Raw genomic sequence first — 287,489 nt, 5'->3', positions numbered from 1 at the left:
AGTCCAGTTTGATCTCTGACTACTTCATTCAACTGTACAAAATGTGTTGATCAAGGTTTGCTCTGCAGATTTCCTTTTAGTCTGCTGCAATTATACACGTCTCTTATCTTATTACTATTTGCTTCCATGGTAGTCCTGACACACACAGTAGCTATTGGTCAAGGATAATATTACCTTGATGACAAAGAATATATAATTGCTCAATACTACAGCATGGCTGTGTCAAATTATGTTTAAATCTAGATTTTAATCAATCATTGCAGTTGATTATGACTGTGCTGCTTGTAGTTACACGAACAAGCATAATTTTCTAATCTTATGGGGACCATATTTCCCTATGCTGAATATGGGACACTTGGTAAAATTACTTGTATTCAAGTGAGTTCAACGGCAATCAGTCAGAACTATGCAATACAAATGTTCAAACTAACTTCCAGTTGACTGAATCCCTGCTAAAAAGAAACACTGCATAGCTGGAGTCTATTTATTTGTCTCCTTATCTTTAAGGTTTGCACAGGGCGAAGTGACACACACACACGCATTCCCATACATCTCTCTCATACAGAGATGGGGGTGACTGACCAAAATGACGCAACCCTCCATACCCAGTACGCTCTATTTTCCATGCCTGGCCTGGTCCCCAGGGGCAGACCCATCTCTCCTGGTACCTGGTGTCACATTTTCTCAAGGCTACATGTGGGGGTATGCAGGGTCACAGGCCCCCACCCCCACATTTCCACCAGAGTTCACGCCAGAATATGGCTGGCAGCAGCCTTTCAGCACTGTGTGGTAGGGAAGGGATGGAAGTTGCTTCCAGCAGAATGGGAGCAGAGGTGGAGATAGAGATGACCTGGCCAATGTTTTTCTAGATGTCATCTCTTTTTTCCCATCCCCTGCTCCTCTATGGCTAGAAGCAGCTTATCCATTCCTGCCCACACAGCGTGGAAAGACACCAACATCTCCAAGCTGCTGGTGGTCACTGATATAATTCAGCAACCTCCTGTTCCTTGGCTAATGTATGAGCAGGAAGGGGTCAAGCCCCAAGGGTACACTGTGCACCTGACTGCAGGGCATTCAGCCAATCTGTCCAGAGAGGCGGCTCAGCAAGAGAGGGTGCCTAGGGCAGTGGTTCCCAATTCTCGGGCTATAGCACACTGCCAGGCCACGCCCACGCCTTGATGGACTCAGCAGGACTCTGGAGTAAGGCCTGGTCTGCCCAGAAACCCCACCTTCTCTTCTCCCAGGATTGTCTCTTCTCCCTGCACCCAGTGCTGTGTTGGTTTCTCTGCATGATGGTGCCTTGATGCAGGGGACGCTGCCTGAGTCCAGGTGCAGGAGGGCCCCCATGGGCAGAGGTGGCAGCACGGCGGGTTGCTCACTAGGACCCAGCAGCACCAGGCAGGGTCTCTGGGACCCAAGGCTGGGCTCGGCCCCCACAGCAGGAAATGACTCGCAGCCGTTGCTTGACTCTGGGGCCAGGTTCCAAGCCAGATCCCTGAGTCCCGGCAGGGGCTGCTGCTGGGCTCCCAGAGCCTGGCTGCAGCCAGAAAAGGGAATCTCCAGCAGGGCCAGTCCCGCAGCTCCCCAGGAGTCTCTCCCAAGGCTCTCCCCCCAGCCTGGCTAGCGCCTGCCCCACCCAACCACTGCCCCACGGCAGCCAGCGCTTGGGGGGCAGCTAAGAGAGAACCCCCCTCAGGGTCAGGTTGCAGACAGGCTGGAAATAGCTTTTTCCCTGCCACTTCAAAGCTTAGCTGAGGGCAGAGGGACTCCGCCCTTGCCTCCACTCTATGTAGGGGTCTCTGGGTGGGAGGTGCTGGAGATAGGAGTCTGCGAGAATTGGAGGGGTGCTGTGGTTCTCATCCTGCAGTCCAGGTAATGTTAAATAAGTTCAAAACCACTGGGCTTGAAAGATAAGGAAACAAAAAATGCCATACTCTGTCAGACCCAAGGTTCATGTAGCCCAGTATCCTGTGTTGTGACAGCAGCCAATGCCAGGTACCCCAGAGGGAATGAACAGAACAGGTAATCATCAAGTGATCCATCCCCTGTCACCCATTCCCAGCTTCTGGCAAATGGCTCAGTGTCCTTTTTAAACAACCTTAAGAACTGAGAGCCATTTCTGAAAGTCAATTTAAATTCCTGTAAGCATCTGAGCAACCAAGGGAAACACACATTGATGGATGGATAATAAAAATGAGTACAGGCTTAAAACAAAGGACAATGGCAAAAGGGGAAGAAAGGAGGAAAAATGGATGCTACAGTAGTTGTTGTAGCCCTGGTAATATTTTGTCATTTTCATCTGGTTCAATTAGCTCTTTTTTCCCAAGTAATGAAAATACTACTTAAGGGGATATTTACATCTTTTCCAACAATGAGACAGCAGTGATGAGTGGTAGATAAATAGTTAGAATCAGCATTAAACTGCTTTATATACTTACATGCTCGGGGGTGATTAGGGTGACCAGATGTCCTGATATCACGGGCTTTGTTTTATATAGGGCGGGCCCTCACCACCACCACCAAAATAAGTGTCCTGATTTTTCACACGTGCCACCTGGTCACCCTAATGCTGATAAACAATATCTAATAGACATCTGAACAAGGGACCTGGCTATGCATAACCACTGTGTTGGGACGTGCAGGAAAGTAGTTGTGCTCTCCTATAAAGTTGTGAAGTGGCAAGCATATTAACATTTGAGAAACTGACTGTGGCCCATAGCAGATTACTCACTGCCAATAATAATAAATTGTATATCTAGCACATATGTTGCACCTTTTCATCCATGGATCTAAAAATACTTTACAAAGGAGGTTCAGTATCATTGCAATAATTATCCAAGCAAATTCCACACAATCATCGTCTAAATTAAATATTATTGTCATGCAGGAATGGGCTCCCCCCTAAATGTCAGTAGCCAATAACTGCATTCAAAGGCATGACTGCAAAAAGGATTAGAGTGGGAACTAGGGATGAATAAAATAGGCCTGGTCAAAAGAAGGGGAAGGCCTGTGTGTTTATTAGCTCAATTCTATGGAGAATATGAAGCACAAAAAGCGGTGGTTAACAGAGAATGCTAAAAGTTAGAGATGGCATAGACTTATGAGACTATCTAGAGTAGACCATTCAGTCTGATTTTGGAATAGTCAAGTGTTTTGTTACTAGGTAACTATTCTACAAGGTCAGATCTTTGTTAGCAGCACATTTTCCCTGTTATTCAATCTACATCTTCCTTAGTATAACTTCACCCCATTGCTTCTAGCTGTATCTTCTTGGCCCATTTTAGGCAGCAGCTATCCTGCCTTTTCGTGCCTAAACCTTCAGAAATGTAAGGGCACAGTCTAGCAAAGTGCTGAGTGCCTTTTATTTCACTTTGCACAATGGAATCTAAAGTGATCTGGGGAATAAAGAACATTTCACTTTCTTCTTACTAAAGAGGGCAGATATTCCAAGGGCAAAATCCTACTTGTTTGCAGTCCAGTGGGCTTCAGGCCAATTCCTGTCCTATTGATTTCCCCTCCCCTATTCCCCTGTTGCAATATTGCATGTGCCTGACCCGCGTGGGTGCAAACCCTGAGGATTTGTTTATGTGACATTCCCTAGGGCGAAACCTGAACTGCTGTGTGCCCTTAGCTCTCCAGTCTGGGATCACTTTTACACTGCTTTGCTAATGAATAGCAAATCCCACCAGGCCCTGTTCATTCCCAGCCACCAGGGTGCAAAGTCAATCCAGGCTGAGTACATGAATGCTATGCCCAGCCATTCATGAATAGATAAACAATGACACCTATATATCCCAGTCTCTCAGCCTTGCCCCCCTCCCTAGAAATGTACATCTTGTTCCATTTCGCAGCCCTCAGACCATACGAGCTCATAAATGAGCCCATCATTCCAACAAAGGGTAATGAATATGCACCAACCTTGTGCATATTCATTACCCTTATAATTTTTGGTGCCCTATGCAGCACAAGTACCTGCACCCTCCATTCCTTGCAAGCTGCTCTGCCAGGGAAACTGCATTCAGAGATGGTGGGGCAGAAGTTGTGGGGACATGGAGGCTGGTGCGTGAGCAGGCAGATTGAGCAGTACAGCTGGCCGGAACTGCGGGGCTGGGACATGGAGCAGGCAGAATGGGAAGTGGTACAGCTGGCCAGAGCTGCGGGCTATGAGGCAGAGCAGTGGGTAGGGCCTGAGGGATTGGGCTGGTACTAGGCCAGCAGTAGCCCTGGGCATATGCAACATAGGGCACTAATAAATTTGGGGAACTGGTGCCCCAATTTTAGTGGTGCCCTACACAGCTGCATAGGCCTAAGGATAGCCTGGGCTTTGGCCTCTGATGCCTTCTGAAACTGTTTATTAGAGTGTCATATGTATTTGTAGATATAATGGGCTAGATCCTTGGGTTCAGCCAAACTGCACTTGGTGCAATACCCAAGGAAGGGACAAAGTTTGTGTAATGCCATTTTGACACTCCCGCAACCCTGGATACATCTGGGGCCTGGTTTAACCTCAGAGGGTATGTCTACACTGCCACCCTAGTTCAAACTAGGGTGGCTAATGTAGGCATTCGAGTTGCAAATGAAGCCCGGGATTTAAATATCCCAGGCTTCATTTGCATCTTGCCGGGTGCCACCATTTTTAAATCCCCCTTAGTGCAGATTCCGTGCCTGCAGCTACACGCAGCATGGAGTAGGTAGTTCAAATTAGGCTCTCTAATTCGAACTACCGTTACTCCTCGTGGAACTGTCTCCTTCTGGGTTGTCTCTTCTCAGATTGTGCTATTCATTCCCTTCATCTACGTCATTTAATCTCTGTGACAATACTTTGGACTCTTTCTACTCCATCAATACCCATTTAAGATCAGCACTCTAGCATTGTCCTTGCTAGTCCTTACCATGACTAACTGCCTGCCTTGTTTCACATATAACACCTGGGCTTTTTGTGCTGACATCTGTGAGCAGGAAAGTGTACAGATGGTAGAAAAACCACAGATGCAGAGACAAAATAGTAAGGAAGAGCAAATATAGGCAAGTTACACAGAAAATAAACATCAATAATATCACTCTAATACAAATGAGTAATATTATAGTTTCTCACCAGATCCCTTAGCTACAGGGGGAGTCCAGCATCCAAAGATAGCTCCTGCCTAGAGACAGTCCCTTGGTTTCTGGACAGATTTCCCTCCAAATCCCTTCCATTTTAAAGGGTATTGGATTTTTTTTTGGGGGGGGGGAGGGGTTTCTCCCCTTCAATCACTACAGATATTCAAAGTGGGTAAATTCCAAATTGTCGCTGTGTCTTTCCATTAATTCTAGTGGTTCATCATTGTCTTTTCCTGGGTCGGAAAAGGAAGCATTATTTTAGTCTGGTTTTGTGGAAACACCTGGCTTAAGAGGTGCCTCTTGCTCACCATCCTGCCATGAGGTAGAGCTGAAGTTTATGAGCACAGTTTTATATGCACATAAGTTCATAACCATAGTCTGTATGCATACCCCATACTGATTAATAAGTTTAAACATTACAGGCTTTAATAAAAAAATCCATTACAGGCTTTAATAAAAAAATCTCACTTGGTTCAATTGCCCCCCCCAGAAGGGACGGAGTCTTGGGCAGAAGGGGTAGGGCTGTGGCAAGAAGGAAAGGAAAGGAAAGGAAAGGAAAGGAAAGGAAAGGAAAGGAAAGGAAAGAAAGAAAGAAAGAAAGAAAGAAAGAAAGAAAGAAAGAAAGAAAGAAAGAAAGAAAGAAAGAAAGAAAGAAAGAAAGAAAGAAAGAAAGAAAGAAAGAAAGAAAGAACAGTGTGTGGTTATGGGACTATGAGACCGGGAAAGTTTGTGTGGCAGTGTGTGTGTGACAGTGACTATGTGTGGCACAGACTGGGTGTGTGTGACAGTGACACAGAGCATGTGTGTGTTGGCTGCTGCTGGGTAAGTTTCTGAGAAAAGCCATGCACTGTCTCTTTAAGACAGGGAAAGCAGCCCTGCTCTGTCTCCTTGTTTCCCACTTTGCAGAGATGGGGTATTGGGGTGGGAGAGAGGAAGTGTATGTGTGTGTCAGAGAGAAAGAGAGAGAGCACTGACATTTTAGACAAAGTGCTCCTCTTAGTCACCATTCATGCTTCAGATTTGGAGCAGCTCTGCTGTGTGTCTCCCTCTCCCCAACCCCTGCTCTGTAGAGGTGCGGTACGGGGGCAGAGGGACATCTGAACTTTAGCACTTCCCTTCTCTATGCACAGCTATCAGGAGAATCCTGGGAGCAGATCAGCTGCAGGATGGAGCAAGGTTGATGGAGCAAGGTTGATGGGAGGGGCAGCAGAACACATGCTGCCTGCTGTAAGTGCAGGTTGCACCTCTATAAACCAGAACTCTCTGGTCTGGCAACATTCATGGTTTGGCATGACCAAGGGTGTTCCAGGATCAGATAGTTCCAGTGTGCTTCAAAGGATGGGGGAGCCGGGAGCCCTGTGTGATGAGGGACTAAGGGGGCTCAATATAGACTTGTACTTGCCTTCCATATGAGTGGAGTATGTGCATCTTCCTAGTATTTTGACTTTTCTGGAGCTCAATGTCCTAGGAATAGCTAGGGAATGGGATCAAACAAGCCAAAGAAAGTCAAATCAGGGAATTCAGTGTTGAGAAACTCAAGCAGAGAGGACATGAGCAGGCACCAATTTGTTTGTTTTTTTTCAGATTCATTCCAAATTTGCTTAATTTTGTACTCATGAAGTTGACAATGTATTGACTAATTTGACTTTAAGATCAAGACATAATCAACAAGTGTTTTCATTCTTGTTTCCAGTAGACATTTCCTCTGACTTATGAATGTTTTGCCTGAGCCATAATAAATAGCTGATGGAGACCTGGGGACATCATAATGACTCAAGATGCCCCTCCCCCCCTTAGTGGAACTCACTAGATTAGGCTCAGAGACAAGCCCCATTTTCTACTTTTTTGTAAAAAAAATTCCCACGAAGAGAATTCAATTAAAGATCTGGCCCAACTAATGAAGGAAAAAAAGATGTTCTGTAATATCTACCCTATGACTGTCAATTGATAAGGACAGGTAAAACTCAGTAATCGGTCTGTGTTCATTCTGGTCTAGCTGGTTGAAGGAGAAGGGGGATGATTTACTGGCAGGCTATATTTTTAGAGTCGTATGACTCAAGACAAAGGCAGTCTTATTATTTTCCTTTGATGGTTTGCATTCCAAAGGTAGCAAATATGAAAACATTATTCATTGTGACTGAAAGATCAGTCAGAGTGACTTTAATAAGAGTGATAATATTCATGTGGTTTCCTGTTCCAAGAGTCTATGACTAACTTTTTTAGAGTCAAAGAGAAAGCTGTCTTGGAGAAATGACAGGTACACATGGATGTGCATGGCTGCAGATCAATGCATATATTTAAACAGAAAAAATGGAAGGATTGTCGGCATTTGTTTCATCACAAGTAATTTAAGTATGCCAAATAGCTGAGGGAGGGCAGCAAAGTTACAAATTAACATTGTTTCTGGCATCTTCTTTCTGAAGCAGCTTGTACCTGTCCGTGAGGGAGGATACTGGTCCAGATAGAGGACTGGTGTGGGCCATTCTGCTAATTTCTGTGTTCCTGTAAGGAAACTTGCAGCTTTGACATTTTAGCTTCACTAAAGTCAGAAATCCCCAGGAGAATTATTGAATTCCTAAAATATTGATAAAGTCAAGGTGGTAAATCTGATAAACTATGGCCGTTTGCTGACCTAGCACCATATCATTCAACTAGTGCTGCAGCCACAGTTCGCTTTACTAACCTAGGGGAAAATCCTGAAATCCTTATTCATTTCCTACTTGGTACTACACTCAGCCAATGTGCTAACCCTGTAATCCCAATTTTCCCTCCTACGCTAGAAGGGTAACTATTTCCAACTCAGCTTCCAAAACTTTCCATTTCCATACCTGTTAGCCCCCTCATTCCACTGACACCACCCACACATACACAAACTGATGAGGTTGTGTGTCGGTACAAAATTCTGCAGAACTTCAAATGTTAACAAAATTAAAACTGAATTAGTAGAAATATTTAATTACTTAAAACCCACCATTTGAAAATGTATTTGATACTCCCTACTGCAGAATCACAGGATTTGGCAACAGAATTTAGGTCAAGCTTGACACAAAATACATATGAGATCCTTCATTTTAAAATGTGAAATTAGCACAAGGCAGGCTCTTCATGAAAACCCAGTATGGGCTAACACCAGCATCATTCAAGTAATTGGTATCTAAGTACCTTCTTGGCTTGCTGTGCATGTGTAGATAGCCAGCTTCCTCTTTTTAGACTACTTTTGTCTGCTGCTTCAAATCCTGACTGCAACTGTTTAAAATGTTGCCTCCAATTCTTGAAATATCTTCTTTCTTTACTTCAAAAGGCCCACTTTTAAAAATCTGACATGCATAGCTCTGACTTACAAATATTCCTTTTTGCATAGCCAAGTTCTCCATACCCATCATCTGATGTCAAAAGTGAGATACAGGAACTACTTACGTGTAAATAAAAACCAGAGCAAGCTAGCTACTGGTGGGAGATAATCTGTGAAATATTCACCCTTAACATTGTTACATCATACACTTCTTGTCTTCTCGGGTCTAAAATATTTCTACAAACCTCTCCGGTGACTATAATCCTCCTCCTCCTCCAATCACACTGTGCTGTCCACCAGCAAAGCTGCCTGTGCATCTTCAGGACAGGAATTCTAGCCGATGGGTTAACCAAGCCTGTGACATAACTCTGTATTGCACTATTTCCTGAGGGACACCTGGGAGTCTGCGTTGCCTGTTCAACATTCAAGACAAGAAGGAGAAAAAAGCTGCTTCCACCTTAGTCAATTCATCAATGTCAGCCCTGGAAACCCATTTTCCTTTTCTTCTTTCCTAAATGTTAAAATATCACCCAGTCTCACACCCTGAAATACATTAAATTGACGACTTGCCCAGTCCTGCAAGATGCTGAGGACTCTCAACATCTGTTCAAGCAATTGGAACTGTGGGTGTACAGCACCTCTCAGTGTATATTTGAGGGCCTGGATTTGAATAGATTACACTGACTAGATTACACTGTTTTTCCTCTTTGGGTCACTGATTTGAATACTACCCAGGTAGAACATCTGATGTCGGTGCTGATTCCTAACATTCGCACATCAGAAAATGCAATGCCAGTGGTGGCATTCCGAGCAAACAAACAGAAAGAGGAACAGTGATAGGGAGTAAATTACCTCCTGTTTCTGAGAGTGGGGGGACAAAGTGAGTAATTGCCCCAGGGCCTGGTGATTCAAATGAGTGGCAGCAGCAGCAGCAGCAGCAGCAGCCAGAGCCCCAGACTCCTTAAATCTATGCTGGAGTCCCATGTGGCATGCTCTGGGCTAGGGATGTTAAATTACATTTAATCAACTAATCAACTAGTCGATGGAATTTCCATTGACTAGTCAATTCGTTGATAAGGGGGAAAACTACAGAGCTGCAGTGGGACTGCCAGGCCCTTAATACATTTAAAAGGCTGAAGCGCAGTGGGCAGAGGGGGACCAGGAGCAAGCCGGGACAGCTGATTCCCAACTTGTGCCTGGTCCCCCCTGCTGCGCTTCTGCTTTTTGATTGTATTAAGAGCCACCAGGCAGGGGAGGCAGAAGCACACTGGCGGGGGGTCGGGTGCGAGCCAGGAATCAGCTGTTCCTCCTGCAGCGCGTCAGCCTTTTAAATGTATTAAGAGTCTGACTGCTCTTAATACATTTAAAAAGCAGAAGTATGGCGACAGGAACTGGGTGCAAGCCGGCCCATCAGCTGATTCACGGCCCATGCCCAGCCCCCAACTGATTGATTGATTGATTTGAATATGGCTCAGCAGATCCAAAAAATGGTCCCCACCCCTGATTTACATGGTGCCTGTCAATTAGTACTTTATATGTATCAGTGTGATAATTCCCTACTATGTATAATTATGTCTTAGTGACTGAGGGATGGATGGCAAGAAAAAGCAGTAATTTCAGTAAATGGGTGTCTCTATTCTGGTGGAATGACCTTTGGAGGGAAAACAATTCTTAAACAGCTGAGTTGTGTTTTGCTAGTGGGCATTTAAGAGCAGTGGATACATGATTTTTTTTCTGCTAGGTGTTTCAAAGTAGTCAGATGATTTACTGTCTAAGAGCCATCTGAATTGTCCCCTTCTGTGCACTATACCGTTATGGGCACTCCTCATATAGCATTAATGTATAGACTTTTTTGACATTGACACAATCCATTTTGTGAAGAGCATAGTCTGCAGGCTGACACCTTTTTGGTGGGCAAGGAGGGGACAGGAACAACTTGTCTGTGCATGTCCACTAGCTTGTGCGTTATTGTGATGTCCTGTCATGTGTTGGCCTTGAAACAGAATGCCTGCAGTCAGAGTACTCTCATATTAAATAGATACCTCAAGGATTCTTCATGATCTTTCTGGACCCCAGCTGCAATTCATCCTCTCTACTGGCAGCCAGCCATTCCTATAAACTGCATGTCTTCCTTTCCTCTGCTGTGTGTTTTGTCCTATACTCTGTATCCACAGATGTCAAGTGTAAATGGCACGCGGTGTTAATGCTTTAATGCTGGCACAGACTTTACTTCCGGAAGGAGATATGCCCCTAGCTGTGTCTTGCAGGCTATGCATCTAAATTTATCATTACATGATTATTCAAATAGGACTAAAGCCTGTGATCTGGCATGATGCCATCGAAACAGATCAGTCAACAGACCATCTAGGAGTATCAAGTGTGACAGTTAAAGGACTGGAATCCCAGCCCGGAATGTTTGCACTCTTGTGACTGTGAACGTTATGTGCTCTTGGCTAGAGGATTATTCATAACTCTCCTTATAGTGTCACTATGTACGTGCTATTTTTTATAAATATAGAAATGAATTCTAGTATCATCAGATCACTAGTAAGGCTGTTACTATACCTTTCCCCATGAAATGTTATTTGTCATATATATGGGGTTAATTTGATACCCTAATGACCACTAAAAGAACAAAAATGATCTGTAAAATGCTAGAATTATTTTGGTCCATATCTGAAAGAAAAAAGGGAAAATAATTTCCATTTACTTTGTTGGTGCTGTACCTTGGTAATGGCAGAACTGATTCTTTTATATTTTGGGCCAAAAATGTAATTTTTGGGAATGTTTTAATTGAAAATGTTATCTGTTTTTATTTTGAAATTTTTCATTTATAATGCTCTTCAAAATAGGATATTTTCCTATGACTTTCTTAAAAAAGTGTATTTAAAAAAATCTTACCCTGTGGTCATCTTAATTATAGGAGTGATTTTTTAAAAATGCAGACATAATGTTTGCAGGTGAAAATGCAATATTTGACCTATAAGCTACAATATTTTAAAATAAGAATCTATTATCAGCTCTAATACTGGGATCTCAAACTGTATTTTTATGAATAAAACTGTTTCAGTGTAAATCTGTGCTAATTATAATTTGTAATGATTGATTGCACATTATCTGAATTAGTAAATAGCTCTGATCAAACATGTTTGTTTGCTAAAGTATTAAATCATACAAAAATAAGTACTTGATCACTGTAGCTAATCATATGTCATATAGTGTAGGCACATCCTTTGGAACTTTGCAGACATTTTAATAGTGTTTAAGTCTCAATTGGCTAATTAATTGTCTTCTAATACATACTTTTTTTGGCTGTATGATTAGTGTATTATTCCCTCCAGAGGAATTTTTGCTACAAGAAAATCCAATAAGATAAATATATTTTGCTCCATTCACATCGGGCAACTTTCCATTCTCTTTTTACAGGTGTCTGGATCTCTACTGTCAGTCGCTTATGTCTGAAGAGTTCAAGAATATAATGCTATTGTTTTATCAGATGTTCACAGGTAGGGGAACCATATTTCCCTATAGAATCATAGAATTAAAGAATACTAGAACTGGAAGGGACCTTGAGAAGTCCTCAAATCCAGTCCCCTGCCCTCACGGCTAGCCCAAGCACCGTCTGTAGACCATCCCTGATAGACGTCTATCTAACCTGCTCTTAAATATCTCCAGAGATGGGGATTCCACAACCTCCCTAGGCAATTTATTCCAGTGTTTAACTGCAGCAGCAGTCAAAAAAGTAAACGATGTTAGGAATCATTAAAAAAGGGATAGAGGATAAGAAAGAGAAGATCTTATTGCCTCTATATAAAACCATGGTACGCCCACATCTTGAATACTGCGTATGGATGTGATCGCCTCATCTCAAAAAAGATATATTGGCATTGGAAAAGGTTCAGAAAAAGGCAACAAAAATGATTAGGAGTTTGGAACAGATCCCATAAGAAGCGATTAAAATGACTGGGACTTTTCATCTTAGAAAAGAGGAGGCACATCTACACTGCAGGGCAGAAGTCAAATTAAGATATGTAACTTCAGCTATGTCAATTGTGTAATTGAAATAGCTTAATTCGGCTTTTGGCACTGTCTATACAGCTGGAAGTCAAAGGAAGAACATTCTTCCTTCGACTTCCCTTACTCTTCATGAAATGAAGGTTACAGGAGTAGGAGTAAGAAGTCCTCCATCTCGACATTATTCTGAAATAACGCTACTATGTAGACATAGCCTAAGGGGGGATATGATAGAGGTCTATAAAATCATGATTAGTGTGGAAAAAGTGAACAAGGAAAAGTTATTTCCTTGCTCCCATAACATAAGAATAGGGGTCACCAAATGAAATTAATAGGTAGCAGGTTTAAAAAAACAAAAGCAAGTTTTTCTTCACACAGCACATGGTTGCCCTGTGGAACTCCTTGCCAGAGGAGGTTGTGAAGACCAGGACTTTAACAGAGTTCAAGAAAGAACTAGATAAATTCATGGAGGTTAGGTCCATCAATGGTTATTAGCTAGGTTGGATAGGAATGGTATCCCTAGCCTCAGTCAGAGGCTGGGAATGGGTGATAGGAGAGGGATTGCCTGATGATACCCTGTTCTGTTCACTCCCTCTGGGACATCTGGCATTGGCAACTGTTGGGAGACAGCATACTGGGCTAGATGGACCTTTGGTCTGACCCCGTATTGCCGTTCTTATGTTCTTATGCTGGTAGTGGTGCAGACCAAATGTCGACTCTTAAATGCCTCTCTTTTTAAAAACAGCCGATAAACAGACAACAATAAAAACAGTGCTCCTGACAAAAGGTCAGACGTGCTCATTCCCTTTTATAGCACGGAGGCCTCCAAAGCAGGAGAAAATACCCTTATATAAAAGGAGGAAGGGGAATGAAGCCTAAATACTCAGGTTCTCCATCTTCCCACAAACACAATATGATGAGTGTTCCATGAGTATTCAATGGAGAGAGGGTGTCCCAGAAAGGAAGTGCAAATGGGAAGCAGCTCTTCTTGGAACATGCTTCCCTGACATAGAGGCTTAAAATCTATGGCAATTTGCCATAGAGGAGACGGTTTATTTATATAGTAGCCAAAAATATATGGGGTGTTTCCTAATCTGACCAGCATTGCTGCCCACAGAGGCAGTTGGAATGTGCAGCTGCGGTGAAAGAGCTGGTCCCTTAGGAACTGCCCTGACAAAGGGGAGGGAAATCTGAAAGAGTGTCCCTCCGTATCGATGTCTACAGGACTAGAATTAGACTTCTGTGTAGATTCTTGGGCTCTGTGGAGCTAGGGAGCTATATGCCTTCAATTGCTGCCAGGGTGAGGAGAGGCTGCAAACTTCTTGCCATTGGGGGGAGTGTGAATCAACAGTTCTGAAAGAGTCAACCCCTATGTCCTGAGTACCTATTTGCTTCCTGAGGATTTTTTCTGTACCAGGGAAGCATTTAGATAATTGTCCTTTACGGGTTGTTTATAGCGGCACTTATTTTATAAAATAGTATCCTGTCATTTATAGCATGAACTCTGTGGCCTGAGTGCTATGTAATCACTGTCACTGGGTTTTCATTGCTTCCTTTTCAGTCCCAAGATGTTTGCTTTGTCAGGAGATACTCACTGGGGGGTCATAAATGTTTCTGAGGTTGTAAAAGCTAGTGTGTGGCATGGGGTCAGAGATAGGTGAACAAAACCATTTTCCTTTCAGGTCTAGCTCGTTCACAAATGTATCTGTGAACAATGTTGCAGTCTAAGGCAGGCGTGAGGAAACTTTTTTGGGTTGGGAGTCACTGACCCACAGAAAAAGCAGTCAGAGAAGTACAAAGTAAAAAAAGCTACCCTCACTGACGTGGCTCCCCAACTGAGAAGCAGAAAGAGAGACACCCACTCACTCATATGACTCATGGTGCCCATGTTCCTCTCATGCTCCAGGCCTCTGGGGGGAAGAGGCAGGGCTGAGGCTCAGGACTTCCCCCTTAAGGTCGGATTAACTCTTCTGGGGACCCAGGGCTAGTATATTTTGTAGGGATCACCTAGGCTCTGGAGTGGGGCAAAAATGAGGGTTTAAGTGTGTGGGAGGGAGCTGCTGGGGAGTAAGGTAGTGGTGTGAGGTCTGGGCCAGAAGTAGGGTGCAGAAGCAGGCTGAGAGTGAGGCTGTAGAGTCCTGGCGGGAGGTAGGGTGTAGGAGCAGGCTGGATGGGGTGAGAGGTACGGGAACAACTGAGGATTCAGGAGAGGGCAGGGAATTGGAGCACTTCTCTGGGAGGCACAGGTGTCTTCACACAGCCCTGCACTGGCAGACACTGCCCCCACCACTCCCATTGACTGATATTTCTGGTGAATGGGAGAGATAAGGGTGGATCCTGAAGGCCCCTTCAGTGGCTTCTCTGCCCTGCCATTCCCACAGCCAGGGGAGCAGGAACTTCATGTTGAGACACTTCCTCCCCACTGCTAGGCAGAGTCGGCCACACAGGGGCTTTAGCTCCAGCTCCCCACTGCTTCCCCCTGCTGTGTGTGGGTGGGGAAGGGCAAGCCTTGTAGGCCTGACCAGCCTTGTGGGAGCTAGAGCTGGCTTGCGGTTCATAGGTTCCCAGTCCCTAGTCTATAGAGTGGAAGTGCCATGGATATCAACTATGCTTCTTTGCCAGCAAAATGGCCATAGTGTCATGCTATTTGGTTTGCAATGGTTCACAGCTATGAGTGCCTGCCTCAGGGCAAGCTTTCAGAACACAAGGGTAGACACCTCTGTAAATTTGCCTCATTGAGTTACATCTGAGGATACCAGATTCAGGACAAACTGCTGAGAAATAGGGTAGCCTCTCACCAACTGATCATTATTTTACCATTAGATTATACCAAGCGAGTAATAAAAGTGAATTGCTGTATCACAAGAAATCAGAGAATGCAATCTCCTTATGCATTCCAGTCCTTGTTTCACCACCCAGACACTGGAATCTATGATGAGTAGTTACTGAAAACCAGTTCTGTGTCTCATAGGATCCTCTAATATCAACAGATCAGCCACATAACCAAGTCACTGTATAACTCGCACCTTACTCAATTAATTCTGCGAGTCCTCATTTTTCCCCACTCATGCTTATTTAAAGAAATAGGTTTTGCCCACGATTGTTAGTCTCTAAGGATGTTTCTAGACTACAGGGTTTTTTTTTTAAGTGGCCTTTTTTCGAAAAAAACTGTACCTGCGTCTAGACGACTGCCACGTTCTGTCGACAGTAAATCGAAATAACACAGTGGTTTTGTCGATGGCGGTAAACCTCATTCTACGAGGAATAAGAAAGTCATCTTTCGAAAAAAGGTGCTATTGCATGAAAACAGGGCTTCTTTGAAAGAGAACGTCTAGACTCTCTTTCGAAAAAGCGAGCAGCTTTTTTGAAAAATCTTCTTGTTGTCTAGATGCTATTTTTCAAAAGAGGCTTCTTCGAAAGATACTTTTGAAAAAGCCTCTTTCAAAAGAGGCTTGCAGTCTAGACATAGCCTAAGGTGCCACAGGACTGGATGTTGTTTTTAATCTTACTCAATAATCATGCTGCTGCTGAACCTTTAGTAACTAAAATCTAAAAGTTTATTAATAAAAGAAAAGAGTTAATAATGATTAATAGATCATGTACAAACAATTGCAAAATCCTTACCCCGTGGTCATAGCAATGATGGAATCAACTGCAGGCTTTTAAAATGTATCTGATAACTTCCAAAAGAAAGGAAGATCCTCAGTCCATAGACCAATATGCTCCTTTTTGTTGTAAGTCCACAGTCCAGAGAATCATGGCAGGAAGGAGGTAAAATGGAGATTTCTCAGGGTTTTTTATATCCTTTGCCAAGTGCCTGGAAATTTCCTGGCTCAAACAAAGCTCACAGCCCAGGGTCTGGAAAGCTACTGGCTCAAAAGGGAATGCAGGATCACATGAGCATGACACATGTTCTTAGATGTTTTGAAGATTCACAGAGCAGCCATTACCCATATTCTTGTTGAGGCATCTACAGAAAGTGTTACTTGGAGAGTTGATTCTTCTTAGTGTCGCATCAAGCTTTAACAGTCCATTAACAATGGGCTGGCAAGATAGGCATGTGGGTGTTACCCAAGGAACAACCACATTTTTGATACAGATACATAGCCAATATTAATAACTTCAGATACAGTGACGGTATATGGATTTAATCAGGACAATCATATTTAACAGGCTGTAACTTTCTCATAGACACCTTACATGACACACTCCATATAAGATTTATTGCAAATGTAGAAAAGTGGTATACAGGCAGTCCCCGGGTTACGTACAAGATAGGGACTGTAGGTTTGTTCTTACGTTGAATCTGTATGTAAGTCGGAACTGGCGTCCAGATTCAGCCGCTGCTGAAACTGATCAGTTTCAACAGCGGCTGAATCTGGACGCCAGTTCTGACTTACATACAGATTCAACTTAAGAACCCCAGGCATCCCCAAGTCAGCTGCTGCTGAAACTGATCAGCGGCTGATACCAGGAAGCCCGGGGCAGGGGCTTCCTGTAGTCAGCCGCTGGTCAGTTTCAGCAGCGGCTGACTTGGGAACGCCTAGGGCAGAGCAGCTGGGGTGCTGCTGGGTTGGTCCAGTAGCACCGCCGCTCCTCGGCGCTACTGGACCAACCCAGCAGCACCCAAGTTGCTCTGCCCCAGGCGTCCTGATTCAGCCGCTGCTGAAACTGACCAGCAGTGACTGAATCAGGACGCCTGGGGCAGAGCAGCTGGGGTGCTGCCGGGTTGGTCCAGTAGTGCCCAGAGCGGCGCTACGGGACCAACCGGCAGTGCCCCAGCTGCTGTACCACAGGCGTCCGGAGCAAAGCGGCGGAGCACGGGGGCAGCGGGACAGCCCAGATGCGCCGTGGCTGTCCTGCTGCCCTCGGGCTCCGCGGCTTTGCTCCCCGTCCCCCTGGTCTGCAGACCAGGGAGATGGGGAGCAAAGCAGAGCAAAGCCAAGGAGCACGCGGGCAGCGGACAGCCCAGACGCGTCTGGGCTGTCCGCTGCCCGTGTGCTCCGCCGCTTTGCTTCCTCTCCCTGGTCTGCTGGAGACCAGGGAGATGGCCCCATTCGTAACTGCGGATCCGACATAAGTCGGATCCACGTAACTTGGGGACTGCCTGTATTCTATAATTAGTTTTCACCAAGCCACTAACAAATGTGAACTCCTGGATCACTATACTAATGTTATCTAGGGATGTTAACGGCTAGCTGACTAACGTTTAACCGATAAGCGATTGCGTATCAGTTAACAGTTCCGGTTAACTGCAACACCTCTCTCCCCCAACGTGCTTGGCATTTAAAACTCAGACAAGCAGGCTGACTCAATACCAACCTGCAGATCTGAGATTTCAATGAAGAGCACGCAGGGGAATCACCTGTTGCTCTGCACTGCTACCTCTATTACAGAGACAGCAGCGTGGGGCATCTGGTGGAAGCCAGTCCATATGGGAAGCCTGCCTGCTGCCCTGCAGTGCTGACCCTGTCTGCAGGGGGCCCGAGCTGTAACCTGTAGCATTTCCAGCACTTCCAAGCCTTGCAGAGTGATAATGACTGGCTGAAATTCAAGCAATCTGTATATCAAGTGGACAAAACACTCTGTTACAGAGAGACATATTTGTCCAGATCCAAGCAATGCTTTCTTTTTCCATCAAAACTCTTACTGGTGATAGAGACGCAACCCTTTAATTGAGTGAACACAGCCGGCATTAGCTTGTTTGACTGACACATGGAATAGAACTGCTTGCAGATTCCAAAGTTGCAGAAAAGGAACATTTCCTTCCCCCTGCACTTCAACAGTATAACGACTTCAAAACATTCTTGTGTCACTGTTAGTCTGTGACTTCTGCCACCTGTGCTTTTGCCAGCTCCCCACCTGCTCTATCTTTTAACTATGGTGATTGATAAGAGCAAAGCCAGGAACAGGCTATTTAGGGACCACTATAGTGAGGCCATGGGGAATTAATTACCAGGCCATGGGGAATTAATTTTCCCTCTAATTTCTGGAAATTGTGAAGGCTCCATTTGTCCTATATTTGGGGTTAATCCTTTGGGGATGAATTGCCCTGATAGGAAAGCTGCCCCTCCTACCCAAACTGAAGTAGGTAATGACCAGCCCATGAAAAAGGAGTGATTTTCTTCCTTAGTTCCATCTCAAGCACTAGATCCAGAATGTGACCTATTTGCTATGAAGTGAGCCAAAACTGAAATGACTGAGATATAAATGTTCTTTGCATGGTCCTGAAAAAGAGATTGAATGAGCAAAGCTATATGCTTTTAATCTAAATTGTGTCCTTCATTTCAGGAATTTGCTGTGCAGAAAAATATTGGTGCTCTACTTCACTGAGAAGAAGTGAGGGGAAATCTGAAGAGAAAAAATTGCTGGTTCCTCTCCCCATGCTATATGAATAAATGATACTTGATTCTGCTCAAAGGACCCTCATTCCAAGCAGAGATGGCATGGAGAAACAGGGCACAGCAGGACAACAAAGGGCAATGCAAAGGGACAGAGTGAGCTGCTGAGCTGCTCTAGCTCCTGCCATTCACATGGTGAGGGGTGTGTGACCCCTCTTGCCGTTGAGCTAACCCCCTGTAATACGCTGGGCTACATTGCTCATGGGAGGGGACAAGGGGATGGAGTGGGGGCAGAGCAGGGGCAGGGCTTGGAGAAGGGTGGAGTAGGGGCGGGACCTGCAATGAGGGGGGTGCCTGGGCCCCATGCCTGGGTCCCTGAGGTGTGTTGCCCTAGGCCCTGCACTCCCCTTGGGATTTCCCTGCTGACACTAAAGTAGCCTGGGGACTAAGAGCAGACGTATAAGAAGAGGGCCATTTAGGACAAGAGTTACCTTTGTGGCTGATAGTGTTGTGCTGTCAGCTTATACGCAGCTAAATTTGTTCTGATGACTAATGTGCCCAGACTATTCCTAACTCTTAACATTGCTCATTCCTCTCTCTTTCATTAAATATACTCATGAATGCAGAATAAGAGGTGCTAAAACACAGTGATTAAGGCATATATTTTCAATCCTACTTGGTGTTCTCATAGCACTATTTTCACTTATGTAAAAACCTGTGTGGAGAAAGGTCTATAAATAATATTGATATCCTTCTACTTTAAGACCAGAAAGAACCATTAGATCATCTAGTTCTGCATCACTGTGCACCCCGGTTTTGAGCCCAATAACTTGTGTTTGGCTAAAGCTTATCTCCCAGAATGGCATTCACACATGAGCTGATGAAATCAAGAGAGACTCCACCATTTTCCTTGCTATATTGTTCACTGGTTTATCACCCTTACTATTAATAATGTGTGCCTTATTTCTAATTTGAATTCATCTGGCTTCACCTTCCAGCCATTGGTTCTTATGCCTTTCTCTGCTACATTAAAGATCCCTTAAATGCCTGGGATTTTCTCCCCATTAAGGTCCTTAGACACTGTAACAAGTGATGTCTCAAACTTCTTTTTGATAAATTGAACAGTTTTAAGTCTCCCACTGTGAGGCATTTACTCTCATCTTCGGATTATTTTTGTGGGTTTTATGCATCCTCTCTAAAATGTAAATGTCATTCACACAGTATACCAGCTTAAGTTGCACCATTGCCATTCACAAAGGTATAATTACTTCCTATTTCCATTCACTTGCTCACCCATGCCCCTGGATAACTGCCCCCTTGCAGCCATGCCCCATCAGCAGGCCTGCTCATTACCCATTCCTGTATTTAAAAATTAATATCAGTGATAAAATGCCTTAATTACTATCTGATGGAGACAAACAGTTTTGCACCACTGGGCTTTCCTGCTCAAAGGCATATGATTGTGAAAACTCCTCATTGTCCTTTTAGGCTCTTACTGAAAGCAGTCGGAGGAGGGGGATAGGGAGGAAGAGGCTTTTACTGTCAATGGGATTCCAGCTGGTTTGTGTACAAAGACTTTCCAGGACACCAGAAAAGCCTCATTCACAGGTTGAATATAATATTCTAACTTAAACCAATTGTTTGGTTGTCATTCCACCCTGCTGAGGTATAAGATAATGGTGTGCTTGTCTGTGAGGAAAGATGCCTACATCCTGTCAGCAATAAGCAGGCCAACGATACCCCAACCCAAGCTCAGCAATGTACTTTACCTTTTTCTTGAGTAGTCTTGCTCTTTATTGAGCCAACCAATGGGAATACTTTGGCATAATTTCCTGGCAATAATCATAGTGATGTTGTTTTGCAAAAACTTGAATGAATTTAGGTTCACCTCTGGTTTGGCTATTTTCTCCAACTGTTCTAATTTGTTAGGCACTGTGTATTTTGAATAAGCATGCGGAATTCTCAGACAGCAGATTTATTTTTTCCTTATTCAAAATTATATAAAACTTTTTTTAAAATAGTTTTTTCACTAGCTCCTTTGTCACCCATCAGGTCAATTGTATTGCATTCTGCTTTACATGAGGTGATTTTTTTTTAATGAAAAACCAGCATTTCATAATTATTATTTATTTGTAATACTGTAGCACCTACAGAATCCAACCAAGATCAGAGCACTATTGGGCTAAGTGATGTAACAACATATAGTAAGAGAGAGTCCCTGGTCCAAAGAATTTACAATATAAGTAGACAGAAAAGTGGGGTGAGAAACAAAATAAAGTGACTTTCCCAAGGCCATGAGGCTAGTAGCTGGGAATACAACTTAAATCACCTAGCTCCCAGATCACTGCCCTATCCATTAGACCAGTTATATTTAGTTAGATCTGCCCATGGGCCAGTTGAGAAATGTATGACAAGCAGCAGATCATTTGTGCAGAAGACAAATTTTTTAAAAATCTTCAGCTGCCAACAAATAAAGATCTTGATTGCAACATAAAGATTAGTTTTTCCATCTTTTAACAAAGTTTATACATCATCATTAATATCCATGATGCTTAATTTGTAAGGAAAGAGGTGCTGGGACTCAGCTTCAGCAAGCTCAAGTGCAAATTAAGCACTGTCTGTGTGGCCAGAGAATGGTAGCTACTGGCCAGGTGTCTGGCTCTGAAGGTTGCACTGCTGCTCACAACAGTACTGGTGTAAACGTGCCAATACCTCATACCATGCCACTCTTATTTCTGTTCTGCTGCTCACAGTGGTGCTGCCTTGAGAGCTGGACATCCAGTCAGTAGCAGCCATGCTTTGGCCACCCCGCCAGTGCTTAATTTGTGCTTGAGTTTCCTAGAGCTTTCCAGGGCTGACCACCAGTACCTCTTTCATTACAAATGAAACATGGGCTAGAAAGCCACACAAGTCTTCGTGGGCCACCATTGGCCCATGGAATGCCCATTGAGTATCTCTGCAGGAGACCCTCTGCCTTTAATGCTTCATTTCACTTGCAAAGTGAGCAAATGATATCACTGGAGTCAAACCCTCAGTTCTTATTCAGATGCATCATGGAAGGTAGCTAACCATTTGTTTTCCCCATTTTCTATTTCATAGGCAACTCTGCTTTTATTTAAGGCCAAGAAAAGGAGAGTAAATGCAGTGTTCTTTGCTGTTGTAATTGACTGAGGCCAAGCACAATGGTTTTCCAGTTGGTAGATTCCTGTAAAACTGGGTTTGATTACAAATTAGTTGCAAACAAACAACTAAGTAAAAATTACAGAACTACGCAGAATACCAAGAATAAAAGCTAAAACCAAAGTGGGTTGTATGCATTACAATCGTACCGAAATGCAGATCCTGGGCTGCATGGGGGCCATATTGACACATCCTTAATGTTGTGTGAGTGAAGGAAGCTCTTCTGGTTCAGAGACTCCTCTATCAATGCTCCTCCCTGTAGATGGTGGAAGGGAAGAATAACTTGGGCATTCCTTTGTCTTCCTGGCCCACAATAGCACCTTGGCCCTTGGAGGCTGTTGACCTTTGGCACAATTTATGCTGGGGCAACTGAATCAGCTCACAGCTGTTCCAGGGTCATGTAAGTGCAAAGATGTGTTTTAAGTCACCTTTGCACCATTCACATCTTGAATTGCCATCTTGCCATCTTGAAGATCTGGACTAGGATGTACCAAAATAGTGAAATAAAGCTGTACAAAATACGCAGATGATTATAAGAAAAACAGTTAAGCCAAAAAGCAAAGCAAATCAGACTCTATATAATCTGTGAAGTAAAGAGTGTTAATTTTTACATTTTACAATTTTACATTTTACATTTTACAATTACATTTTTAAGCAAAAAATGAATGACCATATGGAAGGTAAATTATCAACCAAATTATGAGTAGTTGCCTTGTGTTTGTGAGGAACCAGCTGTTATTTTGCCAAGTCAGCAAGGAATTTTTCACTGATTAGACACCCTGTTATTTTTCTTCAAGACAAAAGTGGAGAACAGGCAGCATCATATGATATTATATGGCCCAGATTCACCAGTCTGCCAAGTTCACTTTGTGCCACATAAATTTAAACTGACCACTCCCTGTGTTAGGTGAATCTCTATATGCATAAAGCTGGTGGAGATAACACAACTGCCTCTTACTCCAGCTGTACCTCCCTTGACATAAGGCAGGGGTGGGCAATAATTTGTTGGGGGGAGACCACACCAAGAATTTGGTAAGTGGTCAAGGGCCATACTCTTCTATGACATTAATGAAGAAGGTGCAGGGGTCTGAAATGGAGGTTGGGTGCAGAAGGGTGTAGATCTGGGAGGGAGTTTGAGTGAAGGAGGCAATTGAGACCTGGAGTAGGGACTGGGGTATAGGAGGGAGTGCAGGGGTTAGGGTTGTGACCTAGAACAGGAGAGGATTGTGACCTGGGGCAGGGGATTGAGATGCAGTGTCTCGGAAGGGGCATGGGTACAGGAGGGGGGCAGAGGGTTTGGGCTATGTAGGATAGGTGGGCAGAAGGGAGGGAGCAGAGGGTTGGGGATGGAGTGGATGGGGGGTCTGGGGCAGCCAGGGCTTCCATGCCCTGGCAGGCTGCTCATAGCAGCCTTCTGTGGAGCAATGTGCATTGGTGAACTGTTGTGAGTCCAAGGGGAATGAAGGGAAGGGTACTTCACATGCTGCCTGCTCTTCAGACAAGCAACTCCCATTGGCTGGACACTGGAACTGGCTTATCACTTCATCTTATTAACTACATGCACTCCCCCCTTGCTGCCTCTGTATTTGCTTCCCTTCCCCATCCCCATGCTGCTGCCTCTGATAAAGAGGCAGCAATGTGGAGGGTGAGGAGGGCAGGCTGAAGCCGATATGCATGGGGAGCCAGCTGTGCCCTGCACTGATGAAACACTTGATACGAGTGCTACTATTGAGAACTTGCACTGCTGAATCAAAGTCAAAGGCATGTGCAATGTAATAACGACAGTGGCTGTATGCCGATGTAAGTTAGGATGACATAATTTTGTAGTGCAGACATAGCCAAAGTTAGGTACGGCTCAGTGTGAGTAGGAATGGCAGGATTTGGTCTTACGTATTTCAAAATAAATTTGTGAGTGATTCCATTGGCACTCTCTGGCTGCATTGCTGTCCTGGTAAAATAAAGGGCATGTTAAAAACCATTTTTCCTCTCTCTCTCTCCCACAGATAACAGACAAAAGACCTATTGCTAATGATCATGTCTTATCTGCTGAAAAGCTTGAGCAATCCAGTGGAGCAACTGAATTATATTTGATGATGCAGCCAACTCAAATTATGGAGAAATGACTTTTTCATTATAAAATTCTGGAATAATGTTTCAAATCAAACTTGGTTCCCTAAAATCTTTCAAAGAAAAGACTCCTTAGTTCATCACAGAACATAATACGGTTACTCCTGAAATATCTTCTGTTAAATGAGCAGCTGTTTTTGGCTAGCCTCATTTAAATGAGAGAATTCCTGTCAGCTGCAAAACTCATTCACTGGATAGTGAAACTTGCAGTTCATATTATGCCAGCTATAAATATTTTTAATTAAAAACTGTTTTCTGTCTCTTGAATTGGTATAATAGCAATGATGCTTCATGAGAGTTATCAAAGTTCTATTGGGATTGTCCCTCAAACAGAGCTGGAATTATTTATTCTGTCATAATTTTGCTATCGTAGAAATCTACACAATATGCTTGCATCGTTGTGAAAAAGATATGGATTATAAGCACATATTGTAGATGTGTTTTGGGCAAATGTTCACAGGCAATATCCTGAATGTTTAAAAATTATAGGGCAAAGTCAGATTATTTTGGTCTGATTTTGAAATCCAGAAAAACAGATTATAATATTTAAATGTCTCTGGTGCATTACATTCCACCACTGTCAATATTATTTTTTTTAAGAAACAAGGTTGTTTGGGATCTACAATATATTGTGCTTTGCTACTGTAGGAAGAAGAGAAAGAATATGGGAAATAACATACTCTGCTTGTTAAACTGTACCACATTGTGCTATTCTTCCCCATGCTGAGTAGTAACTTATTCCATTTTAAGATACTCCCTAATAGGGGCTGCTCATTAAGTTAATGTATCACTTGACATGAATAAGGGTGACTGAATCTGGCCTAGAAGAGTGCTGACCTGCAAGAAATTAAATGAAACAGGACCGTGCAGACCTGACACCAAAGGAAAGATATTGGAGGTCAGTGAAAAAAAGACTGTGGTATAAAAGAGTAGCCAAAATGAAGTACAACTGAGCAACTGAGAACAGCACTTCAGCTACTTATCATAGTAACTAAGTAAATGCATTGATTTTTCCAAATCAGCAGGCCCAATTTTCCAATGGAGTTATGCAGTACAAAATTGGAGAAACATAATGGTGAATTAAGTCCAATGTTTAAAAACAACATAATGATATCCAGAGCATTTTTTATTTTTAAATTCCTCTGTGGCTTGTCCACTATCCACCAGTATAAAAGTGTGAAGTTGCTAATATGAAAAGCCCCTATAAAACCTACCATAAAACATATTATATTACCTTCCAAAATACGATGCAGTAGCAGACAGCTGGAGCAAATATTGTATAGCTGTCTCTGTTGGGCCTTTGAGACTGGATTATTATTCACTGTTTATGTGGGATTTCTAAAAGACAGGTGTGATCATGTGTTCTAATCCCAGCTTTGACATTCATTCTGTAAAGGGCCTTAAATCATAATATCAATCTGGGAAACTTCACAAACTCAGGGTATGTCTAGACGGCAGAGTTTTTATGGGATACTGGAGGTATCGCTGAAAAGCTCTGCCGCATCCAAAGAATGCTTCTGCTTTTCCGAAAAAAAAGATTGGAAAAGCAGAGCATTTTTCGGCATCCCTGTAAACCTTGTTCTACAAGGAAGAAGGGATGTTCTGAAAGAGGCTTTTTTTCCTGACATTTGGTCCAGTGTAGATGGGCCAATTGTCGGAAAAGCCTCTTTCAGAAGAAAAGCGGGAAAAGATATGCAAATTGCAGTTTGCAATTTGAGTATCTTTTTCTATAGAACTTTGTAGTCTAGATACAGCCTTTGTGCAAGCATCCTGAACCCTCCATTCTCTGCTTTCCCATCTGCTCAGCATTCTGCTTCCTTCTTAGTCTCTGACTCATTTCTTCTACACTCAGCTCCTAATTTCACCATTCTATATCTCTCCTCTCTAACTTTAGGGTATGTCTACACTTGGACCTGGACATGTGATTGTGTGACATACCAACACATAGGGGGGAAAAATGGTGGGTGGTCAGCACCCACTGACAGACCCACAAATCTGCTCCTCTCCCACATTCCCAGCCCTCCTGCCCGCTGGCAGGCCCCACGAGTTCGTTCCTCCCCTTCCTACCCAGTGCTTCTCAGGTGTCACAATCAGATGTTCAGCAGAGTAAAGGAGGCACCGGAGGGCACAAGGGCGGGGAAAGGGAGGGGGGTCAGAAAGAGGTGGGGGAAGTGGCCAGAACAGGGTGGAAAGGGATGGGGTGGAGGCAGGGCTTCAGGCAAAGTGGGAATTGAACACCAACATGCTGCCGGTCCTGGATCTTCCCACCGAAATGTCCTGTACTGTCCAACCCCCTCTGGATAGTACAATTATAGGATGTTCATTATATCTTTAAGGGAATAATATGACATCGTATTACCTTACATGGTTACTTGGATACTTCATACAAAATACACTGGTTTAGATAAAACAGTAAAACAAGTTTATTAGCTACACAGAGATTTTAAGTGAGTATAAGTAACGAGGCATATAAGTCAGAAATGGCTGCTGATATCTCCTTAAGAAATTAACTTAGTTGCAAAGCAAACTCTCTCAGCACGTGTCCCGCCTGGTTACTGATCAAACTCTTCAGGTCAGGAGCTCTTCCCAAGTCCAACAGCTATTTCCAGAGCCTGCACTGGGCATGCGTGAGCTTGCCTGGGGTATTTGCCCCTCCTTTCTCTAGTTTCACTCACCCCTTTAAGAAGCATTTAAAGCTGGCAGCAAAGCAATAAGCAGTTTAGCAAAGAAAGGAAACTCCATGCTGTCTCTTTGCTAAGATTTAGACTTTTGTCCCAGCTCCCTTCCTTGCCAAAGAAAGGCCACACATCAAACAATGGTTCATCAGCCTTGTTAATACCTGGCCGAGGTGACGGTTTGCGCTGTGTCTGAGGCACTGATTTAGATACTCCCCAAACTTACCTGGAAAACACATTTCAGTCATGATTTCAGTTTATGTTCACAACTTTACACTTAATGCTGCTGTGCCTTTTGCCATGATATTACTGGTCAACAATCTATGAGTTTTTAAATGATATTTCACAAGGCATATCTTGTACAAACATTATTGCAGTGTGTAGGGCATGAGTGTATTCTGCCACAGATGCCCAGCCCAAGGAGACATTGCTAGCTCTCATCAAGCTAGCACACTAAAAATAAGAGTACAACTGTGGCAGCATAAGCAGCGGGATGGAATAGCCACCTTGAATACATACCCATCCTAGAACTTTTAGGTCTGAGCCCTAAAGAGATTGTGATCTAAACCGGCTCTTTTGAAATCTTCCTTGTCTGTTAACAATGACACAATAGCAAATATAATAGGGAATAATGTGTGATTCTATAATAGAACAAATCTTCCCATGTGAAAGCCTAACAGTATTCCCCTCTCATGTATCTATCCTGTGCAGTACTGTGTGTTCTTAGCATTGCCGTATTCCATAAGAAGTGCCATTGAAATGCAGAGCTGTTGAAATGCCTGACAGCATCTTGCTGGAGCAATATGGTGTGCTCCTTGCTTGACTGAGTTTGCAGTGAGTATTATTATCTTCACCTACTGACATCTTGACAGATCACTGGATTCTAGCAACAAAAGTAGAAATTTGGAGAAGTCAGTCGTCCGTATTGCAGCAAAATAAGAGAGAAAAGGGAAAGGAAATAGATTACTTTAACATCTGCGTATGACCATTGAGGATATGTTTCTAGAATGGTAGAGAGATAGAAAGGAGGTTTCTTTGTAAGTGGATGACTGCTGGCAGGCAGAGTTCCTGTCTAATTGTTTTAATATATTTTGGGGTACTCAGGCTCAGGTTCTCAAAGGTATTTGTCGAGTGGCAACCCACTCTTGGCGGTCCCTCAACCCTACTTTGTTTTGATTGAGTGACTCACCCATCACAGGTCACTATATAGGATGGCTCCACAGCCGCAGTTCATACCTGCAACCCCTTACTCAGGGTATTATGGCCCAGTGGCCCAAGTCTATCTGTAAGTCCCTGCTCTTCAGGGTAATATGGCACAGCAACCTAGTCCTTATGCAAGTCCCCGCTCTTCAGAGTATTACAGCCCAGTGGCCCAAGTCTATATGCTAGTCCCTGTTTTCAGGGTAATACAGCCCTATGGCCCAAGTTTATATACATGTGGAAAAACTCCTCCACACAGGATATGTATGGAGTGGGTAGGGGGACCCAGGCCCTCCTACTCCACCAGGTCCCAGCCCAGGGCCCTGCTGGCAGTGGCATGGTCCACTGTCTTCTCAGTGGGGAATCCTGCAGCAACACGCTGAGCGCTCCAGGGAGCGATTCCCTGCCCTGGCTACTTCCTACTGTCACCCGGCAGATGTTTTCCCCGTAGTCTCAATCTAGGTCTGTGGCTCCTCAGGTAGCACCTCTCGGCCTGGCTACTGCTTTGTAATCTGGCTGCGCTGTTTCCTCCTCTGTCTTTAGAGCATTCTCAGCACCTCCTTCCCCTTCAGCAGTCAGCCCAGACTGAGCGGCTCAAGAGGCTTTTATGGTCAATTTCCAATTGGAGCACACCTAGCAGGGTTGTGGGGGTGAGGATCTCTTAGCCAGCTGGGCCAAGGCAACTCCATTAGCTTCAGTGTGGGGTTGATATACCCCATCACAGTATTTAAGATCCAAATCCCATTGAAATTAATGGGAGTTAAGCACCTAAATATATTTGAGAACCTGGGCCTTAGAAACCTTGTATAGGTGTTTTACTGGTTGAATTAAAACAAATAAACTGTCAAGTATTATATGAATTTTCAGACTGAGAGATTATTTCCAGTTTGCATGTATTCCATGTGCCACTTCTTTATAATCAGAAGAATATTAATGGTTCTAAATGGAATGTGGACAACCTTTACTTTTATAAGTGATCATTTAGGAGCCAACATATTTAATGTGGCTATTATTTGCTAATGCTGTTGATTTCTCCTCCATTATAAATTAGATGAACTAAGCAAGCTGTAGCCAAGATAAAATTGCAGTTTTTTTCTTCAGGTATATGAATCAAAAGGTATTATTTTTTACTTAATTATGTTGTAATGATCCAGGTGCAGAACTCTTACTGGGGATTAATGACCATAAAGGTGCAGTCAATGGCTTATCCTTGAGCCTTCAATACAAGTAATGTATTAATCCCCAGATAGTGTCTTGTACCACAATTATAATCTGCTGTTAAAAGCTAAAAATTGATTAAAACACAGGCATATGGATTCTTTTTACAGTGATAAGATTGAATGGGAATTACGTGGCATTGCTAAAGGATGAATGCCAGGAACATTAGTTCATCTGATTGCTTGAATTATCTCAAAAATCCCAAATTGTTCTTTTAGATCTGAAAATGTTATATGGGGAAGTTTCAAGTAGTTGTAGAGTTCTCTCTTCAGATTAGGAAATAATTACTGAACCGCAGAGTAAATGAGAAGAATAGCAATGGTCTTCTCTCTCTCATCATATACCCTGAATTATACCTAAAGAAGGCTGCACTATATAAAAAAAGAAAATATATATACAGGGCAGGTTAGGTCCTAGTCCATCATGTAGTTTTGAGAAAATATATGCATTCATATATGTGGATCCTTTTGCAGATTTCAGCTCTATATTACAAGTTGAACCTCTCTAGTCCAGCACCCTCAAGACCTGACTGGTGCCGAACCAGAGAATTTGCCAAAGCACAAGAAGTAAATATTGTCTAGCAGCATTTCCAACACTTCCACTGTTTACTGGCTTTTAGAAGCCATTTAGGGGTAAATTAGAGCTAAATAACAGGTCAGAATACTGATAGCCATGACTGGTGCCTGTAAACAAACTTTATGGGACCATAGGAAACTTGATCACACCCATGGCTAACTAAAATCATGCTGGACCACAGATGTTGCTGGACTAGAGAGGTTCAACCCGTACTAAAATAAATAACATACAAAGGGACTATTATATTAAGGATATAATATACTGGATGGGTGCGTCTAGACTGGCAAGATTTTGCACAAAAGCAGCCACTTTTGCGCAAAAATTTGCCAGCAGTCTACACTGGCCGCTTGAATTTGTGCAAGAGCACTGACTTTGTAATGTACAAAATCAGTGCTTCTTGTGCAAATACTTTCACGCTCCTGCTCAGGGATAAGCCCTCTTGCGCAAGAATACTTGCACAAGAGGGCCAGTGTAGACTGGTACCTTAATTTTTTGCGCAAGAAAGCCCGATGGCTAAATGGCCATTGGAGCTTTATTGCTCAAAAGCACGTCTATACTGGGCACGGATGCTTTTGCGCAAAAGCACTTTTTGCGCAAAGCATCCGTGCCAATCTAGATGCTCTTTTGCGGAAATACTTTTAACGGAAAAACTTTTCCGTTAAAAGTATTTCTGCAAAATCATGCCAGTCTAGATGCAGCTGATAATTCTGACAATAACAATAGTATAAATATTCAAAAATGTATTGCATGATATTACCGTAAATGTAGCTACATCTGTAAGAAAAAATATGCATAATAGAATATCTCTCCTTGCTTTCAAATGCTTAGGTTGTAATAAATTGTAACAGACAAATATATTGTTGTCACTTAAGCTTCCCTGGCTTTTGAAATGAAAGTATTTTTTCTATTGTTTTTGGAATTTCCAAGGATTGTTTCATGCTTGTGTCTTCCTTTGCATAGTTTAATTATGATATAATTTAAAAAAATAATGGAATGGAGGATTACCAGATGATCCCATTAACATGGCCAGCTTCATAGCTTTGTTTGACAGAATTTGTAGCCTGGTTTTTATTTTGTTTGTTTATAATTTCAGTTGATGATAAACATTTTTCTGATTTTATGGATTTTAAATTTTCACAGTAGTAAGAAATTTTAGGGGAGCAGAGAATGTCCAGACGATAATTTCTCATTGCCAGCAGAAGTTGAGATTCAAAAAATTAAAGATTTATAACCATTACAACACAAATTGTCAGAGAAGCGTCACAATAGCAGGTCAAAATATACAAAGTAAAGACTCTAATACATTCTCAAGTAGCATTTTTTTTTAATTTTCTGTTCTGTAAATTTTAATTATTATTGATATAAATGTATTTCCACTGGTTTATGTGTGTATGGTAAAATCCATACATTTACCCATTACAAGCTAATCCATTTAAGCCTATTCATAACTAGAACAAGAATACGAAAAGCCCTGTAACATCCAACAAGCTTGAAACACTCACCACATAGCCAAGTTAACCAGGCATGCATACATAACACAGCTTATTTTCACTGCCAATTCTGGCAGTGTTTAAAAAACCATAGGACAGTGTCAACACACAATGAGACCTCAGATGCTAAATCCTCAACTGTGCTGAGCTCATCCTCAGTGCAGCTGGTGATAAAGATGACTCGAAGAACCCTTTCCTGCTCCCCTGATGCTGAAGGGCACTCCTTAGCATGTTAAATTGTGCCAGTTGAGGCTTGACCACAGTGCTTTGTACTCAACTCCTTGGGGCATTTTGAGCAGGTGGTGCGGAGTTGCTTCCCTCATATTACTCCATCCAAGGAATCCCCATAATTGGATAATTTTTGTCTGCCCCTGTAGGGCAACATTCCAGTTGCTATACAAAGCAGCCAGAACAAGAGCCAGGCATGCATATCCCGGTTCCCTGGTTTCACAGGCAATGCCCAACCCATTTAATAATAGTTCCTTCCCCACCCCACACTGGGCCAAGTCATTCAATCTCTCTGGGCCTTAGTCACATTTCAGATGAAGTAACTAACTGTAACTTTTTCATTTGTAGATCCTGGAATGTTACAAAGGTGAATTAATTAATTAATAGCAGGGTGAGCGTCCCTGCAGATATCCTCTGGTATATGACAAAAAAGGGAAGTGGTTTCCTGCTAACTGGAAGATCTTCAGATACTGTGTTGGGAGGCTGGTGTAGGGAAATCCCTGCTTCCCTCAAGCAATCTAGCTGGAGATGAAGTAAGAGCAGGGGCGCTGGAACAATTTGTACAGTGGGGATGCTCACAGCCATTGAACCAAACTGTAAACCCTGTATATAATAGAAACCACTTCAAGCCAGGGAATGCTGTAGCACCTCCCACACTCTTAGTTCCAGGACTTATGGGTAAGAGCAGAGGTAGGCAAGAGGTGGCTAGTGGGCCAGTTCCGGTCCATCAAGCTGCTGGATCTGGTCTGCAGAGCAGGGGCAGCCGCTTTAAAAAGCAGGCTGCTAATTGCTCTGCAAGCTGGACACAGAGGAGAAAGCTTTGTGCACTGTCCCCACCCCCTAGCAAAATCCCCAAGCTCCCATTGGCCAGTTTCTGGCCTATGGAGGCTAGAAAATTTTGCTGAAGGCAGGAGCAGCAAATGAAGCCCCCCCCCCCCCCACCTATGCCAGAGCAGAGCCACATGGAGCAGCCCACAGGCAGGGAGTCTGCAGAGCAGTTGGCTGGGAGTCACCTAGGTAAGCACCTCCCAGCCAGATCCTGCCTCTGGCACCCCACGCCGTTTCTCTCCCCAACTACCTACCCCAGACCACCACCCAAACCCTCTGTATCCCCTCTCCCCACCTCAGCCAGGTCACAGCGCCCTCTCAGACCTTGCACTCCCTCCATACCCCTCCCTCAGGCCAGAATCCTTTCCCGCACACATACCCCTCCCTGACACTGTACCCCATTCCCCTGTCCCACATCACCACCCAAACCCTCTGCACCTCCTTTCTCCCTGGTCACAACTCCCACCCAGATCCTTCACTCCCCTCCTGAATCCCTCCCCCAGGCCAGAATCCTCTCCTGTATCCATAACCCCTCCTGGACCCTGCACCCCAAGTCCCAGTTTGTAACTTGCTCCTTCACCCAAACTCCCTCTCAGACCCCATATTCCCTCCACCCTGGTCCTCTATCCCAAGTTCCCTTCTACACCCCACCCACTGTCCCAGACCCCATGCCCTCCTTCACAGAAGTGTGGTCCTTGACCACTTATCAAAATCTTAGAGTGGACCCCCATTAAAAATTATTGCCCACCCCTGTGTAAGAGGCCTCCCTAAATCCCACCTTCCCAATCTATTAAGAACATAATTATGCTAAATTTCCAATCACTTGTAGCAGACCTGTCAGAACTGGATAAAACTATGTCAAGTAACAGTAATGAAATATTACAATCTAAGCTGTGTTAACATGCAACACGAGGGTATGGCTACACTACAAAGTTAATTCGAACTAACGGACGTTAGTTTGAATGAACTTTGATAGGCGCTACACTAGCGCTCCGCTAGTTTGAACTTAATTCGAACTAGCGGAGCACTCAGTTGGAACTAGGCAAACCTCATTCCACGAGAACTAAGCCAAGTTCGAACTTACTAGTTCGAATTAAGGGGTGTGTAGCCCCTTAATTCGAACTAGTGGGAGGCTAGTCCTCCCCAGATTTCCCTGGTGGCCACTCTGGCCAACACCAGGGAAACTCTATTGCCACCCTCCCGGCCCCGGATCCCTTAAAGGGGCACGGGCTAGCTACGGTGCCTGTGCCAGGTGCAAGCCAGCCCTCCCCCTCTTCCCAGGACCAGGCTGGCGGCTCCCAGGAGCTTGCCCGGGACCGCAAGAGGCGGGCACCCGCCTGGTCTAGTGCGGACATCGTGGACCTCGTCCACGACCTCCGCACTAGGCACAGGAAAGTGGCCGTCTAGGGCAGGACAGCTGCCAGCCTGGCCACCCAGGAGCAGGTGTGCATGAAAATCAAGGTGGTCAACAGAGACCCCCGAACCTGAGCCCTGAGCTTACAATGGCCGTACTGGGTTAGACCAAAGGTCCATCTAGCCCAGTAGCCTGTCTGCCGACAGCAGCCAACCCTAGGGACCCTGGAGGGGATGGACCGAAGACAGTGACCAAGCCCTTTGTCTCGTGCCATCCCTCTCCAGCCTTCCACAAACTTTGGGCAGGGACACCACTCCTACCCCCTGGCTAATACCACACCATGGACACAACCTCCATGACTTTATCTCATTTCTCTTTAAACTCTGTTCTAGTTCTAGCCTTCACAGCCTCCTACAGCAAGGAGTTCCACAGGTTGACTATTTGCTTTGTGAAGAACAACTTTCTGTTACTAGTTTGAAGCCTGCTACCCATTCCTTTCCTTTGGTGTCCTCTAGTCCTTCTATTATGGGAACTAATAAAGAACTTTCCTTTATGCACCCTCTCCACTCCACTCCTGCTTTTATAGACCTCTATCCTATCCCCCCTCAGTCTCCTCTTTTCTAAACTGAAAAGTCCCATTCTCTTTATCCTCTCTTCATATGGGACCTGTTCCAAACCTCTGATCATTTTAGTTGCCCTCCCCTCTCCCACCCTCTCTCTTCCCCTCTCCCACCTCCTTTTCCCAGTCTCCCCAAGTTTTGTTGAATAAAGAGAGATTCTATTTTTGACCACACGTTTTCTTTATTTTGTACATCAGGAAGGGGGGCTAAGGAAGGGTAAGTGGAAGGAGGTGAGGGAGGAATGGGGTACAAGCCCCCTATGGGGAGGAAGCTCTCCTGCAGCCCCCCAATGACCCCCTCTCCCCAGATGGCAGCCTGCGGCAAGTGCAGCCGGTCTGATGGCCGAGTGCTGTGATGTGCCCAGTGTGGGCACTCAGGGCACTCCAAGCCAGGACTGCTTTGCAAGAGGGGCACCCCTGAGAACTGTCTGTCCGGGGTGGGGGTCGATTCCCTTTAAGCACAGCCCTTGGCTAGCCTGAGGCAGCAGCTCCACGCTCTAAGTCCTCATCTGATGCCCTGCTGGCACTGCTTCCGGCCATCCTTAACCCCGGTTCAGGGTCCACTTAATGTGGACATGCTAGTTCGAATTAGCAAAACGCTAATTCGAACTAGTTTTTTAGTCTGGATGCGTTAGTTCAAATTAGCACTGTAGTGTAGACATACCCCAAGTTACTACTGAAGTCTGATCGGGCAATGTCTGATCCTCACATGGGAGAGCTAAAAAGCTTTTCCACCTCACTCGAGGCAGTCAAGGAAGAACAGGGAGTGCTCCCCAGAGGTACAAGTACCCCAAAAAGATTGCGGAGGAGGTGAGAACTTGATTGCCATATGCTCAACCTCACCTTATACACACTGCAAAAGATCTGGGCAGGCCTGCTGACAGAGAGAGGGGGAGAGGAAAGGGCAAAACTGCTCCGGGGCTCAGCAATTCAAAGAGGCCTGGGGCTCCTGGCTGTCTCTGCTGGAGCCCCATGCTACATGCTGCTGAGCCCCAAGAGATGCACTCTACATGACACCGAGCGAGAGAAGCGTGCTATGAGCAGCACCACTTACACCCGAGGCCCCACTCCTTCCGGGAGTGTACAGCCGCCCTCTCCCCTCCCCACACACACTTTGTCCCAGGGCCTGGCAAATCTCTTGGGCTGCGTCTAGATTGGAAGGATTTTCTGGAAATGCTTTTAACAGAAAAGTTTTCCGTTAAAAGCATTTTCGGAACAGAGCATCTAGATTGGCATGGACGCTTTTTCACAAAAGCACTTTTTGTGGAAAAGTGTCCGTGCCAATCTAGACACGCTTTTCCGCAAAAAAGCCCCGATTGCCATTTTCACGATCGGGGCTTTTTTGCGCAAAACAAATCTGAGCTGTCTACACTGGCCCTTTTGCGCAAAAGCTTTGCGCAAAAGGGACTTTTGCCTGAACGGGAGCAGCATAGTATTTTCACAAGAAGCACTGATTTCTTACAGTAGGAAGTCAGTGCTTTTGTGGAAATTCAAGTGGCCAGTGTAGACAGCTGGCAAGTTTTTCCGGAAAAGCGGCTGATTTTCCGGAAAAACGGGCCACTCTAGACACAGCCTTGGTGTGCCTGGATCTGGCCATGGATGCAGTGTTGAGGAAAGTAAGCTGTACCCTATGCAACTCTAGTAGGGGAGCAGACTGTTATATCCAGGAGCTCAGTGAGGAAAAATACATCCTTGTATTCATTCTGGAGCCCTTCAGCTTCCTAGATAGGGTTGCCATGTGTCTGGTATTTTCGGCTTCTGTACCGTAAAAAAAAAGAAAATACCAGACATGTATTTTTCTCAGACGGAAAGCCACTTGGGACATTCTTCTGCTACTATGTCTGGTTGGGGCGGGAGAAGCTAGGGTATTTGAAGGTGTGGTGACATATTTTTGTGAGCATCGTTTTGTTTCATTTTGCTCATCAACTTTGGTTCCCCCCCTTTTTTTTTTTGCTCAACCAATTTTTTTCCTGCTCTATTCGCTATCTGGCAATCCCTATTCCTAGATGCTTTGCAGTTTTCACAATCTAGCCCCAAATGAGTGGGGTACAGTGCGTACAACATCTCTATATAAATGCACGTGCCCTGTCACCCAAAAACTCTCAGCCTTATGAAACTGTTCAATATTGGTTGTGTGCAGGAGCAACTGCTGTTTATGTGGGGCATCAACAAAGGGAACTGAGTGATTACTGCCACCTAATGGTAACAAGGAAATATAAATAACCTTTGATAAACCCCATGTATTCAACTACAAGATAAACCCTTTCTGGTGCCCCCTAACTTTCCACTTTCTCCCTCATCAAGCATCAGCCTAACATGATCTGACAGTTGACAGACATATTTAGGTCCCCTTCAATCAGCTCCATGCCACACTTGGGTTCAACAGTAGAGAAAATGTTGCACAGCAAGGTATGATAACGTTCTGTGGGCCCAGGGCACAGCTATGCTGCCTATGCAGCACTTCCATTCTGTAACAATGCAAGTGCTAGGCTGAATTTACAGCTGTATAGTGTCTTGGGTTAGATTTACAAAAGGGACTTAGAGTGACCATACTTCCCTATGTTGAATACAGGACAACTGGTAAAATTCCCCGTATTCAAGTGAGTTCAATGACAATCAATCAGATCTATGCAGTACAAATGTTCAAATTAATATCAAGTTGACTGAACCCATTAAAAAGAAGTACTGGGGTCTTTTTATTTACCTTATTTTTAAGGTTTGCATGGGGAATGGGGACTCACACACATTTCAATGCACCTCTTTCATAGGGAGATGGGTGGTGTCTGGTGAACTTGACCCAACCCTCTCTGCCCAGTGCTCTCCACCCTCCCTTCCTTGCTGGGACCTACCCAGGATGGACCTGCCTCTTCTGGTACCTGGTGCCACATCTTCTCAAAGCAATATGTGAGGGCACACAGGGTCACAGGTCCCCCTCCCCAGATTTCTTTGGGGCAAGCAGCAGCCTTTTGACACCGTGAAGGAGGGAAGGGATGGGAGATGCTTCTGGATGAAGAGAGGTGTGGGTTGGGTAGGAATGATTGGGCCTGTGTTTTTCCAGAGGTCTTTTCTTAGTTTCTGCACACACACCCCACAACACACACACTCTCTCTTGTAGCTGGAAGTAGCTTGTCCCTTCCTGCCCACAAGCTGCTGCAAGCTACCAACATAACCCAGCTGCCTCCTGTCTTCTGTTTACAATGCAGGCAGGAAGGGGTTAAGCCCTAAGGATGCATTGTGCACCAGGGCCCAGGAAACCTGACTGCAGGGCCTTCAGCAAAATGAACCAGAGAGGTATCTCAGCAGGAGAGGGTGCATAGGGCACAGATCTGTGTGCACTCCTGGGGCGGGGAGGGGAGACAGGATCTAGGGTGCGGGCAGTGTATGAAGAGCATGCTAAGCATCCCTGTCTGGAGACCCGGAGGGTTTGGTGCAAACAGGCTGGAAATAGCTTCCTCCCTGACACTGCAGAGCTTAGATGAGGGAGGAGAAGTTTCCCTATGCCATCACTGTGTGGGGCCTTGGCACATGCAGGACTTAGATCCTCCTGGCCAGTGCCCTGGGCTAGAAGGTCTTGAGCTTTCCCTGGATGCCAGCTCAGCCAGAGGCAGTGGGGGGGACAAAGGAACCTGCCAGCCAGGCTGTTAGTGAGCTGAATGATCTGACCAGGGACTCTTTCTCTGCATAGTGCCCAGAGTTGGAATCACCCGGGGAGAGGATAGAGCAGAGAAGCTGGTGGGAGGGTGAATGGGCACAGCAGGGAGAGGACAGCGAGAGGGGAAGCACGTAAAGAACTGATGGGTGGGCAGCAGAGGTGACAGGTAACCGACCACCACCTGTCCACACTCATGGGCCACTGCAGCAAGCATCCATTGCTGGCTAGAAACTGGGTGCAGGATGAGGCTAGCCAAGAGCTGGCATACAGCAGGGACTGCACTGATGGACCAGCAGGGGAAGCAGCTGCCCCCCTCCCACAGCCCACTGCAGCTTTGCCCAACCACCAGCCTTGCACACTCACCCCTATCGTCAGTCACTGGACCGCTTTCCACGTACTGCTGATGGATGTGTGGCTGGTGAGCAAGGATCCAGCCAAAAGTAGGACACACCAATTCTGATGGGGGGACAGAAAATATGAGACAATTTGTTTAAAAAAAGTAGGGACACCTGCAGGAGGGCTTAAACACAGGATTGTCCCTTTATAAATGGGTCATCTGGTCATCCTAGTCTTAGTCATCATACACATTAACTGGAGGTGGGCAAAACAAACAAGGCTAGGTCTGAAGTGGGGTGAGGAACAGCTAGCTACACTCAAGTCAGTCGATGGCTTCTGAGTCAGAAAAGTATAGTTTGAGAAGAACTCGAGACATCATCAAGAAAAGAACCACCATCCAGCATGTGTGCGGCATCCTTCACAGACACACAGTGGGCAGTCCTAGATGCCCTAGGTAAAGCCATCTTCAGGCCAGAAGTCTCAGAAGGGTAGCTGTGTTAGTCTGGGTGGACTCTGACTTCATTAGCTACAGTAACACAAGCAACTTATTCCTTATATATACTCCTGCTTCTGTGACTTCCACTCCAATTCATCTGATGAAGTAGATTTTACCTACGAATGTTTATGACCTAATAAATATATTAATCTCTAGGGGTATGTCTACACTACCCCGCTAGTTCGAACTAGCGGGGTAATGTAGGCATACCGCACTTGCAAATGAAGCCCGGGATTTGAATTTCCCGGGCTTCATTTGCATAAGCCGGGCGCCGCCATTTTTAAATCCCGGCTAGTTCGAACCCCGTGCCGCGCGGCTACACGCGGCACGGAGTAGCTAGTTCGGATTAGGCTTCCTAATCCGAACTAGCTGTATTCCTCATTCCACGAGGAGTACAGCTAGTTCGAATTAGAAGCCTAATCCGAACTAGCTACTCCGTGCCGCGTGTAGCCACGCGGCACGGGGTTCAAACTAGCCGGGATTTAAAAATGGCGGCGCCCGGCTTATGCAAATGAAGCCTGGGAAATTCAAATCCCGGGCTTCATTTGCAAGTGCGGTATGCCTACATTACCCCGCTAGTTTGAACTAGCGGGGTAGTGTAGACATACCCTAAGGTGCCACAGAACTCCTCATTGTTCAGGCCAAAAGGCACTCTTGAGAACGGCACACTAGTACACATGCTGGATCCATGCTGCTTTATCTTCTTGTGCCAACTATTCCTTTTCTACCCTGTGTGGGCCCATATTACACTGGACCACTGGGTACTCCATATGGTAGAAAGGGGATACGCCCTCCAATTCTTGGCCCTCTCACCTTTCCAACCTCCTTCTCCCTCCCTCTTCATGGACTTCTCTCATGAGCAACTTCTTATACAGGAAGTGCACTCCTATCACAGTGGGGCAGTGAAAGAGATTCCTCAGTATGTGGAGGACAAGGGCTTCTATTCCCAGTATTTCCTAATACCGAAAGTCAATGGCAGTCTCAGGCCAACCTTAAACATGTGAGAATTCAAGAAGTTCATGAAGAAACTGAAGTTTCACATGGTCTCTTTGACTTCATCATCCCTTCATTTCAAGAGAAATGCAAAGTGCTCCACTTAGGAAGGAACAATCAGTTTCACACATACAGAATGGGAAGCGACTGTCTGGGAAGGAGTACGGCAGAAAGGGATCTAGGGGTCATAGTGGACCACAAGCTGAATATGAGTCAGCAGTTTGATGCTGTTGCAATGAAAGCAAACATGATTCTGGGATGCATTAACAGGTGTATTGTGAGCAAGACACGAGAAGTCATTCTTCTGCTCTACTCTGTGCTGGTTAGGCCTCAGTTGGAGTATTGTGTCCAGTTCTGGGAACCGCATAAGATGTTGGAGAAATTGGAGAGGGTCCAGAGAAGAGCAACAAGAATGATTAAAGGTCTAGAGAACATGACCTATGAAGGAAGACTGAAGGAATTGGGTTTGTTTAGTTTAGAAAAGAGAAGATTGAGGGGGGACATGATAGCAGTTTTCAGGTATCTAAAAGGGTGTCATAAGGAGGAGGGAGAAAACTTGTTCATCGTGGCCTCTGAGGATAGAACAAGAAGCAATGGGCTTAAACTGCAGCAAGGGAGGTTTAGGTTGGTGTGACGGGGCGCTCCCACCCCGCACTCAGGGCGCTCGGGGGGATGCCGGGCGGACACACCGGGGGGCGGGGAGCCTGGACAGGCCCAGCACGTCGGGTTGCGCGGACGCACCAGGACCCGGCGCGGGGTGCGCCGGGAGGCAAAGGGCGCCGACAGACAAGGCCCAGGAGGGAGGGGCCAGAGAGGCGCGGGCTGATGAGGTCATGGGGGAAGGGAGGCTGAGGGGCGTCGCGGAGGAAGTGACGGACAGGGGGAGCGGAGCCGGCGGGGGATTTAAACCTGGGGCCGGCATTGTGAAGGGGGAGGAGGTGAACGGAGCAGCAGGAAGGAAGGAGAAGGGAGAGGTGAGACGGGATAACGCGGGAGAAGCGGGCCAGGAGGCCTGGTGGAGTAGGAAGTGGCCCAGGGCAGGGTCGTGGAGCCCGTGAGCGGGTGTGTTTTGGGGCATTTCCCCCATCCGCTAGGGAGGGACCTTGGGTCCCTGCCTTTAGGGCCCTGGGCCGGGGTTCGGAGAGGGGGCGGGCCCGAACCCCCCTACTCCGCTGACCGACGGATCCAGCTCGGGTGAATGCACAAGCGAGCGCAATAGAGGGCCATCGGCCGTGTTGTTGCCTCACTGTTGTTGACTCTCTGTGACAGACTAGTTTACAGTTGGATATTAGGAAAAAGTTCCTAACTGTCAGGGTAGTCAAACTTTGGAATAAATTGCCCAGGAAGGTTGTGGAATCTCCATCTGTGGAGATATTTAAGAGTAGGTTAGATAAATGTCTATCAGGGATGGTCTAGACAGTATTTGGTCCTGCCATGAGGGCAGGGGATTGGACTCGATGACCTCTCGAGGTCCCTTCCAGTCCTAGTATTCTATGATTCATTGGATCCAGGGGACTGGTATGCAGTCCTCAACTTGAAGGATGCTTACTTTCACATTGCAATCACACCATCCCACAGATGGTATCTCAGATTTGTAGTGAACCACAATCACTGTCAGTTCACAGTCCTCCTGTTCAGCCTCTCAGCAGTGCCTCGAGTATTTAACAAGTCACATCAGCCATGACTGCGTTCCTGCGCAGGCAGGAACAGATGTTCTTGAACCTCGATGACTTGCTCAAGAAGGGCTGCTCCAGAGATGGAGTGGAGGTTCATAACAACAACTTTCAATGAACTGGGCTTTCTCCCATTCAGAGGATAGAGTTTGTAAGTATATCATTGGACTCCATGCAGGTCAGGGCATACCTCCTTGTGGACATTATTTAAAGTCTCAGGCAGTTCTCTACCATCATATCAAGGAATTGCCTGATGCTTGTGGGACACGTGGCCACTTGTACATATGTGGTACAACATGCTGCCAGACTCAGACTCCAGGCACTTCAGTCATGGCTGGCCTCGCTATATCCACCGGTTTGGGACAATTTGGACTGGGTTGTCATTCTTCTGTGTCCAGTCCTCAACTCCCTCCTGTGTTCACTCAACCCACAGGTGGTGTATGTAGGAGATTCCTTCAATAGACCGCAGCCGTCCCTCTCATTGGTGACAGATGCTTCAGTGTGGGATGGGGTGCACATGTGGAAGACTTGAGGATGCAAGGTCTCTGGTCTCAGGCAGAGCTCACACTCCAAATCAACATCAGCGAGCTGAGAGCAGTCCACCTGGAATGTCAGAATTTCCAAGCTCATCAATTATGACAGACAAAACCACAGCAACATTTTATTTGAACAAATCTGTATGTTTCATCAGTCTATAAGTGTTTCCTGGCTCTTTGTTGTTTGTTAATTAATGGTTCTTATCTGCCCCCTTTGACTATCTAATCTTGACTATCTATTTGTTTTCCCTATTGCTTTCCAGCTCAGCTTTCCCTTGATATATTTTTTATCCACTGCGGGTATGTCTACACTACCCCGCTAGTTCGAACTAGCGGGGTAATGTATGCATACCGAACTTGCTAATGAAGCCCGGGATTTGAATTTCCCGGGCTTCATTAGCATAAAGCCGGCGCCGCCATTTTTAAAAACCGGCTAGTGCGAACCCCGTGCCGCGCGGCTACACGCGGCACGGGCTAGATAGTTCGAACTACGTAGCCATTCCGAACTATCTGTACTCCGAGGAAAGTACAGATAGTTCGGAATGGCTACGTAGTTCGAACTATCTAGCCCGTGCCGCGTGTAGCCGCGCGGCACGGGGTTCGCACTAGCCGGCTTTTAAAAATGGCGGCGCCGGCTTTATGCTAATGAAGCCCGGGAAATTCAAATCCCGGGCTTCATTAGCAAGTTCGGTATGCATACATTACCCCGCTAGTTCGAACTAGCGGGGTAGTGTAGACATACCCTGCCTTTTCTTGTCCCCCCGCTCCCTCCCAATTTTCCCTTCTTCCACCTCCCCTATTTATTTTGGTTCTAGACAACCAACACTCTGGTCATCTGAAGAAATGGGCTGTACTCACGAAAGCTCAGGATACCATCTACAGTTATAAAGTGCTACCAGACTATTTGTTGTTTTTTCAGTATTCCAGAATAGTTTATTTCGAAATAAGTGTGCAATGTAGACATACCCTGAGAGTGGGAAGGGTCTCAGGACACATCAGAATCTCCAATTGCCTAGCTCAGGCTGCTTTCTGCTTAGCATGTTGGCTTTTGTGGATCACATTTTAAGGTACCTTTCTTTCCCCATTCATTATATGGGAAGCCTAAATGCCTAACTCTGGCTTTGTGGATCATAATATCAATCCTGTGATTTTCTAAACACCTAAACGTTAGACACTATAACACTCAGCATTGCAACATCTAAGTGTAAGGAGACTGTTAGCCCCTTACTAAAACTCCGTGGGAGTTTTTGGTTCGCTAGCTCCCAGTATCAAAAGGGGAAGGGTCCATGAGAAATCAGGGCCTTGAGACTGACAGACCCCAGAGACAATGGAAAGCAGCCAACACTCCAGCTCCGCCTGACTGACAGTTTGGACAGGCCAGTGAGGAAAGTAAGAGGCCAGGCCCCATCCTCCCTGTGAGCTGGGATTTTTCTGGGTCTCTCTGAGCAAGGAGAGAGCTGAGAGACAGCTAAGAGGAGCAAGCTGTGTCCTCAAGGCAGTCCTGCAGCAACAGAACCAGGCACACACAGCCCTTGGGCTGCAAGATGTGCTGAGGGGCAGTTTTGCAGCAACAGAGCCAGGCACACACAGTCCAAGGAGCACAGACCCTGTGTTGAGCAGCAGACTGGCAGTGCTCAGAGAGCCAAAAGGAACAGAGAAGCAATGCAAGGAGCTGGAGACTCGCAAAGCAGTGCAGCCTGCAGCTGGGTGTGGTGAGCAGCTGGGACCAGCAACATGGGGAGAGAGGCTCTGGGCAGGGAGATATCACCAGCCAAGAGGCCCAGCAGGCCAGACTGGGAGAGGGGTCTGGCCACCTAGAGCTTGAGACTGTGTGGCTACTGCCAGAGCAAGCGTGTCCAACCTGCAGCCCCCCTGCAGCTCATCCAGGGCCTTTAAGGGCCTATAAGGAAGAGACTGTGAACTGTCCTTACATTCTGCAGACAGCTGTTTTGATGTCCCCATGCTACAGAGAAGGACTGTGTGTTCTCATTTAACCTTTCTCATTTTTTTCTTATTCTTTTCTCTCTAATCAGTTAGGCTGTGTCTAGACTGCATCTCTTTTCCTTAAAAGGGATGCAAATTAGCCGCATCGCAATTGCAAATGAAGCGGGATTTAGCCATCAGGCTTCCTTGTGCAAGAAATTCATGTTGCCTGTCTACTCATAGTTCTTGCACAAGAAGCACTGATTTCTTACATTAGAACGTCAGCGTTCTTGCGCAAGAACTCACCGCCAGTGTAGACAGGCAACAAGTTTTTGTGCAAAAGTCGATCCTGCGTTGAGGGCGGGGGGCTGGACTCGATGACCTCTCGAGGTCCCTTCCAGTCCTATTATTCTATGATTCTACACTGGCCGCCTGTCTACACGGCCTGGAGCATGATTGAAGGGGGCTCCGCTAATGCAGGAGCGGGATGTAGCCGCCACTGACGCTACACCGGGCCCCCCTTTCACTTCCCTTCCCCGGGCGGGCCTCGGGAGGGAGCACGCGGCACCCCAGTTAGCGATTAAAGGTCTGGCGGGGGGCGGGGCGGAGCGGAGCGGGGGAGGCGGCGGTTTCTGTCAGGGCCGCGGGCGGAGCAGAGGGGACTACAGGGCCCGGCAGGCAACGCGCGGGGCCCGGCGCCGTCCCGACGCTTCCGGGGGCCGGGCCCGGCCTGTGCGCCGGGTGAGAGGGCAGCGCGGCGGCGGCGACATGGCGGCGCCCAGGCAGGCCGCGAGCGCGCAGGCGGTGCCGGCGGCCAAGGAGCGGAGCAAAAAGAAAGCGGGTAAAGGGGGCGGGGGAGAGGCCTGGGCTCCGCGGCGGCCGCTGGGCCGGGGACGGGGACACGCGGCATCGCAGGGCCCCGGCTGTGACGGGTCGGTGCGGTTGGGGAGAGCTGCACGTGGCGATCTAACCCCCCCCCCCCCCATGTGCAGGCAGGAGCCGTGACCGGGCGTCTGGGTTTCGCACCCCTCCTGCACACCGGCCCTCTGCTGCAACCTGCAGCCCCTCCTGTATTTTGACTCCCCCCCCCCCCCTTGTGCACTCGTCAGTCCTCGCCAAAGCCTCCAGATGGAGCCTTCCCGCCCCGACTGCCTGCCCGACCCCAGAGCCCTTTGACCTGCACAGGGATGTAACTTTCTGTGTTTCGTCAGTTAACCAGTTCAATGTTATGTTTAACTGATTAAACAGAAGTGGGTGGAGACTGTTTGGGCCAGGCCCACCGCAGATGGGGGTTACTCCAGCTGGGGTATCCCCTGCCTGCGGCAGTACCACCAGGCCGGAGCAGCCCTCTGCCTGCAGTGGGTCAGGGGGCTGCTCTAGCTCTTGCTGGTTAACTGTAACCAGTAAACGTTACCCAATAAGAGGGATGTTTATCTGCTAGCCATTCATATCCCTCACCTGGAGCCCTTACCTTAGCCCAGTGAAAATGAGCGTTAAGGAGAGTGGTGGAGGTGGAATGTAATTAGTTCTGGGTGGAACCTCAAGGAAGGGCTAAAGTGTTTGGTTTTGTGCTAGTAGAAATTTGGCAATCCCATGTCTGAGCTGGCCCTGTTCCCCATCCCCTGCTGGGGCTCCCTGCAGCAGCATGTAGAGTACAAAAGGCACACCTGGGCTGTGCTGCTCTGGAACTTCTCCTGAGCCACAGTGGTAAGAAGCCTCTTGTTGTCCCCCGCTTACCTGATGTAGGTAAGTACCGAATAGATAGAAGCTGTATAGCAGTTACTTATTAGCAACATTTTGGTACACATTGCTATGTTGCTCCTAAGCAGTATCTGTTGTTGCCAGGCAGTTTGTTCAACTGAAGCTGATTCAGATGGGGGTGGGACAGCCACGTTGGGATATATGGGGTGGGGGAATCTCAAGTTTGGGGGGAATGGATGAAGAGAACCCTGGGTTTGGCAGGGATGCCTCCAGTCAGCAAAACAGCTGAGTGAGCCTTGCTGTTGGGTACAATCTGAGAATGCTCCTGGCAGCTGAATGCTCTAGTTCCATGGTCACCAACCCGTTGATTGCGATCGACTGGTCGATCGCGAGGCGTTCGGGCAACCCCGCCCCCTACTTCCCCCCCCACCCCCGAGAAGCTCCACTACCTACCTCTAGTGTAGTGCCGGCTTCCCGCGGGGTGGACGGAAGTCTTCTCTGAAGCCCGCGTCACTTCCGGGGGTTCCGGAAATGCGCGGGCTGCTCCCCCTCCCACAGCTCTGTTGCGTGCTGGGGGACGGGGCGTTGGCCCTAGAGGAGGAGTGCAGAGGCTTCCCTGCGCCACCGGCGCCGGAGGGGAGAGTTGGGTGCAGGGCTTTCCCTGCGCTGTGGAAGTCGGCCCCGGGGTTTGGCCGCGCTGCGGGAGGGGAGGGAGTTGGCCGGGCCGTGGGAGGGGGTGTTGACTCCGGGGCAGGTGCCCATGGGGGTTGGCCGCGCTGCACCACGGGAAGGGGGGTTTGGCCCCGGAGTAAGTGCCCGCAGGGTTTGGCCGCGCTGCGGGAGGGGTGGGGGTTGCCCCTGGTGCAGGCTCCCGCGGGGGTTTGGCCACGCCACGGAATGGGGAGGAGTTGCCCCCGAGGCAGGCTCCTGTGGGGGTTTGGCTTTCCCTGCATCGCAGGGGGCCCGGAGAAGGCATGTGCTGGCTTCCTGTGGGGAGGAGGGGGAAAGGAAGGGAGAGAGAATCCTGGGAGGAGGCAGATGCAGGTGACTGCTGCCACTGGCACCCTGTCCCCGCTCCCCAGACTCCACTCCCCTGTCCCCAGCTACAGAACTCTGTCCCCATTCCCGTCCCCACTCCCCAAACTCTGTCCCCACTGGCACCCTGTCCCCTGCTGCAAAAGAACCCTGTCCTCTGCCCCCCCAGCACCCAGTTCCCTCCCCTCTGCCCCCAGCCGCAGAACTCTGTCCCCACAAAATGTATAATTATAAATGCTTCATTTTAGATTTAAATAGATTTAAATAGCATGAATAAAAAAAAGACCATTTATTTTATAACTATAAACACGTGATTTTAATTTTATATATCGCATAATTTAAAAATAAAGTGTTTGTCAGAGTGTGTAAATAAGGGATGGGGATAGCAAGTGATGGACAGAAGGAGAATAGAAAGGGACGGGGCTTCAAGGAAGGGGCGGTAGATCTTCACTTGTTCTGAGATTTAAAAAGTGATCTTCGGTGTAAAAAGGTTGGAGACCACTGCTCTAGTTTGAGAATGGAGAGAGCACTGTGCATAGCCTGCAATGGAGTGGCAGAGAGTAGTCAGCTCCTAGTACCAACAGTGGAGGTGGGAGGGGAAAGGGGATGGGGGTCTCCTTTTCCACTATTATGAAAAGTATGCTCACATGCTTGTAACTGGGATGGTGGGTATAGCTTAATGTATTGGGGTCTGGGGAGGAGATCCGTGATACTTCCAACTGCAGTATAGAAACTACTGCCACCTGCAAGCTAGATATTGATAAAGGGAGGAAGAAACATTCTTTGTTATTCCTGGACTCCAGTTTCACACACACTCACCCCTGTAAAATTACTCTTTTCCACACCCTCCCCCCAACACATGCTGTCCATGCAGGCTCTCTAAGGAAGAGCAGGTGAACAGGGCTGTGTACCCTAGAGTTGTGCTAAGGGGCCATGGTGAGGAGGGAAGCCAAAAGATTAAGTGGGAGGGGGAGGAGAGCAGCACCCCCACATGCCTCCCAATCTCTGTCCTCGATGTGACATCACAAATGTGTTGGTCATCTGCTGTGGCTACATTGCTGTTGCTGAGTGGACAACTCTCAGTAGGAAAGTGTTCCTAAGGGAAATGTTGCTTGGGTTGTGACCCTATGCCAGCTTCTACTTAGGCAGGGCTGCCTCTGATGTGCAGGCAGGCAGGCAACAGGCTCCACATCAAGATGCAGCTCCCACCCAGTGAGCAGAGGGAGCCCAGCTGGGAAGGGGAGACAAGAGAGGAGTGAGTGGGAGAGGCAGGGCCAAGGGTGGGCATTTGGGGATCTGGCATTAAAAAAGGTTCAGAAAAGGGCAACTAAAATGAGTAGGGATTTGGAACAGGTCCCATATGAGGAGAGGCTAAAGAGACTGGAATTTTTCAGTTTAGAAGGGAAGAGACTGAGGGTATGTGTGATAGAAGTATATAAAAAGTATATTGGAGAAATTGGAGAGGGTCCAGAGAAGAGCAACAAGAATGATTAAAGGTCTAGAGAACATGACCTATGAAGGAAGGCTGAAAAAATTGGGTTTGTTTACTTTAGAAAAGAGAAGACTGAGGGGGAGATATGATAGCTGTTTTCAGGTATCTAAAAGAGTGTCATAAGGAGGAGGGAGAAAACTTTGTTAAACTTGGCCTCTGAGGATAGAACAAGAAGCAATGGGCTTAAACTGTAGCAAGGGAGGTTTAGGTTGGACATTAGGAAAAAGTTCCTAACTGTGAGGGTGATTAAACATAGGAATAAATTGCCTAGGGAGGTTGTGGAATCTCCATCTGTGGAGATATTTAAGAGTAGGTTGGATAAATGTCTATCAGGGATGGTCTAGACAGTATTTGGTCCTGCCATGGAGACAGGGGACTGGACTCGACCTCTCGAAGTCCCTTCCAGTCCTAGTATTATATGATTCTATGAAAATCATGTGTGATGTGAAAAGGGTGCATAAAGAAAAGTTATTTACTTGTTCACATAATATAAGAACTAGAGGACACCAAATTAAATTAATGGGTAGCAGGTTTAAAACGAATAAAAGAAAATTCTTCACACAGACACAGTCAACCTGTAGAATTCCTTGTCAGAGGAGGCTGTGAAGGGTAGGACTATAATAGAGTTTAAAAAAGAGCTAGATAAATTCATGTAAGCTAGGTTCATAAAAGGCTATTAGCCAGGGGGTAAGAAATGGTGTCCCTGGCCTCTTTTTGTCAAAGGCAGGAGATGGATGGCAGGAGACAAATCGATTGATCATTGTCTTCGGTCCACCCCCTCTGGGGCACCTGACACTGACCACTGTCGGCAGACAGGATACTGGGCTAGACAGACCTTTGGTCTGACCCAGTATGGCCATTCTTATGTTCTTATGTTACAGAAAGCACGATTGAGGGGGATTTTCTGTCTTTCAAATACTACTTTGTCATTTGGAAGCACATAATACCAAGAATTTTAGACGTAACTAGGCCAAGAATAATCCAGTCCCCTGTAAACTGAATGTTGGGGGACTGTCTTCTTTCTGTTAGTTTTAAAACAAATCTTTTTCCCCTCATTTATAACAGTTAGTTCCCACTCCCTCTAGTGGTGGTGATAGATTTCATCTTTGCCAAGCATTTGAGAATGTAGTTTGTTTTAAAACTACACAAAATAAGGGTCTAGTTTTTCAAACTTAGTTATGTACCTGATCTTTAAATATGCAGGCACTCTCATTGCCATCAAGGATAAGAGGTTTGACTGCTGGAGTTCTATCACACCAATTGCTCTAATTATGAAGAAATTCTGACAATGTTGGTTTGAATTATTTTGTAACAAAGTGAGGTACTTGAAGACATGTTGTGCTTCTCACCTGCCTGACTAAACCACTCCTCATAATAAAGAAGTGTTGTTACTCAATTTGAATAATGCACAAAATAATTTTGTAATTTTATTTAATTTAGGGTGAGCACTCTTCAGAGATCACCCTAATCACTAAATAAAAATTATTCCGCAAATGTCAGTCACAAAATCTTTTCTTGTTTCCTGCTCAGAAACATGTCTAACTACATAATGTTACATTTTCTGCCAGGTAATTGTTTTTTATAATGTCTGCTAAGCAGAAAAAAATATCTGAGCAAACAAATGAAACAATTTAAATCTTTCCAACTTCATATTTTTATTAGAATTCATCATTATGAGGTTGGATGGCTAAAGTAATTAGTAATGGTATATGACATTTCTCAGTTCGAGCTCCAGTTCATCAAGCAGTATCATTGGAAAGCTGAAAACTGGTTTTTTTATATTAAATGATTTATTAGGCTCAATCTATTTTCAAAAGAGCAAATGTTCAGTCAATAGAATCACTGTCAGAGTTAATTAATGCCTATGTCAACCTCTCCCCAGCAGACAAGGGAGACGCGGAGCTAGTGCTCTCCCCCCCCCCCCCCAGCAGACCAGGGAGACACGGAGCGGCTTTTCTCGCCGTGGAGGACGTGGGCGGCGGGACCGTGGCGCGTCTTGGCGGGACCGCTGCCCGCATTCTCCGCGGCGAGTCCCCAGCAGCTTGTCAGGTGGACTGCTTAAAGGTTCGGGGGCAGCCCACCATGCCGAATGTCCCAGAGGCATGGTTCAATGCTTTTTATGGAGAGTTTTGAAACTGTGGAGTTTTGTTCTGAATAGGAACAAAATGTTTGAGAGCCCCTGTTGTTTAACCTTACTAAATAAATAAACACAATTAAAATCAAATAATCAAAAGGTTGGCTAACAAATCTGAAACCTCCTCCAGTAAACTTGCTTTTTAGCAGAAAGCTGGTTCATCCATTTTTTCAAGTAATTCTTGTACGAGAGAGCACATACTTAGAAAAAATATAAATGAATAAAATAACCGCGTTTTCCTTGTGCTTTTACCTCAGTACCTAATATGCTGTCAAAATCACAGAATCCATCCATAAGTATCTCTGTATGAAAACACGCAAGAGAAATGGGCTTTCATTTTTGCATTAAAGTCATGTACATAGTTAATATGATCCTATATAAATTACTTTGCATCATGTCTTTACATTTGATGAATCCCTTTAAAAAAAACAGGAAAGAAAGGAAAAAGAAAACTACTGGCAATTTGACACCTCTTTATACTTGGAGTTTGAAGGCGACAGTGGGGGAGGCACCCCGCACTAGCTGCTTCCCCCCAGCAGAGCAGGGAGATGCAAAGCTAGCACCGCCCCGCCTCTCTCCCCCCGCCCAGCAGACCAGGGAGACGCAGAGCGGCTTTTCTCAGCAGACACCTCAGCTTGAGAATAAAGGACTGAGGGAAGTGAGGTGTGGGAGAATAAAACTGAGCTCTGGAGAAATGTTTGGCTAGAGTTTCTCTACAATATGTACCAGTTCCGACTTACATACAAATTCAACTTAAGAACAAACCTACAGTCCCTATCTTGTACGTAACCCGGGGACTGCCTGTACTCCATACTCCTCTAAAATTAGACCTTCCCTCCCCCAAGGTTTAGAATTGTTAAGCTAGTGCCTGTTGTGATCATTAAACGAAAAAGAATTATTTGTTGCAGAGAAAAGCGCTCTAATGCAAGTGAATTTTTATTTGTAACAGTAGATGAGTCAGAACTTCTCACTGTTCCGGATGGATGGAAAGAACCAGCCTTTACAAGAGAAGATAATCCTAGAGGGCTTTTGGAAGAAAGCAGCTTTGCAACTCTGTTCCCAAAATACAGAGAAGCTTACCTGAAAGAGTGTTGGCCATTGGTGCAGAAAGCCTTGAATGAATATGTATGAATAATTCCTAGATATACATTAAATAAATGTATATTATACAATTTCAAAGATTTATTACACAAAATGTTTATGATTTAAAGCAAAATCATGCAGGAAAGTGTTTTACAATATTTTAAATATATATTTCTTAATATGATAACTCATATTAGAATGGAGTTCTGCACTCTGATTTCTAAACTAAATTCCAGCTTAATAATTTAAAATAAAACTGCACACTAAAGATGTTAAGAGGCAGGTTACCCCCCTCTTCACTGCAACGGCTCCTGTCCTCAGGGGGTCCCAACTGTCTACTTGGTCCCCTTGTGGACAGGAGCTGCTGCTGGGGTAACTTCCCCTGCCACCTGCCCTTCTCCCTCTGCACTGCTGCCTCTAACAGAGGCACCAGTGCGGGAGTACCGCAAAGACGGTGCTAGGGGGAGCCAGCTTTTAAGACAGCTCCCCCCAGCACCGGGTCCTGCTTCTTCTCCTTCCTTTTCCCCCCGGCTGCCTCTAATTAAAGAGGCAGGTAGGGCAGCTATGTGGGGGGAATGCAAGCAGTTGACTCAACTATCCTGTAAGCTTAGGCTTATTGAGTAGTCAACTAATTTTATATCCCTACTGCACACACCATAAAAATGGAAATATTTTATTTTGATGGTAGACTACATGTGATTAAACGTTACTTTTAATTTTTTTTAATAAATATTGCAGCATGTGAATGCAACGTTGGACTTAATTGAAGGTAGTATGACTGTCACCACAACTAAGAAGACTTTTGATCCATATATGATCATCAGGGCAAGAGACTTAATAAAGCTTTTATCAAGAAGTGTTCCATTTGAACAGGTTTGTAGCTAAAACCACATGTATGTCAAGTATTCATTAGGCAGTTTTAAAATTGAAATTTATTTACGGTATATTAAAGTATGTTCATTTTATATTCACGTGGGGTTTTTTTAAGTTTGATTTTTTTCAAGTAAAGTCAGTAGGCGAGAATAAAGTATAATTATTCAAAAGAAAAAAAATATCTAGGAATAATGAAACTGTTTTTAAATCAGTGTGACAGACTACATTGTTCCATTGACTTTTATTTAGTAATAAGTGATGATTTGTGCTTTGATAGTTCTGACACAGTGCTGATTGCCTGTATGTTTGCCCTTCTCTTTTATTTGTAACATAGCTTTGATTTTCCTTTTTAGGCAGTACGCATCCTTCAGGATGAAACTGCATGTGACATCATTAAAATAGGGTCTCTAGTGAGAAACAGAGAGAGATTTATAAAAAGAAGACAAAGGCTCATTGGGCCGAAAGGGTCCACTCTGAAGGTACATCTTACAAGTGTATTAATTAGGATCTTAACTCTGTGAAGTTAATTATCTAAGTGTCACTTATTCCTTCTGGTTTTTTTTGGTTTTTGTGTGTAGGCACTGGAACTGTTAACAAACTGTTATATCATGGTTCAGGGGAACACTGTTTCAGCTCTGGGACCTTTTAATGGGCTAAAAGAGGTAAGAGAGGGCATTACCTACCTTTTAAATAGACCTCTGTCCCACTCCATCCTTAACATGCCTCCACTACTGTTCCAGGTAGGACCAGCCTACTCCCATTCCCTAACAACAGATCATATAGCTAGCACCTAGCTACTTCTGAGACAGTTCCCCATCCCAGCAAGCTCAGAATTCTTCAAACCCTCCAAACACCCCCATCAACCAACACAAGTATCCCTTGAAATCCTTCATCTCTGGACTCACTCACTTTCCATGTGTTATCCCAGCCATTGCTTGGGGCACCCTGTATGTAACCATAAGGAGAAGCTGATAGTTACGTTCAAATTATTGTTGGGATGCAAATTAACTCGTTGGATAATTTGTATGAATGTCACACATGGATCTGCACTAAACTTGACATCTCTCCTGATTGCAAGAAAAGTAAGTGGGTCAACCTACATCGTGAGCAGCAGGAGAAAACCAATGCAGACATTGGAGTTACTTGAGGATGCAAATATTGCTAAGACCTTTGCTTATTAAGCTGACCAATATTGTCTCATTGTTTCCTAGTATTCCCCTGCCTGCCTATACCCTTCTGTTGTCTCTTACTTGGATTGTGAGCTCCTTGGAGCCATCCTTTTGTTCTGTGTTTGTTCCACACCTAAATTAATGGGCAGGTGCTATAGTAATACAAATGTTAGTGAAGGTATATGGAAAACACTATTTTTCAGTGTCAGTGAAATTAGTTTGTCAGATTGAATGCTATTTTCAGTTGCGAACTCTGCAGGAGAATTTTAAAAGTACTGGAATTATAACACATATATGTAAACGTTTCTGTGGGTTGTGAGTATTGTAAACTTCATTTTAAAAAAATCTAAATTTGATGGTAAATTTGACTTGATTGTGTCTTTTTACATAGAAGATGCCATTAATACAAAAATCATATTTCTGCCTGAACACTTTTTGCTTTTGTTGTTGGGAACTAAAAATAGTTAGTTTTAAGATAACGAATATAAAAAGATTTAGAAAAAAAGTATTTCTCTGAAGGTCCATTTGTGCAAAGGATGTCAAAGAAATCATTGTGTATTTAGGACTTTCATTTATGATGATTTAGAATGTTGATCATGTTTTCTGTTTCTTTTGCATTCTTTTAAACCTAGGTTAGAAAAGTGGTTCTGGACACTATGAAGAATATTCATCCTATATATAACATTAAGGTGGGTGTAGTCTGGTGTATTATAGTAACTCTGCATTGTGTCAGGGGTTGCATCTTTGCTGATCTTTCTGTATTAAGACCTTGTCACAAGGTCTCTTAATTTATAAAAAGCTGTATCAATTAAGTATTTCTGTGATACTTTATTTTGTGGTTTTCTCTTATAATGCAGTTTTGAAAATAATCTTTTACAGTATATTGATTTGAATATATTTCTGGTTGTTATGGTACAGTGTAATCAATAATAATATCTGACAAAGGACCAAAGGAAAAAATGTGTGTTGATCTGTGTGTATCCATGTTAGCAGCTTGATATTCATTAATATAATAACATCAGGGAAGCTTCCCTGGTACCAGTAATGTGTCTGAGTCTCTTTAAAAAGAACTTTTTGCTCCTGCTTGAATCACCCAATTTCCCTGTGAATATAGATGATTGGCTGTATTTTTAAATAACTGGGCTTAGCAGCTGTCAGTTATATGTTTTAAGTTATATTTCTTTTCTATGTTTTGAAATTATTGAAGACTCTCATGATTAAAAGAGAGCTGTCAAAGGACCCTGAACTAAGAACACAAAGCTGGGAACGATTTTTGCCTCAGTTCAAACGCAAGAACTTGAACAAACGCAAGGAGCCAAAGAAGAAAAATGTTAAGAAGGAGTACACGCCTTTCCCACCTCCACAACCAGAAAGCCAGGTCAGTCCAAGCCTTGGATAGTTCCATAGAAAAGATAAGGAGACCTAAAATCTTGCTCATGTGTAACTAGGAGCATTAGTCAGTTGATACCAGATGCTTTCCTCAGTATCTTTACTTTTACATAGGTAAAGTATCTCAGGAATCATACATGGTTTTTTTTGTTTTGTTTTTGTTTTTTACAGGTTGATAAAGAATTAGCAAGTGGTGAATACTTCTTGAAAGAAAGCCAGAAGAAACGAAAGAGGGTGGAAGAGATAAAGGTAAAGTTGTTCTAATTTGTTTCAGCCTTCAGCAAAAAGAAAATGGGTTTGTTTTTTTGGTCTGTTGGATTCTGCTCTGGCAATGTGTTTGACTTTTTTTATTTTTAATTTTAGGCAAAACAGGCAGCAGCCATAAGTAGGAGACAAGAGGAAAGAAAAAAAGCTTTTATCCCCCCCAAGGAAAAGCCAGCTATAAAACCTAAGAAAGGTAATAGTTGTTTCCTGTTTTTAGAATCCTTGGTACTGCTTTTTTAGCTGCTATTCCTTTGGTAGGTGGCTATTTACCAACCAAAGTATATGGAGCATGAAGTGTGAAATTCATCTTGCGAGTAAGGAGGTTCAGCACAAAGCCGCCTTGCTATTTAAGCCCAATGGAGATACGTGCGGAAATGGAAGAGATGAAGCAGTCCACAGCAGTACCTTTGCATTTTTTGTGTAATATAGTGATATTGGGGCAAACCAGAGGGGGCCTATTAGATTATCAGTTATGCAGGAGGCAAGTTTGCTACATCATTCTGTGAGCTGGAATAGAAGCTATGAAGGTCTGCTGATTTTTACACTTTTTAGCAGCTTATTTAATTAAAAGAACTTACTGATGAACATGGTTGATACTTCAAACATAAAGACATTACTTAGAGGGGAAAAATTGAGATTCTGAAGATGTGTCCCATCATGAATTGGAACAAAATTGAACACTCTAATGTTTGTGAACTGAGAGTCTGGGGAAAAAGGTATCATTGGATCAACCAGAATGTTTGTTTCAGCATTTTTGAAGCTTAATACATTTCAACGGGTTTTTTTGGATATCTGAAAAATACTTTTTATTTTTAATATTTTGCTGTGATGACTTAAATTAGTAAACAAAAAGTTGTTGTGACTCAAAAGGAGAATTTTCCACTCCAAAATGTTCAAGTGGGACATTTTGGCAACTTTAATCTTTCTTTTTTTCTTAAAAAAAAAAAAAGAAAGAAAAAAGAAATAAATTAATCAAAACCAACCCTTTTGTGCAGTTTGGTTTTGATAAAGAGCATTTTTCTCATGGAACAATGGTTTTGGCAAAAAATTCTCAACCGGTTATACTTTTTCTACTGTAAATCTCTCAGCCTTCCAACCACAGAGTTAGAGAACTGAAATCCACGCATGTCAGCTCAATTCTGTACTCCAATAAGAATTAGCGTAAGTGAGATAAGAATACTTTATTCTGTCTCATGATTTCTGCCCAAGAGGGAAGTGGTGGCAAGACATCTCAATGTCCTGGTTTATATGTGGTATTAAAACTGTTTTATTAAAATCACTGTTTTCAAAGACTGCTGGCTGGGGAAGGGGGAAAAAACCCCATGCCAACCTGCTTCCCCCCCCCCCCCCCCCCCAAGTGTATCTTCCTTTCTTATTTCCCTCCTCCTTGTTAGACACAGTTCATTGTGTATATTCATGGGATCCTTGTCTAGATCATTTCCAGTAGATATTAGGGGGGGGAAATGAGGAGGGATGTTTCTCATATGTGTGGTGTTTTTTTTATATATAATCCTGTAGCTTCTACTGAAACAAAAATTGATATTGAAGCCATCAAGGAAAAGGTGAAAAAAGCAAAGAAGAAGAAACTGGGAGCACTTCCAGTGGAAGAAGTTAAATTAAAAATTGCAGCAGATGAAAAGAAAAAGAAGAAAAAGAAATGATTTGTGAACTGGTACACCAACATTTCTCTGACACTTGCAAAGGAACTGTTTTTGTGCTTTGAAGATTTAAGACTCGGGGTTATACTGCAGCTAATACTGCTGAAAAGATTTTAAAAACATGTTTATGATAAAGAATATTTTGGGGATTTATGGACCTAATTAAGCAGTGTAAAATCTTTGGAGTTTGAAAAGAAAATAGTTTGGTATCTTCTTTGTCACATCCTAAATAATTGTGAGAAGGTACAGTAATATCTTTTCACTATTCACATCATACTTCTGGGAGCAATTAGGGATTTTTAAACCCTACATGAAGGTTTTTGGTATTGCATAATACAAAAAGCAAGTTTTGGAAGCTGGTACAGAATACCAAACCTCAGGCATTTGACAGAGAAAGCAGGTTTGTTTGTTTTTAAAGAAACGTTTCTATAACAGGCTGGTGCTGTATAACAAGCTTCAGATATGGAGGTGTTAAATCTGATGACTTGTAAAAGCAACTGGTTGTATTTTTATATATTATGTCTTTCTGTTTATCAGAGCTGATATTTATTTTTTCATATGTGTGTGGTGTATTTTTTAACTGTTTTTCCTCTCTACGTTATAACATGACTGAAACACATGTGGTATTACTTCCAGGTATAGTATGCACGTACCTATTGTAAGACAATTGTTTAATTTCAGTTGGTTTGTCAGGCTAGCTGTCCTGGCAAATTATTTCTAAATTGGCCTGTAATAAAGGTCCTATAATGAGCTTTATGCACGTGGGTTGCTTACCTTTGATTTCAACTGGCAAGGTCCCATGGAACTCACTGAAGAATAAAAGCACTTATTTCTCCATAAAAATGCAGAATTTTGGAGCTATTATTGAGGCCATCTAAGGATATGGCAATATCAAACCAGTGCACAACTAAAATTTAGTTCTTACCCTTACTAATTAACTTGTGAAAATTATTGGTTACCATTTAATTTAAGTGTAGCATAACTATATCATCAGAATGGCATTGCTGGGTCAGACTAAACCAATATCCTGTCTTCTAATGGTGGCTAATGCCAGGTGCTTCAGAGGGAATGAATAGAATAAATAATCAAGTGATCCATCCTCTGTGTCTCATTCTCAGCTTCTGTCAAACAGGTTAGGTTAACCCTCCCTGCCTGTTCTGCAACATATAGTACCACCATCAGAACTGCTGTTTATTAAGTCTGAATCCTTAATTTGGATTCACAATTGAGTAGCTGTGATTTGTTTTTAAAAGGTGCTTATGACCCACAGGGAGTGTCTAAAAACCTTACAAAATCTTAATGTGGGGATTAAACTGATCCGATGACTTGGTTAGAACGAACGTGAAGGTTGTAAAAGGGAATGAGGTAATAATGGGTAAAGAATTTTACTCCAGTTTTTGCAAAGGACATCATAATATTTTATACATTTTCTTTGAGTCTTGTATGTAAAGTCTGATTTACAATCATCACAATGAAGCTTATCATATGGGAATTTCTGTAGGAATGTTTCAGTGTGTTTGAAAAGTCATGTGAATGATCTGAACGTTTAAATACTCTTCCCTAGACAAGAAGTGAAGTAAACAGCACATAGTAAGCTACAGAGGGAAGGAAAAATCTTACTGTATTTAACTTCCCTCTGCACACAGCACCAGCGGAACCTGTGTGTTCCTCTTTTATAGTAGGAAGTGGGCTACATATCCTTTATGAACAGATGTAATCATATATTTGCATGAGACATCTTGAACAGACAACTGCCTGAATCTGGATAGTTGAGTTCTGGATTCTAAGTCCAAAGATGCATTGACTGGTATTAACAATCCCTACTGAAAGCTCCTTGGTTATGTCTACACTGGCAGCTCGGAGAGAGTCCCAAGATTTGCCACTGGAGATGTTGCAAATCCTTATTTAATCGAAATGTTTTGGAAGAGGTGAGAGGAGCAGTGGGGGCTTTGGCTTTTTGTATTTTGGATCTGGGGAGTGGCTGGAGTCCACGCCTACAAACATCATTCTCATACGTAGTCTGGTAAACTAATGGGATAGGTAAAGCTACTCATGTGCCTAAGTGCTTGCAGGATCAGAGGCCCCTTTGTATGTAAACTTTGTTTAGGCTATTTAATTTTTGAGTTATGCACATTGTATAAAATGAAATGGGTAGTGTTTAATGCAAGGTAGAAGTATTTTCTTTTATTTTGACTTTTTAGATTTCATTAAGATCCAAAAAGCACACGCCTACTGTTCTTTATATTCTGGTAGCACCCACAGCCTGCTGCAGGCTTCCCATCCAACCCTAAAAGCACAAACCCTGTCAAGAGCTCACAATCTACTCAAAAGCGTTAAGTGAAGAAAATCAAATCAGTAGCTTTACAGTTACGGATATTTAAACTTCGCATGCTCTGGGGGTGGGGAACACACATTTCAATGAATGCACACGCATGCCCATGTGCTCAGTCCGCAGTACTAGCAAAACAACCACGACTCTTCCTGTCACTAACTGGTACCTGCCCACAAATGCACATACAATGGAGAATTTGGGGGGATGAGGCTGGGCAATGGCTGGCCTGTGTTGAGGATGCCTGCTAGCTAAAGAACTTGGGACTCTTCTTCTTCCCCTCAATCCCTCATGTAAACAAAGAACAAACATGGGGGCTACATCTACATGGCCCCCATTTTACACAAAAAATATGCAAATGAGGTGAAGCATGGAATATCACCACACTTCATTTGTATAATGAGGCTCCATTTTTGCACAAGAGGCTTTTGCGCAAGAGCTGTTCCGCATTTTTTCAGGAAAAACGGCTCTTGCGCAAGAGGGGGTTTTTGTGTGTAGATGTCTCCTTTTTAAGCAAAAGCCTCTTGCGCAAAAACAAAGCCTAATTAATTATGCAAATGAGGTGCAGCGATATTCCATGCTTTGCCTCATTTGCATCTGTTTTTGCACAAGACACTATAGTGTCACAGTATCACATGCAAAAGTGTACAGGCCAAGTCGTGCTTCATTTACTCACATAAGTTGGGCAGTTGACTTCTATTGGACTATTTCTGTGGGTAAGGACAGCAGCAATTAGCTGTATGTCAATATGTCACCAAGCTCATGTGTTAGGTTTTTTGAAATATCGGGCATGTAAAAGAAAAGGTGAATGCATGCCCTTAACCAAATGAATTATAGCAGGGTGGAATACAGTTCATGAGGGTTAGTGTCTGGGCCGTCCTTAGGATTTATGGTGCCCTTCACGCGATTATTAAACTGATGCCCCTATGCCTGACTTGCGCTTCCACCCCTACTCCCTCCCCTTCCCAGAAACCCCAGCAGCCAATCCCTTCCCTCAGACTGTGCTACAGGCAGTGCATTCAGCTCTCTAGGACCCAGCCTTGCTGTTACACGCTCTACTGCTTCCTGTCATAGGCATGCTCAGCATATTTCATTAGGGTGTGCACCCAAATAATTGTTTTTAAATGTACTCTTTGATACACACACACACCCCCATTAGCCATACCCTGACCCCAGTTAGCCATGCCTCTGGAGGCAACACTCTCAGGGCAAGATGGACACATGACCAAAAGTAAAAGGTGTCATGTGACAACCTCCGCCCCCCCCCCCCCCGGGACTTTTCCCACCATCCGCCTACCAATAGGGATTAGTTTGGCCCCCACCAAACCCCCCTCATGCAACTATCCTGCAATTGCATTAACCCAATGTGTGTGACATTAACTCGAGGGCAGAGAGGCTGGGGGAAGTGTGTCTACATTGGCGCGATCTTGTGCAAGAACACTGACGTTCTAATGTATGAAATCAGTGCTTCTTGCGCAAGAACTATAATGCTCCCGCTCAGGAACAAGCCCTCTTGCGCAACTGTTCTGGCGCAAGAGGCCAGTGTAGACAGGCAACATGAATTTCTTGCGCAAGAAAGCCCGATGGTTAAAATGGCCATCGGAGCTTTCTTGCGCAAGAGAGCGTCTACACTGGCATGGATGCTCTTGCACTAAAGCACATCTCTTGCGCAAAGGCACATGCTAGTGTAGATGCTCTCTTCTGGAAGAGTTTTTGCACAAGAACTCTTCCGCAAAAGAGTTCTTGTGCAAAATCATGCCCGTGTAGACGTAGCCTAAGAGTTTCCTCCCATGAGCTGAATGAATTTTATGTTGTGCACCAGTACTGAGTTCATGTGACTTAACTTGGGTGCCACAGTGGCACATCCAAACATTAATAAATACCTTATAAACCTACCTTTTCCCTCTGCTGCCATGTCTCCTCCCCTTGCTCCATCAGCTCCCCAGGTGCCCCCAACCCGCCACCCTCCTCTGCAGTCCTGACTCCTGCCCTTCTCACTGCCCTCAGCCTTTCTTAGACCTGCCACCCTCCACCAGCCCTTCTCTCCCCCCGGTGCCCACTCCTCCAGTAGCCCCACTCTGATCATGTGAGCTACCTCTCCTCATCCCCTCTTCTAATACCTCCCTCTACACACCTGTCCTGCCTCTCTGGTGCTGGTCTCTCCCCTGCAGGTGTCTGCCCTTCTGCTTCACCTCCAGAATCCCATGGCATCTGCATCTTCCCTTACCCCTGGACCTTCCTGGCGCCTCCTCCTTCCCTTACTGCCCCTACCCCCTTTGCCCTCTTTTTCCCTGAAGCCCACCCCCTCACCACTCTCTGCCCCATTCCCCTCCTGCCCTCACACATTACTTGCTCCATCCCCACCTTTTTCATGCCCACCCCTCCTTTCAAGCCTTCTCCCAGCACCTCCCCCTCCAGCCCCCAATGCCCTTCCCCTCTCCTCTCCTCTCCCAGCATCACCCTGTTCCCCTCCCACTGACACCTCCCCTCCTGCCCTTTCCCTCATTGTCTCCACTTGCCCCCCCCCCCCATATTAGTCTCTCCTGCACTCCTGCCTCTTGGTGCCTTGCCCTTTCTTCTCCTGACCTGCCCCCTCCTCTCAGCATAAGCCCCTTCCTCTCCCACACCTCCCCCTCACCTACCTTCTGCCTTCCTGTTTGCAGGGCTGGAGTCTGCTGCAATCGGGCCCCAAAAGTCCCCACAGCCCAGGATCCAGAACATGTGCCGGAGCCAGAGCTGGGCCACTCGGCGCTCACAGCCCCGGCCCATCACAACATGGCCAGTCCCACCTCTAGCGAGGCTCTACTCCCCCGTGTCCCGCTCAGCACCACGCCGCGCGTGACCCCGCCCCCTCCGGCTCGCTGCGCATGACCCCGCTCCCGGTGCAGCCCCGGTTCCCCTGATGCTGCCGCCTGGTTTGACAGCTTCCCTTCCCCAGCTGGGGTCACCTTGCCAGAGTCCCTCAGCCCAGTAGGGTCTTCTGGTGGGGACGTAAGTGCTGGCAGCGCCCCTACTGGCTCCAGTGCAGAGCGCACGCGTATGCTTCCCACCGTCCCGGGCCGGCAGAGTGGTGCCCCAGAAAGCGTGGTGCCTTATGCGATTGCCTACTCCGCGTATGCCTAAGGACGGCCCTGGTTAGTGAGATAGGGCATCTGCCCCAGACTGGCCCTTTAAGAGTAAAACCCAGCCCTGGGAGAGGGCTGAGAGCAAAGCCCTACAGCTGTGGCAGGAATTAGCCAGTAAGGCCCCTGCTGGGGCTATATAAATAAGGGCTCCAGGAGGAGGAGAAGTTTTGTTCTAATTAGGGAGCAGGATTGATCTAGCTGCTAAGGAAGCTGGGTGATGTGCTGAGACAGGCCAGCATGGGGGAGCCCTGGCCTGACCCTACTCCCTGGCTGCAGAGCCTCAGACAAGGCCTGAGAATTCTAGGGCTGAAGTTAGAGCAGGGCTGCGAGGAGGCAGGCAGAGCTGGGGAAGCTCTGGCTAGGCAAGTTCCCAGGCTGCAGGACCTGAAGCAAGGCCTGAGAGTACCAAGGCTACAGAGGCAGCCAGGGGAGGCAAAGGCAGCAGGTCCACATCCCCTTGCCAGTGATGAGTGGCCACTTCAGACTGCAGTTTTGCCCTGAGACAGGGGCTAGATGAAGACAGGCAGTGGGTCACTGAGGCAAGATGGGTATAGGGAAGTTGGGAGTTCCCAGATGGGGAGGACTCCAAAGTAAGGGCACTGTGGTAGAGCAGTACCTAGAGGTGGAGAATGTAGGTAACCATGGGTGACACACCAGCTGAAATAGGGTGCTCCAGGGCTGAAGGAGTTAATTTCTGGGTGGCCAGCTGGTGGTGCCCAGCTGACGAGTGTGCATTTGGTGACAGTTAGCCACCATGGGGCCACCTCATGCTTTACCTGAGCATCTACGGGCATGGTGACTCAATGCTGTTAGTGCTACGGTTCACTGTTCCTGGCCAATAGAAGCAGCAGGAAGCAGTGTGGGATGGGTCATCACTTACTATACTTCCCATTGGACAGGAACAGTGAACTGTGGCCACTGGGAGCTGCAGGGCTCGGGGCCAGCAGAAGTAAAGGCAAATAAACCATGTGGTGACCTGCTAGTGGCTAATCCTGATAAACCACATAGGACCCATGGGCCAGAGGTTCCCCAACCCTGAATTTTTGACCATCATCTATATTCAGATTCTTACCTTGGATTAAGTGTTGTGGATGGCCTTTTTGTTTGGGTTGTTCTGTTTTGTTTTTGCATTTATCTATTTTCAAGTCACATACTACTTATTAACACAACAGGGCTTATTCTACAAATCCTTGGATAAGATTTTCCTCCACTAATAATAGGAATTGAACAGTCCAAAGCATTCCTGGAATCTTTCAAATGATTATTAGTTACTTATAGATAATTGGAGATAATGCTTCTGTAGAAACCAGATTGCTCCAAAAGTCAATACAATTAATAATGGCCTTAAAACTAGAACAGCAATACAGTACTGGTCACACATGGCTTCATCCCAGGCTGAAGATGTATCCCAGTCTGGGTACCATCCAGAATTATCTATAAATAAAATGAAGAATTATTTTCACGTATAACTGTATTTAAGGTAACAAATTCAAGAAACAGTATCTGACTGTGATACGTACATATGACTTTCTCACGGTCTGGATTTTCTGGCAAGAGGAGAAAAGAACATAACTATAGTTATCAGAAATCATTTTTAATGAAAAATAATTGAAAACTTGCTACAAAATGAGAAGCTCAGGATGGGTGTAATAAAAATATGCCTGCTTCACTTAAAAAAACAAAAAAACCCAACAAGGAGTCCTGTGGCACCTTACAGACTAAGGCCTGGTCTATACTAGATTAGGCAGGGCAGCTTAAGGTACACCATCCAACTATGCAAAATGCATAGCCAGATTTGGCTTACTTTGAGCTGAACCACTGCAGCATCCCCACTATGGGAGGCTGACGGGAACACATGCTTACTCCTCACAGGAGTACCACCAGGCGCTGGCAGGGGCTGCCCTCTGTGTTTGATTTAGGGGTCTACATTAGATTGGAGAAGAGGGACTGGACCCTGAGTCTTCAACCGCCCAGTTGGGTGCCCTAACCCGTGGATTGTAGAGTTGTGTGTTCTCTCTCTGGCCCAAGGCCTATTAAGTATTTATCCACAGCACTACAGTCATAGGGCTAAACATTCTGGCTGTGTCTAGACTGGCAAGTTTTTCCGGAAAATCAGCAGCTTTTCCAGAAAAACTTGCCAGCTGTCTACACTGGCCGCTTTAAGATCGTCAGTGCTTTTCCGGAAATACTATGCTACTCCCATTCGGGCAAAAGTCTTTTTCCGAAAGACTTTTGTGCAAAAGGGCCAGTGTAGACAGCACAGTACTGATTTCCACAAAAAAGCCCCGATCGCGAAAATGGCGATCGAGGCTTTTTTGCGGAAAAGCGCGTCTAGATTGGCCACGGACGCTTTTCCGCAAAAAGTGCTTTTGCGGAAAAGCATCCTGCCAATCTAGACGCGCTTTTCCGAAAATGCTTTTAACGGAAAAGTTTTCCGTTAAAAGCATTTCCGGAAATTCATGCCAGTGTAGACGTAGCCTTTCTGAAAACTGTTAGCTGGGCTGCTTCATGTTCCTTCTGAAATATCAGCATGTTGTTTGGGGTGGGGAGACAGAGAAGCATGTGCTATTGAGTGAATTATAGATTTACAGAAGGTTGAGCCTATCTGTGAGCACAGGCTAGCCAATCACTTCTTTACAGCTTTATTGCACTGGTGGGGCTATTAACCTGGCTCCCTCCTAATGCTCAGAGGCTTGCTAAGTGTCTCTTAGTACATGGGGTGGGAAAAGCTTACTTCTGACTGCCTTTCCTCCTCCACGTGAATCTCTACCATATTTCAATTTTGGGTATAGATTCTCAAAATTAATTGAACAACCATTGTCTTGTGGCAATGGGCCATTGGTATTGTGTCATTTTGATAGGTCTTTCCATAGGACATCATTCAGGTAGGGAGTTTCCTTTTTACTTACCACATAGCTTGTTTTCACACTTCTCACCATTGCATTTGCTGCATGCTACTCCTGTTGTATAAGGTTGTGTTGGAAAATTCCCACTGAAAAGAGGAACAACTTTTGTTCTGATATTGACCTCCATGGGAAGAATTTGAGTATCCTGTGTTCACATTTTGTTGGAATTATTTTATAAGGAGGGAATACTACTGCACACAGATCATGGAAATGGAAGAGAGCAGGAATGACTGAACCCCATGTTTAGGAACTCAATTTAATACTGCCAAATTTCAACTTTCAGGGGCTGAGAACTTTGAATGTATGGTGTACTTAGTTACGCTACAGGGTGGTTGCTCTCTCTTGTGCACACTACACCTTTCAGTATATAACGCTGCCAGCCAGGCAGGCTGGGAATCTGTAAGGGAGCTATTTTATTTCAGTGCATACGCAAATTGTTATAGGTATCTGTTCTCTCTCCCTTTTCCTCTTTATCTATCTTGCTTCTTTTCTAGAGACTGTCTAGGTGAAATTCTAGCCTCTCTGAACTCTGAGGCCAGGATTTCACCCATATTTGTGTGTTATATGTAATCTCAAGTAAACCCTCTTGAGAATATAACACTCAAATTAAGGATTAAGTGAAAATTAAGTAGTCTGTAGCTTTTGTGCTCTCGTGATCACCACTAAATCAAATGGTACATTCATGAAACTAATGCCCAAATGCAGTATAGTTGGGTTCAGTTAGCTCACATGCTAAAGGATAGACTTTTGGTATACCAGAAACACAGCATATTGGAGTTTCAATCTACTATTCAGCAGTGGTAACAGATGCCAATAGGTTTCTGGCTCACATCTGTCTTGATACTGTATTAGAAGGCCAAGCTCCCTGCATTACACTTTATATAAAGTACTAGTTTGACATATTTGCAAGTACAATTGTGTATTGCAGTCAATCTTGGCTACCCGAGTATGTCTGCACTGCAGCTGGGGGCAGAGGAGGGATGATTGCCATCTGTAAACTAACAAGCCTGAAAATTGAGAACAGTGAGGCTACAGCACAGGTTTCAATGTGGGGCTGGACAAGCCTGCCCAAGACCCTGGGTAATTACTCGGGCTGTGAACCTGGAACACTTAGTGCTTACTTGGGTGGCAAGCCCAGGGTGGACTCCTCGTCGCTGCAGCTTTACAGAGGTTAGCACTTGCTCTGGTTAGCTTCAAGCTAACTCAGATATGCCCCATAAGCTGCCACCACACCTCCAACTGCAGTGAATACTTACTCTATGGCTGTGTCTAGACTGGCCAGTTTTTCCAGAAAATCAGCCGCTTTTCTGGAAAAACTTGCCAGCTGTCTACACTGGCCGCTTGAATTTCTGCAAAAGCACTGACTTCCTACTGTAAGAAATCAGTGCTTTTTGCGGAAATACTATGCTGCTCCCATTCAGGCAAAAGTCCCTTTTGCGCAAAAGGGCCAGTGTAGCCAGATGAGATTTGTTTTCCGCAAAAAAGCCCCGATTGCGAAAATGGTGATCGGGTTTTTTTTGCGGAAAAGCGCGTCTAGATTGGCCACGGACACTTTTCCGCAAAAAGTGCTTTTGTGGAAAAGCGTCCGTGCCAATCTAGATGCTCTTTTCCGAAAATGCTTTTAACGGAAAACTTTTCCGTTAAAAGCATTTGCGGAAAATCATGCCAGTCTAGACATAGCCCTTGTGTAGAATGACAGACTTACTTTGGAGAACTCTCCCCTCTCACAAAGAGCCACTGAATAGCTAAAAGGAGTAGAGAAATTTATGCAGATAAGGGCTCAGTTGAGGGCTAAATCCCGGGGTTTAAATTTAAAAATTAGGGTTGAACTCCTCTCCCCTCAAAAAAACAAACAAACAAAAAAAAAACCCCTCACATTTCAGTGCATGCTCAGCAGTAACATTGGCTGTGTGGTTTGTCAGTGATATACCAGTCAGCAGGTCAGTTGCTCAAATATTCAGTGCAGTTCTCCTTCCAGCACCTTCCATATTTTGCCTCTTTCTTTGGCCCCATTATTGATTTCACGGTGTAGCCATGTTCCTGGTCAAAAAGAATTGGGCCTAGCTTCCTCTGGAGTATACCAGACAGTAACATAAATCACTCCTCCCCCCACACTACTGCCTTTTAAGATAATTGTAAGGAGGACTTACGCGGGCCCATAGTTGCAAATGAAATGTGCTGCATTAGATCCCTCAAATCCTGTTACTCTGGGGCAGAAGTGAACAGCGCAGCCAACTTTGTAACTTGCCGCCCAAACAATCTGAAAAGAAGTAGACATAAGCTACAGTAAAATACCTGATTTCTCATTCACCAAACCACAGAGAGACAACTGCTACTGTAGTTGTGACACAGAATTGTTGAATTAAGAAGAATGTATCCTAGGGACTCTTTACGTGTACAGAGTGTAGGTCCAGCTAGACATGAGTAATTGGACATAAGTAATGAGGCTGAGGCCTCATTTCTTGGGAGACAGAACTAGGGAGGTAAGTGGATCAGCAGGTTGGAAATAGAATGTCTATACCAGCTAAGAAAATGTGGAACATCCAGAATACCATTTACAGTAGAACCCACAGATGAGGTAAAGGGTATATCCATGTCTACACTATAGACCTCAATTCCCAATGTACTGAAGTCAGTAGTTTTAGGTACATTCATCTAAGAGCACAGTTTGGCTTATAGCGCCTAAAGTTACCCTTATGCAGTGAGAATGAAAGGCTCTCAGCTGGATTCCTGCATCCAAATATCCCAGGATGTGTCTTTCTGTTCACTAACACTTTCCCACCCTATTTTTAACTTGTTATAACAAGTTTTAGTGAATTTACTGCTCACAAAAAATGCTGGCACAGTACTCCCAGAATCTGAAGTCCTCTTTCTATCTAAAGGCAAAGCTCAACAGCTCAGCCTTCGTGCTCACATGATCTTTGGCCTTTTTTTGATGAGACTGCCAATGGGCAACACCAGCCGTTATCTGCTATGAACTAGACTGATGCCACGAATTCATCTCTCTCTGTATTGTAGAGGGTTGTGTGTCTGAGTCAATTTGTTCAAGATCTTCTCCTAAGTGGTAAGAGCTAAGACCATCCAATTTGATATGCAGCTTCCTCTTATCAAAACTTAAAGCACGGTCAGGGTTTGGTTGTGCCAAGAAAACAGGAAGTGCTGAGAATGGGACTGTTTTCCATAGCATAAAAAGGGAGAGGCACAGAGAGGATGGACACGCTATTGAAAGTGACTACTGAGGCGAGCTATACTGCAGAGTAGCCGTTGGGGGCAACTGTATCACCAAGAGAGTGGCCAGTAGGGCTGGGACTCTGCCATCTTGCCTGCCACCAGACCAGGTAAGTAGCCTCCCTGCCCCATACCCTTTCCTTTCCCCCCACCCCCCACCGCCACCCCCGGCCTTTGGCTACAGCGCTGGAGGTGGGAGGAAACTGAAGGCTCCTGGTGGCCAGAGGGATTTGAAGGGTGACGGAGGGGAGGGGGGAACAGAAGGCCCCTGGCAGTCAAAAGGGCTGGGGGTGGGGAAGACCTTGCCAGCTGGGGGAGAGGGAAAGAAAGCCCCATTCGATGAGACTCCCCCACCCTGAGTGCCTCTTCACCCCACAACCATCACTCTCACACCCCTCCATGGCCCCAACCTCCTTCCCTCCCCCTCACATCCCCAAAGCTGTGTCCCGATTCTTTTGCACTCCCCACACCACCAGCCCCCTGCCCTGAAGGATCTGGGCAATGCCGGATAAGTCTTCTAGCTTAACATATAGGACACTGATCAGAAGGCAGTTGTTTTTTTATAAAAGCAAGAGCTGTACATATGTGAGCATATGTACATAGAATAAAGAAACCCTGCAACTGGCACATAATAATGATGCATATTTGCCATTAATATCAGACCAATAAAGTTGCATTGAAAATAAGTTCTGCCTTATACAGCTAATAGCAGTAATAATGATTTTTAGTCATTACCAATCTAAGCTTGATGTTTTTGAATTGCTGACCTAAAACTGAAAGCCCCTGTAGCCAATTTCCAGTCTCATCCTATTTTTAATTTTGAGCAAACTCTTACATAACCCATACTGGAATGACTAGCACTGAAGGTCTGTATCTCATTCCCTGCTAGAAGAGCATCTTTTCGAGGAAACAAAAATTAACTTTAAATTGAAAGGATTAAAACAATCCTATTTATTTCCAGGGTCCTTTCAAAATCAGTGACATCAAAAAAGCATTTATTGGCATAGGAATCTCCCATTATTTCACATGTGCAGAAATAATTCTGTAACAAATGACTCACCTGAGTATAATGGCCACATATTTTGGTGCAAGCACGTGTGCTATAGGTGTAGTCTTTGAACTCATTGAACCAAAGAGCGAGGGCTGCAGTCACAGAAAAAAGTTGAAGAGAGCCAGTCCAGATGTTTTCTCCAACAGAAGTAAAGCGAGGGTGGGTCTTCCCTGGTATCTTGAGATAGATATTATGTTTAAACTGACATGTCTTTGCCCATGCTCTGGCTGTCTTTGCCAAATCTGGGTCCCAGCTCTGCCAAGCATAAAGACAGACACAAACCATTTTCAGTTACATTGTCATAACAGTAACGAAAAGGAATTTCCAGAAGAGGCCCCTCATAGATGTGAAAATTTCATATGTTCTTTGCGTCTATTCATTCCTACCCTCCCAGAGAGTTCCAAGAAGGGGCTCTAGGATTTTCATAGAACTAACTGATAAACCACCCAGAATATCAGTATTTTACAAGTTTAACCAATCATTCAGATAGGTGCATCAACATTCTGTTTTTGCTGGACTCATGGGTTTATAAGTCAAACATTAAATTTGTTTGGAAAACAAATATAAGCATTTAAACTCTTTTCAGTCATCAATGGGATTCATTATAAATTAATTTTCAGGTGCACCATAAGTATTCAGTTTTATGGGCTTAGGATACTCCAATATGTTATGATTTTTTTTACCTTAGAGGTGGCAACTCTAGAGCAAATCCTAACTCTGAATTCTTTACCATGAAAGCAGGGCTGGGCAAAATACGGCTTGAGGACTAGATCCAGCCCACCAATCCACTAGATCGGACCCATGTCTCATAGACTCATAGACTTTAAGGTCAGAAGGGACCATTATGATCATCTAGTCTGACCCCCTGCACAGTGCAGGCCACAAAATCTCACCCAGCCCTCCTAGAATAATCCTCTCACCTATATCTCAGATATTGAAGCCTTCAAAGACTTTGAAGACCCCAAGATGCAGAGAATCCTCTACTCAGAGCAGCTGGCTGCAGGGGGCCTGTGCATATCTGAGTGCTGCTGCAAGCAGGGGGAAGACTTTGTGTGCCATCTCACACGGACACAATCTCACAGCTTCCATTGGCCAGAAACAGGCCAATGGGAGCTAGGGTTGCCAGGTGTCCGGTATCTTCCTGGACAGTCCAGTATTTTCACCTCCTGTCCCGTAAAAAACTTCAGAGAATACCGGACACCTGAAATGTCTGGTATTTTCCCCCGTCCAGGAGGTGAAAATGCTGGGCACCTGGCAAGCCTACAAACACTCAGCGCCCAGCCTTCCCCCTGCCCCCTCCCCGCAGCTTCCTGACCCCATGCTTACCTGGTTCTGCAAGACTACTGGCACAAAATGGCTGCGGACCAAGGGGAAGCAATGCTTCCCCTGGGTCTTCCTGATCAACCTCTCCCCTGTTCCTATCCCTGTACTCACTCTTAAAGGGGACATGCTGTTTTAATGCTGTTTTATTTTAATTTTTTTTTTTTTGCTCAACAACTTTGGTCTCCCCCCCTCCCTTTTCGCCCCCTTCAACAGAATTTTTTTTTGGAGGGGGGGGAAGGTTTGGTATTTTTGTTTCAACATCTGGCAACCCTAAAGGGAGCTGCTTTTTTGCAGGGCAGGCAGTGTGTGAGGTACCTCTGCCCCAGGCTTGCTGTGCTCAGAGCAGCACATGGACCTCTCAGACACCTACTCTGAGGGTCTTGTGGGGAATGTGGAAGGCAGAAAGCCTACCTGAGGCTGCTGGGCTGTTGTCTGGGAGCTGCCTAGGTAAGCCCATCCCAGACCCTACATCCCAAACCACTGCTCTGTGTCATAACCCCCTCCTACCCTAGGTCACATCCCAGAGCCCTGCATCCCCTCCTAAACCCCTGTCCCAGGTCACAACCCCCTCCCAGATCTTTCACCCTCTCCTGCACTCCTCCTCCAGACCAGAATCCTTTCCTGTACCCATACCCCCTCCTGCACCCCAACCCATAACCTCCTTCTTCACCAAATTCTCTCCCAGACCCCACACCCATAAAATGTATAAGATATAATTCTCTCCCAGACCCCCTCAAAATGATTGCCCACCCCTGCATTAAAGTCACCAAGTGCTTAATGCACATGCCCACTGGCAGTGCCCCTTGACTTTCAGGTCAAGTCACATGCATACTAAGAGCCAGATGCTGAGTGGCTTAAACTCTGCTTATAAATTTGTATTCTCACATTTTGTGAGTGAAAATATTTGCTCCAGATCCATATTTCAATAAGCAAACAAGAATTTGTTTATGCAAATCAAACAGTCAAATTGCTATTTATGTAACTTGTACACTCAAATGCCTGTTTACACAAGTGTTGGTTTGATTTTGCTTTTTCTTTGTGCACACAAAGGCTCCTGGGACAAACGTAAAGTTGTATCTCTGAAAATTCAGCTTGGGGACCTTGCACTTGTACCTTATAAAAAAGGGGCCTTCTTATAGTGAAAATTCAGTGATCCAATCAATTTCATCTTTGAACAAGGTGTTTTGTTTTTAGAATATTTTAACCTTATGGAATTTCTCTGTTGCATCACCTCAGTTTCTGTAAATATTACTTCTTTCAGATTAATCATCCAGTACTGACTGATCTGTCAAGGGCTAAATAACCCCTAGAAATGTAAACAAACACAAGGATACTTTATATCTTATAACATTTATTTATCTAAGTACAATACTGGAAATGTGTCAAATGCATTATGTTACAGCAGTATTAAACTGTGATGTCATTTCTAAACATTTGTATAGACAACTGTTTTGTAACCTACTACAAATATATAGTTTTCTTTTTGTAGCTAAGACTGTAAGTGAATTGGGCATAAAATCTACAAAAGCAAGATAGTTTTTCTGCCATTTAGTCACTAACTCAAGCTGAGGTACTTTCCTTTCAGAACGGTGAGCTATAAGGTCCGCTTTTATGAATAAAATCTTTGACTTTAGCTTGGATTTGTCTCACAAAATTTACACAAAAACAATTTGCCTGACAAAATGTTACAGTAAAGTTTGTTTTTTCCTATTCATTAGTTCATCAAGGCCTTTGGTCAATACTTTAGACAAACTGTTTCTTGATATTTCCATAACTTTTAAGGAGTAAATATAACAGATCTTCTCAGGCAAATACTTACAAAAAACTGCTTTCCAGTTGTAGGCTTAATATTATTACAAGTTCAGAATAATGTTCCTGTTTATATTTGTGCAACTCCTATGTGTTATAAAAAAGAGACCCAGTCAGTTGTTGAGAGTAATGAATTTGTTTGAGAGAGTTCTGGGGACCTGTTTCGCAGATTTTTATTCTTTTCTATTCTATTTTTCACTCATACTCCCAACACAATCTGTGTAGTTTTCCTCTGTGTGTGGTTACTCCTAGCTAGAGATGGTTGAGTACTGCAAAAAGAATGTTTGCGAACACTTACTCAAATTTCCAAATGACGGATCTGCTTGACTATATTAAGAACTGGTAGTTGCTATCTGTGTGAATGTATCTTTGTTCACTTAAACAGAGATTCATTCACATGAAAAGATAGCGAGAATGCATAAGGAATGTCTCTTTGTACACATACCACATAGAAAACATTCATTATTTTTCATCAGTTCCACCTCATCACATTTAAAAATTATTCACAAAAAAGCTAGGGGGTAGAAACAAAGTCATTTGAGTCGAATGGTCCACCACAGTAACAGTCAAAGAATAGTCTTACACTGCATCTGGAAGCAAGCTTCCCAGTATTGTTAGATGGATGTGCTGGCTTTGCTCACACTAGCATGACAAAAAATAGCCATGTAGCCAGGGCAGCATGGCCAGTGACTCAGGCTAGCTGCCAGACTCTGTAACTTGGGGTTATGGACAAATGTTCCCTCTAATCTTTTCCATCCATGTGCAGAATAAACTTATGTGCAACATCAATAGAAACAAAAAAAACCTAGCTGGGGGCACTCGGCTAATCAGCTGGGCAGCATTTGAATCTCTCCTGGGTGGGTGCATAGGAGCTCAGGTTACAGGAAACACTGGTTATGGGTAACTAGCCCATGGTGCCACCTAAATTACACCACTATATTTAGCGAACCAGCTGGAGCAGAGCTAGTGCATTTCCACTTACCTGTTCTGGGAAGCATGCTCCCTGGAGACATACCCAAGTGAACAATGAGTAGTCCTGTGGCACCTTAGAAATTAATTTATATATATAGTATATAAAGGAGAATGTTTGTAAGTTTGTTCGCTAATAACTTGGACACTATAAGAGCTACCGCAACCAAACTTTGCATGGGGGTAGCCTTTCATCCAGGAGACGGTTTTAAGGTACTTTTGGACCCAATTGGGCCTAATCTCACATTGTAAAAATAACCCACCATGCTGATGGGGCCGCCCTGCCCACCCTAGGTCCCATGCCCGCCGCCTGTGGCCCCCAGCACTGTCCGGGACTCACCCCCTCCCACCCATGAGGTTACATAAGCAACCCTCTTCCCACCCCACCCCACCCCACCCCCACGCGCACAACTGTTCAGGCACCCACCCTGCCCGTCATGGCACCTGTAGCCCTGGGCGTAAGCTGGGGTTGCATGTGTAACCTTCCCTCCTGTGTGTAACCTCCCCTCCACTCGGGGTTGCTCCCCACCTGCAACCCCCTTCCCCCCCCGGAGAGGACGCGGACCTATATTTTAATCCCTATAGAAATCAGTGTAACTTTTCTACCATTCAAAAGAGATAATGCACTACTGTTTTTCTAAATTTTGTTCCTCCGGTTTCCCAGGGAACACCAGGTAACTCCCGCTATATATATATACACACACACACACACACACACACACACACACACACACACACACACAGGGCTAGATGATTTCAGCAAAAGCTGCTCGCCAGCCCCACACTGCGTATGTGCATGGCCCGCATTGCGCATGAGCGCGCGGCTGGCGAACGGGGCGCCAGGCTGAAATCTACTCGCCACGGGCAAGTAGATACAATACTTTGTTGACCCTGTATATATATATTAATATCATGAGCTTTCATAGGCAAACCCCACTTCTTCAGCTGTAGAGTTAATGAACAGTTGAAAACTGCTAAGTACTTGCAATAAAGGGCCTGATCCAAACCCCACTGCAGTAATTGGCAGTACAGCCTCTTCCCGACTTACGAACTGGTTACAGACCAAGCAATTGGTTGTAACTCAGTTCGTTCATAAGTCGGCCCCCATAGAGTTACACGTGACCACGCTGTTCATAAGCACAGATCACGTTCGTAACTCAGGGTCCACCATTTATGACATCTTCAGTCGTAACTGCAAAACATCGTAAGTTGACTGTTCGCAACTCAGGGACTGGCTGTATTTCCCCTGACTAGAATGACCTTTGGATCAGGCCCAAAGAGTGCCTTTCATAAAAAGTGATAGAGATGCAGCTCTGTTAGTCTGGTCTAGCTAAAACAAAAGACAGAACTATGTAGCACTTTAAAGACTAACAAGATGGTTTAGTAGGTGATGAGCTTTCATGGGCCAGACCCACGAAAGCTCATCACCTACTAAGCCATCTTGTTAGTCTTTAAAGTGCTACATAGTTCTGTCTTTTGTTTTATACAAAGTGATTTTTGAACAGGAGCAAAGGGTTACATTTGTCAGTTAACTTATTTGCAATGAAGAATTTGACACTTCCGCTTCCTGGATAATGCCACTGTAATCTCCCAGTAAGATGAGTCTAGTTAGTTTGAAATTGCCATTTTCTTTAGATGTTGAAGACACCATAAGCACAACCATTAGCCTCTTATATTTTGTTGCTTGCACACAAAGAAAGAGGAAAGCTTCTCATATACTGTACATATATTTGCATTTTTAAAGGCTCTTCTCAAAAAGGAGGAATGTCCCATGTTCATTCTTTTATGTCTCTTGATAGAGGCTTGAGAGTGATCTGAGGCCTGGTCTATACTATGGAGTTAGAACCACATAAAGCATTGTGATGGACAGGAGGAGTACTATTCAGCACCCAGTGACTAACAGCCTCCAATCAGGGCAAGATGTCCACCTCTGGGGAAAACTCATACCACGAGGCAGAAGAACAAGAGGATGTCACTGTGAGGCCAGGGGGAAGTAACCTTGTGGGGGCAGGAGCAAACGGTGATGGCCAGGCCCCTCCCCCACCACTGTCTTAAGGGTGGGAGAGTACCCTTCAGACAAGCAGACCTCTAACTCTGGGCGAGATGTAGTTCTTCCTAAAGACAGAGGGCAGAGAAGTGGAATTGAAAATGAAGCAGTTAGAAGCACAGGAAAAGCAAAAGCAAGCAGAAATGGAGACTAAGTGGTTAGAAATTAAGCCAGAGAAAGCTAAGAAGCTGGGCACTACAGTTACACCAAGTAACTACCCTGCCCCAATTAATACTCCCCAGTCCAGGAAATACTCAATGTACCGGGTAGGAGATGATGTAAAGGCCTTCTAAGAAAGTTTTGAAAGAGCCTTTGAAAGATGCTATATTGGGTACAGCATCCCCAAAGACCAGTACACGGTGGAGCTGAAATCACAACTGAGTGGACCCCTAACAGAAGTGACAGTTGAAATGCCCAGGGAAAACATCAATGACTATAAACTTTTTAAACAAAAGGTCAGACTTAAGATGGGGCTCACCACTGAATATGCCCATTGCCGCTTCAGAGTCATAAGGTGGAAACTGGGTATCACAGTGCTCCAAATTACCTACAAGATTAAAAGGAACTGGGATGCATGGGTATCAGGAGAAAATGTTAAGCCTATGGAAGAGCTAGCTCTCCTGATGCAAACGGAACAGTTCCTAAGAGGCCCTTCCTATAGTGCTCCAGAGTTACATCTGAGATGGGAAGCCTAGAGACATAACAGATGGGAGAAATAGGAGCCAGGTGGATGGGGGTGACAACAGAAAAACAAAACTGACAGTCAGTTGAGGTAGTATCTTAAGGGGCACCCAGAGATGGCATCCCACTGTTGCCACCCTGTCAGGGTTGTTCCTCACTCTGGCACTTTGAGTGCAGAAGGTGGGGGCCTGCGAGAGACTTTAAAAATACCTTGCCTCTATTAGACTGTTCGGCAGAGATGTTGCTGAGCATGGACACAGTGCATCTTATGTGGTGGCAGATTTTTTCCTGGGTGACTGGAATACATTTGGCCACAGCTCAGATATATCTTGATCTCCCTGACTTGAAGTACAGTAATGAAGATTTCTCCAACAAGAAGATGCAGAAAGCATCATAGTCCAAATAGTACACATCCTAACAAGAACGATAACTAGTCAGGTAGGATGTTTCTCAGCATTTTGAAATAAACGGAAAAAAAACCCCTCAAAGATTTGGCCCTCTGAACAGAACAGCAGGGTCTCTGTTATGTATTTACAACACATTTATCATTGTAGTTTGAGAGTCCCTTGAACTAGGTAAAAGGGAATTATTGCTGCAGTTGACAAATGGCAGTTATCCCCTTAAGGGGATTTTTACTGGAAGGCTGGATCTGTCTGTACCCCAGCATGGGATGGGTAGATACTGTACTTACAACAGTAATAATTAGGTGAATACAAAGCCTGAATTATCCTGTAACTGACAGCCAGGGACTTCATTCCTGATTAAATTTGTCTTTAGTTTCTTTTGGGACTTTTCTGCCAACCCAGCACCTCCAGCTTTTAGGACCACCGGCAGCTGTGAATAATTTCTTGTTGGATGAAGTCCTGAGAGACAGCATTACAGGCAATTAGTCTTGGCTGTAAGTGCTACAAAATGACTTGACATTGTCCTCTTCCTGTTCAGATTTATAGCACATAACACTGAAGAGAGAGCCAGGTGGGAGGGGAGAAAACCAACTCAAGGGCATATTTAGGGGGTCCATATAAATCACAGACAACTGCTGAGCTATGACCATTTAAAACAATGATTTTTTTCATTGCATATACCTCAAATGTAAGAATGAGGGTTAAAAAAAGCAATCAGAATCCAGGGGAGATATTGAGCAAGTATGTGTCCAGCTGTGATCACTGTAGTCTTACTGAAGTGGTTCTAAGCTTTGATTTGTTGGGCTTTTGTTGTTGTTTGTTGGTTTAAAACTATGATTCAAGGAGGGCTGGCATAGCTGAGAAGCTTTTGTAACAAGTTACACAAGTAAATCATTATGAGAACAGTTAACACTGTTGCAATATTCACCTCACTGTATGCAATAATGAGGAGTAATATTGCTGAAGGTCCCCTTACCATGTGAAGCATGTTGCTGGCTGCTGGATTCACCTGGGACCGAAAATGGTTATGAGTCGTCACACACTCCTCAATAAACTGCTTGTCTTTTATATCCGGTAAAGAGCTTGGTTCAAAAGAGTAACAGCAAATGAAGAGATCCAGTATTAGCAGCACGGGAAGGGACAGTGTGATTTTCATGATCCTCAAGTCTCTCAGATCATCCAACATTGAAAACAGAATATTTTAGCCATAAAAGGTGCTGCTCTTCGCTCCCCGGATGGTGTTTTGGCCGGAAGGCTTTCAGGCTGAGTTTTATCTTTAAATTACAATTGCTTAATAGGGTTCTGGTAACAGGAAATGAATCAGCCTCAGAAGCCTTCGAACAAAAATAAGGAAATTGTGGTAAATAAATTTTGCACTGAAGCTGTGAAGTTTCTGTTTAGGAGCTAGAGTGTGTGTTTTTAAAATGTGCCTCAAGAAGAATGCTCTGCCTCCTACTCTCTATTCACTTCCTATTTTTGCTCTATTTTACTTCCCTTCACTTAAGACCCTGGTTGGGTCTTGCCTGGAACAGAATTTGGCCATTACTATAGTTTGCAAATCACTTAAAAATTACAACCTCTGAATGAAATGTAATTATTAATGGAAGACTGACTCTGTGAAAGAGGCACAGTGAGAAATTAATTTATCTAAAACATGACACAAGCCAGATGGCTGTCCACATTATTAAAGCATGTTGAGTTACACCATGGACAACTCTGGCAAAAAGCAAACACTAATTATTCTGGCAGTTTGAAGAATATTTTTATTGATCATCTGTTCTCTGCAAAGTACTTGTTTTTGACACTAATGTTAGTTTCTTTCTGTTCTATTGCTAATGGGGTGACCAGAGCACAACAGTAAATATCAGGAGACATTAGAGTGCCATCAGCACTGCCCACAGTCCATCCTCTGCTCTGCCCCAGGTCCTGCCCCCTCCATGCATGTCTCCCCTGCCACTGCATCCCTCCTGACCCACTCCCCACCCTCAGATTCGCTGCTGGCTTGCTGCATCCCTCCTCCAGCTGCAGCTCCACCTCTGCTCTCCCCCGCCAGAGCCCTCTGCCACTTCCCACAGCCCCCTTTGGCTACAGCTGTTTTTCCTGCAAAAAAAAAAAAAATGCAGAACCCAATTCCCTGCCCCAGCCCTCACTTCCCTGCTCCCTTCTTGTGGCAAGGGTCAGACTTATGAACCCGCAGTTTGCAGCAGGAGCTAGAGCTGGGACTATGAGCTCTCCTAACAGATCCCTAGGTCTGTGTCTCCCTTCCTATGACTTCAGTGAAGGCTGTGAGCCTGTAACTGCTTCTCCTGACCCCCACGAGTCCCCATATTTTACTCTTGTGATCTGGTAACACTAAGTGAGAGTAACTAAGCACTGAAATAATTTACTGAAGGCTGTAGTAGATTCTCCATCACTGCCAATTTTTAAATCAAGATTGGATGTTTTTCTAAAAAAAAAAAAAAATCTTCCCTTGGAATTGTTGTGGAGGAGTTCTATGGCCTGTTTTTAAAAGAAGATCAGTGTAGATGGTCACAGTGGATCCTTCTGGTTTTGGAATCTATTTATCTATACACTGTGGCTGCATCTAGACTGGCATGATTTTGCAGAAATACTTTTAACTGAAAAGTTTTTCCATTAAAAGTATTTCCACAAAAGAGCATCTAGATTGGCATGGATGCTTTTGTGCAAAAAGTGCTTTTGCGCAATAGCATCCATGGCCAGTCTAGACAGGATTTTTCTCAAGAAAGCCACGATCACCATTTTAGCCATCGGGCTTTTTTGCGCAAAACTGTTCTTCCCTGTCTACACTTGCCCTCTTGTGCAAGAATACTTGCACAAGAGGGCTTTTTCCCGAGCGGGAGCATGAAAGTATTTGCACAAGAAGCACTGATTTTGTACATTACAAAGTCAGTGTTCTTGCACAAATTCAAGTGGCCAGTATAGACAGCTGACAAGTTTTTGCGCAAAAGCAATTGCTTTTGCAGAAAAACTTGCCAGTCTAGACGCAACCTGTGTGTGTCAGAGAAATGAACCTTATAAGCTGCAGTATTCCTTGGGCCAGATCTGGGCTCTTCATCCCTTCAAAATTAAAAGGAGGTGAAATGACCCTCAGTTCCTTTGTCAGTACCAGGTCAGTATGTTAATAGACACAATAGCGGAGGAGAAAAAAGGATGGATTGTGGAAGACTCAGGCTACGGCTACACTACTATTCTTTTGCGGAAGAAGATATGCAAATTGCGCTCGCATTTGCATATCTTCTGATTCCTTTTGCAGAAGAGGTTTTTCCCATTAAAAGGACCTATGTAGACGGGGCCAAATGTCAGGAAAAAACACTTTTTCTCAAGACCCTTTACTCCTCGTAAATCAAGGTTTACAGGGTCTTGTGAAAAAGGTTTTTTTCCTGACATTTGGCCCTGTCTACATGGGGCCTCTTCTGCAAAAAGAATCAGAAGATATGCAAATTGTGCTCATATTTGCATATCTTCTTCTGGAAAAAAAAAAGGCATGGAGCCATAGCCTCACAGACAACATGCCCACAACTGCCATTACTGTACAGCTGTGCCCCTCCCACTGGCATGGTAGGAGCACCAATGCCAGCTTTCCACTGAGAGGGGGTTGGAGCCTGGAGAGCCAGATGCGACTCTTGGGGCAGGGAGCAGCTCTGCACACTGCCACTCCCTCTCCCCTCCCCGGCTTGGGGAATGGCAGTGCAGGAAACTGCTCCCATTGGTTGGAATCATGGCTAATGGAAGCAGCAAGGGGCAGTGTCTGGCTGGAGGCACAGAGCCAGATAAGGGCCTCCCATTCCCCTCATGCCCAGAACCAGTTCCCCTATTTCCTCCTTCCCTCCACCCGCCTACTCTCAGCTCTCTCCTGCATCCTCCCTCCCACCCAGAACTCACACTCCCACCTCAACCTCTTTTGTCAACTTTCTCTTTCCCGAAAAAAATTCAATGCAGACACAGAAATCACTTCAGCTTTGAGGAGAATGCAGTTTCAGGCACAAAATTCAGGAAACCAATCCCTAGGTGGGATCAAAACCCCAAATGAATCCAAGTTTCACACATTGAAAGCCAATCTAGGCAAGCCCCCTTTAACAATGAAAAGAAGATATACACATTGATTGCTCTCCCAGGTAACAATTACTTACTCTAGGCTTGATTGTACTTAATAAAATTACTCATATTTACTAACAGTAGGATTTAAGTGCTTGCAAGTGAAAACAGACAAAACAAAGAAAATTACAAGTTTACATAGCTATTTCTAACACACTAAAGCTTATTGCAAACTTACCCTAAAATTGTTCTTATTTCAACTAAAGCTCCAAGCCAGGGAAGATCTTTTTCTCCCTGGGGGTCTCTGGATATTCCTTGTGTGTGTCATGCCAGGCAAAGACCAAGAGATTGCTAGCTTTCGAGTTTAGATAGACTTCCTTTTTGGGTGGGAATCCTTTGTTTCTCCATTCAGATTCCCCGCCTTCCATGGTTGATTGGTTACCTGTCTTTCTAGGACCAATTACACCTCAAACTTGAGAGAGAAAACCAGGCTGTTTACAGGTCATTAAGTTGATCACCCAGACATTGAGGTGTGGGAGGATTGCAAATACCCTTGATGGCTTACATTTGCACGTTTAAAACCATACACCATTCCCTACACCATATTTCTAACTTTACATATAATAGTGATACATATACCAAAATAAGAGGCACAGATTCAGCAGACTGAGACATAAAATTGTCCAAAAAGTCTTCAAGTTATGCATATTTGTATCCATAAGATACATAAGAATGGCTACACTGGGTCAGACCAAAGGTCTATACAGCCCAGTATCCTGTCTGCTGACAGTGATCAATGCCAGGTGTCCCGGAGGGAGTGAACCAAACAGGTAATGATCAAGAGATCTCTTTTCTGCCATCTATCTCCATCCTCTGACAAACAGAAGCTAGGGACACCATTCCTTACCCATATTGGCTAATAGCTATTAATGGATTTAACCTTCATGAATTTATCTAGTTCTCTTTTAAACCCTGTTATAGTCCTAGCCTTCACAACCTCCTTAGGCAAGGAGTTCCACAGATTGACTACATGCTGTGTGAAGAAGAACTTCCTTTTATTTCTTTTAAACCTACTGCCCATTAATCTTATTTGCTTGCCCCTAGTTCTCATATTATGGGAACAAGTAAATAACTTTTCCCTATTCACTTTCTCCACATCACTCATGATTTTATATACTTCTATCATATCCCCTCTTAGGGTACGTCTAGACTACAGGCTTTTGTCGACAGAAGTTTTGTCGACTATCTGTCGACAAAACTTCTGTCGACAAAGCGTCTAGACACATTCAGTTCTGTCGACAAAGCAAGCTGCTTTGTCGACAAAACCCTGTAGTCTAGACACAACCCTACATGCAATAACACCTTCTGTCGACAGAACTCTGTCGACAAAAGGTGTTATGCCTCGTAAAATGAGGTTTACCAGCGTCGACAAAACTGCTGAGTTCTGTCGACGTTATGTCGACAGAACTCAGCGGTAGTGTAGACTCAGGTATAGTTTTGTCAACAAAACTCTGTAGTCTAGACACACCCTCTGTCTCCTCTTTTCATAATTTCATAAAGCAGAGGCAGGAACCTTTTTGGGTCAGGGGCCACTGACTCACAGAAAAATCAGTCAGGAAGCCACACACAAGTAAGAAGCAAAAAAAAGAAAAAATACCCACTCTGACTGAGAAGAAAGACACTCCCCACATTCCCCTCCCACACCAGAGCCTAAGGAGGCCCAGCCTGATAGATTGTATGTGCTCCAGCACCACAGTGAGGCAGCAGGAGATTGTGGGGCTGGAGCACCAGTGCAGGCTACCCAGTGCTTGGGGGCTGGATCCAGGCAAGCAAAGGGCATCTGGCCCCTGGGACTAAAGTCCCCCATCCCTGTCATAAAGCATGACAGGGAGGGGGGTTGTCTATCACACTTCTGTATTCAGACATTCCGAGCAAAATTAACAGGTGACTTGACTGGGCCTCCAGCTATACATTTTGTTAGTTCTTAGCTAATGACCAGTGTTCTGTCTCAGCTGCAGGGCCGCAGAGCTTCACAGGTGATTAATCAGCCCTGCTCAGTCAGTCAACTCCATGCTCTGAGCCTCTGACTAGGCGGGGCTGATTAATCAGTTGTGAAGATGTGCTGCCCAGCAGCTGAGAGGGAACACTGCTGGCTGTAGACTAGACAAGAGCTGTTATTTGGCCTCTCTGTATCAGACCCATGTTATAAGATAATTTTCATGGGGTGGCTGCTGCAGCTCTGTTGGTTCCAAGCATGTGCTCTATGTCCAGTACCGGTTAAGGAGGGTTCTGTTATAAAAAAAGGTTAAACAAACAAACAAACCTCAGTCTTAAACCAAGACTTTATCCCCAGGCTTTAACGTTACCCTGCCCATGGGTCTCTGGCACTTAACTCCTGGGTGCTTCCTAACTTCACCTAACTGCTCCCTTTGCTCTAGAGACCCACCATAGGAGCTAGCTCCAATCCAGGGTGGTCTTTCCTGCCCAAGGCTCAGCCTGCCTCACTCTTTCTCTGCCAGCTGCCTACTAGCAGCCATCCATAGGTCCAAGTGTAATCCAGTCCTCTTTAAGTAGGTGAGTTGGGCTTAAATCTCCAGTCCAGGGGAAGCAGAGTGCAGACTATCCATGGAGACCGGCCACCCTGTCATATTTTATGTGTTTTGCTTTGTAACTATAAAAGGGTTTGCTATGAAACTGGAAACTCCACCAATTAGGAGAGGGGCATTAACAGGTGTGAAATGCTGGTTTACCACAACAGATGTCATTTCCTGCCCCAAAAAAGAAGCCCTGTGGGTACCAGATCAAGAGCCATTTTTTGTTGTTAGCACATTGATTATCTAGTAGCCCCACTGATTCTTGGGTGGGCTTCCTGCTTCTGATCCACTTTCCTGTTAGTTGTCATCTATTGCTAACTGCTTTTCAAATTATTTCTAGCAGAGGCTGAGGAGGAAAATCATTCTGCCTCCTGCTGTGGTGGAGCAGTCGTTATTGGAGTTTGGAGGAAGTGACTAGAGAAGGCTTCCAGATCAGTGCTGAGGCTGCCTTTGGTACAAACATTTGTGACTGATGAAACCATCAGAAAAGATTCAGGAAAAGTAGAGATGGTCAAATCCTCTCGTGCCATTAAGCTTGTCAGCAGTTATGGTGTTAAGACAAACCCATTGGCATTGGAGTTGGTGGCATATAGGTGAGATGTGCCAAAAGCATTGGTAATGGGATAGATGCACTACCTAACAATTCTGGGAATCCTCGGAGCAATCCCAAAGTGGCTGGATGTCACCAAGACCAACATTCTAGCTGCGAAGTCCTCACAAGCACCAAACGGGTGCAATATTGGCTTTGCGTTACCTTTTTAACAGAAGTTGAGATTTATCCCTTTTTCTTTTAGGAGCATCACGAAGGCTGTGTCTACACTGGTGCAATCTCACGCAAAAGCGGCCGCTCTTGCGCAAAAACTTGCTGCCTGTTTACACTGGCAAGTAAACTGATGTTCTAATGTATGAAATCAGGGCTTCTTGCACCAGAACTCTGACGCTCCCACTCAGGAATAAACCCTTTTGCGCAACTGTTCTTGCGCAAGAGGCCAGTGTAGACAGGCAACATGAATTTCTTGCACAAGAAAGCCCGATGGTTAAAATGGCCATCAGAGCTTTCTTGCGCAAGAGAGCGTCTACACTGGCATGAGTGGCGAGGAGTCCTGTGGCACCTTAGGGTATGTCTACACTACCCCCCTAGTTCGAACTAGGGGGGTAATGTATGCATACCGAACTTGCTAATGAAGCCCGGGATTTGAATTTCCCAGGCTTCATTAGCATAAAGCCGGCGCCGCCATTTTTAAAAGCCGGCTAGTGCGAACCCCGTGCCGCGTGTAGCCGCGCGGCACGGGGTTCGCACTAGCCGGCTTTTAAAAATGGCGGTGCCGGCTTTATGCTAATGAAGCCCGGGAAATTCAAATCCCGGGCTTCATTAGCAAGTTCGGTATGCATACATTACCCCGCTAGTTCGAACTAGCAGGGTAGTGTAGACATACCCTTATAGACTAACTGAAGTATAGGAGCATAAGCTTTCGTGGACAAAGACCCACTTCGTCAGATGCATGCCGCTTTTGCAGATTCAGACTAACACGGCTACCCCTCTGATACTTGACACCCTACACTGGCATGGATGCTCTTGCCCAAAATCACATCTCTTGCGCAAAAGTACATGCCAGTGTAGACGCTCTCTTGCACAACTACTTTAACGCAAGAACTCTTGTACTAAAGTGTTTTGCGCAAGATCACGCCAGTGTAGACATAGCCATAGAGTTCCAGCCTGAAACACCAATGCAGGGATTCCCCTCCCCCCCCCACACACACACCCCACCCCTCCAGAACAAGATGAAGGAACACCCATCAAGGTAGCAGGAGCATCATTTTTAGACACAGCAACAACCCTGGAGACTGTATAAGCAGCTGCTGGGGAGCACTTATTTGAAAAGTGCTGAGAACTAGCTGGATCCTGCCTCCTTCCAGGTTCTGAGGCAGGCCTCATTTATTTGTTCAGGAGATAATATTTTAATTTGTTATATCCATGGATGCTAGTTCTTTCAGTAAATTCTCTACAAGAATTTCATTTGTCCTTATCATGCCCCTATCCCAGGAATATAGACAAGTTGAACGTTCCTTGTTGAGGAGTAACCACCTCAGACAATGAACAATACTTATGCCTGGGAGACTTCCGGCCCCATGTGGAGCTAACTCCTGGTACTGGGTGAAGGAATGAAGGAAAAACGTTCACCTTAATTCAAACTGAATTTACACAAGACTATCAACTAATTTTAAAAAACCCTACATGGTAAGAACTGCAAGTGCTAGAACATGGGTATTGCTAACTGGCTCCATTTCACAGCCAGGTGTAAGATGGAACTGAGGGTTGGCTAGTTGCTTTGCCCCCTTTATGCCCTTGGATGGGAGATGCAAGAGTAGGAAGGGCATAGTCATGGTCTGGTGGACATGGTTGGCTAAAATGTTCCAATCTCCAGCCTACTGGGAGCATGTGCACTAGAAGTAGAACACACGAGAACACTTGAAGAATTTCAGCTGCTAAAACAAAGTATTGTAAAAATGAATGGGTTTATTTTTCGGTTTCTAAGGTAAAGAGTCCCTTTTTGTATATACTTTTCTTAAACTGGCAAATTAACCATTGAAAAGGGGCTTATGTATACAAACATAATTTTCAAATCTCTTCGCTGTTTTGTATCCAGGTGTGTGAACAGGCTAATTAGTGGACAGGGTACATTAAGTGTAAATGGTGGGAGAAGAGGTGTGAATTCATTCCAACTTTAAGTCTTCCCCAAAAATGTTAAGGTCTGCTCTCCAGGATAGACTCTTCCTCTTAGCTCACTTTCTCCACCTCACTCTATTCCTCTTTCCTCAAGGTTGAAAGTAGGCTATGTCTACACTATGGAGTTTTTCCGGGATACCAGAGGTATCCCAGAAAAACTCTGCCACGTCCAGGGAACACGTCTGCTCTTCAGCTTTTTTTTGTGGAAGAGCAGATGCACTCTTTTGGAAGCCCTGTCTTCCTCCTCTCACAAAGAAGACGGGCTCTTCCAAAAGAGGAGGTTTTTCCAAAATTTGGCACCGTGTAGATGGGCCAAATTTCGGAAAAGCCTCTTCTGAAAAATCTATTGGAAAAAGGTACGCAATTTGCGTACCTTTTCCAATAGATCGTTGTAATGTAGACATAGTCATCTTTCTATTTTGAATTGCCAGGCTTTCAGTGATCTATCTCACACCCTAAAGTTAAACTTCCTGTTTTGCTATTTACTAACAGCAGTGCAACAGTTTTCAAATCTGTACATATCAGGGGTGAAAGTAACTTAAAATTTCTTACAGGTACTGTCCTACTGGAAGTTGGGTCATTGCCAGCTCTTTAAATAGCTCCCTGCAGACTTTTGCCAGAGCTCAGCCAGCTCTTGCCAGAGCTGTGCACCAGGATGCACCTTCTTACTTTCACCTCTATTATATATATCCAACATTCAGGCCAATGAAGGTTGCTTCCCCATTGTTATATACTCTCACATACTCCTCAGTAAAATAATTATCTCTTTCTCTGAAGCTCTTCTGAGGATAATGATACTACCTGTCAAGGAAGACGGTGCGATAAGAGGCAAAATATCTGGCAGGGAAAAGAAGAAAATACTATATATTAGGGCTGTCAATTGACCTGTGTTAACACCTGTGATTAGCACAGGACAGGATTAACGCATTAATTTTTTTAATGCGTTAATCACAGGCAATAATGCTGCGCTGCCCCTTTGAAGTGCCACGCCGACGCTTTAAAGGGGCTTTACAACATGGAGCTAGGGATCAGCTAGGCACTCCAGCTGATCCCCAGCTCCACTTACACTGCCCCTGTGAAGTGCCATTTTGGTGCTGTGAAAGTAGAAAGAATCATATTGTAAGAGAAAGATTAATTATACTGTAATAATAGAATAAATTCAAGGAATACTGTTTGTCCCTGAACAGGAAAGAGAAATTATGTTAATGTTGTTTGTAGGTATGCAGGATGGATCAGAGTGGAGCCAGGTGTGTCTGGGATAACAGGAAAAGGAACATTAGGTGTTAAACAGAAAGTAATTGAGATAACCAGTGAGATATGGACAGGAATTTGCTGAGGCTTGATATGGAAATGAAGATATGTGACTAATCTCATGGGAATCGTGAGTTTTGCCCCCTTTTGTAATCTTGTTAATTTTGCTTTCTTTTGTCTGTATAAATCAAGGGGTCTGAGTCTTGTATGGTGCTCACATTTTCTGGGTGTATTAGCAGAGCGGCTTTGCTAATAAACAGAGTGGTCTGACAAATTTGTGAGTCCTGAGTCTGACTTTGACAGCGCTTTAAAGGGGCAGTGCATGAGGAGCTGGGGATCAGCTAGAGACTCCAGCTGATCCCTGGCTCCACTGTTGCAAAGCCCCTTTGAAGCACCGGAGTGGCACTTAGAAGAGGATTTGCAACATGGACCCTGGGATCAGCTGGGCACCTCTCCATAACAGCTACCATTTCACCGGGCACAGCTGGGGGAGGGGTGCATGACCCCTGGCTGGGGCAGGTCCAGGTTAATCTGTCACCTGTGCTCCTCAGCCAGAGTGAGGAGTGCAGTAAGCTGTTCACTTTTTCCTCGCTCCCTGATGAAGCGGAACAGCCAGCAATTCTCCCGTAAAAATCAAGGGGAGGAAGGAAGAGAGGGAGCTTCAGTCTCCCACCTTACCTAAAGGTTCACTATGGGGATGGGAGCCTTGGAGTTGGGGCAGTCCTGGATGGGAAGACACCTCTAGCCAGCCCCCTTCACCTCTCTGGTCATTCTGAGATTTATGAGAAGCAATACCATTTCTGACACAACCAACCTATACCTTGCTTTCAGTTATGATAAGAGGTATCTGCACACCAAATTTGGTGGTCCTAGCTCTTACCATTTAGGAGGGGTTCTTGAACAAACAAATGGATACACAGACAAACTTTCTCAAATATATAGTATATATACTAATGTAACTAAACTGTGTTATAGCTGTCTGATTCCTGAGTAGTTTAAATGCATTCATAGAGTCCAATGTCTGAAGAGATCATCGTGACTATCCACCCGGACCTTTCATATATCACAGGCAATAGAACGCCCCAAAATAATTCCCAGAACATATCCTTTACTAAAACAACCATTCTTGATTTAAAAAATATCACCATGACCTTGGTTTACTCTCTGACTGTGGAAATATCAATTTACAGACACAAAAAAGAAATATTCTTTTATTCAGGGTAATATCCAACTCTGCATTTTCCTGCTGCAGACAGTTAACTGAACAATGCTTTAAGTGTATCTGTATTTTCAAAGGAGGGCAATATTGACTATCATTAATTTTATGATCCCCGAGAATACTTTCTCTACAACTCAGCATGAGAAGTATAGCCAAACCTCTGATTGTCTGTGGGGGAGGGCAGGGGGAAGAATTTTTCTCCTGGGATAAAGCATTGCATGATGAGCCAGGTGCATTATGGGCTATTTTTCTATAAAAATTTTGGGTATGGGCTGCTGCCAGAGTGATAAGACAATTAAGTTTAGTCTGGTATCACATCAGAGTACTGGGCTTACAGTGTGGTGGTTTTAGGTAAGTCAAATCACATATAGCACATTCGGTATGTAAGTGTCTATGTCTACACTGGCAGCTTCTTGCGCAAGAACTGTTTTGCGGAAGAGTTCTTGTGCAAAATGTCTTCCACAAGAGCGCGTCTACACTAGCATGTGCTTTTGCGCAAGAGCATCTATGGCAGGGTGAACGCTCTCTTGCTCAAGAAAGCGCTGATGGCCATTTTAGCCATAGGGGTTTCTTGCGCAAAAAAATCATGTTGCCTGTCTACACTGCCTTCTTTTGCAAGAGCTCTTGTGCAAGAGGGCTTATTCCTCGTGGGGAGAGGAATAACTCTTCTAGAAGAAGCCCTGTTTTCCGACATTGTACTGTAAATTTATTTGTGCAAGAACGCGCTTGCAGTGTAGATACCTGGCAAGTTTTTGCGCAAGAAGAGCTGTTCTTGTACAAGAAGCTGCCAGTGCAGACATAGCCATAGTGTTTATGTGTTAAATAGATACTTTTGCTTTTTCCGTGCCACCCTCCCCCCTCAACTAGAAGCACGAAGGGCAGGGGGGTATTTTAATTCAAGCTAGTTGCCACTTTAATGTCAAATCCAACCCATTGGTATTAAGGCCCATCTTTTAAGGCCTCTCTCTGATCTACCTCTGCTGCAATGTCACTTATGCCCTTGTGCTGAAGCAGCATTAGGTCCAGAGTGACCGAGTAGACTAGAGGCTGCCAAGTGAGCAAGACAAGAGCCTTATGGCAGTGCTGACATAGAGGTAGGACAGACACTTATTAAAATCTTATGTAGAGAAAAACAGGTTGATGACAGAGGAAAAGGAAATAGAAAGTAAGAAAGGAGTTCTCATGATTCTATAACCCATCTCAGGATGAAGCCAAGAAAACTTTGAACTGCATCTTTGGAGTTATAGTTAAGGGAGTATGGCACACACTTAGTATGTTATAATTATACATGTAGATCCTCAATCTACTTTTCCTCCTGGAATTGGACTGAGACCTAACAAATTCATTCTACCTTGGCCACCAAACAGTCATTTAATTGATACAAACTTTCAGTTCTCACTCACTTGCTCTGGATGTGAAGCAGAAAGGCTCAGTATTCTATTTCCCCAGAGTCACTCGGTCATCAAAAAATGTGTGTGTGTGTGTTTATAATGTCTAGATATAAGACAAAATAGGAGACTAGATGATTATATAAGCTATAGGACATTACACACAGTCTGCTGTTGCTGGAATGGGGCTCCTTGCTGACTTCTTTAGGGAAGCTGTTTAGTGCGAGTCTCATGAAGTGTATGGAAGATCATTACTTGACAATAGTCTTAGAAATGTAGCCATGTTAGTCTTGTGTAGCTGAAGCAAAATACAGGACTATGCAGCACTTTAAAGACTAACAAGATGGTTTATTAGATGATGAGCTTTTGTGGGCCAGACCCACTTCCTCAGATCAAATAGGGGAAGAAAATAGTCACAACCATATATACCAAAGGATACAATTAAAAAAAAAGAACACGTATGAAAAGGACAAATCAAATTTCAGAACAGAAGGGAAATGCGGGGTGCGGGGGGAAGTAAATGTCTGTGAGCTAATTGTATTAGAGGTGATAATTGGGGAAGCTATCTTTGTAATGGGTAAGATAGCTAGAATCTTTGTTGAGCCCCCTGCGTAGAGTGTCGAATTTTAGCATGAATGACAGTTCAGAGGATTCCCTTTCAAGTGCAGATTTAAAAGGCTTCTGAAGCAGGATGCAGGTAATTAAGTCGTTGAGACAGTGTCCTTTCTGGTTGAAATGGCAAGAAACTGTTTTTTCTTTGTGATCCTGTCTAATATCTGTTTTGTGGGTCTGGGAGACAGACCCATAGTCTCCTATAGATAACCACCTAACCTCAAGATGATTCTTACCAACAACCACAGGACATACCACACTAATACCAACCCTTGTACCTTCCCTGGCAACAAACCCCGTTGCCATCTTTGTCCACATATTCACTCTGCTGATACCATTATTGGACCTAACCAAGTGACTTATAAGATCAAGAACACATATTCCTGCGCATCCAGAAATATAATTATGCTATCATGTGCCAAAAGTGTCCGTCTGCTTTGTACATTGGACAAACGTCTCAGACACTTCGCCAAAGGATCAATGCCCACAAAACAGATATTAGACAGGATCACAAAGAAAAAACAGCTTCTTGCCATTTTAACCAGAAAGGACACTGTCTCAACGACTTAATTACCTACATCCTGCTTCAGAAGCCTTTTAAATCTGCACTTGAAAGGGAATACTCTGAACTGTCATTCATGCTAAAATTCGACACTCTACGCGGGGGACTCAACAAAGACCCTAGCTATCTCACCCATTACAAAGATAGCTTCTCCAATTATCACTTCTAATACCATTAGCTCACAGACATTTACCTTCCCCATCCCCACATCCCCCTTCTGTTCTGAAATTTGATTTGTCCTTTTCATATGTGTTCATTTTTTTAAATTGTATCCTTTGGTATATATGGTTGTGACAATTTTCTTCCCCTATTTGATCTGAGGAAGTGGGTCTGGCCCACAAAAGCTCATCATCTAATAAACCATCTTGTCAGTCTTTAAAGTGCTACATAGTCCTGTATTTTGTTTCTACTTGACAATAGTGAGTCTTAGGCAAAGGCAGCTACAGTGAAATGTCACCTTCAGACCTTCTCTTCTAAGGTGCTTCTTAGGGAAAAGAATGGAATACTATAAGTTATGCCAGTGGTGCACAGTGCAGGTACGCCAGTGGTGCAATGTATGGTTTCGATTAAATAGTTAACACTCTCTCCTGCTCCTTGTCCCAAACAACCATGAGCATCCTGGGAAAATTGGCTGGTACTAATGCCTATGTACACTGACAATAGGAGGCAAATAGATTACTCATATATAAATATTTGGGGATACTGCCATTGAACTAGTAGGACAGCACCAAAAATCAGTAACACAAACAGTAACCTTACTATTAAAACAATAATACAGTATTGGTCACACGAGGAGCGTGGAGAGCTAAGTTGTGGGGCACCGGGGCGGCCTGGCTGTGGGGCACTGGGGCGGCCTGGCTGTGGGGCACTGGGGCGGCCTGGCTGTGGGGCACTGGGGCGGCCTGGCTGTGGGGCACCGGGGCGGCCTGGCTGTGGGGGTGTGTCCCAGTCTGGATGCCAACTGGAGTAACCTAGAAAACAAAAATGTATTTATCAAGTCATGTGACATAGAAAACTACATAATTCAGTTAACAATGTGTGACTGGGATACATACTTGTTAATTTCTCACGTTCTGGATTTTCTGGTGGGAGATGAGAAAAATGTTAATATGGCTGTCATTGAATCATAGAATCATAGAATACTAGAACTGGAAGGGACCTTGAGAGGTCATTGAGTCCAGTCCCCTGCCCTCATGGCAGGACCAAGTACAGTCTACCATCCCTGATAGATATCTATCTAACCTGCTCTTAAATATCTCCAGAGATGGAGATTCCACAACCTCCCTGAGCAATTTATTCCAGTGTACAGCTTTATTTTATTAATGAAAAATGGATAGCCCATTGGTGCTGCTGCTATTATGAATGACAGTCTAGGGTTTGTGTTTTCTTCCTTCCTGGGCAGGATTTGCTTCTATTTTATAAGGGTGTTTAAAGTATTAAGATAAAAAATTGCAGATTTCTACAGAGACTAGTTGAGTTAGAATTTAGTCATAATTACTTGAAGCCAAAGTACTTGAGCCAGTTCATTCAGCAAATCATATAAAGTGACCCATAATGTGAAAGGCACAAGAGAAAAGCAAGAAGTGGCAAATACCATTTAGATGTATAACTTGTTGACTGAACTCACACTTCAGGTAGATTTCCAAATGACCAAAAAAATGACCTGTGTCAACAAAACCTGCATCCCCAGCTGACAGTGCAAAAATTTGGCACTGATTTTTTTTTTTTGTCAATTGATTTTTTAAAAAAGGTAGATACAGTAAATAAAGTTGGTATAACAGAGATGAGGGAAACTGTAAATATAAAAAGTGGGATTTATTGTTTTCAAAGAGTTTTTAAAAGTGCAATTAGCACAAACATTTGTGTGAACTTCCTCACTGGGCTGGATGGGGAAAGCATATAATACAGAAAGAAAATTCATTAATGGCTAAGTCCCATGGAAATCAGTCACATGCCAGATCAGAACAGCACAGATGGATATATTTGCAGGAGCTAGCCTTAAACATTTGAAAATTCTTTTTACCCCCCTGTAGCCAGACACAAACCCCATCTTGTTTTTCCATGAACCCCATCTTGTTCCCCCCCCCAGAGAGCAAGAGAAAGGCAGTCAGCCTTTGATGCCCTGGGAACGCAGGTGTGCTGCCTGTCCCTGACTCTACCATAAACAGAAACCAGACAGTAAATGGGCTAGCTGACGACCCGGGGCCTCCCGTCGCCCTGATGGCTAGTACCAGTAATTGACACGCCTGCACTGTCCCAGGAGAGGAATCTTCGCCCATCACATACCAGAGGTGCCCATTGTCTGCATTTTCCCAGGTGTAAATTATGCTTTGCACCCTTCGTGGGAAACTTGGCATTCAAAGCCATTTTTCCTAATTGGCCATTTGAGCCCAGGAAGAAGCCTACATGACCCAGGGAGTATAAAAGAGGTTCAGCAGCCCACCCCATTTGAGCTCCAATCATCTATACCTGCTGGCAGGTATTGATTGTCTCCCGAGGTCTGTGGGACGCCCAACTTCTTCCCGAGGGATTGAGAGAAAGACGCTGGCCACGCCAAGTCTGGAACGCAGGGGTGAGAATATACCTGCTATGTGTCTATTTTGCATGCATTTAATAAGAGCTCAGAGAACCAAAAGGGTTTCATGGTACCTGTAAGTAACTTATTAGTGTAATTTCTGTCCTGTCCTTTGTAGTGGCTGTGTTATCTGTAACACAGCAGTAGCATTTAACAACTAAGTTTACTCTGTAACAATAAAATAGTAACTGTTTAAGCTTTAACCTGACTCCTTCAGTTGCTGTAACAGAACCAAGCACAATTTAAAAGAACTTCAGCCGGTCATAAGGGACTCACTGCCCTGACCCCCCCTCTCAGTGACACCCCCTCTCAGTGACAATGTTTCTGGTAATCCTTTGGTGCATGAGTCTGTGACATCAGATGCCATGGGCTGCAAAACTTGCCAGCAGAACTTCACAGTCAGGAAACAAAAAATGTAAAGTTTTAGGTATTTGTTTGGTTGGAGCACCTGTGAGCCTAGTTAGTTGGGATATTCATTCTGAAGATATCTATTTTTATTTTCTGTATTGGAGTTTGTCCTTTAAGTGTCTCTGCACTTAGTGAAAATACTACAGATGTTAACGATGGTTCCTGACTTCAGTGGGATGCTACATAGCAGTAAGGGTCTCTCTAGCAGACCACTTTTTTCTATTTTTTGGAAATTATAGATGTTCTTCATTGTTGGCTTTTCTGCTCCATGTCAGTTCTGAATTCAGATGTAAAAATTCTAGGAAAAGTACTCCAGCTGACTTAATAATGTTAATAGCTTATTTAGCCTTGTGCAGCCTGAATATCTGCCACATTTCCCCTGCCAATTACTCATCTTTGCTTTCCTTAGAACACCCTTAGCAGATTCCCTTGCACTTACCACAGAGCGTGGTCACACACTTTTCGCCATTGCAGTCACTACACGCTGCTCCTGTTTTATAAGGCTGCATTGGATAATTCCCACTGCAAAGCAGAAAAAATCATTTAATCCTTTGAGAGGAAAATTTAAATATGCACATCCTGGGTGAATTCTGCATCATTGCTGCATGTGCACAGAATTCATGGCCCCCACAAGATTTCTTTGCTTCCCTGCAGAAAAGTGACTTCTGATGGGGAAGCAAAGTGAAACTGCAAAAGCAGTCATTCATCCCTTCCCAGCAGTGGAAGCAGGTCAGTTTGGGCACCCAGAACAGCTGGTAGAGATGAAAATCACCACAGAGGTGGGGAGGCTAGGAAGTCATCCATATGTGAGTGTGTGAAAGAGAGAGAGACACACACACACACACACACACACACACACACATTGTCCTTCTCACTCAATATTGGAGCATGCTTAATGTGGTAGGGCTGGGCTATAGGATATTTCTGAGGAGGTAGATGTGTTGCAGGCTCTGTCCCCTCATGCAGAACAGAATGTAATAGCCTCCTTAGTGAATTTTTCCCATTGTTTTTGTCCTTGTTTTCTCAAGAGTATAAAACAGGTGTAAAAATTTTAAGGCTTCTTTATATTTCCAGTGTGGTGCAAAGGAGTCTTTTTGTATAGGACAATATGACCTTATGAACCAGGGCTACTTGACATGCAGCCCACGGGCCACACATGGCCCGTGGCCTGTTTGTTTGAAGTATGTAGTGTGATTTGGGTTTACGCAGGGCTCAATACGTGGCCCGCGGGTGGGATCCTTTGAAAATGGCCTCCACTAGGAACATGTTCCACAACAGCGAGGTGTCTCCCAGGTGGAATGAGCACTGAAAGATGTAAGTGGATGGGCTGGCTGGAACAGATGGGCATAGGGTGTCAGCGTTTCTAACCCCCCGAGGAGGTGCCGGGAGCACCAGGGCATTTTGTGAAAGAAGTTATTTGCATATATATTTGCAAATATATGCAACCACACTTAAGTCGTGGCCCTTGCCATGTGCCGTGAGTATCATTGTGGCCCCCGGGGCTTCCAAAGTTGAGTAGCCCCGTTATAAATGCTTATGTTGCTCTAGTGATTAGACCTGGTCTAAATTTTTGCACTGAAAATATTTCCTATCATAATGTGCTTCAGCAACAGTTTGCTACTGACCTTTCTGGAGATGGTCAGTAGCCAGCATAAATTGTGAGTTTGAGTCCCCAGCCCTCACTTATTCTTCAATTACTTGTGATGTAACACTGAGAATATGATTGCATATATTTGCGGACTAATAGCTAGAAGTAACCGATCAATAGTAGCTACATTAGACATGGGGGTTAGAGATTTCCTTCAATGCTCTCCCTTCCGATTATGCATCCATTGTATATTGTAGTTTAAATAAATTACCAAAATAATTGAAACCAGCATGATTATACTTTGTTATTTTAACAAATAAAATATGCAGAATTTTGAAGAATTTTTAATTTTTGTTACAGAATTCTCCCAGAAGAAGAAGTGTTATAGTCACATAAGAGTACTTTGGGGTAAAAAAGCCCTTAACCCAGAAATATGTTTTTTTTTAATAAAATCAGTTGTTTTAGATGTTTCTCTGGTGCAGACTATGAACCTCTCACATTAGGGAGTGGCTACTCATGTGACTCATCCTATTTAAATGAATGGGATTTCTGATAGCGCAATGTGTTCTTCAGGGTATGGGAATCTGGTTCTGCATTACTATAACCTGTTTTATTTAAAGAATTTATACCACAGTTCTGTAAGACTAACTTGAGGATCTTTCTTTAATGGAAAGGATCTTATTTCTGGAGTTGGACTTTTCAATAGCTGCCAAGTCTGAGTGGGGGCAGTACAGGCAAGTTGACAGACTTGCCAGGCTCCTGAACTGTGGTGGTGGCATGGGGTGCTGTTTCCAGGGTCTTGGAAGGAGTAGGCCTCAGGCAGAAGGGGCGGGGCTGGGCAGGGGCCCCTCAGCACTGCCCAGACTGCACATCACCCCAGCACTGTCCAGAGCACACTGTGTTGGTCTCTGGAGCACCACACAACTCTTCAGCAGAGATTTAAAAGTCCCAGAGCTCCACTTGGGAGCCCTAGGCCCCTTTGAATCGCTGGGCCCTGGTGCAGTCCCCTGCTTCCCCGCCACCTATCTCTGTCAATGGGTTTGAAACTGTAGCAGAATTGCAGTGTTACCATGAGGGAAAGCTGCTCTCTTTCCCCCAGTTTTGACTGATTTTGAGTTACAATTCAAACTGGAAATGCAGAATAGGAACAGGAAGTTATGTGGCTACTTTTTGGCTGGAGGATCTGATTATATAAAAGATATCCCTTCTGAGCAGATTCATTTCATGCCTTGCATATGTGTGATCAGGTGGTATGTTTTTATTAGAAAATAGTCAAGCTTACCCATGTCAGAAAAACAGCAACACTGGCTAGTTTGCAATTTGTCAACTTGTACTAAAATGAGTACACTGTTTGCCTCTCAACTTCTTCATGGAGAGTGACAAAATGAAACTCTAATTGGCAATTTGCATTTCAAACTGCTTTATTCCTCCTCCTCTGAAGGGCAGTTTTTAATTGTTTATCTGCATAACTTCGTCAGATTTTTTGAAAGGGCGATTGTGCAGACTGTGGGGGGAGGGGAGACAATGGGCAAGGTATCCTTTCCCCATGCCTTCTTAGCAAAGGTTCATTGCAACTGTTTCGCTTGGGCACAGCTCTCTGGGTGGATCAGTCAGAGTGGAACTGCTTTGGGATCTTTAAAATGATATCAACTAACTTACGCTGGTCCGTAGTTGCAAACAAAATGTGCTCCATTGGTGAGTCCTTTGAAACCTGTAACACTAGGACAGAGGTGAACTGCACAGCCAACTTTGTAACTGGTAGCCCAAACAACCTGAAAAGAAAACCAAAGTACATCACACATTTCCAGGACTACACAAAGCCTGCTGCACTTACGATGTTCAACAAGAAAAATCCAATTGAGGGGTGTGTATCTTGAGTGTGTTTTGCAACAGTCCAGGGAGCCATTTAGATGAACAATTGTTGTATTTATTATTTGACTTGTGATTGTGTAATGTTGGAATCAGACATTCTCTTTCTTAGGCTCAGATCCTCCCCCTTCTGCAGAAAAATTCTCAGGGCTTGCGAGGACAGGGGAGAAAAATCTAAATATCCTCTCACTAAGTTCTCCCCAGATCAGACTGTCAGGGCATGCCTCCTTCTCCCTTTGTGGCAGGTTCAATGCCAGAAGCAGACATCTCATGGTTCTCTCCCAAAGGCCCAGGAATAGCTGCATGTGGGTGCTATGTCTCCAAACCAAGGCCAATAAGTCTCTTGCTGCACAGCACCCTCCTTTGTCCCTTTTTCTTTTAGCACAAAGTTCTCCTAACCCACACTTGTAAATTTTGTAAGTGACTTAGATTACAACTTAGAACATGTGGAAGGGCAAAATGCATGTCTGCCTTGTTCTTTACAAAGACCACTAATGGTTTGAAATCAAGATAGAAAAACAAGAATCACCTGAGTGTAATGGCCACATTTTCCAATACAATTGCGAGTCTCAAAATTGTAGTTTGTGACTTCATCATACCAACTCCTGAGAGCTGCATTCACAGAAAAGAGAGAGAGAGAGCCAGTCCAAATGTTTTCTCCAACTGGAGTAAAATCAGGGTGTACTTTTCCAGGTATTTTAAGATAGACATTATGATCAAAGATGCACCGCTTTGCCCAGGCTTTGGCAGTCTTAGCTAAAGCAGAGTCCCAGGTCTGTAGGATGAAAAAGACATGAAAATTACTTAAAATGCAATGACTTATACAAACTCAAACTTGTTTAACAGAAACTTTTCTCTTAATCCTTCCTGCCTCCAAGACATGTAATCTTGGACTCTTCTCTGCTTGTCTCCCTGCCCTACATCCAGTCTTTCCTAAAATCCTATCATTTGTTCACTTTATCTACAAAATCCACTCTTTTCTTCCTTCCCTTTATGTATTGTAAGCTATTTAATATTTGTGCACTCATCTCTGAGATGCAGTCCATTAAATATGTAAGACTGGATCATGGCATTGAGCCACTAAGACCTAGGATGATGCCAGTTAGTCCAATATGAGCTCTGCAAACATTCTACTTTCTCTGCACAGGCATGCATGTTTTTCATCAGTCATTCGACTGACATAGACTCTGCTCTGCTGATCAGTGCTGGTAGTAGTGGTGCTGTAGCCATACCTACCTGTCTCTGCCCTCCTTAATTCCCCAGAGTGCAGGGATTGCTATTATTAATGGGCCATGCACAATCACACAGGTGGGTGAAACCTTTCTTGCTCAACCTTGCATGGCTGCAGAGACAGCACTTGCATTCTGGGCCATAAACATTATTTAAACAAAGAAAAGGGCAAGAAATGCACATTTTACATTGGTGTGCACTCAGTCCGTAGGCAGCATGTCTGAAGGCCACCGTCACACTCATGTTTTGCCTGCAGTTTGTGCATGGAAATTCCTTTGATGTTAGGTCATGGCTTGTGTGGCTTCCAAGTAAGAATGTGCCCGCTAATATTGTCCCTTTTGGCTGGCCTGAGTTTGTACCCTAAACTAATATATTAAAGTTTCTCTGGGGTGAAAAACTACACACAAATGTTTTTTTTTTCCTGATAGACAAAGGTCTATTAACAATGGTCAAACTAATCTTGGCCATTTCTCTGATTTGATTAGTAACCTACTGAGCAATCTAGTATTGAACCAGTAGCTAGTTTAATAGTAGCTGTATTTATAGATCTCAGCTTTTCAGCTCAAATGTTGCTACTAACAGCCTTCTCCCCACCACACCATCTATAGTGGCAATATATCCACTCTATCTCAGGAACATCTGCACAGAAGAAGCGATTATCCGAGGTGGGCTCAGCTCCTTTGGTTTTAGGTCGTCTTTGTACCACAAAGCAGAGAAGCTGGACTAATGAATGAAATACTGCAGTCACATCATCTTAGATGTGCATGGGATATATGGTAAATCCAGAGCTGAGCAACACATGCTTCTGGTTACTTGGTTCACACCAGACTTGGCATAGGTTCTATTACTTACTCCACAGTAGACAGTTTAGGCTGTGAACATACAATGCATTACCTAATCTCTGATGGGGCTCCAGTAGTTGTTAACTAGTACCAGTTCTAGTGCTGTGCAGACGAGACTTAATATTCTAATGTTCACCACACCTTGGCAAGATAAGGCTGATGTGAGCCTGGTGAAGCTGAGAAACTATACCATAGTGCTGTCTGACTGCATCCTTGACACACCTGGATCCATTTCCTGACAGAAGGTGCTAGACTATTACAGAGCCCCTGTGCCAGCTTTTCAATGGTTAAAAAGGCCCTCTGTGGAGGGGCTGGTTGTAAGAGGCCATTTCTGCCTGCTTTAAGGTGCTGGCAATCTCTGCTGTTTTTGAGTAGTTACAAACTTCATGCAGAGCTGTCAAACTATGACCTTTTGAATGAGAGGAATTGAAAATGCAACACATTGCAAACTCTGCCCTCCATAACTGAACTTGTTTAAGGAACCTTTAAACATTGAGGGCTCAGTCCTGAGTTCAGCTGTCCACCTGCACAGAGAGTAGAGGTCATACCCTTTACTTTCCTGCACAAGCTGTCCTCTCTTCAGACTGTGGGCATTGCTATGATGGGACAATTGCTTCTGTCATGAGGAAGAGGACTGGTTGGGCAGAAGCAAAAAATGGGAAAAATCTTCATTTTGATCCTTTACTATGCTGTCCAGCATACCAGAGGAAGGACAGGAGGGAAAGTAAATTGTGCCTGTATTATAATGGCACTCAGAATCTATTTGGTGCCTACCTTTCTCCTGAAGCAGCACAGCAGTGCGTTGCTCCGACTCAGGCAGCACTACAAATTGTCAATCCACCCTTCCAAATGGAAAGATGGAATAAGTCTTTACCCAGTTGTAATCATTAATTGCTTTGTTCTTTTGTATTTACTATGATGTACTAACAACTGGAGTAGTTAAAATATTCACAGAACTAGAGAGAAAAGTACAAGGCTAATGTGTTAATTCAAAAGTACAATCCAATCAGGCCTGGATTAGCTCTGGATCAGGTCTAGGGCAATTCACTTTAGTGGGGCCCCAATATACAAGTTTTTTTTCCCAATTTTAAAACAAAATGGTTATGTGTGTGTGGGGAGAAGGCTCAGGGCTTCACATAGGATATGGGATGTGGGGAGGGGCTCAGAGTGTGGAAGAAGTCTCCAGGCTGGGCCAGAGGGTTGGTGTGTAGTGGGGGTGGGAGGGGCACAGCTGTTGGATTGGGCTGGGGATGAAGGGTTTGGGGTGAAAGGGGGGGGGATCCAGGCTGGGGCCAAGGGGCTTGGAGTGTAAACAGGCTCAGGACAGCAGGGGGGGGAGTGTCTGGGAGGAAGTTAGGGTGCAGAATGGGGCTCAAGGCAGGAGTTTGGGTAGGATTACCAGATGGTTTCAACAAAAATATGGGACACCCTTGACATTACATCACAATCTATATTACACCTTATTTAGAAAATACCTGACATTTATATTTTCCCAATTTGTTTCCTGAACAGAAAGTTCAAATACTGGACTGTCTGTTTCAAAACCAGACACCTGGCAACCCTAAGTTTGGGTGATGGAGGGGGCTGAGTTGGAATGTGGGGTGCTTACCTCTGGCATCTCCAATTTGGTGGCTCCGGGAGCTGCCCTAACCTGCAGGAACCACTCCTGCAGCTCTAGTTTCCATGATTCACAGCCAGTGGGAGCTGTGGGAGTGGCATCTGCAGGTGAGGGCAGAGCAGTGCATGGACTGAGCTTTCCCTTCAACCCCCCCTCCCTATTGCTGCATGCTGCTGCCTCCCATGCCCTTGTCAGCCCAGTGGATTAATGCAGCATCATATGGACGTTAGGAGAAGCAGCCCAGGCCCCCGAGCTAAGGGGAACCCTCAAAAGCATCTGGACTTTTGGTGGCCTAGAGATCTTTTTGCAGTCTCCATTAGCCTGGAGCACTGGCCTGCAGTCCCTACAGCCCCTGCATTAATCAGGCCCTGAATCCAATTAAAATAGTGAAGATTTCCTTACCATGTGAAGCATGTTGCTGGCTGGTGGATTCACCTGGGACCGAAAGTTGTTATGAGCATTCACACAGTCCTGGATAAACTGTGTATCTTCTATACCAGGCAAAGTGTAAGAATAACAGGAACTGAAAAGATCTAGAAATAACTGAACAGCAAGGCACAGTCTGACTTTCATGATTCTCAACTGTTTTTGATCTCTCTCAAAATTTTGGAAGAATCTCTTAGTCGCGTATGGTGCTGTTTATCTGGGGATGCAGTTTCACTCTGAGGTCTCTCTTGTCAGTTTCATAAGATGAAATCCTGTTGCTATTTGAAGGTATGATAGGGACAGGAAGTGAATTGCTTCAGCAGTTTCAGCATATAGGTGTTGCTTAACTTTTTAAAAAATGAAGTAACGTACTTTAGAGGATGCCTTACATTTATGAGACCATAGTTAAATTCCCTCCTACAAGAGCTCACATCACATCTTTAACACATGAGGAAACATGGATAGGATTCCTACATCTGCTAACCTCTGAAAATCAATGAGGTCTACCTCTCCTCCAGGGCTATGTCTACACTCATGGCTTCTTCCGCGAGAAATAGGCACATGAGGCTAAGTGTGGAATATTGCCACGCCTCATTTGCATACCTAATGAGCTGCCACTTTTGCAGAAGAGGCTCTTGAGCCAGAAGGAACTGTCTACACTGCCCTTTCTTACGCAATGCCATTATTCCTGAAAATAATCAGCGTAGCAGCATTGCGCAAGAGGGTTTTTCTTGTGCAAGAAGGGGCAGTGTAGACAGCTCCTTCTGGCACAAGAGCCTCTTCTGCAAAAATGGCAGCTCACTAGGTATGCAAATGAGGCTCGGCGATATTCCACACATGTAGAAAAGATGGCCTATCCAATGAGAAAGGCATCTGTGAGTGACTCCGGCTGTGATTCAGAAAGAAGCAGAACTGGAAACAGTTTTTGTTGCTCTTTGTCCTGAATAGATGTCTCTGGTGAGTCCTCCCCAACTTCTGGAAAATGCCTTTCACATCATCTGGATGGATGGACAACATGTGATGGTTGGAAGGATCTGTTAGTTCATTCTGCAGCCCCAGGAAAGAGGAGCCTTACAAACTATGGAGAATTCCTATAAGTGAAGTGTTTTCTGGCACAGGTGAGAGAAACTTGCTCAACTCTGCCTGTTGATATAGAACATCTGTGTTCTGTTGTCTGTGAGAACTGACATGCACTTGCCCACCACATGGAGCTGGAACACCTGGCAGGCCAAGCAAACCACCTTGAGTTCCTTGAGGCTGATGTGTAGCAAGAGCTTTTCTGGAGACCAGAGACCCTGAGTTCTGAGAAACCCCAAGTGAACTACCCAGACTACTGCAGAATTGTCTGATGAGACACACTGATGGTTGCAACCTTGAAAATGGGTCTCCTGCACACACTGCCAGAGGTCCTAAACTCCAAAGAAAGGAGGTGGTCACTGAGGGCACATCTACGCAGCAGGGCTAAATCCAAAATAAGCTACACAACTTGAGCTACATCACTTGCATAGCTTAAGTCGAAATAGCTTATTTCAGCTGTTGGTGCTGTCTACGCAGCAGGAAGTCCAAGAAAGAGCACTCTTCTTCTGGCTTCCCTTAATTCTGGCAACATGAGAGTTACAGGAATTGGAGTAAGAAGTCCGCTAGCTGGAAATTATTTTGACATTATGTTGAAATAACTGCTTGTGTGTAGACACAGACTATGCTATTTTGGAATAACGTTAGTTACGCTGCTGTGTAGACATAGCCTGATGGGGGAAGTGTGATGACTGTGTACAGAGGTAGCAGAATCGAGAGGCAGTTGGCTCAGTGGGCGGCATCATGTCTCTGTGGAAGGCAGCATGGGGGTGCAAGTGCAATGAGCCCAGGTTTATCAGTTAATCACTCAAATGGTTACATGCTAGCATCCCTAATTTGAACTGACCATGAATGATTGTCACAATCTTATGTCTCCATTTGTTAGCTGATACTCCTCCATTATGTAAAGCATATCATATCCCAATCCTCATTATGATAAGCCTATGGGCATCTTCTAATCTCATTCTTTATCTACACTAACAAAGAAACAATTTAGTTGAAAATAACTAAACACTTACAGGCTCAGCATCTGAGGTGTGAAAAATGAGCTTCTTATATACAGAAAATTTACCCATTGTGTAGGAATTGATGATAAAGTAGTTTCCTAATCATTATTGGTTAAGCAATTCTGATTCACATGTTTTCATTTAAGACTTAGTAACTAGAGCTCTACAAGCAATGTGTAGCAAATCTCAAACTCTCTTAAGCTGTGCTTTGAGTCCTTAAGGTTTATGGATCTCAAACCACACTGGTAGAAGTATAGCCAATATATGCTGAGGATGTCTGTACACATTAGAAGACCACAGATATTCTCCCTCACTCCTTTGCTCTCAGACTAGTTTATTTTGTTTTAAAAAAACCATATGAGATAAGTAGATTCTCAGATTTTGTTCCAGGGAGCAAGTAAGTGAAGATGGAGTTCCCCCTGGAGGTTTGAGAAGGTATAATTGTATTAACTTCCACAACCAGGAAATCCTATGTTGAGTAATGTTTGAATATTAATGGTTATTTGTTGATTTGCTTTTTTGCTTGTAAAAAAGGGCGATGCCTTAGAATTATGCAATAACATTAAACAGGAAGTTTAAAACTTTAAAACAGTTTTATTACAAATATAAACTGTTGCATGCTAGGGATTAAGGATTTACAAAATTAGCCTTTTAAGGTTATATTTAAAGCACCTAAATAAGTAACCTCATTTTCAAATGTGTGAGTATGTGAAGCTTACTGAAGTCACTGGGAACAACAGATGTTGAGCAACTTTGAATATTGAGTAATTTTTATTTAGGTACACAATTATGGTTTTACATGCACAACTTTAGGCACCCATTTGTGAACATTTTGGCCCAAGATTAAAATTAACAACCCTTTTGGTAGTTTTAATTTTGAAATATGTAAATTGTAATTATTTATAATTTATGTCCAATAAATGTTTTAAAATAAGGTTTTATAATAGATTCATTTTTACTATGGAATATTCTATACAACGAATTAATACAATTCTGAATATAGTTTTATAGGCCAAGTATAATGTTTCTGAACTACAAGGGAATATATAAAGGTATTGTGGGCCAACTGTTCCATAAAATGAACATCTGTGAAGGTCCCACTAACTTCATCTTGAGCTCTAGGTATGAAAACATGACAGGATTTGACCTTGTGCTTAAACCTCCTCACCCCATCAAACAATATCAATAACCCTTTTGCATTAATGAAGATTCGTGAGATAATACATATTTTGTAAAAAGTTACGTATTTTACCATACAGACTAGAATGGCTTTAAATAAGTAGAATCTTTGTTTACACAAAGACTTTAATTTACCATGAACAGCTGGTGTGTAAATTTTCCCCATGCTAACCTGCTGCACATTATTTGTGTGGACTTTGCTGCTGTGCACAAAAAAATGTGTAGTGACTTTAATCTACTGCTATTTAAAAGCAGAGCAGATTAAATTGCACTGCAGAACTGCTAATGCGTACCAGCATGGTCCTCATGAACATTTAGGGTACATTTTTCAGAATCCTGAAAAAAAATTCAAAGGAAAGGATGTGATCTTTGGCCATCCACGTAAACCTCGTTCTATGAGGAATAAGGGATGGCTTGAAAGAGCACTTTTTTTCTGGAAATTTTGCATATCTTTTTCTGATTTAACAGTGCAGTCTAGACATAGCCTGAGTGTGCAGTAGTCTTGCTACAAACTAAGTGTTTATTTATTGTTTAAACAAGCTTGTTGTTTAAACAAGCTTTCAGTAAATATTAAACATATTGGGCCAATCTTGACTATAAAATTTACATAGCAAAAGAAAAAAATATTTAAAATGCTTGCATCAATACATATGCTCATTTGTAGCAATTCAAGTTAATATATAGGAATCTTTAATGCCTTGTCTCTTGGATAAAATACAGTGACAGAGTCAATCCAACTCCTAGATCCCTGAGACGCCTGTTCAGCCCACAACCTGGTCCTGACCCTGGGTTTTCTAGCTCAGATCCAGCAGCTGATGTTGTGGTTCTTTTGGCCAGGACTCCATTGGGTCTCCACAGGGGTCCTCCATCTTCCCCTGGAGGAGGGAGGGCAGGGCCTGACATGTTTGCACACATGGGTCCATTTTCTCTTGCCTCCAGGCCCTGCAGAGGCTCCTATATGATGCAGGTAGTCCGGCGTGCAGCACACTGGCACACGCTTTGCTTTGCAGCCTCTGAGGGCTCTGATATGACCAGCAGCTCCTTAATTTGAGAGATCTTCCATGTGATCTCTCCAAGCTGCCAGCCTTCTATCAGGACCTCCTCTGGACCTGGAAGCTGTTTTCAGCGACCAGGTCCTTGGGAGCCACCGAGGGGGCAGACCTTCTCATGGAGCCCCTGCTACATTACTCCCATCTTTGTGTGCAGGCAGTGGAATCCTCCTCAGTGTGCCAGAGGTTGATCCTGGCAGAAGTCACCAGGATCAGAGACCTCCTGGGCTATGCCCAGGGAGACTGAGTGGATCCTCTGGCTCTCACCTAGTGCATGGGGCTCTCCACCCTACGTACCTATTCCTCAGCGCATGCTTCAGGAGGTGAAGTACGCTTTGCCGCTCACTCCTTGGGTTCATCTTGACAAGGTCCTGTGAGAGGGTGTATCCCATCCACTCCTCACCCCTGGCCCTCCTGATCTCTCCATTGGCCCTCAGGCCCATGTACCTTCCCAACCGACTCCCCCTTGTCACCCGAGCTGACTGTACATGTTGCAGCCAGTTCCCTTCTGAACCATGCCAAAGAGCCATCTGTACCCACTCATGCTTCACATACTCCACTTCCCCAAACTCGTATCCTGCCCAGATACCAAGTGGCAGGACCTCCTACCACCAATAGAGGATGGAGAGACCCAGTGGGCCAGTCCCTATTCCACCTTAGTTCCACTGCCTGCCGGGGACATGAGCTGGAGAACCCTCCATGGCGCTGTGAGTACGGGTGTATACTTGGCATGGTTCACCCCCATTCCCAACACCTGCCCCTTCTGTGGTAAGAGGGAGACCTTGGCACACCTCTACCTCAAGTGCACCAGGTTACAGCCCCTCTTTTGGCTCCTACAGAATCTCTTGGGCTGTGTCTAGACTACATGCCTCTGTCGTCAGAGGCATGTAGATTAGACACATAGGCAAAGGCAAATGAAGCCGCGATTTAAATGATCGCAGCTTCATTTAAATTTACATGGCTGCCGCGCTGAGCCGACAAACAGCTGATCAGCTGTTTGTCCGCTCAGCGCGCTAGTCTGGACACTCCCCTGCCGACATCAAAGCCCTTTGTCGGCAGCCCCGGTAAACCTCATCCCACAAGGAATAACGGGGCTGCCGACAAAGGGCTTTGATGTTGGCAGGGGAGCGTCCAGACTAGCGCGCTGAGCGGACAAACAGCTGATCAGCTGTTTGTCGGCTCAGCGCGGCAGCCATGTAAATTTAAATGAAGCCATGATCATTTAAATCGCGGCTTCATTTACCTTTGTCTATGTGTCTAATCTACATGCCTCTGACAACAGAGGCATGTAGTCTAGACACAGCCTTGTTGAGGTTCTGGCTGCACTTCTCCTCTCGCCTACTAATCTATGCACACCCCATCTGCGACCCCACAAAGTCGCGGGACCTCCTCGTCAACCTCCTCCTGACATTACCAAGACAGTAATTTATAAAATCAGGGAGCAGAGGTTGATCGAGGGAGAGGCCTGCAATTGTGGGGCCTATTTCCGTTCTTGCATCCGCTCATGCATCCGGGCAGAATTCCACTGGGCAGCGTCCGCTGGCTCTCTTGAGACCTTCGAGGGGCATTGGATGCTGTCCGGGATTCTCTGCTTGGTTTCCCCATCTGGTTCCCTTGTTTCAGCCCTTTGACCCTCACACCCATCACTATTTTGTCTTTATTTGTCCCAAGTAATCAGTTGGCTTTCTGGGCTTTGTGGACCCTCCTCGTAGGCTGGGGGGAGGTCCTTTAGATGTGGGTGGGCTAATGCCAGGAGTCTACCTCCTGGACTCCAATAGGCACAACTGGTAACCATATATTTATCAGAGGTATTGTAATAGCTTTCAAATAAAATTGTTTATTTGTTTTATAATAAAAAACAGACACAAGATCCATATTTAAATAAAAATGGTTTGTTGTGATGCAAACTAGGAACCACAAGAAAAATCTGAACTGGAGCATTGTATATTTTTCTCAAGTTCAAAATAAGTTGTGAACAAATTGATTGAAGGATAATTATTTTTAATAGTTGAAACCTTAATGAATAGCTGGCATTCACAAATTTATAGGTCTAGGAAAAAAAGTATATATTAATACTTTTGAATATCATATATATATAGTAGCCCAATGTCTGTGACTCTGTAATGCGCTAGCGTTACATCTTGCCTCTAGGGGGTGCTGTTGCTTCCCAATGCAGCACTCCCATGATGCATGGGGAGTTCGAGGCCCAAACGGCCACTTGTGCTGCTTGCTCCCCTGCGGCGGCCTGGCTGAGCGGCGCAGAAGTCAGCCAAGCGCCATGGCGGAAGGGGAAGCGGGGGTGGGGCGGTAATGTACACAGCTGGGCCCTGCCCCTCTTCACGCCCCTCTTCGTACCCCCCATTTGCCTCCCGCTGTGGCACTCAGATCAGTTCTGCGCCACTCAGCCGGGCCGTCATGGGGAAGCCCAAATGGTCACTCGCTCCTCTTGCTCCCCCACAGTGGCCCGACTGAGCAGCGCAGAACTCAGCTGAGAGCCATGGCGGGAGGTGAAGAGAGGTAGGGCAGTGATGTACACATCGAGGGGGCAGGGCCTGGACAAGCATGCATCTCTGATGGAGACAGAGGAGAGTGGAGAGAGAGTGAGAGGCAGGAGGGGAAGAAGAGAAAGAAAGAGACGGAGAGAGAGGCAGAAGGTGGAGGAGAGCTGAGAGAGAGGGGGGGAGGCAGTAGGAGGAGGAAAGAGAGAGAGAGAGACGGAGCAAGAGACTGGAGGATCAGGAGAGAAGACCGATGTGTAGGAGAGACCTGAAAATCCCGTCTTATGACGGGCTAATTGGCTAGTTCATAGAATGTTTTTCTTTTTATAGAAGTGATATTTACCCGTTTCCATTTAACTTGGAGTTTTGACCTGCTTCCAGAAAAATAGGATTGGGTCTTGTAAGATTTTTAGAGAAACATCTAAATTAGGTAGTTAACACTTTAAATATTTAATATTTGCCTCACTATAAAGTGGACACACTGTTTTCATTTATTTATTGAACTCTAGAAGCCAGGTGTTCCTCTTTATTTGATGATATAAATGGTTTTTCAATGATGAAATAAGTTTTCTCTCAGACTTTTGCCAGACCTTTAACTTAAATGTTTGCCTTTTTATTATTTTTCATATCTTTAATGCAATATAATTATCTTCATTTATAAATACAATATGTAAGGGCTTAGAGCAAAAATAATTTATTTTTATAACCCATTAAACATATGATAACACTTTATAATATATTAAATAATCAAATTCATTGTAAAAACATCAATCAAAATAATTCGCTCAATCAAGAGGTAGTGGTGATATGTTAATCATTATGGGACTTGTCATAACTTTTCCTGAAATATATATTTCAAATAGATTATTTAGATATACTCATACTTGAATAATGCTTCTGCATAAGAAAAACAGTAATAAAAGCCAGTAACATCAGCAGTGGTCTTAAAACCACAACTGCAATACAGGACTCATCACATACAATCCTGTTCTCCCAGGGTGGATACCATCTTGTGTAACCTATAAACAAGCATACAAACATAAATTCTTATTGGGCACAACATGCTTTTAAAAAATTAAACTTCAAGTAATAAGTGCAGAATTGTAATACATACGAATTATTTTATCACGTTCTGGATTTCCTGGAGGGGAAAAAAAGAAATAGTTTAATCAGCTAGGAACGAATGGTTTACTCACCTTATAGTAACTGTGATTCTTTGGGATGTTATATACACATGGATCATTCTTTCTGCACATGCCCTGCATGAATAAGAGTTCAGAATTTTTTGACCAGCAGTGTCCATTGGGGTTGTCTATTCTTCTGCGCTCCTCCACCCAAGAGCCGAAAGAATGGAGGGACCCCAATCACTATTCAGGTGTTTCATCGCCAAGCATCCAAATGAGACTCCAGACTGCAGGGAAGGGGAACAAGTCATGGGATCCACAGGTACAGAACATCTCAAAGAATCAGTTACTGTAAAATAAACCTTCTTTCTTCTTTGAGTGTCTGTATGTGCATATCCCAATCATGGTCATGAGCTAGCAGTTTAATTCCTAACTTGTCTAGGAGGCAGGATATAAATAATGATTGCAGTATAATCCAAACAAATTTGGCATCGGCTCTGACACCAGACATCAATTTATAGTGGCTGGTGAACATATCAACTGAATTCGAAGTAGTTGCTCCACATGTCATCTCTCGGAGCACTAAATTAAGCTGTTAAGGTCGTCTGTATTTTGGAAGAATGAAATCTAACACGAGACGGTGAAGTCATCTTGCTAATGTAAAAAATCTCAGAGGGGTTGCTGTGTTAGTCTGTAACTTTACAAATAGGCTGTGTCCAGACTCAGGGGTTTTTTCGAAAAAAGTAGCCTTTATTCGAAAAAACTTCACCTGCGTCTAGACTGCAGCCGTGTTCTTTCGAAATTAAATCGAAAGAATGCGGCTTTTCTTTCGACGGTGGTAAACCTAATTCCACGAGGAAGAATGCCTTCTTTCGAAAGTGCTCTTTTGAAAGAAGGCGTTCTTGAAAGCAAACAGGCTTTTTAGAAAGAGAGCATCCAGACTCACTGGGTGCTTTCTTTCGAAAAAGCGGCTTGCTTTTTCGAAATTCCGCGTGCAGTCTAGACGCTCTCTTTCGAAAGAGGCTCTTTCGAAAGAGGCTTGCAGTCTAGACATAGCCATAATGAGTGGTTCTAAGGTACTTTGGAGATTAACCAAAATATATAAGAATCATGAGCTTTTGTGGGCAAAACCCACTTCATCAGAGGAATTGGAGTGGTAATAACAGAAACCAAGATATATATATATAACAGCATTAGAAGTACCTATCAGTTGTCAGACCTATGTTAATGAGACTAAGTGTGAGGTCCAGTGTGAGGTGTTTGAGATGAAGTCTTTGAGTTCTTCGCTGAGTTCTTGTCTGATTCCTGGAAACCCTGAAGTAACATTTATCAAGGATAGAGAACTGAGTGAGAATTTAAAGAAATATAAGGAACTTCTTCCCTCAGGGAAACTTCAGAACCAACAGCTCATGTTTTCCAGCTTGCAGCCTTTGATCCAGCCATGAGGCTCAGAGTCCCAGCACTAGTATGAAACAAGCTTGTTTGTGTTGTTTGCCAACAGGCTAAGGCCTGGTATGCACTATAAAGTTAGGTCAACTTAAGTTGTCTTGTATTGACCTAACTATGCATGTGTCTACACTCATATTTATCTTCCACTAACTTAAGTGCCTGCTTATGATGATATAGCAACACTATACTATGTGATACATATGCAAATATTTTAAAAGCATGAATATTATGGGATATGGATGGCATTATGGGATAGAAAAATTGTATAATGGGAAACTGACCCCTTGCTTCCAGTTACTCCTGCATGGATTGTTTCTGTCCCATCGTTCCTTGTCAACATTTCCCAAAAGACAGTGTGCCAGACAATGGTGAGTTGTACACTCAGGGTATGTCTACACTACCCCGCTAGTTCGAACTAGCGGGGTAATGTATGCATACCGCACTTGCTAATGAAGCCCGGGATTTGAATTTCCCGGGCTTCATTAGCATAAGCGGGGAGCCGCCATTTTTAAATCCCCGCTGCTTCGAACCCCGTGTAGCGCGGCTACACGGGGCTCGAACTAGGTAGTTCGGACTAGGGTCCTATTCCGAACTACCGTTACTCCTCGTGAAACGAGGTGTACCGGTAGTTCGGAATAGGCACCCTAGTCCGAACTACCTAGTTCGAGCCCCGTGTAGCCGCGCTACACGGGGTTCGAAGCAGCGGGGATTTAAAAATGGCGGCTCCCCGCTTATGCTAATGAAGCCCGGGAAATTCAAATCCCGGGCTTCATTAGCAAGTGCGGTATGCATACATTACCCTCCTAGTTCGAACTAGGAGGGTAGTGTAGACATACCCTCAGATAAACTACTCATAGTGCACTACTCATCAACACAAGCTCTCCGAGGCTATGTTTACACTACAGTGTTTTTTTGGAAAAACAGCCATTTTTCCGAAAAAAACTTCATTTACATCCACACTGCAATCGCATTCTTTCGAAAAAAAATCAAAAGAACACAGGTAAACCGCCTTCTACAAGGAAGAACCCTTCCAAAAGAACTCTTTTGGAAAAAGGCATATGTGGACAGGGAAGAGGGAGTTCTTTCGAAAGGAGAGGAAAAAGGAAAAAGCACAGGTGCCCTGGTGGCCACTCCGCCCATAGTAATCACAGCTTAAATGCGAGATAACGTCCATTTAGTGTGGATGTTATCTTTTGAAAAAGCAGATCGCTTTTTTGATGCGTTTTCACAGTGTGGACACGCTCTTTTGGAAGAAGTTTTTTCGGAAGATCTCTTCCAGAAAAGCTTCTTTCGAAAGAAGCCTGTGGTGTAAACGTAGCCCTAGTGAGGATAAACAGTGCTAGTGCAAGGAGCCAAGTATGCACACAAATGATACATTAACTGTGGCAGCTTTATGTAAGTGTAATGAGGTATAGATATGACCCAAGATCACTAAAAATAGCAAGGGAAATTAAAATACAATTGCTACTGTAATTACTGTGTAAAAAGTGTAACTACAAGGACACTGATGGTAATCTGACTTGCTTTAATAGGCAATAAGAAAGAACTGAGTGGCTATCAGGGTCACTGAGTCCTTTTTACCCTTGGGAGGGGGAACACAAAGACATGTGGGTGCACACAAAACCCCAACAGACACCAAGCTGACCATAAGATGCCAAATACATGTTCATGCACACCAAGTATGTACAGATACTAAAAGAAGGTTTTTTTTCCTTTTTAAATCTTCATTAGATAATAAATGGAAATAGTACATGGCAATCAGTTTACAAGGTAACAATTTTTAATGTCAAAATTTAAAAATAATTGAAATCTAAAGTGCTGAATGTTATTAATTTTTTAAAGAGCATTTTACGTGGTGCACTCCAGAATCCAAATGAAGCAAGTGTATGCATCTTCACTAGCACATAGCTATTGATAGTTTGAAAAATGTTGTTGATATGTGAGGGAATACAGTACCTTTTTATTTTCCAGTTAGTGCTCTGGCCTTGTTCATTTTAAAAACAAACAGTAAACACTACATAATCTTTAATGTACTCAACAGATTTGGTAAAACATCACCTCTATTATACAGATGAATAAAGAAAGACAATGATTTAGGCCAAAATTTTCAGAAGTATGTTACTGTTTTGTGTCCCTCAATATTTGAGTGCCTAGTTGCTGCCTTACGTCTGATTTTCAGAGGCCTCAGGAACTGTAGCTTATCTGTCTCAAGCAGGCCACTTAAAAATTCAGGTACAAAGAATTAGTGACTGATTCTAAAAATGAAGCTAATCTGAGATCTTTCTGTCTCATGAGCAAAGACAGAAGGCATAAAATTACTGCCTACATAAGTAATTTCAGGGGGTAGATAAGTTAGTCTGTTACAGAAAAAAAACAACAAATGGTCTGGTAGCACTTTATAGACTAACAAAACATGTAGATGGTATCGTGAGCTTTTGTGGGCATAGCCCACTTCTTCAGATGACCCGAGTTATGAGTTTGGGATATGTATACCCGAAATAAATAGGAGAGGGGAAGCGGAGGGGGGAGGGAAAAAAAGAAGGGAAGTGGGAGAAAGAGCATCAGTAAGTATATGAAGTTTGGATAGTTAAACCGAAGCAGATAAAAATCAAAGTCAATTGATAGACTCCCATGTCAGGAAGGATACAACACAGAGAGCTGTTTGCATCTTCAATGGTTGTTCAATTGGTAGTGTCCCAACCAACTTTATCACAACTGAGTCCATTAGCATATGAATTGAATTTGCGGATGAACTCTAATTTCAATGCTTCCCTGTGGATCTGGCTTGCAGAACTGGTTTGTGACAAGACAGCTACTTGGAGATCTTTTGAAGTGTCATCAATGTAGCATAAGTAAAGTAGCGGTGTTAGGGGGTGGGAGCTGAGAAAATGTTGTTAAAGGTCAGCCATAAAGATGTTGGCATATTGTGGTACCATGCAAGTGCCCATGGCTGTGCCGTTGACTTGGAGATAGAAATTGTCTCTGAATTGGAAGTAGTTGTGGATGAGGACAAAGACACAGAGCTCTATAATCAGGTGTGCAGTTTTGTTATCAAGGATGGTGTTCTTGATGGCCCATAATCCGTCTTCATGTGGAATATTGGTGTAAAGGGCTTCTACATCCATGGTGGCCAGGATGGTATTTTCAGGAAGATTACTGATGTTTTGAAGCTTCCTCAGCAAGTCAGTGGTCTCGCAGAGGTAGCTAGGAGTGCTGGTAGCATAGGGTCTGAGGAGGGAGTTGACAGAGACCGATAATCCTGTGGTGAGTGTGCCAATGCTTGAGATGATGGGCTATCCGGGATTACCAGGTTTATGTATTTTGGGTAGCAGATAGAAAGTTCCTGGTCAGGGATTGGGGGCAGGGGGATGGGGTGTTAATGTAAATTTGTTCCTGAGCTGCATCAGGGAGTTTCATGAGCAGTTTTTTCGGTATTCCTTAGTGAGGTCAAGGAGAGAGGCCTGTAGAATCTGGTATTGGTGAGATGTCTTATGAACAGGAGGCGGGAAAAAAAATTAGAAAAAGGTACACAAATTGTGGAGTACATTTTGCATATCTTTTTCCAAAAAAAAGTAGCCTAGACATAGCCTAGAAGAGAGACCAATCTCCTGGGGGATATAGGCTAACTAGAGTAGTAAGGAAGAGGCTAAACTAATAGCAATGAGAAGAGTAAAGAGAAAAGAAAAAAATAATATCTTAGCGCAAAACTGAGATGTTGAGAACAAAATTAATCAAGGAACAAAAGGACAAGAAGAAATTCTTTAAATGATACACTAATGCTAGGAGCTTTGGTAACAAACAAGAGGAATTGAAATTGCTCATTTTTAGAATACATTTGCTCTAGCTGGTATTACTGAAACCTGGTAGGATGAGTCACATAATTAGAATATTAAAATTATTTTTAATATATTCATGAAGGATGAAATGGGCAAAAGTGGAAGGAGAATGAGTTTGTCAAAATGATATTGCCTGTTTGAGTTACTGATAGCATGGAAAAAATGATTGAGTGTCATGGATCAATATTTTAACAGACAAGGCACAAGATGAGATACTAGTTGGTGTGTGCTACAGATCATCAAATTATACTAGGGAACAAGATGACTGCATCCTTATGCACCATCTATAATGTGCAGGGGGGCAAAAAACAACAATGTATGATCACGGGGGAATTTCAATTTGAGTGACATATGCTGGAGGTTTCATGCTGCCAGCATTAAAATATCCTTATAATTTCTAAACATTATAGATGACATTTTTCTAACTCAGAAATGTTGCAACAAACATGAGGGAATTCTATATGAGATCTTGTAAAGATAAAGAGGAACTGATTATGCAGGTTGAACCTCTCTAGTCCAGAGCTCGCTGTTCCGGAAACATCTGTTGTTCAGAATGATTTTAGTTAGCCTGATGTCCACTTATCATGGGTGTGGCCTATTTCCCATGGTCCTATAAAGTTTGTTTACAGCCACCAATCCTAGCTCTCAGTGTTCTGTGTTGTTACTTAGGTCTAATTTACCCCTAACTGTCCTCGAACAGCCCACTAAGCAGTGGAAGTGTTGGTAATGCTGCTAGACAATATTGACTTTATGTGGTCTGGAAAATTCTCTGGTTTGGAATCAGTCAGGTCCCCAAGGGTGGCTAGAAAGGTTCAACCTGTAGAACTAAAAGTTAGTGCCAGGTTAGGTACAAGTGACCATCACTTGTTCACATTTACAATGTGCATTCAAAATAAAGTTCAGGCGAGACATATCTATACACACGTGGTGCTTTAATAGATCTACCTTCTCAAAACTGAAAATTATGAGCCACGTCAACAGAGAGAGAATTTAATCAGAAAAATCATTGATATTTAGGAACCAATTAAGAACACCTTAATACAGTGGTCTCCAATCCTTTTAAGCATGAGATCAATTTTTAAATTTAAGTGCAATTCAGGATCTACCTCAAAATCAAACACTCTTGCCCGCCCCTTCTCCGAGGCCTTGCCCCTGCTCACTCCAACCTCCCTCTCTCATCCTCACTAAATTTTATCAGGGTTGGCGCTGAGGTGTGGGGGAGGGGATGCGGACTCTGATCTTGGGCTAAAGGATCTGGAGTGTGGGAGGGGTTCTGAGCTGAGGTAGTTGAGCAGCAGGGGACGTTTAAGGAGTAGGCTCCGGATGAATGTTTGGGTACAGGGGGTCTCAGAGCTAGGGCAGGGGGTTAGGGTACAGGAGGGGTTCAGGACTAGGGCTGGGGTTTGGAATGCAGGCTCCATCTGGGCACTGATTGCCATAGGAGGCTTCTGGGTGGTGGTGCAGGGGACTAAGGCAGGCTTACCCCTACTCCCAAAAGCAGTCAGCAAACTCTCTCCATTGCAGCCCGCCTCCCCCGTTCTATGGAGATGGGGTACAGGGCGGATGGAGGGGCACCCTGACATCAGCACACCCTCCTCTTTTTCCTGTGCCCTGCGCAGCAAGCAAGAGGCTTCTAGGGGTGGGGGACAGTGCCAAGGCAGAGGCTCCCCCATGGGTGTTCCATTTAGGTGACTACATAGCAGTATTCCTGCTTGGCGGTGGGTGCTCTGTGTTGCAGGGCTAGATGTTGGACAGTATGGCTATGTCTAGACTGCAAGCCTCTTTCAAAAGAGGCTTTTTCAAAAGATACTTTCGAAAAAGCCTCTTTCAAAAAAGAGCATCTAGACTACAACCAGTACTTTCGAAAAAGCGAGCTGCTTTTTCTAAAGAGATCATCCAGGTAGCCTCTTTCAAAAAAGCACAGTTTGCATTACATAATGCCTTTTTTAAAAAAGAGCAATTCCTCATAAAACAAGGTTTTCCGCAGTCGAAAAAAAATGCCACAGGAATGCGGCAACAGTCTGGACGCAGGGGGAAGTTTTCTTGAAAAAAGGCCACTTAAAAAAAAAAACACTGTAGTCTAGATACGCCCTATGGTACTTCCAAATCTGGTGTCTGAGTCCTCAAAGGTCTGAATAGTGTAATGTTGTACAAAGGTATTGGCCGAAGCCCATGTTGCAGTTCTGCACATGATATTTATTGGAAGGCCCTTGAGAAAGGCAGTTGTGGTAGAAACAGCTGTCGTGGAGTGTGCCTGTATAACTGTTGGTGGCTGTCTGTGTTTCTGGGAGTAAGCCAGTTGTATGCATGTAGAAATCCATTTAGATATTCGTTGCTTAGAAACAGGTTGACCCCAGACCTGACTGCGCAAGAGTGCATCAGAAGTTTCTTGTGTGTTCAAAGTAAAAGGCTAATGCCCTGCGTACATCCAGCGTGTACAGCACTGCCTGATTGCTGTTCTTGTGTGGTTTTGGGAAGAACACAGGTAAGTATATTGGTTTGTTACAGTGGAATGAGGTAGATATCTTGGGAAGGAATTTCAGGTGGGTTCTAAGAGCAACCTTGTCTGTGTGGAACACCATGTATGGCGGGTCTGCCATGAGTATCTCTCCCACTTTCCTAACTGATGTTATCACTACGAGAAAAGCTACTTTCATCGAAAGGTGGAGTAGTGAGCAAGTTGTGAGTGGCTCGAAAGGCCGTCTCATGAGTGAGTCCAGCACGAGATTCATGTCCCATGATGGTACTGGATCTCTATGTGGTGGACAGAAGTTCTGTATACCTTTCCGGAATCTCTTCACACATGAGTGGGAAAAAATGGAATACCCCTGTATGGGTGGGTGTATCGTAGATACAGCTGCCAAGTGTACATTGACAGAACTAATTGATAATCCTGTGTCCTGTAGGTGGAGGATATTCTCTAATATGTCTGGTATCCTCACCTTGTGTGGATCCCGCTTGTGAGCAGAATTCCAGGCAGCAAATTGGGCCCATTTCTGCAGGTAAGTCCATCTCATAGTGGGTCTCCTAGAGGTGATCAGAATATCTCTGACCTTTCAAGACAGCGTTATCTCATTATTCAAGAGCCAACAAGCATCCATGCTTGCAGGTTTAGTGTGTGGAATCCAGATGTGGTATGTGCTCTTTGTCTTGGGTCAGCAGAGCTCGTACTGGTGGAAACTTGTACGAGTGACCTGTGCTGAATTGCAGTATGGTAGGGTAGCAAATTTGTCTCGGCCAGTTCGGGGCTATCAGTATGACCCTTGTTGCATCCTGTCTGATCTTTAGTACCATTTGTTATATGAAAGCTAAAGGTAGAAACGTGTACACCAATGGGATGGCCCAGTGGACCACAAACATGTCTCCAAGAGATTGTGGTCCAATGACCACACTGGAACAGAACAGGGGGCACTTAGAGTTGATGTGCATTGCAAACAGGTCCACTGCCGGATAACCCCCTTTCTGGAAAAGGTTGTTTATGATGGACTTATTGATTTGCCATTTGTGGTTCTGTGGGAATTATCTGCTGAGGGCATCCACTAGTACATTGTCCTTGCCCAGTAAATGCATTGCAGTAGGTGTGACTTTGTGTAATACACCATTGCCACAGTTTCGTTACTTCTGCACATAGGCTGTGAGATCTTGTGACCCCCCTTGTCTGTTTATATAATATGTTTTTGTGGAATTGTCCAACACTGTTCTTACTGTCTTGTTCCGTATGTACTTGAGCAGTTGGGAGCATGCCCTCCTGACTGCCTTGAGCTCCAACACATTGATATGGAGTTGGGACTCTTCTCATGTCCACTGTCCCTGTAATATCACACTCCTCATGTAGTCTCCCCATCCCAGCAGGGATGCGTCTGTTGTGATAGTGACGGATGACATTGGCGCCTTGGTGGAACTGCTGTGAATGGTATACTGTATCCGGTTCACATTATTTCTAGGACCCATTGGTCAGAGATGATGATCTTCCATGCTGCATAGAATTTGGCAAGTTTGTTTCCGAATGTCTGTTTCCCTATATCTGCCTGCCCTGGAGGATGAAGGCTATTGTACCCTCGACCAGCACCTCAAATTTGCTGATGGGAACTGGACCCCCGGGTTGAGGATGTTAGCTCATTTGATTGTCTTCATCTAGATTGTTTTACACGTCTCTTGTTCTCATAGGCAGGGGCGGCCCATGAGTATAGGCAGACTCAGCAGTCGCCTAGGGTGCCACCTTCAACGGGGCGCCCGATGATTACGTCACGCCATTGATGGCCGTGCAGGTGGGGGCGCCAATTGTGCATTCCATCTGGGGCACCAGCTGCCGCAGCCGGCCTCAGGCCACTCCTGCTCATAGGGCTGTTGTTGTTGGTTATACCCTATTGTTCTAAACCTTTGATTATATTATTTGTATTGTTTCTTCCTGGATCCAGAAAGCTGTATCCTTAACATGCAAAATGTCGCCCTAGAGTCTTTAAGGGTGTGGAGAGACGAATTTGTTGCCTCGGCAAAGAGTTTCTCTCCCTCAAATGGAAGGTCTTCGATGTTTGATTGTACTTCTTTGGGAAACCGGACAGTTGCAACCAGGACATTCTCCTCAGCACTACTGTGTTTGATGAGTATACATTCTTCCCAATAGCATCCATCCTCTTTATTTCCTTGTCATGATTCTGTGCTCTAGGGTATTGCTGTTATTCCCCCTCTGATTGGCTGCCTTGACAACCAATGAATTCGGTGAATGGTGTGAGAATAGGAATTCTACCCCCATAGGTGTTACATAATATTTCTTATCTATTTTCTTTGAAGTTGTCAGTACCGATGCCAAGTCTTCTATATGGCCTTAGCCGGGTCCAGTAAATCCTCATTCATCGGCAGAGCCAATTTGGTGTGCTGAGGTAAGTGAAGTATGCTGGTAAGCTTTTGTTTGTTCTGCATTATGTGTGGGAGTTGTATATCTAGAGTGTCCACTACCCTGTGGAATAGATCTTGAAACTTTCTATAGTCGTCACCTCTGGTTCCATATGGTCATCCATCGTGGAGCATAATGTATTAGGAGGGATAAGCAAATCTTGTGTTGCTTTCTCCATCAATGACTCGCTGTCATGGTTGCCTGGGCTGTAGTCAACTCGAGCCATTGGTATCTGGACGGTTTGTTGTGATTGCAGTTGTCGATTTCTGTAGGGTGCCCATGTGTCCCAGTAGGAACACTGTGGTGAGGGTCATGGGGGTACCATTGTGCCATCTGCCAATTCTGGGGTTGCTGGTGCTGTGTTGCAGCATATTGAGGGACTCTGCGCTGGCCCCTTATTTCATCCTTGTCATCGTTGTAAATCTCACTGATATAAGCGATGTTGGTGTGGATGATAATACAGAACCTCTAGACCAGGGGTTCCCAGCCTGGGGTACGCGTACCCCCAGGGGGTACGAGAAGCTTGTCAAGGGGGCATGGGGAATATTTGGTAAATAACTAAATGATCCTAACTGAAATATTCCAAAAGTAGTAGTGTTAGTGAAAAAAGTTGTGGATTCTAGAATCTAGAATTTATTTCCTTTCATATTGAATAGGGGGTAAGGGAAGGTTTACTAAAAGCCAAGGGGATACGGGGACCAAAAAAGGTTGGGAACCCCTGCTCTTGACCATGGTGTGATGTCGGTACCAAATAATGGTGAGCATGGTATTGATGGTACCGCGAGATCAGCCTCTGTCATGTATCTCGGTACCGGGGGTGGTGGTGGCATCACTGTATAGCCTGCCATTGCTGGATGCATTTGTGCATTCGGCACACTGGGGTACACTGGTACTGATGGTACTGTGAGTTTTTGTCTGTACGTGGTATTCTGCTGCTTTGCAGCCTGCCTGCTTTTTTATCTGCTCCTGGTTCCGGCTTCTGCGGTACTGCAGGCTTGTTCTGAGGAGAGCTTGAAGCTTGGCCAGTTGCTCTGTGCTTCACTTTGGGATCACTAGCTTTTTTTTGAGCAGGATCCCTTAACCCACTTTATGATGCCCTATTCGCTGTCTACCACCTTGCCTGGAAGTTTTTTATCACTTGGTTGCACCGTGTCAGTGGGGGACTGGGTGCATTTTGTGCTGTGCTCCTGGTCCAGCTCTCTAGCCCATCCCTCCGAGAGTGCTGCTTTTGTCATCCACGCCAGGTATAGGCTCTCGGGGGCGGGGAGGACATTGAATCAGGCTGCTGGTCATCCAAAGTCCTTTCCATAAAAAAAATTCTCCACTGTAAGACTCTCACTCTTTTAGATCTAGGAGTGAGCTTTTGACAGTGAGGGCAGTGGCTTATCGGGTGGTCCTGCCCTAGGGAGCAGAGACACTGGGCTGCTGGTTAATCATAACCAATAGCATCACTCAGTTAACCATTCACATCCCTAGTATGAAGAATATAAGGAACAGTAGGTAGGGAAGATATTGTTTCCCTCTTTTAGTGCATAATACATTCACTTACTACACAAATTGTCCACACAGGTGTCCTCTTTTGAGCACTCACTGCATGATGCTCCTGCTTTATAAGGTTTTCTTGGGTAATTGCCACTACAAAGGCATAAGAAAATTCTGTCAGACAAATTTCACTGTGTACAATTTTAATAAGACAATATGTTTAAAGCATTAAACACTTTAAGAGATAAACTCAGCATATTTTTACAGAACTGGTAAAACCTCATGAAAAGTAAACATTTTTAAACCATTTGTTCACTGTTCTCTTTCCTGTATTAAAGATAACCACATTAAAATGCTACCTTTTTTCCAACTAGAAAAATCAAATGATTTAAATCAAACACAACATAAGTATACACATTTATTTAAAATGAATATCTCGAGGTAGAGCTTGCGTACGATTAAGATAGATATGAAATAAAAATTTTCCTACAGATAGGAAACTCAATACAGTTTCAAAATAACTTTCAGCAAATACTCTTTACAATTGATATACATTCCTGAGAGAAAGCTTTGATTCACCAAAAAATTTAAGAACTTACTTAACTTGAAGTATGTGAGTAATTCCACGAGGCGTACAGATAGTTCGGAATAGCTAGCTAGTTCGAACTATCTAGCCCGTGCCACGTGTAGCTGCGCGGCACGGGGTTCGCACTAGCCGGCTTTTAAAAATGGCGGCGCCAGCTTTATGCTAATGAAGCCTGGGAAATTCAAATCCCGGGTTTCATTAGCAAGTTCAGTATGCATACATTACCCCGCTAGTTCGAACTAGCAGGGTAGTGTAGACATACCCTAAAATCCTTAGTGGGAATCATACTGAAACACACTAACTGGTTTCAACAACACAATGAGAATAATGTCTGATTTCTTCTTACCATGTTTGTAGGGTTCTCTTGTTCATGCATTCTCAGTCTCCTAAGGATGCTCAGTGGCCAGCAGTTCCAGCAGCTCCTTAGGATACTTGACAGCTGGCAGTTCCCCTTCTTTTGGGCTCTTCTCCGGGGGCAAAAGTTGGCACAGCTTGGGCTCTGGTGCAGGGGTCATCAGCAAGGCAGATGTATCCAAATTCTGCTTTGGCTCAACTGAGCTAGAGGCTCTGCCTCTTATACTTCCTGTTCCTCCCCTCTACTTTTGGCATGAGAGGCAGGCCATGCCTGGTTTTGCTCACCAGAGGATGGGAGTGGTTCTTCCCTATCATTTTCAAAGAGAGCCCACTCTGCCTTGCAACAGGCACTGAAACACCCCTCTACCTTTGAGTCAATTTTCTGATTCATGCATTTAGAAATTACTCCACAAATACTGCCTACAATGCAAGGCCTCGCCTAGTGCAGAAGTTCCTTCCTTTGTTAAAGGGCATAAGATTTACCAATGAAGCTCACAAAAAACTACTCTGACAGGGATCACTATGTGGAGCCTTTATCCATTAGCACCTCTTTGTGACGAGATAGGAAGCTACACCAGCTGTTACCATCTCCCTTATACTATCACACTCATTTTTGTGTTTGTTGTCCAGCCCTGTGGACAAGTTCTTAATAGTCTCTGTCACCTTCAAGATAGTGGGGAGTTGGAAGTTCCCATGGCCTTACTGGCAGCTAAACTGCCGTCGGTCTGCAGGATTTAGAGCAGGGGTGGAATAAAGGGCCTCTGCAGACCGGATGCGGTCCGCCAAGTGGGTGGGTCCAGCTCACGGTGGCCCTGCTGCTTCCCTGTCCCCAGGCCAATTAAGGCATGGTGGCAGGGGCAGGGTAGAGAAGGCTTTGCGTGCTCCCCCACCCCTAGGCCAATCAGGGCCTGGTGGCAGGGGAGCTGCGTGAAGCTTCCTTTGCCCTGCCCCGGCCCTGTGAGGAGCCCGCAGCATTTCAAAGTGCCATGTGCTCTTCGCAGGGCAGGAAGAAGCTTCCCATGCTCCCCTGCCCCCAGGCCCTGATTGGCTTGGGGATTGGGGTGGGGGAGCGTGCCAAGCCTCTTCCAGGGCATTGGTGCCTCATGGAAAGGGGGGGGGGGGGAATTATTGCCCAACCCTGATTTAAAGTGGTGTTCTTCAAAATCCTATATAAGGGAAGCCAAAGCCTTCTACTCCATTGGGTTTCAGCTCAGGCTGTCTGTTTGGAACAGCCATAACCAATCCTTCACAGCCCCTGACAATGCCTTGAGCCACATCTTTTCCTCTGTAGGCTTCCCCAGTGTCTTGCCCTGCTTCTTCCTATTTGGAGTGTTGCTTCTCAGGCAGTTTCTCACCTGTCTTCTGAAAGGATCCTCTCTCTGGAAACTGCAGTTCTCCTCAAGAGTTCCTTTCTTGAGGTCCTTTACCTTTTATCATGCCTAGGTGCCACCCTGTCTAATTAACTGCCTCTTGTTACCCGGTGAGTTAACTAATCCCAGGTGAAAGTGAGCTACTTATTTCTTCTTTGCTGAGCCGGTCGAAGGTAGGCTGGTCCTTTCACTTGTTTAGAGGGCCAGCTACCTCTGACAGGCTCAATTAATTAGAGTTCATAGATCTTTAGATGCCTGAATTAATTGGCTGATAAACCATTTCCCTGATTACACATACTAAACTCCTGATGTGTGTGGGTTCCAATTTATTTTTGGAGGAATAAATATTAATAATACCATCTTCATCTTAAAATATTTTAAAAATAACTTACCTTGGCACATAGTTGCATATGAAATGTGCTGCATTTTCGATTCCTGCAGCCATACGACAAAAAACAACAGCACAGCCCACCTTGTGAGAAGTATCCCAAACAATCTAGAAGAAATATTTTTTAAACAAAATAAAGATTAAACTGTGGGCTTGTCTATACTACTACATAAGCCTGAATCTACTAAGGTTATATTCTGAGCCACCAATATGGGGGGCCACATCCCCACTACAGGCTCAATTTGAATGTTCTCTGATGTAGTGCATCCACATTAACAGAGCCTATCTTGAACTCAGAGAGCAAGGAAGCACCCTGGGAATCTTGGCAGGCTGGCCTATACTTCTGGTGTCCGGTGGGTCCAAAAAGCAGCAGTGGATGCTTTCAGGGGTTCCTTTTGGCCACATCCCACAAGGCATTCCTCTATTCCCTCTATTCCCTCTCCCTCACATGACATAAATGGGTCACAGAGGGCACGTGACTTTTTGTGTGCTAGTTGCCTGTACGGATGCCACAGCACAATGAACATGGAGCCAGAGGTGTTCCAAAGCATGACTTTCAGCTGTGCCACTCAATCCTCTGGACATAATAGAATACTGTGTCTAGTGACAGGAGATGAGCTTGGACTGGTGGGACCACATTGTCATGCAAGAATGGGACAATTAGCAGTGGCTGCAAAACTTCCATATATGCAACACTATCGTTCTGGAGCTCTGTGAATGATTTGTGAGGTTGCAGGATACCTACATGAGATCCACTCTCCCTGTGCAAAAACACATGGCCATTGCCCCCTGGAAACTTGCCACACCAGACAGTTACTGCTCAGCTGGGAATCAGTTTGGGGTGAAGAAATCCACAGTTGGGGCTGTGCTCATACAAGTAGCCAAGGCCATCAACAACATCCTGCTACAGAGGATTGTGACTTTTGGGATCATCGACAATATCATGGACCGCTTTGCTGCCATGGTGCTGCAGGTGCTAATAGTTCACAAAGGATGCTTCACTAACATCAATGTTGGATAGTCAGGAAAGGTGCATGACAAGACATCTTGTGGACCTCATGTCTCTTCCAAAAGATGTACATTGGAACTTTTTCGACAGAGGCTTTTTCAAAAGATACTGTCGAAAAAGGCGTGCAGTCTAGATGTAGCCATGGTGTCTAGTGAGACCATACTGAATTTCTGTATCTACAAAATTGTTGAGTCCTCTGAGATCAAATATAGGTTTCCATTCTCCTGACTTTTTCTTCATGGGAAAATAGTGGGAATAAAACACCTTCCTCTGAGGTTTGTTGGAAGGAGTTCTATTGTTCCTAGGTGTACAAGGTGGATTACCTCCTGGTGCAGTAGATGTTCATGAGAAGGGTCCCTGAAGAGGGGTAGAGGAAGGGTGAGTATTTATTTGAAAAATAAATGAGATGGAGTAATCAGTTTGTATAATTTTTAATACCCATCAGTTGGATGTAATGGTTTTCCAGACTTGGTAATTTGTAACTAGATAATCTCCGAATGGTCAGAAGAGGGTAGATGTCTCCAGCATAGAAAAAGATGGGGTTTTCAGGCCCTTGACCGAGGCTTTGAATTTGTTGCCTGGATGAGGAGGCTTGTGCTTTAGCTGTTGGAGAAGCACGTTGTCATCTCCTTGATGGCTTCTGTTTGTATCTCTGTGATTCATAATTATGTTGTTGTGCATAAAAGAGTGTAGCAATAACGTTGATAGGTAAATAAATCCCAAGAGACCAAAGTATTGCTTGTGTTTCCTTGAGCATATGGAGAGAATTATCTGTCTTTGCAGAAAAGAGTTTAAGCCCCACAAATGGTAGGTTATCAGCCAGAGAGTGAGCGTCTTCTCTCTTCTTTGAAGTCCGAGAGATCGAGCTATGAGATTCTTCTCATTACTACTGAGTTGCTACTGATCTTGCAGCTGTGTTCACAGAGTTCAGTGAAACCTGCAGGGCTGTTCCAGATTTGAGTTGTTCCTCTGACACAAGTGCTGTAATATTTTGTCACCAGAAATAAAGTTGGTAAATTCTGAGAACACTGTGTAGTTATTATGATCATATTTAGCTAGTAAGGCTTCGTAGCTGGCTATGCACTATTGTAATGTAGCCACAGAATAAGCTATGCAGTCAAGAAGGTTGAGACTTTTCCAGTCTTTATCATAAGGCGTATTCTTGGGCAGTTTTTGTCTACCCCACTCATGAACTGCATTGACCACCAGAGAACTGGGCGCTGAATGAGAGAAAAAGAATTCCATGCCTTTTGATGACGCATACTTTTTGTCACACCTGTTGCATATTGAAGGAACAGATGCAGTCTGCCAAATGGTCTTGACAGGTCCTATTACTGCTTTGTTCATGGGTAGGGTCTGAGTCCATACTGTGTACCAATGAATGAAGCACTATAGGAGCTGGGGCTGAGCTGCTATGTACTGATTGTGGCTTTGATTGCATCAGTGCCAATGCATAGGGTTTTGATTTCCCCTTGGAGTCTGTGTGTGAGCTGGATCTTTTAGAGCCCTTAGCTCCTATGGCACAGCTGGTACTGGATGGTACCAGTACCTCTAATCTGGTCATTGCTGGTGTGGCTGGTGCCAATGCTGTTTTCCCATTCACAGAACAGCTCTTTTTGGAAGAGTCCTGTGGTGGGGAAACAATTACCCACTTCTTGGATATTTTCTTAGCAGGTTGAACCAGAGCCTTCCTGTTAGATGATGAACCCTTGTCAGAAGCTGTGGTTGGGAAGGTATATCTAGATGAGGTCCAGGCTTCTGGCTCAGACACCTGTCTGAGAGACCTCGGCATGAGGAGGAGCTTTAACTATAAGTTTTTTGCTTTTCTTGTCCAGCCTGTTAGCTTGTGGCAGTGAGGACACTTTAGCATAACGTTGCTTCTTCTAGGCAGTGCACACACTGTGTCCATTTGAAAGAAGTACAGAAAGCCTGCAGGTAGCCTACAGAAAGCCTACGATGTGACCTGACCAAGCACTGCTACCAAAAGTTCTGATTGTACATGCAGAGGGACCAAAATACCAGAAATGGTGTACCCAAACGGATACCACTCAAAGAAGAATGTACAATTTCCTAAGAACCCCATGGACCAGGGTTTGAGAGTGTGGTCTCTGATGATATCACAGGGGTGGGCAATAATTTTTGATGGGGGGGGGGCATTGCAAGATTTTGGTAAGTGGTCAATGGCTGAACTTTTCTATGGAGGGGGTGCAGGGTCTGGGACGGAGGTTGGATGCAGAAGGGAGCTTGGGATATGGGACTGGGATGCAGGAGAGAGTAAGGGATCTGAGAGGGAGTTTGGGTGAAGGAGGAGGTTGTGATTGGGGCAGAGGATTGGAGTGCAGGGTCTGGGAAGGGGAATGGATGCAGGAGAGGATTCTTGCCTGGGGGAGAGGTGTAGAAGGAGGTGTAGGTTCTGGGAGAGAGTTGGGGTTTGTATAGGGGGGTACCAGAAGCAGGTTGTAGCTAGGAGGTGCTTATCTAAGCAGTGCCTAAGCAGCAGCGCACTCAGGCAGGTTTCCAGGCTTGCTAGCAGCTGTAGACCATTCCATGAGTCTCTCTGTGCTGTGGAGACTTTGAGAGCTGCTCTGTCACCTGCACAATTTCTCAGTTCCTATTGGCCAGAAACTGGCCAATGGGAGCTGAGAAATTGTGCTGCACTTTCCTCACTCCCAGCAAAATCTCTCAGCTCCTGTTGGCTGGAAACTGTCCAATGAGAATTGAGAGATTTTGCTGGGAGCAGAGGCAGCACATGAAAACTCTCCCTTTCTTCTTTACAGCGCAGGGAGCCACAGGGAGCCGCTAGCTACTATGTGCAGTGCTGCTCCGTGCACAGGGGTGGGCCAGTTTAAAAGGCTTGGTCGGCCAGATCTGGCCCACGAGCCGTATCTTGTCTGCCCCTGTGATATCACCACCTCCGCAAGCAGCACTCTCAGATTGATGTAAAACCAGGATTTTCAGGGTGATTCCCGTGGAACATCTGCACAAGTGTGATTGAATAATGTTTACTTTTAGAGTCCAGGATCTCATTAAATAAATAATCCTTGGGGCCCTGTACATGTACTTATGGAGAAGGTGGTTGGGCCCTGTGAGGGAAAAGATTTCAAAAGTTATGTAGGAGTCAGCAGATGCATGTTCAGAGACTAGAGTAGTTGGAGTTAAAAAGTGACTGGATCAACCTGTAGCAGAATCTTAAAAGGACCATGGAGCCAAAGTAAACACTGAGGAAATAGATTGTGATAATCAATTAGATTATTTGGCATCTTTGGCAATTAAAATAAATGAATTGTTGGGACTAATTCCCCCTTACATTGTCTCAGAACTCTACATGAGGGAAAGGGTAGGAGTTTGTAGCTCCCATCGTCATTGTTCTGTAAAAGACTCTGGAAGTTCACAATGCAGCTGCCTCGGTCAGCTAACAATTTGTGTCTGACAAAATTAACTACTGTGTCAGAGCTGTAATATGTGGCTATATCTGCAGCACTGGAAAATAGTTCGTGTGGATTCACAATCTTTTAAGAATTTAATAAAAAACTGATTCACCATATTGAGAATCAGCCCCCAACCAGCTGCAAGGGAGCCTGGCAGAAAGGTGTGCTGCATGAATGCCCACCAAAAGCTGCTGCTGTGCTGACGCTAGCGATGCAGCCCCCGCCAGCCATCTGCAAGTTGGAAGAAGCACCCACCAGAAGAATGCCCTTCTCCACCCCACTCTGGGAATTGTAGACTCCCTGGACCTATCCCATGGCATAGAGGTCACCCCAGGACCCATGGGAAGGGACTCCTCAGCTCCACTTCAAAGATCAGTGTATTTTTTATTTATATTTAAATGCATTATGGATTTTACAGATAGGTCCAATTTTAGTTCATTTTTATGGAATGTCCATGAATGTATTGATGGTTGGCAACACTGCCAGGAGCAGAAATGATGGTGGACAAAGCACCACTGAGAGTGGACATAACAATCTGCAGAGCTAACCCCCAAGATGGCCAGCAGAAGTCATCAGTGTGGGGAGTGGAGCCCTGTCACACTCCCTGTCTTCTGAAGAATTTTCTCTGTTTCTTGTAAGATTAAAAAACGAAGAAGACAAGAGCAGGGTGTTTTGGCTATACTGAATACCAAGTTAGAGAACATTTCTATTTACAAAATTAACATAATCACAGTATTAGGATGTCTTGTGTAACCCAAGTTGTTGTGTAACCCAAGATGACACTTTTCAAACTATCTTAAGAATCAGCTAACAGTTTGAGGGTGGGAGCTATTTAAGCACCTGAAAGCAACACTGAAAGAATGGAAGTATGAGTCATTAATTATAATCGCTATTTTCCAGTAACGGGTAATTATTTATTGTCTCCCCAATTCTAATTCTTGGAATTGTTGTGAGCTGTGAAAAATGTTTTGGTAATAAAAATTAATTTACCTGAGTATAATGACCACATGTTTTAGTACATTTCCGAGTCTCAAGAGTGTAGTGCTGGACTTCATCTTTCCAGAGTTTGATGGCTGTAACAACAGTAAACATGCTGCGACTTCCCGTCCATATATTTTCTCCAACGTGCACATAATGAGGATGTGACATAAATTTTTCTGTTAAATATGGACTATGTTTAAAAAGGCATTTTTTTGCCCATGCTCTGGCAGTCCGTGCTAAAGCTGCATCCCAAGTCTGCAAAATAGGAAAGTAGAAGAAAGCTGTGCAGAGAGTTAAATTACAATGCATTTTTATCCATCAGACAAATTAAGACAGAAAATGAATATCTATAAACTGTATTAAATTAAAAATGTTTGTAAATTCTGTACAACTATACAATAGAAATATTTTGTTCCTCTTCTGTCATTCAGTCAAGCACTCCAAAATCCTGGTTTTAACTTATTAGTGAACTGATTTGGTCACAGAAGAAAAGGTGACCAATTATTAAATCAACTTCTGTTAGTGAAAGAGACAAGCTTTGGAATCTACACAGAGCTATTTGTCAGATCTTGGAAAGATACTCTGAGGCTGTGTCTACATTGGCCCCTATTCCGTAATAGGGATGCAAATGTAGCACTTTGGAATAGGCAAATCCGCGGGGGATTTAAATATCCCCCACGACATTTGCATTAACATGGCTGCCGCTTTTTTCCGGCTGGTAGATAAGCTGGAGAAAAGCGCCAGTCTGGACGCGATCCTCCGGAAAATAAGCTCTTTTTCCGGAGGATCTCTTATTCCTACTTTGAAGTAGGAATAAGAGATCTTCCGGAAAAGGGCTTTTTTCCGGAGGATCGGGGCCAGTGTAGACGCTCTTTTCCGGCTTTTCTAAAAGCCGGAAAAAAGCGGCGGACATTTTTATTTAAATGCCGCAGGGGATATTTAAATCCCCCGTGGATTTCCCTATTACGACCTGTCAAATTAGCATGCCCCTTTCGGAAAAGGGGCTAGTGTAGAAGACGTAGCCTCACAGTGTAGGCTATAGAGCTATTTCATAGCTGTGTAGACTTCCGGATTCAGCACAAGTCCCGGATTCCTTCACAGGGTCGTAGTGCCCTGGTGCCTGCGGTTACCTACCAGCTCTGTGTTCTTGGAGAACCAGAGCATGGCCACCTGTCAGCCCTGTGTTCTTGGGGAGCCGGGGAGTAACACTCATGGAAAACCATCCCCCTCCCCCAGGCCTCTGCTAGAATCAAAGACAAAGCAATGAAAAGGCCAGGGAAGACACACCTAAACTCCTCCAGACAGAAGTGATAGAATTAAGGAAACACTCCAGCCTCATCTGTATGGAAGATAGAACAGAGAGACCTCTCCATTAGCATACAAAATGGAGAACAGCTCTTCCAAAACAGGAACCGCACTGAACTATGGGATACTGAACGCAAAGAAACACTGCCTAATGGGAAAACTCTGCTCCAGATGCTAATGAACCCAGTCCTGCTCACACCCAAATTAGTCATTATCAGACCAATTCTAGTAATGGATCCTATTGACATCCAAAATACTGACACTGCCTAGTTGCATTGTGAGCTTCTTCATGGAACATCATCAAAACTAGGCGTGATCAGTCTCTATTGTCTTACCTGTTTAACCATAAACAAATCCAGGGTCTCTTCAAACTATTGTCCTATCCCTATAAAAACTCCTATCCGTGCCCAAGAAAAACTGTTCTGATACCTGGATTTAAACTGCATCAGTTCCATTGAGACTTCTTCATCTCTTGTCTGATCGTGCTAGGGGCTCTGCTCTGCTTGTCTCCTGCCCTCTGAACTCCCAGCTCCCATCACCATCTGGGAATCCTGATCAATGCAAGCTTCAGGAGCAGTGAGGTCTCTCTCTCTCTCTTCCCCTCCTCCTCAACTACCTCTCTCTAAACACAGCTTCCTAATCCTGCCCTATGTAAACTGTTACAGGAGGCCCTCACTTTGCGATGGCCCAATTTACGACACCCTCCCAAACTTATGACCTTTAAGTGCGGAAGGGGCCGAAATCCTCCAACTTATGTCCTCAGCCCCAAATTTATGATGGTGTACGACACCTGTCGTAAATGCGAACTCAAGTTACAATGCCCCCGACTTGCGACGGTCTCCCAGGAACCGATCGCGTTGCAAGTCGGGGGCAGTCTGTATATGGTTTGCTAGCCCTAACATCTGTCATTAGTTTCAGTTTAGATTTAATACTGTAACTGTTAAATTTGATATTTTAACTGTTTTGTGTGTTTAGCTCCCCATATATATATTCACCAACCAGAAATAAATGACTTTCATTGTTAAGCTGGTTGCTTCTCTCTTTTCCTTTCCCTCTTGTTCATTCTTCCTCATGGGGTGTTGTTTTGGCTTCCCCATTCACTCTGCAACAATGCTTCTTGTACCCAAGAAGATCACTGTGGTGCCCAAAATCCTGTGGGGTTTGATCATCGTGTGATTTACCAGTGAATGATTGTGGTGTGAAAGTGGGGATAGAGAGGTGCTGAACCTGCAGGCATATGAGGATGGCAGTTTAAAGTACTGTTAAATCCAGCCCACTGAGTCCAAAGACACATGAGGGTGCAGTGTGGCATTGCTGTTAAAGCCAGCCTGCTGAGTCCAGGGACATATGAGGGGTCAGCTTGTGAGTGCTGATTACCCCTTCTCTCAAACGTGCTCTGTTAGTGGGTGAGTGTCCATGTGTTCCTAAGGTGAGAAGAACCCTGTCCTGAGGAACATATTTCCTGCAGGAGAATTCCAGTGGGAAGGGGAATTGGCAGCAGGGAGAACTCAGCTCCAAATGAGAGCACAAGTAAGCACAAGCAGTACACTGATAGAATTGTTAACCTCCCCCAGCCCCATAAGAGTAATCCTAGGGCAAAACTGGTAACACTTCCAGAGCCCAGAACTTTATGTAGCAATGAAGCATCCCCACAGCCTGAGCCCTGTGAGTCTGAGTTCACTGGCATAGCCCAACCACAGGTGTAGCTGGTAAACAGACATATACAAAGTGTAACAGCTAAATACAAAGAGGAACAGATTGTTGTAAGGATGTGTCTAATCTACCGGGTTTTGTCGACAAAAGTGGACTTTTGTCGACAAAAGTATACTTGCGTCTATACTACCGCCACGTTCTGTCGACAGTAAGTCAACAGAACGCGTCAGTTTTGTTGACAGCGGTGAACCTCATTTTATGAGGAAAAACTTTTTTTCAACAGTGTTCTGTTGGAAAAAAAAAAAAGACCTCCAAGGAAACCCCCTGCTGGACAGTCCATCTTCAGGGAAAACCTCTATTGTTCCTGTCTGTAGCCATATTTTACAGGCACAGACACCCTGGGCAGGCATTCGGACAGGAAGCTGGCCAAAGACCAAGACTGTCAGCTCGCAGCTCTCCCTGCCTTCCTGCCACGTGGCCATGTGTGAAGCCCAAGATCCCAGAGGCCCCCAAGGACCTTTGAAGGAGCCATCATAGGTGCCCTCTAAGGGAAAGAAGAGAGCTCCAGCCTGGTCAAGGACAGAGGTCCTGACCCTGCTCGAACTTTGGGGTGAGGAGGAAGCACTCCAGGCCCTGCACACCCGGCACAGAAATGCGAACATATATGGACACATGGCTCAGAGGCTGGCACAAAAAGGGCACCACCCGAGGACATTGGACCAAGTCCGGGCCAAAGTAAAGGAGGTCAGGCAGGGATATGTCAAGGCCCATGAGCACAGCTCCACCTCAGGTGCAGCACCAGTGCACTGCGCCTACTACCAGGAGCTGGATCACATCCTGCGTGGTCGGGACCCACTGTCTGCCCCAGTGCTAGTGCAGATGGGCTTGCATACACCGGTGCAGCACTGTCAGGAGGGGACACTTCCAGGAGAAGTTGAGAGGAGGAGGACACCAATGAAACCACTGTGACCCTGACCCTGTAGCCTGTCCCTGAGACCCAGGAAGCCTCGCAGGCATCCTCCGAAGCTGGCGAGGGAGCCTCAGGTAAGTGCAGTCAGGGTCACAGACACAGAAGGGGGAGGTGGGAGCAGAGAGGATGCAGAGCAATCTGCACATGTCTTGATCTTCCTGGACAGCTTGCATCTATCTCTCTGTGCATGTGCAAGCAGGCGGGCAGGTGGTGGGTATGTGGGTGGGGGCCCTGGGAGACCCAAGGTGCTCCAGGTCCTGTCCTAGGTCTTGTGACCCACTGTCGCTGCACGCTTCCCTGGCCTGTACGGCCATGATGGGGAGAGGGGATGTGGGGGGTGGGGGCGGACGTTGCCTTAGCCACAATGGGGCCCCTGTGAGGCTGGGGTGGCCGGCAGGGCCAGACGTGGCCTTGCAGTGACAACATTCCCATCCCTTGTTGTAAGGACCTATTCACTGAGCCCAAGCAGGGACAGTGTGTGAATTCCTGACACTGATCAGTTCTCCCTCTTCTCCTCCACAGCTGGGCCTGCTGCTGCTGACCACAGGGAAACACCCGTGCCATACCCACCCGGTCCCATGGCACCCGCAGGCATTGGCGGGTCTACAACAACCTCCTAAGGAGGCATGTTGAGGCAATGGAGAGAATGGAGGACACCATCGCAGAAAGGGCAAGGGAGGAGGCTCGCTGGCACAATCGTCTCCTGGAGGATTTCCTCCCCCAGTGGAGCACTATGTGTGCCAGTGTCCAAGAGGCCCTGGCTGTGCCAGGTCCTCTCCCCATGGGGATTCCTCCCACTCATCTGGCTCCAGCCCCCTTTGTCCCCCCTTCCTCTCCCTCAGCCCCTGTCACCCCTTCAGCCCTGCCCCCTCTACCCTCCTTGCTTGGGCAGAGCCATCTGCATCCCCCTTCTCCTTCCCACACCTGCACGGCCCCAACTCAACTCCGAGGATGGCAAGGTCCACGGACCCAAGGTGGCAAAGGTTTGCAGACCAGGCAATACGGTCATCATCCGTAAGCTGCTTGCCAACCCTCCCTCTCTCCCCACTCCAGGTTGACATCCCCCTTCTTCCCCCAGTTTTAAAAACAGTAGTAGAGTTTACGAAAAAGTTTATTTTTGATTACATTTTGCACAGTTCTATTTTTTATAAACAGTTATTTATTTGAATGTTAATTGTTAATAAACATTATATTTTTGAGATTTAACATGGTGTGTGTCTCTTAACTGTCCGGAGGCTGGTGCAGGGATGACTTGTGGGAGGAAAGATTTTGGGACGGGGGGCCCAGGCCCACAGTCCCCATTGGGGAGTCCTTGGGGAAACTCATTGGGTTCCAGCTAAGAAGTGCTCACACAGAGCCTCCCGGATGCGGACCCCCACCTGATGAACTTGGCGAACGGCAGCAGTCCAAAGCTGCGCAGACTACCTCCCCTCCACCTCAGCCATTGCCCCCCAGCCTGGGAGGAAGGCCTCCCCTTTGCTCTCCACTGGTTGTGGAGGATGCAACATGCAGCCACCATCTCTGGGATATTGCAATCCCCCATGTAGAGGCAAGTTAGCAGGCACCTAAACCTTCCCTTCAGCTGGCCAAAGGCGCATTCCACCTGTAATCGCACCTGTGTCAGGTTCGCATTAAAGAGTTCCCTGCTCGGGTTCAGATGCCCAGTGTATGGCTTCATGAGCCAAGGCATGAGGGGGGTACGCCTCATCGGCCACAATGTAGACAAGCATCTCCACGTCTCCAACAGCAAAGTTTCGCTGAGGGAAGAAGGTTCCAGCCTGCAGCCTTTGGTAAAGGTGCGAATTGTGGAAGATCCGAGCATCATGTGCCCGGCCCAACCACCCCACACAAATGTCTGTGAATAGTCCACGGTGCTCAGTCAGGGCCTGCAGCACAACGGAGAAGTACCCTTTTCTGTTAATATAACAGGCTGCTTGATGGGGTGGTGCATGGATGAGAATGTGAGTTCCATCGAGCGCTCCTCTGCAGTTTGGGAATCCCAGCCCAGCAAAACTGGCCATGATGGCGTCTAGATTTCTGAGGCAGACAATCCTGTTCAGCAGCTCTGAGTTGATGTCCCTCACCACCTGCAGAAATAGACACATACAAACACACAGAATAGGAAGTTAGAAGGGTTGCCCAAGTCCTTGGGAGCTTCCACTCCCTCCTCCACCTCCCCCCCCAAGACCCCAGGACTTCCTCCCTCCCTCCCCCCGCAGTGATTGCTCCAAGCAGTAGGCTGGACTGTGGCCAGGAATCCTCACCACCTCCCCTCCGTGGCCCCCCCGCCTTTTCCTGTTACAGTCCCCCTACTCATCATGGACTCCCCCCCCGAGGGACTTACCTCCATCAACACAGCACCAACTGTAGATCTCTCCACACCAAACTGGTGTCCCACTGACCGGTAGCTGTCAGGGGTGGCCAGCTTCCAGAGGGCAATAGCTACTCTTTTCTCCAGTGGGATGGCAGGGCGCAGGTGGGTGTCCTGTCATTGCAGAGCTCCTGGAAGGTGGACTTCTGCATCCTGAAGTTTCGGAGCCAAGCCTGGTCATCCCACTGCTCCATTACGAGCCAATCCCACCAGTCTGTACTTGTCTCCTGCCTCCAAAATTGCCTCTCATGGAAAAAGTTCGGTGGCAAGAACAGTGCTGCTGCATCCCGAACGAGGGGCTCCAGGCTGGGTTCAGAATCTGGACCGGGCATTAACAGCATGAAGGTCTCATGGAGTTGCAGCAGCACTTGAAGCACTATGGTGTGGGGCCATTGCCTGCCCAGGAGCAGCTTTGGCTCCATTGCAAAAGGATAAAAATCAGAAAAACCTCCAAAAAAACCAAACTGCTGTGGTGTCCCAGAAAGCAGGGCACTCACAGCAAGCACTGCAAAACCTTTGTTGTCCCTCTAGGCCAGTGTTTCCCAATTTTATTTGGCTGAGGAACCCTTTTCAGCTTTTCAAAATTTCAAGGAACCCCTAGGTTTGTCAAGCAAAAAAAAAAGAAGGGGGCTGGGGGAGGAGAAAGGGACCCACCAGTTCATGAAATTCACATTCCTTCCCCAAGGCCCCCCCCCCCCATCTCCCTTCTATGAGGCCTCATCCGCTCTGTTCCCCTCCTCTCCATCACTTGCTATCCCCAGCCCTTATACCTGTCTCAACCTAGTGAGAGTGAGGTGTGGGGTGGGAATGAGGGATTTGGGTGTGGGAAGGGGTGAGAAGTACAAGCTCTGGGAGGGAATTTAGATGCAGGAGAAGGGGCTGTTGACTCGGGGAGGGGGCTCTAGGCTGGGGAGTGTTGGGTTCAAGTGGAAGGTTGGGGTGCTGAGCAAGCCAGGGCTTGTGGATGTGAGGGTGCAGGAGTTTGGGCTGGATATGTGAGGGACTCAGGGCAAGACGTTTGTGAGTATGGTGGGCTCAGGACACAGATTTGTGATGTGTGGATGGTGTAGGAACGTTGTGGCAGAAGACTGAGGATGTGGGGATGCAGGAGTGTGGGGATGTAAGAGGCTCAGGACAGGGGGTTCCAGTGTATGATAGACTCATATTTGGGGTCAGGTGGTGCAGGAGTGTTATGATGCTGCAGTGAAATGGGGGTTTGGTCCCAATTGGGGGCTTGTTGGCCTGGCTTCATTTTTAAATAAAATATTATGTCAAATTCAAAAGGTTTTAGCATTGTCTTTATATACGAGAGGGGTGAGAAACCTGTTTTGAGTCAAAGGTCACTGACCCACAGAAAAGTCAGTTGCCACACAAGTGAGATGCAAAAAAACCAAAAAAAAAGCTCCTCAAAAAACCCCAAGCCTCACTAATGTAGTCCCAAATGTGCGGGTGGGGGTAGGGGACAGAGTGCTAGTGGGTGCTGGGGCTGGGGAGAGGGTGCTGCTGGGTGGAAGGATGCTGGCTCAGGTGGCAGAGTGCTGGGGCAAGATGCTGGGACAGGCAGGTGACAGGGTGCTGGGGTCAGGGACATGGTCCTGCTGGGCACTAGGGTGACTGGCAGGGTGCTGGGACAAGGAACAGGGTGCTGCTGGGTGCTAGCGTGGATGGCAGGGTGCTGGGGCTGGGGCCAGAGCCAGGGCCAGGGTGGTGCTGAGTCCTGGGGTGTGAGGCAAGGTGCTGGGGCCAGGGCAGTGCTAGGGTGGATGGCAGGGCTGCCAAGGAGCGGGATAGGGATGGGGTGCAGCATATGGGAGGGAGCTGGGGGGCGGAAGGGGACAAGGTCTGGGTAGTGTGCAGACCAGATAGGTAGGGTGCAGAAGCAGGCTGGATGTAGGGTGTCTGGCTAGGAGGGAGGGTGCGAGGAGGGGACTTGGGTAGGAGTTGGACCTCCCTGATCTGGCACCCTCTAGACCTGATTGGTCCCAGATGAGGAATTTTTGGACCAGGGGAGGTCATTTCAGGGCTCCTGGTCCCCCCTTCCCCACTAGGCTTCTTTGCACCTCTATCCCCTGCAACCAAACTAAGCTGCCCACCCCTGCTGGTTCCCTGCACTTCCCCCAAAACCATCCCTCACAATCCAAGGGAGTGCAGCACCAGTTCCCTGCTGCCCCTCACAGCCCAACGGAGCTGCCCGTCTGTTCTGTATGCCCTCCCCCATCCACCTCAGCCCAGCTGAGCCCTGCATTGGTTCCCTGCATGCCTCCCCCTCAGCACAGCTGATCCCCATTTCCCTCCAACCCCCACAAAACTGCTGAGCCAAGAGCCGATTCCCTGTCCCTCCCTCCCCTTGAGTCTAGCCCCGGTTCCCGGCACCTCCCTCCTCCTGCAGTCAAACTGAGCTCTGAGCTCCACACACACACACACACACACACCCCACCCCACCCCACAGCCCAGCTCCCCAGACCTCCCCATTCTGCAACGCAGCTGAGCTCAATTTCCCTACACCTTCCCCCAAACCATGTAGACATGTGGAGCCAGTGCTGATTCCCTGCCCCTGTCTTCCTCCCTCCCCTTGGCTGTGTCTACACTGGCACGATCTTGCGCCAAAGCAGCCGCTCTTGCGCAAAAATGTGCTGCCTGTCTACACTGGCCATGTGTTCTTGCGCAAGTACACTAACGTTCTCATGTATGAAATCAGGGCTTCTTGCGCAAGAACTACGATGCTCCCATCCTGCAATAAGCCCTTTTGAGCAACTATTCTTGCGCAAGAGGCCAATGTAGATAGGCAACATGAATTTCTTGAGCAAGAAAGCTCTATGGCTAAAATGGCCATCCGCACTTTCTTGGGCAAGAGAGTGTCCACACTGCCATAGATGCTCTTGTGCAAAAGCACAGCTCGCACATGGAAGAGTGGATGTGTTCTTGCGCAAGAAACCAGTTCTTGCGCAACCAGTGTAGACATAGCCTAAGAGTTTCCTCACATGAGCAAAATGAATTTTGTGTTGTGCACCAGTATTGAGTTCATGTGGATTGTTTGGATGTGCCACCCAAGTTATTAATAAATATTTTTAAACCTCTACCTTTTCCCTCTGCTGCCATGTCAGCTCCCCTGGTGCCTGCTGCCCCCCGACTCCTCACCCTCCTCTGCTGTCCTGACTCCTGCTCTTCTCACTGTCCTCAGCCCTCCTGCAACCTGCCCCCCTCCACCAGCCCTTCTGTCGTCCCTGTGCCCACTTCTCCAGTAGCCCCACTCTGATCATGTGAGCTACCCCTCCTCATCCCCTCTTCTAACACCTCCCTCTACAAAACTGCCCTGCCTCTCTCCTCTGATGGTGGTCCCTCCACTGGGCAGGTGTCTGCCCAGAATCCCCTGGCACCTACACCTTCTCTTACCCCTGCACCCTCCTGGTGCCTCCGCCTTCCTTCACTTCCCCTGCCCTCTTTGCTCCATGTTTCCCTGATGCCCACCCCTCACCACCTTCTGCCCCCATTCCCCTCATGCCCCAGTGCCCTCCCACATGACTTGCTCCATCCCAGCCTTCCTCATGCCCACCCTTTCTTTCAAGCCTTCTCCCAGCACCTCCCCTCGCCCCTCTAGCCCCCAATGCCCTTACCCTCTCCCCTGCCAGCATCACCCTGTCCCCCTCCCACTGACACCTCCCCTCCTGCCCTTTTCCTCATTGCCTCCAATTGGCCCCCTGCCATTTGTCTCTTCTCTACCCTGTCCCTTCGGTGCCTTCCCCTTCCTCTCCACCTCCACACAAGCACCTTCCTCTCCCAGCCCTTCCCCTTTCCCACTGCACAAGCCCCAGCCCCTCCCCTTCCCGTACCTTCTGCCTTCAACTTCGTGGGGCCGGAGTCTGTGCTCTGTCCCCGGACTCCGAAGCCGCAACTCAGCCATGCGGCGCAACACAGCGCCCAGCAAGTTTAAAATCCCGGGCTGTGACGTTATGTCACGTCCGGGTGTCTCCCCATCCACTGGTTTGAGCGTGCTGCGCAGGGCAGCAGCAGCCAGCCAGGGGAAGCTCAGGGACGGTTGCCCACGGCGGGGACGGGTCCGGGGGAGAGACGCTCTGGGGCCGGAATGGGAGGACACGTGCGCGCGCGGGGGGGGGTCGGGACCCTCTCCAGATCCAAATATTGTGGGAGCATGGGCACCACAAGCCCACACAACTCGCCGCCCACGCCTCTGCTGGCTAGCCGGCTCTCTCTCTCTCTTTTTCAGAGGGGGAGGGGGAGCGCCGGCTCTTCGCGGAACCCCTCGTTTTGCTCCACAGAACCCCAGGGTTCCGCGGAGCACCAATTGGGAAACACTGCTCTAGGCGGTAAGGGAGGCAGCGGCAGAAGCAGAGTAACGGCTATTCAGGGGGGTCCCTTTAAGCACACATCTCATGCTGCCCCCATGCCCTGGCAGAATCGGTTCCGGGTGCCTTCTTTTGTCAACAGAGCATCCGGCAGTCTGGATGCTCTTTTTCGAAAAAGCAGATCGATTTTTTGATCCATATAATGCAGTCTTGATGCTCTTTTTCGACAGGCATTTTTGAAAGATACTTTCGAAAAAGCCTCTGTTGAAAAAAGCCTGTAGTCTAGACGTACCCTAAGAGACCATTCAGATAGAAGTGGGCAACTAACACTTCTGCAGCTGTAGAACAAAAGACAGTAAGTGTGTTATAAATGGAATCATCTTCTATAACTCATTGCAACATTTTATTTTTTCTTATGCTGCTGTTGAAAACTTAAATCTGGTCTACACTACAAGTTAGGTGTAGCTTATCTAGGTGTGCATATCTTACACTTCTGCCAATATAAGAACCCTCTTCTGCTGATCTAATAATAACATGTTCCTGAGTGATATAGAGCCAAGGTTGACATACTTAAGATGATGCAGCGTGAGTGCAGATACTGCATTTCTTAAGTAAACTATTATTGATCTCCAGCACTGATCACTCTGGTCACTACTGTGAACTCTCCTGCCAAAGATCACAGAGACTGGAAGCCCCGTCCCCCTTTAAATCCCTGTTAATTTTTAAAATTCCTTTCCTGGCTTGGCAAGCACACATAACGGCTCTCCACTGTTATAGTGGCAACTGCTGACTAGAGACATGGGAGGAGGCACCAGTCACATTATTGATCGCTTCCACACAAGACTCCTTCCCATGACACATCAAAGCCTCTCTGACCCAGCTCCAATCAGGGAGGCCCAATCTTGTGTGGATAACAATGGAGCAGCCCTTCAAATTGACTAAAGACATGTTCAACTGTCTTTCTGCATCTGCCGAGCCAATAGCTGAAGTATTCCTTGCTGTTGTCAAGGTGGCCAGTGTATAGTTTGTGCAGTAGGAGGGTACGGGATAGGCTGGGTCATCCAGGATCACTATTGGCATTTCAAAGTTGACAATGGCACTCCATCGGTTGGGAAAGCAAGTTTTTGCATGCAGCTTTCAGAAGAGTCTTATACTCTTAAGGATACATGCATAACACACTTTCACTGAGGTTGATAGTGGTAGAGATGTAGCCGTGTTAGTCTGGGGTAGCTGAAGCAAAATGCAGGACAATGTAGCACTTTAAAGACTAACAAGATGGTTTATTAGATGATGAGCTTTCGTGGGCCAGACTGAGGAAGTGGGTCTGGCCCACAAAAGCTCATCATCTAATAAACCATCTTGTTAGTCTTTAAAGTGCTACATTGTCCTGCATTTTACTGAGGTTGATGTAAGTGAAGCATTATCAGTGTGGTGAACGACTAGCCAGAACCCCATAGACCTTCTTTTCACCATAGGCCTTGCTCCTGGGAAGGGGGATCAGCCCCAGCCTTCTCCTGGCTGGCTGGAGCATGTTAACTTGGGGGACCATGTAGGTACTGAGTACATACACTTCACACATTCCCTGATTACAGGCCTGAGATATGTATTTCATGGTAGTGTAAATGGCTCCCCACCTGTTGGATTTACAATGCAGGCAATGCCTAATCTGTAAAATAGGAACAATGATACAGGTTGAGCCTCTCTAGCCCAGTACCCTGGGGACCTGAGTGATGCCAAACCAGAGAAATGGCCAGATCACAGGAGGTCAATGTTGTCTAGCAGCATTACCAACACTTAGAAAATGCTTTGGCAGCACCAGCCAGTCAAGATTCAAGTATTTATTAATATTTGTATTGTTCATTTCTGGCTCTTAGGTCGGTTATAGCCTTGAACTTGCACAGGCGCTATGGGCCAGCGCCCCTGCCACCAGCCTCTCCTATATCCCCAATGGGATAGTGTCCCCTGCAACCAACCCTCCCAGTGTCCCCAGTGGCACAGCCCCCTCCAGACAGCGCCCCTTCTGTTCTCCACAGGGCGGCAGCCGCCCAGCTGCTCCCTCCCCTCACGGCCCCTCAAGCGGCGGCTCCCTACCATGTAGCGCATGTTGGTGGCCGTGGGCTGGACAGCGGAGCGATACTTGTTGTGCTCCCGCACGCAAGCCTCTATGAAAGTCTTGTTGGTGATGGTCGGCAGGGCCGGCCGGACCTTTTTGCGCTGTGGGCGGCACATGCCGGTCAGCACGCCCAGCCCCAGCAGGGCCAGCAGCCAGAGCCGCATGGCGCCGCCCCAGGTCGCAGGGTGCTTTTGTCCCGTGCGCGGAGCGGCGCCTGGCGCGAGCTCAAACGGCTTCCAACGGTCACAGGGAGAATCTCCTGAGGCGAGCCCGATCCCCGTCGGCCTGTGCCTGTTCCCCGTAGCTGTGCACACGCACACACACCGCTGACTGTGCCCGCTCCCCGTACCTGTGCCCACACACACACAGCGCTGACTGTGCCCGCTCCCCGTACCTGTGCCCACACACACACAGCGCTGACTGTGCCCCTCCCCGTACCTGTGCCCACACACACACAGTGCTGACTGTGCCCGCTCCCCGTACCTGTGCCCACACACACACACCGCTGACTGTGCCCGCTCCCCGTACCTGTGCCCACACACACACAGCGCTGACTGTGCCCCTCCCCGTACCTGTGCCCACACACACAGTGCTGACTGTGCCCGCTCCCCGTACCTGTGCCCACACACACAGTGCTGACTGTGCCCGCTCCCCGACCTGTGCCCACACACACAGCGCTGACTGTGCCCGCTCCCCGTACCTGTGCCCACACACACAGCGCTGACTGTGCCCGCTCCCCGACCTGTGCCCACACACACAGTGCTGACTGTGCCCGCTCCCCGTACCTGTGCCCACACACACAGTGCTGACTGTGCCCCTCCCCGTACCTGTGCCCACACACACAGCGCTGACTGTGCCCCTCCCCGTACCTGTGCAAGCACACACAGCGCTGACTGCGCCCGTTCCTCGCACCTGTGCAAGCACACACACACCGCTGACTGTGCCCGCTCCCCGACCTGTGTCCACACACACAGCGCTGACTGCGCCCGCTGCCGGTACCTGTGCGCGCACACACGCACACACACACACACACCGCTCGCTCCCCGCACCTGTGCACACCCACACAGCGCTGACTGCGGCCCTTCACAATATTCATTTCCAGAAAGTAGATCCCCCGCTGCACTGGCAGTCTCCCAAACCGTTTCCGCTTCTTCTCCACTGTAGAGGCTCTACTCCTCCCCAGCAACATTTTCTATATCCTCTTCAACAAAAGTCATCTAGGAGCATTAATGTAACCCCCCTTCTGTCCCATCGGCATCTAGCTATAGCTCTCCGGCACCTAATTTCCTAGGACTCCTCTACTCCTCTCCCTGAGCAACCTTCTTCCCCCCAAAAAACTTCTGTAAATGCGGGTTTTCATCTTCCCCTATCTCAATCTAAAAGTCTCATGGGGAAAAGGCATTTGACACTACTAAATCGTGGGAATATTGTGAATGTGGCATATTTATAATGCTTTACTTTATATTTGTCGTTACATAGCGTGTTTATTATCATTGTACTAAAAGGATTGCGGTATTTCTGTGTGACCTGCATTGTAACCTGTCTGTGGCATTAAGCGGTCCCGTAAGGGTGTAGCAGCGATGGATTGGACTGTGCTTGCACTACGTCATGTTCCTGTGTTGTAGTTGTGTCGTGACTGTAGGGCACTAACTGGCTCTCACGGATGGTTTGGGGCTGTCTGGTTTGCAGTGGGAGCTGGGACCCCACGTCTCCATTATCCCATGACAGGGCGTGCGGAGTGTGAGGGTTAGTCTACGACTGCGCCGCTGTCTGCAGCTGGACGGATCCCGCCGCTAGCCGAGGAGAGGCTGGAGCCCGCACGGGGGCGATACCGAGAAGGGAGGAGGAGCCGCAGCACGACTGGGGCCGCCTCTCATCCCGGGCTGCTCCTCGGCAGGTCAGACCTTCCTCTCGCTGGGGCAGGACAGGGCGCGAGCTGCTGGGAGCGGGGCGCGAGGAAAGCCGGGCCGGGCCCCAGCCATGGCGGTCTCTGCGTTCCAGCAGGGCATGGTCTCAGTCGTGCTGCTGCTCTGCCTCCTCGTGGCGGTGCCCAGGCTGTTCGGGGGAGGAGGAGCAGGGAGGACCTTGCAGGGGGGCAAGGCTGCCCCCGGTCACTACGATCCCTCTCCGCATCCCACAGGTACAGACCGTCCCTGCACCCCTTCCCGCCGAGCGCTGCGACTTGCCCCCGGAGGAGCCGCCGTGCTATCCTCTCTTCTGTCCCGGCAGCAGGAGAGACGGGCGATGCAACCTGTTACGCGTCTGCTCCTCGCACTTGTCCACGCACCAGCACCCTGTTTCCCCACCACCAGCCCTCTGCACTGACCCCCTAGTTGCAGGAGGGGTGATGTGAGGAAGAGTAATAGGCTGTGAGTTCGCTTTTATGTTGCTACTCCTCCCTTGCGTGGGGATAAGCATGTGGGCAGGGATGTGAAAGGTTAATTAACTCCTAACGGGTGATGTTTACTGGTTCTGGTTAACCCGTGGGTGCTGGCGCAGCTCCCAGCCTGTTGTGGGTAGGTGTCTGCGCCAGCCCTGCCCTGGAGAGGGGCTGGGGAGTCTAGAGCAGTGTTTCTCAACGGTTTTTTTTGTTTTTTTGTTTTTTTATAAAGTGACCTTTAAAAAATTATAAGTACCCCCTAGTACCTACAGTTTTCAGACACAATTTTTTTTTCTATCATTGTAACACATTTGTTTAAACAACTTAATCGTAGCTGGGCGGGTGATGGAATTTTGGGTGTAAAAAGTACAAAAATAATAAAGCGCTGTAAAACTTAAAACAAAAATTGTTTTCTCCAATTTTCTGTTGTGTTGACGTACCCCTCAGACTTCTCTCGAGTACCCCTAAGGGTGACTCATACCTCTGGTTGAGAAACACTGATCTAGAGTAAGCCCTGTCTGAGGCAACCCAGGCGTGTTGCAGGCAGGGGTGTGGTGGCCCGGGTGCTTTGCAAGCGGGGGCTGGGCTGGGTTTCTGGAGTTGCCCCTGTCTGTGACAGGGTGCTCCAGTTGGGCTGTGGCAGGGGAGGGCACTCCAGCCTAACTGGGCTGGAGTGCCCCCCCCTTAATTGGTTAATCAGTTAAATTTCACATTTAATGGTTAACCAATTTAAACAGGATTTTACATCCCTATTTGTAGATGCAGTCTGTGACTCTGGTCCGTCACACACGCATGCATGCAAGTACATATGTACGTACATGTCAGGAGAGTATGTGGAAGGGAGGTGAAGCCTGTTGGGCCATGTCTACAAATAAAATTCTGTCTACCTAACTCATGGTGGCCTGCAGCCACCACAGTTATTAGATCATTCCAGAGTGTGTAGGTTTGGCTGATTGTGTTGGTGTTGTGTGTTCTTTTGTATCAATTTTATTGGCATTTTGTGGTACCTCCTGAAAGCACCCAGTACTTGATGTAAACAACTGATGCTGTGTTGACTTAATTACATTTACCTTGGTTGTTTGGGGAGGGGTGTTATTAAATTGATGTAAAGAGGCACTTACATCAGCCTCAGTCAAATTTAAGTGAAGACACTTCCACAGCTAGGTGGACTGAAGGCAGCATTTATCAACCCAGCTGTATAATATAGACTAGGTCTTAGCTCTTCCCTCCTACCTTACCTGTGAACACTTACCTGTGGCCAATACTGTACTTAAAATTGCTTTGTGAGCTTATGATATTTACTGTGCTACACATCAGAGGGTAGATTGAAGAGTCTTGTGACAATCAGCTGGGAGTGCATCAAACTCTCTAACTTTCTACACTCACCCAGTGTTCTGGTGCACAAAGTAAACATAACTGTTATTGCCCTGCATGAATACAAATTTTTACTCACATATGCGGATTAGGGATGTGAATGACTAATTGACTAGTTGCTTTCTCCCTCTTGCTGCCTCTATCAAAAAGAGGCTGCAGGGGCACTTCAAAGGGGCAACACTGCGTGGAGCCCGGGACCAGATCCTGGGCTCCACGTGGTGCTGCCTCTTTGAAACTCGCATGCAGCCTGGGGCCAGCTATGGAGTCCCAAACTGTCCCGGGCTGCAGGCAGCATTTCAAAGTGGCAGTGCCACATGGAGCCTGGGGTCTGTGGCTTTGAAATGTAGTGTACAGCCCAGGGCCAACTGGGGAGTCCCAACCTGGGTGGGGCTGCATGCGGTATTTCAAAGCAGCATCACCACATGGAGCGAGGGGTCAGCTGGGCTCCCTGCAGTGTTTCAAAGCGGCAGTGCTGCATAAAGCCCGGGGTCAGCTGGGGACTCCCCTGCTGACCCCAGGCTCCATGTGGTGCTGCCGTTTTGAAATGCTATAGGAAGCACAGGGCCAGTGCAGGACTGTCCAGGGGCTGTTTCTACACTTCAAAGAGATAAGGAGACACCTCTAGGTGGATGGCATTTGAATCTCTCCTGAGTGGCCACACAAGTGTACAGCTTAAGCAGCTCTCTCTATTTGGCTGTACTGTTTCCTCTCCCTCCTCCCCACACACACACTTTGTCTTATAGCGTGGGTTTTACAGGCCTCAGTCAGGACAGACAGTTTTGTGGAAGGTCTGGGGATGGGTTTGGAGGCAGCACAGTTGCACAGGAGGAGCTGCTGGAAAAGGGTGCTTATGTTTGTTTAAAACTAATAATCTTCATCAGTGCTGAGTTTCTGGCTGTTCACTAAAGGCAAATCCTTATCTGATCTAAATTTTATGGAACTGTGCTAATTTATACCGTCCAAGAATTTAGCACTCCGTTTCTAAAGGCAAGTGGTCCATTTTAATATTTGCAATTAATTAGATGAATTCAACTTGAGACAACCTTGTGATTTGAAAAGTTGAAGGCAGTTGTAAACCAGAGAGTGTTACGATTTCTGATGATTCACTGATGAATGCTTGGGCATAAAATGGGCAATTTACGAGGCTCTGTGCAATGTGTACATCTTTATGTGCAATTCAGAATGCCTTTACATTTAGGTTTAACCTATAGAATGATGCATGGAGGATAACCTTTTTAATCCTGGAGACTTGGTGTCTGCCTACTCTGTGCAGAGGTAGGGAATGGTGTTTAGCCTAAAGGAAACTTATGTGGGAACAATGTTCCCGCTAATCTTTTCCATCCACGTGTGTGTGTTTTTCATCCACATATGGAATAAATTTGTGTATGTGCACTGAGGCATGTGCAAATCTGCAGCACCAGTAGAAAAAAACGTCTTAACCGTGGGCACTCGGCTAATCAGCAGAGTGGCATTTGAATCTCTCCTGAGTGGCCACACAAATGTACAGCTTACAAGAAACACTGCTGGGAGAGGCTTTTTTTTAAAGCTGGAGCAATTAAATAAATCTAACAACTAATTATTTAATAAAAATACAAAAGAATACTACTTCATCTCTCATGGGTTCTCAGAGCCCAGTCTCTTAGCCTGAGTCTGAACATCTGCACTGCAGTTTTGTAGCCGCATGATGTGAAATCTGTGAGCTGGAGTCAGCTGACAGAGGCCAGCCAGTGATATTTTATTTCAGTGTAAACATACCCTGTATGCCCTTTCTGGGATGTGAGGAACTCTGGGATGGCAAATGATGGTGGTGACCATAAGAATCTGATCTTGCATATATGAGGCATATGCATACCAGGAGTGGATTCCATGTGGGCAATCACTTGAAGAACTTTCTCTTTTACTAGGTACCTATGAAAGCTTGAGAATCACACCTTTATTTTGGTTATCATCCATCAGGCCATTAAGAACTAAGGAAGAGAACTTTAGCTCATCAGCCCTAATAAGTAATATTGGGGTTTCTACTGAGTTACAAGAGATCCCTCCTGCATCTGAATATGTTGCATGCCCATTACTGGAGGAGACTTGGATGCAGGATAGATAAAAATTAATACTTTTTTGATGGATTTTTAACATTTACATTTCATTTTAAGAAACCTATTTAAAATCAAATTTGAGATTGACAATCTGTGTTAAGACCTAAACTACTTATAATCTATTAAAATCATTTAAATTAAAATAATATTCAGATAGTATTTGCTAACAAAGTTTAAAGAAGCTTCAGGGGGTAGCTGAGTTAGTCTGTACAGGATAAACTTAAAAAACAACAGATGGTCTGGTAGCACTTTATAGACTAACAAAACATGTAGATGGTATCATGAGCTTTAGTGGGCACAGCCCACTTCTTCAGATGACCGGAGTTTTGAGTTTAGGGTGCGCAGACCCAAAATAAATAGGGGAGATGCGGGGAGGGGGGAAGGAAAAAAAAAAGGAAGGGGGTGGGAAACAAGGAGCAGAGCGTATGGGAAAACCAAATAGGCAGAACTGGTAGTCTGTAAGCACCTAAAGAGTCAAACTGCCCAACTGTTGGAACTAGAGTTTGCTGAAATGCTAAAATACCTAGACTTCGGTACTCTCTTTTTCAGGTTTAGAGAGCAGAGCCTCCCAGCGGAGGGCTGGAATTTGGGAGCCATGCTGGGCAGCAGGGTCAGGAGCCCAGTGCATGGCAGCAGGGCTGGGAAGGCCCATAGGGCCATCAGCAGAGGGGGGAGGTCGGCCAGGAGGCCTGTGACCAGGCAGCAGAGGGGGAAAGTCGGCCAGGAGGGGCCTGTGGCAGGGGGGTCAGAAATTACCTACCCTAGTTTGGCAAAATCCCTGATCTGGGACCAGTCAGATCCTGAGGGTGCTGGCCCAGGGAGGTCCAACATGTAGGTGAATTATGTTCTTCATTATTCTCACTAGAGATCCTTGGCAATGTTGGCTTTCTGAAGGATATTAGAAGTTAGGAGGTGGCACTTTAGCTAAGAATGCATTTGTTACTTATTTCCGGGGCAGGAAATAGAATTGTAGTCAGAAATTTCATGTTGCTTTCATTTTAAGGGTATATATTTGTTAGCAACATCAAGGTTGCTAACGTTTCATTTGCCATTTTCTAGACCATATTAATATATGAGAGGCAGATTTTCATGCTTCAGTACTTTTCTTGCTTTCCTCCAGACTTCTTGTTGATTCGGTTGTCAATAGGACATCTTAATGAGACATATGGTAAGCCTTTTTAGAATTCAAGTTAAGTGTTTGGAAAATGTTTTCTGCATATGTATTATAATGTACTTTATTTTTTTCAGTAAATATTTAACTTTACTGAGGTATGGCACATACTCCTGCGCATATGTAAGAGCGGTTATAGTAACACTGAATTTACAGCTAAAACCCATATTTTACATATGCTAATCTGCTTATTATAGTCCAATGTTTTTTATTCAGAAAGCGAAATATTAAATTTTTGTTTTTGAAGTTAGATAATACTGAAAGTAAAGCTTTTTGTATGGGAAAATAAGTGAAAGTTTGATGCTAATACTAAAAGGCAGTTCCAGACTTCAGTAGGTTTGAGTTCAATGCCAGATTGCTCTTTGCATTTTGATTTTAATGTCAGTGTATTATTGATTATACTTAACTGCAGTTTGCAATTACTTTGCCAAGTTATTTCTGTTAGTAAAAATGAGATTGCCTGGTAATTTTTACGGTGTTTTTAGTAGCTTTGTAGACAAAGAGAAACTTACTTTGAGAATTTTTTAAAATATTATTTGCAATGCATATGGTAGATCTATTGTGATCTTGTATGTGGCTGTTCTGTAACTGGTTTAATTGACCCAATATTAAAGACATGATGAATCTAGGAGGACGAAAATCTCAGAACAGTCTTACTTGGAAATTAACTACAAGGCTAAACTTTTTTCTTTTGAAATCTTTCATTTTGCAGATGGCTCTGAGGGAGTTCAGCAGTCACATCAGAACTTCCTGAATTCAGAAAGTAAAGCATACCAAAGTTTTCAGCAGATGAGGAATGCAATTGAAAAGGACAGGAGGAGTGAGAGAACTAGAGGAAATGGCAAAGAATTAGCTTTTACTCTCATGCCTTTGTATGCTATTGGCGTGGGGGTGTTTGCAGCATACAAATTCCTAAAGGTAAATATTAAATATAACAACATTAACCATAGTAGTGTCAGAGGGTAAAGCCCAAATAGGTCATTTGTTCCTCCCCTGAGTCCATGCAGATTATTCTTTAAAATCCACTTAGTTTGGCTTTTGCTCAGTATGGTTTCAAAGATGAGCTGCAAAATAAAAGCTGTGCTGTTTACTGCTCTCTCTCTCTTCCCTCCTCTTCAGACTGATTTGGAGTGGAGTAGAAGGTGATTCTCACAGTCTGAGAGAATGGTTAAGTGGCACTGCAAAACATGCCAGAGGGGTGTGATTTTTAAAGTGCACTAACACGCTAGGTTTTCTACTGGAGGAATTCTGCACTACTGTTTGCACACAGAAACATGATTCCTGGCAGATTCTGGTTGCTTCCCCACAGAAAAAATGGTTTATTTGGAGAAGCAAAGAGAAATTGTACCAGTTTCACTCACATCTCCCCCTATTACTCCAGGTGCCAAAACAGATGTGCCCATGCTGCTAGGGAGGGGGAAGTGATTGTAGGGGAGAAAGGGGAGACCTGGGATGCCCTGGCTATTCAGGGATGTTAGTCCTGACTGGGCAAGGGAGGAGGAGGATGGAGATGGAGTTCTCCGCCCCTGCCTGGAGAAGCTAGGCCTAACTCAGATCAAACTCCAGAAATTTCCCTGACTTCAAGAGACTCTGCATGGGGGTTGGGTGATTGGGTGTTTGAGTGCAGTGGGTGATGTAAAGGGTTTTGCATGGTATTGGGAGGGAGTAAGATTTGATGGTGGCATTGGATGTGTGTTGGGAAAGAAAGATTCAGATGTATGGAGGTTGGTCAGTCAGTGGGAACAGCAGCACATATAGTGACCATTGCGTCCCCACTTCCTGTCTGCATCATTCTCCTCCATGAAGGGAAGGGTTAGTGTAGGGGGAGCTGTTCTCCCTCACTGAGCCCTCCGAACCCTCACCCTGCTAAGACTCACCCCCTATATCAGGAGCCCCCCTTCACCGCATCCAAGTTTCTCTGCTCCCAGAAACCCCCCATCCCATCAGGCCTCACCCATTGTATTGGAAACCCCCTACTCCTGGACCCCACATTGAGTCCCACTCACCTCACTGAGCCCCAGTATCTAGACACCTTCCCCTCTGCCCAGTTGACCTCTAACCATCTTCATCTGGACTCTTCTGCACCCAGATATCCCCAATAAGTCCCTATGCATCCAGATCTCCCTCTCTTCTGCCACCCCCTGTACCTCCCACAGAGTTGCCTGCACCTAAAAAATTCTGCGTTTCATTTGTCAAAATAACACAATATAATCATTTAAACGTTAAGTATGTCTGAAATAATTCAAATAAGAAAAGAGCAAAAGAGATACAGATTTTTTATGACAAATAATAAAATAATGTAAGAACAGCAATACTGGGTCAGACCAAAGGTCCATCTAGCCCAGCATCCTGTCTTCTGACAGTGGCCAATGCCGGCTGCCCAAGAGGGAGTGATCAGAACAGGGAATCTTCAGTAATCCCTCTCCTGTCTCCCATTCCCAGCCTCTGACAGGGAATTGTATGCCAAAAAATTTAAAATTTCACATATTTTATTTGTCGAATTAACGCAGTAGCAACAACATAATCATATAATTTTTAATTATTTGCTGACAAGTATTTTGATATAAATTACCAAAATAATTAAAAATAGAGTGTTTATATTGCTTTTGTGTTACTGTGTTTTTTGACAAATAGGCAAAATTTTGCAGAATTCAAAAATTTTTAAGCACAGAATTTTTAATTTTCAGTGCAGAATTCCTTCATCGGTACTAGGATTCTTAGGAGTGTTATTTTGACAGATGAAACCTGCAGAATTTTTTTGTTGCAGAATTTTGCCAGGGGTACTGTGGAGAGCCTTAAAAGCAAAGAAGAGTAGCTTGTTTGTTATGGGGAGAGGGATGCATGCAAAGGAGGATGATGTAGTCGAAGTAGTGAGCCATGAAAATTATTTTTGCAGCAAGATAAGTGGAGCAGACTGCATTTGTCAAAGCTGGAGAGGAGGAGATAGTGATCATTGAGACTCATGATGAGGGTCTGTGTTACAAAAGACTAACTGGGTGGCTGGAGAGAAAAGGTCTTACTGACGGTTGCTTATCCAATATTAAAAGCAATTTGCCTTTTAGCTGTCCTAAGTAATAGAACTTCCACTATTTTTTCTTGCAAGGGCAATCCCAGGGCCTTATCAAGAAAATTTTGCTAACATTCAGCATACATTTAAAAAAAAAAAAGTCTTAATGTATGTTATAATTCCCAGTGATGATGTTCCCTACCACCCCTTATGCTGGCATTCTTCAGCATCCTCAGTGTTTATATTCTTGACATACTTGGAAATTGTTATCACTTAGCTAAATATAAGGCTTTATTAACATACTGTAGTTGAGGCAGCTCACATACATTGATATGTTCACGAATGGAGCCTTAATTGTCTTGTATACTTAAGTGGTTTATAGCAGAGGAACCCAAATGCAGGTGACGCTCCAGCTGTGATTTAAAGGGCTCAGGGTTCCAGGCGCTGCTGCAGCACCAGCAATGGCGGCCAGACCCCCGGGCCCTTTTGAATCATTGGGCCCCAGGGCAACTGCTTCCCCCATCCTTCTGTCGGTGGGCCTGACCCATACCTCCCGCCAGTGGTCGGGGTCAGGACAGCTTTGCCACAAGTTGAATATGAGTCAACAGTGTGATGCTGTTGCAAAAAAAGCAAATATGATTCTAGGTTGTATCAACAGGTGTGTTGTAAGCAAAACTCGTGAAGTCATTCTGCCGCTCTACTCTGCACTAGTTAGGCCTCAGCTGGAGTACTGTGTCCAGTTCTGGGCGCCACATTTCAAGAAAGATGTGGAGAAATTGGAAAGGGTACAGAGAAGAGCGACAAGAATGATTAAAGGTCAAGAGAACATGACCTATGAAGCCAGGCTTCATGAACTGGGCTTGTTTAGTTTGGAAAAAAGAAGATTAAGGGGGGACATGATAGTGGTTTTCAAATATCTAAAAGGGTGTCACAAGGAGGAAGGAGAAAATTTGTTCCTCTTGGTTTCTGAGGACAGGACAAGGAGTAATGGGCTTAAAGTGCAGCAGGGGAGGTTTAGATTGGACATTAGGAAAAAATTCCTAATTGTCAGGGTGGTCAAATATTGGAATAAATTGCCAAGGGAGGTGGTGGAATCTCCCTCTCTGGAGATATTTAAGAACAGGTTGGATAGACATCTGTCAGGGATGGTGTAGACGGAGCTTGGTCCTGCCTTGAGGGCGGGGGGCTGGACTCGATGACATCTTGAGGTCCCTTCCAGTCCTATTATTCTATGATTCTATGAAGGAGCCAGCCCAACTCCCAGACAGTGGTGAGCAGGGGTAGTGCGGTCCTTCTTTTTCTGCTTCCCTTCCCTCCCTCTCCCTCCTCCCTCCTCCCCCCCCAGCATTAACTCTTGCACCATCTGGGCAGTGCGGTCACCTCACTGCCAGCCTTGGTGCTCTGGACAGTGCGGTCATGGGGCGTGGAGCAGGGTGGTTGGATATGGAGCAGGATATTGTGGGGGAGAGGGTGCAGGGGCAAGGCTACAACTGGCTATTTGTGGAGTTACAGCCTCTCCTAGCCTTCACTACTTAGCCATCCATGTAATTTCCCTACCTGATGTGGCCCTCAGACTGAAAAATTTGCCCACCCCAGTCTAGAGGTTACATTTCTAAAGGATTTTGCAGTGAAATGTAAATTGAAGGTGTTTATGTGTCTACTAAAACAAATTTCTCATAATAAATTTGAGAGACCAATTTGTGCACTTGCTTTATACCAGAATTTTCATGCATTGTTCATATGGTGACTTGAAAAATTCTGTAAACTGTTTTGACTAAAATGTGGCACCTAGTTTAAGATGGCACTGTAAATCAGTATTTTTTCTGTGTGCTTACATGAGGCAGAAGTCAAAATATTGTGCAGTGACGAACATATGTAGGATCTTGAATGTAGTTTTTATACAGTCTTTGTTATGCTTAGCTCGTTGTCTGGCAGCCTATACAAGACATTGTCTGATTCTGAAGTGGGTATTTCAAGTGCAATTATATGAAATAAAATTTTGTTTTATATAATGCGTCTGCTGAATGCAATAGGACGCTTGGTGTACTAAAAGAATCGGTGATTTGGATAAACGTTTCATGGACATTACACAAATTTTGTCACTTTTGGCACAGACCTCTGGACAGTTTCAGTGAGAGCTTTGCTGCATTTGACTTCACTTTGTTTAAGGAGTGGACGGGATCGAGTGTGAGTGAATGAATATCACAAATAACTGAAACTTAATACATTTAAAATTCTTATTTAAACACATATCTAAAACACATACTAAGCTATTTTGTAGGCTTATGTGTAACTTGACTTTTTTTTTTTTTTTTAGATGAAATCCCAAGAAGGAAGTCCTTCTAAGAAAGAGAAAAATACTGATGACAAGGCAAAAGAAACAGGCAAGGCATCAGTTCAGAATATGCAAAGTCATAAAGTATATAGTTTTCCTTCTGAAATTAAACTATGCATTTATTGATATGTTGCAGAACAAAACCCAGTCCTTTGGTTTGTTAAAATGCTTTGAAGAACATTAGCAAGACTGTTAAACTTAACGCATGCCCAAGCACCTAATTTTAGGAATAGAACAATGCTCAGTAGTGGCATACTTAGAAATGTGGGCGTAGAAGGGACTCAGCAGTTGTCTAGATCATCCACTGTGCTGAGGGAGAACCGACTATACTTACATCATTCCTGACAGGAGTTTGTCCGACCTGATCCTAAAAGCCTCCAGTGGGATTCCATGGCCTCCATTGGAAGCCTATTCCAGAGCTTACCTGTCTTTTCACTGAGAATGTTTTGCTTAATATTCAACCTAAAAAGTATGTTGCTTCAGATTAAACCAGGTTCTTGTACTGCTTTGAGTAGACATGGAGAACAATTCAGCACTATCTTCTTTATAAAAGCCCTTAGTATATTTGAAGACTAATGTCCCCCTCAGCTTTCTTTTCTCAAGACACATTGTGTTGATTACAGACTAATTCCTCAATGTCATTTTGAATTCTAATCCCAACCTTCAAAGTGTTTAGCTTTATATCATCTTCAGACTTTACAAGCATATTCTCCTTTTCATTCCAAGCCATTAGTGGAAACATTGAATAGTAATAGACCCCAGACTGACCCTTTTGCGACCCAAACTAGATTTGCCCTCCCAATTTGACAGTTAATTATTGATAATTGCTATTTGAGAACTGTCTTTCAACCCACTGTGCATCCACTCTACAATAATTTCCTCTAGACTACATTTCCCTAGTTTGCTTATGAGACTGTTATGTGGCTCCGTGTCAAAAGCTTTATTAACATCAAGATCTGTCACATGTAATGCTTTTTCCAAGAACTGGGCCAGTAAGCGTTTCAAAAAAGGGGCCTGTCATGATTTATTTTTGATGAATCCATCTGTGCTATTACATGAAACCCTGTTATCCTGTAGGTACCTACAACTTGATTTTTTTGTTTCCTGGAAAAATACTGGAATGAGTTATCACAGGCTGACTGGTCTCTAATCTTCTGAATCCTCTTTGTTCCCCTTTTTAAAGATATGTACTATATTTGCTGTTTCTGGCAGCTTACCCATCCTCCATGAATTTTTGAAGATAATTCCTAATGGTTCTGAGATTGCTATGTTTAGTTCCTTAAGTTTCCAGGGTAAACTTTGTCACCCCGCTATCTTGAGTGCATCTCATGTATCTAAATATTCCCTAACCCAGTGGTGGGCAACTTGTGACCTAAGGGCCACATGCAGCCCTTCAGGTTTCTATGTGCGGTCAATGAGATATTTTGTTTACCACCCATGCTCAGGGTTGCCAGATTCCACTATTTTTTTCCTACCAGTATTACTAAATTGACATGCGTAAATCAAGGGCGCATGAAGTGAGTGCATGCTGTTTGCACACAATATTGTCTGTGAGAGCTGCACGCTTCCTCTGCATCAAAAGCACTGCTATGGTTCAGTTAGCACAGCTTGCAAATTTTAGGTGTGCAAGCACAGTGAGCAAAACTAACCTCTCAGGAGAACATCTTGTTTACAACAATCTTGTGGTTCACTGAGATGGAAGGCCAGTCACTCACTAGCCTTGGTTGCCCATTGCTGCTCTAATCTGTTCTTCCCTTACTCTGTCTTTTGTGTTCCTTCCCTCTTTTTCTTAATGTTGTGTTAAGTATTTGGTCACAGTTAACCTTTTTATGGAAGACTGAAGCAAAACAGGCTTTCAGTGCCATAGCTTTCTTGATGTCAATTGTTGCTAGGGCTCTTCCTGCTAAACAGCGGTCCAATACTTTCCTTTCTCTTTCTCTTAATGTAATTCTAGAACCTCTGCATATTGCCTTTCATGTTTCTTACTAGGAGAAATACATTTTGTGCCTTAGGTGTTCTGATGTTTGTCTCTACATGCTTGTGCCATTGTTTTGTGTTCATCTTCAGCAGTTTGTCCATGTTTCCACATTTTTAGCATTCCTTCTGGATTTTTAGGTCATCAAGGAGCTATTTGTGATTCTTTGCTTTCAGTATGCTAAGGGCATGACTTTTGTTGATTGGTTAGCTTATTCTGTTTGGCAATAAGGATACAATATACATTTAGAATAACCTACAGTAACAGGACTTTTCTGGTAGATAAATGCAAAGTAATGCACACTGGAATACATAATTCCAGTTGTACATTAAAAAGTGGGATCTAAATTAGCTTTTACCACTTAAAAAGAGATCTTCGCATCTTTGTAGATAGTTATCTGAAAACTTCTGCTCAATGTGCAGCAGCAGTCAAAAAAAAGCTAACAATGTTAGGAACCCTTAGGAAAAGGATAGAAGAAAAGATAGTAAATGTCATAATGCCAATATATAAAGTAGTGGTATGTACATACCTTGCTGGGGTATGTAAGTTCTGGTCACTCCCTCTCCATGTCCAACTTCAGTGTATTTAAAAATCTTAACTGCTTTATAGAAAGGATATATTAGAATTGGAAAAAGTACAGAGAATGTCAGCAAAGATCAGGGGCATGATACAGAAGTAATGAGACTGGGACATCTCAATTTGGAAAAGAGACAATGAAGGAGGAATATAATAGAGGCCTTTAAAATCATGACTGGTGTGACAGTGAATAAGGAAGTGGTATTTATTCCTTCACATAACACTACAATCAGTAGTCATACAATGAAATTAATAGGCAGTAGGTTTAGAAGAAAAGGAAGCTCTTCTTCTAACGATGCACAGCCAACCTGTTCAACTCATTGCTAGGGAATGATGTGAAGGATAAAAGTATAGCTGGGTTCAAAACTAAAGTAGATAAGTTCAAGGAGGATAGGTACCTCAATGGTATAAACCAAGATGGTGAGGGGTGCAATCCTGTGATCTGGATGTCCCTGACTGTGAGAAGCTGGGAGTGGATAACAGGCTTAAATTACTCAATAATTGCTTTCTTCTATTTATTAACTCTGGCACTGACCACTGTCGAAAGACAAGATGCCAATGTAGATGGACCATGGGTCTGACCCCATATGGCCATTCTTATGGTCAGTTGAATACTCTCCAATAAAGTACTTTGGGGAGATGAGTGGAGTTGGTATTTCAGGTAGATTGCCACCTGCTTTTTTGAGTCACACTCTTGAGCAGAAGATCAGTATGAATTCTTGTCATTTTTAAAGTAGGTCAGACTGGGCATGTCCAACTTCAATGAATTTAAAAATCATAACAGCTTTACAGAAGAGATGTAGTAAAGTGTAATGGAGTAATTCACTGCCATTGCATATGAATAAAGGATCATTTTCCACGACACACTTTCTTGTGTCTTATTGAGCCTAGACTAAAAACTGAGTCATGTGGTTTCAGCAACAAGGGAGCCTGTAGTAGAGCTTATTAGTTACTATCAGGATGTCTTGTCTTTTTAGTCATGATTTTCCCTTTATAGCTTCTAGTTATATTGATTTTTATTTACTACCCTAAACAACTCTTGTGCCTTTGATAGTGTTTACATCCTTCAAATACTGGTAGCCTATTAGTGTGTCTTCCCCATCGTGCCTAGGACAATATTTGTGTGCATAGAGCTTTTTTCAATTACTTCTGAACTCCAGTTGTTCCTTTTTTTCATAAGGTAGTGTCAAGCGCTGAGCAATTTCTTATACAGTCACTCTAAAGTTTTACAGAGAAAGGGTTATTTTATATAATGATGTGTACCGAACAAAAACAATAATTGGCTTTTATTTGCTGCCATTTTGCAGTGTAGTATGTCTAATACACTGTTTCTCTTTTAGAGCATCAGCTTTTGGAACTGGAGCAGCATCTAGCACAAACAGAGAAAATTTTAAATTCTTTATTGACTCAGTTAGATCCACTGTCAAACTGGTGAGTAAGTCCAGGATAAGGAACACCGTTTATGCATTAAATAAAGTTACAGTAATGACTTCTAACTTGTAGGGAATTACAAACATCTCAGTAGATCATATTATTTTTGGAGGTAAGAGGTACAGAGAAACCTTTTTTGTAACGTAGCATTTGTATAATGCTGTACAGAGAGTAGGCGGCTCTGTAGATTTAAACTAGCATTCCTACAGACAGCTCCCTTATTGACATACACATGTAAGCAGCATAGTAACATGGGATGATAATACAGGCAGTCCCCGGGTTATGTGGATCCGACTTACGTCGGATTCCTACTTACAAACGGGGTGAGGGAACCCCGCAGTAGCTGCACCCCCCTCCCCCCAGCAGACCGCCGAGACGCGCCGCGGCGATTCCGCCACCCGCGTCCTCCGCGGCGAGAAAAGCCGCTCCGCGTCTCCCTGGTCTGCTGGGGGGGGGCCCCCAGCAGACCAGGGAAACGCGGAGCCAAGCCGCGGAGGACACGGGCGGTGGGACTGCGGCGTGTCTGGGCGGTCCCACCGCCCGCGTCCTCTGTGGCGAAAAAAGCTGCTCTGCGTCTCCCTGGTCTGCTGGGGGGGCTCCCCCAGCAGACCATGGAGACGCGGAGCAAAGCCGCGGAGGACGCAGGCGGCGGGACTGTGGCGCGTCTCGGCAGTCCCGCCGCCCGCGTCTCCCTGGTCTGCTGGGGGGGGCGCAGGTAGTGCCCCCCCCCCCCCCCCCCCCAGCAAACCAGGCTTTTCTCGCCGCGGAGGACGCGGGCGGCGGGACCGCCGAGACGCACCGCGGTCCCGCCGCCCGCGTCTTCCGCGGCGAGAAAAGCCACTCTGCGTCTCCCTGGTCTGCTGGACCAGGGAGACGCGGAGCAAAGGGCGCTGCCAGACCAACCCAGCAGCACTCCAGCTGCTCTGTGCCAGGCATGTCCGATTCAGCCGCTGCTGGTCAGTTTCAACAGCGGCTGAATCTGGACACCTGGGACAGAGTAGCTGGGGCGCTGCCGGGTTGGTCTCCGCAGCGCCGCACCTCGGCGCTGCGGGGACCAACCTGGCAGCACCCCAGCTGCTCTACCCCAGGTGTCCCCAAGTCAGCTGCTGCTGAAACTGATCAGCGGCTGATTCCAGGAAGCCCGGGGCAAAGCAGCTCTGCCTCGGGCTTCCTGTAGTCAGCCGCTGGTCAGTTTCAGCAGCGGCTGAATCGGGGACACCTGGGGTACAATATGCCCCAGTTCCGACTTACATACAAATTCAACTTAAGAACAAACCTACAGTCCCTATCTTGTACGTAACCCGGGGACTGCCTGTACTACAAAGTGGTATATTTCTGTCTTGTCACATTCAAAATAACTGTTTATAACAAGTTCACCAATTTGCTTTAATTCTTTAGAAACAGTACTATTATCTTAAATGTTCTAAGTAAAATCCCTAGTTTCTCAAATGATTTTTAATAAAGTTTGTCTTCAAAACTATAGGAAGCCCAATTGTAGAGAAACTGATCTTCATTGAAACTTAATACAGATTCTGAGGAAGGAGAAAGAAGTAGTTTTTAGCAAAATCTCTTCTAAATATAAAGTAAACTTAAATTACATTTGAAATTATTTGCAAGGGATTGGATAGTTTATGACTGATACATAATATGGAGTTTCTTACTTGCCCTCCTCCAGATCATGGGTAGTAACCAATAGTAATTACCATTTGATAGCTATCATATATGACCTTTTATGAAATTATCTTATTTGATTTAGATGGCTATGAATGTATATAAGGGATCATCATAATTTCTGATAGGTTGGTAGCCTCGGTAGAAAACTTCTTAGGGAATAACTAACATGAGCTACTTATACTTCTGTAAAAGTGCCTTCCCTGAAGTAGGGTTGAGGCACACTAATTGGGGGTCTTGTATAGTGGCAATGAAGAATATCTATCTTTATGTGAACTGAGTACTGTATGTTTGATACCTTTCTTGAGACCAGTTAAAACAAATGTATTATCTCAGTGCTGTTCTTGAACTTAATCACTTTCAACATATTACTAAATTTATCAGGTTCTGCATGTGTTTAAACTCCTTAGTAAATCAGAAAATTAAATGACAAACTTACAACTGGTTAATACTATAAAGGCAATCTCTTCAAAACAAAACCTCTTGATAAGACACTCTTTTATCCAAGCTGTAATGTTCCCCCTCTGAGATCTTATTTAGACAAGGTTGTCTAGAATAGCTTTCATTTCAATTTCTTCTTTCAGTGGGTACCACTTCAACTGTAACACTCATGATAAAAAATCAGTAATCAGCCAGTAGCTATTTTTCAGTTTTACTTTCTTCTCAATATTCAGAGAAATACAATGACTTGTTGTCAGACAGATTTTGTCACTCATCCAACCATAATAGTAGTAATTTACCTGAGAAAAGCAGTTCAGTGTGTTTTGGAGTCAAAATAATATTTTGGTGCAGTTTTGACAAGTATTCACTTCTAGCTATAGCTCAGATGAACCTTCAGCTGCTTATGTCTGCTTTTCTTCATTTCAGTGTTAATGCTTTGGCTTGTGAACAGAAAGATGAAATATTGACACAGCTCCAGTCCATTAGACAGCTGATGAAGGAAAGTGGATTGGATAAATCAGAAACAAAACTAAAAGGTACTTTTCTCAATGTTGTAGACCCTTATTACAGTAAAATCAGTGTTCTGCTTACTTAAGTTGTAAAATAATTTAATGATCAGTTCATACATGTTGGATGCAATACAGTTCTTATTTCAGACTACTGGATATTATCAGACAGTATTTTAAAATCTTATTTTTGTCATTAGTTGTATTCGATGTAAAAGTAGCAGCTCACATCTTATTTGAGATGTAGCTAGTTACAAACTGAGACATTGGATCTTTAGAGAGAACACATCTTAATTTTACCAGAATACAATTAGAACCAGAAGTCATCTGCTGCTTTGTTAGTGAGACTGAAATTATCTGAATGCATCATGAGCTTTCAGTCGGTCCTAATGCATTAGTCAGACTTTTTTGAGGAATTAGAACTGAAACATCTAAGAATACCTTTCGAAACTGAAAACCCTATCACTAATCTTAAATCTCCATTTTCTTTTTTTGTAAACTAAGATGTTAATCACACATGTAATGACAAACTTGAAGATCTCATTCAGTCACTTGACAAACACACTCAGGAAAAAACAGATGACAATGAAGATCACAGTATTAAAGATCTGCTGGAAGATACTGATGATGGTTGTTACAGAAAGGAAGAGCATGAACTGTGTGATGATGAATTCACTTGTAGTCAGCTGGTTGAGCCAAAGGTGATGAAAGTGCAAGAAATAACAAATAAAGAGACACTGGAATCAGAAGAGACTGAATTAAGGAGACGCAATAAATATGAATTGAATATTCATATATAAAATGTTCAAAATTAAATAATTGTTGCACATAGAATTGTATGCATTTTTTTAAAATGTTCTATCACTTGTATATTCTTTAAAAGTAGAGGTGAAATCCTGCCCCGTTCAAGTCAGTGGCAGTTCTGCAGTTGACTTCAGTGGGTGGCAGGCTTCATCTAGAATGTTTACACATATTTTCTATTTATTTTTCCTATAGAAAATATTTCTGTACTGCTTGTATATCATACACTGAAATTACACACGGTGCTTCATTAAAGCATCAAGATTTCTTAATGCAATATTTGATTTCATACCTAATTAAAACTAAGAGGAATTGATATAATTTGTAGTGATTATTTTAAATATAGAAATCCTAGAGTAATTGTCTTTCTGGAATTGCACATGCAAACTGAGGAAAGTAACTTCTGCATGTCGTTTTTTTAGATACTTAGAGGAACTCAAAATAATTCTGATTATATTTCTGTACCTTTACAAACCCTGTAGGCATACTGTCATACTCTCTTGAAAGAAAATCAAAATGAGCATTGTAGGGCTGTCCTTTAAATAATATCATTTTAATAACTCTTTATCTGTAGAACGTTATATTAAATGTAATTCTCTTGCATAATCAATTTAAAAATGTAAGTTCATTTATTTAGTCTTTATAAGGTACTACATTTGCAATAGTGTGGAAATTGTGGATTGCACAATATTAAGCTTCCTCCGCAGTTTTGTTTTAAATTATCTTTCTTTGCACAGTCCAGTTTTGCCTACATTTTGAGGTTTTCAGCATGCTTCCCCTCTCCCTCCACTGGTGCATTCAATAATCTTGGAGAGTTTTGGACAGGGCTGTAACCAGAATGGGACGAGTAGGGCAGCCTCCCTGGACACAAATCCAGGAGTGTGGGGAAGATCAGAGTGGAAAAATGGGAGGAAAATGGGGAGATTGCTCCTTGAATGGGCATGGTATTGTCACCCTTACTTCTGTACTGTTGTTGGTGGCAGTGTTTGCCTTCAGAACTGGGTGTTTGGAGAGTGGCAGCTGCGGGCCAGGGACCCAGTTCTGATGGCAGCGCCACCACCATCAGCATTGCAGAAGTTAAAGGTGGCAATATAATCTACCCCCTACTGCTTTTACTTTTTTCCCTTTTTTACTTCTGCCTCATCCTTCATGCTTTTGTGCCCTTCAGAGGCTACTCTGCTTGCCCCGCCTTGGTTACAGCACTATAGCTGCATCAAACTGTCCTATTTTTTTTAAAAGGCATAACATAATAATTGAATTTTATTCTGGCCGTTTTTTCTTAAGTCAACTACGGCTTTTTCCAAATTACAGATACTACTTTTCTATGACTTTTTCCATGTCTTGTCCATAGTTCAGCTGAAGGAAGATCATACTGCAATTCAGGTAGAGTTTTAATTATTTAATATGAATTGCCAGAACAAGTTCAGTTATTAATAGAAGCTCTAGAACTTAAATCTACACAATATAACCTTCAATATGTATACAAAGTAGATATAGGATAACTCTTTATCTACTAGTGAAGTGTAGCCATCTTAACAGTGCTAAGAAGAACAGACAGGACTGTCATCCAAGCTTATCCAGAGAACAGAAGGATGGGCTATCTGTCAAGAGCTAATTTATGGGATGTGGATCTGAACTTGAAGAAGATTTTAAGGAGTCTTTCATGAGGGAACAAATGATATTGCTAGATTCTCAGTGGAATGCATAAAGAGAGACTATACCAGGCTGGGCAAAACACTTAAAGAAGTGGAGGCTCAGGTGAACTTCAGTGGGATTCAGCTTTCTCCTAGAGGAGGAAAGCCAAGGTGAGACAAAATTATGATGTTCAACGTGTGATTCAGGCAGTGGTGCATAAAGAGGGTTTTGGGATGTTTGACCACTATGAGATATTCATGGATAGAGAACTGTTCTCATGGGATGGTCTCCATCTGAGTTGAGATGGAAATAGACTTCTGGGTTGGAAGTTGGCAAAACTGATTAAAAGTTTTAAAATAGGAACTCGGGGAAATTGTAGGAAGTTGTTCATGTAATGTTCATGCCTGATTCAAATGCTGACTGGGATAAAATCAAGAAAGAGAATACAGCAATGGGTAGGAGAATGAACATTAAGAGGAAAGATAATGTTGATATAACCTACCTGTTAGCTTCATCGGTATTGTCAGTAGAATGGCTGTACCCAATCCGGTGAGGAAGCCAAGCGAAGCCAAGCAAAAACAACTGAGGTGTTTATATACCAGTATAAGGAACCTGGGTAATAAAATGAAGGAACTAGAATTACTGGTTCAGGGAGTGAATGGGTATAACAGAAATATGATGTAATAGTAGTTGTGATTGGAGTACGAGTATTGAAGGGTAGGTGCTGTTCAAGAAAGACAGAAATAAACACAAAGGTGGTAGAGCAAAATATTTACAATGAGGTAGATAAAAATTAGACATGATTAAATGGACCAGATAGCCTGTTACGGGCCAAAATCACTTTTGGGAAGAAAGCTAACAGGTTTCCAAGGGCTAGTGGTTGGGGCATAATTCATAAAGCCAGGATCCAATTTGAATATGGATAGAAACCTCTTTAATGTTGGTAATAAATGCTACGGGGATTTATGTGATTATGGGAGACTAATTTCCCTGATATAGATTGGACGACAACTACAACTAGTAATAGGAGGACCCAGATTTTCCTGAGCATAATAGCTGGCAGATTTCTTCACCAAACAGTCACTGCACCAACAAAAGTTGATGCCATATTAAATTTGGTGTTGGTGAGCAGCGTGGACCTCCATAGCTGATTGTAGGGGACAACCTTAGGTCGAGGAATCATGAGCTAGTTCAGTTGAAACAAAAGGAAGAATAAACAGAGACATGCGTCTAGTTCCTTGATTTCAAAATGGCAAACTTAAAAAAATTAAGAGAACTGACTAGGGAAGATGACTAGACTGGAGAGCTTAAGGCTGTGAATATGTGATGAAGGTTTGGAATTACTTGTCACAATTGCAGAACCTAACTGAAGCCAACATCAAGCAAGGGGATAACATTCGTAGGGAAGGGTTACAGACCAAGCTGAATGAGTAAGCATTTCAAAGAGGTTATTAAGAAAAAGGAGAACGCCTACAAGGAATAGAAGATTTGGTTAGATCAGTAAGGAAAGATGCTGCTTGGAGGTCAGATGGTGTAGGGGAAAAGTGAGAGTTGCCAAAAGCCAAGTAGAGTTGGACCTTGTGAAAAGGATTAAAAGTAAAAGGTTCTATAGCCTTATAAGTAAAAAGAAACCAAGGAAAGAAGTTGGACTGCTGAGCACTGAGGTTAAGGTGGAAATTAAAGATAACCTAGGTATGGCACAACACTTAAACTGAGGCAAAGTGTTTTTAGTAAGGGATAATGAGATGCTTAGTGATGGATCTTGTCTTCACTCTGCGGCAGATCGACACTGCTGCAGTCTTCTGGAGTTTGATTTAGTGAGTCTGGTTAAGGCTCAAACTCAGAGAGCACCCTTCCCCCCGCCCCCCAAAGATCTGATACTCCTGCTCTTGCGAGGAGTAAGGGAAGCTGATGGGAGTATTTGCTTCTGTTGGCCTCCCACTGTGGGGATGCCACCAAGCTTGGCTTAAGGTAAGTCAAGTTTAGCTATGTATTATATGCAGCTGGAGTTACATACCTTAAGCCAAGCTGCTGGGTGTACTGTAGACTTGGCCAGGGTGCCTAGTGGTAATGAGGTTATGGAAGTAGAAATTACCATATCTGAGGTGGAAGTGAAGCTCAAACATCTTAATGGGATTTAATCAGGGAGCCTGGATAATCTCCATCCAAGAATATATTTAAAGGATCTGACAAATGAAATTACAAGCCCAATAGGAAGGATTTGTAATGAATATGTGAATTCTGGAGTTGTGCCCTGTCATAAATAATTGCTGCTAAGGAAAGTCTGACTTAACTGAAAAGAGTGAGGAAAGGGTTAAGCAACTGGAGAGTCACCTGAGGGAGCGGGCTTGGACATTCAGCCAACGAAATGCAGATAGAAAATACAGGACTATGTAGCACTTTAAAGACTAACAAAATGCAGATAGGAATTTCAAACCAAGAGAAGGTTTTTTCTTTGAGATCAGAGCAGTTTTTTCCAGGTATGGAGAGAGATGGGCTTTTCCAGCAATGGACTTCTTGAAATGTGTAAGTAGGGAAAAGTTTAAATAGTTTGTTTTCCTTGTTTGGAGGTTTGGAAATCATGTCTGAACTGGTTAATTGTTTTTCTCTTTGGCTATGTCTACACTACATGCGTCTTGTGCAAGAAGCCTTTTGCGCAAGAGTTTTTGCTCAAAAACTTCTTGCGCAAGAGCACGTCCACACCTCAAAGCACATCGCAAAGCAACATGCTTTTGCGCAAGAGAGCGTCCGCACTGCATGGATGCTCTTGCGCAAGAAAGCTCTGATGGCCATTTTTTGGATTGGGGTTTCTTGCACAAGAACTCTTTTGGAGAGTCCACACTTGCCTTCTTGCGCAATAGCTATAGCGCTAAAAGCAGTTATGCCTCAGAAAAGGAGGTTTACCTACGACGGGAAAAGCCCTCTGTTTTGCCGCTTAACTGCCCATTTAATTGCGCAAGAGCTCATTTGAGGTGTGGACGCTGTATAGGTTTTTGCGCAAAACCAGCTGTTTTTGTGCAAAAACCTTGTAGTGTAGATGGAGCCTTTTTAACTAAGGATTATAACTCTGGGATTTCCCTTGAGTCTATTTCATTCCATGGCTTTTTAACACCCAGTCATACACTATGCTTGCAACAGTAGTTTTGTTTTAATAATAAAAGTGTTTTCCTTTTTGTTTTGATTAACCGGTATTGGTTGATTGTTATCTTTAAGCCTGCATGCCTAAATCGTCCAGGAGGAGCAGAACCCATTGAGTGATCTGGAAAACTACAGGCACACTAGTTTGACCTCAATTATATGCAAGGTCTTAGAACAAATTTTGAAAGAGAAAGTAATTAAGGACCCAGAGGTAAAGGATAATTGGGATTGAATACAAGATGGCTATTAAAAGGTAGATTGTGCCAGACCAACATGATGTCATTCTTTACGATAATGTTGTTGTGTTTTTTGTTTTTTGTTTGTTTTTTTTTATGACAAAGAAAATGCAGTAAGTCACATCTACTTGGATTTTGGTAAGGCATTTCATACAGTTCGACGTGGGAAAATATTAAATTACAAAAGATGGAGATTACTATGAGAATTGAAAGTTGGGTGAGGAAGAGACTAAAGGGGTGAGGGCTACAAAAACAATCCAAAATAAAAGAAAAATGCAAAATCATCCTCCTGATGGCAATTGCTAGTTGTTGGTTTTCTAATTTACATAAATCCTCAGGACATAAAAAGTAGAATAAAGAACTTAATTTGATGTCATACAGTTTGAGGAAAGTAAACAAGGCAAGAAGCAAATGAACTTGACTAAATAATTATGAATTCCATATGGCAAACTCATTTGATAAGAATAAAGGAAATATATACAGATAAAATATTCAGCCTAGTAAATAACAGCTTTTAAAGCAACAAATATTCAGTTAACAAATGCAGCTTCAAAAGTTAATGTCTGACCATTAATGTGAAGGCTAAAGTGCTCTAATTCTGTTCTAATTTACCTTTCTGAAAATGTTATGAGTAGGTTTGGTGACAGTGCCAGGAAAAAATAGGATTAACAATTATTTCAGTGATATTTTGGGGATGATGTAATCCATATGTTAAGATTATTAGAAGTAACCTTTCTGAAAGTGTTTAACTCAGATATCACTTGCTTTGGACTGAGTTTTGGAATATGAAATTTTTGTTCAGGTCTGACTTTTTATCACATTTTTTTTTAAATTGCAAGATACTCTCTGAAAGCCAGTGTGGCTTCCGTTCTGGGTATGGTTCCTCAGACATGATTTGCATTCATGAATTCAGGAGAACACTGACAAAGACTATGTATAGTTTTTGTCTATCTTACTAATGCCTCTGATTTTGAAATCAATATGGCCCATGGAGAGTCCTCTGTAAATTTGGTTGCTCTGATAAGTTTGGGAATATTCTTTAATCTTTTCAAGCAGAATAGAGGTTCATTTCCTTGATCATGTCTGCTTCTGAAGTCCCTTTATTGTCACTAGTGGAGTAAAACAAGGCTGAATAGTTTTCATTATTTCGCATCAAATTTGCAATAGTTCTAAAAGATGCATTCAGAGATATGCTTTGGCATTTATATTCAGTATTATATGTCGGATGGTGGTGTAGTAAATCTACGCTGTAGGAGAAGACAAAAGTTATAAAAACAATGATTCATTAATTATTTTCAATTCATGATTGTATTTTATTGACTTACACAGTCAGGGATATTCACCTTGACATTGCTCACAGACTGCTTTTCACATGCACCAAAATGTTTTGGCTCAATGATCAATCTAAAGAAGACAGAGGACCTGGTACATCCTCAGTCAGGTAGTACTGCTACTCTAGTTTTGTCCATCAACAGTGCACCACTCAGAGTCATGACAGATTGTGCTAGGCATTGTCATTTCATGAAATGCGTGGTTTAGTGACAACATTACACAGCACATTGGTGTAGCCAGTCATGCCTTAGGACAACTTCACTGTCAGCTCTGGGACAAATGTGCTGTCACACTACAAATAAACATGTTTACTGCAGTGTCATCAGCATCATGCTTCTGGACAGCTGCTCTACAGGGGCTACTTATCAATGCTTAGACTGGTTCCAGTACAATTTCTGTGATAAATAATGAGAATTAAATGATACTTGATTCCAAACACCAAGGTCCTCAAGTGCTGCAACATTCCAGACACTGAAGCTTCCATAATGAAAGTACAGCTCAGATGGTGTGATCATTCAGTCTGTATATCTGACAATAGAATACCCAAGACTGTCTTCTATGAGAATTGCAGAGTGGAACTAGTTGTAGGTGTAGACCAAGGAAACATTGCAGAGTCTCACAACTGACCTCCAGTCTTGCAAAGCTGATGTCAACGCTTAGGTGTCCGAGACCATGACAAGATCCAATAGTGGCAGCAATGCCATCTCTCAGTGAAAGACTGACAGTTTGTGGATTTCTGCAATCAATGAGATCTGTGCACGTCATAAAATTAAAAGCAGTGCATACTTATCTGCAATTAAATTTGTTTTTATGTGTGGTCACTTGTGGAGGGGCTAAAGGTCTGAAAAACAAACAAGAAAACCATGCATTTTATAGACACTGTTCTCGGATGCATTAATACCTTGCAGCACAATTTTTCCTTGTGTTCTCATAGTCCGTGGTGGGAGTTGTCAAAAGCAGCCACGAGTATCTACAATTATGCAATATAATTTTACAAAGTGGATAGATTGACCTTTTATCCTTCCAGTATAATATGAAAAGAGGCACATTGGTTTGAATATTTCTGTGTATCAGAACTAAAAGTAAGCAGTAATTGAACATAAACCATTCCAAATCAGTAGTACTGTTTTTACTTTTCCCTGAAGTAATTGACTTAAAAGATTCCCATAATCCATAATAAGATAAAGTTATACAGGTTGGACCTCCCTAGTCTGGTACCCCGAGGAACTGACTGGTTCTGGATAAGGGATTTTGCTGGACCAGGGAAGGTAATGTCTGGTCCTCCTCTGCCAACCTCACCACCTGCCTTGCTGCCCCACTGGGCTTCCCGGCTTCCCTTCACACATGCCCTGCCCCAGAGTACAGCTGAGCTGCACTCTAGGCTTCATGGCTTCCTCCCCCCCTCCCCCCCCCCCAGCAGCATGGCAGATATAAATTAGAAAAGCTCTGAAACAGCCTTCCATTTTCAGGTAAGAGTTGAACCTCCTAGTCTGGCACCCTCAGGACCTGATCGATGCCGAACCAGAGAATTTGCCTAGCAACATTACCAACACTTCCACTTCTTACTGGGCTCTTAGACATTTAGAGGTAAATTAGAACTTAATAACAGCACAGAACACTGAGACGCAGGACTGATGGCTGTAAACAAACTATATGGAACTGTGTAAAACTTGGCCACAGCCATAAGTGGACATCCAGCTAACTAAAATTGTGCCTGACCACGGGATGTTGCCAGACTAGAAAGGAATAACATGTAACGGGTATGTCTACATTGCACAGCTATTTCAGGATACCTCTGCTATCCCGAAATAGCAACCCTGCAGCTACACAAGCCGCCTGTTATTTCAAAATATTTTTCAAAATAACAGGCGCACTATTTCAGCATCCCGGTAACCCTCGTTCCATGTAAAACCAAAGTAATTTTAAAGCAGCAATTTGTGTACCAATGTTTTATTAAACTGGGGTCTCTGTTTTCCACTTGTAATGTCTTTGATCTGTTTAGTACTAATTTTCTATAACACCCTTCTGGCCTGTCATGTGTTTTTAATAAATCCATATACCAATTCTTTTTCTGATGGAATAAGTATCCAGTAGATAAGTGGCCTAAACAGATGTTTCATCAGTCATTGAAAAATGAAAGAGGGTAAATAGGGTGATCAATCACAAAATAACTTTTGTGATTTAAGCAGAAATACATTGTATCTTTAGCACAATTTTGGTATCAACAGATCACAAAGATTTCAAAGTTAATGTTTTAAAATATATTAATCTTAAACAAAATGTGGTTGCATCTAACTTGGTATCACCATATTAGCAGCTTCACAACATTTCACATTCGCATTTGACTGTCACTAAGGAAGTAAGACTTTGAAATTTGGTCAAAAATTACCTATTTACACTAAATGAATACCATTTAATTTAATATTTCTAAATGTATATCCTTAGTTCCTTTAAATAATTGGCAAATCTCCCATTGATTTTAAGCAGCAGGATTTGGCTCTAAATAAATTTAGTGTATGCGACAGATGCCAAGTTGACTGCAGCAGAGACTGAAGTGGCAAGTTTTTTGTTTACACACAGCAATAGTAATGATATAAACTTCCCACAATATTCTGCATATAACTATAACAAAACGTAATTAGCAGGGAGAGCATGGCTAAACCAGCAAACAGGATGGCTTTATTCAGTTCTTTGCAATAATGAGAATAAATTTAAGCAATTTAAAAAGAAAAGAACACTTTTCTGTAGATTTGAATAACACTCATGGATCCAGTTTTGAAAAGAAAAAAAGAAGGCTGAAGAGAGCAGGCAGATCCTAGACCTCAACAGCAACTACAGGGAGGAAATCCAGCAACAGAATCCAGTACCATAAGCCTGCAGAGCATATTAAAAATGACTTCAGGTTTAGAGATGAACCAGCGCCACATTGAGGTGTGTGGGGTGAGAACAGATGTGCACTATGGAAAATGGGGCAGAAAAATGACAGAAAAAATAGTTGGAGGTGCAAATATACTTGCTCAGATTGGAAGCCAAAATGCCTATTAATGGCTCTGTATAGAACTGTACCTAGTTATCTGATAGACAGTGGGTGAATGTAATGCTATTTAAATAAAATAATCATAACTAATAATAAATTGTACTACTGTGGCTGGGTAGAAAGTATGGCCCAGGTTCCCAGGTGTCTGTTATTGACCCCGACAGTCCGGTATTTTCGCCGCCTGTCTAGGATTGTCAGATGGTTGAAACAAAAATATCGAACCCCCCCCAAAAAACGAGAAAAAATTCCATTGGGGGTGGGAAGGGGGAAGAGACCAAAGTTGTTGAGGAGGAAAAAAAGGACTCCAAGTAAGCCAAAAAAAAACCAAAACAGCATGTCCACTATAAGAGTTAGTGCAGGGAAAGGAACAGGGGAGTGGTTGAGCACTAAGACCCAGGGGAGTCATTGCTTCCCCTAGGTCTTTTGGCTGGCAGCCATTTTGTGCCATCAGCCTTGGGAAACCAGGTAAGCAGAGGGGCTGGGGGTGTTGGGAGCCAGGGGGTGCTTGGGGAGGCCGGGCGCTGAGTGTTTGCAGGGTTGCCAGGTGCCTGGCCTTTTTGCCTCCTGGCTGGGGAAAAATTCAGAAAATACCAGACATTTTAGGTGTCCAGTATTCTCTGAATTATTTTACCAGACAGGAGGAGAAAATACTGGGCTGTCCGGGTGAATACTGGACACCTGGCAACCTGTCCTGTCTGGTAAAAAAAATTTTTTTCAGAAAATACCGGACACCTAAAATGTTTGGTATTTTCTGATTTTTTTCCCCCTGCCAGAAGGTGAAAATACTGGACACCCTGGCACCCCTAAACACACTCAGCAACTGGGCACAGGCCCCGGCCTCTCCTTCCCTCTGGGCCTCCTGCTGACCTGGTACCACTGGGAAGCGCTCTTCTGGCTCAGTCAGGAAAACAAGATGGCTGCTGGCAAAAAGCTTCAAAGGCTTTTCTTAAAGGGGCCATGCTGTTTTATTTATTTATTTATTTATTTTTTGCTCAACAACTTTGGTCTCCCCTTTTTTTTCCCCCCTCAACAGAATTTTTTCCCTGGTGTGTGTGTGATGGTTTTTTTTTTTTTTTTTTTTTTTTTTTTTGAGCGAGGGAGGGGTGTTCGGTATTTTCAGTTAAACCATCTTGCAATCCTAGTGGCCGTAGCTATTTTGGAAGGTCAGGCAAACAAAGGGGAAGTATGAGAGCAGCCATCTTGGGAGAAGTGCCAAAAGCAAGTTTGAGGGAAAGCAAAAAGATTTAGATGCCTAGGAAAGTAAGAAATTCTCCAATACAAAGATCTATCCCTTCAAAACAAAAGTACTACCACAAAACAGAGTAATGCTTCCTCCTGCAAACAAACTATGGAAGCAGGAAGAGAAGCACCAGTTTCTACAGCTGACATGAAGGTCTTGTTAATAGAAATATAGAAAGATGTATAACGATGTGAGGGAAGAATTTTACACTTACATTAAAGACAAAAAATAAAAATAATTAGATTAAAGGAAAGATATCAGATATGGATAAAGGAAAAAGCAAGTAATCAGACAGGATTACTAATCCATATGAAAAAATCCAAATAACTGGAAAAGAAATAAAAAGAAACAGAATAAAAGCAAAAGGATGATAAGATAACACAGGGAAAACATAAGAATTAAAAACGATGAGTCCTTTAATAAGAATTAAAGGTATTCCAGGGACGAAACTTCTGGACACAGCCATTATTTTCCTTGTCATATTAGCACTGGGTAATTAAAATCATGTTCATATTGAAAGAGCTCCACATACTTTTCCTCCAGGTCCCCAGTGTGCTCTAGACCAAGAAATGTGATTGTCTATCTAGATTGCTGTCCAGACACAGGTAAAATATGGAGGGCAATGAGAGAGAGCTGAACCACTCATTATTCTTAAACACTCCTTACATATTTTCCCTGATCTGGCAATCTCAATGCTCAGAAAGTGAAGAGAACTATATGAGGAGACCTCAGTTCTTAGCAATAAAAATATACAAATGTGAGTTCTCATTTAGACTGTCCTTTAAAGCAGTGATTTTCAACCTGTGGTCCACGGTTACCTTGTTACCAGACTACATTTAAGGAGTCCACAAAAGAATGTCATTACCACTGGTAATGACTGGTTTTCAAGCTGTTATCCATGGAGTCCAGGGGGTCCCAGAGACTATGCCTAAGATTTCCAAAGGGAATCACACCTCCATTTCAAATATTTTAGGGGCCCACATATGAAAAAAGGCTGAAAACCACTTCTTTAAATGGAAGGACAGATAGATATCTGTCTTAGATCCAAAAGAAGGGAAACAGGTGTTTTTGAACATGGAAACAGGAAAGAGAGTGAAGGAATGGGATCAAAAGCATTGGCTCTATAGATCATCAACAAATCAGTGGGAATCAGTAAGATCAAAGAGAACTAGAACAGCACAAAAAAGATGCAACATCAAGATAAAAGGACAGATATGAGAGCAGAAGAAACAGTCTTGGTCTAGAAGAATAAGATATTACAATAAATAAGGAATAATAAATCCATATGATTATAATGATAAAAGGCTATAATTAAATGAAAGTTGGGCTGTATACCATTCTGGATATTTTACTTTATATGGATACATTATATTTATGTTTGGAAGAATTGTCTGCAAAATGCTGACATACGGTGGCTACGCTGTCTGACTTTTAGCAAAATGGCTGTGTCAACATGGCCATGTTGCTAAAAGCTGTGTAGTGTAGACAAAGCCTAATAGACAGGGATGGCAGTATATTTCCCTTTTCTTGTTTCAGCGTAAATTACGGTTTCAGAAGGCTGATATATTTTAATTAAGGGATCCTTGAAATGTCAATTTCACATTGTAGCTAATGTATATACTCCCAATCAAGGGCAAACTTCCTTTTTTAAAAATCAGTTTCTAATTTAGGCAATTTTAGGGAAGGTGATATTGCTCCAGGGGAGAGATTAATGCGGTGCTTAATCCCCTTTAGAATTGATTGAATACACCCAGAAGGCATTCAGCGGTAGCAAGTGCAAATTTGTTGTACCACTTAGAAAATGATCTTCAGGGATTATACCTGTTATTCTGCTTCTAATGACTCTCATTCCAGGCTTGGTATGATACTTTTCTAGGACAGTAGGCCAACTCGGTCACAACAGCTGATCTAAGAATTATAACTTGGTTTTATCATGCCTTGCATATATTATACTAAAAAAAATTGGGATTGAGTGGAAAAACAATGTCTGGTGGTTGAGTAGAGATTTGCTGTTTTATACCTAATTAGAATTCAAGAGCTGGAAGAAAATTTTCAAAAACAGAAAAAATGTTAAGGAAGGAATTGATAACAGTGTTCCCCGGGACATTGGAAAGGCAGTAATGAGGGAGCGCTTTATAAACAAAGCATCATAACTCAAAAAGATGAGAGCTCCTGAAGAAGAGTGTCTGGTTAAAGAACCTTCTGATCTGGAAGTATAACGGGGACTCTCCGGCGCCCCACTACCAAGCCGCGCCGTCCCCGGCCCTCTGGGGAGAGGCAGCCCTCCGGCCGCATCCCCGGCTCTGCTGCGCCTGCGTCCAGGCCGTGCTGAGCAGAAAGCCGGAGACGCCGACCCCTCTGCACTGGACGCGGTGTCAGCTGGCTGCACCAAGAGGGGGGAAGAGCGGCCGCGTCTGCCCGTCTGGGACACACCCACCCTGCAGGGGCCGACGATTGGGCATCTAATTCCGCGGCCCATCAGGGACATCAGTTGGCGGCTCCTTCACGGAGCTGTGAGCACGGGCGTGTACTTGGAGCGGTTTACCCCCATCCCAGACACCTGCCCCTTCTGCGGTGTGAGGGAGAACCTGGCGCACGCCTACCTTAAATGCGCCAGGTTGCAGCCCCTATTCCGGCTCCTCCAGAACCTCTTATTGAGGTTCTGGCTGCACTTTTCCCCTCACCTCTTCATTTATGCACACCCTATCCATGGCCCCACAAAGTCGCGAGACCTCCTCGTCAACCTCCTCCTGGCCCTAGCAAAAGTGACCATCTATAATACCAGGAGAAGGATGTTAGACGAGGGGGTTCTCTGCGACTGTGGGGCCTATTTCCGCTCCTCCCTTGTTTCACGAATCCGGGCAGAGTTCCTCTGGGCGGCGTCCACCGGCTCCCTCGATAGCTTTGAGGAGCAGTGGGCGCTGTCCAGGGTTCTCTGCTCGGTGTCCCCATCCGGTTCCCTAGTTATAAACCATTAGCCTGCACTCCCTGATCCTTTTTTCATTATTTGTCCACCAAAATTAATTGGACATGGGTCCAGTGTCCCTCCCGTAAGGCTGGGGAGGGGCTTTTAGAAGGTGGGTGGGCTTTGCCCGCCCACCCTCCCATGGTTTTCCAAATAGACCCGGCGTCAGCTCCAGAGCCGGTGGGACTGCTCAAAAGGCCAGCGATGGCTGGAGGAGGCTGAGCAAACAGTTCAATATATTAAACAAAAATACAAAAAGGGCAATTAAATTGATAGGTTTTTAGACAGAAAGTGGAAAAAAACCCACTTCATCCCTCAGGTCAGAAATAAGGGAGATTTATTCATTGGCATCAAACAAATCTCTGAAGCATTTGCTAACTTTTAAAAATATATTTAATATGCTACAGAGCACCCCAAACTTGAATTTACGATTAGATATTTGAGAAATGTGAGACTACCTAAGTTCTCAGAGGATGATGTGGCAGCTCTAGATAGGCAAATTGCTGCAGAGGAAATTAAGGAGTAAATTAAGAATTTAAAATACAATAAAGCTCCAGGTCCTGAAGGGTTTTCTGGAAGTATTACAGAACTCTAAAGCAGGAGCTGGTCCCTTTTTAAACTGGATTATTTAATGTTATGTTGCAGAGGAATGAGATTCCAGATTCAAAGAATGAGGCAAACATTGTGGGCAGTCTTAATAAGGAAAAGATTTTACCAACTGTATATATGTATGTATTTCTTTAATTAACCCGGATGCTAAAATTTATGCCCGTATTCTGCCAAATTATGGTCAGCCTCACCAATCTGGATTTTTTTGGGGGCAGTCATGAATCTGATAATATCAAAAAAATTCTGAATTTTAATTTTAGTCATTCTTCCTTTATACTACTTTATTTGGATATTGAGAAAAGTTTAATTGGTTGGAATGGGAGAGCTTCAGACTGATTTTTGGTAAGATCTGCTTTTGGAAATCTGTTTTATAGGGTGGTATCCACCCCCTCTGCTCATTGTTGGGCATGTATATTTGTTAAAGGTCATCAAATTCCCTCCTTTTACTTTGACTACATAGCCCCTTTGGACACCCAGGGAAACTGAGGAAGCATCTTGTATCCAAGGTCATACAGTGTCAGGATTAGAACCCAGGGCTATGTTTACACCAGTGTTTCCCAATTTTATTTGGCCATGGAACCCTTTTAAATTCGGAAAAATTTCGAGGAACCCCTAGGGAAATCTTGTTGAGCACCACGACACCCCACACCCTGCCAGACCCCCAGGAAGACAGTCTGGTATGTAGAGCTGAAAAAGCAGATCACAAATAAGAAACGATAATAATAATAATGAACAGGGCTCAACAAACAATGTAATCTACTTGCCCGTGGTGAGTAGATTACACCCCAGAAGAACCGGTGCAGAGTGATCTGTGCATGCGCAGAACGATTTGCGCATGCGCAGAGCGCAGAACTACGTGGCTGGCGAGCAGGGCTCGCCGCCGCTCGGCAAGCCCTAATAATGAACAAATGCTAAATGCATGAGATCAACATTTAGTTTAATTGCACATATTTACAAACAAATCACATTTAGTGTGTACAAAAAAATAAAGCTCAAAAACTAATATGAATTATATTGGCAGTTTTCAATGTGAAAAGTGGTTTTTCTTCTTTTCTTGGCAAATTCTTTTTTTATTTTGTTTAATACTCAAAAGTTGGATTTGCATATCTGGCACTTCATTCAGTCGATTTCTGTATTTTGTTTTTTTGCTGCACAACTTGAGAATCCAGTTTCACACAAGTATGTGCTGGTGAACGTTAACAACTGACAAATTGCACGTCTTGATAAAGCTGAATATTCTTGACATAAGCCGCCCCAAAACGTAATTAGAGAAACTTCTTTACATTTTTGTATTAAGTGGCTATATGAAGTGATTTCGATTAGGTTTTCATAATCTTGCATAGGAAAGCCAGTCAGTTTTTCTGTTATACTTAATGGATTTGAAATCCAGTTGTTGTCCTTTATGATTGGAAAATACTTCATGATGTTTGTGTATAAATCACAGAGATGATCTGCAATGTCCTGGGCAGGAAGAAGAGTACAAGAAAAAGCTTGGGGCGGAGTTGTCTGGCCAGGAGGGAGGGTACAAGAGGGGTCTTAGGACAGAGTGTCTGGCCAGGAGGGAGGGTACAAGAAGGGATGTGGGGCAGGGTGTCAGAGTAAGCTGGGAATGCAGGCTCTTGAAGGGAGGGGGATATGAATGCTGGGTCTGGGCATGAGAGGGAACGCTTACCTGGCTTGGCACCCTGCTGCAGCAGGGAAAGCCTCCAGGCAGCATGCTCTTGTTCCTGGGAAAGTGGGGAGGGAGAGAGATCCTCCCCCCCTCCCATGCAACGGGAAACCCAGCGCAGCTGCAGCACCAGATCATGCTTCTCACTGGCAGGGCGGAGGGGAGGGGGAGAGTAGAAAAAACTTCTTTCGAAAGAGAGCATGCAGACTGCAAACGCGGATCGAAAAATCAATCCTTTTTTTCAAAAGAGAACATCCTGACTGCCTGGACGCGCTGTTGACAGAAAGGGCACCCGGAACCACTTCTGTCAGGGCATGGGAGCAACATTTACTTCCTAGTGCTGCAGCATGCCCCTTGCTGCAGAGACTCGTGCTGAAAGGTACCCCCCTGGACAGCCCTTCCTGTGCTTGTGTAGTAGGCTGGTTTGCAATCCCCTTTGAGGGCAGCAAAGGTCTAGCAGTGCCTGCTGTGCCCAACTTTTTATATTGGATGTCATAGGTTTTATTTGTGTTTTGTATTTGGTTTTGTTTGTTTGGTTGGTTGGTTTTTTTGGCCATTGAGCCACAGCTGCCTCTGGCCATCCGATGGTCCCACACTGCCATGCTGCAGCTTCTGCAGCAGTTGCAATGCATCGCCTGAACGGTCCTGGCCCAGCACCAGTCAGACTTTGGTCTTGAGACCCTCATTTCAGATTTGGGAGTACTGGCATTGCCCCCGAACCTCATGTTGAAGAGGTGTTTTTGGAGTCTGGACACCAGCTCTGACTGGTGGGACTGCCTCATGTTGCAGCTGTGGGACGACCAGCAGTGGCTCAGTAACTTCTGCATGCGTAAGGCCACCTTCCTTGAGCTGTGTACCTGGCTCGCCCTTGCCCTCCAGCGACAGAAGACTCACTTGCAGCTCGCCATCCCCCTGGAAAAGAGGGTCGTTATTGCCTTGTGGAAGCTCGCAACGCCCGACAGCTACCGCTTAGTGGGACACCAGTTTGGTGTGGGCAGGTCTACCATTGGGGCCATCTTGATGGAGGTAAGGCACTGTCGGGAGACAGTCCCTGAGGAGATGGGCAGTTTGGAAAAGGTGGCCCATTGGAAAAGGGTGAGGATGAGTGGGGGCAAGGCCTGGACTTGGAGGCACGGGGGTCAGCGTCCTGGCCTCACCCATCCCTGCTGCTTGTTGGGAGTTGGCCTCCTGGGGAGTGGCTCCTGGATCTGAGGGTGGAAAGAGAGGGTGAGTGGGGCAGGCACCTTCAAAGGGCTTAGGACCCCTCTCATTCTGTGTGTGTGTGCGTGTGCGTGCGTGCGTGCGTACGTACGTACATATGTACGTACCACCGGGGACAATTTACTGATATTTGTGTTGGTTGGTCGAGGCGCGCACATGATGCCTGCATATTTTGTAACTCTTGCCTGTACTGTAGGCTGGAACATTCTTCTCACAGCGGGACTTTGCTCCTGGGGACCTCCAGATGCTGACTTGCATTGTGGGTAATGCGGCCTACCCACTGATACCATGGCTGATGAAGCCCTATACTGGCCACCTTGATCCGAGCAAAGAACAATTTAATGCACATCTAAACTGGGCTCCGATGCAGGTAGAATGCACATTTGGGTGTCTGAAGGGGAGGTTTAGGTGCCTCGACATGGGGGAGTGCAACATCCCTGACGTGGTGGCCGCGTGTTGTGTGCTCTACAACCTGGTGGAGAGCAAAGGGGAGGCCTTCCTTCCAGGGTGGGGCCTAGAGGCTGGTGGCGATGGGAGGCCTTTTGAGCTGCCCCGGACAGCTGCCATCCACCAAGCACATCAGTTGGGGGTGCGTATCCAGGAGGCCTTGAGGAAGAGGTTTTCTGAAGGAGCCCACTAACTCTCTCCAGGGCATACCCAATGGGGGTGTGTGTCTTGCCCACCCCGCAATACATTTCCCAACATAACACTAACCCTTTCTCAATGCCCCAGAAAATCAAGACAGACACTGTGTTTTACTTGACGAAAAACTTTGTAGGATCTTTAAAATAAACTCTGTTGGAACTTTAAAATAAACGCTGTTATCAATGATAATTTTTTTAAAACTTTCTTATAAACATGTTTTAACTATTTACAATAAATCTTAGAAAACTCGGGGAGGGGGCGGGGGTAAACCTGGAGAAGGGAAGTGGGAGGGGAGAGGGAAGGTGAGAAGCTGTAGGGAGGCAGGGAACTAGGAAGGGAGCTCAGGACTGGGAGTGCCTGCACCTGCCGCCTTGGGTCCGGGGTCTTCTGCATGATCGAGGTTGGGTGGGGCCTGGGACAACAGGGGGCAGTACAGGAGGGTGGGCTGCAGCTGAATCAGGGAGGACAGGGGAGGAAGGGGACCAGGGTGAGCATCAAAGGGGCCGCAGCAGGGGGAGTCATGGGGGCAGGAGCAGGGGGAGTGGCAAAGGGGGCAGAAGCAGGGGGAGCGGTAAAGGGGGCCATGACCTCCCTAATTGTAGCGCAAATGTTGTTGCCCTGCCGCACCAGTTCTGCGAGCATGCGCTCACGCCAATCAGCCTCCTCCTGGAACTTCTGTATGAAGGTCTTGTGCATGTCCCACAGCACTGATATGTGCTGGCGCATCAGTTCTTGGTGGGTCTGCCAGTGCCTGCGGCTCCCTCCGCTGCAGCTGGCTGGCTGGGATGGTGTGGCTCTCCCATCAGTCACGGCCGTTGAGGCTGTGGAGGACAAGAGAGAGAGGTAGTCAATCATCCCTGAACACACCACCTTATTAGAGGGGACGCTCTGAGACACAGGCCCCGTGTCAAGGCTGATTCCCCACTCTGTCATGATGAATGCAGAAGTGGGGGTCCACAAAAGCAGCCCAAACCCTGATCTCCACAGGCTTGAGTACGAAACTTCCCCCCCAAAATCCTAACACCTGTACTTTGGGGATTCTGATGCCACCATCAAGTGCCTTTGAACCCACAAAAGGGTGGACACTTGAAAACAACCCCTGGGACACCCCAAGCACTTTTCTACCAAGTGCTTGAAAAAGACAGAGAAAATGCAAACTGCAGTCTGCGGTTGCTATCCCCTAGTCAGAGGCATGCAGATCCCACAGACAGATTTCCTAGGACACAGAAATGAAACAATGGCAGTTTATTTAAAAAAACCAACACTTTTATTATCACACAATATTCCTGTTGCAAGCATAATGATTTGATGGAAAAAGTTACCACTTAGGCTGTGTCCAGACTCAGGGGTTTTTTTCGGGAAAAGTAGCCTTTTTCCGAAAAAACTTCACCTGCGTCTAGACTGCAGCCGCGTTCTTTCGAAATTAAATCGAAAGAACGCGGCTTTTCTTTCGACGGCTGTAAACCTCATTTCACGAGGAAGAACGCCTTCTTTCGAAAGTGCTTCTTTTGAAAGAAGGCGTTCTTGAATGTAAATAGGGCTTCTTCGAAAGAGAGCATCCAGACTCACTGGGTGCTTTCTTTCGAAAAAGCGGCTTGCTCTTTCGAAAGTTCCGCGTGCAGTCTAGACGCTCTCTTTCGAAAGAGGCTTGCAGTCTAGACATAGCCTTACTGTGCTCATGGTGGACTCCCATGGGCTAAGGACTTAGTTACAAAAGAAAGGAAATCCCATTTTGAGCTGCACAGACATCAGATCCACATTCCCAAGCCATAAAACAATAAAACCTGATGGATTTATCTAGACTTTACCCTATTTACACATTATGAAGAGTCTTTTTGGAGAAAAACATGTCTTCTTTCTCCCTCAGTATCTAACCAAACTGGCCAGAGACACAGAAGGATGGTATGGATAAGCAGCCCAGGGAAGTATGCATTAAAGTAGGTTCACAGGTTCACGAGAGGGGTCTGGAGAGGCCTACCCATCCCTGTCCTCCCCCTCACCCTGCAACCACACAGACGCACCTGGGCCATGCATGATCTGGGACTGGCTCCTGTGACCACGTGTCACACTGCCGCTGCACATGCTTGACTGGACAGCTGCACACTGTCCAGGCCAAGCACTACATGTGATTATCATGCCCCATCCCCTGTGAACCAGCCTCCCCCACCGTGTCCATGCACCAACCTCACATCACTCACCTGATGTACCCTCCCTGGCATCAGATGATGTGCTGGAGGAGTCCTGGGCCTGTGGAACCAGATTTAGGGTGATGGTGACACTGTCCTCCTCCTCCTCCTTCTCCTGGACCAGCTGGTCATCATTGTCCTCCTGCTGCTCATGTTGGGTGACTGGAGGCATCTCTAGTCCTGACTCCATCAGGTGCCTTGGAGATTGTGCATCCCCACCACCCATTATCTGGTGGAGCTCCCTATAGTAGGGGCAGGATGCAGGTGCTGCCCCAGAGCGAGAGCTGGCGTCACGGGCCCGTGCATAGCCCTGACGTAGCTCCTTTACTTTAGCCCTCACCTGATCAAGGGTGCGAGGGTGGTGGCCTGCCTTTTTCGACAATGCAGTGGCCATCCTGCCATAGATGTCTGCATTACGCCAACGTGAGTGCAGGGCCTGGAGAGACTCCTCCTTTGCCCACAACTCAAGCAAGGACTGGATCTCACCCCCTGACCATGCTGGTGCACGCCGTTTGCTCCCCTTGCGTGGATCCTGGGAAGGAAGAGAGGTGCTTCCAGAGCCTTGTGGCTGTGCCATCTTGGGTACCAGTTCTGGCAGGGTGAGAAATGTGGCCACTTGTGCTACTCTCCAGCCGGCTTCCTGGCACAGTGGCTTAAATGGATGCCTGTGCCTTTAATTCCTGGCTGGAGACAGGAACTAAACTAGAGAGTTCTGCTTACTGGGGAAAGATTGTCCACCAGGGTTTTTCCTGGGCTGTGTCCAGACTCAGGGTTTTTTTTGAAAAAAGTAGCCTTTTTTCGAAAAAACTTCACCTGCGTCTAGACTGCAGCTGCGTTCTTTCGAAATTAAATCGAAAGAATGTGGCTTTTCTTTCGACGGTGGTAAACCTAATTCCACGAGGAAGAACGCCTTCTTTCGAAAGTGCTCTTTTGAAAGAAGGCGTTCTTGAAAGCAAACAGGCTTTTTAGAAAGAGAGCATCCAGACTCACTGGGTACTTTCTTTCGAAAAAGCGGCTTGCTTTTTCGAAATTCTGCGTGCAGTCTAGACGCTCTCTTTCGAAAGAGGCTTGCAGTCTAGACATAGCCCTGGAGGCCTCTTTTTTCGACAGAACTGGCTCCCCTGCATCTAGGATTGCCAGATGGTTTAACCAAAAATACCCCCTTCCCCTCCCACCCCCCAAAAAAAAACACTGGGGAAAAAATTCTGTTAAAAAAAGGAGGGGGAGAGACCAAAGTTGTATAGGGAAAAAAAAGGGACCCTGAAAGTCATTAAGGAAAAAAATAAAGAAAAAAACCAAAAAACAAACACACAACCCCCCCCCCCCCAGCATGGCCCCTTTAAGAGCAAGGGCTGAGCTCTGCCACTCTTAACAGGCTGCTGGTGTAGCGGCAGAGTGAGGGCAACAGCAACTCTTACTGAGCAAAATGCAGGACAATGTAGCACTTTAAAGACTAACAAGATGGTTTATTAGATGATGAGCTTTCGTGGGCCAGACCCGCATACTTCCACCTTGACTTGTTTAGCATTATTAACACCCCCCCCCTTTGTTCATCTGATGAAGTGCCCTAGTAAATGTGTAAGGAGCCACAGGACTTGTTTTTGCAGATGAAGATTAACACAGCGACCTCTCTGAGACGTCACTGGATATGAAGTTATGAGATTTTGCTACGTGGTTTGTGAAACTAGGGCTGGGCCACAAACTAGCTCCTGAGGATAACAAGAGTGACCAACCCCGCTCCAGTCAGCTGTTCAGTGCCCTGGGGGCACGGCGGGCACTCCCAGCCGGGAGCCTGAGACTTTCCACTCGCGGCCCCGCTCTAGCATCCCATGCAGGGCGGGGGCTGAGGGGTGGGGGCGTGGCTATTGGGAGGAACCAGAGTGGGCCGCGCCCGGGAGCGCAGGACCGCCGCTCTTGCGCGCGTCCCCGCCTCTCGAGTGCACGCGCGGGAGATCCTGCAGGTGCGCGCCTGGGGAAGCTGGTGCGAGGCTTGGGGAAAGGGGCGGGGGCCGCAAAGGTGAGCGGGCGGCGCGTGCGCGCTTGGGGGCGGGGGCCGACCGCCGGGGGCCTTCCCTGCGCCCGTGGGCTGCGGCCCGCCCCCCTAGCTGGGGAGAGGCGGGTGTCATGTTCCCGCCGCGTCCGTCTTTGTTTACTGGAAACCTAGGCAACGGGCAGGGCGCGGCCCAGCTGCGGGGTGGCCCTTCCCCCGCCCGGGCTGCGGAGACACCCCATTGCCGCGCCAGGACAGTCCTCCCCTCCCCCCTCCCCCCGCGGGGTCCCGGGGCTCTGAGGTGCCGCTTCGAGCAAGGGGCTGGTGGCGCCCCGCCCCCGGGACACGGCGCCCGGCCTCGGCCCCAGGGTTTACTTCTGCCCGCCCCCACCCCAGGGCCGTGTCCCCAAGCCCGCACCTCACACGCAACGAGACCTCGAGCCCCGAAAACTTGCGAGTGGAACAATAAAGCGGGTGCCTGTTGTTTCCCATCCGGTGTCTGAGCTAGTGGGGGGCACTTGCTGCCAAGCTTCTGTCTGCAGCTCCAGGGGTGAGACACTTAAAAAGCAAAACAGCCGAAAAAATGGAGCTGCTCATGTCATTCCTTGGCTGTGGGAGGAGGTTTAAGGAGAGCACGGAACACTAGCTGGCAGTACTGTGAGCAGTATCACTCACCAGATAGGGCTGTGCCACAGCCAGAGCCTTAATATCACTTGCACGCTTCTACCAACCTGTTGCAGAGAACTAAGGATGAGCCGATCAAACTAAGGATGAGCCGATTTCAGTCCCTTACCTTATTCATCCTGTTGCCTTTCCTTTCAGACCACTAACAAGATTGGTACAGTGGGCTGGGCAAGGTAACATTGTATTTTGCCTGTTTCTGTTGGTGAGAGAGGCAAGTTTTGGAGCCTCACCAGACCTCTTCATTGGATCTGGGAATCTACCCTGAGCAATAGGGCTAAATGCAAGGTGAAACAGATTTAGTGTAAGGAGCACATATTCTAGTGGGTCATCCTACCTTGAATGGTTCCTTAGGATAAGAGTACAGTGGAGTCTGGATTATCCGACACTCCGCTTTATCTGGATTATCCAACACTCCCTTTATCTGGATTATCCGACACTCCGCTTTATCCGACCCTGCAGCTCCCGGGGACTTTGTCCCTGGGAGCTGCAGGGTCGGATGCAGCGCAGGCGGGGACAACAACCCCGCTTGCTGCCCCTCCGCTCTCTTGGAGCAGCTGCTGCTGCTCCTGCCCAGGACAACGGGGCAGCGAGTGGGACTGTTCTCCTACCCCGTGCCCTGGAGCTGCTGCTGAGGCTCCTGCCAGGGCCGCTTCTTCCCCGGCGGCAGCAGCTGCCCCCATGCTCTCTAGAAGTAGCTGATGTGCTGCTGCCAGGGAAGATGCAGCCCAGGCAGGAGCCCCATCAGCTGCTCCTAGAGAGCACAGGGACGGCTGCTGCTGCCAGGGCCGCTTCTTCCCTGGCAGCAGTCCCTATCATCCAACATATTCGGTAATCCAACCATGTGTCGGTCCCGTTTACATTGGATGATAGGGACTCTACTGTATGTGCTCAATACTTTTGCACTTCCTTGGACCTTCTGAGGAGCAAACCCAGGCAAAAGGTGGGCTGGAGCAGTATTGCTTTTGGGGTTGTTTATTGGCACAGATTCTTAAGAGCAAAGTGATACACACATCACATTCGCGCTGGCAGTTCGGAGGTAGGCTGCAAGTGCGGTGTACATTACTTTTGATTTTGCTGGTGGCTGAAGTACTGGCCAGGCATCAGCTTCCTGAAGACTTGACCATGATGTTCCTTGGAAGATCCCTTCGAATCTATAGGAGACTTTACTTCCTCCTGGCCCATTCCAGGTTTCTGATATGATGTTACATCTCGTCTGGGGGGGAGGGGAGGGGAAGAGGGATTTTCTGGCCATTTCTCAGTTAATTTATCTGCTTGCAGGGTCTTTGCCTTAAAAGGTCAGAGATCTTAAACTGCCTTTTTGGTTGGATAGTTCTCATTCACACCTCACACACATTCCACAGGTTACATACATATTCATAAGCAATATGATTTCTAAGCAAAATGGGGCCTCGTGGCCTTGAGTACAAGAAACTACAGATAACAAACCAAAGGCATGATAAAAAGTTTAATAAATTGTAACTAAGAAAGCCAAGGTCAGGGAAGAAGGAAAAAGCAGAGGAGTATGTCTGGTTAGCTAGACATTGGTGAAGGGAGGAAGGGGGGGGGGAAGGATCATATCAGTCTGGTTACAAATACTTATACTAAACAGTCTGTTCCACCTGGTGGTAGTGTTTCTGTGAAATGGGCACTTGTCCACTGGGAAGTGAAGATAGTTAACTTGTGAGCTTTCTTCTTACCAAGGTTTTTCTTACTATAAAGGTAAAACTTTTATATGTTTTGTGTGTGGTGGTTAAATCATTGCAAACACATACTATTAAATATTTTGACTCAATATAAAAATACTTTTTAAAAATCCGATTAAATTAATTTGCAAATACTAATAACCAGGGCTCGACAAATTATGGAAAACCCTACTCGCCAGACAAAAAAGGGACTCGCCACCGCCCCCCCAAAGTGTTTTTTTTATGGCATAAATTCCTAATAAGAACAGTAATTACTAATAAGTTATTAATAAATACCTTATAAATCTCTACCTTTTCCCTCTGCTGCCATGTCTCCTCCCCTTGCTCCATCAGCTCCCCTAGTGCCTGCTGCTCCCCAACTCCTCACCCTCCTCTGCTGTCCCTACTCCTGCCCTTCTCACTGTCCTCAGCCTTCCTGAGACCTGCCCCCCTCCACAAGCCGTTCTCTCCCCCCTGTGCCCACTCCTCCAGTAGCCCCACTCTGATCATGTGAGCTACCCCTCCTCATCCCTCTCCTAACACCTCCCTCTACACACCTGCCCTGCTTCTCTCCTCTGGTGCTGGTCCCTCCCCTTCAGGTGTCTGCCCTTCTTCTTCATTCAGAATTCTCTGGCACCTGCACCCTCCTGGTGCCTCCCCCTTCCCTCACTGCCCCTGCCCCCTTTGCCCTCTTTTTCCCTGATACCCACCCCCTCACAACCCTCTGCCCCCGTTCCCTCACACATGCCTTGCTCCATCCCCACCTTCCTCATACCCACCCCTTCTTCCAAGCCTTTTCCCAGCACCGCCCCTCCCTCTCTAGCCCCCAATGCCCTTACCCTCTTCTCTTCCAGCATCACCCCTGTCCCCCCTCTCATTGACACCTCCCCTCCTGCCCTTTTCCTCATTGTCTGCACTTGGCCCCCTGGCATTTGTCTCTCCTGCACCTCTGTCCCTTGGTGCCTTCCTCTTTCTTCTTCTTCTCCTGACCTCCTTCCCTCCCCTCAGCACAAGCCCCTTCCCCATATTTTTCCCCTTCCCTTCCCTTCCCTTCCCTTCCCTTCTCTCTGCACAGCCCCGGCCCTGGCCCCACCTGGCTTCTGCTTTCCACTTTGCGGGGTTGCTGGAGCCTTTTTGAATCCGTCAGGACACCACGTCATGCCAGCGTCCTGCCATCTGGCTCGTGCCCTGCCTCGCGCTGGAGCTGCACGCAGGCATCCTGGCACTGAGAGTCGCTGCACTTCCCCCTTCCTGGTGGCGCTCTGCTCCTACACCGGCCAGCGGATCAGATGGGGCCGCGCTGCCCGTAGTGCAGGCTTTGGCCAGCCCGTCACAATGGCCCACCAGGCCAGTCCGCCCCTGCACTCGCCAGCTGGTAAAATTTACTCGCCACGGGCAAGCGGGCGAGTGTATGTGTCAAGCCCTGCTAATAATGAATATACACTAATTTGACAATTTTCTATGTTAAAATTATGAAAATCTTCTTACATTTGTGGTTATGAAAAGATAGATGCATTCTCACTTTAACTTCATCTTCAGGAGGAGTAGAAAACGCTTGAAACTAACACCTGTTGAGTAACTGAAAATAGGGCCAACTTCTACTCCCTTATGGTTTAGAAAGTACATGATGGGGTGTTTGCTGTCTGGGAATCTTGAGGTTGGAAGGGAAACTAACTGTTCATGCAGAACCATCCAAGATAGGTGAGGACACTCTGCAGAGAGAACGCTGTGTGCCATGAAGGGAGGGCTTGGAGCTGTTCAGGTTCCCAGCTAGGGTATTCTTAACAATTCTCAGGACATTGTAAGTATTCTGGTCTAGATAAACTATGTAGGCTGTAAGTCAGGGATGGGGAAGGCTTATATATTGGATACAAATTGCAAATACTAGTTTTAAGAGGGGACTAATGAGAGAATAAAGTGAAGAGAAAATTAGAGTTTCTGGGACTGAAGGTTGGAGCTAACACAGAAGCTAGGAACTGTTACCAGTAAAAGATAACACTGGCAAGGAGGAGTGAAGTTTAGAGTTGCTATGGAGATGGTCATCCAATGCAACATTACCGTAGATCGTTGATAGAACCTGACCAAATTCATGGGCCATTTGACCAATTTCATGGCCAGAGGGTTTTAAAATTGTCAGTTTCATCTCCGGATGTAAACTTCTCAGATTTCACTGTTTTCACTGTTTGGTCCCAAGCCAAGAGGTAACTGTAGTAGGGATGTGAAAGTGTAACTGCGCACATGGTTAACCAGTGAGCCTGGGCTCATCAGTTAATGTTCATAGTAGGGATGTAAGCGACTAGTCAACTATCCAATAAGTGACTAGTAGATTATCAGAGAGAGGCAGCAAGAAGGGGGAGCAGGAGCTGGTGCTGGGGAAACCAGTAAAGTCATTTCCCCCCTAGCACCATCTCTGCGGGGGGGCAGGGGAGGCAGAGGCACAGCAGGAAATGGCACGCGTGGGTACTGCTTCAGTCCTCCCTCGCTCTGGTTCCCATTGTAGACACTTCTAATTGTGAAATTTACAAGAGCTCTCCAGGACTCTTGTATACTTCAAAAGAAGAAGAGCCACAGGGAGCATGGGTGAACAGGGATTCAAACAGTCCCCACTTGCCCCGTGCTCTCTGTGGCGCCCTTCCTCCTTGCTGGGATGTGTGTGTGGGGGGGGGGGGGAGGGAGGGGATAGGGAATGATGCTGTGAAGCAGCCCCTGTCTCCAGGGGTCCCAGTGAGGAGCTGGGCCCTCCGCAAACAGGGGCCTTTGCAGTGGCCAGGGCTGTCAATTGCAAACAGAAGTGGCTGGACTCAGCATGAACCAGAGCTGAGCAGTCCTGGCTCATGCTGATTGCTGTGCCCAGCAGCTCTTACTATATTTAAAATGCAGAGCCACAGCTCGGGTGGCTCTGGAGCTGGTACGAGCCAGGACTGCTCGGTCCCGGCTTGAGTCAGTTCCTCTGGAGCTACCCCCATTGCAGCTCTGCAGAAGCGCTTATTGACTAATTGTATAAATGATACAAATTGTATAGACTATATGATTAGCCAGATAATCTCATTTTAACATGCTTAGCTCACAGTTACACGCAGGCTCCCAGTATGTGTGGGGAGCTGGCTTAAAAGCCAGCTTCTGGCACACACCGACTCCCGGGAAAGCTACCTGTCCTCCCGCACTGCAGCAGGTGGGAGCCGGAGCCAGTGCCAGTTCCCTGTGAACATTGGCTTCCCCATGTGTAGCCATATAAATTTTCAGCAGTTACACTTATACATTATTAAATGTGTTTTAACATCCCTAACTTGTAGGTAAGTCTGTTCCCCTATCTCCTCTGAGCAGCTGTGCTGGTGAAGAGGGAGTCCTGAGTCTGGTCCCTCTCCAGCCATACAGGACTGGTAGCTAGGAGCCCCCTAGCTGGTGTACTCCCAGCAGCAAGGTTCAGATCGGACCTCCACAAACCACCTTCAGTTGCAGGAACCTACAGGACGATTCCCCAATTCCAGAGCTTCTTTCAACCACGAGAATGGCCATACAGGGGAAGGCCAAGTCCTGTTCCTTCCCAGCCTGGTGGGGAAATACAGCTAGGGACCCCTGGATGAGCCATTCCCAGCAGCATGAAGCAGATCAGATTTTATCGGAAAAAGGCTTATTTCACAGTCTGACACTTTTTTCACAGCCTAATCATGCAATAAAATGACCAAGTTGTGAGTTTTAGGAGCATATTGTGTAATTTAATTATTTTACAATAATATTTACATAGAAAAATTATGATTTTCATATCTTTTTATTTACAGTTTATTGGAAGGCCATAGTCAAATTTGCATGGATTTGGAGGTTAAAGGAGTTGCTGCATCTCCTAGAAGGCAAGCTGAGCTGGCATCAAGGGGGAAGAAACTTAGTCAAGTATGTTTACAGAAAGCTTAATGTTTCTATTTTTACTTAAAAACACACCCATAGATAGTTCCGTTGTAGTTTACAGACCTGTTAGCTCCATATTATGTTTTAAAATAGCATAGTTTAAGCAACCCTATTAAAGTTACTGCAATATAAAAGAAAACAAGTTGAACTTGCAGGGTAAGTATTAAAAGTAAATAAATTACAGTCTTGGTGGGTATAAATACAGGGTTAGATAATGGTAGCCATTAGTTTAATTGTAACTATACTGAAAATTAATACTTTAATTATGTACTGGAGATATTTCTCTTCCCCGGCCCCCAGGTGTTGTGCCCTTCACATTTATAGGTTAAAAATAGTTAAACAAATGCTAATCAATAACTGTTTTTTGTCCTCGCACTACATACTTCCATTTAACTTCCTCCTTGTTGCTAAGTGTCCACATTAGGGTGCCCAGGACTTAGACCTGTCAACAGTGGCAGATTGCCTTTTTCCTGCTTGACATAGAAGATGCCTTTCTGTATTCCACTCTGAGATCTGTTCTAATAATAGCATCTTCCCAACCAGTATTCTTGTGAGAATACTGTTTTGTAACCCTGTCATTCAATAGGCACCTCTGTGGTTATGTTGCAAAAGGGAACATGCCTATTCTTCGCTGTTCTTCCTCAGGGTTCTGAATGTAACCATTGTGACACTTCTGCCTTCTGTTAGCTAAAAAAAGTAAGTAACAGGAAACAAGATTCAGATTCTGTTCTGTAAGGTCTCAGATGAGAAGCTGTTAGTCTATATATGCAAAAATGAGGAGGAGTCCTGTGGCATCTTAAAGACTAACAGATTTAATAGGATATATACTTTCGTGAGTAAAACCCACTTCATTGGATGAATTGGAGTGGAAGTTACAGAGGCAGGGGTGTGTGTATATATAGTGTTAATGAGGCTAATCAAGTTGGGGTGGAACTGGCTCATTCACAGCATTTGGTGTGGAGATGTGACTATCAAGAGAGGGGAATTGCCTTTGTAGTACATTAACCATTTAAGATCCTTATTCAATCCTAAATTGATCATATTGAATTTGAAAATGAACTACAGTTCAGCTGTCTCCCTTTGTAATGGGGTTTTGAAATTCTTTTGTAGAAGGATGGCTGCTTTTAAATCCATTACTGAATGCCCAAGGAGGTTAAAGTGTTCCTCGCCTGGTTTATGTGTGTTACCTTTCCTGATTTCTGATTTGTGTCCATTTATCCTTTGGCACAGAGACTGTACAGTTTGGCCAATATACATGGCAGAGGGGCATTGCTGGTACATGATGGCATATATCACATAGGTACATGATGTTGTGGTTAGGTTTTGTGATGGTGTCGCTTGTATAGATACATGGACAGAGTTGGCAACAGGGTTTGTTACCAGGATAGGTTTCTGGGTAAGTGTTTCTGTGGTGTGTTGTGTAAGTATTTGCTTCAGGTTGGGAGGCTCTCCTGTCTTCTAATGTCTGTGAGAATGAGGGATCGTTTTCCAGGATGGGTTGTAGATTGTCAGTGATGTACTGGAAAGGTTTTAGCTGGGGCTATGTCTAGACTGCAAGCCTCTTTCAAAAAAGAGTGTTTATACTACAACCGGTACTTTCAAAAAAGCAATGTGCAGTCTGGCAGTCTGGATGCTCCTTTTCAAAAAAGATCAGTTTGCATTACATACCGCCTTTTTTCGAAAGAGCCATTTCGAAAAAAGGCGTTTTTCCTCATAAAACGAGGTTTTCTGTGGTCGAAAAAACTGCTGCATTCTTTCGATTTACTTTCAAAAGAATGCAGCAGCAGTCTAGACGCAGGGGAAGTTTTTTCGAAAAAAGGGCACTTTTAAAAAAAACAAACCCTGTAGTCTAGGCACACCCTGGGGGCTGTAGGTGATAACCTGTGGTGGTCTGTTGTTTTCCTTGTTGGGCCTGTCCTGAATTAAGTGACTTCTGGATCATTATCTGGCTCTGTTAACCTTTTTCTTCACTTCCCCAAGGGGGTATTTAAGTTTTAAGAATACTCGATCAAGCGGTTGTAGTGTTTGTCTCTGTCTGACAGATGTTTATCGGTGTCTGTATCACAGTTTTACACTCCTCAAAAGACAGAACTCTGTGTTTAAATCATTATTTATGTATTTATATATTCTGATGCTTTTGTAGGGATGGAGACCAAAAACAACTCACGGCGTTCGTCCAGCTGAGTAAGTCTATTCTTCCTGCTTATGAGCTGTCTGTTTTATTCTGCAATAAGTAACTTTGTTAAGCTTTCTTATTTCATTCAGGCTACGTCTACACCGGCATGCTCTTGCGCAAAAACTCTTTAGCACAAGAGTTCTTGCGTTAAAGTAGTTGTGCAAGAGAGCGTCTACACTGGCATGTGCTTTTGCATAAGAGCATCTATGCCAGTGTAGACGCTCTCTTGCGCAAGAAAGCTCTGATGGCCATTTTAACCATAGGGCTTTCTTGCGCAAAAAATTCATGTTGCCTGTCTACACTGGCCTCTTGTGCAAGAACGTTGCGCAAAAGGGCTTATTCCTGAGCAGGAGCATCATAGTTTACTTGCGCAAGAACACACGGCCAGTGTAGACAGGCAGCAAGTTTTTGCGCAAGAGCGGCTGCTTTGGCACAAGATCGTGCCAGTGTAGACACAGCCTAAGTCTTTATGCTGATATATAAATCAAGGAGTTAGATGAAATTTATCAGCATAAACCAGTTGGCTATACTTTATATTTAACGGGAAATTTTAATTGTTTTCTTTAAAATGATACTTTTAAAAGTTACATGTATTTGTATAAATTTCAATTCAGCAAAGTAGGGTTTTTTTTGGAAAGGTTCATTGAGATGAATGGCAATTAGGCAGCATTATTAGTGATTGTTCATTAACGTTTTGCTTTCTTTCAAATATTTAAAAGTTGGATGATAGTGCTTTACTTTTTTGGTTACTATCTAAGGTCATGGGTGTTATTTCTAATTGTAAGCCAGCTAGCCTTTATACTTTTTACCATTATGCTCCTTATGGATAGTTTCTTATAAATACAGAGAAACAATCATGAAAAAGAGTTTTAACAAATGATTTGAAAGATGTTTTTTTAAAGTACTTCCAAAGTTGGGGATTCTGAGGCCAGAAAATAGATATATTATTATTAATGCCATATTTGAGACTGAACTGGCCTATTTAAAAAAATCTTTATAACCATTTTGGCTCTTCATACCATTCTGCCAATATGTATTAAATATAACCTTGGAATGGCTGGATAAAGGAAGGGATAGTTCTGTCTCTGTGTATATTCTGAACTATCATTCTTCACTGGCTGGATGGACCTGGAGAGTCAGCATGTCTTTCAGTTGCAGAAGTGACTCTTTAATAATAGAATTTTGAAAAACTTTGGTAACAAAGTGAGAGAAAAAATATACTACTGTTGCTCATACTATACTTGGATTGCTGTTAGAAGGCTTGCTTGACAGTGAAATCTGATATATTTCACAAGTACTGTTTCTTCTTTGAGTGATTGCTCATGTGCATTCCAAGAGATGTATTCACGCACACATCACTGGAGAATATTCCCTTTAGCATTACCATTGGGTCGGCTCTGAAGCTCCCTGGTGTGGCACCTTTGGGGCTTGGTATATAAAATACTGCTGACCTCCCACCCTCTTACAGTCTTCTTCTCGCCATTGAAGGTTGTTGGAGCTTCTTAGCCTCTTGCATTTCAAGTACTTCAAAATCTGTTGTTAGTTTAGTTGTTAGAGTAGTTCAGTTCTAGTTAGCATAGCTAGCCTGATGGGGGAGTTGCATAGCAGGCTTGAGCTGTGACTGAGCAGTCCTGGCTCGTGCTGGCTCAGGGAGCCACCCGTGCTGCAACTCTTCATTTTAAATGTACAGGCAGTCCCCGGGTTACGTACAAGATAGGGACTGTAGGTTTGTTCTTAAGTTGAATCTGTATGTAAGTCGGAACTGGCGTCCAGATTCAGCCGCTGCTGAAACATCAGTTTCAATAGCGGCTGAATCTGGACGCCAGTTCTGACTTACATACAGATTCAACTTAAGAACCCCAGGCATCCCCAAGTCAGCTGCTGCTGAAACTGATCAGCGGCTGATTCCAGGAAGCCCGGGGCAGGGGCTTCCTGTAGTCAGCCACTGGTCAGTTTCAGCAGCGGCTGACTTGGGGATGCCTGGGGCAGAGCAGCTGGGGTGCTGCTGGGTTGGTCCAGTAGCGCTGCTGCTCCTCGGCGCTACTGCACCAACCCAGCAGCACCCAAGCTGCTCTGCCCCAGGCGTCCTGATTCAGCCGCTGCTGAAACTGACCAGCAGTGGCTGAATCAGGACGCCTGGGGCAGAGCAGCTGGGGTGCTGCCGGGTTGGTCCAGTAGCGCCCAGAGCGGCGCTACGGGACCAACCGGCAGTGCCCCAGCTGCTGTACCACAGGCGTCCGGAGCAAAGCGGCGGAGCACGGGGGCAGCGGGACAGCCCAGATGCGCTGTGGCTGCCCTGCTGCCCTCGGGCTCTGTGGCTTTGCTCTGCTTTGCTCCCCGTCCCCCTCGTCTGCAGACCAGGGGGACGGGGAGCAAAGCAGAGCAAAGCCGCGGAGCATGCGGGCAGCGGACAGTCCAGACGCGTCTGGGCTGTCCGCTACCCGCGTGTTCCTCCGCTTTGCTTCCTCTCCCTGGTCTGCTGGAGACCAGGGAGAGGGAGGGCCCCGTTCGTAACTGCGGATCCGACATAAGTCGGATCCGCGTAACTCGGGGACTGCCTGTAGTAAGAGCTGCTGGGCTTTCACTACATTTAAAATGCAGAGGTGCAGTGTCCTGGACCAGCACGAGTCAGGCCTGCTCGGGCTGCTGGACTCAACACGAGACTCAGTTTGTGGCGCCCAGTCCTGTCTGCTGTGAACAGACACTATTCCGGCAGCAGCCTCTGTTTGCTGTAGCCAGGGGCTGCTGCCGGAGCAGCCTCTGCAGGCAGCCAATCCGGGCCACTGTGAATAGGGATTGCTTGGCAGTAGCAGCCCCTGTCCACAGTGTGTGTGTGTGTGTGTGTAAGCTCCCACTGGGACCCCAGTGAACAGGGGCTTCTGCTGGAGCAGCCTCTGCCCTTGGCAAGCCTTGACTTGCTGTGGGTAGAGGCTGCTTTTCAACGGCCTCCCCTATCTCCCCCCTGTTGCCTTTGATAGAGACAGCAGGCGGGGCAGGCGGCACCGTGGAGATGGTGTTGGAGGAACCAGCTTTTAAGCCAACTCCCCCCAGCACCGACTCCTGTTCCCTCCCCCTGCCTCTCATAGACGCAGCAAGGGGAGGAGGGAAGTGAGAAGTTAATACTCCAGTCTGCTACCTAATAACCTTTTGCTTATTGAGTAGCCAACTAGTTGACTCCTTGCTTATACCCCTAGTGCAAATACCAGTGCATGTGGTGAGGGACTGCTTAGTTTAGTAAAAATACCTGTGAACCCTTATAAGATGTACTTTACGCAACTCAGAACATGGCACCACTCCCTGCTTGTTTTTGACAATGTCTTGCTGCCTCTACACTACCAGTCTTTCCTTTCCTCAGAGAGCTGTGGGGAAAGGCTCTGGCTGGGGGAAGCAGAGGGAGCCTTTCCTCTCTGCATCCCCAGTGCCAAAGACTTTCACTGATGCATGTGGCTATGGACTGTAGTATGAACACGTTTTACTTTTTTCTGTGGCATGTAGCTATCCATACTCTGTATGCAACCACTAGTGTTGTGCAATATAGACAAAGCCTTATGGTTTGATCTGCCTCCCCTAGAAAGTTAGTGGGCATTGGATTGAACCCAAAGGGCATAATCTAGTAAGACCCTGAATGCACTTTCATTAATGCTGAGAATCTTCATCTCCAGAAGGAAATACAGGCCACTGTAAAGAGTGTGCAGCATAGACATACTTTAGAGCAGGGGTTCCCAAACTTTTTGACACGGGGACCAGTAAATCCATTTGCGAGCTTTCGGAGGACCAGTAACATTCATTTGCATATTTGCATATTCATTAAGCAAATGACAAATATGCAAATATATTGGTTTTGGTCCTCCCAAAGCCCCCAGAGCCAGCTTTAGCAAAGCTTTTGATATGGCCACCCACAACATTATTACCAGCAAGTTAAGGGAATATGGATTGGAAAAATGGACTGTAATCCAATAAAACCCTGCACCACCACATCGTGTATTGAAAAGGGGCTCATTTATTTTCAGAAAGCTGACACCATCTTTGGAATTTTTTATCCATATTCTCGTTCCTGATGGTGAATGCACCAGGGTCTCTCCATTCTGACACACTGTAGTGCCTTTAAACCTCACTGTCAGCAGTGGGGATATTTAAAAGACACTGCTTTTAAATTTTTATTCAGGATTTGGGTGCGCCCTGAACTGTCCCCCTCCCCGCTGGCCGATTCTCTCACCCCTCATCCCCCACCTTCCCCTCCCCCCCCCCGCCCTGTGCCAGCCTCACTGTCCCCACCAGCCGATTCTCTCTCAATCTCTCCTGGCAAGCCTTGCTGTCCCTGCCAGCCCTGCTTCCGCGGGCCGGTTCCCCAGCCATCCCCGTGATCTCCCCCAGCCAGCCTCACTGCCCCCGCCAGGCATTCCCCCCCCCCCCCAGCGATCTCCCCAGGCCAGCCCCACTGCTCCCACCCCCTTGGCCAGCCCTGCTTCTGCCAGCCAGTTCCCTCCCTCCCCCCCCAGCCAGCCCTGCTTCCACCGGCCAGTTCCCCAGCCAGCCCTGCTTCTGCCAGCCAGTTCCCCAGCCCACCCTCCCTCCCTCCCCAGCCAGCCCTGCTTCCACCGGCCAGTTCCCCAGCCAGCCCTGCGATCTCCCTCAGCCAGCCTCACTGCCCCCACCAGCCAGTTCCTCCCCCGCGATATCCCCTGGCCAGCCCCACTGCTCCTGCTCCCCCCAGCCAGCCCTGTTTCTGCCAGCCAGTTCCAACCCCCCGGCCAGCCCTGCTTCCGCCGGCCAGTTCCCCTCCCTATCGCCCCCGGGCAGCTCCACTGCCCTGACCCTGCTTCCCTGCAGCCCATATCCAACTCCTCCTCCCCCCTCCACAGCCAGCAATAAGAGCTCACCTGGTAACCCTCACTATGCCTCTGCCCGGAGCCTGAAACATGTGGCTGCATCTGCCCAGCCTGGCTGAGGGCTTGGGGAACCTGGCACTGCACGGGCAGTCCGGAAGCCTGGAACACCCTGACAGCCACGCTGAGGCCCGGTATTTTTTTCCCGTGGCCTGGTAACAGCCCATAGTTTGGGAAATGCTGCTTTAGAGGGTGGTAAAGATACTCACCACCTAAGAGGATTGTGTCTAAAATGAAGTAAAAGTATAGGATTGCTTTAATGTATTTTAATGGACTTTCTGATTTCTTTAAACTGAATGAGGAGTCACTATTGTTATTTAGTTGGAGTATAGTAACGTTCCACTAAATCCCTTGTGCTAAATCCCTTCAGTTAGTTTTGAAGAACTATATTAAAAAAGGATCACTTTTTACTTCCCCATTGCTTCTCCTCTGGCTAATTATGGAGGGGAGAGAATTTGCCACAGTAGTAATGATGGGAAATGATAAATCCCTGGCTTCTGATCTTGCTGCAGCTGCTCCTACTGGGGAGTGAAAAGAAAAGGAGCCAGAATGGTCTAGCTAGAACTAGCTGAGGCTGGAAGTGAAGATAGAGCCATCCAGGGGCCCTTCACAGCTGCCAGTGTTCTCTGCAACTGAGGATGAGGAGACTCAGTTGCCACTTCCCAAGGTGAAGTGAAGGGATTGGTAGAGACTTTTGTCAGGTAGGCCCTCTCCAATTATAGTGCAATTGTTTATAGTGAAGGTATTTTTGTGAAAGGGAAAACACTTTAATAGCTGAAGGTTCCCTTTTGTACTTCAGCTGAAAACAAGAGCATGTGTTGAAGCATTACTAAACCCATATTTTAATTTTCTGCAGGGTGCCATGCCTTGATTTAGGCAAGCTGGGATCTTCAGATGAGGAGGTAATCGTGAGTTAGTTTTATCTGAAAAGTTTGCAGAAATTTGCCAAAACATTCTAATAACCCTCTTCTCTTTTGTGTTTTAGGATGGAAATTCTTACATACCATTCAGTAAGAGGTATCCTCGCATTGGCCCTCCAGATTCCTCTTCAACTGTTAGTTGGGGTACACCATTACAGACGCCTTATGCACAGCATTATCAGACACAACAGGTCAATTTGTCATTGCTAATATCTTAATACTGTGTTTTATGAGAGTTGAAGCAAATAAAGTACATCTAATTTTATGACACACTTTAGATCTTTCCATTTGTGTAATTAAATTAAAAAATAGGAGAGTATTATTAGTCAAAGTGCTTTCTGATCAAGGGTTTTTTGCTACGAAGCTCTTCAGAAATTTCAAACTTTCTTCATCACAGTAACCATTTATTGTAGACTGTTGATTTATACTCTTTAGTTCTTTTAATTTTTCTTACTAACAATTTGTACATTAGTGGTTAGATTGTTTCTAACAATTTTGAAAGCATCTGAAAATTGTGATTTCTACTTCTAAACAAATCTTACAAAAATTGTGTAAATCAGAAAACATTAAAATAATTAACCATAATAAGAAATAGTTTTTAAACATAAGTTATGAAAAATAACTTCTGTTTACAAATAAAAAATATTTATTGTGTGGACGATTGAGTTGATCTTGACCACTCATAAATTATTGAATTAGAGTGAAGAAACTTTATTCTTCACATTTTTCTTTCTTTGTCTTTCAAATATAATTGAGTTAATTTCAGAATAATATCTTGTTTGACTGACAACATACATTAATATATATATTTAAATAAATCCAGATAGAACATCAGTATTCTTCTCTTTAGGTACTGAGTAAGAATCTAAAGTTTTTAAAGAAATTAATGGCTACAAGTAGTTATCATAAAAGGAAAATCTGTTACTCAGTTTTTCATGCTGCTTTCTGGAAAATTATAGAGATGTTCAAAAATCCAAATTGCTGAAATTAACACATTTTGATAATTGCTGTGCTGAGCATTTTTCAGTCATTGTTACTTGATAGTGAGAAGAGGTATCCTTTGCATTTTTCTGTTTTGTTTAACTTTGGGAAAATATATTTGACAGATTTTCATTTGATTCATGCAGCAAGGTGGTGGTAATTGCTATTTAAAATAACATTTCTTTTTCCTTTCTATTAAACAGATGACTAGAAAATCTTGTCAGAAGAAAATGGAGGTAAATAGCTGGAAAATGCACCCTAACAATTGAATAGCAGAGGATTGTTCAATTTTCAGATCATGTATCACAGGTTTTAACCTTTTTGTATGATGATGAAATCATGCCATGCTTTTAATCTTATGTCATTATATAAAGCTATCATTTGAATTTTGAAACTATCAGATTTTTTTTTATTAGAAGTGGGGTGTGGGGAAAGTTCTGGGGTTGTAAAGGCCAACCTTCTGAGGTCAATATATGTTTAAGAAGTGGATTTCTAAGCTTCAGACAAATTCAAGACCTGTAAAAAATCTACAGGATTATTTTCTGAGGTAAGGGTGAGAGGTATATGCCAAATTTTAGTAAATTACGTTATATTTCTGTTGTTTTGGTGTGGAAGTCATCCTCTTTGTATGTCCTGGTGGAAAATTAGACATCCTTTGGTATTTCTTTAAAAATGTTTATTTTTCTTTAAACCCAAGAACAATTAATACAAAAAATGTGTCCATAAGAGCAGTCTGACTATCTGAAGGTCTGGTCATGAGAACATCTATGCAGTCCTTAAGCAAATAATCCACTGAAGTCAGATGGGACACTTGCATGAGTAGTAAGTGGCTTATAGGACTGGATACTTAGAAAGCATTATTTTGCTGCGAGTGTAGACTGGAACCTTGTTTGGAACAATGTAAAGCCTTTTATAATTTCTCAGCAATTGTTAATAATGCAGCAACTCACATTGATTAACTTATACTATATGAAATGACCACCAGTTAGGACAGTTTTAGGACACTGCAAATCACATTCTCTCTCTGTCTCTCAGCTTGTCTATACTAAACATTTTTTGCATGCATAGTTATGTTAGCAGAGCCTCCTGGTGGGCATACAGGATTAGCTGACAGAACGAGTTCTACTGGCATAACTAAATCAGTTCCCTGTTTGACAATAGCTAAGTTGACAGAAGCACTAATTCTTTGACATTTTGACATTTACAACAGATTTTGATGTCATAGTTATGTCAGTTTAGTAGATGTGATTTGCCTACTTCAAATCCTGGCCAACTTAGCTATATCAGTAAAAGTTTGTAGTGTGAACTAAATCTGTATATGTGTGTGTGTGTTATCTCACATTCTTTGTATCTTTATCATTCTCTCACGTAACGTGCATGTGGTCAGGTTAGAATCTATATAAATTGCTGTGTTCTTAGAAGAATGTTGCTATATACATTTATCTTTTTGCTAGATGGCATTTTTCAAATTGATTCTCAGATAACACAAATCTATTTTACTACTGTAATGTTACCAAAAACTTGAAATAGCTTTGTCTACATTCCAGTCTCTTTTCCTCTTCTTTTTTACTTTCTTTTACCTTCCCTCTTGCTCTTTATCCTCTTCATTCTTTCCTGGAGACTACAGTGACGGATGTGTTTATAAAAACCTAAGTAGAATAGATCTCATTTTCTTCTTTGTTTCTATTCCATCTGAATGTGCCTTGAAGAGAAAAGGTAGTTAAGTGCCACTAATATATTTTAATATATTTTTGAGTGTGCCCATGATTTCTGCATTGCTTGCTTTAAATGGCTGATTGTAGGAATATTTTCCCAGAAAAATTTAAAAAACACATTTTCCTCCTGTAGGAAACTCAATTAAAAGACAAGGTGATAAACTAATTTAAATATAGATTTTTCTTTATTTCTTGGTCATTTCCTACTCAATTTTACTGTTACTCCTGGTCTACAGTGAAATTGATCTGGCTATGTCACTGTGTGCTGTGAAAAATTCATGCTCTTGAATGTGCTAGTTAGTTTGACCTACTTCCCAATTTAGATGTGGCTGGGTCACTGGTAGAATTTGTTTTCCGACATAGCTATCGCCTCCTGGAGTTATAGATTTAACTGCAGCGACAGAAAAACCAATTCCATTGATGTAGGGCGTAGTTCTATGGTGGCATGTCCCATGTCCTATCAATAGAATACTCAGAAAAACATTGAGGGGGAAATAATTCCTTACTCTTGCATTTTTATAGGCTTGTCTATGCTTTTCTTGAAAGAGATTCACATCTTCCAGTAGAGCCTAGTTTCACAATGTGAGATACACTGTTCTAGAACAGGGCTTTGGTCTGCACTAGACAGACATAGTGGCATAGCTGCATTGGGAGAGGAAAAAAAACCACCACACCCCAACTGATGTAACTATACAGACACTGAATAGGGGAAGGTGAGGGAGTAGCCTCCAGTGACTGTTCAGTACCACTTCAAACTCTGATCTGGATAACATTTGGTCCCTTCATTCAGTATTTCAAACCAAATATGGGTTCATGCTGTTGCTCCAATCCTACAGTCCTCTGCATCTGTAAAGGCTGGCAAGAGATGACTAGTGGACTTTGGTTTCTGGATATGGTTCAGTGTCACTTTATTCACAGAAAAGTAATTAGCTCTAAGCAACACAAGAAGATTTTCATGAGAACAATCTAAAATTGTTATACAACAGTATTTACGTTCTTCTAAATTTTAAGTATGGTGTCAATAAAGATCAGTGCTTTAATGATAAAAATAGATGAGTACAAGAATCTTTGTGTTGACGTATATCAGCAGGAGGTTGTTATTTCTGATTATTCTTTGCTTTTTAGCTTTCTTTGTTGGAGCAAAAGACAATACCAGAAAATCTGCCACCCCCCACAGACAAATACAAATTAAAATATCAACAATATGAAGCAGAAATGAAAGAGGGATATAAGCAGTATTCTCAGAGAACTGTAGAAAATAAAATAAACAGTGCCCAGTTTCAGGAATCGTCAAGAAAAACAGCAGAAAAAGAGGTAACATTAAAATTTGTGGATGTACTTTGATGCTCATCCTCATGGTATCCAAGCATCTCTTATGTTGAATAGGCATCAAATCAGAGAAAGTCTATTTGAGGCCTTTCCTCTTATGAACATTAGAAGCCTAAGTCTCCTTTTGGAGAACAAGTATAAACAAGAAAGCACTTTGCCTAGCCAGATGAGCTTTAGATAAGATTTATTGTTTGCCCTTTTATTAGAAGGAAAATGCATAATTGGTGACTCCAAAAGAGGAAGAGTGATGGTAAAAATGCTGTTTTAGAATGCTGAAGTGATTTAAGTCCTTTTAATTTAAATGCCATAACTACACAGTTTACAAAGAACAGAAAAAGTATTGCCACTGCCCTATAGAACTTACAGACAAACAGAAAATGCAGCTAACAGAAAAAGAGATGGGGGGGGGGGCAGAGGGAAAGGAGTTAAAATAAATAAAGATAATGTGAGCTATTTAGCTGTAAGTACTTTGGGAGCATGAATAGCTTACAGTGAGCCCTCGCTACTTCGCGGTTCGACCATCGCGGATTCACGACTTCGCGGACTTTTTTCTGTACATTAAAGGGTGGTTTGTTAACAGTACTACCGTATATTCCGGCTTTCAAAGCCTCGGGGGAAGCCGGCGGGGGGGGCATCCCAGGCGCGCCTGGGCTGCTCCCCCGCCGGAGCCCCTCCGCGGCTTTCAAAGCCTACTTCGCGGATTTTCAGCTATCGTGGTCGGGTTTGGAACCTATCTACCGCGATAAACGAGGGTTCACTGTATTCCATGTATGTATGGTGTTTAGTACTAGAGCAGGGGTCTCCAACCTTTTTACACCCAAGATTACTTCTTAAATGTCAGGGCAAGCCAGGATCTATCCCTTTCCTGCCCCAAGACCGCATCCTTTTCTCGAGGCTCTGCCCTTTCCAAACCTTTCTGTGGACTACCCATTGCGAATGGAAACTCACTGTTAATTATGTAATTACACCCAAGCCATTTTGCTACTGCTGCATCTGGGGAGAATGGTTTAATTTAAATAATTAAACAGATTAAGCGATTTAACTGTCATGTTAGTTGATCAAACTTCATTTTAAATAAAGTAAAACATTATGTCCAACACTAAAGGTTGGAATGTTTTCTTTATTTATGGCAGGAGTGGGGAACCTTTCTTGGGTTGGGAGCCACTGACCAACAAAAAAATCAGTTGGGGACCACACAAGTGAGAAGCAAAAAAACTCCCCAAACCCCCAACCCTCTCTGATATGGCCCCCAACTGAGGCACCTCACTCTTCTGGTGCTCCAGCTCCTACAGTGTGAAGGGAAGGGGCAGGGAGGACTGAACTTCAGGGCTTCCCATAGGCCAGATTTACTCTTCTGGAATTCCAGAATTAGTGGATTTTATGGACCTCCTTAGGCTCTGGGGTGGGAACAAAAATGGGGACTCAATGTGCAGAACAGGGCTGCCAGTGAATGAGATATGGATGCAGGATCTGAGTGGGAGATGGGGCGCAGGGTCTGGAAAGGGAGTTTAGCAGCAGGAGAGGGTGTGTGGTGGGGCTGGAGGGGGTTGGGGCAATAATGCAGAAAAGGCGAAAGGCTGAAAATGCAGCCAAATAGCTAGTTGTGGAAGGAGGCAAAGAAGTAGAGAGTAAAGGAAAGTGCACCTTCTGCAAAGTAAAATTGTATACCCCTCAAATCTTCCCTCTGCTCCAGTCTCACTCGCCTCAACCCCATGATTCCCCCCAGCCTGATCCCCTGCATTGCCCCTTGCCCCTCAATGCAATCCCTGTGTCCCCAGCGCACTCATTGGCAGGACAATAGCACTGGGACTCGCAGCCTCTGGGGAGCAGCACTAGGGCGAAAGGTTGGAGGGGTTAGAGTCTCTTCCTTGCCTGGCTCAGCCCTTTGAATGCAGGCAGCGCCCAGGGCCGCCCAAGGCTGGTGCTGGAGAAGGTGGTTCTCTGACCCTGTACACAGCCCGTGAGGAACAGCGCGGTGTAGCCCTGTTCCCAGCACGCCACGTGTGCCCACCACTCAGCCCCCTCCTGAAGCAGGAGGCAAGAGCAGGGATGCGCATGTGCAAAATCATGCGTGCCTTTTCCCCCATCCCAGCCATCAAGTTAACAAAGAGGGGCAACTGCAGGGGCAGCTTGCCTCTTTGATCCAGCCCAGCTGGAGCGCGGCACAGCTTTGTGGGCCACAGCTTTCAGCCTGCCGAGGCTGCACAGCGCTCCTGCTGGGCTGGCCGCGGCAATCAGCCCGTAGAAGCACCGATCACGATCAACCAATTGGTGACCACGGTACTAGAGGGTTCCAAACTCTGATTGGGATTTCTTGCTGCTACCACAATACAAACAATAAATAATAATTGCTTTATATCATTATTGAATCTTATACATTATGCTATTTTAAAAAAATCAGATTGAGATGGTGTAAAAGATGAGAGAAGACAATTGGACGTCAGCAATGGAAAATAATATTAACAAGTTACTTTTTGTAAAAAAGAAGCGAGGATGATGATGCTCAGTATACCTGAAGAGTTATCATTCCAGCTGTGAGGAGAAGCATGAAAAAATACTTGAATATGGGAGTAGGTGAGCAAGGGATGTGAGGAAGGGGATGGCCATTGAAGACAGAGAAATTGGATGAAGCCTTGATCAAATGTTGAATACTATGGAAAGAGAGAGGAAGCCAATGAATGAACTAATAAGCAGCGACATGCTTGAAATGACAGAGATGAATAGTTTTAACTGCTGAATATTAATAGACTGGAAAGAAAAAAAGTTATGGAGGGAGGATAGTTAGAAATAGCTACTCTGTCTATTGCTTGTCATAAAAGTACACTGTCCACTTCAAATAAAATTTGCAAATGTACTTACCAGAGTTTAAGTACACCCCCCTCCTATTTCCCCCCCCCCACTCCATCCCAGACCCCTCATAGCCCCCCCTTCTGATAGTCCGTCATATCTGATAATCCGGTACCCCCTGGGTCCTAAAAGTGTTGGTTTATCGAAAGTTTACTGTAGTTGAATATGTCTGGTGGAGTTGCTTTTGAGTCCACTCAAAAGATATTTCTAAACATAAGATGAGTTAAACTTAAAAAAAGAAAACATTAGGGTATGCTATTTTTAATATCCTCATTTTATTCTCAAGAGTTTACTTTTTTTTCTTTGGTCTTCACTAAAAAGAATAATTGTAACCAGATGTTTAACATAGTTAATATTAACAATGGAGCAGTACTTCTGGTCAGAATAGGAGAAGAATTGGTTGAAAAAATACTTAAATAAGCTAGATGTATTCAAGCTGGCAGAGCTTGATGAAATTCACTGTGGAATTCTTGAGCTAGTAAAACAATCTCTGAACTGTTAGTGGTTGTCAGCAACAGCCATGGAGAACGATTGAGGTCCCAGAGAACTGGTGATGGGCAACACCTATCTTCAAAAAATGGGGAGGAAAAAAAGAAGTCCTGGTGACTTATGATCTGTCAACCGGGAAAGGTAATGGAACAAATGATTAAACGATCAAGTTGTTGAAACCTGAGGGATTGTAAGGTGATAAGTAATAGCCAACGAACAAATCATGTCAAACCACTCTAATTTCCTTATTTGACAAGGTTACTGGCCTAATGGAGGGAGAAAGCAGTACATGTGGTATCTCTGGACTTTTGACACTGTCTCACTTATGAGAAGGTCATAAATAAATAGGGAAATCTGGTCTAGCTGAAATTACTGTAAGGTGGTTGCATAACTGGTAAACTGTACTAGAAGATGAGTTATCAGTGGTTCACTGTGAAATTGAGATGGCATATCAAATCCTCCAGGAGTTAATCCAGTACTAGGTACTATTCAAAATTGTACATCATGACTTAGAAGGTGTACTTATAAAATTTGTGGATGCCTCCAACATGGGAAGGATTGCATGCACTTTGGAAGACAGGGTTAGAATTCAGAATGATCTCGATATATTGGAGGATTGATCTGAAATCAAGATGATAAATTCAATAAAGACAAGTGCAGAGTACTACCCTTAAGAAGGAAAAATCAAATGCAAAATGTATAATAATTGGCAAGGCATTGTAGAGAAGGGTCTGGTAGTTGTAGTAGATTACTAATTGAATATGAGCCAACACCATGGTGCAGTTGCTAAAAGGCTAATATCCTACAGTAATAGTCTACAACATTGTTTCTCAAACTGTGGGTCCCAACCCCCCCGGGGGGTCGCGAGCAACTTAGAGGGGGGTCGCGGGATCACAAAGTTTGAGAACCCCTGGTCTACAGGATTGTTGTTTGTAAGATATGGGAGGTAATTGTTCTGTTCTACTCATCTCTGGTGAGGCCTCAGCTGAAGTATTGTGTCCAGTTCTGGATGCCACACATTAAGAAAGATGTGCACAAATTGGAGAGGGTCTTAAAGAAGGCAAGAAACATGATAAAAGGGTTAGAAAACTTGACTAATAAAAAAGGGTTAAAGCAAGTGGATATACTTAGTCTTGAGAAAAGAAGACTGACAAGGGCTCTGGTAACAACCTTAAAATATGTTAAGGGATGCTATAAAGAGGACAGAGATCAATTGTTCTTATGTCCACAGAAGGTAGAACAAGCAGTAATAATCTCTTAAACTACAGCAAAGGAGGTTTAGGTTGAATATAAGGGATAATTAAGCTTTGGAATAGTTTTCCAAGGAAACTTGTAAAATCTCATCTTTAGAGGTTTTTAAGAACAGGATGGACAAAATCATCTCAGGAATATGGATATAGTTGTTCCTGCCTCAGCACAATGGGATGGACTGTTCATTCTCTCTGAATCCCTTCTAGCCCTACGTTTCTGTGTTTCTGTGAAATACAATATGTGAAATAGCTGGTCAGGCACAAGTAATAGATAAAAGGATTTGAGGGTTATAGTGGATCACAAACTGAATGAGTCAGTTTAATACTATGACAAAACAGACAAATGTGGCATATATTAAACAAGAGGGTCTTATATAAGATATGGAAGATAATTGTTCCTCTCTACTCTGTACTAATAAAGCCTCAGCTGGAGTACTGTGTTCAGATTTGGGCACACAGGTTAAGAGAGACGTGAACAAACTGGAGAGAGTTTAGAGGAGAGCAACAAAATTGATAAGAGGTTTGAAAAACATAATGTATGAGGAACGATTGAAAAAAAGGACACTTTTAGTTTAAAGAAGAGAAGGCTGAGGGGGGAACATACATTGTCAAATATGTAAAGAAGATGGTGATCAGTTCTTCACATCCAACATCAGTGGGAGAAGTAACTTAGCTTAGTTTATAGCAAGCAAGAATGAGATTAGATGTTAGAATTTTTTTTCTAAGTGTAAGGATAAGTATCAGAGGGGTAGCCGTGTTAGTCTGAATCTGCAAAAGCGACGAGGAGTCCTGTGGCACCTTATAGACTAACTGAAGTGTAGGAGCATAAGCTTTCGTGGGCAAAGACCCACTTTGTCAGATGCATGTAAGGATGATTGAACACTGGATTAGGTTACCTAAAGGAGTTGTACAACCCAATTGTTGGCGGGTTTAAAAAATACTCAGCTTCTGCTAAATTTTTCTGTTTAAAAAAAGTCTATATTTATTCCCTTTCATTTCTAAATGAAATAGATTTACCCTCTACATCCATCTTCTTTTTAAAGCACTGTTAACTTCTGTAAAACTGCAGAAAATGTTTGTTACAAGAGAAGTGTAAAAATGTTTCAAATATTTGTTAAAAATATTTGTGCTTGCTACAACTGATTGTCCATGATGCTGTAAGTATAATACAGTGTGTTTCTTTGTAGGACCCGCAACCTGAAGATAGGAGCGATCATGATCTATCGGCTCTTGATGAGAAAGCCCTCTTGCAGCAATGCTACACAAACAATCCCTACACAATACAGCATAGCATAAGGAAGTTAGAAGCTGTAAGTTTCCCGGATGGTATTAAATTATGTAAATATACCTATATATCAAGCCTTGTAGGAATACATTTTGAATGCGGTTTTCAAAGGCAATCAGTCCCCAACTTCTTCCATTGAAATAAAAAGAAATGTAATCATTGTTTTCAGTGGAATCAGAGTTAGGCCAAGTGTTGAGTACTTTTGAAAATCTCATTGATAGAAGTTTGTATAAATGTGCATTTTTGCATAAAATATATACTATTATAAAAGGAGAGGAATCTGTGATGCTGTCTGTCACAGAGAACATTTGAGAATACACTGGAAGACTTAAGAAGTCTGAGTCTGGTGTTGGTCCTCCAGTGGCCGAGTGGCTAAGGTGTCAGCCTCCAGAACCTGGCATTGTAGGTTTGAGTCCTGCTACAGGGGCAGCTGCCCCCAGCTTCCTCAGGACTAGAGCTGGCATTAGCTGAAGGTAGGGAGGTGGGTTACCAGCTTCCCTCGGATGCAGTGTGTGGAACAGCAGCTGGTCAGGGTGAGGTGCTGCATGTGCGGGAGGAGCTGGCCCTGCTCTGGCATGTGCAGAGCGGCCCTGGGCCCACTCCATTAGAAGGGGATTGAAGCCGGGATGGGGTGGGGGGACACAATGCTGACACATGGTGGCTTCCAATCCTGGAGAGGTAGTTGGTGGAGTGTAGGTGTGCTCCATGCCCCTCCCCTAGCCAAGGCAGTTCCTCCTACCTCCTGTGTTAGCCCTGCTGTGTTAGACATGCTCGAAGAGGATTAGTATCGAAATTGAACTTCAGTGAAATCTGGTTTTTGTATGTTTTACTACTGAACGTGAATGGTGATTGTATTAATAATTTGTGTGCACACAACTGCGTTTTTGAAATGCGCTAGCATAGTGACATTCTTACGGAATATGTTAAGCCATTCAAATTTTTGCAAGACTGTAAATGAATGTAGACTAAATGGAAAGTATTATTTGCCCATCTGCTTGAATTGAAATTTGCATAGTAAATACTTAAATGATTGTAATTCCCATTAAAGTGAATGTAGATGGGGCACTACTGATATGAAAACTCTCAGATGCATCATTATAATCAGATACTATGTTCGCATCTTTACTTTTTAAAAAACCCTAATATTAAGGGCTGAATACTACAGGGATGTGTATTGTATGAGGGCAATGCTGAGTGACCATTAAAATTACTGAGTGCCACACTTGGTCGCTCTCCGTCATTTAAGGTGCATAAAATGTAGGTGCTGGGCATTGCTGTTTGATTGGGCTTACAAGAATGGTGTAACCAACACATAGTGAGTCATTGAGTAGCTATCTTAAAGATGCCAAGGGAACCTTAAAAACATTTTTCAGTGTTTGACACTCATACCTTTAGGCATCTCTTAAGCACAACTCCTGGTTGACAGTAGGAGTAATTAAATTATCCTTTATATGCTCCATTTGCATTCACTGGATTGCATTTAATCACTTATGCATTGGCCATGCTCAGTATCCACCCATTCCTTACGAAAACCACATACTTTCTACACACTGTAAAAGATATGCACAGTTGCTGAGCAAATGTTGAGAGGTAGTGATTTGGCTTTTATCAGTGCTCAGATTACTTCTAGGACTTTACTTTTTTTGCTAGATTACACCAATAAAACAAACCAAATACATTATTTATGGATGATCTTATTTATTGAACTCACTATAGTGTGATTTAAGTAGCATGCAGAATATTCTGTTAGGTCTTGAAATAGACGTTTAGCTTGGATATTTCATATATAAGAATACATAGGCCCAATGAGTGAAAAGCTGCCAAGACATCCTTAACTTAGAATTTTAGTTGAGTTGTTTGTCATATCCTTAGTACTTTTAGAAAGATTTAGTATGTAAGAGATATATAGATACAGTATAATTTGAGTTCTCAGCAATATGTTTTTCTTTTCTGAAAATCAATTGTTTGTTATGCATATTTATTTTTAAAAAGCCTACACAAGATTGTCTTATACATACATTATATGTTAACATTTCCTTTGAGTGCAATTATTATTAATACTTTTGAAGTGGAATTTTTCTTTAATTTCCTTCTGTTTGTTGTTTTGCAGAATTAAAATAGTTTAGAGGTAAACTGTTATATTTTAGGAGTATTTTGTATTTGAATTGAGGAGTATTTTGAGGAGATAGCTCACGTGTTGGAGACAGGACCTTCTCTGGGAGTTGTCACAGACTCTGGAATTAACACCCAAAGTAACTAAGGACTATCACAAACCTCACCACTTTTCATTCCAAATGCAATGTGCAAGTCTTTGACCTTGTCTTCTCTAAAATAAATGCATAGCTACAGGTATGTATAAGAAAACAACAGCAACCTACAAAACCAAAACACATGCTTCTTCCTCTTGGAAGTGAACAATACATAGCAGATGTGTGGTCACCTGGCTTAATACACTACTGCAGGGGTGGCCAAACCATTTAACAAAGAGAATCAAAACAGCGGGGGGGGGGGGGGGGAAATGCGAAGAGCCTCACCAGAATTGTCAAGTCCCTCCCCTCCAAAAAAAAGCCCCCCCAGAACAGAATTGTCGAGCAAAAATTTAGAAAAAAAATTTAAAAACCCAAAGCTGCCCCTTTAAGACGGCCGCCATTGCGGGTGCCATTTTTAAAACCTCGCAGCTCCGATCCGATAAGCACAGGGAAGCCGGAAGGGGGAGGAGTGCAGGAGCAGCTTCACAAGCCGCACTTTTAGGGGGCAAGAGCTGCATGCGGCTCGCGAGCCGTGGGTTGGCCATGGCTGCACTACTGGATTGTACTGAGATACTATGGCAAATATTTTCAAACTGTGGGTTGGGATGCTAGAGTGATTTTTGACCCTATTTTCATGTAGTTGGCAAGCGTGGTGTTGGCCCTGGGTCCCAGCAGGTCTGAAGCCCAAGCCCCTCTGCCCATCCAGAACTAAGGTTATATACCCCTCACCCAGAACAGAAGCCTTTGGGTTCATCTTTGGCACCCATGCTCAGGACAGTGGGACTAAGGCAGGCTCAGTCTTTGGTGCCACCCTTTTAGGAGTCAGATAGCAACTTTTGTTGTCAGAAGGGAGGGTCATGGTGCAATGAAGTTTGAGAACCACTGTATTGTGATGATGAGTTCAGTTTAAAATCTTGTATATAATATTTATATATATTTAGTATGCAGAATATCTAAATGATCTAGAAGTATGTGTGAAATGAGAATTCCTCTGTTTAAGGAATGCCATCCTGCAATTTGTGTGGTTTGCTTTAGGATGTCACTAAGTATTGTTAGAATATTACAGGAGAAGATGTATTCCCTTTAAATAAAAAGGCTATTTTGTTCACAGTAGAGTTCTTTCCTTTTGTCCTGTGACTCTATTGAAATGAAATATTAGTCTCAATAGGTTTGTAAAAGCCTCACCATGAATTTCTCTAACAGCTAGATGAAGGAGGCATTAAACAAGAGAAGACATCTTCTGGCACTGAATTGAAATTTAGATGTTGAAATTTCATTCTTCAAAATAGGATTTTCCCTTTGCATCATGCCCCCTGCCTGATTCTTTGAGCTATAGTCCCACAGAGTGTTTACTAAATGCCTATAAATTTCCACACTGTTACTATCACTTTGTGTTTTAGTATATAATTACTTTTAACCTATCTCCTGGAGCACATGATGGGAAAGGATGTATATGTTCAATAACAAAATATTATTGTGATATCTGATTGCATCACAGGTTCTGAAATTTGATTTGTCCTTTTGATATGTGTTCATTTTTTTTGATTGTATCCTTTGGTATATATGGTCGTGCCAATTTTCTTCCACTATTTGATCCGAGGAAGTGGGTCTGGCCCACGAAAGCTCATCACCTAATAAACCATCTTGTTAGTCTTGAAAGTGCTACATAGTCCTGTTTTTTGTTTCAGGTAAAAACCAATACTTGTTATTGAGAAATCCAGAAAGGAAAAAAACCTGTTGAGAATAAACAGTTTGTGGTGCATGTGAGTTAGCTATTTTGGCAAGTGGTAATTCATACTTCCTGGAAGACAGTGTTCCCTCTAACATTTTCCATCCTTGGGCAAGTTGAATTTTCTTTTGGGTCGGTTGAAATTTCTTATGTGCACCAATAATACTGTATTGAGGTTGCATGTGAATGTGCAGTGTGTCTCAGTACAAACAAAAAACCTAGGTATAAATATGTATTTTAAACTGCCTATAGGTATGAAAGACAATATATTCAAACAAGGAATAATTAACAAGGAGCAGTGTTTTAAGGTGTTCATTTTCTTTATTTGATTTCATATTCAATAAATAAACACAACTCTTGGAGTACATGTACTATTGTGCTTTCTAGCAACTCAGCTAGTAAATATTAGGGATGTTAGATATCAGTTATTTTAGTAATCGTATAGCCACAACAATTTTTAGCAGTTAAATGGTTAATAAAATTCTTTCCGGGGGCATAGCTAGCTCTCAGGGAGCCCCCTGCCATTCTGTGCTGCTGCCTTTGTATCAGAGGCAGCAACGCGGGGTGGTAGGTGGAGCCAGTCCAAAAATGGGCTACCCATGCAGACCAGCTCCTGTTATTCGGTGTTTGATTGGCAACCAGTTTTTCATTCTCTGAAACTATAGTAGAGCTTGGTCTACAAAGAATTTGGGGTGCACATGTAAAAATGTGTACCAAGGAAAGCTTCAGGCTATCACAGATTGTATCTGTTTTTAGCAAGAGTGAAATAGTTGCACTAACAAAGAATTACACTAACAGGAAACTACATCTGATCAAAGATAGAGATAGATAACTTAGTCACAGGTAAACAGATTGGATTAGGAGCTTACATAAAAACACTGAACATCATCTTTATCACACCATGAAAACAAACTGTATAAATGTCGTGGAAATAAAGGTAAACCTAAATGCAGTAGAGCTCTTTTAGAAAATTGATGTACAGATTGTACCTCCCTAAACTGGGACTCTCTGGTTCAAGACCAGAGATACCTAGGGCTGGAAGCCTGGAGGCAAGTGAACTGGGGATGATGCAGAGAGACTGGGGGGCAAAAGGCCCTGGGGTCAGAGCCAGCAACAGGGGTGCCAAGGGCCAGCAGCTCAGGGGGGGCTGGTTGGGCCAGAAGCAAAACCAATGGCAGGGAGAGGGAGCGAGCTGCGGGGGGAGGGGGGGTGTTGAGGGCAGGTGACCTCCTCTTGTCCAGCAAATTCCATCATTCAGGATGGGTCAGGTCCCAAGGGTGCTGGACAAGAAATATATTAAATTATATATATATTAAATGATCTATTAAATTATACTGTTTTGCCAGATAATAGAATACATGGGCAGAAAGGAAGAATAGTTGGGATAATCTCTCTAATATTGGGAAAATTTGGAGGAGTCCTATAAGGCCATGCCAATTGTCATATATCTGAGGAGAAGAATATTCTGGTGCTGCCTGCTTTCAAATAAGTAATTAAGAGTAGACAGTAAATAATGAATCTTTCACAAGATAAAATCAAATTGATAGAGGTAAATCTTCATTGCTTCAAATTGTAATTTGTATCAGCCCTGAATTCTGTGGATGAAGTTGAAAGTGTCTCTTGTGTTCTGTCTCTGTCTTATATAATACACTTTATTGAAAGTAATCTAGAAGTAGATATAAAGAAATCTGACCCTTAGCATAAATGTTAGATTTATTTTTTTACGTCTAGACATAGAGCATACGGCTAGTGCATATATAAACAGTGTAATTATATCAGAATGTATTATGTGGCTGTAATTGAACTGAACCTAATTCACCATGTAATTCTTGTGATTAAAAAAATTCAGGAAGGGGAGTTAAATAACACATTTGAAAATCCCAAATTAGCTATGTTACACTTTGGTTCGGTGACGTGATAGGAGCCTCAAGGTTTAAAGCTGACTACCCAGTGAAAACTACTGGATGATGGTGAAACAAATTATTTTTATTAAGTGGAATGATTTTTTCATCAAAACTAACAATTAGCAAATGGTTTTTTTAAACTAGCAATTGCTCAATACTTTTACAGGGTAGAAAACCCTAAACTTAGCTGTACTTAACTAATTACAAACTTCTTTGATTACAATTCAACCATACCAAAACACTGTCTCTAATTTGCTTAACAAAAATACAAAAACAAAGACAATATAATGATAATAAAAACTTTGTCCAAAGCCAGCTCCTCTATGGTTATTTTAGGGCAGCTGGTGGAGTTAGTCATAAATCTACTTTTACAACTTAACAACTCCGGGGCTTCTATTTCTAACACTTATACTTAACTTAAATACAACACTACTATACAACACAAAATTATACAATTTACACAGTGTGGTTAACAGAACTTAGATACGCTTTACAGAATTACACAGTGAAATTAACACAATTTAACTATTAATTAAACCAATAACTAATACATTTAAGCAATACTTACAAATCCAGCAACGATAACAACACAAAGACACACTAGAACTCGGAGCATGCTCAGGACTTGTGCACCCCTATATTTGACTCGAAGGGTATGCGTGATCCCCTCGTGGACAAGACCAGATGGGGCATAGTTAGTGTGAAACAGTTATGTTTTATTACCTTATGTTTTCTTTTTCTCTTGCCTCTAAGACCGGTCAAGCTACGGTCAAATGAGGCTTATCTGTAAATGCATCTGGGCACTATCTAGTCATGCTCACCTCCCTATTTTCTGGTGCCTCTGAGTTCCAGGATGCCTGTAAGGTCAAATTCCATTCACAAAAACTGCATTGTGCTTCCCATGCTCCTCTGAGTATCTGGGTTTTGTGTGAGGGGCCTTGTGTGGCAGGATGGCCTATACGCGAAGGCCGTGGACAGAAAAAGCCTGCTTTACAACAAGCTATTGCATTGCTCACCTGCATCTTCTCAAAATCACCTTTTTCTGAAGTGTTTGTCATATCTCACAGGCTCTTAATTCTTTTTCATTTCAGGAGGAAGTAGCTGCAGAGAGGAGAAAGCAAACTGTAGTAGAGCAAGTGATGGTGGATCAGCTATCTAGGTGAGAGAATATACAAAATATAATTACAAGTTAACTCTGTAGAAGAGTCAACTATATGAAAGTGTGCCTTGTTTTGTGAAGGAAGGTTTTTTTAAATTTGTGAACATTCTTTAAATTCTTTATTTTTTTGTAAAACTTGTGTGATAAAAATGGTCGACCTTCTAATTTTAAATGCTGTAATTATGATGTAGCTCTCCAGAGAATTAAAAATTTATGCTAAAACTTACACCCTAATGTTAAGTATTTCACAGTAGTAAATTCTTCAGAGCCAATCTAAATACTTTTCTGCAAAATACATTGGTTTAGAGCCTTTCTTCTGAATATCAACATTTTGTACATTATGTACATTATGTACAAAAAGAACTGCTTTAAAAACAAGGCAATGTAAAACTTAGAGCCTAAAAGTCCGCTAAGTCCTATTTCCTGTTCAGCCAATTGCTTAGAAAAACAACTTTGTTGATGCCAACAGCAGATAATGCTATCCACTTCTTGTTCATGTCACCAGAAAGTGAGTGTGGGTATTTTCATGGCACAGTTGTAGCCTGTGTTACAAGGTGCTTACATGCCAGATGCACTAAAGATTCATATCTCAGTTCTTGCTTCAACCACCATCCCAGAGGATGTACATCCATGCTGATGAGGAGTTCTGCTTGATAACAATCCAAAGCAGTATGGATCAATGCATGTTCTTTTTCATCTTCTGACTCAGATGCCATCAACAGAAGGCTATTTTTTTTTCTTTTTTGGTGATTTGAATTCTGTAGTTTCTGCATTGGAATGTTGCTCTTTGAAGACTTTGGAAAGCAAGTTCCATACCTCATCCCTCTCAAATTCTGGAATGCACTTCAGATTCTTAAATCTTGGGTTGAGTACTGTAGCTATCTTTAGAAATCTCACATTGGTACCTCCCTCGTGTTTCATCAAATCTTCAGCAAAAGTATTCTTAAAATAAAACATGTATTAAGTCGTCATCCTACATTACTAGAACATGAAATATACGGCAAAATGCAGGTAAAATAGAGCCAGACACATACAATTCTCCCCTCCGAGGAATTCAACATGAATTTAATTACATTATTTTTTAATGAGTGCCCTCAGCATGGAAGCATGTCCTCTGGAATGATGGCCAAAGCATGAAGAAACATGCAAATATTTAGCATATCTGGCCCACAAATATTTTGTAATGCTGCCTACAAAAGTGCCATCTGAATGCCTGTTCTCACTTTAAGGTGACATTGTAAACAAGAAGTGGGCAGCTTTATCTCCTGCAAATTGTAACCAAACTTGTTTGTCTTAGCGACTAGCTGAGTAAGAGGTAGGGTTGATTGGGATTATAGGCTCTAGAGTTTTACATTATTTTGGTTTTGAGTGTAATTTTGTAACCAAAAAAAATCTACATTGTTAGTTTGCACTGCAGTACTTGAATGAGGTGAATTGAAAAATACTGTTTCTTTTGGTTATCATTTTTAAAGTTCAAATATTTGTGGTCAGTTGGTATTCTGATGTTTAACAGTGTGATTAAGAGTGCAATTGTGATTACAGGTAATTTTTGTTAGTTAATCATGTGAATTAACCGTGATTAATCAACAGCCCAATTTATCATAGAGCAATGATTCTTAAACTTATTTGATAGCACCCCCATTCTTTGATAGAACCCCCATACTATACTACGTGTAGTAGTTTGTCCCCACTGCCGTGCAAGCACATATACCAATTTAAAAAAATGCAACACTCACTAAATATTCAAAACAGAGAGGCATTTATTCACAGAGAGGCAAACTGCAATGGTTGCAATCAAATATGCACACCTCATTGTAACTAATAGATTAACATACAGATGGCCATTACTTTGTATAATGCTATTTATACGTAACTGAAATCTGTCAAAATGCACAGCCCTGACTAGAGCCAAAAGCACCAAGCCAGCTGATGACCTGATGTATCTGGAGGAATCAACTTTGCTAGGTATTCATTGCTGTGGGTAAACATGCTCAATAACGTTTATTTCCTTAAGCTTCCCATGCCCCCAGAATACATTCTTCATACACACACCCAGGGGTGCCACTCTCCCCCCAGTTTCAGAGCCTCTGTCATAAAGTCATGTTTTGTTAATTTGTTTCTTTTTTCCTGCTCAGGGCTGTAATAAGTGATCCAGAGCAAAGTACAAATACTGGTACTTACCAGAGAGATCATACCTTTGCAGGTCTTGGGACAGCACCATTGCGCTTTAGAAAAAGAACATTACATGAAACAAAGTAAGTTTTTTGTTTTCTTTTGCAGTGCTGGTTGTGGTTTTGAGGTACAAACTTATTCAGCCACTCCTAACTTTAGCAAAATTTGTTCTTTTCAGGCTGAAACTTTTCATGCCTGGTCTTTCTCACTTTTTTTCTTTTTTTCTTTTGCCTTTTGCCAACTGCAATAAAGTTTATTTCATCCAGTTTTAGAGGTGCAAAACCAAGACCAGTGAGGGTATGTCTACACTACAGCACTAATTCGAACTAACTAATTAGTTCGAATTAGTTAATTCGAACTAAGGTAATTTGAATTAGCGCATCTAGATTTAAAAACTAGTTCTAATTAGCGTTTTGCTAATTCGAACTAGCATGTCCACACTGAGTGGACCCTGAACCGAGGTTAAGGATGGCCGGAAGCAGTGCCGGCAGGGCATCAGATTAGGACTTGGAGCGTGGAGCTGCTGTCTCAGGCTAGCCGAGGGCTGTGCTTAAAGAGTCCCGACCCCACCCCGGACAGACAATTCTCAGGGGTTCCCCACTTGCAAAGCAGTCCTGCCTTGGAGTGCCCTGAGTGCCCACACTGGGCACATCACAGCACTCGACCATCAGACCGGCTGCACTTGCCGCAGGCTGCCATCTGGGGAGAGGGGGCAATTGGGGGCTGCAGGAGAGCTTTCACCCCCAGAAACCCGCAGAGCCAGCCCAGTCCTCCCCATCGGGGGCTCGTACCCCATTCCTCCCTCACCTCCTTCTACTTGCCCCTCCCTAGTCCCCCTTCCTGATATACAAAATAAAGGACACGTGTGTTCAAAAATAGAAACTCTCTATATTTAACAAAACTGGGGGAGACTGGGAAAAGGAGGTGGGAGAGGGGAAGAGAGAGGGTGGGAGAGGGGAGGGCAACTAAAATGATCAGGGGTTTGGAACAGGTCCCATATGAAGAGAGGCTAAAGAGACTGGGACTTTTCAGCTTAGAAAAGAGGAGACAGAGGGGGGATATGATAGAGGTCTATAAAAACATGAGTGGTGTGGAGAGGGTGCATAAAGAAAAGTTCTTCATTAGTTCCCATAATAGAAGGACTAGAGGACACCAAATGAAATGAATGGGTAGCAGGCTTCAAACTAACAACAGAAAGTTCTTCTTCACAAAGCAAAGAGTCAACCTGTGGAACTCCTTGCTGCAGGAGGCTGTGAAGGCTAGAACTTTAACAGAGTTTAAAGAGAAGTTAGATAAATTCATGGAGGTTGGGTCCATGGAGTGCTATTAGCCAGGGGGTAGAAATGGTGTCCCTGCCCTCTGTTTGTGGAAGGCTGGAGATGGATATCACGAGACAAATGGCTTGGTCATTGTCTTTGGTCCATCCCCTCCAGGGTACCTAGTGTTGGCTGCTGTTGACAGACAGGCTACTGGGCTAGATGGACCTTTGGTCTGACCCAGGACGGCCATTCTAAGCTCAGGGTCGGGGGTCTCAGTGGACCACCTTGATTTTCATGCACACCTGCTCCTGTGTGGCCAGGCTGGCAGCTCTCCTGCCCTAGACGGCCACTTTCCTGTGCCTAGTGCGGAGGTCGTGGATGAGGTCCACGATGTCTGCACTAGACCAGGCGGGCACCCGCCTCTTGCGGACCCGGGCAGGCTCCCGGGAGCCGCCAGCCTGGTCCCGGGAAGAGGCGGAGGGCTGGGTGGCAGCGGGTGGCTGGCTCGAGCCATGCCATGTGCAGGGTCTGCTGGCAGGCTTGCACCTGGCACTGGCACCGTAGCCAGCCCGTGCCCCTTTAAGGGCTCCGGGGCCGGGAAGGGGGCAGAAGAGTTTCCCTGGTGGCGCCCAGAGTGGCCACCAGGGAAAGCTGGGGAGGGCTAGCCTCCCACTAGTTCGAATTAAGGGGCTACACAGCCCTTAATTCGAACTAGTGAATTCGAACTAGGTGTTAGTCTTCGTAGAATGAGGTTTACCTAGTTCGAATTAAGCGCTCCGCTAGTTCGAATTAAGTTCGAATTAAGTTCGAACTAGCGGATCGCTAGTGTAGCGCCTATCAAAGTTAATTCGAACTAACGTCTGGTAGTTCGAATTAACTTTGTAGTGTAGACATACCCTGAGTTCTTTGATACTGCCTGGATGATCTTCATTGAGTGGTTTGTATGCCTGGAATAAACCAGGTTAGAACTTTCCAGATGGAAGATATGCGTGAAACACAAGACACTGCTATGTGTCCTTGTGCTGCAAAATGTGCACAGCTACAACTGTTCATTTCCTCATTGTGGAAGTGAGAGGGTACTCAATAGTGGTCTATGTAAGCTCCAGCAGCCGCACTCCATGGAAAGGTTGAGATTTTTGCTTATATATGTTGTCTTGGAGGCATGATATTTAATATTAGTTATTGCTACACTTTTATAGTATTTTTTTTTCTTTTTGGTTGTTGTATGACTCCATTAAATCTTCCTCATGCCATGCCATGCATTTATCCATTACTATGACTAATTCAGTAGCTTCAAACCATGCCTTCCTGCAGTAGCAATGTGGCTGTAATAGGTAAATATGCTTTTTCTACCTCAAGGAATGGTGATTTCCAGATAATTCTTTGAGTGTAAAATGTTAACCAAAAGAGTAAGTAGAACATTTTAAACTTATGTGGGTATTGTCCCACAGCACTGATCTTATAGAGCAGAGTGTCCAAAGCTTTTAAAAGCTGGAGAGCCTTCCTTCTCCTCATAGGCTACTATGCCATGAATTATAAAACTCTTGGGCATCTTAAATTACAGATCTTTGTGCCTCCCTTCTCCTTCATCCCCAATACACTTGAGCACTTCAGGACATGCTGATATCTCTTACTGTAATACTTCTCCATTCTTTCATGTTTCAATGACTAGTGAAATAGTTAGCATTTTAAACTTCTGTTTGAGTTAACGTCAATTCAAATGGATGGGTCAGTCAATAGCTCTGCAAATGGAGGCAGATAGCTCTGCATCAGGTTCATTCAGGTGCTCAAATATAATTATGAGACTTTATTTAAAAAAAAGAAAGCTGTGACTTTGGGAAGCAATTTTAAAGTTTTGCTTCTGCTTCCCTTGGCAAGTCTCTGGGCTACCTGTAGGTTATGCCTCTGCTTTAGTAAAATTGATCTAGAGAAATTGAAATTGATGTTGACTGGACATTTTGACACTATGGTGATGAGAACCACACAATTATTTAGGGAGAGAGAGAGATTCTGGAGTTGTTCTGAGTCAGGAACAAGCAGTCAAATGGTTTTTATGCTGAAGAGCAGCTCAATAGTAAGGACTGATTAATTCATCCTATATAGGTCAGAAGCTAACAGTTAAATCATTCCCTAGTGGTTCCCCAGTCTTGCATACCCAGAAATCCATTGCTGTAAATGCACATTAGGCTCTAGTATTGAATGCCACTTCAATGTTAAGATAAGGTAGAAGGCTTGTTAAGTTTTTAAGAGGCTATTCTTCTGAGTACTGTGTTTTCCAGCATTGCTTTTCGTTAAGAGTCATGGAAAATGGTGCCTGGGGGGAGGGGGGGGCGGGGGAACCAACAGTTTTGTAACTCTTCTCAGCATATCTAAGCAACAGTGATGGAGTGTCTACCCCACACATGTCTGATCAGGGCTAAGGTGGCCAATTAACGGCCCACTCTGCACCTGGAGGAGGAGCCAGTGAACAGAGATCTAAGTTGATTGCAAGCAGGCCCACCTTTGTAGGAACAGGCAAGGCCCATAAAGCCAGATTGGGAGAGGAATGGGAGGTGCTACAGATGGTGACTGTTGAGAAAGGGCAGTCATGCTCTGGAAGAAGGAGGGCTAGAGGGATGCTAGGAGAGACTTCAGGAAGGCAGGCAGCAGTCATGCTCTGGGAAGAAGGAGAAAGCTTTTGAGCCGATACACCTGGAGAGAGAAGTGGAATCAGGGTTTAGGAAGCAATTCAAGGAAGGAGCAGGCAGGGCAGTGAGAGGATGCCCAGGACTGCTGAGCTGAAGGTCCTCGGACTAGAACCCAGGGAAAAGGGTAGACCTAGAGTTTTCCTATGAGCTGCCAAGGACATGGCATAAAACTGAGGCAGTGAATGAGAAGCCTGCCTAGGACTGCTGATGGACAGTATCCTGGAAGGGTTGCAACTCTGCATAACCTAGCTGGAAGGCTAAGTCACAAAGGAGAGTCTGAGAGTCCTGGAGCAAGAGGAGCTGCAGACAACAGTCAGAGGGACAGCATGCAAACCATGGATGGGGGCATTGTCCTCCAGAGCTAATCACCAGAGTGACCAGGAGAAGATGCTACAGTAGAGCACTCCATGACATTCACATTGACCCCAAAGATATCTAGACTCGCTCTCCCTGTATTCCAGCTCTTTCATCTGCTTTGTGACTCAACTGGGAAGGGTAATCTGGATCAACTCATAATTAAGGTCTCCACAATCCAAGTATGTTGTTAGTTCTAGAAATGGTTGAAATTGCATGCAAATTGTTACATTTGTAGAATATATTGTTTGATAAATGTGTCATGCATTCTTTTAACAGAATAAGGACCAGATCCTCATTAACTGAAAATATGCTTTCTAATAAGTTACGCTTTGATGGCAGAATTCTGTCAAGGTAATCATAAATTTCATAGAACCCATTTTTAAAATCAGTGAGTAATAAATTATATTCTTTTGAATATTAGCATAACTGAAGCTTATTACATATCTCTTTAGAAGTGTGTTCATAATATATACATTGGAGCCTTGCAGTGGGACTTGTGCTCCGGTGGGCCCCGCAGGACCCACTGCCATAATAGCGAGAGTGGGTAGGAGTGAGATTAAAAATAGTCCTGGGAGGGAATCTAATGTACATTACACATATATGTGTAATTTTAATTTTCATAGGGAGCTGTTATATACTGACATAGTTTAGAACAGCCTTGAGGCTCATTTGACCCAATGGCTCCTTTCTGATGTCTTTTGCTGTAGCCAGTTCTTTCTGGACACAGCTGAGCATTCAGCCCATTAGCTTCAAAGATCGTGATGAACATAGCTGGTCCTAATACATGTAGTTTATTCGTTGACTTGTGAAACTTCTGCAAAAACACCTGTTTTTGGATGGAATTTTAGATACAGAACATAAAATTGAATGTAGATACATGTCTGGGTCCACAAGACAGATTGGACAATATTTAAAACTAAGCTAAAGCAATCAAAAACATTAATATTCTTAAAATAATGATTACATAATATTGTAGGGCATCTGCCAACGAACTGCTTTTAAAGATGTTAACTTCAAAATAGTGATCTATTCATCCCATTTCAGTTTGAAATAGACTACTGTAAACACAAAACTCAAATGGTGTTTTTCAATTACCATTCTAGGAATGGACGTGATGCTTGCAGAGAGCTGATTGGATTCTTTTTTATGTATGACAGATCTCTTACTGTATATGAATATCGACAATTTGGAAAAAATAGGTAAGATGAATAGCTAATAAAATTTTTCAAGAAGAAAATTCTCCAGAATATATCCAGACAAATTACTTTCAAGTTTATTTATTTCAGTTTATTTTAAATGATCTTACAGAACAAATGCCCTACCTTTCATTCAGAAAGGAGTTTATAGTTACCAACGTGGACAAAGAAAAGGACAACAATATGATCTTAATGACTTACATGTTGTAAGTACTTTTTTATTGAAATTATATAAACTCTGCTGATGATTGGAAATGCCACTTGGGTTGCTTGAATTTAAGGCTGAAGCAAGGCCTCTAACCTAGCATTTGAGGGACTAATTCAATTTCTGCTGCAGTCAATAGATGCCTTTGCATTAACTTCAGCTTGCTTTGAGGCCCTAAGAATTAAAGAGTTTGGATTAGAACTGGCTGGGAATTTTTGACTAACCTATTTTATTGGAAAACTAGCCAATTAGCCTGTCATAAGACGGGATTTTCAGGTCTCTCCTCCACCTTGATCTTCTCTCCTGAGCCTCCGGTCTCTTGCGCCGTCTCTCTCTCTCGCTCCTACTGTCTCCCCATCTCTGTCTCAGCTCTCCTCCACCTCCTGCCTCTCCCTCCTTCTGCCTCTCTCTTGGTCTCTTTCTTTCTCTTCTCCCCCTCCTGCCTTGCATTCTCCCTTTCTCTTCTCCTCCTCCTCCTGACTCTCCCCACACCCCTTCCCCTTTCTCTTCCCCTCCTGTCGTGGCGCTCGGCTGAGTGCTGCCTGCTCAGCCGGGCCGCTGCGAGGGAGGGGGCTGGGGCGGTGACATACACGGCCAGGGGGTGGAGCCGTGTACGTCACCGCCCCACCCCCCGCTTCCCCTCCCGCCATGGGGGAGCCCAAATGGTCCCTTGCGCTGCTGGCTCCCCCGCGGCAGCCCGGCTGACGTGTGCAGCACTCAGCTGAGCGCCACAGCAGGAGAAGCAGGGCCATGTACATCACCGCCCCCTGGCTATGTACATCACCGCTCTGCCGCCTTCCCCTCCCTCCATGGTGGCTCGGCTGAGTGTTGCGCGCTCAGCCGGGCCGCCGCGGGCAGGAGGGGCAGGTAGAGTTGCCAGGTTTCCGGCATTGTACTGGAAAGTCTGATATTGGCGTGCTCTATCCGGTTAAAAAAAAAAAAAACAAAAAACAGAAAATACTGGACATGTGCAATGTCCTGTATTTTCTGATTTTTCCGGCTGTGCACTGGAAGGAAGCCTGGTGTGGGCGGGGGGAGCGGCTGGGAGTCCCAGCTGAGAAGAGGGGCCGCGATTGCCGCTGGGAGCCCTGTCGGTTGAGTGTGAGGAGGAGAAGAAGCCTCCTCCTCGCTTGTACGTCGCTGGGACCCTGCGTGGGACAGGCAGCAAGTGCACAGGTCGGTCCCGCTCCCTGCCGGCCAATTTGCTCACCCCCCCCCCCTCCCGGCCGGCCAGTTCTCCCCCACTTCCCCTCCTGATCTTCCCCAGCCAGCCCCTCTGTTTTGGAGCAGGGGACCCCCCCCCCCAGCTCTGCTTCCCGCCGTCCCAATCCTCTTCCTGATCTCCCCGGCCAGCCGCCGCTGCACCTCTCCCTGCCCCCGCCAGCTCTGCTTCCTGCCCCCTCTTCCTCCCGGCCAGAGCTGCTGCACCCCCTGGCAGCTGTGCTTCCTGCTCCCCCTTCCTCCCGGCCACCCTCACGGCCCCCTCCCCAGCTCTGCTTCCCACTGGCCCATTCCTCTTCCTGATCTCCCTGGCCAGTGCCGCTGCACTCCCCACCCCCCGCCAGCTGTACTTCCTCCCGGCCACCCTCGTGGTCCCCGATCCCCCCAGTTGTGCTTCCCACCCCCCCCTTACTCCCGGTCAGCCCTGCCCCCTCCCAGCCGGTCCCCCCTCCATGTCCCCCGGCCAGCCCCATTGTCCCCGCATTAGCTGTTTCCAGGCCCTCCCTTCCCGGCCAGTACTGCTCCCTTTTTGGCCGGTTCCCCCCCACTTCCCCAATGAAGTGGGCCGCTGTGGGGGAGGAGAAGGGGGCGGGGCACTTCCCCCTTCCCCTCCCACTGGCACTCAGCTGAGTTCTGCGCGCTCAGCCGGGCTGCAGCGGGGGAACCCAAACACTCCCCTTGGCTGCCCGCGCTGAGCGCGCAACACTCAGCTGAGCGCCATGTACGTCAGGGCCCCACCCCCCTTCCCCTCCCTCCGTGGTGGCTCGGCCGAGCACTGCGCCACTTAGCTGGGCCGTGGCGCGGGAGCAAGCGGCAGGGAAGCGCGGACTCCAAACGGTGGCTTACCGCTGCTTGCTCCCCCGCCGTGGCCCAGCTGAGCGGCACAGCTCTTAGCTGAGCCGCCACGGACGGAAAGGGGGGCGGGGTGCTGACGTACACGGCCGGGGGCATGGCCATGTACGTCAGCGTTACAGACTCTCAGACATTGGGCTACTATATATATAATGTCAATTTGTCAAAACTAAAACTTTTTATGGAAACTTATTTTGATGAAAGTGTATTTGAAACTGATTTCTCAGGTTAGGATGGAATGTTGAGGGAGATTGACCCCCAAGATAGCCACTAGTCCAGTGGTTAGGGCACTTGCCTGTAAAGTGGGAGTCTCTGTTTTATGTCCCTGCTCCAAAACAGGCAGAGTAGGGACTTGAACTGATGTTTCGTATATCTTAGGGACGTGCCATAGTTATTGAACTACTATTCTGGAGTGGGTGTTCTCATTTTTTTGCAAACATTTTGAAAAGTTTTGTTTTTCCTATTCTGAAACAGTAAATGTACTTAAATCTCAGATTTTCCCAGGAAAGTAAAATTTTCTCATCCGGTTCTAGTTTGGATTAGTGTGCTATATTAGCAATTCTTAGATTGTGAGTCGGGACCCCAAAGTGGGTTGCAGTTCCCTTCGAATGTAGTTATCAGGGCTGGCTTAGACTGCATACAGGGCTAAAGCTTGAGCCACACTTCCTAGGACAGAAGTCAAAGCCCCAGGGCTTCTGCCCTGAGAGGCACGGCTTAGATTGTAGACCACCTGCCTGGGGCTAAAGTCCTTGAGCTTCACATTTGGCTCCCCTGCCCAGAGTGGCGAGGCTTGGGCTTCGGACCTTCAACTAAGGCTAGAGCAGGTTCAGGTTTCCCCATCCTGGGGTCATGAAGTAACTTTTGTTGTCAGAAGGGGGTCACAATGCAATGAAATTTGAGAACCCCTGTGCTATATAAAAGCACTAACTGACAGCCAAATAAATACCACAGGTTGAAACTCTGGGCACCCTTGGGACCTGACTGGTCCCGGATGAGGGATTTTGCTGGACCAGGAGATCATTTCTGGCCCTCCTGCTGCCGGCCCCAACTTCTGCCCTGCCACCCCATCTGGCTTCCCAGCTCCCCTGCGTAGCTCAACTGGGTCATATGCCAGGCTTCTGGGTTCTCCCCCTCTGCCCCACTCCCTGGCTCAGCTGAGCTGCATTCTGGCTCCTGTCCCCTCCCTTGCCCAGCTAGGCCATGCACCAGGCTCCCTCGCATCCCATGCGTTGTGCTAGGCTCCTAGAGCCACCCACCGTTTTTCCCTATGCAGCACACTGGGACTCTCTGATCCTGGAACATTCATGGATGTTGCCAGACCAGAGAGTCCTAGTTTATAGAGGTACAACTGTGCAGATGTCAGTGGTCTCAAAACAGGCTGCATGTTTTACTTTTTCCACCAGAGGGCACATAGCTGCAGCTGGAAAAGGATTTGGAAACCTATATTTTTGTTACCAAAGTGAGTAACTGTGAAAGAGGAGAGAGCTCTGATGACTAAGTAGAACAAAGTTGTGAGTTAGTTCTTGGTAGGTATGTGGCACACTTGCAGATTCTGGTGGGAATTCATGGTGATTCCATGTAAGTACAGCTGCTAGCATATTATTTGTTTTTCTAATTCTCTAATTTTTAGAATAACTAAAATCTCATTTTTTATGTTTTCAAATTATAATTAGAAATGTGTGCCATATTCCAGTTGCATTCTAAAATAACATTTTTTCCTGTTAACATTTTTAAAATTATAGTTTTCAATGAATGTCTTATAGCACATTATGTAGAATATACAACTTACTTTTAAATCATTTATCATCACTTACAGGGTGCTAATCTGACTTTTCTGAGTTGCAATCTTAGCCTTCCAGAAAGTATTAAACAGAATGCAATATTTACCCTTCGTGTCACAAATATTGATGAAGCTGCAATGGACATTCTAAAGTAAGTGCAATAGATTAGTTTTTTTGGATTAGTTCTCTTTTTTTGCAAATATCTTCCCAACTGAAGAATTTATATATAAGCCTTAAGTACATACATATTATTTATTAATTATTGCTAAAAGTTTCTGCATTTAGTCTCTTGTTGGAAAGAACTAGACAGCTGATGAAATAGTATTGAGGTAATGTACAAAGGATCCTTTAACTATTTGTTGGAGTGGCAAAGATTATATTCCTTAAAGGTCTTTTTCACTGTATTTTGGTGCTGAATTTGAATTTAAAGACAAATGATCTAGATGCAAATTGCATATCAAAACCTTTCTGAAGGTACTTATGGTACCAGATTGATTACTTCATTTGAAAATACAGCAGCAAACCCTATTGCCAGCTCTGTCCACATATCTATATAAGCGACACCATCACAGGACCTAACCACATAAGCCACCACATCAGGGATTTGTACAACTGCACATCCTCTAATGCAGGGGTGGCCAATAATTTTTTACCCGGGGCCACCTCAGAAATTTTTTAAGTGTGTCTGGGCCGCTGTGGAAGGGGCCTCGGGTGGAAGTGGTGGGGCTGCGACACTTCCACGCTTCCCCACCCACAGACCTTGATTGGTCTGGGGGTGGGGAAGTATGCAAAATCTTTGCTGTACCCCCCCAGAGAGACTTGCCAGCTGTTTTGAATAGCTGGTGGTTCCCTCTAGGTACCCGTGCCCCTGGCAGTGGGAGGACACTTTACGTGCTCTCCCCTGCTCTCCCCAGGTCAATCGGTCTGGAGAGGGGGAGCATATGAATTCTCTTGCTCCCTGCCCCCACCCTGCAAGGAAGCGCTGTGCTTAGAGTCAACTGCTAGCTGAGCAGAAGCTGTCAGTTGACTAAGTGCTGAACCTCTTGCAGGGTGGGAGGAGATTTCACGCGCTTCCCCCACCCCCATTCCCTGATTGACTTGGGGGCAAGGGGAGCACGTGAAGTCTCCAGCCACCCTGTCCGGTGCTTAGAAGCACCATGCCCCTCTCAGGGTGGGAAGAGACTTCATACACTTCCTCCTGGCCCCAGGCCAATCAGGGCTTGCCCCTCTCAGGGTGGGAGGAGACTTCGCGTGCTCCCCCCCAGGCCCTGATTGGCCTGGGGGCAGGGAGAGTGGCAGGGACTCCGTGGGCTGGATCAACTTGCTTGGTGGGCTGGATCTGGCCCACAGAGGCCCTTTTGCCCACCCTTGCTCTGATGTGATGTTATCAAATACCAGCAATGCTCCTCTGCCATGTATGTTGGTCAAACTGGACAGTATCTGTGATTAAAGGATTAATGGACATAAATCAGATGTCAGGAATGGTAACACACATAAACCTGTAGGGGAATATTTTAACCTCCTTGGACATTCAATAATGGATTTAAAAGTAGTCATTCTTCTACAAAGGAATTTTATCTCCCAGTTACAGAGGGGAAACTGCTGAACTGGAATTCATTTACAAGTTTGACACCATCAACTTGGGCTTGAATAAAAATATTAACTGGTTAACACACTCCAAAGTCAATTTCCTATGCCTTTAATATTTGCATTTACACATTAAAAGCTATGAATGGGACACATCCAGCCTGACTCAATTAGCTTAGCATCATTAACACTGGTCCTGCTATTGACAGGAAACTGCTTTTGCTGTTATATATACTATGCATTCTGTAATTTCCACTCCAACTCATCTGATGAAGTGGGTTTTACCTATGAAAGCTCATGATATAATATATTTGTTAATCTCTAAGGTGCTACAGGACTGCTCATTGCTTTTAAAGTTGCATACTAACACTACCCCTCTGAGACTTTTCATTTTAAAGAGTACACCTTCTGATTGTTACTATATAGATATTTAAGCATTCCTGCAAAGGCCTACACTTTAAGAATTTAGGAGGAGTCATATAATTAAGCTAGTTACAGGAGTATGAAAACCAAAGAATCAAAATCACAAACTGCTTATGTATGTCTTCTCTACGAGTGTCTTCTCTCACTGTGACAGTCTCTGGCCTTGTTCTGAACCTGAGCCTTTGGCTAAGCAGCATGGGCAGCCATAAGTGGGGAAACATGTGGTCGCGTCCTCACACATCCCAAGCCTGTCATATTGAAGTAAGGCAATTTTGGGCCTTTTAGAAAGGCGATCCAATCTACTGTCTCTAGTTAAAGGGAAGAGCCTAAATGATTTAAAAATATTTAGGTTGATAGCTTTTTTTTCTGTCAAGGATACACTTGTTAATAGTTGTGAATCCTTGTTTCTTTATTGTTTTGTTGTTATGCTACCCACTTCTCTATTACTTATGTGTAAGGTCTTTGGTATTTTGATTGTTTCTGTCTGTTGGGGTATGTCTACACTGCCACCCTAGTTCAAACTAGGCTGGCTAATATAGGCAATATAAATCACGGGCTTCATTTGCATCTTGCCGGGTGCCGCCATTTTTTAATCCCCGTTAGTGCAGACTCCGTGCCCGCGGCTACATGCGGCACGGAGTGGGTAGTTCGAATTAGGCTCTCTAATTCGAACTACCGTTACTCGTGGAATGAGGTGTAACGGTAGTTCGAATTAGAGAGCCTAATTCGAACTACCTACTCCGTGCCGCGTGTAGCCGCGGACACGGAGTCTGCGCTAACGGGGATTTAAAAATGGCGGCGTCCGGCAAGATGCAAATGAAGCCCGTGATATTTAAATCCCGGGCTTCATTTGCAACTTTGATTGCCTACATTAGCCACCCTAGTTCGAACTAGGGTGGCAGTGTAGACATACCCTTGTATAGTTACTTTTGCTGGGTATAAACCAAATAAGGTGGAGGGATATAAATGATTAGATAATCATGTTACAGCATGCTAGGATTGGTTAGTTAAATTTCAGTACAATGATTATGATTAAGATATAGCTGAGAATATTACTATATAAATTAGGGGCAAATGGAAACTAAGTTGAAAAAATGTGAACTGGAAACTGGATTCATGCTTGCTGGAAGCTAACCCCAATAAACATTGACTTGTTTATTGGACTTGTAGTATTGCTGTTCTCAATTCATATTAGAAGGACCAGGGAAGTGAGAGGGTGAAGGGATAAGACTTCTAACACTGCTCAGTACCTTAAGGGAAAGAAGGTCAAAGAATTGGAAGAAAAGAAAGGAGTAAGAGGTAGCTGATGCACTTCCAAATAAGACATCACTTAGGCTACGTTTGCATTGCATCCCTCTTGGGGAAAAGCCTATGCAAATGAAATGCGGATTAGCATATTGCCACGCTTCATTTACATAATTAATTAGGGCCTGTTTGTGCGCACGAGGCTTTTGCACAAAAAGGAACCATCTACACAGCTCCTTTTTGTGCAAAAGCATCCTCTTGCGCAAGAGCTGTTCTTCCTCATTTCCTTTGTTCCCTATGCCCTGTAAAGGCCAGGGCTAAAATGTAATAAGTACAGTTTGGAGATGCAGTGCATTTCTACCATGGAAAATCTCTCTTGAAGGGAAATTCCTACCTTTTATTATTTCAAAATAGGCTTTGATAAATTCTAGGCTGTCACATAATTAAAACAGGTAATTGTGATTAATTGCACAGATTAAAAATGATGAATCATGTTACTAATCACATGGTATTCTAGCACTGTTTAAAAGTGTATTTAAATATTTTCAGATGCTTTCTGTATTTTCAAATATATTGATTTCTATTGCAACACAGAATACAAAATGTATAGTGCTCACCTTATATTTTTGATTACATATATTTGCTCTATAAAACCGCAAACAAAATAGAATTTTTCAATTCTCCCATTACAAGTACCATAGTGCAATCTTAACATGAAAGTTGAAGTTACAAACATAGAATTAGGTGCACAAAGAACTGCATTCAAAAATAAAACAATGTAGAACTTTAGAGCCTAAAAGTCCACTCAGTCCTTCTTGTTCAGCCATCACCCAGTCAAGTTTGTTTACATTTTCAGGATATAATGCTGTCCACTTCTTGTTTACATGTTACTAGACAGTGAGAATAAGCATTTGGATGACACTGTTATAGCTGGTGTTGTAAAATATTTATATGCCAAATGCACTAAAGATTAATGTGCCCCTTTATGCTTAAACCACCATTCCAGAGGACATGCTGATGACCGATTCTGCTTGACACTTATCCAAAACAGTGTGGACCAATTCATGTTCATTTTTATTATCTGAGTCAGATGCCACCAGCAGAAGATTTTTTTTTCCTTGTTTGGATTCTGTAGTTTCTGAATTGGAGTTTTGCTCTTTTAAGATCTCAAAGCATTATTCCCACCTTGTCCCTCTCAGATTTTGAAAGCTATCTTTAAAAATCTCACATTGGTACCATCTTTGATTCTTTTCGAATCTAAAGAGAAAGTGTTTTTAAGATGAACACTTGCTGGATCATTATCTGAGACTGCTATTATGGTATATGAAATATACAACGGAATGTGGGTAAAACAGCAGGAGGCATGCATTTCTCCTCCCAAGGAGTAAAGTCACAAATTTTAATAATAATTTTTTTAATGAGTGTTATCAGCATGAAAGTGTCTCCTTACGACTGGTGGCTGAAGCATGAAGAGGCACATGAGTGTTTAGCATATCTGGCATGCAAATACTTTGCATTGCTGGCAGCAAAAATACATGCCGACATTTGTTCTTGATTTAAGATGACATTTTAAATAAGCAGGCAGCATTATCTCTTATAAATGTACATACACTTGTTTATCTTAACAGCTGGCTGAAGAAGTAGTAGTACTGAGTGGACTTGTGGGCTCTAACTCTTTTGTTTGAGTGCAACAACAACAACAACAAAACCCTGCAGTTGTATATTGTTGCACTTTCATGATAAAGAGATTGCATTACAGTACTTGCATGTAGAGCCCCAAATGGATACATTTTTTACCAACAGATGTGGATATCCATGGACAGAAATCAGTATCTGCTGATCCTCAGAGCACTACCCCCAGGAGACTCTGCAGCCAAAGGAGAGGAACATGGTCCCACTGTTCCTAAGATTCAGCATCCTACACTGGCAGCACTTCTCAGCTGTATGGCAGTACCTTCCCCAGGCCTGAGCCTGTATAGCTAGAGGCAGTCCAACCACACAGCTGGAAGGCACTGCCAGCGTGGGATGCTATCTCTCTTAGGAGTGACGGCACCACATTCCTATCCTTTGGACTGCAGCATCTTGTGGGAGTAGAGCCCTGTGGATCAGCAGATACCAATTTCTATTTGTAAATATCCACATCCATGGGTAGACAGTCCATACAGGCCTCTGTATATATGAGATGGACTGAAAAATACTATTACTTTTGTATATTTTTTTAGAATGCAAATATTATTATTTTTAATTACAAATATAAAGTGAGCACTGAACACTTTTATATTCTGTGTTTCAACTGAAGTCAATCTATATGAAAATGTAGAAAAATGCCCAAAATATTTAATGGATTCCATTTTTTAGCAGCACAATTAAAACTTTAGTTAATTGCAATTATTTTTTTTAGTTCACCATGTTAGTTAACTGCAATTAGTTAACAGCCCCAATAAATTTACTTGTTATACAGTAAAATAAGTAACTTTTAAAAACCTATTTCATCTTTGTAATAGCTAGTTGAATGGCAAATCATTGAATGTATATTATTTTGTAAATCGGACTCTCAGCAGAATATTTCTGAAAAGGAAAATGTCATTTACATTTATTATCTTCCTTTTGGGTTTGTGGATTTCATTGGTAGAACAATAGTTCTTGTTACAGATAATTTTGTTTGAAGATTATGGTTCCATTACTGTGTTGCCTGAGCAATTCTAATTCTATTAAGTTATTTAAAGATGTACTTTCATGGTATTTGCTGACTCAAATTATAATGAAGATTCAAAGTTACCCTGTAATAGATATTTCAAGATAGAAACCATCCCTTTTTTAGCAGTAACAATGCCACAATTAAGACATTCATTCAGTATTTCAAGACTTTATTAGAACAATTTAATTGACTATTGCTACAAATTTCATACCATCTTTCAAAATGCCTAGCTTTATAAAACCTGTGCTCATTTACACTTATGCCCACATTAGGGCCTCATTATGCTGCCAGTGGTTTAAATGGTCCATACTGTACTGAGAAGCAGGCCCATAGAATTCACAGCTTATCTGCATATTGTAGTGTCCAGAAATTATATATCTATATCAGTGTTTCCCAAATAGTGTTCCGCGGAACACCAGGGTTCAGTGAAGTGAAAATAAGGGTTCTGCGAGAAAATTCTATTACAATAACATTTTATGATTTTTTAAAAAATAATAATTAATATTATGTGATTTTTGTTTCTAAATATGTGCAGTTCAACTAAATGTTGATCTCATGACCTTGTTTAGCATTTGTTTATTATAATCCTTACTTATTTGTGGTCTACTTCTTCAGCTCCATATATTAGACTGTTATTAAGGGTTCCGCGGCCAAATAAAATTGGGAAACACTGATCTATATGATATTTACATCTAGTTTTTCCTTCTAATTATATCAAGGTTTTCCTAAAATGGAGGACAAGAGTTTACTATTGATAATTCAGGCAAGACATTTTGTATTTCATGAATACATTCTTTTTGCTGCACAGCTTCTTTCTTTATCCATCACAAGATTATGCAAATGCCACCGCTTCTGCTCCCAAGAGGGACGAGACAAAAGATCAGAGGGAAATGCCTTCATCATACCCTGGACCTCTCCCCTTCTATATGCCTTCCCACTGACTCCATTACTCTCCAGGATGATCAACAAGATTTGCACGGATCAAGCCACAGTGATTCTAATAGTGCCCTATTGGCCAAGACAACTGCGGTTTTCCTACCTGCACCATTTATCGATTGCTCACCTGATCCCCCCCCCCCATCAGTCCCAAGTTACTGACCCAGCATCAAGGCAAAACTCTCCACCTCAATCTCAGGGCCCTCAAACTCACAGCATGGCTTCTTCATAGTTCCAAAATGAAGAACTTACCTGTTCAAACAGTTTGAAGCAGATCCTCCTAAATAGTCAGCGCTTCTCCATGAGGTATACCTACCAAAACAAATGGAAACGATTTCAAGAGTGGTGCCGCAGTCGTCAATTGCATCCAAACACTGTTCCGATACCTGTCGTGCCGGAATACCTGATGGACCTCAGTGATGCTGGCCTTTCTATTAGCTCCGTTTGTGTCCATCTGTCCACTATCACAGCCTTCCACAAACCAGTGGATGACCTCTCGCTCGTCGCACATCCTATCACAAAGTGCTCCTTAGCCGGTTTGCAAAAGACTTGTCCAAATTTACACCTGCCAGTGCCACCTTGTGACTTAAACCCTGTGCTTGGCACACTCACAAGACTAGCTACTTTGAGCCAGTAGCTACTGCCTCCCCACAACATCAAGCTATGAAATTGGCCTTCATAGTGTCAGTTACTTCTGCAAGAAGTGTAAGAGAAATTGCAGCCCTGATGGCTCATCCTCCATATACTATTTTTACCAATCATCCTCAGACCTCGTCTCAACTTCCTTCATAAAGTTATATTGGACTTTCACCTCAATGAGCCCATCTACCTTCCCACCTATTTTCCAAAACCTCCCCGAGGGAGCTGATGCTACATACTCTGAATGCTAGGCAAGGCCTTTCATTCTACATAGATAGGACCAAGGAAATCAGACTTTTCATTTTATGTCTGGTCCCCACAAGGGAACAGCAGTTTCTGTGCAGTGTATCTCCAAATTGATTGCTAATTGCATATACCTTTCCTACTATCTTAGTAGGAGGGAACCACTGCAGACTATCACAGCATACTCCACCTGTGCTGTGGCCATGTCAGCTGCTTTCCTGAATTATATATCCCTTGGATATATGCAGAGCAGTGATATGGTCTTCCCATCACACCTTTGCACAACACTATGCTTTACAGCAGGGACCCATACCTACCACCACTTTAGCCAAAGCAGTCCTTGCCTCTTCTCACAACTGAGTCCAACACCCGCAAGAGGTGGTTACTGCCAGCTATCACCTGAGTGGAGCACCTAGAGGGACACCACTTGAAGGAGAAGAAGTTACTTACCCTGTGTAATAACAATGGTCCTTCAAGATATGTCTCTCTGTGGGTGCTCCACTACCCTCCCTCCCTCCCCTCTACTTTGGAGTCCACTGAACAGTTTCTGGTAAAAAAGGAATGGAGGGACACTCGCACCGCACACACAGCCAATGAATTAAAACAGCGCAAGATGGCTACTGTGCATGCACGGCGTGGGTAGGCACTGCTAAGCAAAAATCTCCAATCACCAGTGTGAGCACCCAGAGGGGGGCACATCTTAAAGAAATATTACTGCACAGAGTGACTAAATCCTTCATATTTTTTCCCAACCAACAAAATTGTCAATATGATTAAAAACCAAATGTTCATTTTTGTATGAGAGCTTATAATTCCTGTACAAGTCTCTTCCTTTAGATTCAGCCTCTGCACCCTGAGTCCTAATAAATAGCTGTTAGCAGTAACAGTAAAGACTTGTGTGGCAAGTTATACATCTATACAGGGGTGGGCAATAATTTGTAATGGGGGTCACTGATTTTGGTAAGTGGTCAAGAGCTGCACTTCTGTGGAGGGAGTATGGGGTCTGCGACAGCAGGTTGGGTGTAGAAGATAACTTGGGATAGAGGACTGAGGTGCAGGAGAGAGTGAGGGGTTTGAGAGGGAATTTGGGTGATGAAGGGGGTTATGATCTGGGTGCAGGGGCTTAGAGTGAAGGGTCCAGGAGGGGTGATGGGTGCAGGATAGGATTCTGGCCAGGAGGAGGGATGCAAGAGGGGGTTCAGGTTCTGGGAGCGAGTTGTGACCTGGTGGGGAGGGGTGCAGAGCATTTGGGTGGTGACATGAGGCAGGGGAATGAGGTGCAGGGTCGGGGGAAGGAGGGTATGTTTGCCAGAAAGGATTCTGGCCTGGGGGAGAAGTGTAGGAGGTGGTACAGAGTCTGGGAATTGAGACCTGGAGGATTTGGGGAGAAGGGGATACAGAGGGTTTGGGTGGTGGCCTGGAGCAGGTAGTTGAGGGGAGGGGTGTGTGCCAGAGCATCTCTGGCTGGGAGATGCTTACCAAGGCAGCTCCCAATCACCAGTTCTGCAGGAACCTGAGCCGCCCAGCCTGTGTGCTGGGCAGCTGCTCCACTTGGCTCTTCTCCAGCACAGTGAGGGATGGAGGGTGAGGAAGTGAGGAGGCTTCATTCGTTGCCTCGGCCTTCAGCAAAATTTCTCAGCTCCTATTGCCTGGAAACTTGCCAATGGGAGCTGGGGGATTTGGCTAGAGGGTGGGGACAGCATGCGAAGCTTTCTCCTTCCTGCCCAGCCTGCATAGCAATTAACAGCCAGCTGTTTAAAGCAGCTGCAGCTACTGAGTCCTAAGGGTGTTGGCGAGGCGGCCGTGGGCCAGATCCGGCAGCTTGGCGAGCCGGATCTGGCCTGCTAATTGCCTCTTACCCACCCCTGTCCTATAGATATTCACAGACAATATGCCAACCCAGAGAAATAAATTCATTATTAACCAAATAGCCATTGAAGAAGATTCACATCTACCAATGGTTCAGAATCAAGAGCCTTTTGAGCCCAATGAAGAGAACAGCTCATGTGGTTCTGGCCATAATTTTACATGAATTTTTGCAAAAGTTGCAACCATAGAAAAGTGAGTAATAGTTCTAGCATCATTTTTTCTAAGTGAGCATATCAGACTCCCCATTTGAGTGTCATCAAGTGTCAAGATTAGTCAGAATGACAGATTAGACAAGTCTTTGGCACAGCTTTCTAGTTTCCATTAGCTCTAAAAGACGGGGAGTTCTGAAGGCCTCTATCCATTCAAGAAAAACAATACTATTGTTGTAGGAAAAGGTTGTTCTTTTAGCTCCAGAAACTTTTCTGTTCAGAGTAAACTCTTCTTTCCACAATTACAGTGAAATGATTCTTCCATCATTTTGTTGCAGAGCTTAGCACCACTGTTAATGTTGAAGCATAAATCAGCATTAGAGTTACAGGTCTAACTGCACTTCTTTTTTCCTTGGTTGCCTCTGTGAACTTATTCTATAGCACCTTTATCCTCCAGGGTGGAATTTTGCAATTCTTCTGCTTTTAGTTTGGTTTGGGTGACAGTACTCTGTATACCGAGTATGAGCACCTGGGGTTCTTCCTTTCAGAAATCTGCAGCCAAATGTATATAGTGACACACAGATGTCTTAAATTAAAATATAATTTATTTAGCAGTAGAAATAAAGCACAGAAGGGGAAAAAAGTTTTTAATCACCCTATCTTACTAACTGCTGATAACCAAGGGAGATGTAACTTTTTCAGATACAGGGCAGCTCCAATTAGCCCAGTTGTTACTTCATTCATCTCATTTTGCTCATGATGGGCGATTAGGCCTCAAAGTTGCAACAAGTAAGATGGTAAAATCCTACACCAGAGGACATCTCAGAAAATTACAAAGGAGTCAGAACTCTCTCCACAATGTCCATTGTGGCATCACAAGGAAAAATATATGAGACTTCTCAGAAGAAGATTAGCAAAGTAGATTTTGCAGAGGCTTCAGTTGGTAGGAAGATGTTGTTTGGCTCATTCTCAAGGGATTCCTTAAATGACAAAACTCTTGCACTGTATGGAGCGTCTTCTATTTCTGCTAATTGTTTGGCTCTTAAAATTCTGCTTATCCTGGGTCTCTCTATTTTTGTGATTCATTACTCACTGCTTCCCATTAGTGGTGATGGAGAGAAAAGCTGTTAGGCAGTTTCTTACCTGATATTTTTCTTTGTTAGCAGTTTCTTTTATCAACCAACTCACCCTGGCAATCTGGTAGATGACTCTAATACTGTGTGTTGTAAGAAATTGAAAATTTCCTCTAAATGGAGACCTAGTTACCTTAAGGTTATTTATATATGATGTCAGGTTGTCATCTTAATTCTAATAATTGGTTGCTAGAGTATTTCTACAGCTTTGGGAAAACTCATCTGGTGGCCTAAGGGAGGGGCTTAGTACTGGAAATTCCAGCAACATTATTGCTTCTGAATTCCATAGGGGAGAAGTGTTATTTATCAGTGATGTATGAGAGAAACTGTTAACAGAACATTATTGGGTAAGAAAGATCTCATTCCTACTACTATTGTACAAGAACATTTTGTGTTATTAAAATTAAGGCACTTAATATGCTGATGAGTGATATAAGAATCGAAGGCTTTTTTCTGTTTGAAATATTTTTGTTAGCAGTCTTTTCATTTTGGCAATGTAGGTAACTTGATAATTATCGACTGGTTAATTTCAGAACTACTTCTGTGGGAATCAAGCAAGATATTACCCAGCAAGAGATTGATGAGAGCAGGGTTTTCAGGATTGTTCAAGGTTTGTACACTTTTTATTAATTTTAATTTACATTTAATGTTACGTTTTAGTGTCTTTTCTATTAATCTAAAAAGCATAGTTTTTAATATTATTTCTTTTAAAAATAAGTAAAAGCAAGGTATTTAAGTGAATACAATAATTATTACTACTACAGGGATCAAACATCAGAGAAAAAGAATGCAAACACATATGTCTCTTGCTTTGTGCTTTAATATATGTATGTTTCTAGAGAATTTTCTTTCTTCTTTTTTTGACAAAAGAAAAAGCCAGTAGACACTGATGTGTAGATTAGTTATAAATGTAATGTGTAAAATGTTGCTTTCGGTAATGACATCACTTATAAAAGAGATGTTAAGAACCCCATTCATGTGACAATGAATTTTAATATATTTTGCCCATTTGTCACTGATACGGTATTTGAGAAAATGGCTTTTGGTCATTTTTAATATATTGGATGCATTCTAGATTTTCACGGTCTGCATATTAAATATTTTGCTTCCTAATAAAGACGTCAAGGCACATTTATTAATGTTTCCTGGAAGATGTAATTCATCTTTCATTTGTAGTGTACAGGCTTTCAGAGAGAAGATTTTGCTGTTTCACATGAATATGATTATATTCAAACAGGATTACATTAATCCAAAGTAGGAATTTTTAAGTTCACGTGCACAGGGTCCACATGAGTGATTTACTAGGCAGCATGCACTGCTATTCACATCTCTCAGTCAGAACTGAGAGAAAATTCTCAGTCAGAACTGCTGGTCTGTGTTAAAAGCCCGTACACTTCAAAAACAAGAGAAGTTGGATGCATGGATATGATGTTTAGCTAGCAGTGTGCTCAGTGGGAGTTTTTGGGAAAGCATCTTCAAAACATCTTCATGTAAACATTTCATCTGATCCTTAGGTATACTTAAAGAGAAGCTAAGTAAAAGGGGAGTTCGTGTTGTAACAAGATTAGGAAAATATTTCCGAGAACTGGATCATAAGGGAGATGGAGCCTTTTCTAAAGCAGTCTTCAAACAAGCTCTAACATTATTTCATTTAGAAGTACCTGAAAAGGTAAGTCTTGATGCAATTGCAATCAGGAGTGTGATACCGAAGTGATTTGTCTACTAAAACTTTATGGAGTTGCTACTTGTCTTCATTTAATTATGCAGTTTGAATGACTATATTTGCTCCTTTTTCTGTGCTTTTTGGTACTTCTGCTTTTAATCCCACATGAAACCCCCTTTAAAAAGTAACAGTCATGCCTTCTTTAAATATCATAAAGAAGCAGAAAAAGGCACCCCCTTTTTTTTCAGGTTCTCTTTAATTAATATTTTTTTTAAAGTGCTGGGGCCTAATTGAGTGAGAGCTACTATACTTCCAGCTGATAGGTAGAGTAGGAGAAACTTCCTTTGAAAAAGGTTACTGATGGTAGTTTACTATGTTCATATCCTTAATTAATAATGCCTTTATTTCAGGTTAGACTATTCCATGTATTAGACTGGGTAGTAGATTCCCATTGTCAAAATAGATGTTGATAATCTATTAGTAAGGATCCCAGGAATTCAACTCTTTTTTACCATCTAGGAACAGGAGGGGTCAGTCATTGTGGTGCTCCCGTAATTGCTGCTTGTGTTCTTGACCTGAATTCTTGGAAAGAATATTGCTTCGGTTGCTACTCTTGGCTTGTTTTTGGTGACATCAAGGGAAGATGGATTTAAATGAACTCTAAAATAAGATAATTTCTTTCTAAAGGAGGTGCTGGGTTCTGAGACAGAGTAAAGACAGTCTTGGTTTAGCAAATGATTATTTAGTCCCAAAAAAGTCTGGTGGGTCATGATTTTGCCTCATCTCTGCTATCGAAGAAGTGGGATTTTTTTGCCTCCTAAATGGCGGCAGCAGAGTTTAAGCCTTTATTGGATGCTCAGTAAATTTTGGGAATTTCAGAGGGCTCAGCCCCAGTATATTCCTACAGGATGAAATCAAACCCTTAGTTTTTGCTTTACCTGCCAACAGACAATCTGTCTTCTGTAATTATGTTTTGGCAAATTTAAGTTGCAGTCGTTCCGTAATAATGTGAATCTCTCAATAATTTATAATACATTCTGTTATAAACGAATCTGACTAGCTTATGCTGAGAGAGATCTTGTAGGAGGTAACATTGGAAAGTCACTCTTTTTTAAATTGCAGGATTTTGAGTCTTTGTGGCTTATTCTTGATGATAACGGAAATGATAAAGTTGATTATGGGGAGTTCACTCGTGCCTTTATTGGAGAAATGAATGAGTATCGAAAAACATTTGTTAGAAAAGTAAGTTTATTTTAGTTATTCCACATAAGGATATAACAACATATATGGGAAACATCTGAAATTGTTGAATGCCTATTTTTGGTCAATAATATATTTTGGTTTTGATTTTTTGTTAAGTTGTGTATCTGAAATTTAGGCATCTAAAATGATATGCCGGTACATTAATCTAGTCTACATGTAGATTAAAAGGCTGCATCTGCTTTGCTTTTGTGGAATTACCCAGTTTTGATTTCTGCAACTGGCACCAAAAATTCATCAGTTTTTAGCATGCTCCCTATACTTACTCATTCTTACAATGAGGTTTAATGGATAGATCGCTGAATTGGGACTCAAGAACTGCCTTCCATTTTTGGTTCTCCCATAATTGTGTTTAGGCAAGCCATGTCAGCTATGTGCCTTCTGTCAAAGCTTCCCCATCTGTCAAAGAGACATAAATCATTTGAAATCTACAGAGGAAAAGCACTATGTGAGTGCAAGATATCACTTACCATTTTGTAAGGTGTTGCATGTGTGAAAACTGGATAGATAAAGGGATTGCTAATGCAATTGAAACCTTTCATTTTCTAGGACCCTTATTAGAATCCATCCAATATTTTACTGACTCTAAGTTGTTAAATACTAAGAATAATGCCCTGCTTTTTGGTAACTTTATTCCTAGAGGACCTGGTTTTCCCAGTCTTACTCTGAATCCCACACTCTGTGTGATGCCATTGAAATAAAGATTGAATTATTACTGCTATCAGTGTCAATGCAATCCAATTATGGGAGATTTAATTGAGTTCTTTTTCTGCCCCATGTAAATGGCTGTCAACTAGGAACTGATTTCAGAATCTTTTCCTGTTGTTGAGCAAAAGGCATAAAGAACACTGCTTGATTTCAGATCCTAGATTGAATTTGCAGTATTAGTGGGGAAAAATGTTTACATTTTATGTAGAAGTAATTGAGGGATAGTAACAATGGAATCTCACAATGTTTTGAGTCAGGTTTTTGACTACATTGCAGACTGAGATTGCTCATATAAAATATGTAAGTATTTCACTTTACATACATTACATTGGACATAAAATATCTGATTTAATTAAATGCATTTATATCATAATTTCTTCCGACTTCTGTAACACATTTCCTTTTTATCTTTGTTTAGGCTTACATGAAACTTGATTTCAACAAAACCGGCAGAGTACCTATGGTAGACATCAGAAAGTGTTATTGTGCCAAGAAACACTCCCAAGTGTTGTCAGGTAATTCAAGTAAGAAGTATTTTAATTAGCTAGCTGATCTTACTTGCTAGCAGAGATATAGTACTTGCAAATTGTTGCTGTTATGATAAGGTATGTTTCCCAATGGCTTGGACTTGAGGCTGTTAATTAGAATTATTTTGTCCTCTGGCCAAAACACCTAAACACACCTGTTAGGAAAGGTCTAGTTACTATTTAATGATGCCTTGAATGCAGTGGAGTGGACTAGAAAATGTTTTGAAGTCCCTTCCAGTCCTACACTTCTAATATCCCGTGGTCATATATAGTTTCTCTGACTTAACTGACCAGCGAATGATAGACTACCTTCGATACTAGAAAGATACTGGACCAAATTATTAATAATTTTATAAGCACCTAGAGGCAAACAGTTATAAGAAATAGCCAGCATGGATTTGTTAAACAAATGATGCCAAACTAACCTAATTTCCTTCTTTGACAGGATTACTGGCACAGGAGATAGGGAGGAATAAATAGACGTGATGTATCTTGATTTTAGTAAAGGTTTTGATACAGTCCATATGACATTCTCCTAAGCAAAGTAGGGAAATTCGATCTATATGGAATTACTAAAAGGTGCACACTTAGTTGAAAGACTGTACTCAGAGGAGTTATCAATGGTTCACTGCCAAACTGGTAAAGGTATATTTAGTAGGGTCATGATTGGTTCTAATACTACTCAATATTTCCATTAATGACTTGGATAATGGAATAGAACAGGGGTTCCCAAACTTTTTGACATGGGGACCAGTAAATCCATTCATGAGCTTTTGGAGGACCGGTAACATTCATTTGCATATTTGCACATTCATTAAGCAAATGATGAATATTCAAATAAGTTGTTTCTGGTCCTCCCAAAGCCCCCAGTGCCAGCGTTAGCAAAGCTTTTGATACAGTCACCCACAATATTCTTGCCAGCAAGTTAAGGGAATATGGATTGGAAAAATGGACTGTAAGATGGATAGAAAGTTGGCTAGATCAGGGTTTCCCAAACTTTTTACTTTAGTTGGAACCCATTTTTTTTCAGTACTGTTTTTTGCAGCCCAAAAATATAAGTGCATATAAAAAAAAGAATGAAAAATGAATACATTTTCAGTGTTTCACTCAGCTGTATCTTCCGCCCAGCCTGGGCCAGGGCTTGGGGGACCCGGCGCCACATGGGCACTCCAGGAGGCGGGAGCAGGAGCAGATTGGGGGTAGGCTTTCTGGCTAGGAGGGAGGGTTCAAGGAAGGGTAGGGTTGCCAGGTGTCCGGTTTTGTACCGAACAGCCCAGTATTGAGGGTTTTGTCCGGGAAACAAATTGAGAAATTACCAGATATATAAAATGTCTGGTATTTTCTAATTAGGTTAGTTTTATTACAATTAGGTGTATCAGTCCTTAGCTGCGAACTGCCTGGCTGGTAGATGTGCTCACGCTGCCTGAGTGTGTTTACCTGCCAGGCAGTTTGCAGCTACTCGAGGGAGGGTATGTGGGGGTAGGGGGGGGCAAAATGGAATCCCCGGCCAGACTCACTCATCTGCCAGGGTCTGCAGGATCTGCATGTGCCCGGGACAGTTCCACTCCACCCCCCCACCCCGATCTCCCCAGTCCAGCCCTGCTTCCAGTGTCTGGTTCCCCCATTCCCACCAATCTCCCCTGGTCACCCCCTCCCCCCGATAATCCCCCAGACCAGCCCCGCTGCCCTCATCCAGTCCTGCTTCCGGCAGCTGGTTCTCCCGCCCACCTCCTCCTGATTTCCCCCGTCTAGCCCTGGTTCCACTCCCTGCCCTTCCCGAGCGCTGGACAGCCCCACTGCCCCCAACCCTGCTTCTGCCCGCCCACCCAGATCTCTGCGGAACAGCCCTGCTGCCCCCAACCCTGCTTCCACCACCTGCCCGCCTAGATCTCTGCGGGACTGCCCCGCTGCCTCCAATCCTGCTTACGCTGCCCAGATCTCCGCGGGACAGCCCTGTTGCCCCCAGCCCGGCTTCCACCGCCTGCCCAGATCTCCACGGGACAGCCCCGCTGCATCCAACCCTGCTTCCGCCAGCCGCCCGCCCGCCTACATCTCTGTGGGACAGTCCCACTGCCCCCACCCTGCTTCCGCTGGCCGCCTGTCTCCCCCCATCTCCATGGGACAGCCCTGCTGCCCCCAACCCTGCTTTCCGGCAGCCGGTTTCCTCCCCCACGCGCACACCACCTCCCAGCCCGCCCCACTCTGCTCCCCGCCTGGCAGCCGCACTGGCCCATAGTTTGGGAAATACTGGAATAGAGAGTATGCTCATGAAGTTTGTAGGTGACAGCAAGCTGGAAGATGTTGCAGGCACTTTGGAGAACAGAATTAGAATTCAAAATGACCTTGACAAATTGAAGCATTGGTCTGAAATCAGTAAGATGAAAGTCAGTAAAGATAAGTGCAAAGAACTACATTTTAAGGGGGGGGGTGATCAAACTATAAAATGGGGAGTAACTAACTAGATGCTAGTATGACTGAAAAGGATCAAGTGCTTATAGTGGATCACAAATTAAAAATGAGTCAACAATGTGATGCAGTGGTGAAAAAGGCTAATTCATTCTGGGGTGTATTAACAGGAATGTCATATTGAGTCATGAGAGGTAATTGGTCCACTTGACTCAAATGGAGTACTGTGTCCAGTTCTGGGAGTCACACTTTAGGAAATGTGGAAAGTGGCAGCAGAGTCCACAGAGACACTAAGGGTGAGTCTAGACTGGCAAGATTTTGCGCAAAAGTGGCTGCTTTTGCGCAAAAACTTGCCAGATGTCTACACTGGCCGCTTGAATTTGCGCAAGAGCACTGACTTTGTAATGTACAAAATCAGTGCTTCTTGCGCAAATACTTTGACGCTCCCGCTCAGGGATATACCCTCTTGCGCAAGAATACTTGCGCAAGAGGGCCAGTGTAGACAGGTACCTTAATTTTTTGCACAAGAAAGCCCAATGGCTAAAATGGCCATTGAAGCTTTCTTGCGCAAAAGCGCATCTATACTGGGCACAGGTGCTTTTGCGCAAAAGCACTTTTTGTGCAAAAGCATCTGTGCCAATCTAGATGCTCTTTTGCGGAAACACTTTTAATGGAAAATACTTTTCCGTTAAAAGTATTTCCACAAAATCATGCCAGTCTAGACGCAGCCCACGTTTATGGCAGGCTTGTGTACAGTAGAGTGATACCCCAACTTGCTGTGCACTAATTACCAAAGGGACAAGCTCTAAATGTATCCTGAATATAAGCTACCTTCTGAATAAACAATATTTTTCTGGGGTATGACATTCAGTAATCCCTTATAATTTGAGGTATTTTACCTTTTGAAGCCCATTTTCTGTTGTTAGAGCTCTGAAAAGAACTTACAAGGCTTACATCTAATATTCAAGAAAAAGGAATTTAAATCATAGAAGAAATCCAATTTTGAGATCACACTTTCATAGAAATTAATACTGGAATTCTTATTATCAGCAATATTGCCTAATTTCTTGAATATTCTCTGCAGTCTGTATCCATCTCCAGATTAGATATAAAAATTCAGAATAAACTCCAACCCTCGCAAAAATCAGTGGGTTTTTTATTTCCTTGTTTTTGTATATAACTGAGTTGTTTCTGAAATGCTTAAAGCCTGGAGCATTCCCATATATTACAGTTATTCTGTTTCCTCCTGTCATAGCACAGTTGGGTACAATCACTTAGCCCCCTTTATGGAAGAGACAGGAAATTTTCCAAAGGATTGCTTTAGGATTTAGGTGTCTCAAGATTAATTGAATAAGTTCAGTCTGCATTAAAAAAAATATTTCAACATTTGAGGAACTTAGCGTTTCGATTACTTTAAATTATTTTGTAGTTCTAAAAATGGATGTATTAAAAAGGGGATTATCTAACAGAAGGGGGGAAGTGATCTTGCCTCTGTAAAGGCCTACTGATGAAGTGGGGGGAAGAAAAAGGGGGCAGCTGCCCCAGGCCAGGTAATTCAAATCCTACAGTAATGGTGGTGGCAAATAGAGCACTGGGTCCTTTAAACTGCTGCCAGAGTACCACACCATGTGCTTTAAGCATCTCTTGGGGCCCAGCATAGTGTGCCCTGGGGTGGCACTGAAGGCTGGCTCTGCTGTCCTTAGCCCCACTTCTTCCGCCCAGGCCCCTGCTCTTTCTGGGAGCATGGAGCTGCGCACCTCCCACCCCGCCTTGTTCACGGGGCTGACAAGTCTGTTGGCTTTAAGAAGGATGTGAAGATTCTGGAGGGAGTTCAAAAGAGGACCATAAAAATGACCCAGAGACTAAAGAACAAGCCTTATAATGGAAAGCTTAAGGAGTTCAACTTCTTTATCTCACTGAGAAGGTTGAGAGGTGGCTTGATCTGTCAGTGGTGGCTTTTCAACCTAGCTGACAAAAGCATAGCAAGATCCAGTGTTTGGAAGCTGAAGTTAAAAAGTTCAACCTTGAAATATAGGTAGTTTCCTAGCAGTGGAAGTATTTACACATTACAAGGGGTTACTTGGGTGGGATGATGAGAGGTCGAGTTCACCATTGTTTGAGGCATTTAAAAGAAGTTTAGAGATCTTTCTAAAACGTGTATCTTACTTCCAGAATAAATTCTGTGGCCTGTGTATGTGCTGAATGGTCTTATGGTGGTCCTTTCTGTGATTTTTTTTCCATTCATTCCCTTCTTCATGGGCTGGGGGGAGAACAAGTTTGTCTGCATTGCCTTTCTCATGCTCACAACAGTGGCAGCTCTGCACTAAGATAATTACTAATCAAATCTTACACTTCAAATGATTGTCTGCGGGGATTAGGAAGCAGTTCTTTTCCCTGAAGTACAATTAGCTAGATGTATTCTGTGGGGGTGGTTTTCCACCTTTCCTTGAAGCATTATAGATTGGCCACAGTTGGAGATGGGACAGAAAAGGGGGTGAAACAGTGCTCTGAGCTGATGTAGAGAATCCTTTTTCTTAAGTGCCCGGCTGGTGTACCTTGCTCACATGCTCAGTGTGAAACTGATAACCAGATTTGGGGAAAGGAATACATTTCCTCCTAGTCAGATTGACAAGGATCTTAGGGTACGTCTACACTACAATGTTAATTCGAACTAACTTAGTTCGAATTAATTAATTCGAACTAAGCTAATTCGAACTAACGGATCAAGACTAAAAAACTAGTTCAAATTAGTGTTTTGCTAATTCGAACTAGCATGTCCACATTAAGTGGACCCTGAACCAGACTTAAGGATGGCCGGAAGCAGTGCCGGCAGGGCATCAGAGGAGGACTTAGAGCATGGAGATGCTGTGTCAGGCTAGCCGAGGGCTGTGCTTAAAGGGTCCCGACCCCCACCCCGGACAGACAGTTCTCAGGGGTGCCCCGCTTGCAAAGCAGTCCTGGTTTGGATTGCCCGGAGTACCCACACTGGGCACATCACAGCACTCGGCCATCAGACCGGCTGCACTTGCCGCAGGCTGCCATCTCGGGAGAGGGGGCAATTGGGGGGCTGCAGGAGAGCTTCCACCCCAAAAGCCCACAGAGCCAGCCCAGTCCTCCCCATCAGGGGCGCATACCCCATTCCTCCCTCACCTCCTTCCACTTACCCTTCCCTAGCCCCTCTTCTTGATGTACAAAATAAAGGACAATTGTCTTCAAAAATTGAATCTGTCTTTATTGAACAAAACTGGGGGAGACTGGGAAAAGGAGGTGGGAGAGGGGAAGAGAGAGGCTGGGAGAGGGGAGGGCAACTAAAATGATCAGGGGTTGGGAACAGGTCCCATATGAAGAGAGGCTAAAGAGACTGGGACTTTTCAGCTTAGAAAAGAGGAGACTGAGGGGGGATATGATAGAGGTCTCTAAAAGCAGGAGTTGGGTGGCGAGGGTGCATACAGAAAAGTTCTTCATTAGTTCCCATAATAGAAGGACTAGAGGACACCAAAGGAAAGCAATGGGTAGCAGGCTTCAAACTAGTAAGAGAAAGTTGTTCTTCAGAAAGCAAAGAGTCAACCTGTGGAACTCCTTGCTGCAGGAGGCTGTGAAGGCTACAACTAGAACAGAGTTTAAAGGGAAGTGAGATCAAGTCATGGAGGTTGGGTCCGTGGAGTGGTATTAGCCAGGGGGTAGGAGTGGTGTCCCTGCCCAAGGTTTGTGGAAGGCTGGAGAGGGAAGGCACGAGACAAATGCCTTGGTCACTGTCTTTGGTCCATCCCCTCCAGGGTCCCTAGGGTTGGCCGCTGTCGGCAGACAGGCTACTGGGCTAGACCTTTGGTCTGACCCAGGACGGCCATTGTAAGCTCAGGGCTCAGGGTCGGGGGTCTCAGTGGACCCCCTTGATTTTCATGCACACCTGCTCCTGGGTGGCCAGGCTGGCAGCTCTCCTGCCCTAGACGGCCACTTTCCTGTGCCTAGTGCGGAGATCGTGGACGAGGTCCGCTCTAGACCAGGCGGGTGCCCGCCTCTTGTGGTCCCGGGCAAGCTCCTGGGAGCCGCCAGCCTGGTCCCGGGAAGAGGGGGAGGGCTGGGGGGCATCGGGTGGGTGTCTCGATGTGTGCCAGGTGCAGGGTCTGCTGGCTGGGTGCTGGCAGTCTTGCACCTGGCACGGGCACCGTAGCCAGCCCGTGCCCCTTTAAGGGGTCCGGGGCTGGGAGGGGGGCAGACGAGTTTCCCTGGTGTTGGCCAGAGTGGCCACCAGGGAAACCTGGGGAGGGCTAGCCTCCCACTAGTTCGAATTAAAGGTCTACACAGCCCTTAATTCGAACTAGTAAATTCGAACTAGGCTTAATCCTCGTAAAATAAGGTTTTCCTAGTTCGAACTAAGCGCTCCGCTAGTTCAAACTAACGGAGCGCTAGTGTAGCGCCTATGAAAGTTAGTTCGAACTAATGTCCGTTAGTTCGAACTAACTTTGTAGTGTAGACATACCCTTAGTTTTTCATTTTGGCTTTCTCTACAACAAAGAATGTGATTTACTATTAGGTTCATATAGGCATATCTACTTTCCATTGTAGAAGCCATGGATGACTGCAGATGAAGCAGATGAAATTTTCTTCTGCAGAAGCCTGTTCGTGCTTCCCTATGGGGAGGTTGTCAGGAATGGATCCTCCAAAGGACTCTCTTAAGTTAGAAAGTGGCCTCAGGAAAAGTGAAGTATGCCACAGTTTACAGTAATGGGGACAGATTCTGTGCAATTTAGGGGTCCTGGAGCCTGAAGTGTAGGGAAGGCCTGTGCCTCTCTTCTATCTTGCATCATCACCTGCTATGGCAGACTAATATACCTAAAACTAAGAGGAGAAGGACCACTCTGAAACACCTGCTGGAAGAGAAGGTGAGCCCTGTGAGAAGGTGGAAGGAATAGCTATCCCCTGGCAGGAGGTGGCATCTTTGTAGAGAGGACTATTATTTAAGAATAATTCTTGGGTTTTGAGATGTTCAAGCGCTTCGAGAGAGCTCTCCCAGCATTCTACGTAAATCACCTCCATAAGGGGAGTAGTGGTTGCCTGGTTCACACTGGAGCTTTACAGCTCTGTAACTTGCTGCATTCAGGGGGATGAGGGTTTTTTTTCACACCCCTGAGTCAGAAAGTTGCAGCACTATAAAGTGCCAGTGAGGATTTAGTCAAAAAAGATTAAGCTTACAGTATGTAGCACACTTCTGAATTACTGGATTATTCTGTTTTGGAGTTCTTTGAAGAAAAATTGGTGGTGATGATAAAGGGAATATGATGTCCATTGTTATGGAAATAAGACAGTTCTAGTAGCCTAAATCAAATTAAAACAATTCTCCACTATTCCAATTACATTATTCATGTATAGTAAACTCAATTCTGGTTAAAAGTAAAGACAGACATTTCTTTTGACAAATACTTTTTAAAATAAAAAATTTGTAGTTTGCTAAAGGGAAAAATCTTCACAAACACAATTTTTAAAAGTTTATTTTCCTTACATGTATCAAATACTATATATTGAGTGTTTCTGAGAATATTTAATGGCAAATAATATTTTAACAGGCGATGCTACAGAGGAAGAAATTAAATCTTCATTTCTAGAAACTCTAGAGCATGTCTGCAGCAATCCCAGTGAAGTATCATATTGTGAGTTTGAAGATTACTATGAAGGATTAAGTATTGAAATCATGAATGATGAAGATTTTGTTAATATTTTAAAGAATGCTTGGGGAATTTAGAACTGCAGAATATATAGAATGTAAAAAAAAGACTTCAAATGATGATTAAAATATGAAGAATAAATCCTCACAAGTTACTTTTTGAATGAATGTTTCAAATTTGTTTTACTAGTCTGAAAATATTTGAGTCAATTTTCAGAAGGGTATATAAGTTATATGTAAAGCTCCCTTTGAATGTTTCTTTTTATGTAAATTTTGTGTTTTATTAAACAAAATTTATAATAACTTTATGCACTTCCCTCTGGAAGTAGGATCACTTGTCTCATTAAAATAGTGTAGCTTATTTTGAAAACAGCAGCCTAGAATACAAATATAGGTGAAAGGATACATACAGGAGAAAACTTACTATGCATTATAATTACCAGTTGTATTTTTCAGAAGCTTTAGATTTGACTGTATATATTATATATGAGCATTATGGGTTTTTTTCTCTAAAATGTGTTGCTCACCAAAGAGGACATTTATTTTATGAAATGCATAGGGCCAGATTCTGCTTGGCTCTTATGTTCATCAGAGGATGTAATTTATTCCTCTCATTTTCCCCCCAAGTTTCAGTAGGGGAGAGAGATCTACAATACTAAAAATGTGCATAGAAAATTAAGAACAGTGCATGCCTCCTTAATGTTCTAATTTGCAGAACAAAATACAGTCTGTTCTGAATATATTTACTGATCTTCACTAGACTGAACCACAGGTTCTCCAAAAGATTTTAATTAAATGCTTTTGACTAGAGTTTGGATTTACTTTGCATACTTGCGCTTAGGTTGCATAAATGTGTTCCAGGGCCTGTAATGTACTTTCACCCTAATAATCTTTTGCTGAATTGTTTTTTCAAACAAATAATAGATTTATGATTTGTAGATGAGTGGCTTACATACATCCTGCTGCTTTGATCATTAATTTTGGTTAAACTCCTTAGTCCAAACTGATAGGTGTAAAAGAAAAATCTTTCTAAGAATGCAGCAATCACAGTACAAAAATTAAAGTTCTAATCCACACTCTGTTCTAATGTTTCTTACTACAGTAAATATTTATTTAGCTGTACCTTTTAATAAAGTATATTTTGTGAATCCTGGAAAATTAATTGTATTAAGAAATAGAAAATGCCTTATTGATGTTTTTCGAATTATCTTTCACCAAGACTATTGTGAAATATATCTTTAACACTAGGATCAATTTAGAATCTGACACATCTTCAGTCCTGAGGTGTTAAAATGTGGTTTGTTTGACTACATTTTGGTTTTGGATCTGTCTTCTGGTCTATGGTAACACAAGTTTCTTCTGGAAAAATTTAAATAACGAATAGTCCTTTAGCATTTTAGAGACTAACAAAAATGTGGATGGTATGAGCTTTCATGGGCACAACCCACTTCTTCATGATGCCATCTACATTTTTTGTTAGCCTCTAAGGTGCTGCTAGATTATTTGTTGTTTTCTAAGTTTTTCCAGTTACAAACTAACATGGCTACCCCTCTGAAACAAGTTTCCTTTGTCAGACAAAACTTTGCCATTTTAATGATACAAAGCTTTGGTGGAAACAAAACATGTAATGTAACTGGATTACCCTCTCAAGTAAATAATATAGGAAGAAGTCAGGATACACCTAGGAAAAACATTGGGACATTTGAGAAGAGGCTTAAAAAAAGCTAAAGGGAAAAAAGATTCATAAGTTGGAGTTCTCACTTTATTGGAGGATATAGGCTACCAGGTTTATTGTATAAAACTGAACTTATGGAAAACACAACATCGGCATGAAGCAGTGGACACTTGAGTCTTTCAGCCTCAGAGCCTAATTAATTGATTGGAGATGTAACTCTCTACTGTCTTAGGGCCACATTTTAAAAGTATTTATAAGCCTAAAAATTCTAATAGGTTGCTAATGAGATTTTTGAAAATGCCTGGATATCTTACTCTCAAGCACCATAGCACTTTTGAAAGTGCCACAATGTGCCTTTTAAAGTAATACAATTGTCTCTTTTTCTGTAACTGGTTTTCTTTGAGATGTGTTGCTCACCACATACACAGGTGCCGAAGTTTTTCCCTCAGCAATATCCATTGGGGACTGGCTCCAATGCACTCCGGAGTGGCGCCCATATGCAACGATATAAGGTGCGCTGCTGACTCCTTTCCACCCCCCTCAGTTTTTCCCAGAAACTCCAACAATGGGGAAGAAAGATGAATTATGGAATGGACATGAGCAACACACCTTGAAGAACAACAGTTACAGAAAAAAGGTAACCGTCTTTTCTTCGAGTGCTTGTTCTTTTCCATTCCATTGTAGGTGACTCCCAGTGTCACCAGAGGTACTTGGGAATTCATGGAGAAGTCGATTACAACAAAGCACTGTAAAATTCAGTATCACCTCTTGCCTGCTGGGTGATGGCATAGTAAGTCATGAACATGTGTATCGAAGATCACATCACAGGAGAACTGGAGTGTCTGAATGGAATTGCTTGTACGACTTCTTGCTAGCCAACATGATAAACAGATGACTAGTTCTGATGTGCATTAGAATTGAGGACCCCCAGGCTTGGGCCCTGCTTCTAAGCAATTTGCCTTGAATTGACCCTTTCAGTAATGTCCTCAGAAACCACCTGTATTACAATATCTAATAGATCTGCATTTGGCATTATTCTTGGCATTGCCTAAGCTTTCATAAATAGTCTGTTCCTGCAGGACTAGTATTCCCATTGAGTAAAGCCATTTAGCTGCATCTGTAAGTCAAGTTCTTTGCTGCAACACAGAGATCACCAAAATAAATAATCTTCAAAGCTGCTCTATCTTATGAGTGCCAAAGGCCCTTAAAGCTGTTTTTAGCTGAGGATCTCCAAAGTGCAGTATGCTATAGACACACCCTCTTCCTCTCCTTCTACCACACTTCCCATGTGGAGAATGGTGTAGAGATAAGTGAATGAATCTTTGTGACTCAAATCACTAGTTCACTTGGTGTGACTCTGGCCACTTAATTGAATAAATGCGCATTGATGAATATTAATAGAGCCTTGTTAGTCTGATCTTGCTGAAACAAAAGAAAGGACTATGCAGCACTTTAAAGACTAACAAGATGGTTAGTCTTTAAAGCTCATCACCTAATAAACCATCTTGTTAGTCTTTAAAGTGCTACATAGTCCTGTCTTTTGTTTCATTGATGAATATTTTATCCCCCAGTATAAAGTCTGCAGTGGTAACTGGAATCTTGTGTGACATTTAATAAAAACCACACAATCTCCTCTCCTCCATCTCTGTCATTAAATGGAATGGTGACATTCTGAATTGGAAATGACAAACCTTAGGCAGCACCAGTGGGATAGCTTTATCTGTCAGATGCACAGATATAATCTTGCCCTTGTAAGAACTGATGCTAAGGATTCCATGTCAAAACTTGAGCACTTCTTGAATTCTTTTGGTAGTTCAGGTTGAGGGCTATATTTTTATTCTTTTGTGACAAGAAAAAAAGTCAAAATACACACTTGAAAATTATGCACATCCCACCCTCCCCTGGTATTCTAGTGTCAAAGAGGAGCACAGGGCTGATTACCATCAGTACGTCTACACAGCAACGTTATTTTGAAATAACTAGCGTTATTTGGAAAAGCTTAGTCCAGGTCTACACAGCAGGCAGCTATTTTGAAATAATGTCAAAATACTGTCAAGCTGGGGGACTTCTTACTCCGACTCCTGTAACCTTCATTGTATGAGGAGTAAGGGAAGTTGGAGGAAGAGTGCTCTATTTCAAAGTAAGTACTGTGAGGACTGTCCCAATTTCAAAATAACTTATTTTGAAATAAGCTGTGCAATTGATGTTGCTCAATTTGTGTCGCTTATTTCAAGTTAAGCCCTGCTATGTAGATGCACCCCATGACATGCTTTAAGTTCCTGGACAGAGGTGGTCAACTTGAGGAGTTGGGTTGTATAAGAAGAGAGAATAAGGATACAGCTAGACTGTGAGGCTCTATCAGAAAAAGATATGCAAAATGCACTCTGCATTTTACGTATCTTTTTCTGATACTTTTGTCGGAAGAGACTTTTCTGAAATTTGGCCCATCTGGACTGAGCCAAATTTCAGGAAAAAAAACCCTCTTTCGAAAGCCCCCTTTTTCCTCGTAGAACGAGGAATTAAGGGACTTCCAAAAGAGCGCGTTTGCTCTTCTGCAAAAAAAAAAAAAAAAAAAAAAGACAGAAGAGCAAATGTGTTCCCTGGATGAGGTGGAGTTTTTTCGGGATACCTGTGGTGTCCCAAAAAACGCCTGCAATCTATCTGTACCCCAAGAGTCCAAATCCTCTCCCAAGTGTATCCCTTCTTGACAAACTCAGTATCCAGTGATCTTTTTATGAAAGGGCAAAAACCCTGTAGTGTAAATATAGCCCCAGAGATCACCTTTTTGGTTACAATATGTGCATCCGGCGTAGGCTGCAACAAACACTTTTAACAAAAGAAAAGAACCTCTGACATCCACTCAGTTGGCACAATATTTGGTAAACTATCCAACCACAGTATCAACAGACACATCTGCCTATGGGGTAGGAACAGTTCACACACAAGACCAGACAGATGGAAACTAGAGACCTATTGAATTCACATCACACAGCGTCAACAAATCCAAGCAGCAGTTTGCTCAAGCAGAACAGGAAATTCTAGCAGTCATTTGGCCTGAGAATGGCTCATCTGTGTATATCTGTTTGGCTTGAATTTTAACATAGACCACAAACCCTTAATGGCATTACTGAGTTCAAAAGCATTGAAATCTTCCCCATAGGATACAAAGATTTTGTCTGTGGCTGATGCAATTTGCTTTCGATTTTGAACACATACCAGAGAAAGCCCCCATAGTCACAGACATTCTTTCTAGAGTTCCAGTTGAACAGCCACCAACAGAAGAAGAAAAGGCTTTAGCGACAGAGTCAAAGTCTGCTTTGACGATGTTCTGGCAGCAATTTGTGTCTACTGGCAGGCTCCGAACATTAGATATGAACACTTTTGATAGGAGCTTCTGCACCTGGTGGAGACATACCTCTTAAAGCCTTTCTAAACATGTCATTTCTCTGACTTTACCAACTCTGTGGTGCTCCAGCTGTCTCCATCTAGGCACAGGAGACATATTAGGATTAGCAGATAGTTGCTTCCAGTGTAACACCAGTTTCACTTTGCAGGGACTTTCTCCTCTACCCTTTCTCTCTAGTTTTGTTTGATGATGTTTCTCACTTCTGTAGATGGGCTTTGTGTTGGATTGAAACTTCCTAATTCAAAACTATAAACCCAGGAATTTTTCATTCTCCCCTGAAATAGTCTGATTTCATTTCCCATGCCTTTTTGCTGCATTCTCTACTTGGGGGAGAAAAACTAACCAAACCTTCCATTCACCGGAACTTCTGATATCCTTTTATGGGGAAGAGGAAGTTTGTCCCATTGTTTCTCTTCTCCACTTTTGGGCCCCTTAGAAGTTGTTGCTGGCCTGTTCCCCATGCTCTCTGCCTTTGAGAATTTTGGCTAAGAGGCCAGTAGGAAGCTTTACTGTGATACCCCAGAGTGCACTGCACATCCACTATGGAAACCCCAGGCCATTACAGAAGAATATGAATTCTTTTTCCAGAGAAATCCCTATGGGTGTTCCATAGCAGGTGTCGGTATGTCCCAGCATTGAAGACCAGACTCTTCAAAGTCATGCCCGGGCGGACTGTGTGAGCAACATGGTGCAATCGCGCATGTACGGCCACTCTCCCCTCAGTTCCTGCTTATCGTCCCTGGTTTAAGACTGAGCTCAGCATTGCTCTTTACTCAGCGTTGTTCTCTGTAGATAAGTAGTTCATTTTCACCCATTCTTCTTGTTCTTTCCTTCATTGCCCAACCAAGTTCGTCTTCCTACTAAAAAAATAAACACATAAATAAATAAAGCCTGTTATCTACGTTGTTTTTCCCCCATTGCCCCTGGTTTTACTTTGGTTGGACAGAAATGCCTGGATCACCAGTATTTAAGCACTGTTCTGCCTGTAATGATGTAATGCCCATCTCTGACCAACACTCCAAGTATGTTAAATGTTTAGGTGTGAGCCATGTGCAATAAGCTTAAGGCACGCATGTTCAGGGATAGAGAATTCTGCTTTAAGAAGCTATTGCCTGAAAAAGCACAGCACTCTGCCTCTCACCCGGGCACCCACCAGCCCAAAAGACAGAAATCTGATAAAGGGAAAGAATCCCCAAAGAAACATGCCTCCTCTCTACCTCATAAATCATAGTTGCCTAAATGGTGTGTGACCGAGAGTTGAGGCCACGCTGTGCCTCAGTACGTGTGACGCACCAGGCACCTCCAGCCCCTAGGTGGTACCACCAAACAGAATGTGCAGAAGCCGGGCACTGAGGCTACAAGCCACAATGCACCTGCCTTAAGAAGCTCAGGGCCCATCGTAGCACTGGTCAAACAAAAGGCAGATTCATCAGTACCAAGAATACATCACTCGGCACCACAACCTTTAGTGGCACTGGACTTGTATTGTCAATGCACACGCCAGTGCCACAACCATAACAGCACTGCAACTGTCATCTGTACCAACAGATTTGCAGCAAACATTGGTACCATTTATGGTATTGTCATTAACTGACCATCCACACCAGCACCAAGCTACCTTCATTATAAGGACCTTACCATTTCCTCCACCTTTAACTCCCCATTCCTCAGCATAAATTCATCACCAGCCACAGTGGCACCAAGGCACATTTCTTCTATACTAATATCTAGCAATGAGGCTGATGGAGAGGAGTTATCTTTCTCACCTCAACTCGTGCCTGGCACTGAGGTCTAGGGGACTGTCTTAACATCCTAATTTCAGACACTCAATGGGGGCTGCAATCCCTATCTAGGGACCACATCCTGGATGCCTCTGCCCATGCCATACAGCCCATAGTGGCAGTACTGGAGCCTGTGGGGATATGGTTACTGTTGCATAAAAAAGCCTCCGCCTGAGCTTACTTGATTTTATACATGCATTTTCTGAAAATACACTAAACTGTAAGATCTAAGATTTTAAAATGCAACTCACTATGATCTTTGTCAAACTTTGCAAATTTGCTTTATAAGTTCAGAAGCTCACTGTAAACTGCAACTTTGTAAACTTTGTAACTCTCAGCCACCTTGTTTATAGCTTGCTCTAAACTGAATTCTCCTCTAAGAGAGAGAGAGAGTGTGTGCAGGGCCGTGCTTAGACCGATTCGACTGATTTGGCCGAATCGAGCCCTGCGCCTAAAAGGGCCCCGCTCCCCAAACCCGGAAGTGTGCCGGGCCATGGGCGGCGAGTTACTATTCAGGGCCGGGGGCTCCGGACTCCCCCTGCTGACCCCCCCAAGTGTCCTCCCACTCTGCCCCAGAGCATCCCCCTTGGCCCTGAACTGTCCCTGCCATGCGCGGCTCTCAGCATGGTTCCCCCTCGCTGGCTGCTGCTGCCATGCGCAGCATTGCAGGTGGGTGGAGAGGACGCCCGGGCATGATATGACATCACGGCCCGGGATTTTAAAACTTCTCAGAGCCACGTTGCAGGGCACGGCTGGCTCCAGATTCAGACTCTGGGGCCTGAGTGCAGACTCTGGCTCTGCAAAGTGGAAGGCAGAAGGTAGGGAAGGGGCTTGTGTGGCAGGGGAGAGGGAGGGAAGACAGGAAGGGGAGAGGGGAGGGGGGACAGGAAGGGGCTTGTGCGGAGGGGGAGGAGGAAGAAAGGGGAAGGCACCAAGAGACAGGGTGGAGGAGAGACAAATGGCAGGGGGCTAAGTGCAGACAGTGAGAGAAAGGGCAGGAGGGGAGAGGGGGGACATGGCGATGCTGGGAGAGGAGAGGGGAAGGGCATTGGGGGCTAAAGCGGGAGGAGGAGGTACTGGGAGAAGGCTTGAAAGAAGGGGTGGGCATGAGAAAGGTGGGGATGGAGCAAGGCATGTGTGAGGGCACAGAGGGGCAGGAGGGGAATGGGGTAGAGAATGGTGAGGGGGTGGGCATCAGGGAAAAAGAGGGTAAAAGGGGCAGAGGCAGTAAGGGAAGGAGGAGGCACCAGGAGGGTGCAGGGCTAAGGGAAGGTGCAGGTGCCAGGGGATTCTGGGGTGAAGCAGAAGGGCAGACACCTGCAGGGGAGGGACCAGCACCAGAGGAGAGAGGCAGGGCAGGTGTGTAGACAGAGGTGTTGGAAGAGAGGATGAGGAGTTGGGGGGCAGCAGGCACCAGGGGAGATGATGGAGCAAGGAGAGGAGACATGGCAGCAGAGAGAAAAGGTAAAGGTTAAAAATATTTATTAATAACTTGGTATGCTGCCTAGGGCCAGGTTTTTTGCGCCCCGCAGTGCAGTTTGTGTTTATGTGGGGATCAACACGTGGCCGGCGAGTGGAAGCCAAAACAAAAAAGTAGTCAATGTAATGATCTTCTGTTGATATGTGTTTTAGTAGTTAAATTCTTGGACTGTTCTTGCTCATGAAAAGTGCTGTCACATGTCACATCGGGTAAACGTTGCATTTTATTAATATCAGCAGAACTGACTTAAATGGGGCCTGTGTGTTGTGTAGTCTTGCCTTAATCTTTGTATTCATGCCTATCAGTGTGAGAGAAGCTATTTGTATATATTTGCTTGCATATGCAACCACACTTAAGTTGAGGCCATCAGCATGTTCTGTAAGTATCAGTGTGGTTCCTAGGGCTTCCACAGTTGAATTGCCCTAGTTCATCCCTGACAGGTGTCTGTCTAACCTTGTCTTAAATATCTCCAGTGATGGAGATTCTGCAATCTCTCTAGGCAATTTATTCCAATGTTTAACCGCCCTAATAGTCAGGAAATTTTTCCTAATGTCCAATCTAAACCTCCCTTGCTGCAATTTAAGCCCATTGCTTCTCATCCTAACCTCAGAGGCCAAGGAGAACAATTTTTCTTCCTCCTCCTTATGATACTCTTTTAGACACTTGAAAGCTGCTCTCATGTCCCTTTTCGGTTTTCTCTTTTCCAAGGTAAACAAGGCCAATTCCTTCAGTCTTGCCTCATACCTCATGTTCTGTAGACTTTCATCATTTGTGTTGATCTTCTCTGGACTTTCTCCAGTTTCTCCACATTTCCTGAAATATGGCACCCAGAACTGGACATGATACTCCAGCTGGGGCCTAATGTGGATGGCTCATTCCCTGCCTAGGGGACGTGAGACTGGGCGGGTTAATTTCCAATCCTGTTTATTCTTTTCCTGAGCCAGGAGGGCATGGTAGTTCTGATGGGGGCTCTGCAGGAAGGCAGCCCACAATGCCCCCTGCCTGAAACCTTGTGCAGGTATTAAACAGCTGTCCAGCCCACCCTAGAGGTGACGGCATTTCAGTGTGCCTGAAACAGCACAGCACCAGCAATGGACAGGAGAATGGCTCCCGGGCATGGCTTGCTCATAACTGGTTCAGTCCCATTGGATGGGCCTCAGCCTCTTTTCTTCCCCTCCCCCACTTTGCAATGGGGCTGTATACTCTGGGGGGAGAGGGGTGGAGGGAGGCAGAGGTGTCTCCCTGCAGCAGATGTAGACACGGCTCTGTATTAATCATTCTCTCATTGAAGCTTTTAGCTTTGTATTGAGTCCTTTTACATGGAAACTTTGTATTACATCTTGGTAGAATAGTTTCTAGCACAAATGAGGCAGAGACTGTCCCTGTGGGGTGAATGAGATGGGAATGGATAAGGCGGAAGGTGAGCACCTCTGGGCAGTTGCAAAGGTTGGAGAGAGGATGGAAGCCAGATCCAAGATCAATGAGCCCTGAGACGTGGGCCCATTGAAAGGAGACTGGACCTGTGGATGCCTTGGGGGTCAGCAGCAAGGGTTTGCTTTGGGAAGCCCCCTCTTTGGAGGTGAATGTGTCAGCATTGAGACACCACCCAGAAGCCGGCAGACACTAACTGCATATTCATGGGATGGCTCTCACAGATCTTGAACATGAATAAGATGATAGATCTGCAGGAGTGGGGGACAGTGGCATAGCGAGGGGGCCAGAGGAGTCAGTTGCCCCTGGGCACCATGCTAGGGAGGCTCCAATTTAATCCCATTCTGCTCCCCCGTCATCCATTCAGCTCATGTTCTCCTACTCCACCTGCCACTGGCAGCTGGAGCCTCCTCCCTGCCTCTCTGCTCCAAGCCCAACCCTGCTCCAAGCCCGACCTTCCTCCATCTCCATTGGAGGGTTAGTGCATGTGGGAGCCTGGCCCCAAACTGTTGGGGGTGGGGGAAGATGCGGTATAAGTTCCCCTCAGCTGTGCACCAGGTTTGGGGCCGTGCCACATAGCAGCGGGGCGCAAATTTTTCCTTTGCCCCATGACACATAACACCCTCGCTGCGCCTCTAGTGGCACATCCAAACAAGCCACATGAACTCAGTACAGGTGCATAACACAAAATCCATTCTGCTCATGGGAGGAAACTCTTATAAGGCTATGTCTACACTGGCGGCTTCTTGCTCAAGAACATCTTGCACAAGGGTTCTTGTGCAAGAGGTCTTGCGCAAGAACACGTCCACACTGCCATGTGCAAGCTGTGCTTTTGCGCAAGAGCATCCATGGCAGTGTGGACGCTCTATTGAGCAAGAAAGCTCCAATGACCATTTTATCCATAAGGGTTTCTTGCACAAAAAATCGCTGCTGAGCATCAACACTGCACTCTTGTGCAAGAGAGCTTACATCTGTTAGAAAAGAGCGTAGCTCTTGTGCAAGACTCCCTCTCTTACCACGCCATACTGTAAATTTCCTTGCGCAAGAGCAGGCTGGCAGTGTGGCTGCTCTGTGGGTTCTTGCACAAGAATGGCTGTACTTGCGTAAGAAGACGCAAGTGTAGACATAGCCTTAGAGGAAACACTTCCCCCAGCCTCTCTGCCCCCGAGTTAATGTCACACACATTGGGTTAATGCAATTGCAGGATAGTTGCATGAGTGGGGTTTGGTGGGGGCCAAACTAATCCCTGTTGGTAGGCGGATGGTGGGAAAAGTCCTTCGAGAGGGGTGACATGACACCTTTTATTTCTGGTCATGTGTCCATCTTGCCCCAAGCATGTTGCCTCCAGAGGCTTGGCTAATGGCGGTTAGGGGGTGTGGCTAATGGGGCACCACCAAAAATTATACAAATCTGCCAGCCCTGGAGGAGGAGTGCGTCGGCTGCCTATGTGTGTGTTGGTGAGGGATTTTTTTTGTGTTATGGTGGGGTTTTTTTTGTCTCAACCAAAATTGCTGTGGGGCCCCGTTGAAGTTGTTCGAATTGGGCCCCTCACTTCCTAAAGCTGGCCCTGTGTATGTGTGTGTATGTGTATGTGTGCTTGTTTGAAGCTGCAAGGTTAAGGCTGGAGCACATGGTGATGAGTCATCAGAGACAGCTGCTTTGCTGGATAAAGAGAAGTCTGGGCATGCTCCCTGGTGATGAGGTGGATGAATCACAGGGGCCATACAGACACAATATAAAGGAGAGGGAGCATATGTGAGACTCTCTCTCTTTCTTCCCCTGCTCCTGAGGAACTCCTCTACAGCCAGTGTCTTTCCTGACCAGCTCCCCAGCCATGATGAGCAAACAGACCCTCCAGAATCTACATGCCTTGCTTCCTTCTGCATCCGATATACCTGTGTAAGTGTGTGAGTGCCTGAGGGTAGGATTGAATGTGTGTGAATGAATGGAGGGGTGTGTGTGCTTGTTTGTGTGTGTGAGAGAAAGATAGCTAGTTCCCTCTTTAGGTTAAACCTTTGGTGGCTGCTCTGTATCTTCTTTAGTTTATGCCTTTAGTGGCAATAAACCCATGCTAGTGTAACCCTGGGTGGTCTCCAGTGGGAATTTTTTGGGGTAACAGTTACAAGAGAAAACAATCTAAGACGACAAACAATCAACCCCTGCCCTCTCTTCCACCCCAGTCTCCCATCTCCTCAGAGGATTCAGAAGGACTCACCAAATCAGCAGGTCTCCTGACACCAATTTATCCACCTCTCTAGATGAAGCAATAATGCCACCACCTCCAATGGCACCAGGCTACTTCATGTCCTTTCAGGACCTTTTTAAAAGAGTGGCAATGGAACACTGCCATAGAGGAAGTCTCTGAGACCCAACATGAACTTACCAACATACTACAGATCACCCCTGCTGTCAAGATTGCACTCCCCATAAACCCTACTATTATTGACCCTGCAAAAATGATTTGGGAGACCCTTGCAACTACACTGCTCACCTGCAAAAGAGCTGATTAGAAAATATTAAATTCCCCCAAGTGATCTGAGCTTTTGTCTACCCATCCATCACCTAACTCTCTGGTAGTTGAAGCTGCACACCAGAGAAATAAACAATACCAGCCATGATCTACCCTGGCGGACATGGAGAGCAAGTTGCTAGACTACTTCGGTAGAAAAGTCTATACTTCCACCTTTCAGTTTAGAGTCACCAACTATGCCGCATTGCTTGGGAAATATGACTTCAACAACTACTCAAAGTTCAATACTTTTATTGATGATATACCTGAGGTAAAGAAACAACAATTTAAAGCAGTGGTCACCGAAAGACATATGATTTCCCGCACAGCCTTACAAGCCACCCTTAATGCTGCTGACACGGCCACTAGGTCAACAGCCCCAGCGGTCATTATGAGGTGAGTCTCCTGGTTTGACTCTTCAGTATTTCTCAGGGAAATACAGTCCACAGTGGAGAACTTCCCCTTCCAGGACAAAAAGCTTTTCTCAACAAAGACCAATGAGGTCATACATTCCATGAAGGATTCAAGAGCCACTCTACATTCCCTGAGCATTCATATTCGTGCAAACAGAAGGCGACAGTTTAGGTACCATCCATGCCCAAGACCCAAGTACTCTTCATATACTTATCGTCAGCAGAGACAGGACCAGCGGTCTCAGCAACAACATTGCTGGGGCAGGCAGCAGCATAGATGTAACTAAACCAGAATTGCAAACCAGCTGCCTCAGCCAAACAGCAAATTTGAGGCCTCGGTTGAGGGACTGAAAACAACTTCCCCTGCTCCCGAGTTGCTAACTCCTGATAAAACATTTAACCATTGTCTTCTGCCTTATTACACAGCATGGCAGACCATAATATCTGACTAATGGGTGCTGTATTCAATCTATACAGGATATACTATCCCCTTTCCCTCCTTTCTGGTTGAGAATTTGAAAGTGAAAGGCAGCTTGGGTGAAAGTGATCATGAAATCACAGAGTTCACAATTCTAAGGAAGAGTAGAAGAAAGAACAGCAAAATAGACACAATGGATTTCAGGAAGGCGGATTTTGGTAAGCTCAGAGAGCTGATAGGTAAGGTCCCATGGGAATCAAGATTGAGGGGAAAAACAACTGAGGAGAGTTGGCAGTTTTTCAAAGGGACATTTTTAAGGGCCCAAAAGCAAGCTATTCCGCTGCATCGAAAAGATAGAAAATATGGCAAAAGACCGCCTTGGCTTAACCACAAGATCTTGCATGATCTAAAAATAAAAAAGGAGTCATATAAAAAATGGAAAGTAGGACAAATTACAAAGGATGTATATAAGCAAACAACACTGGAATTCAGGGGCAAGATTAGAAAGGCAAAGGCACAAAATGAGCTTAAACTAGCTATGGGAATAAAGGGAAACAAGAAGACTTTTTATAAATACATTAGAAACAAGAGTAAGACCAAGGACAGGGTAGGCCCACTGCTCAGTGAGGAGAGAGAAACAGTAACAGGAAACTTGGAAATGGCAGAGATGCTTAATCACTTATTTGTTTTGGTCTTCACCGAGAAGTCTAAAGGAATGACTAACATAGTGAATGCTAGTGGAAAAAGGGTAGGTTTAGAAGTTAAAATAAAAAAAAGAACAAGTTAAAAATCACCTAGAAAAGTTAGATGCCTGCAAGTCACCAGGGCTTGATGAAATGCATCCTAGAATACTCAATGAGCTGATAGAGGAGGTATCTGAGCCTCTAGCTATCATCTTTGGAAAATCATGAGAGACAGGAGAGATTCCAGAAGACTGGAAAAGGGCAAATGTAGTGCCCATTAATAAAAAGGGAAATAGGAACAACCCTGGAAACTACAGACCAGTTAGTTTAACTTCTGTGCCAGGGAAGATAATGGAGCAAGTAATTAAGGAGATCATCTGTAAACACTTGGAAGGTGGCAAGGTGATAGGGAACAGCCAGCATGGATTTGTAAAGAACAAAACATGTCAAACCAATCTGATAGCTTTCTTTGATAAGATAATAAGTCTTGTGGATAAGGGAGACACGGTGGATGTGGTATACCTAGACTTTAGTAAGGTGTTTGATATGGTCTCGCATGATATTCTTATCAATAAACTACGCAAATATAACTTAGATGGGGCTACTATAAGGTGGGTGCATAACTGGCTGGATAACCGTACTCAGAGAGTAGTTATTAATGGTTCACAATCCTGCTGGAAAGGTATAACAAGTGGGGTTCTGCAGGGGTCTGTTTTGGGACCGGCTCTGTTCAATATCTTCATCAAGGATTTAGATATTGGCTTAGAAAGTATGCTTATTACATTTGCAGAGAATACCAAGCTGGGAGGGGTTGCGACTGCTCTAGAGGATAGGGTCATAATTCAAAATGATCTGGACAAATTGGAGAAATGGTCTGAGGTAAACAGGATGAAGTTTAATAAGGACAAATGCAAAGTGTTCCACTTAGGAAGGAACAATCAGTTTCACACATACAGAATGGGAAGCGACTGTCTAGGAAGGAGTACGGCAGAAAGGGATCTAGGGGTTATAGTGGACCACAAGCTGAATATGAGTCAGCAGTCTGATGCTGTTGCAAAAAAAGCAAACATGATTCTGGGATGCATTAACAGGTGTGTTGTGAGCAAGACATGAGAAGTCATTCTTCCGCTCTACTCTGCGCTGGTTAGGCCTCAGTTGGAGTATTACGTCCAGTTCTAGGCATAGCATTTCAAGAAAGATGTGGAGAAATTGGAGAGGGTCCAGAGAAGAGCAACAAGAATGATTAACGGTCTAGAGAACATGACCTATGAAGGAAGGCTGAAAGAACTGGGTTTGTTCAGTTTAGAAAAGAGAAGATTGAGGGGGACATGATAGCAATTTTCAGGTATCTAAAAGGGTGTCATAAGGAGGAGGGAGAAAACTTGTTTATCTTGGCTTCAGAGGATAGAACAAGAAGCAATGGGCTTAAACTGCAGCAAGGGAGGCTTAGGAAACGTTCCTAACTGTCAGGGTAGTCAAACATTGGAATAAATTGCCCAGGGAGGTTGTGGAATCTCCATCTCTGGAAATATTTAAGAGTAGGTTAGATAAATGTCTATCAGGGATGGTCTAAACAGTATTTGGTCCTGCCATGAGGGCAGAGGACTGGACTCGATGACCTCTCGAGGTCCCTTCCAGTCCTAATATTCTATGATTTCCCCTCCTCACCCACCCACTCTGTCCCTCTTCAGGGACCACTCTCATAATGCTATCCTACAACATGAGGTTAACCATCTACTCAGATTGGGTGCCATAGAACTAGTCCCACAGAAGTATGTGGGGAGTGGATTGTACTCACAGTACTTCCTTTCTCAAAAGAAGAACAGTAGATGACACCCCATTTTAGACTCTAGAGTCCTTAACAAACTTGTAAAAAGACAGAGGTTCAAGATGGTAACACTAAACACCATTATTCCTGCTCTGGACTCAGTGACTGATTTTCATCTCTTGACTTACAGGCTGTCTATTTTCATGTACACATTCATCCTGCTCATAGGCGCTTTCTCCACTTTGCCCTACGTACGTGCCACTACCAATACCCTGTCCTACCATTTGGACTCTCTAAGACACCAAGGGTCTTCTCCAAAATGCTTGCCATAATCACCGCCCACCTAAGGAAACTCAACATCATAATTTTTTCTTATCTCAACAACTGCATAATCAAATCCAGATCGGAGGTACAGTCCTACCATGATATTCACATGGTCATGACCTGCTTCCCTTCCTTGGGCCTACTAATAAATTGAACAAAGTTAGTACTCACACTGATATAGTCAATATAGTTTATAGGGACACAGCTTGACTCAATGGTGGCATTGGCTTCCTTGCCAACTGAAAGGTTCGAGAAGATCAGAAATCTAGCCCAAAAGCTACGCGTGATGCCACAGGTCCACTGCACATGATTGTCTTCAGCTGCTCAGCCACATGGTGGCATGCAACCCAGTGGTTCCCAATGCATCCCTATTCATAAGGTCCCTAAAAGGCTCACTCAGTCTACAGACCAAACCCCATCACTAGGTCTCTCTCTATTCCACCCATGGTAAAAAATGCACTACTGGGGTGGACAAAGACACAAAACTTATGCACAGGAATCCCATTTCAACCACCAGAGCCCTCTGCCCTCATTGCAACAGACGCCTCCCTCTTGGGTTGGGAGGGGTGCACATGGGAGATTTAACAACACAGGGCTTCTGGACACCAAAAAAAGGGCTCTCCACCTAAATGTACTGGAGCTAAGAGCTGTAAGACTAGCCTGCCAATGCTTCCTTCCTGCAACAGCACACAAGCACGTCAAAATATACACCATCAATGTTGCCAGCATATTTTACATAAACAGACAGGGAGGCGCCCATTCCCAGGTCCTCTGTAGAGAGGCAATTACCTTGTGAAATTGGTGTCTTTTCTATGGCATCCCTCTCAGCACTTGTTATCTACCAGGTGCACTGAACACCACAGCCAACGCTGTAAGCAAATCACTACCTCAATAGAACAAGTGGCAGATAGACCAGATGACACTAGATGCAATCTTCACGTACTGGGGTTGTCCTCTAATAGTTCTTTTTGCCACAAATGCCAACAAAAAATGCCCCCTATACTGCTCCAGGAAGAGCATAGGCAAAGTCTCCCTCGGAGATGCTATCACCATGAAATGGAACTTCTGGCTCCTCTGTGGCTTCCCTCCCATTCCCCTCCTTCTCCACACAATGCTTAAGATAAGGAGGGGCAAGGCCAGAGTTATTCTACTAGCTCCATGCTTGTCCAGACAGCCCTGGTTCCCTTTCCTCAGCAAAATTGCACAGTTTCTGCCAATTTCCTTGCCACGCAACCCCAGGCTGATATACCAACCAGTGTACAGACCCAATACCCAGGGTTTCCCAGACTCCAGACGTGTCTAGACTACAGGGTTTTGTTGACAAAAGTGGACTTTTCAAATTAAATTTGAAATAGCAGTTTGCATGTATCGACGCTATTAAAGTTAATTCGAAATAATGGCTTTTACACAATAACAATCTTTACACAGCCAAAAACAAAGCACTTTATGAAGGGCCTCCAGTCATTATTTTCTGACGTAACCCTGCCAAGAGAGCCATGGGACCTTCATTTGGTTTTCGATGTGCTCACAAACCCTCCTTTTGAGCCAATGGCCACTTGCATGCTTCTTCACCTTTCTATGAAAACTGTATTTTTGGTTGCAGTTACAGGCCATCCTTGCTATAAATCCAAGATACGTTACAAAAAACTTGGACTTCTAGTGAAACAACTTAAAGCAAGGAATTTTTTCCCCATGGCTGACTTTCATTTGCACAAACTGGATTTTTTGTTTGCGCAACTTAAGAGCCAGGAATGGGAGGACTTATAATGCATCAATTCCTATAAGCATCAACAACTTTAGTGTGGAACAGATGTATACTGGGGCCACTTTTAGTGGGGACACCCTATACATCAGCTACATGGGTGGGAGAAATGGCAGCCCTGATTGTGGATCCTCTCTATACCAACTTTTTTAAGGATAACGTCACACTATGTACTCACTCCAAGTTTCTCCCCAAGATATGCTTTTCATTCCACATAAATCAGACTAATCACTTAATCTGTATTTTTCCCTAAATCTCATGCCAATACTTTCGAAGCAAGGATGCTTACACTAGATGCCAACAGAGTTCTCTCATTTTACATTCACAGTATGAGGCCTTTTAGGGTTTAGCCCAAACTTTTCATATCCATTGCAGAATGCAAAAAGGACAACAGATATCTTCCCAAAGACTATCTCACTGGATTTCCAACTTATGCTATCAGCACAACCAGCTTATTCCATCTGCCTCCATCTGAGCCCATTCCACCAGGGCTGTGCCCACGTCTATAGCTTACCTCCGCAAAATACTTCTCAAGGACATATGTGCTGCAGCCATATGGGCCTATGATCAAACACTTGCAAAGCACTACGCACTCACTCATGGACCTCTTTCTTCAATCAGAGTTGCCAAGGTGGTGTTGTCTATCGCTTACCTGCCAGATCCAAAGACCCTACCTCCTTAGGACATATTGCTTTGCAGAGACTTTTCTCTCTTGAAGAGGAGAGAGCAGTAACTGATGTTCTTCAACATGAACATCTCTGTGGGTGCTCCACTACCCTCCCTTCCTCCCCTCTATGTCGGAGACCTCTTTCTTCCACAGGCCGGGTTTCTGGGTGGAGAAGGAACTGAGGGGAGGGTGGCTGAGCATGTGCGGCTGTACCGTGTGGCCTCGTGCATCCTGCTGCTGCGCATGTGCAGCCCCTCTAGTCACTGCTTTGAGAGTTTGGTCTGCAGCGCTGGGATGCACCGACACCTGCTGTGGTGCACTCAAAGAAATACTCCTCTTGAAGAACGTCAGTTACTGCTAATGGTGAGTAACCACCTCTTCAAGTAAGTGGAGGTAAGAAAAACTGTCTGACACTCATCCAGTTGCAATAGATGCTTTTATTACAACATCTGTTAATTAAATGAATGTTAATACTTTCTATAACACACTCTAATTTTGGGGTCATAATACTTTTCTTGACACAAATTAAATCCAACAATGCTGCTAAAATGATTTTTGGCTTATAAAGTCATTTCCTTTATTTACACTGTATTTACACTGGTGATAAGAGAGATTGCAGGCGGCATTCGTGAGTTCTGCAATTGTTTCTGCTTTTTAGGCTAGCCAGAAATTATTGGATCCCACCTCCTTCTCAATCTTTCTGAACCAAATGGAATAGCAACTGAGATTTGTAAGCTCCAAGCTTGAAGTGCTGACCTAGCATTGCGGGGCTTCATCCAGTGTTCTCAGGATAAGAGGATTTAAGATACTTGAATGTCAAGCCAATGCTCCAATTTCACTCTTTTTAAAATAGCATTTTGGAAAGGGCTGATAAAGCAAGACAGTTTATACCAAATTATATTATGATACTGTGTTTTTCATGGAGCTAATAGACTTAAGGGACGGGGGACTGTTAGTGTTACATAGTTTCAAAGTGACCTTAGGGAAATAATCACATATTGAGGATTTGGACTTTAAAAATAAAATGAAAACATTGAAAACAGATCTTCCTGTGCTGGCAAATTTCTTCCATTTTCATTCTTGCACCCTTTTCCATACTGTACTGCCTGTTTCCTGGTGCCATCTCTTATCCCATCTGCTGTGCCCCCTCCCTAAGCTAGCTTCCAAGCTAGTTTCATCCATACAAATCTATAAAGTAGGCCTTTCCTCAGAAAATGTTATCAAAATATTAAAAAAAACAGAACAAACAAAAATAATGTATGAGGATGAGTGGGTGGGAGGCTTGACAACATCACTGTTCATTCACTTACTGGTTGTTGCATCTCATTCCTTGGCTCTGATCCAATTTCCATTGAAGTCAGTAGACTCATTGGGAGATAAATCAGGCTTTTTGTCTTTGCACTTTGGCTAGATTGGCCCAGTACTGCACAGGTTCATAGTGTGATGGCAGAGAGAGATTGCAAAGACTGGCCCTTTGCACTCGCTTCACAAGAGCCAGGTACAACTGACCTTGTGTTCCATTGTACCCTTCATATTGTACCCTCTAAGAGAGAAAATATCCTCAAAGTGGGCAGGGAGGAAGTGAGGAGATAACTTTATTTTTCTCCCACTTGATAGCCAGTAGATTTGATTAGGAGCAGCTAAGGAATTATACAGCAACAATAGAGCAGCATTCACAGTATGCCTACACATCAGTTGTCACAGTTTCTATCTTTAGAGTAGTGTGGCTCTGCGCTGTCACACAACACAAGGTAGTTTTCAAAGTACAAACTTTGGCCTTTTGTGTTCAGGATATAGGCTCTGTGTGTTTCTACTTGTTTGTTAAATACCTACCACACTTTTAGTACTATGTAAATGAATAATAATCTGTTTTTGGAAACCACCAGAGAGAACCAAAGAATACAGGCAGTCCCCGAGTTACGTGAATCCGACTTATGTCGGATCTGCACTTACGAGCGGGGCTTTCTCGCCCCAGAGCTCGCAGGCAGCGGGACCACCCAGAGTGCTCTGGCAAAGCCTCAGAGGCGTGGAACCCCGCCGCCGCTGTGGCTTTGCTCCCGGTGTCCCTGGTCTGCTGGAGACAGTCCCCAGCAGACCAGAGGCACCGGGAGCAAAGCCGCAGCGGCGGCAGGGTCCCGCACCTCCCCGGCTTTGCCACAGCAAAGCCTCAGAGGCGCGGGACCCCTCCTCCTCCCTGGCTTTGCTCCGGGTGTCCCTGGTCTGCTGGGGACCGTCTCCAGCAGACCAAGGACACCGGGAGCAAAGCCACAGCGGCGGCGGGGTCCCACGCCTCTGAGGCTTTGCCAGAGCACTCTGGGCGGTCCCGCTGCCTGCGGTCCCGGGGACTGCCTGTAGTCCCTATTTTGTACGTAACCTGGGGACTGCCTGTACACTAATCCACTTGAAACCCATGAGCTCGAAGAAACTCATATTATCAATGTATTATACGGAATATGTTATGGTACACTAGACCATAATTGAAAAATAAGTTCTTGAAAATGTTTCACCAAATTAATTTGACAGACAGTTTATTAGGCATTTTATTCAAATGTGTCTCTTCTTATGTAAGAAGTTAGTTACGTTTTCTATCATGTTTTTGGTGCATTTGATACAATATGGTCAAACTTTTCTCCTTCTTTCACTGAATGATATTTCTGTGGAGTTTTAATATGGGTTTATTCCTGAACATGGTACAAAGGCATGTAAGTCACCTTCATTTAAAAGTTACCTTACTATAGCTCTAAAAGTGTAGGGCATTCTATAAAATCCAGAATCCTGTTATTCTAATTAAAAAAAAAACCTCATTGACTAATCTGGCTTCCCCTAACCTGCTTTTAAGATATAGGATTTTTATTATTTCTTGCTGTTCTGCTTTTTTCCTGCTTTGACTTTGAGGCTTTCTGTAGGATGGAGAGCTTCAAGGGTTCTTATTCAATAAGAGACAGAGAAAGCACTAGTTATGAGGTGGGGATTTTCTTCCAATTTCCTGTTACAGTTAAAACATTGATGGTTCCCATGCCCCCCATAGTACTTTTCCCCACACTGTATTAATATACTATAATAATACCACAAATTACATAACCCCTTTCATCTAGAAGATTCTTTACACACTAGTAAGGTTCATTAACTCATTACTATTTCTTTTTGGTTAATTCCATTTCTCTTACCAAAAGAAAAGGAATATTAAAAGAGGAAGTCTCATTCATTCCTAATAATTATGAACATGAAAGTTTTCTGCATTCCTTTTTATTTCAAGGACAGTCTTTTGATAACTTCTTATACTGACTTGCAATTTTAGATTTTATAGAATATTTAATTGCAATAGGTAATATAGAGCATGCATTTATAAGGCATAACCTACAAACAACTGACATGAAAGTAAAAAGTTACGAGTTTAAAAAAGAACCCAAATGATGATAACACTGCAACTGAAAGTTTATTACAGTAGGGTTTTTTAATCACTTATTCAGCCTAATTTTTAATACCACCTAGAGATACCTAAATACAATGAGGGTAAAAATATTAGGAAAAATCTAGGCAGTAGAATAAAAATTGGCATAGTAGGAAATAACTTCTTAATCTAAAATCAGAAAGACTCTAGTAAGGGTAGTGATAAAGTGTCTTTCTATTTTAACGAATCTGTATTATGTTAACTCCATATTGTGAAATTGCACTCATTGCTGACAATTTAGGATTGCTTTCCTTCTAGCACAAGATTGTCATAAAGGCCAAACAAATTTTCAATATGTATTTCAGAATATATTGTAGCTATGGAAAGAACTGGGTAAATGGAACTTAAATTGTTTAGGAGAATCAATATTTATGAATAGGGAAATTAGGAGCCTAACTCAGTATATTTTTAAAAAATTGTTCAGGGATGAGCTTGATATATGGTCACATTTTTTCAGAGTTTACTGTAGTATTTCAATTAATTGTGGTACCGCTAAATTTTAAACTGTCGCTCTTTTCTCAGTGAGAGTCATTTTTTGTAGCCTTTGCAATAGTGAAAGAGAGTTCAGGTTGCAATTACACTTTCATATAATCCTGGTTTTCACTCTGTCTTCTATACATTTTCTTCTTTAATCACAACCCATTTTTTTATTTTATTGTTATAATGTCTTATTGTAGGATGAAGGAACTTCAGTCCAGGATCAGGGTCCAGTTATGCTCTGCACTCTACCAACAGTAACACAGGAAAGTGTCCTTGCTTCAAAAAACTTAAAATCTGAGTATCAGAGAGGACACAACAGGTGGAAGAAACAGACAAATAGGGTTGGAGGATTGGTATGATGTTAACAATACAGCAAAGAGAGATTAGCATAAAAGCAGAAGTCTGAGCTTGTCTCTTGTCTCAGTAGTATCAGTCAGTTGTGACTATATCATTTGGGGGGGAAAAACTGAACAAATCAGTTCATTGTTGTAGACAAGATATAACCATTTTCTAAATGAAGTCTCAGAATGGTTTGTTTTGTGTAGCTGAGGCCTGGCTTGACATGAGTAATTAATACCCGGAGGGAGCTATTATTTCCTGGAGGATAGGCTTAGAGAGGTAGGGAAGTAAACAGATCATAAGGCTGAAAACAGAATATTTTCACTAAATCACATAAGTAAATGGGTCTGGTCTATAGGCTAAACAAGACAGAATATTCCAGCCAGCTAAGAGAGAGGACACCCAGGGAACTATGTCTACACTACAAAATTAGGTCAGATTTATTGAAGTCGACATAACATCTGATATTGCAAAGTCAAAGATGCATGCCCTCACTTCTACGGCTACCTTCAACTTTTCACAGTGATGCACCATGGGTAGCCATCCCACAGTTCCTGCTATCCATTTGAATTCTGTTTTAGGCTCCCAATGCCTGATGGGACAAAAACATTGTTTGGGGTGGTTCTTCTGGGTACATGTCATCAGCTTCCCATGATTCTCTTATCTCGTCCCCACCTCCCTGTTTGAAAGCAATGGCAAACAATCATTTCATGCCTTTTTTTCCAGTTATCCATGCAGTTGCCATGGTCCTTGCTCAGAAGCACACTTCTCTGGCAAGCATTGCAAACAGCTCTCACATTATGTTGTGATTTGTCCAGAGCTTAGCCAAGAGTTGCCAGCGTGAGGAAAAATGTGAAGAGGCCATGTACACACACGTGCCCATTGAATGGAGCAATTGGCTGGTGGCAGTCAGGCATGTTGATATAGGGGAATGCTTATTCTGGTCCCTGGAAACAAGCACAGAATGGTGAGATCGCATGGTTATGTGGCTATGGGATGATGATCAGTGACTGCAAAACTTTCACATGCTTAAGGAAACTTTCATGGAACTTTGAGAATTTCTTCCACTTTGAAGTGCAGCAATATCAGAATGAGATCCACTCTGACATTTGAGAAGCAAGTGGTAATAGCACCGTGGAAGCTTGCAGTGCCAGACTGTTACCAGTCAGTTCAAAATCAGTTTGTAGTGGGAACATCTACAGTGTCGACTGGTGTAATCCAAGTAGCTAAGACAATCAGAACCCTTCTGCTAGGAAGGACAGTGACTGGGGAATGTGGAAGACATTCTAGATGGTTCCCAAATTGTGGTGGGGCAAGAGATGGAACTCATATCCCTATCTTGGCACCAAACTACCTTGCCAAAGTGTACATAAACCACAAGGGGTACTTTTCATTGGTGTTGCAGGCACTGGTGTATCACAAGGGCCATTTCACTTATATCAATGTGAGATGGTTGGGAAAGGTACATGACACATACATCTTTAGGAACTCCAATCCCTTCAGAAAGCTATAAGATGGAACTTTCTTCCTAGGCCAGACAATTACCATTTGAGATGTTGAAATGCCAATAGTTACCTTTGGAGACCCAACATACACCTTGGTCCCATGGCTCATGAAGCCATACACAAGCAGCCTGGACAGCAGTAAGGAGCAACTACAGGCTGAGCAAATGCAGAATGATAGTAGAATGTGCATTTGGCCATTTAAAGGGACAGTGGTACAGTTTATTAACTGGATTAGACTTCAGTGAAAGCAACATTCTCATTGCTGTTGCTGCTTGCTATGTGCTGCATAATATCTATGAAAGTAAGGGGAGGAAATTTCTAGCAGGGTGGGGATCAAGGCGGACTGGCCCGGCGGGATACCGGGAATTTCCCGGTACGCTGTCCTCTAAAGGGCTGGACAAAGGGACGAAGGGCCTGCTGGTGGTTGCTGGAGGAGGAGGGGGATTGTGATGGGGCGCTGCAGCCCTACACTTTATATTCATTGGCACCAGCCATGTATGGGGCACGGTGGGGCTGAAGGAGCGCATGTGTGGCATACTCAAATGCTGTGCAACAGTTGAGAGGGGAGATGCCCGGGCGTGGCGTGACATCACGGCCTGGAGCTTTAAAACCACCTGGCCCAGAGTTGCACCGCACACCCAGCTCCAGGCCCTGCAAGTGGTCTGGAGCCCTGGAAGCAGCTGGGGCTAGGGCTGTGGGGACTTCTGGGGCCCGATCACAGACTCCAGCACTGCAAACTGGAAGGCAGAAGGTGGGGGAGGGGAAGGGGGAAAATAGGGGAAAAGGATAGGAAAGGAAGGGGCTTGTGTTGAGGGGAGGAGAGCAGGTCAGCAGAAGAAAGGGGAAGGCACCAATAGACAGGGTGAAGGAGAGACGTATGCCAGGGGGCCAATTGGAGACAATGAGGAAAAGGGCAGGAGGGGAGGTGTTAATGGGAGGGGGGACAGGGTTATTCTGGAAGAGGAGAGGGTAAGGACATTGGGAGCTAGAGGGGGGAGGGGGAGCTGCTGGTAGAAGGCTTGAAAGAAGGGGTGGGCATGAGGAAGGCGAGGATGGAGCAAGTAATGTGTGAGGGCACAGGGGCATAAGGGGAACAGGGGCAGAGAGTGGTGAGGGGGTGGGCATCAGGGAAAAAGAGGGCAAAGGGGGCAGGGGCAGTAAGGGAAGGGGGAGGCACCAGGAGGGTGAAGGGCTAAGGGAAGGTGCAGGTGCCAGGGGATTCTGGGGTGAAGCAGAAGGGCAGACACCTGAAGGGGAGGGACCAGCACCAGAGGAGAGAGGCAGGGCAGGTGTGTAGACGGAGGTGTTAGGAGAGGGAATGAGGAGGGGTAGCTCACATGATCAGAGTGGGGCTACTGGAGGAGTGGGCAAAGGGTGGAAGAGAAGGGCTGGTGGAGGGGGGCAGGTCACAGGAGGGCTGAGGGCAGTGAGAAGGGCAGGAGTCGGGACAGCAGAGGAGGGTGAGGGGGTGGGGGACAGCAGGCACCAGAGGAGCTGATGGAGCAAGGGGAGGAGACATGGCAGCAGAGGGAAAAGGTAGAGGTTTATAAGATATTTATTAATAACTTGGGTGCCACAGTGGCACATCCAAACAAACCACATGAACTCAGTACTGGTGCACAACACAAAATTCATTCTGCTCATGTGAGGAAACTCTTAGAGGGAAAACTTCCTCCAGCCTCTCCGCCTTCTCTGCTCCCAAGTCACACACATTGGGTTAATGCAATTGCAGGAGAGTTGCATGAGGGGGGTTTGATGGGGGCCAGACTAATCCTTATTGGTAGGAGGATGGTGGGAAAAGTTCTTGGAGAGGGGTCACATGACACCTTTTACTTCTGGTCATGTGTTCATCTTGCGCCGAGAGTGTTACTCCAGAGGCCTGGCTAATGGGAGTCAGGGGATGTGGCTAATGGGGGTCAGTGGAGTGGTTAAAAGGGGTCAGGGGTATGGCTAATGAGGGTCAAAGAGTAAATTTAAAAAAAATTCTTTAATGGGAAAAATTGGGCCGTCCCCAACCCATTTTCCGGGCCTATTTTGATTGCCAGTCCGCCCTTGGTTGAGCATGGACAATGCATGGACAAAACTTGCTGCACAGGGATTGGTTCCTGCAAATTAACCAAGCCAGTCCTCAAATGTGTGATGCAATGTATAGTAAATGCAAAGATGTGTGTCAATATATATAAAGGAAGAGATTTTCTGTGTAAGTTTGGATGTGTGTTATGCCCAACACCCATCTGCTATAGTTGAGTCTAATCAACTCAGTATAGCTTTGCTGAATGACAAATAAAGGAATTTGAGTGATGAAATCTGTAGTAGAGTTGATTTTTTTAGATCCCAGAGAACTGAATGAAGTTTCTCCCAGAACTGGTCAAGGTGCTCTAAGTACATCGAGTGGAAAAGGGCTTAGATTGCTATTTAGAAAATGTTAATTTGAATTGTTTTGTCTTTTCTGAAATTTTTGTTTTTCAGCCAAAACTATTTTGCCAAGTTTGACTCAGATTCACAAATAACTTCAGTGCCCCTGAAAAATGAATTTTCCAGCAAATTTACTGTTCACCAAAATAGTTCCACTCAGCTCTAGTCACAACCTATAGTCCTATTAGCCATCCCAGTAGCCTCCTGTATACATTGAATGGGTGACAGCTTGAACCCCGTGGCACCCTGCAGGAGAGAACCCTAGTGTCAGAAGAACAACAGCCCACATTTACACCACTGGGATCTCTCAAAAAAGAAATGAAGTAACTCTATCCACCACCATTAGGGTTTATAAACAAGTAAACAAAAACTCCTAAGTGTTGTCAAGTGCTCACTGTGTGTCCACCAACATGATCAATACAGTTTCAATACTATAGCCAAGCCTATAACCTGATTTGTCCAGAATCAAGAAATCTGAGGGTTCAAGAAAATAACTTGCTCTGCTTGGTGCCCTTTCTCCATAATTAGTGATAAGATAACAATCAGTATTTAGCTAGACTGACACTGTCAAGAATAGGTTGTATGAATAGTGGCCTCAGAACGGCTTATTTAAGAACCACTTGAATCCTGCCATCCAGTGAGAAAACAAAGCCAATTCCAACAAACAGTGGAACAAGTACTTCCCCACTTCAGCCAGGAAGAACTAGGGTCCATATCACAGGTTATTGCAGGAAACCATCCCAGCACCTCTGTCTCCACTTCAGCGAGCAACAGTGAAGCAAAAGCAAAGACTCAGTATTTCTTGAGAACAGTGCTCTGTTTCCATGGCAGTAGACAGCTCAGTCAGAACTTGGGCAAATTGGCGAAGTAATGTGAAAAATCTGAAAGAAACACTCAACTATAACTGAATGGAAGCAGACAAGATTCATCAAGCTTAAATACACTGAGAACAATTCCACAATATGAGACTTTGCAGACTTTATAAAGAAAACATTCTTTGCTTCCTGCACTGCCGTGGCATATGATCTTAAACCTGCCTGTCTTAGTCAGCAAGATTCTGCATAAGACTTCTCCCACTAGCACTCCACATCTCCCCTTTTGCATCATCTGTAAACCTGTGAGGTGAGGGCAAAACTAGTATGAAGGTGTCTAGTTGCCATTATATCTATAGTAGACAACAAAAGATTATTGAAAAGTCTTACTTAAATAGTGGTAGATTGGCAAATTCCCTATCAACCTCATTAGGCAGACCATTACAGCAGATGCCTTACCCTATATGAATACTTCAGGGGGTAGCCAAGTTAGTCTGTACAGGATAAACTTAAAAAACAACAAACAGTCTGGAAGCACTTTATAGATAAACAAAACATGTAGATGGTATCATATTTGAATATATATCTATTTGAATAGATATATACAGTCTGAAAGCCAGTAGAGTCAATAGAGAAAAATCTATTGAAGGCCTGTGTAACTTCCTGAATTTCAAAGAAGAGACAAGAGAGAAGCCTGTCCTAATTATCTGCATTTCTCTGTATGAATTTCACAATGTATTAGTGTGGACTAGGTACGTTGTGGGACAGTGACGTAAGTCCTGAGGTAAGTGGGGTAGTGGGATACCAGGAAGAAACACAAGGAGAAAGGAGCAAAAAAGGAGGACTGCTGATTCGAATGGAGAAGGTAGGGCAATCAACTGGTTATTTAAGGTGTTTGTACACGATTGCAAAAAGCCTGGGAAACAAACAGGAAGAATTAGAAGCCCTAGCCCGGGCAAAGAATTATGATTTGATTGGAATAATGGAGACTTCGTGGGATGATTTGCATGACTGGAGCACTGTCATGGAAGGGTATAAACTGTTCAGGAAGAACAGACGGGGGAGAAAAGGAGGAGGAGTTGCACTGTATGTAAGAGAGCAGTATGATTGCTCAGAGCTCCGGTATATAGAGGGAGAAAAACCTGGTAAGAGTCTATGGGTTAAGTTTGGAGGCAGTAGCAACAGGGGTGATGTTGTGCTTAATGTCTTCTATAGACCACCAGATCAGGTGGATGAGGTGGACGAGGCTTTCTTCAGACAACTGAGAGAAGTTTCCAGATCTCAGGCCCTGGTTCTCATGGGGGACTTTAATCACCCTGACATCTATTGGGAGACCAATATAGCAGTATGCAGACAATCCAGGAAGTTTTTGGAGAATGTTGGGGATAACTTCCGGGTACAAGTGCTGAAGGAACTGACCAGGGGCTATGAGCAGCTTGACCTGCTGCTCACAAACAGGGAGGAACTAATAGGGGAAGTAGATGTGGGTAGCAATCTGGGAAGCAGTGATCATGAGATGGTAGATTTCAGGATCCTGACAAAAGGATGAAAAGAAAGTAGCAAAATACACACCCTGGACTTCAGAAAAGCAGACTTTGACTCCCTCAGAGAACTGATGGGGAGGATCCCCTGGGATGCTAACATGAAGGGGAAAGGAGTCCAGGAGAGCTGGCAGTATTTAAAAGAAGGCTTATTAAAGGCACAGGAAGAAACCATCCTGATGGGCAGTAAAAAAAAGAAAACATGATAGGCAACCAGATTGGCTTACCAGGGAAATCCTTGGTGAGCTTAAACACAAAAAGGAAGCTTATAAGTAGTGGAAACTAGATGACTAGGGAGGAGTATTAATATATTGCTTGAAAATGCAGAGGAGTAATCAGGGATGTGAAGGGTAACAAGAAAAGTTTCTACAGGTATCTTAGGAATAAAAGGAGCATGGGGCCCTTACTGGATGAGGGAAGTAACCTAGTGCAGATGATGTGGGAAAAGCTAAAGTACTCAATGCTTCTTTTGTCTCTGTCTTCACAGCTCCCAGACTACTACAATAGGCAACGCAGTATGGGAAGAAGGTGGGCAGCCCTCGGTGGACAAAGAACAGGTTAAGAACTATTTAGAAAAGCTAGACATATACAAATCCATGGATCTGAATTTAATGCATCTGAGGGTACTGAGGGAGTTGGCAAATGTCATTGCAGAACCTTTGGCCATTATCTTTGAAAACTCATAGAGATCAGGAGAGATCCGGGATGACTGGAAAAAGGCAAATGTAGTGCCCATCTTTAAAAAAGGGAAGAAGGACAATCCAGGGAACTACAGACCAGTCAGCCTTACCTCAGTCCCTGGAAAAATCATGGAGGGGATCCTCAAGGAATCCATTTTGAAGCACTTGGAAGAGGGGAAAGTGATCAGGAATAGTCAACATAGATTTACCAAGGGCAAGTCATGCCTGACCAATCTGATTAGCTTCTATGATGAGGTAACTGGCTCTGTTGACATGGGGAAGTCAGTGGATGTGATATATCTTGACTTTAGCAAGGCTTTTGATATGGTCTCCCACAATATTTTTATCGGCATGTTAAGGAAGTATGAATTGGATAAATGGACTGTAAGGTGGATAGAAAGATGGCTAGATTGTCAGGCCCAACGGGTAGTGATCAATGGCTTCATGTCAGGTTGGTGGTCGGTTTCAAGTCGAGTGCCCAAAGGATCGGTTCTACAGCCAGTTTTGTTCAACATCTTTATTAATGATCTGGATGAGGGGATGGATTGTATCCTCAGCAAGATTGTGGATGACACTAATATAGAGGGAGAGGTAGATATGTTGGAGGGCAGGTATAGGTCCAGAGTGACCTAGACAGATTAGAGGATTGGGCCAAAAGAAATCTGATGAGGTTCAATAAGAACAAGTGCAAAGTCCTGTGCTTGGGACGGAAGAATCCCAAGCATTGTTACAGGCTGGGGACTGGATGGGTAAGTAAAAGTTCGGCAGAAAAGGACCTGGGGATTACAGTGGATGAGAAGCAGGATATGAGTAAATCGTGTGCCCTTGTAGCCAAGAAGGCGAATGGCATATTAGGTTGCATTAGGAGGAGCATTGCCAGAAGATTTAGAGAAGTGATTATTCCCCTTTATTTGGCTCTGGTGAGGCCACATGTGAAGTATTGCATCCAGTTCTGCTCCCCTCCCCACACACTGCCCCCCACACACTATAGAAAGGATGTGCACACATTGGAGAGGGTCCAGTGGAGGGCAACCAAAATGATGAGGGGGCTGGAGCACATAACCTATGAGGAGAGGCTGAGGGATTTGGGGTTATTTAGTCTGCAGAAGAGAAGAGTGAGGAAGGATTTGATAGCAGCCTTTAACTTCCTGGCAGAACAAGGAGCAATGGTCTCAAGTTACAGTGGAGGAGGTCTAAGTTGGATATTAGGAAAACTATTTCACTAGGAGGGTGGTAAAATGCTGGAATGGGTTACCTAAGGAGGTGGTAGAATCTCCATCCCTAGAGGTTTTTAAGTTTTGGCTTGACAAAGCCCTGGCTGGAGTGATTTTGTTAGGATTGGTCCTGCTTTGGGCAGGGGGTGGACTCGATGACCTCCGGAGGTCTCTTCCAGCCCTATGATTCTGTGATTTTGTTGACCATCTCAGCTAATCAATCAGTTATAAATAAGGGGGTCATAAGTAAGGCACAAAGTGATCTTTATCCTGAAGAGCATACATCACCAGCACTGGAATATGAAATTTGTCCCCAGTCCATAAGGACTGAAGAAAGTGGTATAGCTTTTATGACCTCATTGACTATCTGTTCAACCACAGTCTTAGTGGTTTTTTGCAGCGGAATGACCCTAGGAGATAATGGGGTGGTGTTCTGGATAATAGTTGGCATCATCTACTAAAACTAAAATGTAATGGTGTTCCCTTATGCTCTTGTCTAAGGACCACATTGTGTCGAACTCACTTTATTCAAATGGGTGTTAATCTGGTCCAGGGAAACAAATGGTCCCTTTAAGTTTCTTTTTCAGGGCCACCCAATGACACTGCATACAGAGGGCACAGAAATTGGCTATCTCCTTGTACTCCTCTTGCTAATAAAATGAGACTAGAAGATGATTTAGGGTGTTGTTCACCCCTAGATGCCACACATAGGGCAGTTCGGGAGCCAGTCTTAATATCTCTTTTTCAGAAAATCATGGTACAAGTAACAAATAATGAACCTCGACAATTTATATAATTTGATCCATCCAGTAGAACACACTCTTTTCTACCTCAAAGTCTGATATGACACTGCCTTAACATCTTGGCTAACCATTGTATTTATTAAGCTTTTCATTGAGGTAGTGCTTAGAGGACCTCTCTGAGATTGTCCTCATTATGGTGAATGCTATACAAACACACACACAGAAAAGAAAAGTTTGTGCCCCAAAGAGCTTCAGCTGAAATGGACAAGAATGGATATGATGTGGAGGGGAAACATGGCACAGAAAGAGAGATTGTGTGCTGCCATTTGTAAATAGTTTCTCAAATTTCCCATTCCTTCATTATTCATGTGCCAGGTCATTGCATCTGAGGAAAGCTGAGGGCTAGCTAGATTCAGGGCATGATTCTTCAGAAGTCCTCTCGCAGGACATGACCATCTGGCCCAGCATTCCCTGCTTTCTATTTGGCTAAGTCTATACTGCAAGGTTTTTCTTTGTGCAAAAACCAGCAGAGCGTCCACACCTCAAGCGCGTTTTTGCACAAGTAAATTGGCAGAACAGAGGGCTTTTGCCGGTAGAGGTATGCCTCTCTCCCCGAGGAATAACTCCTTTTTGCACTACAGCTCTTGTGCAAAAAGGCAGGCGTGGATGCTCCAGAGGGGTTTTTGTGTAAGAAACCCCTATTGGCAAAAGTATAGGTGCTCTGATGGCCATTCCATGAATGGCTATCAGAGCTTTCTTGCACAAGAGTGTCCATGCAGTGTGGATGCTCTCTTGTGCAAAAGCACATGACTTTTGCAATGTGCTTTGAGGTCTGGATGCGCTTTTGTGCAAGAAATTTTTGCGGAAGATCTCTTCCGCACAAGGCTTCTTGAGCAAAAACCCTGCAGTGTAGACAATGCCTTTCTGACCTCCAAGTTTTCTGGCAATGAAAAGGGAAATCAAATGATCAGTCTACATTAAGAGTCATGGAAGTCTGGTACACAAGTACTAACTCTGGGTTGGAGACGCTGATTATCTGATTTCAAAATCCAGCAAGATATCTCAGTATACATGATTAGATCTAAGGCCTATTTTCTTATCATTCTTGCTGTAGAAATATATAGACCTGCTGCCAAGAACTGAGTCCATAAATGTACAGAAAAATACCTTATACCTAGCCTCAAGATTAGATACCTTTCTCAGGAAACAGCTTTGGTGTTTGTTTAAGGAGGTGAGTTTCAAGAAAAGACTAATTAGAATTGTGATTGCTCGTTAGTGCCTCAGAACTAGTATTCTGTACTGACATCTCTTGAAAAAGAAAGAAATTACTGACCTTTAACTTGAATTCAAGTAGATTGTTAGGACAGATCAAAGCTTCATTGCCACATTTTCACAATCCATATGGAAGACTAAAAAGTGTTCAGTACTAAGAGACCCTGGGGCTATGCTATATGTGTAACCTACATATAGCAGTCCATAGATCTAGGGTAAGTCTACTGCCACAGAAATAGCAGATCTTTGCTGACAAAACTACTTGAAAAGTGGCAATTACAGCTGCAAAACCTTTCTTTCTCGTATCTTGGCTTACTAATGCCCCACACATTGATAGTGTATGCGGGAGGCTATAAAGGGGTTATATGGAAGCATATAGACATTTGGAGCACGGGTTCAATTCAATGCTGCTTTTAAAACATTAGCACCAATTTGGGTTGGGGGGAGAATAAAAATATAACAGGGTGATATGTCTCTTTTAAACACAAGTGCTGTTCCAAGGAATAACTCTTGTAAGAACAGGCATTTTGGAACTAGTGGCAGTAGTTATGGTGAGGATCACCAGACCAGGTTAGGAATGAGGACCTGAGGACTAAATCATATAACTGCCTGCTGAGGGTTATACAGGAGTGCTCTTAGTGCTCTTGGTTCAAGAGAACCTAGAAAGAGACCTGGAGGGAGGCTATTCTGTGATTTAAAGTGGATGATGGGCTAGGAGCCAGCCAGGAACCAAGCAAGTAAGGATGTATTTTGTATGTATTGTGTGACGGCTTAATAAATCAGTCCCTCAGGGTATGTCTAGATCACATTCCTCTTTCGAGAGAGGAATGCAAATGCAGTTGAGCGAAATAGCAAATGAAGCATGGATTTGAATTTCCCGTGCTTCATTTGCATAATTGAACCCGGCCGCTTTTTCGAAATACCCTATTTCGAGATGAAAAAAGCTGTTTAGACGTGGTTATTTCGAGGAAAAACACCTTTTATTCTTTCAAAATAACTCTTAAAGACCTTTCGAAAGAAGGGCTTTTTCCTCAAAATAACCACGTCTCAACAGCGTTTTTCATCTCGAAATAGGGTATTTCGAAAAAGCAGCCGGCCGTGATTATGCAAATGAAGCGTGGAAAATTCAAATCCGCGCTTCATTTGCAATTTTGCTCAGCTGCATTTGCATTCCTCTCTCGAAAGAGGAATGCAATCTAGACATACCGTAAGGGTGTATCTACACTGAAAAGTTATTTTGGAATTACGGCTGTTAGTTTGAAACTAGCCAATAGCCCATCATAAAACTGGATTTTCGGGTCTCTCCTCCATGTCTTTATCTCCTTCTCCTACTGCCTCCCCCACTCTCTCTCTCAGCTCTCCTCCACCTCCTGCCTCTCTCTTTGTCTCTCTCTTTCTCATCTCCTCGCCCTCCTGCCTCTCACTCAGGGGACCATGGAGCCCAAATGGACGTTTGGGCTCTATGCTTCCCATGCTGCATGGGGAGCACGGAGCCCAAATGGTCACTTGTGCCACTTACTCCTGCACAGCGGCCCGGCTGAGCAGTGCAGAAGTCCAGGGGGTGGGGCCTGGAGCTGCTATCATGCCGCACATCGCCCCCCCTTCGCCTCCCGCCGTGGTGCTCAGCTGACTTCTGCACTGCTCAGCTGGGACGCCGCAGGGGAGCAAGTGGAGCAAGCAGCCATTTGTGCTCCCCCGCGGCGGGTTGGCTGAGCGATGCAGAAGTCAGCTGAGCACCATGGTGGGAGGCAAAGGGGGGCATGAAGGGGCGTGGGGCGGTGACATACATGGCCAGGCCCTGCCCCCTGCCCATGTACGTCACTGCCCCGCCCCCTTCCCCTCCCATCATGGTTTTCAGCTGACTTCTGCACCGCTCAGCCGGCCTGCTGCGCGGGAGCAAGTGGCGCAAGTGGACGTTTGGGCCCCGCGCTTCCCATGCAGCATGGGGTACTGCATGGGGACCATGGCGCAGAAGTCAGCTGAGCACCACGGCGGGAGGTGAAGGACGTGACTCAGGCAACAGTGCCACCCAGAGGCAACAGCCAGCATTTCAGCATTATAGAGTCACAAACATTGGGCTACTATATATATGACAATTATGCAAGTGTTCATTCTTCTGTAGCATCTTGTTAGTCTTTAAAGTGCTACATTGTCCTGCATTTTGCTTCATATTACTTCAATGATATGCTATCCTTTGTTCCTTTAATTTCCCTTCTGAAAATGTGTGTACTAATCTTTCTGTTAAAAATTTAATGTAAAAAGAAGATTTTCCATCTTCTGCATAATTCACAAAGGAATTTTAGGGGGCATCAGATTACATGAACTGGAGAACAATTTCATAATCACTTTTACTATGTTTTTCATCAGTTTTACTTGTCTTCAATTAACATTTTGTCTTCATTGCCCATATAAGACCTATCTTCACTCTTGCTGTGCATTAATCAAATCCATTTTGCATTTAACTCTGATTTTTAAAGTCCCCAAACACTCACATTTATTTTTATTTAATGAGGATTCCCTATTTTTCCCCCTCTAACTTTGCACAATTGAATCACCGTATGGCTCCTAGAAATAGGTTACACCTATTGGCTTAATTGCTTTCTTCTTCTACTTTCAGTGCATCAGTCATTCTAAGGACAGATTTTGGACCAAAAATTTAGTTCAAAATACTTTCTGATGTAATGTTGTTTGTTGTGAATCTCCGTCTACAATAACAATATTGATTTATGCACTAATGAATTCTGCATACTCTATAAGTGATCAAAAGGTGTAATTGTATATAGTTGAAATACACACACACAGAAATTTTCATGAGGAATATAGAGAAGAAGAAACATTTCAGAACTTGTTTTAAATTAAAAAGTTAAACTTGAATTTAAAATCATGTATGGTATTCATTGCATAATCATTTAAATTGATTTAAGACTATATTTTTTAATTACATTATGCTGTGTTCATTGATTGCTGAATTTATCTGTCTTTCTTCCTGTTTGCTACAGCAACTGCAAAATTGGACACACTTTAGCAGAAATAAGGCTTTGTGCCTCTATGTGAAATGTTTTCTTCTTTTCCACAGATCATAATTTCAGATAAGAATACCTTTTTCTTTTCTCCTGTTTGCCCTTTCTTGTATTGATTCACAGTTGGTAGTTTTACTGAGTCTGCATCATGATACCTAAGTTTGCAATAGGAATCCTTTTCTGTTAAGTGGAACTCTCATTTGGCTTCCAATTTCCAGAAAGCAGGTCTTTCAAGTACAGTTCTATGACTTTGTCAACTTTTTCTGTTTGACAATGCACAATTTGCTTTCTTTTCAAAATATCTATCTTCAGGGGTTTTTGTTGTTCATTTGTTTGTTTTGCTGAGATTCATTTAGCTCCTGCAAGCAATCCTGAATTTCCAAATCTTCAACTACAGAAACACTTTTCCAATTAATATTTAACATGAATCTATGTTGCTGTTGATATGAGTATAAATATTTTTTTCTATTTTGGCTACATTTTTGTTAAGAATCACTTTGTCACCAAACCTGAAGCTATTGTATGCTTAATTCTTACACACTCCCACTTTTGTGGAAATTTTAAAGGGTACAAAAATGCAGGCTTCAGCATGTGTCACATTCTACAGATGAAATTAAAATGTGATAATTTGGGGAGGGAGGGAGGGAGTAAATCTACTAGTGTTGCCAGTCAGGAAAAAGCTGATGATAGACTATTGCTATCTTTATTCCATTATTTTGTCAGTGATCCCTTCTTCTGGGCTTTGAAATCAAACTTTTGTTATGATTTCATTCTGTATTTTGTTGTGAAGTCTACCACTTGCTAAAAATACAAGAAGGAATGATACCAAAATACATTAATTCTATTTAGTAACTGGTGCACTGTGTAATATTTTGACTTGAGTAAAGCTTTACATTATCATATAGATTGCTCTTTTCCTACTCTGAAATATTTTTTGTTTTTCCAAGCATTAAAACTTTTTTCTTTAAAAAAGTATAACCCTATGCTGCAGCAAAGCCAATGGAACTGTATTGAAGGATTAGAAATCTCAGATATTTGTTTGGTGGGGTACTCTCATTGGTTTCTGTTGGAGAGATGGTTGTGGACCAGCCTGTGTCTCCATGCTGGCTCTGTCCTTGGTGCCCCAGCAGTTGATCTGAATCAAGGTTTGAAAGGGAAAGGGAGAGCAGAACTGCAGAGATGTATTACAATTGTAGGCTGCATGCAATAGACTAATGTAATCTTCCTCACCTCTATTTACCTCCCCCCATTTCAACTAAGAAAACCTTTTTGCTCTGCATATGTGAAATCATGTAGTACATTGTAGCAGGTCTGTTTTCATGTGCTCTGTTCAAGAAACGATGTTTCTGAAAGGTCTAAAATGTAAATCTCCATCTCCCCCAAATAACAAGTTTAAAACAACATAGGGCAAAGTTCTGTTTTCGGTTGCAACTACCAGTTTTCAGTAGTGTTACATGAGATTTACAACTAGGTGCAGAGTACAGATTTTGGCTTTTAGGACTCCCTAACCCCTAACCCTAACCCCCCTGCTCCAAATCCTCCCTTTAATAGCCGCATGAAAACAAGGCGCGGCTCTCGTTTCCTAGTTGCCCGAAGAGATGCAGCAGCCGCCTGAAGGGAAGCGGAGACAGAGGGCTCCTACCGCCGCAGGTGTCTGCTTGTGCTGATCTGTAGGGGCCTCCAGTGACACGGACTGTTGCAGCCCTGCAGCAGCTACTGCGCGCCATGGGCATGCCTCCTGTCGCGCATGGAGAGGCTGCTGGCGCTCTGTGCCCCAGAGCCAGGGGGCCTAGGCACAGATCTGTTGTGCCCGCCTGCTGCTGGGTACCGCGGCTCCCCATTGGAGAGCTGGCGAACTGCTCTCTGCTGTCACCTGTAGCCAGGTGCCGCTTTCCTTGCATCTGTCAGATAAACAGCTACTGTCAGCCCCTCTTCCTCTCTGCTGCTGTCCTTAAGGGAACAATTAAGAGTCACAGGAGCGGGGGCGGTGTTGCCGTTTTCGGATAAATGCGGTATTTGTATTTGCTGCTGTCTCCCCCAGCCCCGCACCCTCGGAGAG

The 287,489-nt window shown here is 44.3% G+C and overlaps 7 protein-coding genes across 15 annotated transcripts; 3 read left to right on the top strand and 4 right to left on the bottom strand.

Annotated features, from left to right (window-relative positions):
- Window positions 1-44,560: 44,560 nt before the first annotated feature.
- On the top strand, window positions 44,561-57,405 carry KRR1 (KRR1 small subunit processome component). 3 transcript variants are annotated; one of them, XM_075932059.1, is made up of 10 exons: window positions 44,561-44,692; window positions 51,163-51,338; window positions 52,035-52,169; window positions 52,523-52,648; window positions 52,748-52,831; window positions 53,971-54,027; window positions 54,546-54,716; window positions 54,899-54,976; window positions 55,091-55,184; window positions 56,510-57,405. In XM_075932059.1, exons 1-10 carry the CDS (start codon window positions 44,620-44,622, stop codon window positions 56,650-56,652), a joined length of 1,137 nt encoding a protein of 378 aa, XP_075788174.1. In that variant the 5' UTR covers window positions 44,561-44,619; the 3' UTR covers window positions 56,653-57,405. The 3 variants fall into 3 exon arrangements, with proteins under 3 accessions (XP_075788174.1, XP_075788186.1, XP_075788178.1); XM_075932063.1 differs by having other exon boundaries at window positions 44,565-44,692; window positions 51,166-51,338; XM_075932071.1 differs by lacking the exon at window positions 52,748-52,831.
- Window positions 57,406-61,519: 4,114 nt separating this feature from the next.
- Window positions 61,520-77,803, bottom strand: LOC102452820 (glioma pathogenesis-related protein 1-like). Its single transcript, XM_075932053.1, has 6 exons — window positions 77,498-77,803; window positions 69,298-69,543; window positions 67,160-67,269; window positions 65,013-65,095; window positions 63,624-63,650; window positions 61,520-63,537 (listed from the first exon to the last, which is right to left on the bottom strand). The coding sequence occupies exons 1-6, from the start codon at window positions 77,705-77,707 to the stop codon at window positions 63,368-63,370; spliced, it is 846 nt and encodes a 281-aa protein (XP_075788168.1). The 5' UTR covers window positions 77,708-77,803; the 3' UTR covers window positions 61,520-63,367.
- Window positions 77,804-84,994: 7,191 nt separating this feature from the next.
- LOC102454541 (glioma pathogenesis-related protein 1-like) lies at window positions 84,995-101,793 on the bottom strand. Its single transcript, XM_025183860.2, has 6 exons — window positions 101,464-101,793; window positions 97,901-98,146; window positions 97,162-97,274; window positions 94,354-94,436; window positions 91,987-92,013; window positions 84,995-91,902 (listed from the first exon to the last, which is right to left on the bottom strand). Exons 1-6 carry the CDS (start codon window positions 101,632-101,634, stop codon window positions 91,607-91,609), a joined length of 936 nt encoding a protein of 311 aa, XP_025039645.2. The 5' UTR covers window positions 101,635-101,793; the 3' UTR covers window positions 84,995-91,606.
- Window positions 101,794-108,972: 7,179 nt separating this feature from the next.
- LOC112545529 (glioma pathogenesis-related protein 1-like) lies at window positions 108,973-142,272 on the bottom strand. The gene is made up of 6 exons (XM_075932037.1): window positions 141,890-142,272; window positions 129,205-129,450; window positions 123,782-123,885; window positions 121,147-121,232; window positions 109,409-109,435; window positions 108,973-109,313 (listed from the first exon to the last, which is right to left on the bottom strand). Exons 1-6 carry the CDS (start codon window positions 142,073-142,075, stop codon window positions 109,159-109,161), a joined length of 804 nt encoding a protein of 267 aa, XP_075788152.1. The 5' UTR covers window positions 142,076-142,272; the 3' UTR covers window positions 108,973-109,158.
- Window positions 142,273-143,814: 1,542 nt separating this feature from the next.
- On the top strand, window positions 143,815-162,290 carry CCDC107 (coiled-coil domain containing 107). Its single transcript, XM_006121533.4, has 6 exons — window positions 143,815-144,051; window positions 149,642-149,847; window positions 154,254-154,320; window positions 158,163-158,253; window positions 160,792-160,901; window positions 161,376-162,290. Exons 1-6 carry the CDS (start codon window positions 143,892-143,894, stop codon window positions 161,669-161,671), a joined length of 930 nt encoding a protein of 309 aa, XP_006121595.2. The 5' UTR covers window positions 143,815-143,891; the 3' UTR covers window positions 161,672-162,290.
- A 14,523-nt stretch (window positions 162,291-176,813) lies between these two features.
- LOC142829885 (uncharacterized) lies at window positions 176,814-184,134 on the bottom strand. 3 transcript variants are annotated; one of them, XR_012904783.1, is made up of 3 exons: window positions 181,598-182,696; window positions 177,537-180,220; window positions 176,814-177,325 (listed from the first exon to the last, which is right to left on the bottom strand). XR_012904783.1 is itself a non-coding variant. In XM_075932029.1 (3 exons), exons 2-3 carry the CDS (start codon window positions 181,977-181,979, stop codon window positions 179,856-179,858), a joined length of 747 nt encoding a protein of 248 aa, XP_075788144.1. In that variant the 5' UTR covers window positions 181,980-182,117; window positions 183,994-184,134; the 3' UTR covers window positions 176,814-179,855. The 3 variants fall into 3 exon arrangements, 2 of the variants coding, with proteins under 2 accessions (XP_075788144.1, XP_075788137.1); XM_075932029.1 differs by adding an exon at window positions 183,994-184,134 and having other exon boundaries at window positions 176,814-180,220; window positions 181,598-182,117; XM_075932022.1 differs by having other exon boundaries at window positions 176,814-180,220.
- Window positions 183,391-250,796, top strand: CAPS2 (calcyphosine 2). 5 transcript variants are annotated; one of them, XM_075931990.1, is made up of 19 exons: window positions 183,391-183,546; window positions 189,721-189,829; window positions 191,988-192,028; window positions 197,763-197,808; window positions 197,892-198,017; window positions 199,011-199,043; window positions 201,648-201,836; window positions 207,625-207,747; window positions 214,696-214,763; window positions 216,899-217,018; window positions 221,515-221,589; window positions 222,342-222,437; window positions 222,547-222,640; window positions 226,529-226,644; window positions 237,949-238,025; window positions 238,930-239,084; window positions 240,201-240,320; window positions 241,465-241,561; window positions 249,544-250,796. In XM_075931990.1, exons 2-19 carry the CDS (start codon window positions 189,749-189,751, stop codon window positions 249,717-249,719), a joined length of 1,833 nt encoding a protein of 610 aa, XP_075788105.1. In that variant the 5' UTR covers window positions 183,391-183,546; window positions 189,721-189,748; the 3' UTR covers window positions 249,720-250,796. The 5 variants fall into 5 exon arrangements, with proteins under 5 accessions (XP_075788105.1, XP_075788099.1, XP_075788110.1 ...); XM_075931984.1 differs by having other exon boundaries at window positions 183,468-183,602; XM_075931995.1 differs by lacking the exon at window positions 201,648-201,836 and having other exon boundaries at window positions 183,468-183,602.
- The last annotated feature ends 36,693 nt before the right edge of the window (window positions 250,797-287,489 follow it).

The sequence above is a fragment of the Pelodiscus sinensis genome, chromosome 1 (assembly GCF_049634645.1).
Source record: "Pelodiscus sinensis isolate JC-2024 chromosome 1, ASM4963464v1, whole genome shotgun sequence".
Lineage (NCBI taxonomy): Eukaryota > Metazoa > Chordata > Testudines > Trionychidae > Pelodiscus > Pelodiscus sinensis.
This window is presented reverse-complemented; position numbering and strand designations above follow the sequence as displayed.

What these genes read in the sequence shown, in the direction of transcription:
- KRR1 (XM_075932059.1), top strand. Translation starts at nt 44,620, where the DNA reads ATGGCGGCGCCCAGGCAGGCCGCGAGCGCGCAGGCGGTGCCGGCGGCC. An exon ending in AGAAAGCCTTGAATGAATAT is followed by an intron (nt 51,339 to 52,034) that starts GTATGAATAATT and finishes TAAATATTGCAG; the next exon opens with CATGTGAATGCAACGTTGGA. An exon ending in AGCTATAAAACCTAAGAAAG is followed by an intron (nt 55,185 to 56,509) that starts GTAATAGTTGTT and finishes ATAATCCTGTAG; the next exon opens with CTTCTACTGAAACAAAAATT.
- LOC102452820 (XM_075932053.1), bottom strand. Translation starts at nt 77,707, where the DNA reads ATGTTGGATGATCTGAGAGACTTGAGGATCATGAAAATCACACTGTCC. An exon ending in CCAGCAACATGCTTCACATG is followed by an intron (nt 69,544 to 77,497) that starts GTAAGGGGACCT and finishes TATGCTTGGCAG; the next exon opens with AGCTGGGACCCAGATTTGGC. An exon ending in AGACCGTGAGAAAGTCATAT is followed by an intron (nt 63,538 to 63,623) that starts GTACGTATCACA and finishes TTTTATTTATAG; the next exon opens with ATAATTCTGGATGGTACCCA.
- LOC102454541 (XM_025183860.2), bottom strand. Translation starts at nt 101,634, where the DNA reads ATGAAAGTCAGACTGTGCCTTGCTGTTCAGTTATTTCTAGATCTTTTC. An exon ending in GTTTGCAACTACGGACCAGC is followed by an intron (nt 94,437 to 97,161) that starts GTAAGTTAGTTG and finishes TCTGCTTTGCAG; the next exon opens with TGGGAATTATCCAATGCAGC. An exon ending in AGAACGTGAGAAATTAACAA is followed by an intron (nt 91,903 to 91,986) that starts GTATGTATCCCA and finishes TTTGTTTTCTAG; the next exon opens with GTTACTCCAGTTGGCATCCA.
- LOC112545529 (XM_075932037.1), bottom strand. Translation starts at nt 142,075, where the DNA reads ATGCGGCTCTGGCTGCTGGCCCTGCTGGGGCTGGGCGTGCTGACCGGC. An exon ending in ATATGCAACTATGTGCCAAG is followed by an intron (nt 121,233 to 123,781) that starts GTAAGTTATTTT and finishes ATGCCTTTGTAG; the next exon opens with TGGCAATTACCCAAGAAAAC. An exon ending in CTGTGTGGACAATTTGTGTA is followed by an intron (nt 109,436 to 121,146) that starts GTAAGTGAATGT and finishes TTTCCCCTCCAG; the next exon opens with GAAATCCAGAACGTGATAAA.
- CCDC107 (XM_006121533.4), top strand. Translation starts at nt 143,892, where the DNA reads ATGGCGGTCTCTGCGTTCCAGCAGGGCATGGTCTCAGTCGTGCTGCTG. An exon ending in TCCCTCTCCGCATCCCACAG is followed by an intron (nt 144,052 to 149,641) that starts GTACAGACCGTC and finishes TTCATTTTGCAG; the next exon opens with ATGGCTCTGAGGGAGTTCAG. An exon ending in TGACAAGGCAAAAGAAACAG is followed by an intron (nt 154,321 to 158,162) that starts GCAAGGCATCAG and finishes TTTCTCTTTTAG; the next exon opens with AGCATCAGCTTTTGGAACTG.
- LOC142829885 (XM_075932022.1), bottom strand. Translation starts at nt 182,162, where the DNA reads ATGGCACAGCCACAAGGCTCTGGAAGCACCTCTCTTCCTTCCCAGGAT. An exon ending in TGCCAGGGAGGGTACATCAG is followed by an intron (nt 180,221 to 181,597) that starts GTGAGTGATGTG and finishes TGTCCTCCACAG; the next exon opens with CCTCAACGGCCGTGACTGAT.
- CAPS2 (XM_075931990.1), top strand. Translation starts at nt 189,749, where the DNA reads ATGGATTTGGAGGTTAAAGGAGTTGCTGCATCTCCTAGAAGGCAAGCT. An exon ending in CGACAATTTGGAAAAAATAG is followed by an intron (nt 222,438 to 222,546) that starts GTAAGATGAATA and finishes ATGATCTTACAG; the next exon opens with AACAAATGCCCTACCTTTCA. An exon ending in GCTGCAATGGACATTCTAAA is followed by an intron (nt 226,645 to 237,948) that starts GTAAGTGCAATA and finishes GGTTAATTTCAG; the next exon opens with AACTACTTCTGTGGGAATCA.